This window comes from Canis lupus, chromosome 26 (assembly GCF_003254725.2).
Source record: "Canis lupus dingo isolate Sandy chromosome 26, ASM325472v2, whole genome shotgun sequence".
In the NCBI taxonomy this organism is placed as follows: Eukaryota; Metazoa; Chordata; class Mammalia; order Carnivora; family Canidae; genus Canis; species Canis lupus.
The window spans coordinates 29,268,519-29,491,391 of NC_064268.1; the positions used below are offsets into that span (position 1 = coordinate 29,268,519).

Consider the following 222,873-nt stretch of genomic DNA (forward strand, 5'->3'; position numbering starts at 1 on the left):
AAAAGAAATAATTCGAATACGCTGCCAGGGTGACCTATGGGAAAAAGTCGTGGTCTACAGCAAACAAAATGGAGATACTAAAATAGCCATGGAAAAAATGCAAAGAAAGAGATCAGAAGACTCAGAAAAGTAGCATGTTGAATGGGGCTCATGATTAGAAAAACCACAAGCTGCCTGTGAGCGCCCCAGATCCTTCCCAGGGCCTGGTGAAAGGAGTGCCCTGTGAGAAGCCAGAGAGGCCCCTGCTGCCCCCTGTGGGTGAGGAGGAAGATGCCGCGACAGAACTGGCTTCCTCGTGGGAACCGGGACCACAGGAGCCTAGTGTAGCAGGTGCTGGGCGCTGAATGAACTGCAAGGAGCAAGGGGAAATGCTTATTCTATTGATTGCCAGATAGAAAAATAGTCGAGGAGGCCTGGACTACAGGATCTGCAGGGATGGCTTAACAGTATCTAGCAACTTAGAGAAGCTTCAAAGATATTTATTTTTTAAAAGATTTTTATGTATTTATTCATGAGAGACCCCAAAAGAGAGGCAGAGACATAGGCAGAGGGAGGAGAAGCAGGCTCTATATAGGACTCGATCCTGGGAATCCAGGATCAGGCCAGGAGCCAAAGGCAGACGCCCAACCGCTGAGCCACCCAGGCGTCCCTCAAAAGATACTTAAAATGAGAAGTGAGGGATCCCTGGGTGGCGCAGCGGTTTGGCGCCTGCCTTTGGCCCAGGGCGCGATCCTGGAGACCGGGGATCAAATCCCACATCGGACTCCCAGTGCATGGGGCCTGCTTCTCCCTCTGCCTGTGTCTCTGCCTCTGTGTGTGTGTGTGTGTGTGTGTGTGTGTGTGACTATCATAAATAAATAAAAATTTTTAAAAATTAAAATAAAATGAGAAGTGAATAAATAAATAAATAAATAAATAAATAAATAAATAAATAAAAGGACAAGTGTTCCACTTCTGGTAAGCATGAAGTCACTAGGTTTTGGACCAGTCCTATGAATAACAATGACAAACTCTGGACAATATATATGTATATTTTTAATCTGAAGATATTGGATAGTGAACAGACAGGAACTAGAGGGGAGTGAACACATGGGGAAAAAACATGAGTTTCCCATTATCAGGAAGTCTCCAGTAGAGTGGCTAGAACTTGAAAAGAGCCCGGAAGGTATTACTGGTTCCAAGAGCTGTTCTGCTTGAGGCTGACTTCAGAACCATAGTGACTGTAAAGTGCGGGGGGAGACCTCAGAGAGAGCCACGGAGGGTGAGTCCCAAACTCTGCATAGAAATTCTGCCCAGATCTCTGGGTAACGTCTGAAGGATGCATGTAGAGAATAGATTCCAAGTAGCCCACCCAAGGCTAAAATAATGGAACAGAGATTTTAGCTGCCTTACACTACAGGGGTAACAAATTTTGCAGTTGCCATTCAGCCAAATTAACTGTCTGCCAAAACAAGTTCAGAGGAACATAACAGAAACTATGGTCTTTATGATAGATCACACAATGTCCAGGATACAATCCAAAATGATTAGACATACCAAGAAACAAGAAATAATGGGCCATGTAGAAGAGGAAAGGCAATCAGTGAAAACCAGCCTCGGAATTATTCTAGATTTTGGAATTGACAAATAGCTTTTTTTTTTTCCTACTGAGACACAAACTACTATTAACCACATATATTTAAAATGTATTAAAAAAATAAAATGTATAGTTTTATGAGTTTTGTCATATATATACAGCCATGAAACCATCACCTCCAAAAATTCACACTTCTCATTTTATAGACTTTCAAGATACACATAATGTGTATTCTTTTAGAGGGGAAGGGGACTAGTATCTTTCATTCAGAATAATGATTATGAGATTTGTCTATGTTGTGCTTATATCAATAGTTTTCTTGGGGCAGCTGGGTGGCTCAGTTAAGCCTCCCACTCTCAACCTCAGCTCAGGTCTTGATCTCAGGGTCATGAGTCCAAGCCCCACATTGGGCTCTACACTGGGCATGGAGCCTACTTAAAAATAAGAAAATAGGGGGATCCCTGGGTGGCGCAGCGGTTTAGTGCCTGCCTTTGGCCCAGGGCGCGATCCTGGAGACCCAAGATCGAATCCCACGTCGGGCTCCCGGTGCATGGAGCCTGCTTCTCCCTCTGCCTATGTCTCTGCCTCTCTCTCTCTCTCTCTCTCTCTCTCTCTCTCTCTCTGTGTGTGACTATCATAAATAAATAAAAATTTTAAAAAAAGATTTAAAAATAAGAAAATAGGGCAGCCCTGGTGGCGCAGCGGTTTAGCTCTGCCTGCAGCCCAGGGCCTGATCCTGGACCCTGGATCAAGTCCCACGTCGGGCTCCTTGCATGGGGCCCGCTTCTCCCTCTGCCTGTGTTTCTGCCTCTCTCTCTCTCTCTCTCTCTCTCTCTCTCTCTCTCTCTCTGTGTGTGTGTGTGTCTCTCACGAATAAATAAATAAAATCTTAAAAAAAAAAAAAAAAAAAAGACAGGGATCCCTGGGTGGCGCAGCGGTTTGGCGCCTGCCTTTGGCCCAGGGCGCGATCCTGGAGACCTGGGATGGAATCCCACGTCGGGCTCCCGGTTCATGGAGCCTGCTTCTCCCTCTGCCTGTGTCTCTGCCTCTCTCTCTCTTTCTCTGCGACTATCATAAATAAATAAATTGAAAAAAAAATAAAAATAAAATAAAATAAAAAGACAGAGAGCTCACCTGCACGCGTGCAAGTGGGGGGAGGTGCAGAGGGAGAGAATCTTCAAGCCGAGACTCCTCACTAGGCAGGGAGCTGGATGTAGGGCTCAGTCCCACAACCGGTGAGATCCTGATCTGAGCTGAAACTGAGAATCAGTTGCCCAACCAACTGAACCACCCAGGCCCCCTGTCTTTCAATCATTTCTGATGAAAAGTCAGCTAACATTTGTATCCTTTCCCTGTATATAATGTGCCGTGTTTCTCTGGTTATTTTTTAATATTCTTTATTTTCAGTGCTTTCAGTTTGACAAGGTTCTGTCTAGCCGTGGTTTTCTTTGTGTTTACCCTGTTGAGGGAATGCTGACCTCAGTGAATCTGTCAACGTATGTCTTTCATTACATTTTTTAAAAAGCTGAACCATTATTTCTTCAGATATTTTTCTCCTCCCTGTGGTGGGAAGAATAATGATCTCCTCAGAGATGTCTTCATCCTAATTCCCAGAACCTGGGAATATGTTTTTTTACATGGCAGAAAGGATTTTGTAAATGTGATTAGATTTAGAGCCTTGAGATAAGGAGATTATCCTGGAGTATTCCAGGGGGTCCAGTGTAATTACAAGGGCCCTTAAAAGTGGAAGGGGGGCAGGAGAAGTCAGAGTGGTGCAATTGTGAGAAGTGACCCACCATTGCTGTCTTGGAAGATGTGGGAATGAAATGTGAGCCAAAGCAGCCTCTAAAAGCTGGGAAAGGCAAGGGAATGGACTTTCTCTCAGAAGGGAATGGAGCCCTGCTAACCCTTTGCTTTTAGCCCTATGTGGCCCGTGTCAGGCTTCTCACCTACAGAAATATAAGATAATATATTTGTATTATTTTAAACCACCAAGTTTGTGACAACTTGTTACAACAGTGATAGGAAACTAATACACACCTTCATTATCCCTCTGCTTTTTCTGGGATTCCAGTAACACACCTGATAGATTGCATGAACTACTGCAGGGCCTCTCAGATCCCTGAGATTTTGTTCATTTATTAAATCAATCATTTTTCTCTCTATTGTCCAGGTTGGGTAATTCATATTGATCTATCTTGAGTTCACTGATTTTTCTGTCACCTCCCCTCTACCGGTAAGCCCATCTAGTAAATTTTTTATTTCTAATATTGTATTTTCCAATTCTGGAATTTCCACTTGGTTCTTGTTTAAAGTTTCTTTTTCTTTGCTGAGACTTCCCATCTTATGACTTATCGTGAATATATTTTCTTTGATATCCTTGAACATAGTTATAATAGTTGCTTCAAAATCTTTGCCACATCTCTGAAAAACCTGCTTCTATAATCATTCTTTAAAAAAAGAAAAAAGATTTGTTTATTTATTTATTCAGAGAGAGAGAGAGAGAGAGGCAGAGACACAGGCAGAGGGAGAAGCAGGCTCCATGCAGGGAGCCTGATGAGTGACCCGATCCCAGGTCTCCAGGATCACACCTTGGGCTGCAGGCGGCGCTAAACCACTGCGCCACTAGGGCTGCCCTATAATCATTCTTAATGCTTAAAGACTGAGCTGTTTCCTTCTAAGATTGGGAACAAGGCAAAGAAGCTTGATATCACCATTTTTATTCAATGTTGTGCTGGAGGTCTGGATAATTCTATAAGGGAAGAAAAAAGAAATAAAAGTTATAATATTGTAAAAGAAGTAAAACTAGACAGATGGTATTTCAGACAGCATACCCTTTTATATAGAAAATCTCTGTGTATCTACAAAACCAAATTAAAGAGTTCTATAAGTTAATATGTGAAGTCAGCAAGGTTGAATTATTTCCCCTTCAAAAAATATATGTTGAAGTCCTAATACCCAGTATGTCACAATGTGACTCTATTTGGAAGTAAGGTCATTGCAGGTGTAATTAGTTAAGATGAGGTCCTACCAGAGTAGGATGGACCCCTAATCCAACATGAATGGTGTCTTCAGAAGAATGCATCCATGTGAAAAGAGACACACAGGAAAAAATGCAATGTTAACACAAAAGCAAAGATTGGAGTCACATAACTATAAGCCCAGGACTGCCAAATATTCCCAACAAACCCCCAGAAGCTGTGAAGAGGTAAGGAAAGATTTCTTTCCAGGCTTCAGAGAGTATGGTCCTGTTTAAGACCCTTTTTGCAGACTTCTAGCTCCCAGAAGTGTGAGCTTCTGTTGTTTTACATGACCTAGTTGTGGTGCTTTGTTACAGCAGCTCTAGCAAACTAATACAGTCATGATATGAAGTTAATATATAAACATTAATTATATTTCCATTATAGTAGTAACAAATAATTGAAAAATTAAAAATAATTCCATTTACAATAGCATCTAGAAACATGAAATACTTAGAAATTAATCTAACAATTAACCTGTAAGACATCTACATTGCAAACTACAAATATTGCTGCATGAACGTAAAGAAGATATAAATCAATGGAGAGCAAGATACCAAGTTCATGGATTTGGAGGGTCAATATATTTAAGATATCCATTCTCCCGAACTTGATCTATAGTTTCAATCCAATTGTAAACACAATCCCAATAAGCTTTTCCTGAAGAAATGAATCTAATATTTTATAGGAATACAAAGGACCAGAAATATCCAAAGCAATCTTGAAAAGTAATAAAAAACTTGGAGAACCCATGGAGATGTTTCTCAAAATTTTCTGTGAAGCTACAGCAATCAACTGTGCTACTGACATAAGGATCAATAAGTAGGTCAGTGGAACAGAATAGAGAGCCTAGAAATAGGCCATTTACTCCTAAACAAGGTGCCAGTGAAATGTAACAGGGAAGGGACAACTATTTCAATAAACGGTGCTGTAACAATGAGGTATCTATGTGAAAAAATTTAATTTTAACTCCTGCCTCAGACCGTATATGAAAATTTATTTGAGAGCCATTGTAGATCTAAACACAAAATGTAAAATTACAACATTTTTAGAAGAAAACAGGAAAATATCTTCACAACAAAGGAGTACTAGTTAGTGATAAGAAGAAAAAATTTCTGATTCACACATATGGTGTAAGCCCAGTTAGATTTCTTCTTTTTTGTAAGGCAAGTGCCTGATTTAAGCTTTGATAGCTGAGGCATCTACCTCAGAGATGGATTATCTCCAATAAATATATTGCCAGCCACGTTACTAGATAAAGAACCAGGCCCCTTTCCTCCACTGAGTCTCCTTTGTTTTAGAGAGCTTGGTTGATTTTGATAATTGACCATTTGGGCCTCTTTTTTTTTTCTCTTGCCATGCTTTAAATTTCTGCTCTTAGGTTTTAAATTCACCAAGAAATATTGAGGCCCTTGAGGGGCATCTGGGTGGCTCAGTCGGTTAAGCATCCTGCCTTCGGCTGAGGTCATGATCTCAGGGTCCTGGGATCCAGCCACGAGCCCCACATCAGCTCCCTGCTCAGTAGGGAGTCTGTTTCTCCCTCTCCCTCTCCCTCTGCCCCTCCCCCTGCTCATGCTATCTCTCTCGTGCTCTCTCAAACAAGTAAATAAAATCTTAGAAAAAACAAAACAAAACAAAACACCGAGTCCCTGAAATCTTAGGTCTCTACCCTTAACCCCAATAAAAGTAAAACCCCAGGTGTGTGCCTCTCTCTCTCCCTACCTATGACCTTGCTGTGTGGCTCTGGGTGTGCTGTGTAAATTTCAGCTCCTGTAAATAATACATTCTTATTTTTTCAAAGTTTCCTGATGTTTATTGCTGAAAAGTATCTTGCACTCATAATAAGAACCATGGGCTGGTCCAACCGCAACATTGGTTATTGAGAGGCTAAGACTGGCACAAAACAACACAACAAGATGGATGAATCTTGAAAATACTATGCTGAATTCTTCCTGTAAAAGGTCTGAGGTGATCTCTGAAAAAGGTTTGCTATATGCACTTGACCCAGAAAACAAAACCCTACAGAATCATGCAAATCAAGAAGTTCGAATCTTTTGTGTTCCCTCAAAGAACACCTGTGAAACTGCCCAGGCCATCAAGGGTATGCATATCTGAAAAGTCACCCAGTATCTGGAGGATGTCACTTTGCAGATGCAATGTGTGCCATTCTGTCGCTGCAATGGTGGAATTGGTAGGTGTGCTCAGGCCAAACAATGGGGTTGGACACAGGGTCAGCGACCCAAAAACAGTTCTGAATCTTTACTGCACATGCTTAAAAAGGCAGAGAGCAATGCTGAACTTAAGGGTTTAGATGTAATTCTGTGGTCATTGAGCATATCCAGGTGAACAAAACCCCCTGAAGTGTGGTGAGAACTTACAGAGCACATGTTCAGGCTAACCCGTATGTGAGTTCTCCCTGCCACAGAGATGAGCCTTACTGAAAAAGAGCAAACTGTCCCTAAACCAGAAGAAGAGGTTGCACAGAAGAAAAAGATATCCCAGAAGAAAATGAAGAAATAAAACTAAAAAAAAAAAAAAAATTTTTTTTAAAAAAGAAATAAAACTAAATGGTCCAGGAGAAAATTCTGCATAAAATAAATGCAAATAAAAGTAAACAAATACATGTTATGCTGAACAAAAGAAGCTTATACAAGAGTAGATCATATTATTGGAGTTCATTTCAATGAACTCTCAGAGCAGCAACCTACGTTGACAAACAGAGCAGCGGTTTCCTCTTGAGGATGGGTTGGGGATGGTGATTATCCAGAAGGAGCATGAGGAAACTTCCCAGAGTGATGGAAATATTCTATGTCTTGATAGGGGTTTGGATAGCATAGGTGTATACATTTGTCAAAACTCACAAAATGGTACGTTCAAGATTTGTGTAATTTCCTGTATATAAATGTTACCTTAAATTTGCAAACAAATATTAAATTCTAGTTAATGATATGCGTGCTGAAGATTTTAGATGTAGGGTGTACTGATGTCTGTAGCCTATTTTGGAATGCATAAAAAAATCAGATGGAGATGGATGGATGCATACATAGGTAATAAAGCAAAACGCTCATCAAAGAATCTAGGTAGTGAGGATATGGATGTTCACGAACCTTTCAAATTTTCTGAACTTTTGAAATTTTTCATAATGAAATATTGGGCAAAATAATGTAAGTAAACTCAATAACAACAAAAACAAAACAACTCAATTTAAAAATGAACAGGGGGGCCTGGGTGGCTTAGCGATTGAGTATCTGCCTTTGACTCAGGTTCTGAACCCAGGGTCCAGGATCAAGTCCCGCATCAGGCTCTCCACGGGGAGCCTGCTTCTGTCTCTGCCTCTCTCTGTGTGTCTCTCTCATGAATAAATAAATAATTTAAAATAAAATAAAATTAAATAAATAAATAAATAAATAAATAAATAAATAAATAAATATAAATAAAAATTAACAAAGGGGATGCCTGGGTGGCTCAGTCTGTTGAGTGTCTGACTCAAGCTCAGGTCATGATCTCAGGGTCCCGGGATGGAGCCCTGCATTGGGCTCCCCACTCAGCAGGGAGTCTGTTTCTTCCTCTCTCTCTCTCTCTCTGCCCCTCCCACTCATGTTCTCTCTCTCTCTCTCAAATAAATAAAATCTTTTAAAAAATGAACAAAGGACTTAAATAGACATTTCTCCAAGGAGACATACAAATGGCAAGTGAGCACATGAAAAGATACTAAACATCATTAATCATTAGGGAAATGCAATACAGAACTGCAAGATACCACTCCATTATGACAACTATAAATTTAAAAAACGGAAGATAACAAATGTTGGCAAAGAAGTGGAGAAATTGGAACCCCTGTGCTTTGCTGGTGGGGATGTAAGATGGTGCTGCTGTTGTGGAAAAACAATTTGATGGTTTCTCAAAAAGCTGAACAGAATTACCATATGCTTCAGCAATTGTGCTTCTTTCTAGGTATATATACTCAAAAGAATTGAAGGTGGGGACTCAGGCAGGTACTTGTATGCCCACATTCACAGCAACAGTATTCACAATAATCAGAAGGTGGTAGCAACCAATCCCCACCTACAGATTTTAAAATGTGGTATATCCATTCAATGGAACTCGGCGGTAACCCTCAGTTGGCAGGCACTGGGAGTAGGAGGGAATGGAGAGTTATTGTTTAATGACTATAGAGTTTCTGTCTGGGCTGATGGAAAGTGCCAGAAATGACAGTGATGATGGTTATGCAACACTGTGACTATACTTAACAACACTGTGAATATACTCAGTGCCCCAGAATTGTGCACTTAAAAATGATTACAATGGTCAATTCTATGCTATGTACGTTTTACCACATTAAAAAAAATAAATAAAAATAATAGAAAAGCAGAAAGCTGAGATCATTGAGCCCAAGGGGCTGTCACAATCCCTTGCCCAATTTCCAGCCAGTTCTCAGACCTCATCTACTGAAGTCTCTTTCACATGGGGAAGGATCCAGCAACACCATGAAAAATGTATATAGGAGTGATGTCCTAATCGCTCTGTGAAAGGACCATGTTCATTTACTCAAATGGTTGCATCCTGGAGAAAGGGAAAACCCAGACCATTTTACAGTGGGCTCTACATCATCACTGATACCTGGAACGCAAAATACCATCACAGCCTCCACGTTAGAGTTGAGTGTAGAGGACTCAGGTAACAAATGGAGAACTGGCCTGATTCCATTTCACATGGGGTTCCTAACCTACCCACTGGTTACTTCTCCAATTTTTGAATGTATAATTGTAAGACATTTAGCGTTTGGCAAAACTTCCACAGTGGTTCTGACCTTGAGAATAAGAGTTATTTTGTAAGTGAAAACTCCTGAACTGACCCCCTTCAAAAGGATTAAAAAAAAAAAAAAAAAAAAAAAAACACCAAAAAACCAATGCCGCTTCCTGGAAGAACAGCAGAGGTTTATGTCATGGCTAAAGACTTAAAGGATGCAAGTAGGGTGCTGATCTCTAGTGAAACTCAATTTAATTCATTAGTCTGACACCCTGCAAAAACCAAAAGGATCACACAGCACCCCTTCATGATAAAACACTCAAAACAAATTAACTTTCTCAGGGGGTCTGAGTGGCTCAGTCAGTTAAGTGGATAACTTGATTTCAGTTCAAGTCATGATCTCAGAGTTCTGGGATGGATCCCTGATTCCCACTACCTGTTGGGCTCCTTGCTCAGTGGGGAGTCTGCTTGAGACTCTTTCTCTCCCTCTCCCTCTGCCCCCCCCCTTGCACTCACATGCTTATGAGCACTCTCTCTCTCTTTCTAAAGTAAATAAATATATTTTTAAAGATTTTGTTCATTCATTTGAGAGAGAGAGAGCATGAGCAGGGAGGACAGGGAGACGGAGAGGGGGAAGCAGACTCCTAGATGAGCTGGGAGCCGGACATAGGCTCGATTCCAGGACCTGGAGATCACAACTGAGCTGAAGCAGACATTTAACCATCTGAGTCACCCAGGCTCCCCAGTAGATAAATAAATCTTTTTTTAAAAAGTGAACTTTCTCAATCTAGTAAAGGATGTCTATGAAAAACCCACAGCTAACATATTTAATGATGAAGACTGAATCCTTCTCTCTAAGATCAGGAGTTACATGAGAATGCCCACTCTCACCACTCCTGCTTGACATTGTATTGAAAGTTTTATTAGGGACAATTAGGCAAGAAAATGAAGTAGAAGGTAGGGGTACCTGGGTGGCTCAGTCGGCTAAGCATCTGACTAATGGTTTGGGCTCAAGTCATGATCTTGGGATTGTGGGACTGAGCCCACAACAGGCTGCATACTCAGCTCTAAATTGGCTTGGGATTCTCTCCCTCCCCCTCTACCTGCATGCCTGCTTTCTCTCTCTAAAATAAATAAATAAATAAATAAATAAATAAATAAATAAATAAATAAATAAATTCGATATTAAATTTTTTTGAAAAAATGCAGTAGAAGGCATGGATATTGTACAGAAAGAAGTAAAAAGCTGTGTTCACTGATGAAGCTGTGTTCTCTGATATGATCTTGTACACAGAAAATCCAACAGAGTCTCCTATTGGAATTAATAAATGAGTCCAGCAAGTTTCAGGATATAAGATCAATGTAAAAAAATCTATTGTATTTTGGGGCGCCTGGGTGGCTCAGTTGGTTAAGCATCTGACTCTTGATTTTGGCTCAGGTCATGATCTCAAGGTTGTGAGATCAAACCCCTTGCTGTGCCCTGCACTGGACATGGAGCCTGCTTGGGATTTTCTCTCTCTCTCCCTCTCTCTTAGCCCCTTCCCTCTCAAAAAAAAAATCTATTGTATTTTTATACACTTGCAGTGAACAATTGGAAAATGAAATTAAGACAACTATTCCATAATACCAAAAAGGATAAAATGCTTAGGAATGTTAACAAAGAAGTGAAAAATGGATACTCTGAAAGTTATAAAGCATTACTGAAATAAGTTAAAGAAGATCTAAATAGGGATGCCTGCGTGGCTCAAGCGGTTGAGCACCTGCTTTCGGCCCAGGGCATGATCCTGGAGTCCCGGGATCGAATCCTACATTGGGCTCCTGCATGGAGACTGCTTCTGTCTCTGCCTCTCTGTGTCTCTCATGAATGAATAAATAAATAAAATCTCAAAAAAAAAAACTTAAAAAGAGAAGATCTAAATAAATTGAGATTTCCAATGTTCATGGATTGGAAGGATTAATGTTGTTAAGATGATCTTAACATTGTTGATCTAATGTTAAAATTCCCAAATTGATCTACAGCTTCAGCACAATGCCTGTCAAAATTCTTCCCAACCTGTTTGTAGAAATTAATAAATCTGGTTCTAAAATTCACATGGAAATTCATGGGAACCAGAATAACCAAACCAATGTTGAAAAAGAACCACAGGGATCCCTGGGTGGCGCAGCGGTTTGGCGCCTGCCTTTGGCCCAGGGCGCGATCCTGGAGACCCGGGATCGAATCCCACATTGGGCTCCCGGTGCATGGAGCCTGCTTCTCCCTCTGCCTATGTCTCTGCCTCTCTCTCTCTCTCTCTCTCTCTCTCTCTCTCTCTCTGTGACTATCATAAATAAATAAAAATTTTAAAAAAAGAACCACATTAGAGAGCTCACACTTCCCAATCTCAAAACTAACTGCAAAGCTACAGTTACCAAGACAGTATGGTATTGCCATAGGATAGATATATAGGTTAATGGAGAATTCAGAATCCAGGAATAAGTCCTCACCCTTTGGTCAATTTGTTTTCAACCAGGGGGCAAAAACAATGCAACGGGCAAAAGAATAATCTTTTCAATACATGGTGCCAAGGCACCTAGGTATCCAACTGCAAAAGAACGAAGCTGACCTTTACCTCATGTCATATATAAAAATTCACTCAAGGGGTGCTTGCCTGGCTCAGTTGGCAGAGCTTACGACTCTTGATCTCAGGCCCCATGTTGGGGGTAGAGATTACTTTAAAAAATAAAATCTTAAAAAATCTTCACTCAAAATGGATCAATGTAACTATAAATTGTGTAGTTTATAAAACTGCAAAACGGGGATCCCTGTGTGGCGCAGCGGTTTGGTGCCTGCCTTTGGCCCGGGGCGCGATCCTGGAGACCTGGGACCGAATCCCACGTCGGGCTCCCGGTGCATGGAGCCTGCTTCTCCCTCTGCCTGTGTCTCTGCCTCTCTCTCTCTCTCTCTCTCTCTCTCATAAATAAATAAAAATTTAAAAAAATAAAATAAAACTGCAAAACATTAGGGTAAATCTTCATGCTCTTGGATTTGGCAATGGTTTCTTAGATACAATAGCAGAAGTATTTAAAAATCAAAGAAAAAATGGGATTTATTCAAATTTTAAAACTTTGTGCTTCGGGACACCTGGGTGGCTCAGCATTTGGGCGTCTGCCTTTGGCTCAGGGCGTGATCCCAGAGTTCTGGGGTCGCGTCCCGCATCAGGCTCCCTGCTTCTCCCTCTGCCTATGTCTCTGCCTTCTCTTTGTGTCTCTTATAAATAAATAAATAAATAAAATCTTTAAAAAAAAAAAACTTTGTCCTTCAAAGGACACCATCTAAAAAGTGGAAAACTACTCATAGAATGAGAGGTTTTGCAAATTATATATCTGATAAGGACTGTGTCTTAAATATATGAAGAACACAACACAATAATGAAAAGATAAAACAAGTTTCTAGGACTCCAGTGGTCCTATGCTAGTTGTTCCAAGCTAGAACATTCCTTCAAAGTACAGGACAAGTAATTATGATCCACACCTCCTATCACTAAGACACAATACACTGCAGAGAGGCTTCTTTGGGTTTCCAGGCCCCATGTTCCGCACTTGGGAATACTGCCCTGAGCAGTTTGTTGGGTGATACAGAGCGTGCCAACTTTAAGTGGAGCCCAGAGGGGTCTGCAGGAGGTGTAGACTTTGGCACAAGCAGCTCTGCGCCTGGCCCTGTGATCTGGCGAGCCCATGGCAAATGCTACGGCAGACAAAGAGGTTGAGTTGGGGCCTCTGGTAGGTTCCAATGGGAGAGCTGCACCAGAGCCCTTAGGGTTCTAGAGTGAGACCACGCCACACACCATTCACAAAACAGCTCTTGGCATGTTACTGGGCCCCAGCAGGAACTGGGCATCTGACCTTGGGCTATTAAGTGACCACATGACCAAAATGGCTCATCAGAGCTGGACACTGTCAGAGCCACCAAGACTTAAGGTACCGTTGTACAATGGAAGTGGCGTTGCCAGGACCAGCTCCGAGCAAATCTAGACGTGGTAAGCTGCCTAAGCAAGTGACTGCCACCCCCAGGTGGCCTCTCTCACTGCACCTTGGGTGACCCTGAATGACAGCAGTGAGGGGAAAGCCTTCTAAAGGGTAGAGCTTCTGCAGAGCGCTGTATCGCCCACGTTGTATGGAGGGAAAAGTGTCCAGGAAAGGAAGACACACACCCGTTTGCCACAGCAAACAGTTGAGCTGGTTGCCTCAGGGGGGCGCAGACATTGCAAGAACAGAATTTGAGACAAGGAAGTCAGAAGAAGGGACACCTGGAAAACCAGTGTGACATGTAATGGCTTTCCAACTGATGGACCCAGGGGTCCAGATGGGACACCCTGCTCCCCAGTACTCCCGGAGACCCAACTGGGGAATGTGTGTCCTCATTCTTGAAACTTTTGGTTCTGGGTCTCAGAAGGGGGTAATTTCACCAGGAACACGGTAAGAGTGGCACAAAACATGAGCTATGACATCTGCTAGGTCACTCTGGGCTCCTCATGCCACCAAGCAAAGGGGTACCCATACTGGCAAGGGTCCCACACCCAGATCCTAGGAACAGGGATGTTTGGTCTTCCTGTGCCCTGGATGTCCTGTGGTGTTCCCTGCCCAGTTGTCACTGCGAATGGGCCGATACAGCCACACAGCCTGAGGAGGGCAAGGTACCCGGGGAGGAGCAACTGCGCCGACCCATCCGATGAGGCACCCAGACCTTCAGAAGTGCTAGGCACTCCTAGGAGAGGAGGATCTAGAAAAGGTGGGGGAAGAGGGAACAGGTGGTGCCTGGTTACAGTAAGCAATAGAGGCCATAGCCCATCGCAGTAGCTCTCCTGTCCTGCGTGTGTCCAGAAACTGGGACCGACCAGAATCCTGGGGACCTGAACGCAATGAACTTGGTGTGGGGCTGAGCGTAGCAGGGCTGGGGTAAGCATCCGCTGCGTGAGCGGTGACCTGGAGCTGACCCGATTCTCTGGAGCATCGACTCGGTGGAGCCACCTTGGTGAGACAGGCTGTGCACCCTGACCTCGCTGAGGGTGGCCTCCCCCTTAGCATTTCCCCTTCCCCTCCACCTCCCTCAAGTGGTCCCCAAACCCTCCCTCCCGTTCCTGCCCCACCCCAACCTCTGTTCTGTTCCCCAGACCTGTTGCCATTTTCAGAGTGTCATATAAACGGCCTCCCACGGTATGGACACTTCTGAGACCCATTCCTCCACTCGGTACAACCTTCTGAGATGGCTCTGTGCTGCCGCACCTGTCACCGGCACCCTGGGCCCCTCCCTGGGTGGGGGACCACGGCGTGTCCGCCCGCTTACCAGCTGGTGGCCATCTGGGTTGTTTCCAAGCTTTGGCGACGGTGGAGAGAACTTCTCTAAACACGCAGGGGCAGCATTTAGTGTGAACTTTTGTGCCTTCATTCCTGCAGGGCAGCTCCAGGAGTGGCCCCGCGTGCTCGTGCAGCAGGTGCGTGCTCACCCTGTAAGCGGGCTTCTGAGCACCAGCACCCCCTTCCTTCAGGCAGGCTCTCCCTTCTCGCCATGGGCAGCTGAAGGAAGCGGGGCACCTCCGCAGCTGGATCACCTTACCCATAGGGGACACGTCCTATTTCCTGTCCCACTACAGCTGACCACGTTGCTAAGCTTCTTGCCACCCCACACCAAGGGTCCCCCTTCTTCTGTCTTCTCGTAAGATTTTTCTCACTTCCCTATAAGACCCCGCTGGCAGTCTCGGCAGGTCCTTGCGGCTCCCGCTCGCTGTCCAGTCCCAAACCCAAAGCCGCGTGCCTTAGGCCTGTAGGGACAGCATCCCATTCCGGTACCCTACGCCGTCCGGTTGCTCAGAGCTACGTAACAAGCCACCTCAAATCCAGCGCTATGAACACACACACAGTCACCGCTATCGTGACCTCTCACCATTGTCGGCTGGGCTTCCTGTGTGGTTGCGGCTGATGACACCTGGGACAGAAGCCACCCGAAGGCTTCCTCCCTCACTCTCCGTGCTGCCTGTTGGTGGCCCTGCAGCTGAGCCACGGCTGGAACGCACCTCTGCGCGTGCCCCTTCCCACAGCTGCAGGCATGGCTGGCTCAAGGAGCAGATGTCCCAAGATAAGGGAGATAGAGGAGCTGGGCCACCTCGCTGTCTGAGCCAGCCTCAAAACTCAGGGTCAATGGAGGCGCCTGGGGGGCTCTGTGGGTTGGGCATCTGACGTTTGATTTCGGCTTAGGTCATGATCTCAGGGTTGTGAGATCGAGCCCTGCTCAGTGGACTTCTGATCGGCTTCGTGATCAAGTCTTGCTTGAGATTCTCTCTCTCTCCCCTCCCTCCGCCCCTCCCGTCTGCCCCTCATGCTCTCTCTCAAGTAAATAAATTAATTAAAAAAAAAATCAACGTCACTTCTGCTCCATTCCAGAGGTTAGAAGCGAGGCCTGAGGCCAGCCCATGTCCAAGGTGAAGGGAATTCACTATCACCTCTTGAAGGGAGAAGGGTCAAGGACTCTCCTGACAGGTTTGGAAAGCACCAGTGTGGGCTCCTCACCACAGTGGGCTGGTGAAGAGACGGGCAGAGGTGGGCAGGTAAAGAGATGGCACGTTTACCGGGTGCACAAGCAGGTAGGTGACCCATTCATCAAGGCAGAGAATACCAGGCAAGGAATTGTTTGTTTGTTTGTTTGTTTATAGATTTTATTTATTCATTCATGAAAGACACAGAGAGAGAGAGAGGCAGAGACCCAGGCAGAGGGAGAAGCAGGCTCCATGCAGGGAGCCCGATGTAGGACTCGATCCCAGGACCCCAGGATCACGCCCTGGGCCAAAGGCAGATGCTCAACCGCTGAGCCACCCAGGCGTGCCAAGGAACAAGTTTTGAGAGGATCTTCAGTCCATCCGAGGCCTGGTGGCTGGGAGGTGTTGACAGGTGATCCAAGCACTTGGGAGATTCCTGCCTGGCGCAGAGGGAGATGTCAGACCAGAGGTATCAGCCCGGGGGTCATTGTCACAGAGATGGTGTCTGAGGCTTGGAGGCTGCAGGAGGTCACCCAGGGTGGGAATGGGGCGGGATGAAGAAACCGCCAGGCCTGGGGGTAGTGGGGGGCACAGTCTTCCTGACCCCATCCTGTCAGATCTCCCGCTTTGAGGGGCACTCAATCCTCGTGCGCCTCTCTGATCACATGGTGAGCATGTGGTTCTATGTTGGAAGAGGTTTCCAGAGTCCTCCAAAGGGACACATGGGAAGAGATGGGAGGTATGGGGCTGCGGCAGCCACCTCGCAGTCATGAGGCAGCTGCCACAACAGTTCTAGTAGTGGGGGCCCAGGACTTGTGCATCTGAATGCTGAACCACCCCATGGTTCCTTCACTAAGCATTCAGATGGACAAGTCCTGGGGCCCCCACTAGAACTGTTGTGACAGGGGTTGAGTTGGCAGGTTCTGTCCCTGAAGTCCAAAGTCTCCTCACTGATACCAGAGCGGAGTCAGCAAAGGAGTCTGAGCAAGGCTGTGAGGTGGGAGAAGGGAGGGAATGTGAGCTCGGCGCCCGACGGGGAACTGCCACTCGGAGCCCCGCGTGCCCAGCCCGGCTCCGACGTCTCCCACGTGGTGACCCGCTGAGTCCCAGCAGCAGCACCTCTGGAGTTAGGTTGCTATAATTATGCTATAGATTGGGAAACCGAGGCACAGGGGGCGGGGATGAACCTCTGGAAGCTCCTGCAGCCAGGAAGTGATGGCTGGGATATGAGCCACGCAGCCTGGTGCTCAGTCCCGTGAGCCAACCGTGTCTTTTCCAGGGGTCCAGGGAAGAGGGTCTTAAGCCGGGCGCCTGACAGGCTGCTCGGGGCTACTTACCTGAGGATGAACGGCCTTCACTGAATTTGGCAAGTGCAGGCGGTCAGCAATGCTGGGCAGCGTGACCTCCCAGGGGTGGGCCGCGGCGGCCTGAGGAGTGGGGGGCACCGAGCCCTCCAGTCACTCTCCAGAAGCTGGGCCACCGACAGGGTGGGGCTGGGGTGTTTCATGGTTTCTTGGAGGGGATTCTGGGACATACAGGAAGCACGAGGAGGGGTGGCTGCAGAGCACTGGGGTGGGGCCTTGGATGGGGTCTGGGAGGCGGAGGAGGCCGGGTGACCCAGTAGAGGGGGTAGAGACTTGGGGGCCTGGGCGGTGGGGATCCAGGTTTGGTGGTGAGCAGAGAGCTCCCGCTCCCCGTTGCCTCCAGGAGGCTGAGGGTCCCGCTGTGAAGTGGGTGGGAGGTTGGGGGCCAGAGAGGGTGCGATCGGGGGGCTGCCAGTGCAGTTGGGCCCCCCTGGGGGCAGGAGCCCGCCAGAGTCGGGGCCAGGAGGTTGGCAGTTGGGGTGGTTTTCTCCAGACTTGCCCGTCGCCCTCTTAGAGCCCCCAGGGGACGAGGGGCCACTGCGGGACGTAGCCCGGGGCTCGGCCAGGAGGGCAACGGGGGCGGCCAGGTCGGGGTGGCCCGGGCCCCGGGGCAGGGGGAGGCGGCCCTCCGCTCCGGGGACAGAACAGCAGCTCGGGGGCGGAGGGCTCCCCGCGGCCCCTCCCCGCGGCCCCCGCGCGCCGAGGCGGAGCAGGTCCCCCGCCGCCGCGGTGGGGATTAGCGCGGCCCGGGCCGGCGCGGCGGGATTAGCCCGCGTGGACGCGGCGCTCGGCCCGGGGATTACCGCGCGCTCCCCCCGACGTATATATCCCCGCGGCGGCGGCGGCGGCGGCGGGCATGGCGGCGGCGGGGGGCGCGGCGGGCCGCGGGGGCCCCGGGCGGCCCTGCCCCTTCTCCATCGACCACATCCTGTCCAGCCCGCCCGAGCGCAGCGCCGGGGCCGCCCGCGCGCCGCCGCCCGCCGGCCGCCAGAGCCCCGCGGAGCCCGGGGAGCCCGGGGCGCCCGAGGCCGCGCCCTGCGGCTGCTGCTGCTGCTGCGGACCCCGCGCGGCGCCCCGGGGACCCCCGGAGGCGGCCGCCGCGCTGGGTGAGTGGGCGCGGGGCGGCGCGGGGCGGGCGCGGGGCGGCTGCGGGCGGGCGGGCGGGCGGGGCCGGGCCTCACTGCGCCCTCCCCGCAGGCGCGCGGCTGCCGTGGCCGCTGAGGCTGGGCCCCGCGGCGCCCTCGCCCTTGGCCGCGGCGGCGGGAGGCTCGGGGGCGCTGCCGGGCGCGGGCGGGCCGGGCCCGCAGAGGCGCACGCGGCGCCACCGCACCATCTTCAGCGAGGAGCAGCTGCAGGCGCTGGAGGCGCTCTTCGTGCAGAACCAGTACCCCGACGTGGGCACCCGCGAGCGCCTGGCCGGCCGCATCCGCCTGCGCGAGGAGCGCGTGGAGGTGGGTGCCCGCGGACCGACGGACGCGCGGACGGACGGGCGGACGGGCCGCGACGGGCCCGCGCGGCCCCCTTCCCCTCCCCCCTCCTCGGATAGGCGGGGGCGGGGCGGGGGCGGGAAGGGGTCGCTGGACCTGGACGGCAGGTAGGGCTGGTTTTCCTTCGGTTTAAACTTTCTTACTTTCGCGGATACACGGCCTCCTGCGGCTCGTGGAGGAAGCCGGGAGGAGCAGCGAGCTGCGGGGCCGCGGACGGGGGGACCCGCAGCCCGCGCCGCCCCCCGCCCCCCGCCACGCCCCTCGGGAGGCGCCCGCGCGGGCCGGGGTTGGGGCGCGGGGCCCGGGCTGGGCCTGAGTCGCCCCTCCTGCCCCTCAGGTCTGGTTCAAGAACCGCCGGGCCAAGTGGCGACACCAGAAGCGGTCGGCCACCTCGAGGCTCCTCCCCGGGGCCAAGAAGCCCCCGAAGGAGAGCGGCTGACGGCCTGGAAGCCGCTCGTGGCCTTGGCCGCGTCCCCGGGGCCCGCCGGGGAGGACTCGGGTCCGCCCGAAACCGAGCTGAGAGCGGCCGCGGGGCTCCCGCAGCCTGGAGCTAGCGCTCGGGCAGGGGCGGCCGTGCGTGCCCCCCCCCCCCCGCCCCGGCCCTGCCCGGTGAAAGGAGGGAGCCCTGAGCATCCCCACGTGCTCTCCTCCCCGTGACTAGGGTCGGGAGGATTCCCTGGGGGCCGGTGGGCTGGGTCCGCTTCAACTCCCCCCCCCCCCCCCCCCAGGACAGGAACCACTCCTGGGCAGGGGGCCCGGAAGCCTCCTCTCCCTCCCCTCCCCCGCATGCACACGGCTCCCTCGACCCCGCCTCTGGAGGTTTCGAGCATTCTGGGGCGGTCGGCTTGCGGCTTGCGTGTCCTGCACCAGGCCTAGGTGTCCAGAGCTGTGGGATAAGAGCGTTGGGTGAGGTCATCTCCCTGCCCCGCTCCTTAATTCTGTGAGCCTCGCCTGCATCCTGGGAAATAAAAAAGCAACTGCAAACCGCACAAAAGCAGTCCAGAGTTTAAAGTCCGCCGTGGCTCCACTCCCACATCCAAGGAGTGGGGGCCACCTTGCCTTGGGGAGCGCAGCCCAGAGAGTCCTCAGTCCCTGTGCTCCCCAGCACAGCAGACCACCCCACAGATCATGGCCTAGCACCCCCGGGGGCCTGCACTGGCCTCCAGGTACTGCTCATGGGTGGAGATCCTTGGCTTCCTCCTTCTGGCGGGTTTCCAGGCCGTGTGTCTGCCTCCCTCTCCGCCTTCCTGTTGGGGCCAGAGGAAGTCTGACTGGGGAGGATGCACCACATGCCCCTGCCGCTGCCTTGGAAAGTGTCCGTTTTCCTCTCCATCGTCCTGACCCCAGGGTGGAGGAAGGTCGCTTTGGTTCCCCCCGAAGGCCCCTCTGGTGGGCTCAGGGCACCTGGCACCTGGCTTGGGGACCATGCTCTGCCTCCTTACGGGTCCTGGAGGAAATGGGCCGGGGGTATCTGAAAGCAGACGCAGTCCACTCATTAAAGGTCTAGAAGCCAGGGCTACCACTCCCAGGACTCTCCAAGGCTGGCCGGCTCAGAGAACACTGAGCACCCAAGCCGTCTAACTGCTGGGAGCCTCCGGGACAACAGCACTCACCTCCACCCCTCAGGCTACACACTTGTGGCTGTCACAGGCTTTCCCCCTGAATGCTGGCCTTATCCTCGCATACTGCACAGTGCGCCAGCAGCGCTTCCCTCAGGCTGGGATGCCCTCATCTGGCTGGGCCCTGGGACCCTGGGACCCTGACCCTCCCGGTTGGCTCTTCGTCATTGCACGGCCGTGATCAGAGCCCTGCCTGCGAAGGACCAGTGACTGTACTGTCCTCGTTTCTCTCCTTTCTCTCTAGCTGCTCCTTGGCAGGCTCACCCCCTACAAGCTGCCCATTAACGTGGGCATCCTGCAGGCTGGGCCCCAGGCATGGGCCCCTCCGCTCCATTCTCTCCTTGCTTCATCACTTCCACCTCAGGCTCCAACTCCTGTATCTCTGCCACATTTACATCTCCAGCCCAGACCTCTTCCCTGAGCTGGATATTTATGTCCCACTGTTCCCTTGACTACTCCACCTGGAAGCCTGCAGCGCCTCAAAACCACCTTGTCTGCGGCAAACTTTCCTTTTGCAAACCAGGTGCATGAGCCAGAGAGCTGGCAATCACCCGCACCCCTCCTCCCCCTCACCCACCACACCCAGGCCAGCAGCAAACCAATACTTTTTTTGAATTTTATATAAATTCAAGTTAGTGGGCAGCCCAAGTGGCTCAGCGGTTTAGCGCCGCCCTCAGCCCAGGGTGTGATCCTGGAGACATGGGATCGAGTCCCGAGTCGGGCTTCCTGCATGGAGCCTGCTTCTCCCTCTGCCTGTGTCTCTGCCTTTCTCTCTGTGTCTCTCATTAATAAATAAATAAAATCTTTTTAAAAATTCAGGTTAGTTAACCTATAGCAAATCAATTTTACTCCCCAAGACAATCCCAGAAACTGTCTTCTCCCCAGGTTCAATGGTAGCAACCTGATGGGAATGCCATCATCCATCACCTAGCCCATTGCAGCTTGTCCACCTGCAGCCGTTCTGGTTCCTCTGTAATTCCTTTTCCATCCGACCCAGGGTGCACATGTGAACCCGCCTCTCCCCGGCCTACAGCATTCCAAGGGCTTCCCGTTGTTCCTAAAGACAAAACTCACCGAGACCCACGAGGCCCCACACAGCCGGCCCCGGCCCCGGCCCCTGCGGTGTCCATCTCACACCTCACCGCTCCTTGCACTCCTTGTATCCAAAGGTTTTCTCCCTCTTGCTGCGAGAACTTTGCACCTGCTCTTGCCCTCCACATGATCAACGTCTGTTCATTCTCCAGCTCGGCAGCTCCCCAAGGAAACATCCCCTGCCTGCCCCGTAGAGGAAGATTCCCCAAGTACAAACTCTTTCTTTGCACTCTCTGTCCCCTGAGCTTTATGCCTGTTTGTGGGATGATCTGCGTAGTGTCTGTCTTCCCCATTCGACTGTCAGCTCCACAGGGCAGGACCCGTCACCATGGAGTTCCCACGGAATAAAGGAATGACTGCCTATAATACGAATTTGTTCTGGGGCAGAACTTACCTGTTTGGCATCATTCACAACCTCCTTTAGGGAAGACATGATCATTCCTGAAAAGTGGTTGGGCAATTTTCTGGTCCATTTCAAAGACAGTTAGCCTTCTTCTGGAAAGCCCACTGTGGTGTTCAGGGACCGAATTTATTTATTTATTTATTTATTTATTTATTTATTTATTTATTTATTTATTTATTTATTTATTTAAATTTTAAAAAATTTTTTTATCAAACCATTTTATTGAGGGGCTTTGGGGAAAGGTTAGAAAGGAGGAGGACAGGGAGACCTGACGTCCTTGGCCCAGCCACAATCTTTCCAGCCGTATAGTCGCCGAAAGGGACTGAATTTTTTTTTTTAAGATTTTGTTTATTCATGAGAAACACACACAGAGAGGCAGAGACACAGGCAGAGGGAGAAGCAGGCTCCGCACAGGGAACCCGATTCGAAACCGATCCCCGGACCCCAGGATCATGCCCTGAGCCAACGGCAGACACTCAACCGCTGAGCCACCCGGGCGTCCCCGGACTGAATAATGTTTAACCAGACATTTCTTTACCAGACCATCGGATTTTTTTTTCTTTTGTTAGATAACGATCCAGAAGAAATGGTCCTCGGGTTCTCATCTTGTATAAAGTTTAAATAAAAACTTTCAAACCCATCTATAGCCAAAATGTGTTTTTGTTAATAACGCAGGAGCATGCTCAATGATGATTTGGGAGAAACTGGAATTCAAGGCGTTTCAATTTCGCAGCGCTGAAAATGTTCGCTATTAGAGTGAAGGACACATCCCTTAGTCTCTCCCACCACAGCGCCCCCTGGTGCCCGTAGTTCAGAGTCGCAGGACCAGAGTGGGGCTGCTGGAAGACTTCAATTCCCACAAGGCTTTTTGGTGACGTCACTAAGGAGCGCGGGCTGGCCTCGAAACGCGCGGCTCTCCCATTGGTGGACTGTGGTGGGCGCCTGCGCACTTAGCACAGTCCCGCCCCCACCGTCTCCCGACCCTTTTCCGTACCTGCGCCGCCAGAGCGGTCCTGGGATAGCGATGGAGACGCCTGGAGCGTCAACCCCGGCGCTATTGCTTCCTCCCTCGTCCGGGCCCCGGAGGAAGCGGGCCCCAGGGGAGGCCCGGGCTGCGGCGAGCAAGCAACGGGTCCTGGACGAAGAAGAGTACATCGAGGTAAGACCTTGATGCGACGCTAGCGGATTCGAGGTCCCTTCCCTGCCTCGCGCTCCTGTCGGGTCCCTGCTCTCGGGTCGTGGCGGACTCGTACCCTTGCGGAGGTGGGGCAACCCGAGTCTGTGCTCTTGGGGTGTGGACAGCCGGAGAGCCAAGTAAATACAGTGCAGGGAGAGGTGTCCTTGATGGGGGGAGGCACCGGCAGTATTAGGGGAGAGAGGGGGCGGCTTTGTGTGCGCTGGGCGGGGGGGCGGTCGGGGAAACAAGGTGTTTTATTAAAGCATGAAGAGGCGTGTGGAAGGATGGTGGCAAAGAGGACTTTCTACAGAGTTGTAACAGCAGATGCGGAGGCTGGAGGTCTTGGAGACAGCCTCTGATTGCATCAGCATCGCTGAGTTAGTGGGCAGCCAAGGATCCTTGAAGTAGGTTTTAATATTACAGCAAATATGCAGGGAAAGGAGCTGGCAGGGAGATTGGAGGAAATCAGTTTGGCTTTGGATTGGTTAATTTTGGGAGGCCTCTGGGATAGGCAGCTGGCATTAGTGGATAGAAGGGTACATAGATGAGCAGCTTAGGATCAGGTCTGTCTGGAAGAACAGATTGGGGAATCTCAACCCCGTGCTGTTGGTGGGGGTGACAGGCTGAAATCATCCAGATAAAGGGATCCCATTGGAATTAAGAGGTATCAGGTGGAATGAAGGGGCAACACCCACCTTGATCCAGCTGGTGTGGAGGTGGAGCTAGCAAAGGAGCATGAGAGTGACCAGTGAGGGGAGAAAGGTTTTATGGAAATCAGATGAGCGTGGAGTAATGTCAGATGTTGCCGCAAGATCACAGGGGATGCTCATCCTCGTTAGAAAGTGCAGCTGAGCTCAGGGGATCACTAGGCTGGCTAGAGGTTGGGGGCATCAGCAAGGACCTTAGCATGTATGTTGCTAGACTGAGGGGCAGAGGAGAGGCAGATGCGACCTCTGGCTTTTGTTCTGACTTCTGATAGGGTCTCCAGACAGTCATCCAAAGGGACTTCTTTCCTGACGTGGAGAAGTTGCAGGCTCAGAAGGAGTACCTGGAGGCTGAGGAGAATGGAGACCTGGAACGGATGCGGCAGATCGCCATCAAGTTTGGCTCTGCCCTGGGCAAGATGTCCCGGGAGCCCCCACCACCCTGTAAGAGCCTCAGTGGTTGGCAGTAAGGGGAGCTCCTGCTGAACTGCTGCCTTAGGCTGGCTCTAATCCCTACTCCCTCCCTCCTTCCAGATGTGACTCCAGCCACATTTGAAACCCCTGATGTGCACACAGGCACCGGAGTGGTGGGCAACAAGCCTCGGGGCCGAGGCAGGGGCCTGGAGGATGGCGATGGTGAGTGAGCCCTGGGGTTTGCCTGCAAGTCTCATCCTGTGCATCCCTGAAGGCTCTCTGCCTAAATGGCAAGCCATGGGGTTAAAGAGCATTGGTCTGGGAGGCAGACGTGGGCAGCTTTCCGAGCCTCTGGCCCTCCTCTGTGGAATGGGGATCTTGCCACCTCTGTCCCCAGCCTGCTCACGGCGTGCCAGCGCCTACCCAGTGTGCTTTGTCCTCGAAGGACCCCTTTCCTGCTGCTGTCTTAGAATGCCTCAGGGTCTCTGCACTTGTTTCTTCTCAGTCAGTCACTTCCCCTGGGTAACTGCACGGCTTTCCCCTTTTTTCCCCTCAAGCCTCTGCTCAGATGTTACCGTTTATGGAACCCTTTCCTGACACCCCCCAGCATGCCTTCCTGCCTGGCTTTTGTTTCCTTGCTGTATGACATGGCACTTAAAAAGGCATTTTTTTCTGTTTGTTGCTTTTCTTCTCTTCAGGAGCTTCTCTGTCTTGCTTCTGTGCATGTATCCTGCACCTAGGACAGCACATGGCATGTTGTGGGAGTAGAACAAATAAGTTGTTTTCTCCAACACATATGTTGGGGGGTCATGACATGTTCCAACTTTTTATGAGGGAGTCTTTCTAGGAGAGAGCATTTTGAGCCCGGTTGGACACAAGTGTGCACTGCCACGTGACTTTCTCAGGATCAGTGGACGATTTTGTCAGTAGAAGACCAGGGCCCAGGCAGACAAGATGGTTCCTGTTCTCTGCTAGGTTCTAGTCTTCAGCGTGCTGTAGATGCTCTGTGTGCTTACATAGATGAGATATTTTCCCTTTCAAAATCCAGCTTTTTGTGGAGTTACCCTAGTCCATCGTGTCCTTGGAGCTTGATTTTCTACTGCACATGGCAGATGAGTCACAGGCGATTTACAGATTCTTATCTACTTATTTATTGGGATTCTACTTATTTATTTCTTTGAAAGAGTGAGTGAGCACGTGTGCGAATAACGGGGTGGGCAATGAGAATGAGAGAATTTCCAGCAGACTCCGTGGTGAGTGGGGAGCCCAACGTGGGGCTCGACCCCACAACCCTGAGATCATGACCTGAGCTCAAACCAAGAGTCAGAAAGACACTGAACCAACTGAGCCACCCAGGCACCCCTCAGATTCTTTATTTTTTTTTAAAGATACATCTTGTCAGCAGATCTAGGAACCATATCAATAAGCTAGGTGGTGGGTACCATCATTGTTCACATTCACAGGTGAGGAAGCTAAGGCTCAGGAAGGAGTAGCTTCTGCAGGTTTCAGACCTATTTGGTGATACAATGGGGTTTGAGTTCTCATCTTTCCAACCCTGGGTCTTGTCTTGGAACTTTTAGCCACTGTGCTTGGTACAGTGTAGCAAGTAGTAGGTGGTGAAGACTGTCAGTGGAATGGAAGACAAGACTCTCCTCTTGACGGTCCCTCTGAAGTGCGCACTACTGTACACAGTGCAATGGCACCACCTCACTGGGGGTTCCCCTTCCTATGGTGGTGGGTGGGGCGGCTGGGGTTGTGGCCCAGTGCCTGTGAGGCCCCATCTGGACCACTGGATCCTACGGGGTCCTGCCCTCAGGGCCTGTTAGCAGGTTAGGAGGCTTAGGTGACATCCACCCACATGTAGCACAGGTACCGGGAAGAGAGGAGCAGGCAGGGTAAGGATGGAGGGAGAGCTTGGAGCTTTAGAGGCAGGTCCTATAGGAATGGCGCAGTTTGGGCAGTGCAAGGCTTGCTGTGATCACCCGCCTTTTCTCTGACCCCTGGATATGCCTTGGCCTGTGTGAGTCAGACATATGTTTCACTTGACATCCAGCAGCTGAGGAGAGCCTCTGAGCGCTCCCTGGGCAATTAGGGGGGTGATCCCCAGGGGAGTGGTCTGGCAGTGTGGGTTCTCACCAGAAGACCCACAATGAGGCTAAGGGTTCCCACCCTACTTACGGGTCCTGGGATTGAGTGACTACAAAGCATTTATGCTGTTTGTGGTTCTGTGTCACCCCACCTATGCCCCTGAGCAGGAGAGGCTGGAGAGGAGGAGGAGAAGGAGCCTCTGCCCAGCCTGGATGTCTTCCTGAGCCGGTACACAAGTGAGGACAACGCCTCCTTCCAGGAGATCATGGAGGTGGCGAAGGAGAAGAGCCGGGCACGCCACACGTGGCTCTACCAGGCCGAGGAGGAGTTTGAGAAGGTGTCATTGGGTACAGGGGCACAGGCATCCTCTGTCGGCGTGGAGGGAGTCCTTGGGCCAGGGGCACAGTGCCTAGGGCCTCTCTGACCCTCACTTTCCCCCTGTGACACAGAGGCAGAAAGATAATCTTGCACTTCCGTCGGCAGAGCACCAAGCCATCGAGAGCAGCCAGGCTGGCGTGGAGACCTGGAAGTACAAGGCCAAAAACTCCCTCATGTACTACCCAGAGGGTGAGCAGGGAGGGTGGGCGGGCAGGCGGCAGCGGGTGGGACCGTGTGTTGGGTCGGGCCTTGAGGATGTATCTGTGCTCCCCGGTGTACGGGACTTGGAGGGGTCCTGGTCTGCCTCCAGGCAGAGGGTGATGTAAGCGCTTTGCCCAGCTTCATACTTCTGGTCACCAGGGAATGACTTGGCCTCTCTCTCCCGAGCCATGAGTGTGGGGCAGCAGTGGGGCCTACCCACCCTTCTGACACTGCTGCCATCTCTCCTGCATCCATCAGGCGTCCCAGATGAGGAACAGCTGTTTAAGAAGCCGAGGCAGGTGGTGCATAAGAATACTCGCTTCCTCAGGGATCCCTTCAGCCAGGCCCTGAGCAGATCCCAGCTGCAGCAGGCTGCCGCTCTCAACGCCCAGGTGAGTGGCCGGGGCTGGCTGTGGGCAGCCACCATCTCCCCGATCTTGGTTTCCTTTCTTAAATTGGTACTGTTCTTGGGTTAGGTGGAACCTAGCAGCATGTGAGTATGTGGGGCTCCTCTGCAGCAGGGACCTGAGCCTTTTCTCGATTTGTATGGGTTACCACTGGGGCACTGTCTTGGCCAGAGACGTTCTGTGGGTCAGTTCTGTGCCAGCTCCCTGGCGGACAAGAACATGAAAGAAGGGAGGCTGCTGGGAGCCAGCCTAGGCTGGCCAGACCCACACCCATGCACCAGGTAGGACAGGGATAGATAGATGGGGTGCGCAGGGTAGGGTGGGGTGAAGCTTGGTGGGGTACACAGCAGGGGTTTCTGAGTCTGGGAGTCATGGTGCAGTGGTGCCTCCAGTGGTCATAGGGTTGAAGTGAGGCAGGAGATGGGGAGACTGTCCTGGAGGCTTCTGCCGGTGCCTTGTGGGGAAGAGGTCAGAGCAGGGCCTAAGTCAGGAGCTGCTGAGGGCAGCTTGTGTGGGGATATAGCCTGACGCCCAGGGCCCCGGCACTGCCCTGCACAGAGGGAGGGGGAGCTTCCCTTGCTGCTCCCTGCTCTGAGAAAGTCTTCTTCTCTTTCTCCAAGGGGGATACCACCCACAGAGCTCTGGGTCTGCCCTGGGGAGGGGAGGTGTTTCCAGCATGTTCCTATGCATTTGTGCATCAGCTAGGTGGAGAGAGTGGGCTTGGGCCCCCCTAACACTAGTCTCTCTTGTTGTTCCAGCACAAACAGGGCAAGGTGGGCCCTGATGGCAAGGAGCTAATCCCCCAGGACTCCCCACGAGTAGGCGGATTTGGATTTGTTGCAACACCCTCTCCTGCCCCTGGTGAGAAGTGGACCTGCTGACGAGCCCGGCCCCTGATAAGACTGCCTCTGGGAGATGGGCTACTCAAGTGGCTCTAGCACTGTTGACACTTCTCCATTTTTGCCACGTGTCTCATGTGACTCGGGGACCCAGTGTCCCACCTGTGCAATGACAGGGCTGAACAAGGCTGTGGGTGGGCTGGACTCTCAGGTAATGCTGACCTGAGATGCATGGGGCCCAGCCTATGGAGCTGGGCAGTCTTCATGCTTGCCCTAAGCAGAACAGGCTGGTTTAGTTGGGAACCAGGGGTGTCGGGGCTCTGCTGGACAGATGGGCTGTGGTGAGCATGCTGAAGGGCATAGCGAGAGGCCAGGCACAGGGAGGCGAGGTGGACGGACACAGGGAGGAGGCTTCAGGCCCCAGCCCCGCATGGCCTCACACAGGAGGTTTATGAGTCTCGAGGACAGTCTTATGGTGTAGCCATGCATGTGGTGTCCTGCCCTCCCAAGCACTGGCCTCTGTATCCTGGGCTGCTGGTTCATGTGACCTAGGCCAGGATATCTGGAGGTGCTACAGGTTTGCCCAGGGTTCTGGGGAAGTTTTGGGCTCTGAAAGGCCCCAAGTGTCTCCTTTTGGGTGGGGTGCCATAGCAACCTCCAGGAGACCCCCACAGCCATGTGCTAGGCTGGGAGCCTAGCTGATCCAGCCCAGCTTCTCTGCGGAGCCACCTTTCCAGGCTAAGCCCTTTAGTTGTCAGAGCCTGGACCTGCCTTGGGCCTTAAGTGGCCTTGTCCTCTCAGAGGGCCGAGCTGCCAGAGTTCCAGAGTCCTAGGGAAGGAGAGTGGGCTACTGCCAGCCTTCATGTTTGTTAGCTGGGACACGCATGGTGGGAGCTGGCTGTCAGGGCGGGCCTGGTATTGCCCACCTACCCCACCCCCATCTGCATCCCCTGGCCTGAAGTGACTGTGAGCTGTCCATCTGCAGGTGTGAATGAGTCACCGCTGATGACCTGGGGAGAAGTTGAAAACACTCCCTTGAGAGTTGAAGGATCTGAAACCCCCTACGTGGACAGGACGCCAGGACCAGCCTTCAAGGTGAGTCATGATGAGGGGAGTTCGGAGGGGACCCAGAGCAGGCATATGGCCATCTGAGCATTTGTAGTTCAATGCACAGAGGATGGGCTAGCTGCCACTGGTCAAAGCAGAACCAACTGAAGCGCCAAGCCATGTTCCAGGCTACACACCTGTGCAAGCACTGCACTTCTGAATAAGACCAGAGCACTGCGCACAGGTGTGGGTGAAGGGAGGGACTCCGGTGTGGGGCTAGGGCACCAAAGCTATGGCCCTCTGAGCTTGTAGGCCTGTGGGGTGGGAAGGGCCCTAGAACCCCAGTTTTCCATGGGATGTGGTTTGTGTCCTCAGAAGGATTGCGTGCTTGCAGAGAGAGGCCTCCGGTTAGAGAGCATGAACCAGGAGGCACCAGTTTTGTAGAAGTTGTCAGAGGGGGTGTTTCATGAGGCCTGGACCAGGTAGGGTGGGGAAGCTGGGTGCCAGGTGGTTTGTGGAGATCGAGTGGCCTAGGCAGGCCCCAGAGAGGCTTTGGGAAGGCAAGGTGCTCCGGTATACACACAGTTTGTTGGGGAAACTGAGTGACTGGTGTAGTTTGGAACAGGAAGGAAGAGAAGTCGCTGGAAGCTGGGAGCATGCAGTCCTGTTCTCAGGGTGCTGGGCCAACACTCCCTACCTGGATTGCTAGGAAATTGCAGGAGGCAGAAGTCAGTGTTGTTGCAGAGAACAAAGGGTGTGGGGTTACATCATCTGCTTTGAAATCCCAAAGGGTTAGGCATGGAACCTGCCATTAATGTAGGTCTGCCGCGTGGGGAGCTAGGCTAGAGGTTGTCTTGAACTGGTTCCTCTAAACACTTGCAGTGTGTAGTTTGAAATGCAACAGAAAAAGAGATCTTGGGACGCCTGAGTGGCTCAGCGGTTGAGCGTCTGCCTTTGGCTCAGTGCGTGATCCCGGAGTCCCAGGATCGGGCTTCCTGCATAGGGCCTGCTTCTTTGCCTGTGTCTCTGCCTCTCTCTCTGTGTGTCTCTCATGAATAAATAATCTTTAAAAAAAAAAAAAAGAAAAGACAAGAAATATCTCATTCACTGTAGCAGAAGAAGTTCGGACTAACTAGCAGTAACTTAGCTTTCATAAAGAAACCACAGGCTAGTGCTACAGGCTTATGTAAGGAAAATCAGAGAGTGTGGGCCACACTATGCTGCCTCCCCGTAATAGCACTGCTCTCGTTCAGAGAAGGAACACACATCCAGACAGAATGTATGCAGAGGATTTTGGCACCTTGGTTCTTAAATTTGTCTGGGACCCGAGGATAACCAAGAAAAACCGGAGAGGAGCCTGTGCCAGCAGGTGTCAGGGCACGCTGGGGGTGTGGGGATATCACAGGTCTTCCCCTGGTCCTGGAGCCTACCAGGCAACAGGGAAGAGATCATGAACAAACCTCAGTCCAAATCCGAATTCAGGGTACCTGAGAGACGACCGTTCAAGCTGTGCTGAGCAAGAGCATTTGGACATAAAGTGCTTGGTACGCACGGCAGAATGAGTTCCCGAAGTGGAAGGGTTAAGTACAGAAAACGTAAATACAAAACAATAAGAAGACAATAATAGTCAATGTTGTTTTTTTTTTTTTAAACCTCCCATCTCTAAGTGCTAGTTTTTGTTTTTGTTTTTTTTAAGATTTTGTTTATTCATGAGAGACACAGAGAGAGAGAGAGGCAGAGACACAGGTAGAGGGAGAAGCAGGCTCCATGCAGGGAGCCCGATGTGGGACTCAGTCCCGGGACTCCAGGATCATGCCCTGGGCTGAAGGTAGTGCTAAGCCGCTGAACCACCCGGGCTGCCCAGTAGTCAATGTTTAATCTGAGATAAAGGTAGGAAGGAGTAAAGCAAAGAGAGACATCATGGAAGAGATATGGAAGCGAGGTGTAGGTGATACCATGTGAGGTGTAGGCTTAAGTACAGCAAAAAAAAAAAAAAAAGTCATGAATGACACTGAAAGCAAATAACTGAGAAGGAGTTTGTTTGGCAGAGCTTAATGTAACATTAACTTAGAGTAAAACCTTAAGAAAGCAAGCACTTTATTTGTTTATTTATTTATTTATTTATTTATTTATTTATTTATTTATTTATTTTTTATTCTTGAGAGACAGAGAGAGAGAGAGAGAGGCAGAGACACAGGCAGAGGGAGAAGCAGGCCCATGCAGGGACCCCGATGTGGGACTCAATCTGGTGTCTCCAGGATCACACCCCAGGCTGAAGGCAGCGCTAAACCACTAAGCCACCAGGGCTGCCCCTAAGCAAGCACTTTATTTATTTATTTTTTAAAGATTTTATTTATTTATTCATGATAGTCACAGAGAGAGAGAGAGAGAGAGAGGCAGAGACACAGGCAGAGGGAGAAGCGGGCTCCATGCAGGGAGCCCGATGTGGGATTCGATCCCGGGTCTCCAGGATCGCGCCCTGGGCCAAAGGCAGGCGCCAAACCGCTGCGCCACCCAGGGATCCCTAAGCAAGCACTTTTTTTTTTTTTTTTTTAATTTTAATTTTTATTTATTTATGATAGTCACACAGAGAGAGAGAGAGAGAGAGGCAGAGACACAGGCAGAGGGAGAAGCAGGCTCCATGCACCGGGAGCCCGATGTGGGATTCGATCCCGGGTCTCCAGGATCGCGCCCTAGGCTGAAGGCAGGCGCCAAACCGCTGCGCCACCTAGGGATCCCAAGCAAGCACTTTAATAGAAAAATAAGACAAGGATCTATTTCGGGAAGTTCTGGAAAGAAATAGAGAAGGTCAATGGAAGTTAAAGTCAACAGGCAGTTTATTCTGGTAATCAGAGGAAAGCAGATTCAAACCAGACCGCCTTTTTCCTAAAAGACTGTCGGGTTCGTAAGTTGGCAGTGCTGGCTTGTGGGGAACTGTGAGGACAGGTGGGAGGCCTGGGCCTTTGCGGGTGGGCAGCTCACCAAGCTGGTCAGGGGCCTTCCGGGGGCTTTTAGGGAGGCAATAATGGGTTGTGAGGATCGCAGGGGGCCACGGGAGAGAGGCAGGTGCCCCAGCAGCGAGGGACTGCCTGACCTGGCAGCAGGCCACCCACACACCCACTTGCCTCATAGATCTTGGAGCCTGGCCGCAGGGAACGGCTGGGGCTGAAGATGGCCAACGAGGCTGCCGCCAAGAACCGGGCCAAGAAGCAGGAGGCCTTGAGAAGAGTGACGGAGAACTTGGCCAGGTATGAAGTGCCTGACCCCACCCAATGCAGTGTGGACACACACTGTGCAGGGCAGGCCCAGGGGTCCTGTGCCGGTTCCTGTGGCGGCTCCTCGGGTCCAGGGCGCAGCCTTTATGAACCAGGATGCAGGCCCCTCTGTCCTTTCCTTCAGCCTCCTCTCGGCACATCTCTAGGGCCCCTTGTCCCACTTACGCACACCTGTCAGCCCTGTGGGAGCAGGTGTATTGTCCTCCTTGGAGAGACAGGGTCCATCCAACCCCACAACTAAAGGCAGCACCACTACTTGACCTTAAGTTTGGCTACAGTGCTGTATGGTCAGCCAGTAGTGACCACACATCACCCATGTATCTTCCTGTGGGGCCATGGAAAGCCCTGCTGCTGGCAATACCTGATCAGGCCTAATGGTGCCTCTTTCACCCACCCCTTCTACCCCAGCCTCACCCCCAAAGGCCTGAGCCCAGCCATGTCCCCAGCCCTGCAGCGCCTCGTGAGCAGGACGGCCAGCAAGTACACAGACCGGGCCCTGCGGGCCAGCTACACCCCATCTCCAGCACGTTCAACCCACCTCAAGACCCCAGCCGGTGGGCCTCAGACCCCCACGAGCACACCAGCTCCTGGCTCTGCGGCGCGCACCCCCCTCAGCCAGGACCCCGCCTCCATCACGGACAACCTGCTGCAGCTCCCTGCCCGGCGCAAAGCCTCAGACTTCTTCTAGGGCCAGGCCCGGGTCGGGCCTGTGGAAACTGTGGAGCCTGCAGGGCCGCAGCCCACTCAGCAGAGGACTCCGGCCTTCTGGGGACCCAGGCCCGGGCTAGAAATGGTGGCTGTCCCAGGAGCCACAGAAGAGATGTCGTGCCTCGGCCAGGCTGGCACAAGACTTGCCCCCACAGCCCCTGGGGTATGTCCCTGGGTCTTGTTGAAACTGTTTTCTATCAAACCCTTCCTTGCCTGTTTCTATTTAGCCGTCATTAAAGAGCACCTGGCACAGTCTGGCAGGACCATCTCTCCGGCCCGCTCTGCACAGCCCGTAGGCTACCTTCGTGCCCACGTCCCAGTCTCAGGACTACAGGCCTCCCTGGGCAGAAGCTTCTGGGAGGAAATCCAGGGTGTCTGACCCCTCGTGCCACTCTCTGCATTGCTCCCCCTCTGGGAACATGGAACAATGTGGCCCCCTGGGACTTTGAACCTACCTTCTGTGCTCAGCTCACAGCACACTGGGCCCTGCCCCCTGAGGGAAGAAGAAAACCCTCAGAAGTTATGCCCCTCGGGTCCCCGGGGCTCTGCACCCAGGTCCACAGCTTCCCCACCTGGGCCTGGCCCCTGTGGTGTGCTGGTGATGGGGTCACGTGGGTCCTACATGTCAGACCACACCTCGTGTGGCACCTTCAAAGTGGCCTCAATGTCATCTCCAAGCACCTGGTCTCCAGCTCAGGTGGGGCAGGGCTGCTCTGTCTTCCTGCCCTTCACTCTCTCTCCCAGTGCTCCAGGCACTACCTTCCATATGCTGCTGAGTCACCAGTGGGAGCTGTGGGTAACACTAACCTGGGCACAGTGTCAAAAGAGCAAGACCCATGAGTGCCATGTGCACCACAGGCCACACTTGCCCATGACCCCGAGGGCTTTGGTGCCCGACTCCAGGAGGCCTGGGCCAGCTGCTTCACGAGGAGGTGGTGGGCCTTGCTGGCTCCCAGATGGATCTCTTCAGGCCTTAGGTGGGGTCAGGTGGTGCCCTCCTAGGGGCTTGCACTGCCCACAGAGACAGCCTGGAATCTGCCGAGACCGGAGTCTGTCTTTGAGCACACCCAGCCCTGCCTTGGCCGTTGTCTTGGGTTGTCTTGCATGGTTCCTCACCGTCTCCGTGAGGGCGGTGTTCCCTAGAGGCTGGCGGGGGGCCAGCCGCCTGCCTGGGTACCCGCTAGCCTGTGCTCGACTGAGTTCCTGCCAGTTCTCAGGGGGCCAAGCCCCAGCCAGGCCCCTAACTCATGGGGGCTGGGACTAGGCTTGGCAGGTGGGACCAGGCCCAGGACTGCTCAGGGGTCAGGAGAGTGTGGCCTTTGCTGTTTTTCCCCATGGAGGAGGGGGGTGTGGGCCAGAGCAGCATGGAGGCAGCGGTGTGAGTGGGTGTGAGATGTGGGGGAGAGACTGTCCTGACAAGGCCACTTAAGGCCAAGCGCTGGCCCCCCGAGTACGGGCTGGGGTGTAGGGTGGGCAGGAAGGGGTGGGTGAGCGGTCTGGGTTGGGGCTGTTCTGGCAATCAAAAGGGCACTCAAGGGGCTCAGGCCACTGATCTGAAAAGCAGGAATGGAGGGAGCAGAGTACGCAGAAAGAGGGGGGCCCGAGGGAGCAGGATCGGGTTGGGGGCAGGGTGAGCTGTGCTCTGCCCGAAACGTAGAGACCCGTGCGGCTGGCCAGCCTTGGGACACTGGGCCCCGGGCAGGTCCGAGGGAGACGGTGGGGGGGCCTGGCTGTGGGCTGCGGCTGAGGTCTTCTGGCCCACAGGGCCTCACCGTGAGTGTGCCTGCCCCCGAGCACCGGGCCCTGCACCTCTACGCTGGAGACCCCCGCGCCGCAGGGAGGGGGGTTGGCTGAGTCCTAGAGAAAAAGACTCCTCACGGGGCACTCTTGATGCTTGTATACACTTTGTGGTTTATTTGGTGGTCAGTAATTAACGTCTTTGCTACTAAGTGGAAGAAAGCTAATAGAACGTAATCAAAATAGTGGTTTAATTGACGGATTTTACTTGTTCCTTGCACCTGTGCCTTCTGCAGCTCCTACCTGTCTATTTAGTTTATGTGGGCGCACACCATGCACCGCGCCCCCCGGGCCCACAGCACCGCTAGGTGCTCGCTTTCCCCACCTCGGCTCCGGTGACGTGATGATCTTTGGCCTTGGAGGTCTCGGCCAGCCTGTCCTCCATCCTGTCCTCGTTCTCGGGCACCACCAACAGCCGGTGCTGGGTTTTGGCTCCCAGCTTGTGGTCGGGCCGGTGCTCGGGCCGCGAGCCTGGCCGGGTGTCCAGTTTGCACTCCGTCCGATACTTGCCCTCACCCTCCCTCTTGAAGGAGGCAGAAGACATGGCTTTGGGCTTGGGGGGCTGTAGCCATGAGTGGCTGAGGATCTCGTCGATGTGCAGCCGCCGGTTGACGTCGGGCTGTAGCATGCGGTAGATGAGGTCCTTGCACTCGCCCGTCAGGTTCTTGGAGCGGGGGAAGTCCACGCGGTGCTCCTTCTGGATGCGCAGCATCTTCTTGATGTCGGAGTCGTCGTAGGGCATGGAGCCACAGACCATGATGTAGAGGATCACGCCCAGGCTCCAGATGTCATACACCTTGGGCTGGTAGGGGATGCCCTGCAGCACCTCGGGGGCCGCGTACGCCGCCGACCCGCAGAAGGTCTTGCTGAGGATGATGCGGCCGCTGCCGTCCCGCAGGCAGCGCTTGGAGAAGCCGAAGTCGGACAGCTTGATGTTGAAGTCCTTGTCAAGGAGGAGGTTCTCGCACTTGAGATCTCGGTGGACGACGTCCAGGTCGTGGCAGTACTTGACGGCCGAGGACAGCTGGCGGAACATCTTACGCGCCACATCCTCGTGCAGCGCCCCCCGACACTTGATGAACTCGAGCAGGTCGCCCTGGACCCCGAGCTCCATGACGATGTAGATGCGCCCATCAGAGGTCTCAAAGATCTCATAGGTCTTGATGATGGAGCGGTGGTTGACAGTTGCCAGGATGTCCATCTCCCGAGGAAGGAATCTCTCCACGAAGTCAGTGGGCGTCTTCTTTCGGTCAATGATCTTGACCGCCACGTTGAACTTGAGGCGCTCAGAGTAGGCAGATTTGACTTTTGCGTACGAGCCCTTGCCAAGATTGATGCCCACGATGTAACCCTTCTTCCTTAGGACCGCGGCATCATCCATGGTGCCAGGAGCGGCTGGCGCCGCTGCGCTCTACATCCCCTCCCCACGTGGGCCAGCGGGCATTGTCCTCATTTACCCTGTGGGGAGCCGTCTGGCTGGGCTGGGCCTGGACTCGGAGGGGTGGAACGCTCAGCATTGTCTCCGCGTGACTTCAGCATGTGAAGTCATAAAGCCAGCCTGCCGGGAGTAGGGACTGAGCTGGGGGAAACGGGCCCCTGGAACCTTGGAAGCCAGGCTGGCCTGGTGGGAGTGCCCACTCCCCGCCCACTGGAAGGAAGCCGGCACCCAGGACTGCGGTAACCCTCCCTGCTCCTCCTCCTCCTCCTCCTCCTCCTCCTCCTCCTCCTCCTCCTCCTCGCTGTGGCTTCCTGGTCTTGAGTCAGGCCCAAGGGAGGGCCCCCCAGGTCAGGCCAGAGTGCCAGCCCCATGCCTGTTTCTTTCTCCTGGCTGTGCGGGCTGACTCTGCATCAGTCCATGTCCCACTAGGGCCTATTTCCTACAGCTTCTTTGGGGTGTGAAGAAAACTCTCTCTAGGACTTGTGTCTTTGGAACTGGTGGTGCCTGGGAGGAATGGCCCTGGTCTGGCCAGGCTGGTGGCTCCACCCAGCCTTGTGAATGAGAGCAGTTTCTGTTCTGGGGTACAAGGCTGGGCAGAGGAGTGCCACTGTGGTAAGCGGGGCATGTGTGGGGTGGGAGGGCAGGCAGGGCCCTGTGCCCCCCACTGGCAGATGCGTGTTCCCAGGGCTGGGGCCTGCCTGGAGGATGGGCCAGGCCTCGGTCAGGTAGAGGAGGTGGTGAGGCATCCAGGCAGGGAAGAGCCTGGAAGAGGTGACGGCTTCTTCTGAGAATGGCTGTCTTACATCTGGAGGGAGGGTGGAGGAGAAGGGAAGGGTCTGGGGCCAGAAGAGCCATGACTCAAGTCACGTTTTAAGATGGTCCCTGGCAGGGTACATAGAGGATCGGTTTTGGGGTGAGTGGAGGCCAATGCCTTTGACTGGACAAGAGGAGGCTGGACCAAGGCAGGCCTATGGGTGATTGGGCGGCAGGAGACAGAGGGGCTGAGCGGTGGCCCATGAGGGGGCAGGACCTTGGGCGGAGCCTTGGTGCCAGGGCTTCTGGTAAGAGCAGGCACTGGGATGAGGAGGGGATCCTTGTGAGGAGCTGGGCAGGCTGATGGACTCCTGGCATTTGCGTCTCTCAAGCTGTCTTGCACCTGAAAGCAATGTGAAAACCCTTTTGTTTTTGCTTTGGGAAACGTGGCATCCTTTGTGTGTCTCCTTAGGTACTTTGGAAGGCTTGCTGCTCATTCGGTCTCCATGGCAGGCATCCCGTGCCCACATGTGGGCGTGCCATGTGCTCAGTGTTCAGCGGGTGGGGGGGGACCTCAGGAGGCCTGCCTCTATGTGGGTGGTCGGTAGGGGAAGTGACGGAGGAGACCGTGTACAGGTGGATGAGGGGGAGGACGTGCTGGGCAGATGTGCCTGCCGTTTTGGCCCCAGCATGGCTCTGTGGACACACCTGGGGGCACACGGGGAGTTCCCTGCAGCTGGAGGCTTGTCTGGAAGATCCCTGGGGCCGCGTGGCCGGAGTCCAGATGCCCTCCAGCAGCCACGGCCTCCCTGAGGCCCGCTCCTGGCTCTTTGGAGCTTCAGTTGCAGTAGCTCTGGCTTGATGCTTGCTCTCCCCTGGGACGTCTTTGGCAGAAATGACCAGAACTTCGCTCCTGTGCATCCCAAAAGGGGCTGGCCATGAGGATTTGCGGGCCAGGACCCGGAGCAGTCTCCCCTTTCTCCTGCACTCCCACACGTTCTCCCTGGGGCACCCCCTGCATGTCTGCCTTTTTGGCTGACTCTGCCAACCTACCCACTTTTCTGTTTTTTGTGGATTCTGTTTCCTTATACTCTGCCCTTGCCCAGGACAGTGTGGCCTCTTTGGTTCTCGGGGGACACGGTGGAGGAGGCACGAGCTGAGCTGGGGGCAGGGGAGCAGGTGGCTTCACCCAGCACAAGCACGCACAAGCACGCACGCAGGGTGTGTTCGGAAGGGGAAGTGTTCGACTGGCCCAGGGGCCTCCAGGAGCCCTCCCAGGCTGCAGCCCTGTGCGTGGGAGACCTGCAGACTCTGGCAAGGCCACTTCCCTCTGAGTTACGGTTTCCTCCATTTTTCCACTCACCCAATAGGTATTTGAAGGTTGGTTCCAGATGCTGGAACTAGACAGGACCTTTGCCTTTCTGAAGCCCAGAGGACAGGGAGCTTCAGTGTCACACCAGCAGTGCAAATGACCAGTGGTGGCTGTGCCATGATATGGGAACACAGGGCTGTGAGGGAAGAACTGGGATTGGATTTGGGGAGGTTGGGAGGGCTGAGGTGTGAAGAGTTAGCCACATGGAGGAGGACCAGAACCTGCTAGAGCATGTGATGGCTTGAAAAGGACACAGAGTGGCAGGAGTGTGCAGGGTGGGAGGGGACAGAACTACAGACTGTGCAGGCCATGGTGAAGGTCTTGATCTAAAGCCTTCAGGAAAAAAAAAATAAATAAATAAATAAAGCCTTCAGGAGGGTCACTGAAGGGGTCTGAGCCAGGGCTGACCCCAGCAGCTGGAATGGCCTGGAATGTGAGGGTACCCGGGGAGGCGTGGGCTTCTGTCGCCTAGGCTGCCACTCTGTGCTGTGTGATCTCAGGCAGTTGCCCTCCCTCTCTGAGCTGTCTCCCCACCTGTAAAGCACACAGTAGATGCTCTTTCCCTGGGGCCCCTCCTGCCCAGGCTTGCCTTCTGACTAGGCCATAGTGGGTTGCTCCCAGGCCCTCTTGCTGTATGTTGCCCGACGACCACAACAAGCCACAGATGACCAAAGTGAGGAGGTTCGTGAGCTTCTCAGGATGTCCCCACTCCAACCAGCCCCATGTACTCTGGAATTTTACTCTGTCACCAGATGATCTGCACAACGCTGGGTTCCTGGGACCTCTGGGAAAAATTGGGTGGCTCCTCCGACATCACCCAGGGCCTGTCCTGTGCCTGGACTTCAGCACTCACAGGCCTGCCCCAGCAGCAGAGCTTATAGCGGCGGGCTGCCAAGTTCTGAAGGCTTTGCGGAGGCCATGGCCCCTCGGCTGATCCTGGAGACATGGGTAAGGTCTGCAGGGACACATGTACAAGTGTGATTCTGGCACATAAACGGGTGGGCCTGGGGCTGAGGGAGGGGGCTGGGAGGCCAAGGCCCGCACCGGGATCCTTCCCCAGGGCAGTGGGATCTCTACTGCATGCCGAAGGGAGGCTCTGGCCACTGGGGGAACAAAAGGGGCAGGTAGAGGCCATAGCGGTAGCCAAGTCATGTGTTCGAGAATACACACAGGAACATGGAGATAGGAAGACGTAGAATGTGTAAAGGTGGCTGTGGGGAGGGCAGGAGCAAGGCAGAGAGGTGGAGTGCTGTGCAGAGGGGTGCAAAGAGAGTGGGGCTGGGGCCCTCACTAGACTTCACCTCTCCCAGGGCCTGGGGTTGGGGTTTTTCCAAGATACGTGGGCAGAAGGGGGATAAGTCTGAAGGCGCTTTCCTCTTGATGTGTCAAACCCACAAGGTGGCAGGGTGAGTGCAGGGCAGGAAGAAAAAGGGGCTGCAGTGGCTGAGGTCAGAGGGAGCAGCCTGAGAATAACACGGGTGGGCCGGCAGGGCACGGCAGCCAGCGATGCTGAGTGCAGGCCTGCTCCCTCTAAAGGACACCGACTGGCGGCTGCAGGGCACGGCAAGCATTGTGAACACACCGGTCTGCTTATCCACTCTGGCGTGGAGCATCAGCCCTGGGGACAGACTGGGACTAGAAGGGAATGGAATGTGGTCGGGGACACAGAGTGTGACTGTGGAACGTACAGGCCGGGCGGAGCCGGGCCATCCAGTGGGGCAGGGGGAATGACCACAGGCAGGATGACTCAGGGCATCCTGGGTGCTGGCTGGCCACGGGAGGAGGGGGGAACCCTGGTGGACAGAACAAAAGAAATGAGTTGCCTACTGGGGTGGGGAGCTCCAGAGGGGCTGAGAGGCATGTCCATCTGCCCCCTGCAGGCCCCCTCCCCACCCGCAGCCTTGTGAAGGCGGTGGCGCTGGGGTGTTGAGGGCCCAGATCCTCAGCCCCAACTGCAGACGAGCCCCTGCCTACCTACAGCGCCTCTCTTCTGCAGGCAGCCCCCTTGCCCTTCTTGGTTCTGTCCTCGCTGCCCCCTCTCTCTCCCCCTCCCACCATGGCACTCATGGCCTCCCTCTTGAAACAGCATCTTCCTTGCTCAGCTCTCTGCTCTGGTCCAGGGCCTGAGGTCACAGTCAGGGCTGGGCACACTGGGATGTATTTTCCCAAACTGGAGGTGAAATGCGATGCGATCGATCCGAGAGTGGGGTGGCGGCAGGGAGAGTGCAGGATCCTCTCCCTGGATGACCGCAGTCAGCTGGGGCAAAGACATGCACCTTGGGTCTGCACTAATATAGTGATTTTATTGCTTCTTTAGCCATGTGGGTTACCAAGTTCAAGGGGAGGGAGGAGAAACTGACGAAAATAGTGGCTCATCCAGGACAGTCTTCCTTCTTTGGCTTGTCCCTTGGCTTCTTTGGAGCTCGGGCTCAAAGCCATGAGCTCTGCTTCGTTCTCTGCCGGCCCCCTGGGCCAAGAGAGGCTCATGAGGTGTGTGTCTCCGAAGGCTTTGGGAGGGCCTCTTCCTCTGTCTCCTTGCTCAGTGGCTCTCCATTAAGGCCTGTGGTGTCCGACTGCCTCGACCCCTGCACTGGCAACATCTCCTCCTCCTCGGGTTTTGTCTCGGGCTCTGTCTCGGGCCGTGCCTCCTCTCGGGGCTCCACCTTAGTGGCAGACTTTCTGTCGGGGGTCTCAGGGGTCCACGAGGGCTCAGCACCCCGGGAGCACTCCCCCTCCTTGTTGATGGCTGCAGAGGACAGGCCCCGTGTCTTGGGCTGCACCCAGCAGTGGCTGAGGATCTCGTCGATGTGCAGCCGCCGGTTGACGTCGGGCTGTAGCATGCGGTAGATGAGGTCCTTGCACTCGCCCGTCAGGTGCTTGGAGAGGGGGAAGTTGACGCGGTGCTCCTTCTGGATGCGCAGCATCTTCTTGATATTGGAGTCGTCGTAGGGCATGGAGCCACAGACCATGATGTAGAGGATCACGCCCAGGCTCCAGATGTCATACACCTTGGGCTGGTAGGGGATGCCCTGCAGCACCTCGGGGGCCGCGTACGCCGCCGACCCGCAGAAGGTCTTGCTCAGAGTCAGTCGGCCGCTGTCATCTCGCAGGCAGCGCTTGGAGAAGCCGAAGTCGGACAGCTTGATGTTGAAGTCCTTGTCAAGGAGGAGGTTCTCGCACTTGAGATCTCGGTGGACGATGTCCAGGTCATGGCAGTACTTGATGGCCGAGGACAGCTGATGGAACTTCCTGCGAGCATCATCCTCGTGCAGGGCTCCCCGGGTTTTGATGAACTCGAGCAGGTCGCCCTGGACCCCGAGCTCCATGACGATGTAGACCTTGCCATCTGATGTCTCGAAGATCTCATAGGTCTTGACAATGGAGCGGTGGTTTAGCATGGCCAGAATCTCAATTTCCCGGGGAAGAAATTTCTCCAAGAAGTCCTTGGGGGCTTTCTTGCGGTCGATGATCTTGACCGCCACGTTGAACTTCAGGCGCTCAGAGTAAGCGGATTTGACTTTTGCATACGAGCCCTCTCCCAAATTTATCCCCATGATGTAGCCTCGTTGCTTGAGGACGGCAGCGTCATCCATGGTGCCGGGAGCGCCCAGTGCCTCTGAGGCTGCCCTCTACATCCCTGCGGGACATGGGCCAGCGGCGTCCTCATTTACACTGTGGACAGAAAGTCCTCTGGGCCGGCCGGGCCTGCTGTCCCTGCCTCCTAGAGGCCAAGACTCTGGAGTGGAACGTTCAGCATCGTCTCCCAGGTAACTTCAGTGGGTGAAGTCATAAAGGAGGAGTGCCCTGCGGGAATGAGGCTCTAGCTTGAGCCACTTGGACTTGGAATCCTGGAAGGCCAGCCAGGGCGCTGGCGTGGACCAAAGACCAGAGGAGAGTGGCCTTGCATTTGGCTGAGACGAGGTAGGAGGGGGATGAGGGGAACACATCGGTCTTCTGGTGCTTGCACACCGGGAGCCAGGCCTACTTGTGGGATTGATTATTGTAACATGGGGCATCCCAAGAAATTCAGAGTGGATGATCATATTTGCCTGAGTCCCAGCAGGAAGCAAAAGACATACTCAAGTTAGGGCAGTCTAAGGAAAGTTTAATCCAGTCCTCTTTCTTACAAAGGTGGGAGCTGAGTGTATGGTACCCCAAGGGTAGTAACAGACCCCTGGAAGAAGGGCAGGTCGGTCACTGGACCCTGGGAAGAGTGTAGAGGCAGTGATCCCACAAGGAGGGAGCTGGGGAAAAAAAGTATCCCTGACCTTTCCTCCCTCCCTTCAGTCCTAGAGGTCCTTGGTGGTGTCCACACAGGCAGCCTGCAGGCCGTGCAGGGGGGCCAAAGGTGGAGGTGGATCAGGAGGGGCAAAGACTCTTGGGCCAGCCGTGACTACAATTTTGGAAGCCAGGATTTTGCCTTCTCCCTGCATGGCGTGGCTGGACTTTTCACCTCCCTGTCCTACTCTCCCCATCTGAACCTTTGCTGGCCAGCTTCTCCAACAGTGGGTCTGCAGGGGGACAACTGGCAGGGTTATCTGCTCTGAGCTGTGAGTTCCCTCCCTGGGGGGTCTGTAATTCTGGCTTGGCTCCCTGGGCACATTGAAGGTTGGGTGTGGATCCCTCTGAGTGCAGCAGCTGCTCCTGGGAATGTTCCATGAGGACAATGCAAACAGCCAGGGCACTGTTGGACAGGGACCACTGTTTGTGCCTGAAGTGGGGCCCTTTGTCTAGCACCTGCTACAGGCCTGAGGGAGCAGGAGCAGGCAGGTCTGGCCAAGCCTTGGGTTTTACCTTGGCCATATCCACTCATTGGGAGCGGGTACCTCTCTCAGTGACCCTGAGTGTCACAGGCTGGAATCCTGGGACATTCTGGAGGATCATACCTTGAAGGGACTTGGGGGGACTGCTCCCGGGGAGGAAGTTGGTGGGGCTGGAAGTGGATGGGGCTAAGATGGGCCCCCCTTTCCTGTGCTCCTATCTTCACCTTGTACCAGGCCTTGTGTGTGTGGTTGGGGGTCCTTCCGTTGACCAGTTTGCTCCCCTCCTGCTGAGGACACTCCATGTGCTGTGTCCTCTGCCACAGTCACTTTGCTCCCCATAGGTGCGAGGCCAGCACTGGGAGCCTTTCCTCCCTGCACAGGTGGCCTGCTGTGGCAGCAGCTGCGCCCAGCATTCCTCCCCCTCCTCCCACGTTGTGTAGGCAGGGCTCTTCCTCCTGAGGCCAGTTCTGCTTCAGGCTGGGATCTGGGCTTGCCTGTCAGCTCTCCTTGTATGACACTCCTTTAGGCTATTTCCTCATCTGAAACGTTTTCAGTAGTGTGTGCTGGGGAAGCCACATCTGCCTGCTTTTTTACAGGGTGGATTCTCTATACCCCCCTCTTGCCGCCACCTCAAGCAGTTTTCCTCATCCCTTATCCGCTGCGGTTCTGCCTTTAGAGGCCCACTTTAGGGAGCACTGTTGGACCTGCAGGTCTGCAAGGTGTGCAGACCCCCGTGTCCACCTTCGCCCAGGTCCACCATGTCCCTCCCCTTCTCCACGCCCCGCCCTCCAGGGCTGCTCCTAGACCCCCCCGCTCCCCGCCGCCTCGGCCCGCTGCGCCCCGCCCCTGTCTGTGTCCCTCCTCTTGGCCCGTTGCCCTTCCCCCACCGCCCCTGCCCTGCGCGTCCTGCCCTCGGATCCCGGCCCTTCGGAGGCCCTACTGCCCGGGCCCCACCCCCGAGCCCCACCTCTCTGCTTAACCAATGGCACGCTTGACTCTTGGAGGTCCCGCCCGCCAGCCGGGCCCGCCTCCCAGTCCCCGCCCCGCGCCGTCCCAGCCGCAGGCCTCGCCCCTTTCGGGCACCGCCGCTCAGGCTCCGCCCCCCGCCCGGCCGGGGATCCGAGAGGGGGAGCGGCAGGCCCCGCCCCTCGCCTCGGCGCTCATTGGCTGGCGCCAGCGGCGCGGGCGGGGGGGCGGCGAGCTGGGGGGAGCGGCAGGCCCCGCCCCTCGCCTCGGCGCTCATTGGCCGGCGCCAGCGGCGCGGGCGGGGGGCGGCGCGGAGCGGAGCAGGACGGCCGCCATCTTGCGCGGAGCCGGAGTCGGAGCCCAGGACTGAGGCCGGGAGTGCGCGCGATTCCGCGGCGCGCTGTAGCCGCAGCGTCGCCGGAGCCTTTCCTGCCGCCCTTCCGCGCCCGGCCCCCAGCCCTCAGCCGGCCCGGTCCCCTGACCCTCAGCCCGGCCCTCCCCTGACCCTCTGCCCGGCCCGGTCCGGCCTCCCCGCGGGGTCACGCGGCCGCCCCGGGGACGATGAACGGAGGATAAATGGTGCCCAAGGCAGACAGCGGTGCCTTCTTGCTGCTCTTCCTGCTCGTGCTCACCGTCACCGAGCCGCTGCGGCCAGGTGCGCGGCGCGGTGGGCGCGGCGCGGTGGGCGCGGCGCGGTGGGGGCGGCGTGTGGGGGCGGGGGCGGGGCGGGGCTGGCGGTGTGCGCGGCCCGAGGTGTGCGCGGCCGGGGTCGCCGAGACCTCCCTGCCCGGGCGGGGCCGCGCCCCCGGAGGGCGCCGGCTAGGCCTGCCCCGGGGCCGCCGCGTCCCCCGCCCGGGCCCGTGCGGAGAGTTTACCCGGGCTCAGAGCGACTCGTACATCATGGAACTTTGTTCTCGAGGGATGTTACCTTTGGATCCGTGTCCGTGGAGCGCTGCGCGCTTTGGGAATCGAGCGATGTGCGGGGCCCGACCTAACTTCTGGGGCCTGGGAGTTCTTTGGCCAAGGAGCTGTGCCCCTGGGGCGCGCCCACCTTGCCCAGCGGCTGGGGTCAGGCTGGAGTACGGGGGTCGAGAGAGCAGCCCTCGGAGGCACCTGGTTTCCCACGTTTGGTGCCAGCGTCTCAGCCCTGGAAACTCCTTGGCTGGAAAGTGGTGGCTGTGTATTAAGCGTATTGTCACTCAGTGAGGTGTTGCAGTTGAGAACTACTCAGCCCAGAGACCGGCCCAAGGAGGTACCACTGGGAGTCCACCAAGCACCGCACGCGGGAGGCAAAGCTTCCTGGGGCAGAGACTGGTGCTGCGGCCCGGTCTCCGCCGCTGGCGCCTGGACACTGCCAGGCCCTTAGGAATGTTCCTTGAATGTGATAATTAAATGCTTTTGGAACCCCCCTCGCAGCTCGTGTTTTTATAAGTAAGCTTGGGGAGAATCAGAATCATGGCAGCCGGAAGGTCCAGGATAATTTTTATTTCTACCTGTTTGTTGTGTACCCTCTCCTCCATTGAACTGCAGCAACAGAAATCAAATCCCCATGTGCAGGGTGCATTCATTTGTCAGGCTCAGGAGGCCTGGTGCTGGGGGCTCACAATGACTGCTTTTAAGTGGTATTTTAAAATCAGCGAGGAAAAAACCCTAACCTTTTAGGTCAAAGAAAATGTTGAAATAAACACGTACAGATTTTGTGTCTTTATACCAGTGCATTTGAAAAGTATGATTCTTCGTGATTTTTTTAATAGAGGAAGGGGCCCGTAAAGGCGGACGTGTCCAAGGCCATTGTCTGTGAGCTGTATCAGATCTCTGTGTGTAAAGGCAGCCTGGGGGGCACAGTGGTGTGGCACTCCCGGCGGTGCTTCAGCCAGGGCTCTCACCACAGATAGGGACACACCTCTCTGCCTTTGTCATTCTTACAGAGTGCTGTCTCCCCTCTAGCGTTTACTGGGTGCCCGAGGCCCTGGGCTCATGCTCAACCTGGGAGTCACTTCGCTGATGCTTTTCTGGCCTCCCTGAATAGAGCTGGTTGCTTGCTGTTTCTGATGGTTCTCTGGGCAGGAGGGTGACTGGTTGTGGGGTGGCTTTAGTAGGAATGGAAGCCAGAAAAAGGCCTGCCTTTGGAGGGAGTACTGAATGGACTCTTGAGGTCCAGAGCCAATGGATTTCTGGCTTCTTGTGATTAAGTTATTTAGATTAAGTTTTTTAGAGAGGCATCTGTAGAGAGGTGACACATCATTTGGTTTTGGCTCTTGAGTCCCAGTTTTGCGTATCAGTCCCTCAGGTAGACTGAGGGACCAAGCCACACATCATGCTTGTCTTTCTTGGGGTGGCTCTGGTTCCAGGTCCAGCATCTCCTGCCTGGGTGATAGAGGTGACAAATGTCCCCAGCACCCCTTCCTTTGCTCTCTGTCCATGTATCATGCCAGCTGGCTAGCAGCAGTTCCGGAGTTTTCAAGTGCTCCCTATCTGCCTACCACTAGGGATTCTCAAATGCATTGAATAAATCCCTTCCTCTAGGAGTGCCCTTTAGGTATGGAGTAGAAACTAGATGTAAATCAGGCCATTGAGTGTGGGGGCTTAGATGCAAGCAGCAGAGGTGACTGGCTAGTCATTTGTACCTGTGAAGCAGGGGAGGGCTTCACAGGAGATCCCACATTTTGGTCTGGGTTGGGGCAGGGAGGTGTCTCTGGTTGAGGGAGCAAAGTTGCCCTTTGCATCCATCCCATGACTTTCCAGATCAGCACTTCGCAGTGGCTCCTGGGGGTATCTTGAGTTGCTTTGCAAATTCCCAGGGGCTCCAGCTGGTGCCCTGATTTTGGCTGAGCAGCAAGGGCCTGTCTCCCTCTGAGTCAGATGCTCTCCTTGGGTGCTTGTCTGTGCTCTTGTCCTTCCAGGCAGAGGTCTGTTGGCCGGCGCTTGGGAAGGAGAGCTTCCCTACTCTTAACCTGCATTCTTTCTATCACAGTCCCGGCTTAGACCTGTCCTTGGGTGTGAGGAGGGCACCAGGGAGAACTTGTTCCCCAGGAGGGAGGGAGTCCTTGGTTCTTCCCTGGTGCAGGCCAGGGTGGGAGGCCTTTCAGAGTGGGGGCAACAAGAGAGCACTCAGCTTGACCTTTTGGCAAAATTTCTTTTAAATGCATTTTTGATCTTGGTTGATTGAGGATGTGTTACATGCCAGATGCTATTCCAATGTGTACTAACGTGTGCTGCTGATGAACTCGCAGGTGGTCCCTCTGAGGTGGGTGACTGCCCTTAGCCCCATTTTATAAATAGAGAGATGACCACAGAGAGCTCATGAAACTGAGTGGCTGCGATGAGCTTTTAGTCCTCGATGTCTGGCCTGTGTTCCCATCATGTGCCCTTGGTTGAGCCTCTGTCTACCCCAGCTGTGTATGTCCTGCCCTGGCCTCCTTAACTCCAGCTGTGGAGCTATTTTCCATCTAAATACTCTGATCTGAGGGTTAGAACCAGCCCCAAGTCCCTTTTGCCGTCGGCCATAACGACCAGTGGTGGTGTGTGTTCTCTCTCTCTGCTGGGGCTTTGGTGAGAAGGGGAGGTTGGAGACCTCTGCTGAGGGGCTTTTGGGGGCCAGTGACCCTTTCTCCAGGTGTGCAGGTAACGCAGCAGCGATTGCTGATTCTAAACCTGTTTTTCTAGCTTCAATTATGGAAGAACATCATGCCGCTGTGTTAGCCACGGCTCTGTCCAGGGTGACCCCACCGTTCATAGCTGAGAGAACATTTGCTTTCTCTAAGTGAGCTCTCTCCCAGCACTTGTGTTCAGTGAGGCTGCCAGATGAGGTGGCAGGCCTGGAAGCTGTTGGAGAAGCTGGCTGGGAGAGGCAAATGACTTGCATCAGGTCGTATAGCTGGTGAGCAGCATAGTTGGGATTCAAACCCAGGTAAGTTGATTCTGATTTAAGGGTTCTTTCCCCTTTGTCGTTAGGGACCCAGAGCAGGCTGCTATCTGCCGAACTGAAAATCTTCAGTGAGCTGACCAGTGGCTGTAGCATGTTGCTTTTGGAGCAGCACTTGAGTTAGTGAATAGGGAGAGTGTGGATATTTTATAAGCAGACGTTGGTGAAGCTCGTAGAAGTAGCTGGGAAGTTGAACCTGCACTTGGGCTTGCCAGGCACGTTCTGAGTGAGCCCTTCCCTTTACAGCCCACCCGCCCGTAACACTGTAGAACTTGATTCACTGGCTGATTGTGCTTTCGGCTTAACGGTTTCATTCTTTTTAGTTGGAAAGTAGTGTTAACATACTTCCCAACCTTGCTGACTAATGAATTCTTTTTTTTTTTTAACACACAAAGAAAATTTGGAAATAATTTTAAGATTACAGAAAAGTTGCAAGAATAAAATTCATTCAAAGAGCACCTGTATATCCTCTACTCAGACTTACCTTGTTTTACCTTATCTGCCTGATAACCTTGTGTATGCACGTGCATGTGTGTGTAGGCACGCACATAATTTATCTTCTGAACTATGTGAGAGTAAGTGAGCCTTTTCTCCTGAACACTTTGGCCACTGCCGAGAGCAGGAGGAGGCTCCTGGTACCTGGCGCCCCTGGGAGATGAATGGTGATGCCCCCCCACAGCCCTGTAACAAGCCCTCACCACAGCCTGCTGTGTACGGGGCTACTGTCGCCAACTCCCACCTGCTGTGTGCCGGGCACCGTCAACATGGAAAAGTATTGAGGGCACAGGAAGCACTGTGGTTAAGCTCCGGTTGGCCCAGGTGGCAGCGAGTCAGGTTATTATTTCAGTTGGTGGTTCTTGTGTTAGGAATGGAGAATCTGCTGCTGTCGCACACTTTGCCAGACAGGTCTGCACCTTCTTGACGCTGTTAGGCTGTGCCTTTCCTGTTCCTCTGGCTTTTGCCTGTGACCTTCTTTGGTCCTGCTACCCAGGCTAGCTCACTGGCACTTTCCTTACCCCTTCTTCTCCCCTGAGTAGTTGGGCAGCACTGAGGCTTGTCCTCTTAGCTGACATGGCAGGTGATCTAGTCATTGGCCCTCCCTGCACGGGTGATCTCTTACCTCTGTTCCTCTGCCTCTCTTGGTACTTGGCATAGGGAAACTTTGGTAGTTTCTCAACTCTAAGTGGAATGTATCACTGACAGCATTTAAGACCTAGGAGACAGCGAGGGACTGATTAAATGGCTTTTCTGTGGCACACTGCCAGATTGTTTTCTCATCCCATGAGCTTTGTGTTTGGGGTGCTGAGATTTTGGTGAGTGATCCCTTCCTCTTCCAATCTGCAGAGCAGGTCAGTAATCTCGAGAGCCCAATTTTGGGCCACGCTTTGCTAGAATGATGGGTGGGCTCAAAGTATGGTTATTCTGTGATAGCTGTATTTTTGTTTCTGGTGTGATTTACCAATTACTTGGGGTGTTTAGTGAAAGTCAGTCACATCTTTTCCTGTTGCTTCAAGCTGGGCTGTGTGTTCCATCAGTGTGGACGTGGTTGCCTTGACAGGGCAATTCCAGGGGTGGGTGAATGGCCAGTGGGCCATGGTTGGAGCACTGTGAGCTGCAGACCCAGAGTGTCCTGGGGCTTCTGGGCGTTGATCGACCTGGAAGGGAGGAAAGCTCAGGTCTGGTGTTGCTTCACACAAGCCATTTGGTGAAGGAGTGGCTGTGGTTAGATCACAGTGAGTCCAGTGTGGTGGGTTAAGAGCATGGACCCTAGAGTTGCATGACTGAGCATCAGGGCCCACTGTGTTGCCCGCTCTGACTGCACTGAGCTTCAATTTCCTCATCTGTAACACAGACATGATAGAACATACTTTAGAGAGATGCTGTGAGAATTAAAATCAAGGAGTATAAAGCTCTAACACATGTCTGACAAAAAGGCCATTCATGTTAGCTCCGAATGGACTTTAGAGAGTGTAAGGGACACCCCCCCCCGAAAGTCTGGGTGCATGAGTGTGTATGCATAAGGGCATGTTTCTTGGAGAGAACGCCCACCTGGGAGGCAGCAGAGTGAAGCGGCTTTGAGCAACTGTCTGACACAAAGTGAGCGCTAAATGAGTCTAGCCATTCCCATGGTTTGAGAGGGGGTGTATGTGGCTTCCTAGAGCCCCCAAAACAGCCGCGGTGCTTTGGACAGGGCTATGATTGTTCATACTGACACGTTTTATTCTTTGTCACGTTCATGTTGTGTCCCCTAGGCCTAGTTTGGCACAGAGTGGGCTCTCAGAAATCAGTTATTGAACAAATGCACAAATGGCTATTTATATTTTGACATAAAGAGCAACAGCTCCCTTAGCCAGCGGGCTTCACAGCTGCCCCTGGTGGGGGTGGTGAGGATGAGGGCCTTGCGGCTGCCTGCAAGAACGCCTTTGGAGGACCGGTGTATTGAGGGGGGGCCTGCGGAGCCAGCTGGCCTGGAGCTCACATTGTGGGGGTGAGCTGGGCTGGGAGGTGAGAGCGGGTGAGGGCTTCTCACGAACGTGGATCCTTGTTGAAGTTCACCAGACACCCAGCCTGGGGTGGGGGTGGAGGTGGGGGTGGGTTGGGCAAGAAGCCTTAGGGATGAGTGGGCTGGGCTTCCTCTCTGATGGACTTGCGGGGCACTGAGACGTGAGAACCGGACTTCCCCTGCATGAGGGCATGGTTTGGCCTTCCTTGAGCCATTGCATAGCACAAGCCTTGCTTAAGAGCTGGTGGGCGCAAGAACTGCCATACTTGCCCTTTGGTTTTCTCCCTCTTCTCTGCTTCGTGTGGCATTTGCTTCAGCCAGCTTGGGCTGGTCATTGTCCTCAGTCCGTGCCCCTGCCCCCTTCCAGTTTCTCTCTGTAGGCTGGCTTCCAGATTGCTGACAGCTAGCCATCAGTTTGATAACTTTGTTGTCTGTCTACCCTCAGCTGTTGACTATTCTGTTTTTTTTTTTTTTTTAAGATTTTATTTATTTATTCATAGAGACACAGAAAGAGAGAGAGAGAGAGAGAGGCAGAGACACAGGCAGAGGGAGAAGTAGGCTCCATGCAGGGAGCCTGATGTGGGACTCCATCCTGGACCTCCGGGATCATGCCCTGGGCTGAAGGAGGCGCTAAACCATTGAACCACCGAGGCTGCCCAGCTATTCTGTTTTTGACAAGATTTTGTGAGAACTTTCCTCAGCCTTATTCTCCTTTGTCTGTGAGGTCTGGTTCTGGGCATCTTACCTAAACTTTTCATCAACCAGAAGCTGCATGTTAGTGAGATTTACAGTTAGAGACGGCATGGCCATTAGGCTGGGGGACCTGAGTGCTAAAATACAGAGGCAGTGCTTCAGCTGGCTGCTTCCAGACCCTCATGATGTGTTTGTCTCAGTTTTGTTTTTTTGTTTTTTTGGTTTTTTTGGGTCTCAGTTTAAAGCTAGATCTGCAACAATTTCAGGTTTGGCTCCTGGATTTCACATGTATTTATGCTTTAACTCAAATTTGTGTGCTTATGTATCTAAATGGCATAATTTCACCAAGGATAATTTAGAATTAAAGTGCCCATTTAAGGGGACATTGACATGAGCAAAATCATTCAGTAGAGAGTTCCCTTAAGGGCAAAAATGAAACCAAAGATCGAGTGGACAGCATTGTTTTATTGGTATGAGGAAGCTTAATTATAAAAAGATATAAGATTTCAAAATATCTTCCTTCAGAAGGAGGCAGAGGGATACTTCATTCTTTTGTTGTTGTTTTTTAAACTTTCTACTTTGGGAACATTCATACAGACAGATAAGTTGCAGGAGTAGTACTATGAACTCTTCCTATATATAGTTCACCTAGATTCACCAACTGTTAACTTTTGACTCACACATTTGTGCACATATTTTATGTATGCAGATATATCTTATATTTATGGGGGAAACTACTTGAAACTAAGTTGCAGGCATCGTGACCCTTCATTTCTAAGTCCCTCAGTGTATATTTCCTAAGAACAAGGCCACTCTCTTAGCACAGTAGCGTTGTCATATTCAGGAAATGTAAGGAGGTACTATTAGCCATGTCCCCGTTTTGCCGATTGTCCCATTACAACATATTTTTCAAAGCCAGTATTCAGCCTGGGGTCATGTATTACATTTAATTTTGATATCTGTTTAATCTTTTAAAATCTGGAACAACTTCTTGTCTGCCTTTGATATTACCAACTTGTAAAAGAGTACAGGCAATCATTTTATAGAATATTCCTCATTTTAGGTTTATCAGGTTGTTTCCTTATGATTAGATTTGGTTGATGCATTTTTGGCAGGTGTGATCCCCTAGATCATTGAGTCCTCCTCAGTGCATGCATCTGGGAAGCACAGCCCATCAGTTTGTCCTAGGAATGGCGATAATAACTTTCATCACCTGGTAGGATGGCATGGCTATATATCTCTGGGGGGAAAAGTGCCTTTCCCCCTTCGTGATTGGCAGATACTTGCCTTGCCTGTTGTTTTTCAGCATCTATTAGTGATTCTTGCTTGAATCAGTTACTACTGTGATGGTTGCTAAATGATTTTTCTCTTACTTTTTTCTTTAGTAGTAGTCTATTATACAAGAGAGGTTCTCTTCCTTTTCACTTCTTTTTTAAAAATTTATTTTATTTTTAATTTTTATTTATTTATGATAGTCACAGAGAGAGAGAGAGAGAGAGAGAGGGAGGCAGAGACACAGGCAGAGAGAGAAGCAGGCTCCGTGCACCGGGAGCCCGACGTGGGATTTGATCCCGGGTCTCCAGGATCGCGCCCTAGGCCAAAGGCAGGCGCCAAACTGCTGCGCCACCCACGGATCCCTTCCTTTTCACTTCTTACTGTCAATGTGGATTCATGGATTCTTCTTTCTATTCAGTGTGTGTAGTCTGTTATTGTCATGATTCATTTTGATACTTATATTGTAATTGCTGTAGGCAGGGGAAACCCCTTTAGGCTGGCATCTGTATCCTTCCGCCATGTCCTCATCCATTTTGCAGTCAAATGCTCTACCCCTGAGCTATACCTCCAGTCCTTATCCAGTTTGAACATTCCTTATTACTAGTCTCATCTTGTATCCTTCCTTCCCCAGGCATTTTTCCATGGAATACTGGTTCCTTTTAGGGGGGATGGTATTTAGAAGCTAGGGTATTGGTGGTAGGTGTATTTATTGCTACTGGGATGTTGCTCCTATCAGACTTTTCAGTCCAGCTGGGGTGTGTGTATGTGGATGTCTGTCTCTGTGCATGTGTGTGTATGGATGTGTCTGTGTGTGTTTCTTTTGTGTAAGTTCATACTGTTTCTTTTTGTCCCAACCCAGCATCACAGGATCTTGCCTGCTTTCCCTACTTCATATTTGTATCTCCCTTTTTCTGCAATAAGAACTCTGGCTTCCAACAACATCAGTAGATTTACTTATTTGCTTAGTCCTATCGTGCACAGAATAGTTTCAGAAACGCTATACCCATTACCAGTACCAACAGCAAACCAGCTGAGTACAATTTTGGATTTTTTTTTTCCTTTTTGCAGCCCTTTTTGTTTTTAGACTGATAGTATATGTACAGTGTCCTGAGTGTGAAAGCTACTTGGATTAGTTTTTTTCTCTCTTCTGTATGTTTGTTATACAGTTAGATTCAAAACTGGGTTGATTGGGGGCACCTGGCTGGCTTAGTTGGTAGAGTGTGCAATTCTTGGTCTCAGGGTCTTGAGGGCAAGCCCTTTAATGGGCGTGGAACTTAGTTGAAATTAAAACAAAACAGAACTATGTTGATTTGAAACCATCTTTATTAAATAAAGAATATTAAGAGAGGTAATTATTATAATCTCATTATTATAACAAGCTTCTGTTTCATCACACCAATTAGTAAGGAAACATCTCATTATTGAATAGGTTATAGTATTTTCCTGGGTAACTTAAAAATCATTTTTATGTCTAAATATTTATAGTTTTAACAAGTCAACTCATTAGTGTAAGTTGCTATTTGCGTATTTTTTCCAATTTTGTTTCTCTGATTTGAAGGGAATTATGTATGTTGAATAAATGACCACTCAGCATCAGTAAAGAGAAAGGCTAAGTAAAATTTATAACAAATGATTACATTCCTTAGATTTTAACATTAATAAATGCTATTAATTAGTTATTTAATTTTGTTAACCTTAAAATTTCTGATAGAGTGTATTAGAAATTACTTTATAATACTAAGTACAGTGTGGTGCCCTGGATTGCATCCTAGAACAGGAAAAGGACATTAGTGGAACAACCAGTGGAATTTCAGTATTTTGTAATTCAGTTCATAGAAAGGTACCAATGTTTGTTTCCTAATTATGCCAAACATGCCATGTTAGTGTGTAGTGTAAGATATTAACAACTGAGCAAACTGGATGATGGCATATAGGAACTTTTCTGTAAATCTAAAATTATCCCATTGTCGAAAGTTCATTTGAAAAGTTATTTTGTAATAATTAAATATTTAAATGAATTACTTTTCATTTCTAAGAGTCCTGAGACCTTGTTAGTTTTGTCAGTGACAATTTTGTCAGTGCAGTTTTGGCAAGTCACTCTTCCTGATTTCAGGTGCTTCTTTGGGAAAATAAGTAGAAGGTTTATTTATTTATTTATTTATTATTTATTTTATTTTATTTATGATAGTCACAGAGAGAGAGAGAGAGGCAGAGACACAGGCAGAGGGAGAAGCAGGCTCCATGCACCGGGAGCCTGATGTGGGATTCGATCCCGGGTCTCCAGGATTGCGCCCTGGGCCAAAGGCAGGCGCCAAACCGCTGCGCCACCCAGGGATCCCAAGTAGAAGGTTTAGATGGCCGAGGTCATTTGAGCTTGTTTGTTTAATAAGTTCCCCGTGGTGTGTATCATGTTCTGATAGTCTCAGGGGTGTGTAGGGGAGCTGTCTGAAGGTGGGGTTGAGCTTGGCCTAGCAGTTTGGGCATAGTTGTGCACATGCTTTATCCGACAGTCCCATTTGGGAGGGAGGTAGTAAGGCAGGTGGTAGGGTCCAATTTAGAGATTGGGATGCCGAGGCCCAGAGAGGATATTACCTTGCCTGGTGGCATCACTTGGCTTTTAAGTAGAAGAAGCGGAAACTGGAAACCAAAGCTTGCTATCTTGAGCCAGGTGCTCTGCCTCTTGTACCATAATTCCAAAATAAGATGAAAGAGCTGCATGGCTGTGGGAGACTGAGTGGAGACAGATGCATCATCTGGCGCCCACCTGCAAAGGAAGAGGCACCTTCTCAGTGCTCATGGCTTCTGGCCCCATCAACATCTTGTGTGGACACTAATGCTGTCACAGCTCTTTGGACCTGGCTGACCAATTGTGGGATTAGTGTTTTAGCAGCCTCCCCCTGGTGACCTCACCACCTTCTGTTTATAATCAAGAAAGCACGGATGCTTTAAGAAGCTTGGAAATCTTGTTAATAATCTCCTTGTGGATTTTGAATGACATGGCTATATTATCTCTTTTTTTTTTTTTTTTTAAGATTTTATTTATTTATTCATGAGAGACACAGAGAAAGAGAGGCAGAGACACAGGCAGAGGGAAAAGCAGGCTCCATTCAGGGAGCCCGACGTGGGACTCAATCCCGGGACTCCAGGATCACGCCCTGGGCCAAAGGCAGGCGCTAAACCACTGAGCCACCCAGGGATCCCAGCTCTATTATCTCTTAAGAAGCATAATAAAAAAAAAAAAAAAAAAAAGAAGCATTAATAAAAGTTAATGATCAGAACAAGGTATTTTAAAGATTTCGTATAACTAAATGTAAAAATGATAATACTTGTAAAAGCCAGAAAGTAAGCCAAAAAATGATTAAGGCACACAATAAAATAATGTTATAAAATTCTATCTAGTTGCTGTTGTGTGTTTCTTCTTTATAATTGCAGTGTGGAGTGTGATGCCCTTTTTATAGAAAGTGGGTACACATATCAACCTTATTTTACAGATGAAGAAACAGCTTGGAAGAATAAGTGATTTGCCCAAAGTCACACAGCTTGTAAGTGGTGGAGCCAGTATTTGAAACCCGGGCAAGCTAGAGCTCTCTCTCGCTCTGATATTGCACAGCTTCAGTAGGTACTTCATTACCCTTGGTTCTTTTTTTTTTTTTTTTTTAAAGATTTTGTTTATTTATTCATGAGAGACACAGATCAAGAGAGAGAGAGAGAGAGAGAGGCAGAGACACGGGCAGAGGGAGAAGCAGGCTCCATGCAGGGAGATCCCGGGTCCCCAGGATCATGCCCTGGGCTGAAGGCAGTGCTATACCGCTGAGCCACCCGGGGCTGCCCATTACCCTTGGTTCTTTGGGCCCCTCCTCCCTCTCATCTTTCTGCTCCTGACTTTTCAATGTGAACTTCCTTGCCTACCCACTTTTCTTGTCTTCTTCCCATAGCCTTGGCCACTGGTGTCATGGTGCTAACCTGCCATCTTACCTGCCCACGGCTGGTCCTCACGAATGTCCTTCAGGCAGCCTCACACTCGGCTTGTTGGGAGCTGAAGGCATCCCCTCCTGGCCCGGTCCTGTACTTTTGGCCTTGGTTCTTGGCTGCCATTAGTGTTGTTGTCATTATCATCATCACTGCCATCCTTCTGCTACCCTATCCCCCCATTTCTGAGCATCCTACACTCTTCTAAGCACTAGGTGTGCAATAACAGTGAACCCTAATGATAACCCTACCTTGTAGGTAGCATTTTTGATGTGTTAAATCTTACTCTCGATTTTGATTCTGAAATAAGTACATGAAATAAAACTTATGTTGTAACAACTCGTTATCTTTGAGTATTTTTAAAAGAGGCCCATTAATGAAAAGCTGTGTGCTTTTGTGAGCTCCTATGGGAATTCAAACAGGTGTCAGAGTTTCATCCCCACTGAGCTAGCCTGAGGGAGGAGCTGGGGCAAATCTTCTGATGACTGGGCCTTCATGTCAATCTCCTTTTAGAATGCCTCGGATTTATAGGCCTGTTTTCTTGCAGGAGTTTATTCAGTGTTAATATTTCCCTTGTGACTTTAAAATTGCTCCATGTCTTGTCTGTGCTTGTGAGGGTTAGGTTACAGCCCACTGTCACCTCATTTTGCACATTGGAAACCAGCCCCAGGAGGGATATGAGAAGACCTCATCTTCTTTTCTCTAAGTGGGGAGAGTAATAAAACTGACCTCAGAGGATTAACTGGATCCAGGGAAACAAGGTTTAGGTTGTTTGTCTTTTTAATTTTTAAGTTGTGGCAAAAAACCCACATAATATAAAATATACCATCTTAACATTTATTTATTTATTTATTTATTTATTTATTTATTTATTTATTTCATCTTAACTATTTTTAAGTGTATGGTAGTGTTAATGAAATGCACCCTGTTGGGCAACAGATCTTGAACTTTTTCATTTTGCAAAACTGGAACTCATTAGCCTGCTGAATAACAACTTCCCTTTTCCTCCTTCACCCCAGCTCCTGGCATTCCATTTTTTAAGAGTTTAACTACTTTAGAAACTTCATATAAGTAGAATCATGCAGTATTTGTCTTTTTGTAATTGGTTTATTTCACTTAACATAGTATCTTCAGGGTTCATCTATATTGTAGCATGAGAGAATTTCCTTTTTAAGGTTGAATAATATTCAATTTATGAATATACCACATTTTCTTTATCCATTCATCTATGAGTCATTTAGATTGCTTCTGCCGCTGGGATCCCTGGGTGGCGCAGCGGTTTGGCGCCTGCCTTTGGCCCGGGGCGCGATCCTGGAGGCCTGGGATCGAATCCCACGTCGGGCTCCCGGTGCATGGAGCCTGCTTCTCCCTCTGCCTGTGTCTCTGCCTCTCTGTCTCTCTCTGTGTAACTATCATGAATAAATAAATAAAATCTTTAAAAAAAAAAAAAAAAAAAAAAAAAAAAAAAAGATTGCTTCTGCCGGGATCCCTGGGTGGCGCAGCGGTTTAGCGCCTGCCTTTGGCCCAGGGCGCGATCCTGGAGACCCGGGATCGAATCCCACGTCGGGCTCCCGGTGCATGGAGCCTGCTTCTCCCTCTGCCTGTGTCTCTGCCTCTCTCTCTCTCACTGTGTGCCTATCATAAATAAAAAATAAAAAATTTAAAAAATAGATTGCTTCTGCCTCTACTGTGAATAATGCTATGATGAACATGAATGTGCATATATCTCTTTGAGATCCTGTTTTCAGTTCTTTTGGATACATATCCAGAATTGGGATTGCAGGATCATATGGTAATTCTAGTTTTAACTTATTGTGGAACCTCTAAACTGTTTTCCATGGTGACTGCACCATTATACAGTCTTATCAGTAGTGCACAAGGGTTCCAATTTCTCTGTATTCTTGTCAGTACTCCTCTCCTCTCCTCTCCTCTCCTCTCCTCTCCTCTCCTCTCCTCTCCTCTCCTCTCCTCTCCTCTCCTCTCCTCTCCCCTCCCCTCCCCTCCCCTCCTCTCCTTTCCCTCTCTTTCTTTTTCTTTCTTTCTTTCTTTCTTTTCTTTTCCTTTCTTTTTCTTTTTCTTTTTCTTTTTCTTTTTCTTTTTCTTTTTCTTTTTCTTTTTCTTTTTCTTTCCTCCTCTTTCAATAGTGACCATTCTAAAGGGTATGGAGTAATACCTTATTATGGTTTTGATTTGCATTTCCCTAATGATTAGTGATGTTGAACATCTCGTCTTATTCTTGTTGGCCATTTGCATGTTCTTTTTGGAGAAATACCTAATTCACGTCCTTTGCCCATTTTTTATTTTTTAAATCTTTGAGAGAGGAGCACACATTTGCTGTGGGGGGAGGGGCACAGGGAGAGCGAGAGAGAAGCTTAAGCAGACTGTGCTGAGTGCTGACACAGGATTTGATCTCACGACCCTGAGATCATGACCTGAGCAGAAACCAAACCAATAGTCGGACACTTAACCAACTGCAGCATTGAGGTGCCCCACTTTGCCCATTTTTAAATTGGATTATTTGTATCTTTGTTAAATTGTAGTTCTTTGTATATACTGGATACTAATCCCTTATTGGATACCTGATTTGTGCTTTTTTTTTTTCATTCTGTAGGTGGCCTTTTCTCTATTTAAGTTTGATGTAGTTCTTTTGTTTATTCTTGATTTTGTTACCTGTGCTTTGGTGTCATATCCAAGAAATCACTTCTAAATCTAACATTGTCTTGTATTTTCTTCTAAGGATTTTAATGTTTTAGGTCTTATATTTAGGTCCTGATCCATATTGATTTAATTTTTGTTTATAGTGTTGGTAAGAGTCCAACTTCATTCTTTTATGTGTGGTTATTTTCTTCATATTATTTGTTGAAAAAATTGCCTGGTCTTAGAACCTTCATCAAAAATCATTTGGCTATATATGTGAGGATTTATTTAAGGGCTCTCTATTCTGTTTCACTGGCCTATATATCTGTGTTTATGCCAGTAGCACACTGTTTTGATTACTGTAGTTTTGTAATATGTCTTGAAATAAGGAAGTGTGAGGCCTCCAGCTTTGTTTTCTTCCTCAAGATTGTTTTGGCTATTTGGAGTCATTTGAGATTCCATATTAATTTTAGATTTTTCTATTTGGGCAAAAAAAAAAAGTCCTTGGCATTTTGATACGGATTGCATTGAACGATGTCTTTCCATCGTTTGTGTCTTCTTTAATTTCAACAGTGTTTTGTAGTTTTTAGTGTACTGGTGTTTCATCTCTTTGGGTTAAGCTTATTCCTAAGTATTGTTTATTTTTTTAAAGGTTTTATTTAATATTTTGGGGCACCTGGGTGGCTCAGGTTGTGATCCTGGGGTCCTAGGATCGAGTTTCACATTGGGCTCCCCACGGGTAGCCTGCTTCTCCCTCTACCTATGTCTCTGCCTCTCTCTCTGTGTCTCTCATGAGTATATTTTGAGAGAGAGAGAGAGAGAGAGAGAGAGCATGCACATGCACGTCTACATAAGCAGGGGAAGGGGCAGATGGAGAGGGAGAAGCAGAGTCCCCACTGAGAATGGGAGCCTCATGTAGGGCTTGATCCCAGGACCCCAAGATCATGACATGGGCTGAAATCAGACACTTAACCAACTGAGCCACTTAGGCACCTTGCGTTTTGTTCATTTTGGTGCTCTTGTAAATAAAATCGTTTTCTTAATTTTCTTTTCAAATTGTTCATTGTTAGTATATAGAAAGACAACTGGTTTCTCTGTATTGATTTTTGTGTCCTTATGGCTCTGTTTAATTTATTCTAACTTTTTTTTGGTGGAATCTTTAGACGTGACACAAGATCATGTCATCTGCAAACAGGTGTAATTTTACTTTTTCCTTTCCAATTTGGATGTCTTTTACTTCTTTTTCTTGCCTGATTGCAGAGTGGTTGTGCTATTTTACATTCCCATTAATATTGTATGAGAGTTCCAGTTGCTCCACAATCACATCAACATTTTATGTTGTCAGCCTTCTAAAATGTAGCCTTTCTATTGTGTAGTGGTTTTAATTGTCTTTCTGTGAGTGATGGTGTTGACTACTTTTCATGTCCTTGCTAGCAGCCATTCATATATCTGCTTTTTGAGAAGTATCTGTTCAAATCATTTGCCCATTTTTTATGAGGTTGTTTGCTTTTTTATTATTTATATTTTTTACTGAATTATAGGAATTCTTTGTATATCCCAAATAAAAGTTTTTAGACAGATATGTTGCAAGTGTTTTCTCTTAGTCAATGACTTACCAGTTTGTTTGCTTAGCTGTACTTTTAAAAGTATCTGTTTTATTTTTTAATTTAGTACACTAAAATTTCTTTCTGGTATATCATTCTTTAAGGTTTGACAAACGTATATGGTCCTATAACCAGTCCCACACTGAAAATGCAGAGCATAGTTCCATCACCCCAAAATTGCTTCATGCTGCCACTTTGTAGTCAGCGCCTCTCCCTACCTCCCTACCAGGTTTCTACCTGGCAACCACTGATTTTTTTGATGAATTTCAGTTTACAACATTATTTTTTTTATATATAGATCATGCTTTTGGAGATGTATGTAAGCACTTTGCCTAACCCAGGTTCACAAAGGTTTTATTTTTTTCTGCCAGAAGTTTTAGTGTTAGGTTTTACATGTAAGTCTTTGGTCTGTTTTGAGTTAATTTCTATATCCAATGTGAGGTATGGATCCAGATCCAGCTTTTGATATGTGTATGTCCAGTTATTCCACTACCACTTGAGAGATTCTTTTTTTCCATTGAATTGTCTTTATACCTTTATCAAACATCAATTGGCCACATTTGTATGGGTCTACTTTTGGGCTCTGTATTTTAGTGCTTTGATCTATGTATCTTTACCACACTTTTGATCCTTTGATCAAAGTTTTATTTTATTTGATTTTAAAGATTTTATTTATTTATTCATGAGACACACACACACACACACACACACACACACACAGAGACAGAGACACAGGCAGAGGGAGATCTGCCAGGATCACGCCCTGGGCTGAAGGCGGTCCTAAACCACTAAGCCACCGGGGATACCCTGATCAAAGTTTTAAATTTTGAAGTTTATCAGTTTTTTCCTTTTTTTTTTTTTTAATTTTATTTATTTATGATAGTCACAGAGAGAGAGAGAGAGGCAGAGACATAGGCAGAGGGAGAAGCAGGCTCCATGCACCGGGAGCCCGATGTGGGATTCGATCCTGGGTCTCCAAGATCGTGCCCTGGGCCAAAGGCAGGCGCCAAACCGCTGCACCACCCAGGGATCCCAGTTTTTTCCTTTTTAAAGATTTTATTTATTTATTCGTGTGTGTGTGTGTGTGTGTGTATGAGAGAGAGAGAAGCAGAGACATAGGCAGAGGGAGAAGCAGCCTCCCCACAGGAGCCTGATGAGGGACTCGATCCCGGACCCTGGGATTACACCCTGAATCAAAGGCAGATGCTCAATTGCTGAACCATCCAGGCTCCCGTATCAGTTTTTTATTTTTTAAAGATTTTATTCATTTATTCATGAAAGACACAGAGAGAGAGAGGCAAACAGACAGACAGGGAGCAGCAGGCTCCATGCCGGGAGCCCGATGTGGGACTCGATCCCGGGACTCCAGGATCACACCCTGGACTGAAGGCAAGCGCTAAACCTCTGAGCCACCCAGGGATCCCCTCAGTTTTTTTTTCTTTTATGGTTACACTTTCTGTGTTTCTGTGACAACTCTTTGCTGTCCTGAGGTAGGTGGAAATCTTCTCCTTCCTTTTTAGACTTAGAGCTCTGTCAAGGCAAAGACCTTGTATTTATCATTCCAGTCTTCTTGCTTGCGTCTAGCATAGTGCCTGGCCCACAGGAGGCACAAGGCTGTGCTAATAAGTTTGTCTTAAGGATTTAAATAATATATTTGAGGCCTTTGATACACTGGCACAATGAACATACAAGAATCTGATCTTGCTCCAGCTGTTTCCCTTGCAAAGTACTGGTTATACTGTACTATGGTTGTCATCCAAGTGTGGTGTGAGTGGTGAATGAAACAGCAAATGGATGTTACATTAGATGGGAGATAGCTATTATTCCAGCTCTACCCCACCCTCTTGCCCTGGTCTTATTCCCACATTTAAACCCTACCAAACTCCAACCTCCATAAAATATAGACTGACTGCTGGTTGCTGTTCTTTTCTTCAAAGTGTCATTCATTTAATAGAGATGCTTGGTGAACCTGCCTCTCCTTCCTCTTTCATCTTGTCCAGTCACATCCTTTTCCTTTGGGCCTCTCCCTCCTCTTCTAAGATAACTTACTTCAAGCAGGACCTTCTCCAAACATGTACCTAAGGAGAAGCCAGAAAACAAGTCAAGGCAGATGAGCCAGTGTCCCAGCTGAGGAGTATCTGAGGATAGAAGATATAGTGAGTGATGGTCATTTCATCTCCTGGATGTAGAAAATGCTTGTGACCTATAAAAAATAAATACTGAAGTATGGGCCTTGTCACTTTGTTCTGGTGTCATGGTCTCTTGCATCAACCTTGTGATTCCTTGGCTGATAAGAGAAAGTGGCTTCCCCTGAGCATGGGCAGTGCTCCCCAGCCCTCAGTAGAGCTGGGTAGACACAGCAGAGCTGGGTCCCCTGCCTATCCTTACCAGGCAGGTAGGTGACAGGGCAGTAGGAGATGTCCTTGCTCAGACTCCGCATTCAGATGAGTCCCCCCTCCCATATGGGGGCTGACTGAGAGTGATTCTCAGTGATTCTCCTCCTGCCCCAGGGCTGTTTGGAAATGGGCTTGGTGGTCACAGTGACTGGGAGCAACTGGCATTTGAGAAGGCATATCTAAGAATTTTGGCTTTATTTCAAACCTATAGTATTTTGGTACATTCCTGGCCTTGCAGGTCCCTATCAAGTAGTCAGAGAGTCCTTGTCCCTGAGGGTTTGTATTGCTGACCTCCATAGAGGCCCTGTGTTTCATAAGTCCTGTGTTTTCTGTCTTAAAGAGAAAATGGGTCAGAGTTGGAACGTTTGGATTCAGCCCTCTGAGGAAGGATGGGTTAGCCATGCCCCAAATCAGAATGCAAGGCATCCTGTTGGGGGTGGCTATGATTCCCGATCTGAGTCCTGATTCCCACTTAGCCAAGCTGGCTTTGGGATATAGATCTGGGCAAAAGGTTCTTGTTCTGCTCCTGTTGACTTGTGATAGGACATGGAGCAGGTGCGTCAGTCCTTTTGTAAAGTGAGTGAGTTGACTGGACTAAATGTGTTTTCTTTTCTTTTTTTAAAAATTGTTTATTTATTCGTGAGAAACAGAGAGAGAGGCAGAGACACAGGCAGAGGGAGAAGCAGGCTCCATGCAGGGAGCCCGACGTGGGACTCGATCCTGGGGCTCCAGGATCACACCCTGGGCCAAAGGCGGCGCTAAACCGCTGAGCCACCCCGGCTGCCCATAGATAGGTTTTCTGGTAAATGTAGCAGTCTCTGGCCTTCCTAATTTATTTTTTTCTGGTAAAACTAATATACTGTAGTCTTCATGGAACCATACATATCCCTCTCCCCCCTTGGATACTAGGACCTCATGTATGCAAATCAAGGGCCAGCTGGTCTTTGAGCTCCTTGCAGTGTGACGTTCGGATGTTGTGTCCTTCCTGCTGTAACTCTGATGCCTGCCAGAGCCAAGGGGTGCTCAGGTCTCCCATTAACAGCATCCTTAACTGGGCTTCGCTGCTGAGCTCCACGGCAGACTTGTGTTGTGCAGAAGCCCCTGGTCCCAGCTCCCTGCTCGCATCCTCCCTTTCTCCAGGTGGGTCCCTCAGAGAGCATTTGCTGCTTCAGAGGGCCTCACAGAGTCGTTCCAAAGAGCAGAGTACATGAAACTGTTCAGCAACCATGAGTTGCCACATTGCGCCAGGAAGCAAGGAGGGAGGTTACATGCAATCTCATTGATGCCGTGAAGTGACAGCCACTGGCAGAGGGCTGACAGGGTTGCAGGGGGAACCATAGGGACTGCTGAGCCAGGGATCCCAAGAACCTGAATGGAGGGGTCGTTGGGGGAAGGCTGGTTAGAGATGCCCTTCACCTCATGAAATGACAAATGGCATTTAGAACACTGTAGAGCAGGCAATGAGTTTATAATATAATCATGGTTTTTTCTAGAATGATCTCCTGGGAACCGTTGTTCCTAATGCCTAGTAATGCTGTCTGCATCTCCTGGTTCTGCCCTCCCAGATCCATTCTCTGTCCTGGTTGTTCTGATGGTCTCCACTGCCTGCAGCATCCAGTCCTGGAGCCATTGGACATCCGTGAGACCAGCTTGGTCTAATCCCATGCTGAGCCCCAGCTAAGCAGAGAGCTTCTTACCTGTGTTGGTGGCACTTGTCCAGGCTGTACCCTTGGCCTGTAGGCTTTCCCTGTGGCATCTGGTGGTGCATGTGCTGCCCATTCTGAGGGCTCTTGCAAGCCCCTTATTCTTATCCTCTTACCTGAGGACACAGGTAATTCCACCTCAAAAGGCACTCTTAACAGGTATGCCCTGTGTTTTGTATTTTAGTGATCTGTGTTGTCGACAGTGGGTTTTTGTGCCCTTCTGAGGGTGTCCAGAGCAGACATGGCTGTCCCATGTTCCAGCCAGGAACACCAAGTTCCCGACATGGTGCTTGACAGGACCCAGCATCCCACAGGAACCATTCTTCCAGACCTGTCCTTCACTTGCATGGCAGGGCTCAGCCAGTCCTTATTTTCAGATACTCTCCCATCTGTTGCTGGTGTGTAGTGTGGTGCTGGAGAAACATCTCTCTCCCAGCCCTGCCCTGGGTAGTGGGTGGAATGAGACCCAGGGGACAGCATCGTCGGAAGAGAAGCTGTTGCTCTTTCCAGGGAAGAATGTCTGGGCCAGTCTGACAGGCTGCGCTGCCCCCTGGGAGCGAGCCTGCGGGGAGACTGGGGCCTCCTAGTGCCTGGGAGAGCGCTCCAGGAAGGCATGGAGGGCTGCATCTGAGGATGCCCCTCTCTCTGCTCTCTGCAGACCATCCGAGTGGGCTGGGGGCCATGGGAGGAGATGGGATAGAGTTCTCTCCTGCGTTTCCTGGCTGGAGATTTTTGATTTCCTGAGCTTTGTGGCTATGGACATGTGTGCTTCCGCTGTTCCCATCTTCCTCTATTTCTCTCTGGGCAGATGTTAGGAGAACTCAATTCCAAACAATTAGAGTCTGATACTAAATTTCACACGGTAATTTGAGACAGCTCAGCTTACATAATTTAAAATGAGGCCAAGGCTTGCTGACAAAGAAGAAATTGAATCCAGAGAAAGAATCTGTAAGGCAGAGGCTTCCAAATTTCTGCAGGGCTCGAATTCTCTAATTCCCAAACTTTGCATACTTTAAATAAAGCCGTAGTAGCTCTCCAGGTGTGGCTGAGGTCTGAGGGGGCTCTGCGAGGTCAAAATCATTTTCATAATAATAGCAAGGAGTCCTTTGCCTCTTTCATTCTCTCACCGGAGTGCGCTGGCATTGCCAGAGGCCACTTGACAAGTGATTGATGGCTAATGGGTTGTGTGCTTGGGATTCTTCTCCTGTCTCCCTGTTTTTCTCTTTTTTAAAGGATTTTTTTTTAAAGTTGTGATAAAATGCACATAACATAAAATTTACCACTTTAACCATTTTTAAGTGTATGTTTCACCGGCATTAAGTACTTTGACACTGCTGTGCCACTGTCAACACCATCCCTCTCCAGAATTCTTTTCATCTTCCGGGCCTAAACTCTGTCCCCATCAAACAGCTCTCCATTCTTCCTCCCCCTAGGCCCTAGTAACCTATATGCTCCTTTCTATGTCTGAATTTGACTCCTCTAGGGGACCTCATATACGTGGAATCATATACATTATTTGTCCTTTTGTGTCTGGCTTGTTTCACTGAGCATAAAGTCCTCAAGGTCCATCCTCATTAAAGCATGTTTCAGAATTTCATTCCTTTTTAGGACCTGATAATATTCCATTGAATAGATATACCACATGTTTATCCATTCATCTGTTGGTAAATGCTTGGGTTGTTTCTACCTCTTGGCTATTGTGAGTAGTGCTGCTGTGAGCATCGGTGTATAGGTGTCTTCCTGAGTCCCTGTCTTCATTCCTTTTGAACATATAGCTAGGAGTGGAATTTCTGGATCATATGTGTTTTTACCTTTGGAGTGTACATTTGGAACCTGCTACTTATAAAATTTCTGTTTTAATTTCTAATACAGTATATGTTGATAGATATAACCCACATAAACTAAAGTTCTCTGGGGTCTTCAGAAATTTTAAGTGCTTAAAGGGATTTGGCAATAAAAACATTTGAGAACTGCTTAGTGAGAAGTTCTCATTTTGGTTCTGTGGCCTTGCACATGGTTAGGGCATGGATTATTTTGAAAAGTGTCAGCAATCCATTGACTAGGAAGGCCTGCCTGTGTCTCCCATTTGATAGCCAGGAGACAGGCATCATAAGAAAAGGTTTGGGGCAGGACCTTGGCAAAGCCAGTGGTGGGAAGAGAGGGTGACTATTTTTGAGCAACTTTAGATGCGGCAGAAATTATGCTGGATGCTTTACAAAGGGACTTGAGAAGATATTGAGGAAGAAAGGGAAAAGGAATGTTGATTTGCAGCTCGAGTTATGGCAATGAGACTCATCAGAATTGCTGGCTGACTTACCAAGCAACTGTGTGTCGGTCCCCCACCACACAAGGCAAGCTCTGTCATGTCCCAAGTCTACCTGCTTTGTTTACCACTGTGGCCCAGGAAAGTTGCCTGGCACAAAGTGGAGCTTGGTAAATATTTTTTGAATGAGTGATTCACATGTATTAACCAGTGACTTACACATTGGATTGCTGTCAGAAGAGCCCCTATGCTACAGGTGAGTCAGAAAGGGAGAGAACCTTCCCCAGGGGGATGTCAGAGAACTATTGATACTTTGTTACAGACTTCAAGAATAGAGGAAGATCTTTGAGCAGTTCTGTTCATCTGACATTAATGAGTCCTCCCCGCACCCTACCTTGTGCTGGGTGTTGGGTTTGGAGTGGAGGATAAAGATTTATCCCTATACTTACACTTTAAGACAGCAGGGTTTGGCATAAACTCTGTAGCTGGCTGCTTTATATATTTTTTTATTTTTTTCTAAACATGTTTTTACATGTATCAATGGCTCATTCTATTTAATTGCTGAGTAAGTAGTCCACTGTGTGGCTGTACTGTGATTTGTTTATTCATTCACTTATTTTGGGCATTTGGATTTCCAGCTTTTGGCTGTTATAAATAAAATTACTCTTTTTATGGACATGTAACTTTCATTCCTCTTGGGTAAATACCTGGAAGTGGAATGACTGGGTCATATGGGTGTATATTCAGCTTTTACAAACTGTCAAATTGTTTTCCAAAGTAGTACAATTTGATATTCCCACTAGCAATGTAGCAGGGTTCCAGTTACTTCTCATACTTGCCAACACTTGATATCATCATTCTTTTTAATTTTAGCCATTCTAATAAGTATGTAATTGTATCTCATTATGGTTTTAATTTGCATTTCCTTAATGACTAATGTTGAGTGTCTTTTATGTGCTTATGTGCCATCTGTGTGTCTTCTTCGGTTAAATATCCTTTAAAATAGTTTGCCACTTTAAAATTGAGTGGGTTGTTTTCTTGGTATTGAAATTCGAAGGTTCTTTATATATTCTGGACACAGGCCCTTTATCACATATTTGATTTACAAATGTTTTCTCGTAGTATGTGAGCTGTCTTTTCATTCTCTTAACAGTGTCTTTGGAGAAGAAAAGTTCTCAATTTTGATGAAGTTTATCAACTTCTCTTTTATAGATTGTACTTTGGCTATATGTATCTAAGAAATCTTTGCCTAGCTTGAGGTCACAAAGATTTTTCTCCTATGTTTTCTTTTCTTTCTTTTTTTTTTTTTTTTTTAAGATTTTATTTATTTATTCATGAGAGACATACAGAGAGAGAGAGGCAGAGACACAGGCACAGGGAGAAGCGGGCTCCATGCAGGGAGCCTGATGGTAGGACTCAATCCCAGGACTCCTGGAACTCCAGGATCATACCCTAGGCCAAAGGCAGGCGCTAAGCCACCCAGGGATCCCACTCCTATGTTTTCTTATAAAAGTTTTATAGTTTTAGGTCTCTGATCTATTTTGGGTTAGTTTTTCGTATGAAGAATGGATCAGAATTCTTTCTTTCTTTCTTCTTCTTCTTCTTCAAGATTTTATTTATTCATGAGAGACGACACACAGAGAGAGGCAGAGACACAGGCAGAGAGAGAAGCAGGCTCCATGCAGGGAGCCCGACGCAGGACTTGATCTCGGGTCTCCAGGATCACGCCCTGAGCTGAAGGTGGCGCTAAACCACTGGGCCACCGGGGCTGCCCTCTTTCTTCTTTCTTTATTTCTTGATGGATATCTAGTCCCAGGACCATTTGTCAAAAGGACTGTTCTTTCTCCAGGGAATTGCCTTTGTACCTTGGTTGTAAATCATTTTCCCACATATGTGGGCCTATTTCTGGACTCTGCCCTGGTTGTGTTGATCTTGATTCCTGTCTTTGATACTTATGGCATATACTGTCTTAATTACTGTACCTTTATAGTAAGTCTTAAAGTCAAATAGTATATATCTTCCAACTTTGTTTTTCCTTTTCCAAAGTTGTTTTGAGTATTTTAAATCTTTCACATTTTCGGACGCCTGGGTGGCCCAGTGGTTGAGCGCCTGCCTTTGGCTCAGGGTGTGGTCCTAGGGTCCTGGGATTGAGTCCCACATCACGCTCCCCACAGGGAACCTGCTTCTCCCTCTATGTCTCGCCTCTCTGTGTCTCTCATGAGTAAATAAATAAAATCTTTAAAAAAAAAAAAAAAAAAAAAAAAAAAAAAAAAACTTTTTTGGGAACCCTGGGTGGCTCAGCGGTTTAGCACCGCCTTCAGCCCAAGGTGTGATACTAGAGTCCCAGGATTGAGTCCCACATTGGGCTCCCTGCGTGGAGCCTGCTTCTCCCTCTCCCTGTGTCTCTGCCTCTCTCTCTGTGCCTCTCATGAATAAATAAATAAGATCTTTAAAAAAAACAAAGCACATTTTCATTTGAATTTTAAAGTCACTTTGTCAATTTCTACAAAAGGCCTGGTGGCATAGTGACTTGGATTGCATTGATGGATGTGGGTAGAACTGTTATCTTTTTTTTTTTTTTCTAAGGTTTATTTATTTGTTAGAGAGATGTGCCTGGGTGGCTCAGTAGGTTAAGCGTCTGCCTCTGGCTCAGTCATGATCCCAGAGTCCTGGGATCGAGCCCAGAGTTGGGCTCCCTACTCATCAGGAAGCCTGCTTCTCTCTCTCCTCGATTGTGCTCTCTTGTTATCTGTGTTTCTCTCCCAAATAAGTAGATAAATCTTAAAAAAAAAAAAAATAGCGCGAGAGAGTTTGTGCAGGGGAGGAGCAGAGGGAGAGAGAGAGAGACAGAATCGTCAAGCAGATGCCCCTGCTGAGCAGGGAGCCTCCACCCCCTGCCCCCCTGCAGGGCTCGATCCCAGGACTCTGAGATCATGACCTGAGCTGAAACCAAGAGTTGGCTGTTCGACCTAATGCCCCTAATGCCACCTGAGTGCCCCTAGAATTGGTATCTTAACAACTTTGGTCTTTTTGATCTATGAGCCTCATGTATTTAGGTCTTTAAAAAATTTCTCTTATCAATATTCTGTAATTCTCAGTGTATTAAGACTTGTACATCTGTCATTAGATTTATCCGTAAGTATTTCCTTTTTTTTTTTATGCTGTTGTTAAGGTAATTTTAAGTATTTTAATTTCAGGAATGCTTTGTATAGAATTGATCTTAATTCTTCCTTAAATATGGGTAGAATTTTCCAGTGAAGCTATCTGGGTCTGGAGTTTTCTTTGTGTGGAGGTTTTAACTAAAAATTCAGTTTCTTATATAGTTATAAGGTTATTCAGGTTATTGATGTCTTTTTGAGTGAGTGTTGGTAGTTTGTGCCTTTCAAGGAATTTATTTTATTATTTTTTAAGATTTTATTTATTTATTCATGATAGACTCAGAGAGAGGCAGAGAACACAGGCAGAGGGAGGAGCAGGCTCCATGCAGGGAGTCTGACGTGGGACTCGATCCTGGAACTCCAGGATCACGCCCTGGGCCTAAGGCAGGCGCCAAACCGCTGCGCCACCCAGGGATCCCAGGTTTTCTAGTTTCTTAAGGAAGAAACTGAGATTCCTGATTTGAGACCTTTCTTTTTCTCTGATACATGAGTTCAATGCAGTACATTTGCCTCTGGGAACTGTTTTAGTTGCATTCCACAAATTTTCATCAATTTAAAATGCTTTCTATTTTCCTTTTTCATTTCTTCTTTGACCCGTAGGCTATTTGGAAGTGTGTCAGTTGTTTCCATATAGTCAGGGTATTTTCCAGATCTTTCTGTCACTGACTTTTAATTTAATTCCATTGTGGCCAAACAATATACTCTGTTTTGAATCATTATAAATTTATTGGCAACTTGTATTATGTCTCATAATGCTATTATGGTAAGTGTTAGATATGTTTATGGAAAGAATATATGTATTCTGCTGATGTTGGCTGGGAGTTCTAGAAATGTTGATTGGTGTTGTTCAGGTTGTCTGTATCCTTGCTGATTTCCTGTCTGCTTCTTCTATCACCTGTTGAGAGGGGATGGAAATTGGTTGTGAATTTGTCTATTAGTTATAGCAGTTTTTCCTTGATATTTATTTTATTTTATTTTATTTATTTATTTTATTTATTTTATTTTATTTTATTATTTTATTTCCTTGATATTTTAAAGGTCTGCTATAGACGCATAAACATTTAGCATTACGTTATCTTTTGTCATTGTTAAATGACCTTTATTCCTGGTAATATTTGCTCTGAAGTCTACTTTGTGTAATATTAATTTGGCTACTCCAGCTTTCTTTTGATCAATGTTAGCATGGTATGTCTTTTTCCATTCTTTTATTTTCACCTACATGTATCCTTATATAAAGTGGGTTTCTTTTAGACAATATGTAACTGATATTTTTTTTTAACCTATGTGACAAATTCTGCTTTTAACTGGGGTGTTTTAGATCATCTAATCTGTTTATTGATAAGGGAGAATTAATTAAAATCTGCCATTTTAGGGCAGCCCTGGTGGCTCAGCGGTTTAGCGCCACCTACAGCCCACGGCGTGATCCTGGAGACCTGGGATCGAGTCCCATGTCAGGCTCCCTGCACGGAGCCTGCATCTTCCTCTGCCTGTGTCTCTGCCTCTCTCTCTCTCTCCTCTCTGTGTATTCTCATGAATAAATAAATAAAATCTTAATAAATAAATAAATAATAAATAAATAAATAAATAAATAAATAAATCCTGCCATTTTGTCATTTGTGTTTTTTCTATTTGTGCTGCTTGTTTCAACTTTTTTCTTTTTTCTTTCTGTCTTCTTCTGGATTGACTGTTTTTATTCCGTTTTGTTGTCTTCATTGGGTTATTTGTTAAAACTCTCATGCTAGCTTTTTGGTATTCATCTTGAACATCCTACAGTTGCCCTTTGCATGACAGACTGCATTACTTTCAGCATAAGAGCCTTAAAATGGTGTGCCTCTGCTTCTTCCTTCCCAGCATTTGTGTTCTTTTTTTTTTTTTTAAGATTTTATTTAACATTTTTTATTTGTGCTGTTCTTGTTAAAGTTCTCCTTCCATGTTTTGAGCCCACAGTATAGGATCCATGTTTTTGCTTCAGATAATTCTGGGTTGAGTATTTTTGTTTTGTTTTGTTTTGTTTTCAGAACTTAAAAATGTTACTCCACAATATTCCAGCTTGTATTGTTTCTAATGAGAAATCTGCCATCACGTCATGTTTGTTTTCCTTTGGGGAATACCTCTTTTTTTTTTCTGGCTACTCTTAAGATTTTTCTCTTAATCTCTGGCTTTAAGCAATTTGATCATGACGTACCTTGAAATAGTTTTCTTTCTATTTCTTATGCTTGGAGTTCACTGAGTGACTTAAATCTGTGGATTTTTATCAAATTGAGAAATTTTTTTTGTCACTGTTTCTTCAAATATTTTGTCTGTCTCCCCGCCCCCGCCCTAAGTCTGTGTATCACACAGCTCACAGTTCATTTTTTTCTAGCCTTCTTTTGGTGTGTTTTAGTTTAGAGTTTCTATTATTGTCTTCTAGTCATTCATCTTTTCCTCTGTGAAACTGAATCTGGTCATCCTGTGCCTTGCAGTTTTCATCTCTAGGCAGTGGGTTTGCTTCTTTCATAAAATCTTCCATATCTACTGTACACGTTTGATTTTTCCTCTAGCTTCTTGAGCATTTGTGACACAATTTTAACTTTAATGTCTTTGTGTGCTTTATCATTTTTACCTTTTTTGAGTCTGTCTTGTTTGAATTTTTTTTCATTTTGGTCATGATTTCCTGTTTCTCTGCATGTCTGGTAATTTTTTTATTGAATGCTAGAGTTTGTGAATTTTGCCTTTTTTGGTTACTGCGTATTTTTGCCTTCCTATAAATATTCTCAAGTTTTGTTTTAGGTGTAACTTGGAAACAATTTGATCCCTTTGGCTCTTTCTTTTTAATTATTGTTAGACTGCATTTAGTCTGGAGTTTCTTTCTCTCCACTAATGAGGTAGGACTCTTCTGAGTACTTGACCCGGTGCCCCACAAGTTATGAGTTTTTCCAGTCTGGCTCCTGAGAACAGGCAGTTTGTGGTCTTGCTGAACTTCAATTATCATTTCCCTGTTGTCCTTTGGGTGGTTCTCTCCTTAGCCCCGGGTGGTTTCCACTTACACCACACACTGATCAGTACTTTCCTTCATTCCCTGCGGGGGTCCTCTCTGGATCTCTGGAGTCTTACTTTTGTGCAGCTCTCTCTTCTCCAGGACTCTTTGGAGCTGTCCTGTGAGTGTTACCTGCTTTGATTTCCCCCCAGTTTTTAGCTGCATCCGCTCACCTCTAAGTTTTCTACACCCCCTGGAATACATCTCCCTGCTTTGTAGCCTGGAAATGTTTTTTTTTTTTTTTTTTTTTTTTCTGGAAATGTTCTTGATACAGTAAGGCTCACCTCACACATGCCCTGACTCAGGGGTCTCTGTCCTTTGTTGCTTGATGTCAGTTTCTGGAGAATTGGTGTTTTCTTATATTTTATACTTTTTTTTACTTCCTTGTTTCAGGTAGGCAGTTAAATATACCCCTATGACTCTATCTTGGTTGGAAGCCTTTATAAAATATACATCATTGTGACTCTTTTGTCTGTGTTCTACATTTAACAAAGGCTTTCCTTCTGGTTAGGTTGATTGATTTACTGCAGTGTGTGGTGGCAGGTGGAGAAGAGCAAACACTGGGTTCATAATTCCTTTCCCTGGCCCTTCTTCCCTTCCCCACCTCAGAGTGGAAGACTCTCAGACATCTGCCTGACCTTGGTGGGGATATGGGTTGTCCCTCCTTGCAGAGCACTCTGAAGAGGCGCTCTCGTGAAGATGCACAATGGTACTTGATGCCCTGCATGACCATCCAGGGGTGGTGGTGAGGGGAGGGCTCAGGCCTAGCTTCCGTGTCCAACCTGGTTTGGTGGGTTCATCTTCCTTGGTTAATTAGAGTGATGATTGGCCCTGGTTACGTAGGCCAATGATGGGACAGGACTCAGGGATGGGAATAGTTTCTTTTTCTTCCTAGATTTCAGTGGAATGATTCTGGGACAAGGAAGACCACAGAGAGAGCAGCACCACAGTAAGAGAGCTCTGTTTGTTTCATCTTCCTGTGTTTTCAGGATGGTGTGCAGTATGTTTGCCCATGTAGCAGCTGTCACCTCACTTCACAAGTCTGGTTTGAAGGACCAGAGTAAATATTTTTGCCTGTGTAGGTAATTTAATCTCTCTTAGTCGTCAGTCTCAACTCTGCTGTTGTGGCTCAGAAGCAGCCACAGACAATACATATTTGTGGCTGTGTTCCAATAAAACTTTATTTAAAAAACAAATAGAATGAGATGCCTGAGTGGTCGAGCGTGTGCCTCCAGCTCAGGGTACTGGGATCAAGTTCCACATCAGGCTACCTACAGGAAGCCTGCTTCTCCCTCTGCCTATGTCTCTGCCTCTGTGTGTGTGTGTGTCTCATGAATAAATAAATAAAATCTTTAAAAACAAAAACCAAGTGGGAAGGGCAAGAGTTGGCCTGAGGGCTGTAGTTTGCCAACCCCTGCCTCAGTTCAAGTCCTCACTTTACTGAGTTGATATTTTTGTCTGTTTCCTTCTATTACAGTTGCTTCCAGAAACCATTGCCAGTTCTACCTTGCTTAAAACATAGATCTCATCATGTAACTTACTGACTGAATAACCTCTGGCTCCCTATAACATTCCCAGTAAAGGTCAGAATTATTTTACACTCAAAGCCTCCATAGTCTGACCCTTTTCCTATTTCTGATCTTACCTCCAGTGACTCCCTGTCAGCTCACACACAGTCTATTTGGCAAGTTTTCCTGCCCTGATATTTCTGTAAGCCTTACTTTTTCTGGAATATTTTTCTCTTCCTATTACATTATGTAAGTCTTTTGAAACCTGCCTTGGGAGCCCTGTTTACATCCCACCTTCTTTAAGGATTCCGGAGCCCCTCGGGTGCAGGCAGTTTCTCCTTCATGCTGTTTGAGCACTACTGTTGTTGTGCCCTCCTGATTTGCTCTTGGTCAGAAGTGTGTGTGTGTGTGTGTGTGTGTGTGTGTCTTGTTGACCCAGAATCCCTCCGGAGGTAAGAGGTGTGCCCTCTTGTGACCTTTGTAGTCTAGCACAGAGTCCCTCTCAGAGCAGAAATGTGTCAGGTGTGTGTCTGAGGTGTGGCACATAAAGATCCATGTCTGGGGGTGCATTGCCTCTGGGGACTCGTGTAACTGTGGGCATAGCTCTTGGCTTTCCCTTGGGGCCTGTGTGCAGGCCCCTGAGGAGGTGGGCTGAGCTCCTGGGCCAGGTGGCCGCGGAGGCAGGACCGGGCAACGGTAGGCCTGGCTGTCCCAGGTCTCCACTGCTGCTGCCGCTTCTCAATGGCCTCTTGCCCTTTGGTTCCACAGAGCTGCGGTGCAACCCTGGGCAGTTTGCCTGTCGCAGCGGCACCATCCAGTGCATCCCCCTGCCCTGGCAGTGTGACGGCTGGGTGACTTGTGAGGATGAGAGCGACGAAGCCGACTGTCCAGGTGAGTGTGTCAGGGAGGCGGCCACCCGATGCCCTGCCTCCCCATCACAGCTGCATTGATTGTGCTTCCAGGAGGTGGTGGTGGGGTGTCATCGGCTGTAGCCTGTGCTCTATCCACTCACTGGAAGCTTATGTTGAGCTGACCCCTTCCCTCCTCTCTTTCTCTTCCTATCTCTTTAAAAATAAATCCCAACACAGGCAGATCCCAGAACTTACCAGGTGGCAAGGTCAGGCAAGAGGGATGCCAGGGACACCACATTTTGGGAGGCATGCTGGCCCAAGAGCAGTGCCCGTGAAGCATGGTGCCCTCTTGCCTCCTCCTTGCCTGGCTTTGGGTGCCTTTTGAGGCCTGGCTACAATCCTGATGTGGGTTGTTCAGACTGGCTTTGGCTCTGCCAAACACATCCTGTTCACTCAGTCCCTTGTATTTTTTCAGTTGGAAGTTTTCTCCTGACAACACATGGGCTCCTCAAGATATGTGCCAATGCCACAGAAAGTCTAAATTGTTGGTTCTCTACTTGGTTTCTGCCCTAGCACCCTCAGGGAGTATAACACACCCCAAGAGTAATGGTGTTCACTACATCCCTGGTATCCCTGCATCCATGATGCATCCCATCATGCATATGTGTGGGACCCAGGTAGTACCAATAAAGCCCCTAAGAAGATGTGTCTTATTCTACCTTGAGAACCTCCGATCTAATATAACTCTTCAGCCTGACATTTAAATTTCTTAACATTCTGGTTTGGTTCTACTTTGCCAACCTGATTTACTGCTATTTTCCCTTTAGTGGTTCATCTGGGCTGTTTCCTGTGCCCACCCATGAAGAATTTTCTAGCCACATGCTTCATTCATGCCTTTCTCTTTTCCTGAGATCCTTTTGTTCTGTTTCCATGTGGACAGATCCTGCCTGTCCTTCAAGGCTTGGCTCAGATAATACCACAACAAGATGGCATCTCTGGGTCCTCTGGGTGGAGATTGGCTTCTTCCAGCACCTATTCCCTCTCTCTGACAGCATCTAGAGCCACCGGTAATTCTCACCATTACCTGTGCCCATGCTTGATCTCTTCTTCCAGACTGTGAGTTCTCCGAAGACAGACCTGTCCTCTTTCTAAGCATGGCCTGACCTAGAATGGAAGTCCTTTTTAACATTCAGAAAATGAAAGGAATGTTGTAATTCCTGTAGGTCAGGTACTGAAGAAAAACCAGCTAACTCAAACCGTAGGGATCAGGTCAGGTATCAAATACAAGGTGACATTTGAGCTTAGGATGGTTTTTTGAAGGGGGTTCCAAAATAAGGAACAAAGGTGGTCTGGTCAGACAGTTTGCCTGAAAAGACAGCCTTTAGAGGAAATCCCAGTTTTCCCTTGAGCCTATTCATTGGATTGTGCATGTCTCTGGTTGACATGCTTGTCTTTCCAAATGAATTTGAATGGTGGTAGCTGGACAGAAGGTTCTGGGAGCTACGTCTGGGAGCCCACCTGCTCCTTCCTTAGGTCACAGCCCAGAGAGCATAAACTATCCAGTGCTTGGGATGCCGATGCTCCATGTTCTGTCAGCTGTTGAGGACCAGTGGTTGTGACTGGGAGCTTTGCTGGGTCAGACTTAATGAGATGAGGCTTCATATCCAGCCTTCTAGAGAATATTCTGAACAAACCAAAAGACTCTTGGCTTGCTTTAAAGTGGAAGCACAACTTATTTGCTGCTCTCAAAGTGCCTTTTGGCTTAGCTTTTAAGATTGTATGTAACTCTCCTGTTGTATATATACTGAAAACAATGGTAGGCACTCTAGTTCATCTAGTTCATCTCTCCATCGTCCTGTGGACTTGATAAAAAGACAGGAACCTGGTAAAGGCATGGACTAGATTTGATTTCTCTTTTGGTTCACATGGTCTGGCACAGAAGGTCACAAGTCTGCCTAGCACAAGTGTTGATTTGAGATTACAGAAGTTGCTATATTTTCTCCCCAGACAGAGAAATAAAGTCTTTCCAACAGGAGCCCAGAGTTCTGAGTGGATAGTGTACTCCAGGCCCTAGCCACTGAGGGCATGATGATCATGGCCATGTGTGGAAGCTTATGGATCCCTGATAGGCCAGGGAGGATTTGAGGAGTGGGGTTGGAGGGCTGAGGTGCTGTCGGACCTCTTGGCTCATTCCTGGCTTCCCCTTGTGTTTGGTACTGTTTCTGTCCCGTGGTGTAGTGCCACACCAGGAGGCAGGTGGGTGATAAACTTTCATTTCTGATTGTTCTTAAAGTTGGGATTCTGAGAAATGTGTTATCAAAATATACAAAGAATAATGTAATATTGTTTCTCACTTCCCTGAATCAATCAATAGTTGCTGAAATGTCATATTTTCTTGTTTATTTTTTTAAATTAATTTTTAAAAGGCATCATGAATATATCAAATCCTTGTTAACATTCCCCCCTTCCAAAAAAAGAAGAAAAGCCTTTGTGTGTGGAGAGGGGAGTGTGGACAGGAGTTAGCTGATAACTACCTTTACCATTGCCTTCCTGCATATGGAGAGTTTAACTAACTTGTGGATAGCCCTGGCCATGCTTTGTCATGTTTTTGAATATGGGCTTCAGGATTTTTGGAGCGACCATACAAGATTATGGCATTGTCCTGCTGAAAGCCTGCTAAAATTACAGTAAAAGAGCATAAAAGATATAAAGCCATGGTAAAAGAGTATAAAAGATAGCAAATGGGAGAAGATGAAACAGCAGACCAGTAATTTCAGCATGTTTTTGGAAGATAGGAAATGGATGGCGTACTAGATAGGGCATTCAATACATTGCCTGCATTTCAGGGGCTGGAAGGCTGGAGCTGTCTCATTCAGAACCCCCTGGCAGCGGGCTTTGGCTTCATTTAGCCCAGGAGATCCTTGCCATGAAGTTTGGAAGGTAGAAGGGAGGTGGACTCCTTCCTCCTCTGGCAGTGGTGTGGGTGCCTGGGCTTAGATTGAGGTGAGTGAGTACAGGGGCCTCCACAGCCTCCTCTGACCAGCCATCGTGGGGCTGCAGAGCAACTGTGATTAGCAGTGGTTTTCTGCAGTTTCCTATACTGTGGACGGCTTTCTGACTCCAACTACAACTGCAGAAGTGAAATGGAAGGCTAGAGTTCGCTCACTTTTGTGCACACTCTAGCCTCTTCGATTGTTCTGAAAGTACTTAATGTCCTGTATTAAACTCCACTATTTTTGAAATACCTAGCATGACATCTGTTCTTCTGACCATTTTTGATGTAAATGGGGACTAACATAAGATGCATAAAATTTTTTAATGGAGAAAAATGTACAACTTTATTAAGACATAAATAAATAAAATTAAAAAAAATTAAAAAAGAGATATTAAAGAAGATTTGAATAAATAGAGACAGGATATTCTTTGCTAGGAAGACTGAATATGGTAAAGTGGCGTGTTCTTAAATTGATCTATGGAGTCATTGCATCTCCAGAGGGTTTTTGGGAAATGTGGCAAGTCAGTTTTGAAATGTTTGGAAGAATAAAGTCCTGATATGGTATGACACTTTGAAGGGGAGTAAGCTATGAGCAATTGCCTTACCCAGTTCAAGACTTACGGTTTTTTGTTTTTGTAGTCTTTTTTAAAGATTTTATTTATTTATCCATGAGAGACACAGAGAGAGAGGGAGAAGCAGGCTTCATGCAGGAGCCAGATATGGGACTCGATCCCAGGACTCCGGGATCACACCCTGAGCCGAAGGCAGATGCTCAACCACTGAGCCACCCAGGCATCCCAAGGCTTATGTTTTTGTTGTTCAGCGAAGCACAGATTGGCCTGTGCAACAGAAAAGCTGCCAGAAACAGACCCAAGAGGGACTCCTGGTTGAGTGTCTGCCAAAGGCTCCCCGCAGAGAGCCTGCTTCTCCCTCTGCCTGTGTCTCTGCCTCTCTCTCTGTGCATCTTATGAATAAATAAATAAAAATCTTAAAAAAAAAAAAAAAAAAGAAAGGAACAGACCCAAGAAACAGTACATGACACAGGTAGAAATACATACCACTAGGCAGAAGATAGGTTCTTCAGTCATAGTGCTGTGACAGTTGGGAAGGAGTGATACACAGAACACTCAGCTTCAGGTTAATTGCAGAAAAACTTGTAGAACACAATCCAGGAGAATACCTTTATGACCTTGGTAGGAAAGTGTTTATTTTTTTTTTTCAAGTCACCAAAAAAATCACTCTAAAATAAAAATAACTAGTTTACTAGATTAAAATTAAGATCTTCCCTTTATCAAAAGGTACTTATAAAGAATGTGAACAGCCAAGCCACAGAGTGGAAATATCTTTACAACACGTATAGCCTGTAAAGGGTTATAGTTCAGCATATATGAAGAACTCCTACACATGAACAAAAGAAACAAGGCATGTCACAAAAAAATTAATAAGAACAGTGGTTAAATATATAAAAAGATTCTCAACCTCATTAGTATTCCAAGGCAATGGTGAGATTCCACTTTACAGTTGTTTAGATTGGCAAAAATTAAGATATCTGATAAAACCAAGTGTTGAAGAGGATGTGAGTGACTTGGAAATCTTATCTGCTGCTGGTGAGGAGGATAATTGGTGCACCTGCTTTGGAAAACTGGCATTAACTTGTAAAGTTGAACATTCTCATTCTCATATTCTGTGATCCAAGATTTGTGTTTGGGGGAATCCTAGAGAAATTCTTGCAGCACTCATCATGCTAATAAACATCTTGGAAACAACCCAGATGTTTATGTTCACATGATGGCATATTATGGATCGACAACAGTGAGTGAATAGTAGGTTCTTGCAAAACATCAGTGGATCTTAAAGGCAGCATGTAGGTGACAAAGGCAAATAGCCAAAAAGTATATACAGCACAATAAAGACAAGCAAAAGTGACCCTTGTTTTACGTGTAGGTACATACATGTGTGTTAAACTAAAAAAAGACAAAATGATGATACCCAAAATTTGGTCTCCTAGTTCCTCCCTGGTGGGGATACAGAGGAATAAGACCAGGAGAAACAACCCTACAGCTGATGTTTGGGTTCTGAAGTAGGGTAGGGGTTGGGGTGGAGGACTCACAACTATATTTTATTATTAGGCTTTATTTCTTACATATGTTCTTTCAAATATGTCAGATATTATGTAGGCTTTTTGTTTTCCTTCAAGAAAAGCCAGTGGGAGGAGAGTAAACTTAGCATACCAGAGAAACTGTAAGTGTGAACCTGCTTTAGAGAGAGATGGTTAGGAAATGAGCTGGTTTGACAAGCAGTGCCACTGAAAGGCTTGGTGCTCTAAATACTAAGGCTGGTGGGCATGTTGCATGGGAATGGATTGTGGGTTGGTGGGATTCTCGTTCACCACCTGTCTGCCTTCCTCACTGCATGGGCTAAATGAGTCTTTCTCCCAGCAGCAGGCATGAACTTTATTTTGTAGACAACACTGCCCTGTATAGTAGCCATGAGTCACATGTGGCTATTGAGCACTTGAAATGTGGCCATTTTGAACAAGGATGGACTACAAGTATAAAGTACAGGCCAAATATCAGACTTAGTACAAAAAAAGACTTGAGAAGACCTTAAGCCTTTGCCCCACAGTGGTCCCAAGGCTCAGAACAAACTCTGCTAACTAGTGAAGCTCTTCAACACAGAACCAGTCCACAAAGATGGGGGAAGATGGCTGTTTATTCAGATGACTAATGGTCAACAACAAAATCACAAGGCATACAAAGGAACAGGAAAACATGGCCCATTTAAAGGAATAAGATAAAGTGGCAGAAACTATCTTTGAGGAAGCAGACATTGAACGTATTAGACAGATGTTTTAAAACTGTCTTAAATGTGCTCAGAGAGCTAAAGGAAAACAGAGACAACTAAAGGAAATCAGAGTAACAGTATATGAACAAAATGAGAACACCAACAAAGAGAAACAAATTATAAAGAAAAACAAATACTGTAATTGAATTGAAAAATCAATCAGAAGTGTTTGGATAGTAGCCTCCACTGGTCAGGAGAAAGACTAAGTGAACTTAGAGAACATTTGAAGTTATTGAGTCTTTGGAACAGATGAACAAAGAAAAGTCAATAGAGCCTTGGGGACTTAGAGGATCACAATAGCTATCAACAATAGCAGAATACATTTTTTTTCCTCCAGTGCACATAATGATGTTCTCCAGGAAAGACTGTGTGTTAGGCCATAAAAGAAGTCATTAAATTTAGAAGATTGAAATTATACAAAGTATGTTTTCCAATTACAATGGAATAAAACTAGAAATCAACAGTTAGAAGGAAAATGGGAAAATTCAAAAATACATGGAAATTCAATAACATACTCTTAAATAGTCAATGTCAAGAAGAAGTCACAAAGAAACTAGAAAATATCAAGACCAATGAAAATGGAAACACAACATAGCAGAACTAATAGGATGCAATGAAAACAGTGCTAGGGAAATGTATAGCTGTAAATGTTATGTTAAAAAAAAGAGGGATGTGTGGGTGGCTCAGTGGTTGAGCGCCTGCCCTAGGCCCAGGGCATGATCCTGGGGTCCCGGCATCAAGTTCCACATTGGGCTCCCTGCATAGAGCCTGCTTCTCTCTCTGCCTGTGTCTCTTCCTCTCTCTCTCTCATGAATAAATAGATAAAATCTTAAAAAAAAAAAAAAAAAGATCCCAAATCGTCAACTTGACTTTAAACATTAAGGAACTAGGCAAAGAAGAATGAACTAAACCCAAACCTAGCAGAAGCAAGAAAATAAAGGTTAGAACAGAGATAAATTATAGAAAAACAACGAAGGAAAATCTGTGGATAGACAAAATTGACAAACCTTTAGCTAGAATGACTAAAGAGAGAACACCCAAATAACTGAAAGAAGAAATGGAAGTTAGGACATTATTACCAATTTTACAGAAATAAAAAGGATTATGAGAGTACTCTGAAGAATTGTATGCCAACAAATTGGATGACCTAGATGAAATAGAAAATTCCCAGCAACAAGCTTCCAGAAGAAAATTACAGATCAATATCCCATGAACTTTGATGCAAAAATTCTTAGCAAAGTACAAGCAAACAAAATCTAACAGCACATTAAGATGATTATATACTATAACCAAATGGATTTACTCTTGGAATGCAAGGATGGTTCAACAAACTAACTCAATGTAATACACCAACCACAGTAACAGAATGTAGGGGAGGAAACCACATGTTCATTTCAATACAGAAAAAGTATTTGGCAAAATTAACCACTCTTTCATGATACAAATACTCAACAAGCTAGGAATAGAAGGGAACTACCTGGAAATAATAAAGACTATATATGACATACCTACAGCTGACATCCTACTCAGTAGTTAAGACTGAAAGCTTTTCCTCTAAGATCAAGAACAGGACAAGGATTCCACTTCTGTTCAACATGGTATTGGAAATTAGTTCTAGCCAAAGCAATTAGACAAGAAAATAAAGGCATCGGAATTGGGAAGGAAGAAGTAAAATTACCTCTGTTCACAGGTAGTATGATATATGTAGAAAATCCTAAAGATTACATACACTATTGGAACTAAAAAAAATTCAGCAAAGTTTAAGGACACAAAATCAACACACAAAAATCATTTATGTTTCTGTACACTAACAGTGAACAAACCAAGAAGGAAATGAAGGTTTACAATAGCATCAAAAAGTATAAAACACTTAGGAATAAATTTAAGGAAGTGAAAGACTCTAGTATACTGAAAACTATAAAACACTGCTGAAAGGATTTAAAGATACAGGTAAATGGAAAGACCTCCTATGTTTGCAGACTGGAAGATTTAGAAAGCCATCAGTACTACCCAAGCAATCTACAGATATAATACAATCCCTATCAAAATGCCAGAAACCATTTTTGCCAAAATAGGAAACTCCATTCTAAAATTCATTTGGCCAAAACATTCTTGGAAAAGAACAAAGTTGGAAATCTCATACTCTGATTATATTATATACATATATTTAAAGACTCTACCCATTTATTCATGAGAGACACACAGAGAGAGGCAGAGACACAAGCAGAGGGAGAAGCAGATTCCCTGCAAGGAGCCCAGTGTGGGACTAGATCCTGGATCCTGGGATCACGCCCTGAGCCAAAGGCATATGGTCAGCCACTGAGCCACCAAGGCGTCCCATCATACTCTGATTTTAAAACTTGCTACAAAGCTACAATAATCAAGACAGTGTGGATCTGGTGTAAAGAAAGATACATAAGCCAATGGAATAGAATAGAGAACCCAGAAGTAAACCTTCATATTTATGATCAATTTTCCACAGGGGTATTATTGTTCAATGGGTGACGGAAGAGCAGTATTCTCAAAAATTGGTGCTGGGAAAACTGGTCAGCCACATGCAAAAATTAATTACTTCACTTAGTGTGCAAAAATTAATTCGATTTGGTTCAAAAGACTGAAGAGCTAAAGAGCTAAAACTGTAAAACTCAGGAGAAAAGTTTTATGACATTGGGCTGGCAAAGATCTCTTACACGTGGCACCCATAACAAACAAAGAAAAAATATAAATTGAGCTACATCAAAATTTAAAACTGCATTAAAGGAAGACATTCAACAGATAAAAAGGCAGCCTAAGGATTGGGAGAAAATATTTGCAAATCATATATCTGATGAAGGACTAATATTCAGAATGAATATATATATGTATCAACTACAACTCAACAACAACAAAACATCTAATTAAAAAATTGGCATAGGACTTGGCATTTCTCCAGAGAAGACATACAAATGGCCAAGTACGTGAAAATGTACTCAACATCACTAATCATTAGGAAAGTGCAAATCAAAACCACCACAAGACACTACCTTAACACCAATTAGGATGGCTGCTATCAAAACAAGTGCTAGTGTGGATGCAGTGGGGATGTGGAGATGATGGTGGGGACATGGAGACATTGGATTGCTTTTGCACAATTGGTGAGAATGTGAAATAGTGCAGTCACTGTGAAAAACAATATTGTGGTTCCTCAGAAAATTAAAAATAGAACTACCATAGGATCCAGTAATTCCACTTCTGCATATATACTCAAAGAATTGAAAGAAGGGTCTTTGACCCAAGTCCTTAATTAAAAATGGTTAAAGTTTTATGTGTTTTGTTGCAATGAAAAATATATACATATACAGATGATCTATTTTCTGAACATGAACAGAACGCTGTGAAAAGGAATAATTGAGCAAGAAGGAGCTCTTATCCATTAAAAAAAAAAGTCCAGAAAATCCAATATCTGATTATTTTTTTATTTTTATTTTTTTAGATTTATTTGAGAGAGAGAGAGCAGGAGGAGGGGCAGAGGGAGAAAGAATCCCAAGCAGACTCCCTGCTGAGTGTAGAGCGTAAGGCGGGCTTGATCTCATGACCTTGAGATCACCACCCCAGCAGAAATCAAGACTCATGGCTAACTGACTGAGCCACCAGCCCCCTCTAATTTTTAAAAATAGTTAATTTATCAAAGATTCTGTTTATTTATTTGAGAGAGAGAACACAAGTAGGGGGTGAGGGGGCAGAGGGAGAGAGAGAAGCAGACTCCCACTGACAGGGAGCCCAATGTAGGGCTCAATCCTAGGATCCTGGATCGTGACCTGAGCCAAAGGCAGATATTTAACCAGCTGAGCCACCCAGGTGCCCCATGATTTTATTTTTAAGTAATTTCTGTACCTAATGTGGGGCTCAAATTCACAACCCCGAGATCAAGAGTCGCATGCTTGGGGCACTTGCATGGCTCAGTTAAGCGTCAACTCTTGATTTTGGCTCAGATCATGATCTGGGGGGTTGTGAAATTGAGCCCCGAGTTGACCTCCATCCTGGGTGTGGAGCCTGTTTAAGATTCTCTCCCTCTGCCTCTCCCCATCCCTGCTTGTGTGCACGTGTTCTCTTTCTAGAAAAAGAAAAGTTGCATGCTCTACCAACTGAACCACCCAGGTGGCCGAGTAAGAGGGTTTTTTTTTTTTTTAAGATTTTATTTATTTATTCATGAGAGACACAGAGAGAGAAAGAGAGAGGCAGAGACACAGGCAGAGGGAGAAGCAGGCTCCAAGCAGGGAGCCTGACGTGGGACTCGATCCCGGGTCTCCAGCATCACGCCCTGGGCTGAAGGCAGTGCTAAAGCGCTGAGCCACCTGGGCAGCCCCAGGTTGTTTTTGTTTTTGTTTTTTTATTTTTTATTTATTGGGGGGAGAGAGAGAGCATGCATGCACACAAGCATGGGGAGGAGTAGAGGGAGAGGAACAAGCCGACTCCATGCTGAGCAGGGAACCAGACACCGGGCTCAATCTCAAAGCCCTGAGATTATATCCTGAGCTAAAACCAAGATTTGGATGGTTAACCAACTGAGCTGCCCAGCGCCTCACCCCTCTGCTTCCCATAAGAGTTCTTTTAAAGAAAATAAAATACAGGAGTAGAGGGAATTAGTCATATAGCTTTGAGGTGAGGAGGGCACAATAATTTTTAAAAGGCTTAGACAAGGGCATGCCTGGATGACTCACGTCTTCCTTCGGCTCAGGGCATGATCCCTGGGGTCCAGGGATCGAGTCTCACATCGGGTTCCCCACAGGGAGGCTGCCTCTCCCTCTGTCTGTCTCTGCCTCTCTCTCTCTATCTCTCATGAATAAATAATAAAGTCTTTAAAAAAAAAAAAAGACTTAGACAAGATCTACCTTGTGTACTTACAGCATGTCAGGAATACAGTGAACACCACATATCCAAAGAGGGAGAGCACAGGTCCTGGTGAAAAGATCAAGAATCAGAATAACATGAGATGCTCAGCAGCAGCACACCATAGTGAAACAGTGGGGCAAGGCCATATGGATCTGAAGAGGAGCTGATTTTAATCATCTAAATCAAAATTTTAGTTGGAGGTTTATTCAAGTTACTTGTACACACCATCTGAATATTCAAATAGTTCTATAAGACTTTTTATTTAAAAAATAGCAACCCTGTGCCCCTTCCCATTCCCACTTCTCAGAAGCAAATACTTGAGATTACTTTAGCTATTGATTTTACTTAGTTTTTATTAGTGGGTCTCAAAATTCCATGGTTTTGGGCATGCTTTATTGATTTTCTTTGAACAAGGTGGCTGATACATCCCCCTTCATCTCCTCATTCCCAGAGTTCTTACTCCCTGTCAGTGCTGCTCTTGGCTGGGTATGGAGGATGATTCCATTTCCTTTTTGCTGGTGAAACATTTTGTTTTTACCCCAGAGTTGAACATTGTCACCATCATCTGTTTGATGACTTTATTGAAATATAATTCACATACCATAGAATTTGCTCATTAAATATGTTTTTTGGTGGCTTTTAGAATATTTTCAGAACTATCACCTCTACTATAGAACATTTTTATCACCCCAGAATAAAACCCCGTACCCATCAGCAGGCACTCTCCCACTTTCTCTCAAGCCTTAGCCCTTGGCAACCACTTAACCTACTTGTGTCTCTATGGATTGGACTCTTCTGCACATTTCATAGAAATGGAGTCATATAATGTGTGGTATTTTGTGTCTGGCTTTTAATTAGCATATTTTCAAGGTCCATCCATGTAGTTTTCTTTTTGTTTACCTTAAAAAAAAAAACTTGGGGATCCCTGGGTGGCTCAGCGGTTTAGCGCCAGCCTTTGGCCGGGGCGCGATCCTGGAGTCTCGGGATTGAGTCCCACATCAGACTCCCTGCATGGAGCCTGCTTCTCCCTCCTCCTGTGTCTCTGCCTGTCTCTCTCTCTCTCTCTCTCTCTCTCATAAATAAATTAAAAAATAAAATAAAATAAAATAAAATAAAAACTTGTGCATGTACTTTAAAGAAAATGTTTTAGGGATGCCTGGGTGGCTCAGGGTGTGATCCCGGGGTCCTGGGATTGAGTCCTACATCGGACTCCCTTGTGGGGAGCCTGCTTCTCCCTCTGCCTCTGTCTCTCTCTCTCTCTCTCTCTCTCTGTGTCTCTCATGAATAAATAAGTAAAATATTTTTTTAAAAAAGAAAGAATAATTTTATTTGTCTTCTGTTAGACTTCCGGTTTAACACTTTGAGTGAGATATAATTTATGTACCATAAAATTCATCACTTTCGAAAGCATACAAGTCTGTGATTTTTGTGAAATTCTTAGAGTTGTGCATCTATCATCACAGTGAACTTTAAGATCATTTCCACTGCCCCCAAAGATCCCCAAGTCCATTTGTGATTATTCCTTGTTTCCTCCCCCAGTACCAAGCAACCACTAATCTTATTTTCTGTGTCTTTTAGACCCAGAATATGTCTGGACATTTCCTATAAAGTGAATCCTACTGTTTACCTTCTTTTGTGTCTGACTTCTTCTGCTTGGCATCCTGTTTTTGAGGTTCATCTGTTTGCTGCCTGTGACAGTAGTTCCTTTCCACACCAAATTTTCCATTCTATGGATAATGCCATGCTTTGTTTATACTTTCACTTTGATGAGCATTTGAGTTGCTTCCACTTTGAGAGTAAAGCCACTATGAACATTAGTGTATGAATTTTCAGGGGACAATATGCTTTCATTGCTCTTGGACAAAAACGGATGGGATTTCTGGATCTGTTATAAATTTATGTTTCACTTTTTTTTTTTTTTAAAGATTTGTATTTATTCATGAGAGACACACACAGAGAGAGGCAGAGACACAGGCAGAGGGAGAAGCAAGCTCCATGCCGAGAGCCCAATGTGGGACTCCGTCCCGGGACTTCAGGATCATGCCCTGGGCTGAAGCCAGGCGCTCAACCGCTGAGCCACCCAGGTGTCCCGTATGTTTCACTTTTTAAGAAATTCCCAAATTGTTTCCCAAAGTGGCTATATATTTACATTTAAAAAAAAATATCCTTAGCAGGATGGATCTCTTTCCTGATTTCCCCTCAGTTGTAGATCTATCATGTTATTCTGACAGAGATTGATTTTGGAATCTCCTTTCCTGGAGCCCCCTGACTTCATCTGTCTGGCTGAGTTGCTGGCAGGGCCTGCTGCCCACCTTCTCAGCTGCCCTCTTGAGTTCTCCTGTCCCCATCAGCATGGGAGAATCAGATTTTTCCCTCATGTCTGTCTGCTTGTGTCCCCCCCCCCCCCCCCCCCACGCGCCATGTTAGATCCTCTGTTTTTTGGTTTCCTGATTTGGTTTATTCCCTCATTTAAGTAAAACACTGCTTTCTTTATTAACTTCTGCAGAAAAGGAACACGGAAGACAAAAGTTTTTGATTCCTTGCTTGCATGTTTGAAAATGCCTTTATTTGACCTCACACATGCTAGATTTAGCTGGATTTAGAATTACTAGGTAAAAATAAGTTTCCCTTATAATTTTGAAGATCTTACTCCATTTTTATTAACTCTCAATATTGCTGATGCCATAAATCTGATTCTTTAAACGAAACCTGTTTTTGTTCTTCTAGAAATTTTAAGTGTCTTTTGATATGTTGTACTGGCCACTCAGCAGATCTTTTCATTTTAGGAACTTCTGCCTCTTGGTTTAGGGAAAGAAAACACTAGATTTTTTTTTTCTTCTCTTCCATTTATCTTGTCTCTTTCTAGAACTGTTAGTAGAAACTGGAGCTCTTAGACTGATCTTCAATTTTTTCAGTCACCAGTTTTCCATCTCTTTGTCTTTTTATTTTACTTTAAAGAGGTCTCTACTTGCACCACATCTTTTAACAGGTTATCATGTTTGCCATCATGTTACATTTCTAGTAGAGCTTTTTCTTTGGGTGGGGGGCTAATGGTGTCTCTATGTTCCTTTTTAATAGTATCCCATTCTTGTTTTATGGATACAATATTGTCTGTCACTTTGAGTATGTTAATGGCACGTTTTTGTTGAACTGTTCTGTATACATTCTTTTTGTATTGTTTCCTCTTGTAGGTTGGTGTCTTTCGTTTGCAGGGTCTCCTTGGAGGGAAGTTGGCCTTGCCTGCCTTCTCTGTGTAGCAGAGGGACTGGAAGCTCTGTGCTTGTGGGCCTCCCTAGACAGTGAACCAGCTGGACTGTTTCTTGGAGAGTCTCCTCTCCTTTGGGACTTTTTTCTTGGGCTGGCCAGATTTTTCCATGGAGGAATGTTCCATTCTGCCCAGAGGCTGAGGTTCTGGGATCCCAGTGGGGGAAAAGGGGCTGGGATTTTGCCCTCCTCCAACAAAGTATAGAACCTGACTCTCAGTTGAACTGGTGCTCCCAACTAAGAGACCACCTGTTTGACCTTCTCATCAATAAGTCACCCGTCTTCTGCTGGGGCGAGATGGGACAGGGTTGCCTGAGCACACCAAATACAGGGATGAGATATGGGTGTGTCAGCTGCCTTCTCCTCTTTAATATGAGAAATTTCAAATCTGTAGGAAAGGTGCATGAGTAGTACAGTGAGTGCTCATACTGCCTTTATCTGCATTCACAAACCCTTAACCATTGCTTTCTCTTCATGTTTTTTTTTTCCTGAACCTTTTTTTTTTCCTGAACCTTTTGAGAGTGTAATATCATGACATTTTACTCCTGAATACTTCATCTGTCTTCTAAGAACAATCCCATAACTACAGTACACTTTTCATGTGTAAGAAACTTAACTACAGTCCTGTTATCTTACAGTTTATTTTGAAGTTTTTCCATTGCCCCCAAAAATATCTTTTACAGGTTTTTTTTGTCTTTAAATTTAGGATTTACTCAAAGATTATATACTGTATTTTCTTACCATCTTGCTTTATTCTGTAATCTAGAAGTGTCCCCAGCTTTTTAAAAAATATATTATTACTGATCTTACATGGCATTGACCTATTTAAAGTATCCAAGCCAATTGTTTTGTAGAATGTCCTTCAATATGGACTTGTCTGTTTGCTCATGATTAGATTCAGGTGAATCTAAGCGGATCATAAAGTGTCCCATTGGAGAGGCATGAGGTCAGTTTGTCCCATTATTGGTGATGTTAAGTTTGATCACTTGGTCAAGGAAATGTCTGCCAGATTTCAGTACAGTAAATGTCTCCCCTATCCTTAACAAAACTAATCTGTGAATAAGTAATGAGTAATCTGTGGAGTGGTGGTCTAGGTATTTTCCAGCAACCTTATACCCAGTTATTTTATATTGATGGTTCTTGTCTGAATCGGTTATAATAGTGGTGGTTTAAAAATGCTGATTTTGTAATTCTACCATATGCACCGCACTTAATAAATTATTTTATAAAGATCTTTCCTATTTTGTGGCACTGTAAAATGTTCCAGGTTCATATCATAGTTTTCCTGCCCCGGACCTGGAATTAACCATTTCTCTAAAGAGCCCCGTTACTTTCAGTGAGAAATGGTATTTAGAAGCCAAGTTTTTATTTATTTATTTATTTATTTATTTATTTATTTATTTATTTATTTATTTAAGATTTTATTTATTTATTCATGAGAAACAGAGAGAGAGAGAGGCAGACACACAGGCAGAAGGAGAAGCAGGCCCCATGCAGAGAGCCTGATGTGGGACTCGATCCTGGGTCTCCAGGATCACGCCCTAGGCCAAAGGCAGGCATCAAACTGCTGAGCCACCCAGGGATCCCCTAGAAGCCAAGTTCTTTTTTTTTTTTTTTTTTTTAATTTTTTTTTTAATTTTTATTTATTTATGATAGTCACAGAGAGAGAGAGAGGCAGAGACACAGGCAGAGGGAGAAGCAGGCTCCATGCACCGGGAGCCCGACGTGGGATTCGATCCCGGGTCTCCAGGATCGCGCCCTGGGCCAAAGGCAGGCGCCAAACCGCTGCGCCACCCAGGGATCCCTAGAAGCCAAGTTCTAAGTGTTAGCTGTGCTCATAGTTATTTGGGCATCACATCTTCTAGGCACTTCTTTCAGTGGATGGAAATAGGAATCCTTTTTAAAAATAATAACCTCATATTTATTGGTACCTCTGATTCTAACTTAAAGTTTTTCCTCTCTTCCTCCCATCTCATGTTTTTTTTTTTTTTTTTCCCCTGGTTCCCAATACCCTGTATATATGCATCCATTTGGCCAGTCCTAAAATACTAGTAGTTTTGGAATTACTACTCCTCTACCACTATCAAGAACACAACTATTGGGACACCTGGGCGGCTTAGCGGTTGAGTGTCTGCCTTTGGCTCAAGGTGTGATCCTGGGTCCGGGATCACCTTCTCTCTCTGCCTGTGTGTGTGTGTGTGTCTCTCTCTCTCTGTATCTCTCATTAGTAAATAAAATCTTTAAAAACAAAAACAAAAACACAGCTATTATGTAAATGCTAGGATTTTTTTGTAGTTCTTTATGGTATTAGGCTGTTTCCCACTGATGGGGTATAGTCAGTTCTCAAGTCAGAAGTGACTAGCATTCATTCCTTTTTTCTTTAAGGTGATTATGTTAACATTTCACCCTGTTTATATTCAGTTTTAGGACTTTGCCTCCTCATCTTGATTTATTTTAATGTTTTTGTATTGAGATATAATTCACATGCCATAAAATTCACCCCTTTAAAGTACAGTTTCACAGTTTTAGTATATTCAAAAGGTTCTCTGACTTATTTTTAAGATATGTAAAATGTAAACAGGATTCAGAAGTCATAATGTATAAAAACATATCTAAAGTTCTTAACAGGGTTGCCTGGCTGACTCTTATCTTGGGGTCATGAGTTCAAGTCCTACGTTGGGCATAGAGGCTGCTAAAAAAAGTTTCCATTTCCTTTTCCTTTTAACTTTTCCTTTTCCTTTTCCTTTCCTTTCCCCTCTTTTGCCTGGTTCCCATTCACATTCTGTAGGTAAGTAATTCAATTAGTTTCTGGCTTATCTTTCTTGAGTTCTCATTTTGTTTTACAAAAATAATCAAATATTCATATAGTTTATTTCCTCTTTTTTTTTAATATATTATTTATTTATTTATTCATGAGAGACACAGAGAGAGATAGAGGCAGAGACACAGGCAGAGGGAGAAGCAGACTCCATGCAGGGAGCCCGACGTGGGACTCGATCCCAGGACTCCGAGATCAGACCCTGGGCTGAAGGCGGTGCTAAACCGCTGAGCCACCTGGACTGCCCTCCTCTTTTTTTTTTTTTTTCTTTTTGACCTCTTTTTTTTTTTTTTTTAATTTTTATTTATTTATGATAGTCACACAGAGAGAGAGAGAGAGGCAGAGGGAGAAGCAGGCTCCATGCACCTGGAGCCCGACGTGGGATTTGATCCCGGGTCTCCAGGATCGCGCCTGGGCCAAAGGCAAGCGCTAAACTGCTGCGCCACCCAGGGATCCCTTTTGACCTCTTTCTTACATGAAAAAGTATCTTACTGTGTATACTGTCAATGCTTTGATTATTCATTCATTCATTCATTCATTTTTGCAGGAGTTGGGAAAGGGCAGAGGGAGAGAAAGAGAAAATCGTAAGCAGACTCGATGCCCAGCACAGGACCCTCCTTTGGGGCTCATCACAATCCTGAGCTCATGACCTGAACTGAAATCAAGAGTTGGACTCTTGATTTTTTTTCTTTTTTTCGGACTCTTAATTAAACTAAGCCACTGAGGCGACCTTGTTTTTCTCTTTTTTAATTTAACAGGGGTCTGGGAGGAGGGGAGACAGGTTTCTGTTTCATCTGTTTCTATTTCATCTTGTGATGTACATACAGAAGAATTAAGACCTTGGGTGAGGATTCTTACCAGGTTATGCTGCTTTTGGCATATTTCTGCTGGCAGTTGAGACCCAAGGCCATATCTTGAGTGTGTCATAGGACTATCTGATGGCTTTAACTTCTGTCACCGGCCTTAGTGGAAGGTAAGTCATTTCCTCCGTGAACTTGTGCCTGAGATATTTGAACCCTGGCAACAGGAGGGAAGCAGGTTTGAACTTGGAACTGACAGGGCTGTATTTTTGCAGTTACTCTCTGTGTTGAGTTATATGTTGTCCACATGGGTATATAGTAGAAAAGCAGAAGTGTTCATTTGGTATTTCAGAAGCGTAGGTCTCAAAACCTTGATAGAATGGAGACAAAGATGGCAGTCCTGGGGCTTGCCTAAACTAGTAAATCTTTAGCCTCGGTAAGTTTCTTAATAAGCTCCATGACCCTGGCTCTAGCTGGGAGGGAAAAAAAAAATCAATGTAAAGAATGTACAACATAATGGAAATACCATTCAAAATTTTATATTTTCAGGCTGTCTAATGTTAGAAATCCTCTTCTGGTAAGCAAATGTTACTGGACTTACCTACCCCTGATTTTTTACCACTATTCTTTTTTTTTTTTTTTTAAGATTTTATTTATTCATGAGAGACTCACAGAGAGAGGCAGAGACATAGGCAGGAAGCCTAATGTGGGACTCGATCCCAGGAACCCGGAATCATGCCCTGTGCCAAAGGCAGACCGTTAACCACTGAGTCATCCAGGTGTCCCTTGACCGTGATTCTAAACCTGTTTTGATGTAAAGAAGGAAAGTGATATGCATTCAGACCACTTGGAGCGCTAAAGAAGCTCTAGTCTGTCTTGCCCTTTATTTGGAGAGGTTATAAGCTCATCTGAACCCTAATGCTGTATTTGGACAAGTTATACAATCCTAGGAACACAAATTAGAATCACTCACATTTTGTCCTTTATTTGCAAATAACAAATGTTGGGAAGCAAGCATGCCCCTGCCTGACCTGACTCAATTTCCCTGTTGGACTCAAGGCTGTCCTATGCCCTCCACTCCCACCCCACCAAGCTCTCCCTGTGAGGCTTGTGCTGGGAAAGCAGAAAACCTGGCATGCTGGGTGTCCCTGGTGGAGCAAGAGGCAGCTACCCTAAGCAGTACACACCCTTCCCCCCGACCACCACCACCACTTACCACCACCACCACCCCCAGCGCACAAGGATTCCCAGCTTGGGAAGATGGCCAAGGAGAGGCTTCTGTTGGCCGTGCTGTATGGTGAGGAGGCTCAGTTTCAGTGGACCTGGAGGGCTCACATCTCCTATTTTCTACTTCTGCTGTAAAGCAAGTGTCATGATACTTTTGAGCCTGCCTTCCCATCCGTAAGACATTTTCCTTTACGTCAGTTTTTTTAGTACCAAGTCAACCATGTTGACTCCTCCTTGCTTCATGTCTCCTTCCATGCACTCCCTGTCTTTGGCGGCCAGAGCTGTTCTGAAGTCTTGGTGAGGACACCTGAAGAGAGCAGAGCTCAGACAGCAGCCTGTGGTGCAGACAGCACCCTTTCCAAGACTGCAGGATGGGCTGGGGGCTGGGATGCACACTTAGACTTTTCCTTTTTTTTCTCTTCAAGATTTTGTTTATTTATTCATGAGAGACACAGACATAAGCAGAAGGAGAAGCAGGCTTCCCACAGGGAGCCCCATGCGGGACTTGATCCCGGAACTTCAGGATCATGCCCTGAGCCAAGGCAGATGCTCAACCACTGAGCCACCTAGGTGTCCCAGACTCAGACTTTTCCATTCCCAATCACAGGATGTAAGTGTGCCCATCTCCAGTTGCTAGATGGAAGAGAAGGCAGGCTGAGGGCATGACCTCTCACTAAAGGAGGACAAGTTCATCTGCTGTTTGGCTCACTGCTGTATTCCCCGTACCTACAAGAGTGTCTGGCACACTGAGATTGAAGGGGAGAGGGATGGAGAGGGAAAGTTGCTTTGGGCTGTCTACATCCTGAAACTGGTTCTTGGGGCTGGCTGCACATTTATCAGCTCAGATCTGCCACCTGGCCCTAAGGGGAAGTACTGTCTGTGGGTTGCAGAAGGAAATTCTGTTTTGTCAGAGGTGCTCCTAAGGGGTCTGTAGGGGTACTGCTCCAATGAGCTCCGTCTCTTCTTCATTTGTACCCATTTCCTGCTTCTCCTGGCCCCCAGGACACTTGGAAGTCCTTGGTCTGTGCCAGTGAGTTCCCATGGTGGCACTGAACAAATGAGTGATGAGGACATGAGTGTGGGTGTTTGGCTGTGAAGAGAAATAATGGAAAAGGGAAAGGTTCAGAATTGCCATCTGAGCCACCAGAGAAGCCTGCACAGCGCTAAGTGGCTTCCCCATCACCATTCTGGTGACTTCCCTGAACTGTTTGGCCTGTTGCCCCATACCTCCTCCGTAGTCAGCCAGCATCCAGGCCCCAGCAGCACACTCTGTTACCTTTTCTTTCTCTCCCGCCCTGTGCCCCAGATTTAGCTTTCTCTGAACAGTTTGGCCTGTTCTGTACCAGGTGCTGCTGTGCTTAGCTCTGGGGCAGAGGCCAAGACACAAAGTGGAATCACAGGTCTTGCTTGTCAGAGCAGACAGAGGGAGACATGAAATTCAGGTGTAGGGAAACATGTGCTCACCACACCCAAACTTGTCCTCAAGCTTGTCTCAGACGTGTCCGCCTTTGGCCTTTGCCCAAGCCGTGCCCTCTGCTGGGAATCCCCTGTCCTTATTTCTAGTCTGCCATCCTTAAGCCCAGTATGGGTCTCCTCACCCCTCTGCCTGCCTCCCAGGGAGTGGGGTGGGAGTGACAGTGCTCAGGATATGTGGATGGGACACCCAGTCCTGGAGAACTGATGTCGCCCCTGAGGAGAGTGGCTGTAGCACACAGGTGGCAGCAGTGAGGTGGTTGTGTTGGTAGTAAGGTTGCACCAAAGGCCTTGAATGTGCTTCTCCTTTAAGGTCTTGCCTTGAGTTGAGCTTCTCTCAGGCACTGGGAGCACAGTTTATATCTTAGAGTAGTTTGTAATCTGATGGCCTCTGAGCCCCATCACATGTCTATGGAGGGGCAATGGAAATGCTATATGTATTGGGGAAGGACCCAGAGCTACTAGGGCTTGTGACTTGCCCAGGATCTTGGAAGGAAATGAGGAGGAGCACACAGATTTTTGTACAAGTTGCTCTGTGCAGTCCTTGGAGGGTAATGACAAAATGCAGACGACCTAAACTTCAATCCATAGGGGATTATGATAATTAAATACATTCACAGAATTCTGTGCAGCCATTAAAAATGATGTTCTTAAGAGCATGTAAGAATATGGAAAACTGGGATCCCTGGGTGGCGCAGCGGTTTGGTGCCTGCCTTTGGCCCGGGGCGCGATCCTGGAGACCCGGGATCGAATCCCACATCGGGCTCCCGGTGCTTGGAGCCTGCTTCTCCCTCTGCCTATGTCTCTGCCTCTCTCTCTCTCTCTCTGTGACTATCATAAATAATAAATAAAAGAAAAAAAAAGAATATGGAAAGCTGTTTATAGTCAAGCTTACAAAGCAAAACATAAAATAGAGTGATGTGATCCCAGTATTTTTAGGGATATGTATAGAAAAAAAGACAGGAAGGGTGGCAGACCCTAGCAGAGTAAAGGTTTATGTTTTGGCATTTCAGATTTTTGTGTTTCTCAGTTATTTCACATGGATGATTTGTTATTTTACAATGAGGAGAAATACAGATTATTTATGAAATAAAAACAGTGTCAGAGTCTGCAGCGTGAGCAGGATCAGATAGTTGGCGAAGCTTCAGTCAAGTGGAGCACCATGGAGTCAGAGAAGATGGGTCTGTGGGAGGCCACATGGCACGCCCATGTGCCCCATGTCCTTTGCCTCAGGCCTGCCAGAGGTGGCCATCTGGAACCAGAGGAGACCTCGTTCTGCATGCAGCCGTGCAGACCAAGTTTGCCACTGTCTGTCCTGACCTTGAGTCAGGTGTCCTCTCTGAGCACCAAGATGCTTCCATGCAGGCCGAGTAGGAAGGAAGGTGGTTCTGGTGGGACATTGCCTCTGGCTGTCTCCCATTCTGACTTGAATACCTTACCTCACGTCTCTGCATCACTCCTCACCTTCAAGAGGGAGGAGAGTGGTGCTCTCAGGGTTGGAGAACTCCACAGAGAGACTGTGGAAGCACCAGTCTATGAATCGCTTTTGGATTGTGATCCGTAAAACTAGAAGTCTTCCTCATTTTCAGCTTCCTGTTCATGCTTCCAACTGCCTTTGAGGCTGGCTGCACACCAGGGCCTGTGCCAGGCGCCGGGGAGCCAGGCAGGCATGTCAGAAGGCCCTGGCCTTGAGGCAGTGAGAAGAACCCACAGGCAGGCACACAGATAGCAACTCAGGCCCAGTGCAAGTAGCACAAAGGAGGGTATTCCACAGTCGGTCCCCCTTCACGCCCACGGGAGGCTCCCTAGCAGTTGGGGTGGAAGGGGCGGCCTGGCCTCTGGAGAGACACCTCCTCCCAGCGTCCCCACCATGAAACCAGGGCTCCTGAGGGATTCCGGTAGGAATGACTAGCTCTGTGCTGTTCTAGCAGCCTTTTAGAAAATACAATGGAGAGACCTCATTTTGTAATAATAATAACAAAATGAAGAATAATTTCAGTAAGAAGCACATGTCATTCATTGGTCTTGAGCAGCAAGGTGTCCTAGGCTTTAAAGAATTCTTGAATAACTGGAAAATGTGCTGCCTTCCCCTCGACCTGGTTTTCCTAGCCCTGAGTAGGCTGACTCTGCTGGGCTTTAATTTGGCACTGGCCACAGAGAGCCCCTGGTGGCGTGATGCCTTGCCGCTGCGTGCGCGGTGCTGACAGCCTGTTTCTCTTCTTGCTTTCAGAAGTGACTGGGGAATCGCGTCCTTACCATGGGAAGGAGGCTGTGGATCCGCGGCCGGGTCGGGCCCGAGGCAGCGACCCCAAGCACTTCCATGCAGTGAATGTGGCGCAGCCCGTGCGCTTTAGCAGTAAGTTGCAGACCTGCTCTGTCTGGGACCTAAACCTTGTGGCCCTGTGTGGCCCCATGTAGCCCCTGGCTATCCCAGGGCCACTCAGCTGGATGAGGAGTGTGCCTCCTAAAATGGCCCTTCTGGGCTGTCAGGGGCCACTGACCTCTTTTGATGACTGAGGTTGAAAGGCGACCCTTCCAGGGTCACCCCAGGGCCGAGTGGTGAAGCCATGATGTGAACCCAGGCTCTGGAACCAGGCTGCTCGCTGCCACAATCAGCTGCTTTTTGATGGAGAAATAGGCTCCAAGGGATTAGGTCCAGCTGATGGGAGGGAAGGCTCTGCCCCTGTCATTAAACTGTTTTTGAAGAGACTAGTTCTTGAATAAACTCCCTATGACATTAAGATTTTTAAAGGAGCATTACAAGATTAAAGAAGGTTGAAAGAAAAGCCACACCAACCCCCGCCCCAAAAACAGACAGGGATAATGACAGACATGGGTACAACACGCCGGGACAGGAGGAACTGATAGGTGATGTGTCAGCTGTGGGGCCAAGGAGCCGGTTGGCTATGTCAGTACTTGCCCCTCCCCAGACACTCAGCACTGGGGAACACCTCAGAGCTCAGACCCTGTGTGGCAGCTTGGTTGCCTGACAGGGACTAAACGAGCTGGGGAGCTGTGCCCTGGTGCTGTGCTAGCCCTTGATCCATAAAAGCTGTGAAATGCAAGGATTCTTGTGGCTGAAGGGATACTGGGCAAGCTTAGCAACTGAAGAAACCAAGGCTCTGAGAGGTCAGCACATCCAAGGTCATGCAGCCTATGGGGCGCCGCCAGGACTCAGCCCCATGGAGCCCCGACTCACACTCACACTCACCCTTTTCATTGCTTACCTATTTTTTTTTTTGAATAGTTCATACTTCTGCCAAGGTAGTAACTCCACAAATTTCATATGATTAAAAAAAGATGAGCCAATAAAAAGTAATGTTCCCTCCTTCCATTGCCCCCCCCCCCACCAGCTGCCATCCCCAGAGGGGTTTCCTCTGGACCCATCCCAAGGTGGTGGGTGAGGAGCCCTGGGTGGGAGCCTGCCCTATTGCTTGCCAGCTGAGGTGCTGGCCTCTGCATGTCTCCGTGTCTCCACCTGTAGCCTGGAAACAAGGCAGGACCCACCTGGAGGGGGTGGGTGAGTGGAACACATTGTGCGTGGGGGTTTAGGAGCCGTAGTAAGGGCTCCCCTGGTGATCCCCTGCCCTTCAAGCTCATGCCACAGCCTCAGCAGGCATGTGCTGTGTGCCCCGTGTATCTTCCAAGCAGGGGTAATCACAGTGCTTGCTCCTGGTCGACAGTGAAGAGCCTTCCTGCGTGCTGTGCTGCTCAGTCTGTGAGTGGGTTGTCCCCCGTGGGCAGGTGGCAGGAGACAGCCCTGTCCTCACTGCAGTGCTGCTGTGGCATGCCTCCTGGGCTCCGGGCCAGAGCTGCCATTTCCTTCTTGTAATCTCTGTGCCTTTGTTAATCAGTTACACACACAGTCTCTAATAAAAACATGAACATCTATCTTTCAGAAGTTTTACTAATTCCATAGGACGTAGATGCATTAAAAAGTTGCATTTTGGTAATGACTGCCTTTGTTAAAAATTATTATTCTTCAGCATGTGCTTAGGAGGTGGGTGGCCAGCATTTGAAAGTTAATAGATCCAGTGGAACAGGCCCTAGATCTTACCTAAGGCCAGCCGTACAGAACAGCAGGAGGCCGTCTGGCCCCAGGAGTGGGTCCACCTGGTGAGGAGACATCTGGGTTGGCCTGCCTCAGGGAGATGCAGGCTCCGACTGGCTACTCTGCTGTTGCCTGCTGTAGAACCACCTGGGCCTCGCCTTCTCGTCTTGGGAGGCAGGGGCTGGCCTTTTTATCCCAGAGGCACTTCTGGCTCTGATCCTCTGAATTTCTCTTTTAGGGGAATACTGGCCAGTGCCCATTTGAAGGGAAAAGGAGGGCCAAGGAGTGGGCTCAGGAGGGCTTGCTGGTGGAGTGGCCAGAGAGCCAGATTTGGGGGCAGTGTGGGCAGGGAGTCTTTCTGCTCGTTCCTGGCATGGGGAGTTCTGCTGTCTTGTCAACCAGACTTCATCTGAGAATGAAGTCCACTTCACGAAATACATTCTGCTGCCAGTCTTTAGTGTGCCAAGTAAATCAAAGGCCTTACAGAAATGATATGAGTCCCTGAATGTGCCCGTGCCTTGGGCTACATCTGTGTCTTAGAGAATCTTGTATTTCACAGCATGTGTGGTCTTATAGGCAGAGCTTGCCTCCTGAGCCTCAGTTTCCCCATTTTTCTGGGGCTATTTCTGGCCTCAGGTGCAGCATGTCTAATCATATTTTGGAGTGAGGATCCTAATTTAGGGGACAACTCCCCTCCCGCCCTTCATGTTTCCTAGGGAAGTGCCCAACAGGATGGCACCACTATGAAGGCACAGCCAGCTGCTACCGGGTCTACCTGAGTGGAGAGAACTACTGGGATGCCGCACAGACCTGCCAGCGTGTGAATGGTTCCCTTGCCACCTTCTCCACTGACCAGGAGCTGCGCTTCGTCCTGGCCCAGGAATGGGACCAGCCGGAGCGGAGCTTCGCTTGGCAGGACCAGCACAAGTGAGTCCTGTGGTGGGGACCCAGGGCTTGAGGTCAGGCTGCCACCCAGTGAGCAGGATACCCACCGAGGATGTGGCTTCTGGCCTCCCATGACACCCCTCAGGCTTCGCTGACCGGCCCTCAGAGGAAGGGCATCCCCATCCACTGGAAACAGAGATCTGGGCTTTAGATCAGGCATCAGAATGATGTCAGGGGCTCTTAGAGGGCCAGGGATGGGCTGCCGTGTTGTCACTTCAAGCAGTTACCTTCATTGGCTCCTGAGGGGCTGATTGAAGGGGCTTCCTAGGCCCGGCATGAGGGCCGTAAAAGTGGGTGGAGGGTTCCTTCTAAGAAAGAGGGCTCTGTCAGGCCCAGTGCTTTCCATGGGCGCACTCGTTCAGTCTTCTAGAAACCACAAGAGGCCGATAGGTGAGAAGACAGGCCCAGAGTAGGTGAACACGTGACCTTGGGCACGTATTAGCTAGGGTATGCTTAGGTTCCAATTCAGGCAGTCTGGCTCCAAAGCCTGACTCTTGACCCCAAGGCTCTGCAACATTGTGGAGAATATGTCAAAATTGCAGCCAGCTGCCAGCATCTCCAAGCCCAGAGCTTAGAGGGTTTTGTTGGAGGGCAGGTGTGTGCTGAGGACTGTAGTGGTCCTCTTCTGGAGGGGGCATATTGCTTCTTCCACACTGCTGGGGAGTGGAGGAGTGGATTTTAGGGTTGCCAGATGGCCAGTGTGCTCTCTCAGGGATGCTACACTGCTATAGGAGCACGATGACTGTAGCAGGTGGAGAGCAAGCCTTCATTTCAATACCCTAGCTGGATTTGGGCTCCACCGTTATGCCCTGTGATGTTGGCAAATCACAATCACCTTGCTGTTTTTCCTTCTACAGCTGCAAAGTGAGAAAAAAACTTCTAGATCACGGGGTGATTATGAATCCATGGAGAAGTGAGAGGGCTCAGCCCACTGGGTAGGAAAGTACCCCATCTTCCCAGGGTGGGCGTGTGCATGGCAGTAGGCTGAAGGGAGAAGAGTGGCAAGAGTGGCATTGAGCCAGAACTCCTGCAGTGGCACTGGGCCTGCTGACGGGCAGCTCCAGGATTGCGGCTGGAAGGCTGGGGTGAGAGGCACACACCCAGCAGGTGGTTGTGGCAGTCGGCCAGGTCCATGGCCCCCTTGGTGCTGTGACGTGTGTGCTCAGGAGCACACTGCAGGTCTGGGGCGAGCTGGCTCTAAGCGGAGACCAAGCAGGAGACCACGAACGTCATTTTACCCAACACTGCAGTGTAGACCCATGTGGGTTTGTGTTTTATTGAGATGTAATTCACACACCATAAAGTTTACCCCTTTAGAGCAGACCATTCTTTGGTTTTAGTATATTCACAGAGTTGTATTCATGGGGCTGTGTGTACCAGGAATACCAAGAATAAGATTGGTCTTATATAGAATGTGAAAACTTTATTGGATCAGCCAATGAGAATGGAATTGATAGGAGTTACCCAAGATTCAACTTTTTCTGATCTGTGAATTTATTGTTTACTAACTTTATATGTACTTTATTAAATTTTAGTATCAAAACTTAAATCATTAATGCTTTACAAGCTTGGTATTTGAAAGGTCACTATAACTCTAAGATACCCACACTCACACCCAGTCCACGGTTGTCTCCTTGCTGTGCTGAGGCCTGCTGCCTTTCCGCCCTCTTGCAGGCTGTGGGTTGGCTACCAGTATGTCATCGCCAGCCGGAACCGCTCCCTAGAAGGTCGCTGGGAGGTAGCGTTCAAGGGTAAGTCTTTTTGGTCTTTCAGAAGAGTTGTTGAGTGTGCAGTTGGGATGGGGGGGCATCATCCTGACTAGGGAGATATTGCTGGGGGCTCCCCACCCCTTCACCCTCTCCCCAAGTGGTGCTTGGTGCAGGGCTCATGGAGAGGAGCAGGCCCCAGATTGTGGAGGGCACCATGATGATGGGCAGACACCCCAAGGCCCTTCTTTCACGCTCTTTGTGGGGCTGGAGCCTTCTCTGGAAACTGTGTTTCTTTCTCACTTGGCAAATACCTAGACTGTCCATTTTCCCTTTAAGTGAAGGCCTTTAATTGGGGTATAAAAATAATGAATATACGGAGTGTGCAGCTGACATGGGCGAGAGGGAGGGATAAGCCTTCTAGGATAGAGACGTCAAGAAGTAGAATCCAAACTGGAAGGAAAGCTACCAGGCAGATGGAATTAAAATAGTGAGTGTGCATGTGTTGTGTGTGCGTGTATGTTTCTTTAAGGATTTTATGCTGACTTGTTTGTAAGCACCAACATAATGTAAAGGAAGCAAGCATGCTGGTGTTGGCAGCTGAGTCATGCCATTACCCCCTCCTCCCCTGTCCCTCCCCTCCTGCCCTATTACTCTGGCACTGGCAGGTTTCACCCAGGCCCTGGCTATGGCCTCTCCACTTGGCTGCCTGAGCTGTGATTCCCCTGCCCTGTCCCCTTGTCAGGCCTTGCTTTGGGACTGCTCTTTGGGCCTGTGGTTTGAGCTTGGGTCCTATTCATTTTTCCTAAACATGTCCCAGTCCCACTGTGGATGTCTTAAGTGTCTCTGAGAAGGACACGTCCCAGGACCCCAGACATGTTGCTCTGTCCAGCTACCTCACTGCGGAGAATGAAGGGGCATTGACCTCAGAGCCCACCTGTTTCCCAGCCTGAGTGGCCTTGTGGCAGGTGACTGGCTGTGTCTTTACATACTGTGGTGAAATTATAGACATGATTGGTATTCAGAAGCCCCAGGTAGCTGGCTTCCCTGGAGAGAGGCAGGGTCTCACAGGGTAGGGGTGCTAAGCCTGGCAGCTGGAAAGGGGCAGGGAGCAGAGATGGTGACTACAGAGGCCCCAACAGAGGCCACACCTACCAGCCTTTGCTCCTACTTGGGAAGTCACCCCATTCTTGTATCTTCCAAATATCCTACTGAAAGCATGCCTCATATTTGTATCCCCAAAGTTTGTGAGGGTAATATGTAGATTTTTCTCCAGAGTAGAAGACAAGTAAATAGCTTATGGGTTTCCAGGCCTGGGAGTCACTGTGTATCTTGCAGAGGATAAATCTAGTAGTTCCTCATTGTCTTAATCACAACCATTGATGGCTAATCCTAGGCCAAGGCCCATTGCCCCTGACCCCAGCAGAAGGCATTGGCCTACAGGATAGTATAGACACTCTTCCGATCCAGTTATCTTCCTGACACCGATAGTTAAAAAGAGAAGATGCAGGTCTGCGTTGCATGATAATGTGTTCTGAGCTGGGGGACATGGGACCCTCATCTGGCATGAGAATGGCAAAGGCTCCAGGTAGGCTTCAGTGGCCACACTTGTTTTCTCCTTGGCTCATCATGCAACGCAGACCTGCATCTTCTCTTTTTAACTATCGGTGTCAGGAAGATAACTGGATCGAAGAGTGTCTATACTATCCTGTAGTATAGACAGGAATCTCAAGCAGGCTCCACACCCAGCACAGAGCCGGTTGTGGGGCTTGATCCCATGACCCTGAGACATGACCTGAGTCAAAATCGAGAGTCAGACACTTAACGACAGAGCCACCCAGGTGCCCCTGTTTTGGGTTCAAAGAAATTAAAAGAAAAAACATAAGCCCAAATGTAGCACACGAATTCTGATGCATCCTGGATTGGGAGGGGGAGAGTTATAAATATTTTGGGACACAGTTAGGGAAGCTGAATCTGGATTTGCAGTGGAGGTTGACTCCAGGATTTTCAGAGGTGTGACTGTAGTGTTGTGCTGTGGACAAGCATGTAGAGTGAGCTGCTGCTGACGCAGGACAGAACTTCGCAGGGGTTCATTATATTCTTCCGCTGCCTTTGTATCTGGTTGAAAGTGTCTATACCGAAAGCACCTTCTGCTGAGAGACTGCAGCGCGAGAGAATGCTGTCAACACAGCCCCAGCAAATGAGACGGTAACAGAGCTCCCACTGCTACTCGCAGAGAAGAGAGAGGAACGTGCTCCCTTAGTCAAAACTGAGGATCTGGCTGGGCCTGAGAAGTGGGTCCAGAGGTGATGCATCCCAAAGGCAGTAGGAGGTGGATTTAAGTCTTTGGTCATTAATGGTGAATTCGCTCCAAAGAAAAGATTGTGCCTAAAATATGAGCGAATGGCAGTAAGAAGCCACTGCGGGAAGATATTTAGTATTTTACATCTTGCCCAACATTTTCCTCTGTGTTTTATAATATGTACAACACACGTGTTGTCATAACATCAGCACAGTGGCACCTGCAGAGTATCATCCGTATATCCATACTTCTTACCTGTGTATGTTGGCACCCCCACTCCCCAGGTGCACTTCAAGTTTGGAGCTCCACTTGTAAGAGGGGCCTCCTCTCATGGTCTCTCCCCCAAGAGGGATGCCTTGCCTCCGGTTTCTGTCTATACAGCATGTCAGCTCCACTCCAGGGTACCAAGACCCTGACGTTGAGGCAGCACCCAGGGCCTGGTGTACCCTGGAAGGCTGAGAACTGCTGCTGCCAGAGAGCACAAGGTGCCAATTTTATAACATTGGTGACCAAAGTTTGAAAGCAGATCCATGTTGTCTAAAGGGAATCATCTGTTTTCCCCCAAGCCATTGCCCAGGGCTCTAGCATCATTGCTGTTAACAGTATCATTTCAGTTTCTGGTTATTATATGTGATATGTATTTTAAAATATAAAAATGGAAGCATACTGTGTGTTTGATGTGCCCACAGTTGTATAACTTGCTTATTTTTAACAGCTGCTCAGGGGCATCTGGGTGGCATACTGGTTGAGTGTCTGCCTTTGGCTCAGGGCATGATCCCAGTGTCCTGGGATCGAGTTCCTCATCGGGCTCTCCAAAAGGAGTCTGATTCTTCCTCTGCCTATGTCTCTGCCTCTCTCTGTCTCTCTCATGAATAAATAAATAAAATCTTAAAAAAAAAAAAAAAAAAAAAGATGTGCTCAGTCCTGCACCTGGATACCCATCCTCCCCCTATCTCAGCATTCCCACCTCTAGGGGCTCATTCCCATCACAAGTGGGCTGAGGCCATGTGTGCCACAAAGGAATGCCCTTTATGATCTCTATCTTCTTGGCCCTGGTGCTCACACCCAGGGAGTGTGACTCACTTGTGTGCCCTGACCTATCCTGACCTAGAATCTTCCATCAGCAGTGAGGAAGCGGCACTTGGGGGAGGGCCAGGGCTCAAGCTGGCCTAGAAGGCACATTGTGGAGACCCTGCCCTCTGAGTGAGGTGACTGTCAAGCTGGAGTGGAGTCAGCCAAGGTCAGGCCGCAGTTCTGCTGAAGGAAGGCAGCCCTGAGAGTGAGGTAGCTGGTTCCAGCAGAGGAGCATTTGGGAGGATCCACACAGCTCGTTGTGGGCCCCAAGGCAGACCCGTTCTGTGGGGGCTGTAGTACCATACTCCTTCCTGGGTGAGGCAAGACAGAGGCAGACAGCCTGCTGTGGGGAGGCACTGATAGAAAGTGAGTGAAGGTCAGCCTGCTGTAGGATGGGCATGGGGGGTGTGGTTCTTCCAAGCTGAGGGAGCAGGGGAACAGAGACACAGGAGGAGATGGCAGAGGAAGTTCGGTGTTGTTGTATATGGCCATGTGCGCCACGCTAAGGACAGCTTGTGTGCAGACGGGGTCGGGGTGTCTGGAAACAGTTGCCGCCACTCCAGCAGGTTGAAGGCCTGCCCTGCTGCACAGGCAGCAGTGGAGAGGTACGCTAGAGGACAGTCTGCTGGTACGATGACATGATCTCCTGCCCTTTCAGACTTGCCTAGAATCTTATCACTTGTCACCAGGTCACAGCCATCAGATCTAATGTCACCCACCTAAATTACCAACACCTCCAGCCTGGTCTTCTTGCTGCCAACCCCACCCACCCCTGTCTCCTCACACAGTTGTCTGAGGTTCCTCTACTCCTCCCCCTTCTGCCCTTGTGGCTCCTTCTCTCAAGAAAGCCTGGTCCTCACAGTCCTGTGGCAGCCTTTCCCTCTGCCCTCCCTCCCGACACCCTGCAACCCTCCTCTCTAGCCACATGCCACCTTTGCTGCTGCTGTAAGCCCTCCCTGGGATGCTCCTTCCCAAGCTCAGGTTGCTCTGGTGCAGGAGAAGGTACCACAGGCGGCCTGGCCCTGGCTGGCACCTGGGAGGGCTCAGGGATTGGGTGGAGCAGAGCCTACTGTGTCGGGTCGTCTGGACTGCACGAACTGTGGGGTTTATGGTGAACACCGGTTTCCCCTGGTGAGTCTGGAGTCGAGATGCCCAGGGACTCCTCCAGGCAGGAACGCCACACCCATGTTGCTGCAGTTTGTTCCTGCCAGGTGAGAGAGTGCTCAGGAAGTCTGGCCTGGATGCCCCCAGACTTGCCTGAGCTGTCCCCTCTCTTGTTGCTGGTGTATCGTGCTGTGTTGCTGTAATAAATCTTAGCTGTGACTGCGGCTAGAAGCCAGGTCCCTTGAGTGCTTCTAGCAAAGCCGTGAGCTTGTGCGTGGCGTGGGACTCCCACCACAAGCCTTGTCACCCGTCCCGTCCATTCTCTGCTCCTGTGGCACTACTCCGAGGCCTGCCTTCATCTCCATGCTCCAGCTTCCTTTTTACCTGTAGTAGTTGTGACCTTCCAACATCACGAATACCTCACTCATTAGGTCTAGTCGTCCTCTGTTTCTGGCCTTTACACCCCTACCCTGTTGTAAGCTCTGCAAGGCAAGGATCTCTGCCTGCTGCTGTTGCCCGGTGTACCCCGAGTGCCCGTTTACAGGATGCGGCCTGTGGACATTTATTAAGTCAGTGGGGATGATGATCAGGAGGCCATGCTAGATACCTGGGGCTGCCCTCACAGAGTACCATGAACTTCTGGCTTAACACAAATTTACTTTCTCACAGTTCTGGAGACAATTCCAAAATCAAGGTGTTAGCAGGAGAGTTCTTTCTTGCTCCTTTGCCAGTGCAGAGTGGCTCCTGGCATTCCTTGACTTATGACAGCCACACTCCAGGCTCTGCTCCATCTGCCTCTGGTCATTTCCCATGTTTTTATCCTCTGTGTCTTCTCCCTTTGCAAGGACACACCCCAAGTACTGAATGATTTTACCTCGAGAGCCAAATAAGGTTCATATTCTGAGGTTCCAGGTGGCCATGAATTTTGGGGGGATGCTTCTCAACCCACAGCAGATGCTAATTGAAGATCACACTGAGTGTGTTGGGGATTAGCTGCATTTATCTCCTAGCAGAGAGAGGATGGAGCATTTTTATGAAACTGGAGTATAAAGTACCATAGAAAGGGCACATAAAATGAAGGCTTGAAAGAAACTAAGTTTGGCAAAGAGGTAGCAGTCTTCTTAGTCATTGGTTTCAAGAAACTACTGTAGCCCACATGACCTCAGGGTAAACAGGGCTTCTGACCAGCACAGAGCGAGAAGGCCCAGGTGGTCCTCTGGGCACATAATGGGTGGGAGGAGCTCCCTCCACTTGGCCTTCCCTGTGCCCCCCGTCTGTGTGTGACGTGGTGGGGCCTGAGCCACCCTCGCTCCCACCATCCACTCTCAGTTTGGCTCAGGCAGGTTCCAGGGCCTGTGAGCAGAATGGGGTGGGGACCAGGTCCCAGGACTCTACCCTGAGAGCATTTGTGGCCTTGGTCAGAACTCTGCAATCATGTGCTGACATTGTACTCTGGGCTGGCAACTAGACTCAAGGCTAGAGCCTTTCTTTCTTTCTTTCTTTTTTTTTTTTTTAAGGTTTATTTATTTTAGAGAAAGAGAAAGAGAGCATGAGTGGGAGGGGCAGCGGGAGAGGGAGAGAAAATCTCAAGCCCAGTCCATGCTGAGTGCAGAGCCTGATGCGGGGCTCATTCCCAGTACCCTGAGATCAGGACCTGATCTGAAACTAACTAACAGTGCCACCCAGGCGCCCCTGAAGACTTGGTTGTTTGGGGTTTTTTGTTTGTTTGTTTTTTGTTTTTATAAAGGATGGGATAAATCTGTTTCGTTTTCAGCACACGAGACAAGAAGCCAAATAGTGAAGAAAACTGTTTTAAGAAGGAAGGCTTCTGGGCAGCCCCAGCGCTAAACCCCAGCTCAGTGGTTTAGCGCCGCCTTCAGCCCAGGACCTGATCCTGGAGACCCGGGATTGGGTCCCACGTCGGGCTCCCTGTGTGGAGCCTGCTTCTCCCTCTGCCTGTGTCTCTGCCTCTCTCTCTCTCTCTCTCTGTCTCTCATGAATAAATAAATAAAATCTTTTAAAAGAAAAGAAGGAAGGCTTCTCCCAGGTAAAGGGGTATCTGAAGAAGAAGAGGACACGTGGGTTACAGGAGACCTCGCTGGAGAGCAGGGGGCTGGATGACACAGTGCTCATGGCAGTGCCCACTCTTAGCATTAGAGGCAGGCTCCCCAAATGGTGTGAAAAGACATCCCAAGGACCCTGGCCCCCACCCCTACCCTTCCTCTATGGTCCTCCTGTGAGTCTGACCTAGCAGGGGTGCACTGACATTGACTGTGCCTGTCAGCTGGAGACTGGGCTTCTATCCCACCACGCTTCCCCAGAGTCCCTCTTCCTGACCTTGTCAGGGGGCTGGGAGGCATTGTGCCCAGTGTCTACAGAATGAGGCCCCATCTCCAGACTCGCTGGCTCTTCCAGGCTGACCTCCATGCTTAGTATTGGGAGCAAATAGAGTTCAAAAGGCATGCATGACAATACCATGTTGCTGTTAAAGGGTAAACCACATCGCCATCTTAGTAAAATTAGAAGTGTCTCTGGTGACCCACGTCCAGGTTAGCCTCAAGGAATCTTGTGGCGGTCCAGTGTTGGAGGGTTCTCTGAGGTAGAGAGTGGGCTCTGGGGGCTGGCTGTGCTGTGCCCAGTTGTGACCTGAGTCCACCTCCTGGGACAGGAGAAGAGAGGCCCCCTGTCCCTGTACTCCACCACAACCCCCCACTCGGGCTGCCGGGCACCACATGATTTTTGATTGCCTGGTCCCCGGGTTGGAAGGCAGAGTTTCAGTGAGTGACAGTCTCCCTGGAGCTGGGAGGGGGTTCCAGGGAGCCAGTGCTTTCTAGCTCGCCTGGCCTGATGATCCCCCTGCTAGGTTGAGGGAGCTACGATTCTGTCAGAATTGTGTGCTCCTGGCACGTGCAATAGGTGCCTTTTGAGCCCTTCTCTATTTACTAGTTGAGACCCTGTTAAAGGAGAGGACTCCCCTCCCCATTTAATTGTTGTTTATCCATATGAACGCATACATTTTTTAAAAAGATTTTATTTATTCATGAGAGACACAGAGAGAGAGGCAGAGACACAGGCAGAGGGAGAAGCAGGCCCCATGCAAGGAGCCCGACGCGGGACTCGATCCTGAGTCCCCAGGATCAGGCCCTGGGCTGAAGGCAACGCTAAACCACTGAGCCAACCGGGCTGCCCAAACTCATACATTTTAATCGACTGTGCTGTGGCCCATTACTTTATCCTTCACGTTGCCCAGAGCTGTGCTCCCAGGAACTAGGGGAGGTCGTGAATGAATGCAGTGCAGCTAGTATTTGGCGGCCCACGGGCCCTTTGATTGATGGTCCAGTTTGGGGGGCCTTGGTGCCCACAAGGACTGCCTGGGATTGGTGTGCTGACATTGTTATTTTTCCCACAGGTTCCTCCGAGGTGTTCCTGCCCCCAGACCCCATCTTTGCCTCAGCCGTGTCGGAAAGTGACAGTGTCTTCTGCGCTCAGCTCCAGTGTTTCCACTTCCCCACCCTCCGACACCACGACCTGCACAGCTGGCATGCAGAGAACTGCTACGAGAAGTCTTCGTTTCTCTGTAAAAGAAGTAAGCCACCTTGGCTGTGACTCCTAATGCGCTGTAAGGAAGTGCTTCTCATGAATACGTGGCTGTCTGATTTCTGGACCTTGGTGTCAACCTTGAGTAGACTTGGACCTCACGGTGCACCAAGGCAGACCCCTGCATCATAGTGGGGTGGCAGGAGCTCCTTGCCTGGCTCACACCCCTCTGAAGGTATGCCACTGCTGTGGCAGGAGGGCAAGGATCCCGGCAGCAGTCAGCATCTGTGAACAATCCTTTCTCTTTGCCAGGATAGAGGTGCTAATTCCTGCCCTCTACATCTCGTTGTTGTTAGGAGCTGACATGAGAATGGTGATGGAGGATTTGCCACATCTCCTGGTGTCTTGGAGCCTCCAATCCCCCTGGTCACTTACCCACTCTCTCTTTCGGTCTTTCCAAGACTGCTTACTCTGCATCTGGACCACTCCCCGGCTCCATCCGTGATCTCTCCCTGTCCCTCAGCCCACTCACTCACTCACATTCCACATCCAGGTCTCTTCCAGTTTCAGGGACTCACAGTGTGTGGTGCTTACTGAGGGCAGGGACAAATCGCACCCAGAGGCAGCATGGGAGGTAGGCTGATGGTCTCAGCATCATTAATTTGGACCATCATTCCTTTTCTGATAATTTGTCATTCATCAAGCATTCATAGATGTTTGAGCCTGTTAGTAGACTCCATTCTGACCCTTGGCTGTTGTCAGTCCCATGCTGATACCACATCATCTTCACAGGAACTTTGCATCCTCCCAATGAGTGGTGGGCTTCCCTTGTTCTTGCCCCTTCTGTTGCCAATTCTCAACCTTTTATTCTTCACCTGAATTTTAGAATCCGTTTTCTGAGCTCCATTATTAGAACTCTTACCTGGTTGGATTCCGCTAGATTTTCTATTTAGGCTTTTTTTTTTTGTCTTCTTTCAAATCTTTGATTTTTTATTTCTTTACATTTTTTCCCCTGGTGTTCCTTTACTTGCTAAGGTCTCCAGTGTAGTGTTGACTAGAAGTGCTGGTAGTGAGCCATAGGTTTATCTTCCCAGCCTAAAAGAGAAAGCTTTTGGTGTTTCACCATTAAATATGGAACTTTAAAACTGAGAAAATACCTTTTTTTTTTTTTTTAAAGATTTTATTTATTTATTCATGATAGTCACACAGAGAGAGAAAGAGGCAGAGACACAGGCAGAGGGAGAAGCAGGCTCCATGCACCGGGAGCCTGACGTGGGATTCGATCCCGGGTCTCCAGGATGGCGCCCTGGGCCAAAGACAGGCACGAAACCACTGCGCCACCCAGGGATCCCGAGAAAATACCTTTTTGAGGTTAAGGAAGTACCCTTCCATTCTTAGTTTGCTGAGAATTTCTACATTACAAAAATGTAAACACTTTTTCTGCATTTATTGGGATCGTGTGGCTTTTCTTCTTCACTGATTTATATTATTATTTTGCTTATATGATTTTATTTACCATTTACTTTTTTACATTAGATCTCTGATATTAAACCATCCTCAGGGTTTTTTTTATATATATATATTGCTGGCTTTGCTTGGCCGACATTTAGGATTTTTGAAACTCCTCTAAGAAGTGATCTTGGGCTGAGTGAAGTAAGTCAGTCGGAGAAGGACAAACATCATATGTTCTCATTCATTTGGGGAATATAAATAATAGTGAGAGGGAATATAAGGGAAGGGAGAAGAAATGTGTGGGAAATAACAGAAAGGAAGACAGAACGTAAAGACTGCTAACTCTGGGAAACGAACTAGGGGTGGTAGAAGGGGAGGAAGGCAGGGGATGGGATTGAATGGGTGACGGGCACTGGGGGTTATTCTGTATGTTGGTAAATTGAACACCAGTAAAAAATAAATTAAAAAAAAGACTAAAGACTAGCTAGTTTCAGGAGTCAAAGTGATTGTAAATAAATTCATATTAGAGGGCTGAATGATTGGAAATCATGTTTTTCTCATCTTTTTTGAATTTTATTACATGTGAGGTTACAGATCCCATGAGTTTATGGCACTTAAAGCAGTAAAAGTTCTAAGCTGGATTTATAATGATATTCATAAATCACCTTATAATAGAAAAAGACTGTAGCGCATCTTCAAGTTGGCAGCTGTCTGCAATGAAACTAAGCAGTCCTCTTTCCTCCTCCATATTCATGGAAGTACTCTGCTATTTTGAATCTCACGTGAAATTCCCAACTCCTAAAGTAATAATGTCTTGACTGTAGGTAAGACCTTCCTTGTAGAGTTTTTTGGCAAAAACACCAGTCAAGAAAATAGAAGATATCTGTTTATAATCTCCTTTTACATCCCATAACCACATATTTTATAGGCTTCCAAAGTGAAGATTAAGTCAAGGTCATCCAGTTAGAGATTAATTTTTTAACACCTTTAACACCAAGTCTAGTTTTCCATTCATTACCTTATCTTTATCACCTTAAAAAATCACACTCAGGGGGCACCTGGACAGCTCAAGTCATGCTCTCGGGGTCCTGGGATGGGAGACGACATTGGGCTTCCTGCTCAAAGGGGAGTCTCCTTCTCCCTCTCCCTCTGCCGTCCCTGCCTCATTTTCTTTCTCTCAAATAAATAAATAATCTTCAAAAAAAAAAAACAAAAACACACTGAGCATGTATTATAAGTTTAAACTTTGTAAATCACAGGTTATATCTCAGTCAAGGTATTATGCCTTACAAGAAGCTTTCTTAATAAATGCATTTCTTTAGCATTTAATGCCAAGTTAAAAGAATTTAAAGAACTCAGGGGCAGCCCCGGTGGCCTAGAGGTTTGGTGCTGCCTTCGGCCCGGGGCGTGATCCTGGAGACCTGGGATCGAGTCCCACGTCAGGCTCCGTGCATGGAGCCTGCTTCTCCCTCTGCCTGTGTCTCTGCCTCTCTCTCTGCATCTCTCTGTGTCTCTCATAGATAAATAAATAAAATACTAAAAAAAAAAAAAAAAAAGAATTTAAAGAACTCAGATTAGGTTGCTTTTTAGTAATTCTCATTGTGATTTATTAAATTAAATTACAAATTGAAGTACAGCTGAAATAACTCTGTAACTGGTGCTGTTATGGTTAATAAAAAGCTTTCAATCCCTAAAACAAAAACAAAAAAAAGTGATCTTGGCCTGTTATGGTGCTTTTCTTTGCTCTCCTTGACTAGTTTTTGCATCACATTTATATTCGATACTTGAAATGAGTTGGGAAGCATTCTATTTTACCAGTCTCTAAGTCAGTTTGCACTAATTGCAAATGATCTTGTCCTTAAGTATTTGATAGATCATACCATTTAAGACCATCTGGGCTTGGGAGGCCAGGGCTTTGTAACTTGTTATTTAGATACACAGTTGGTACTTGCACAACATGGGTTAACATCCACTTTTTATTTTTTTAAGATTTATTTATTATTTATTTATTTATTTATTTATTTATTTATTTATTTATTTATGATAGACACACAGAGAGAATGAGAGAGAGAGAGAGAGAGAGAGAGGCAGAGACACAGGCAGAGGGAGAAGCAGGCTCCATGCTGGGAGCCCAATGCGGGACTCGATCCCGGGATTCCAGGATCACGCCCTGGGCCAAAGGCAGATGCCAAACCGCTGAGCCACCCAGGGATCCCCCACATCCACTTTTTATATGGATTTTTTCAGTAAATATAGTAAACTATTGTAAATGTATTTTCTTTCCCTTACGGTTTTCTTTTCTTTTGTTTTCTCTTCTTTTTTCTTTCTTTCTTTCTTTCTTTCTTTCTTTCTTTTTATTTATTTAATCGTGAGAGACACACAGAGAGAGGCGGAGACATAGGCAGAGGGAGAAGCAGGTTCCTCAAGGGGAACCTGATGTGAGACTCGATCCCGGGAGTCCCGGATCACGCCCTGAGCCAAAGGCAGACGCTCAACCGCTGAGCCACCCAGGCGTCCCTCACTGCTTATTTCTTCCAAACCATTTGGGAATAAATTGAGGATATTGTACCCTTGAGGCCTAAATACTTGGTGTGTTTCCTAAGAACCAGGACACACTCTTACATAACCACCGCACAATTATCAAAATCAGGGCATATAATATGGGTACAGTGCTATACAGTAAGCTACAGTTTATGACAGTTTTGTCAGTTGTTTCAATGATAACGCTTTATAACTATCTTTATCCTCGTCCAGGATTCAGTCCAGAATCATGCATTTCACTTAGCTGTAGTGTTTCTTTAATTTCCTTTTTGTCTTTCAGTTTGAGTAATTTCTGTTGACATATTTTACTAATTCTTTCCTTACCTTTGTCAGTCTGCTCATGAGCCCACTGATGGCATTTTTTACCTGTTTTTGACATTTTGTCTATTTTTCATTTCTAATGTTTCTATTTGATTCTTTCTTTTTTAAAAAATATTTTATTTTAGAAAGAGAGACAGAAACGAAGCACAAGCTGGGGGGAGAGGCAGAGGGAAAGAGAGAAGCAGACTCCCCACTGAGCAGGGAGCCCAAGGCGGGGGACAATCCCAGGACCCCTGAGATCATGACCCGAACTGCAGGCAGCCACGTAACTGACTGAGACCATGGCACCCCATTTGATTCCTAACTTTCCATCTCTCTGCTGAATGTTCTATCTTGTATATCTACCTTTTCCGTTAGAGCTTTTTTTTTTTAAAACAGCTTTTTTTTGAATTTTTTTTTTGAATTTTTTTATTTATTTGATAGTCACAGAGAGAGAGAGAGAGAGAAGCAGAGATATAGGCAGAGGGAGAAGCAGGCTCCATGCACCGGGAGCCCGACGTGGGATTCGATCCCGGGTCTCCAGGATTACTACCTGGGCAGAAGGCAGGCGCCAAACCGCTAAGCCACCCAAGGATCCCTGCTTGCCTTTTTTTTTAATTGACATTTTTATTGAGATCCTGTAGGTTCAGATGCATTTAAAGGAAATAAAAAGCTCCCTTATACATTTTGCCTGATTTCCCCAAATGGGAACATTTTGCAAAACTATAGTGTAATATCATAGCCAGATATTGAGTTGGACACAATCCACTGATTTTATTCTGCTATCTCCAGTTTTACTTGTATTTGTGTGTGTGTGTGTGTGTGTTTGTGTGTGTGTGTGTGTGTGAGGGGGGGGGGGTTTATAGAATTTTATTTCTTGTGTAGGATCCTGTAACACAGTCAAGACATGAGTAGTTCAAGATATGAGTAGTTCCAGCACCATAAGGATCCTCCCTATTATTCCTTTATAACCACACCCACTTGCAACCACTATCTGTAGTGGAAGAATTCTCCAGTGAAACCATGTAGGCTTGAGATTTCTCTTGGGGGGAGTTTTTAAATTATGAATTCAACTTATTTGATTGTTATCGGACTGTTTGGATTATCTATTTCATGTTGAGTGAATTTTTGGTAGGTTCTGGTTTTCAAAGAATTAATCCATTTCTTCTAAGTACTCAAATTTATGGGCATAGGGTTGTTCATAGCGTTCTCTTATTAATTTTCTTATCTTTGTAAGATTTATAGTGATGTCCCCTATTTCATTCCTGCTATTGGTGATTTGTGTTTATCCAATTTTGATTTTGTCAGTCTTGCTAGAGGTTTATTAATTTTGTTCATTTTCTTGAGAACCAGCTATTTGTATAATTGATTTTTCTCTATTTTCAATTTCACTGATTATTTCTCTTTATTATTTCCTTCTGTTTGCTTTCTTTTTCTAGTTCATCTTGTACTCTCTGGATTCAACCTTTTCCCAAGCCTTGGAGGACCTGGGCACTAATTATGCTCATGGCTTTAACGCCCTTTCAGTGGACAGAGCTAAGATGTGTGTGTGCGTGCATGTGTGCATGCATGTGTGCATGTGTGTGTGTATATATATATATCTTGGATATAGATTTTTGATACTAATTTAGTCTTAATGATTATAGACATATTCAAGTTTTCTGGTTCTTTTTCAGTCAGTTTGGTAAGTCATGTTTATCTAGGGCATTGCCTACGTGTCTGAATTTTTTACTTCATTCTCATACAATTCTCTTAGCATTCTTTTACGATTTTTGAAGCATTTGTATATCGTTATGACCTTTTAATTCCTAATATTATTTATACTTTCTTTCTTTTTTCTTGATTAGTCTTACTGAAGATTTGGCTCTTTGATTCATCTTTGTGAATAACCAGCTTTGGGTAGTAATTGATTCTCATTGTTTTATATCTGTTTTCTGTGCCATTAATTTCTACTATCAGTTTCCATCCTTTTACTTTCATTAGGTTTACGCTTTTCTTTTTCTTCTAGAGTTAGGCCCTTATCTCCTTAATTTTTAGTTTTTTCTAACATACGGCATTAAAGTTTAAATTTCCCTGTACTTACAAACAATGAAGTACACAGATCTTAAGAGCAGGTTTGTTGAATTTGTTTTTTTTTTTTTTTTAAGTTTGTTGAATTTGTTTTTTTTTTTTTTTTTAATTTTTATTTATTTACTTATGATAGTCACAGAGAGAGAGAGAGGCAGAGACACAGGCAGAGGGAGAAGCAGGCTCCATGCATCGGGAGCCTGATATGGGATTCGATCCCGGGTCTCCAGGATCGCGCCCTGGGCCAAAGGCAGGCGCCAAACCGCTGCGCCACCCAGGGATCCCAGTTTGTTGAATTTGTATACATGTGTAACCATTTCCCAAATCAAGAGGTGGAATATTTCCAGCCCCTCAGAAGATGCCTCCTGTCCCTACCTAGTCTGTGTATTTTCCCCTTCCGCGAAGTCATTTACAGTCTCTAATTTAGTTTAGTGGCTAATGTGTATTGTGGTTAGATAACATGATATTTATGTTCTATTGTTGTTAGGAGTTTTATTAGTATTCCTCATGTGCTTAAACTCTTGGCGGTAGGATTTTTTGTACATTTATTAGCTCAGGCCTATTGATAGCAAGTCTGTTTTGACTACATGGGTATAGTAATTGTTAAAAGATGTATTTTAATCTCTCACTCTGGATGTTGATTCATCCATTTTTCCCTGATAATTCCCTAATTTTAGCTTTATCTGTCTTGAGAGCATGTTATTGGGGGCACAAGTACTTATAATATCTGTCCGAATTGAACCTTTTTATCATGATGTAATGATCCCTTTTATCCATATTAGTTTTTGTTGGTTTTGCTTAAAGTTTTACTTCTTTTGCAGTGGTGGGTGCAAAATGGTGTTACAATAAGAGGCTTAATAGCCAGACTTTGTTGGTTTTTTTTTGTTTTTTTGTTTTTGTTTTTTTTTTTAAAGATTTTATCCATCCACTCATGAGACACAGAGAGAGAGAGAGGCAGAGACACAGGCAGAGGGAGAAGCCGGCTCCGTGCAGGGAGCCCGACATGGCACTCTATCCGGGGTCTCCAGGATCACACCCTGGACTGAAGGTGGCGCCAAACCGCTGAGCCACCCGGGCTGCCCAATAGCCAGACTTTGAATCCAAGTTTGGCCTTGAACAAGTTTCTTGAGCTCTATCCCTTGGGTTCCACATTAGGAAAAATGGGTAGTAGAGCCCCCACCTCACCATGTTGTTGTTGGGAGAGATTGTTAACATATGTGTGCAGTACAAAGAACAATCCTTGGCAAATAGAAAGTCCTCAATATAAATGAACTATTTTTATTGTTATTACATAATGTTTTTATGCTATCTTCTTTTTAATATACCTTTTTGTACTCTTTTAATTAAGTCTTCAAGTTGATTTTGGCACCTATTCTGTGCTGTTTACCTAGGATTTTTCTTCTTTTTTTTCTTTTCCTGACTTATATGAGATAAATCAACTTTTCTCTAGTCTTTCTTTCCTCTACTGGTTCAGAAACTTTGTTTATATATGCCTGTTAGTGGTTAGTTACCCTTACATTTTTGAAAGGCATAATTGATTTATATTTTTAAATCTAAAGATAGTCAATGTCTCTAACTTCCTACTGTGTTCCTACAAAGACCCTATATTGAGAGGTCAGCACTAAGATCCAAATTAGAAATTTTTGGAATTTGCTGCTCAGTAAGTAAGCTTTTTTCTCCATAATGGAGTCCATAATTTCCAGTGGGCCAGTGCCATTTTGTATTCACTGATTGAGTGAAGATCTAGACTGCAGAGAAGCCTAATTTCTACTCACTGTGCAAACCACCTTTTAAGAAGGCTTAAAAAGGGACATTGGGAGGATGGTTAAAACCAACTCTTATCTTTCTTACAATTCTGCAGAGCATATGCCCTGCGTCTGCAACTTGGGTATGCCTCCCCTTCCTTAGATGATGAATTCATGAGGGACTTCACAGGCTGCTGAGGACAAGTGCACTCTTGAATGAATATCAGTCAAAAAGACATTGTCACCTGGAACTGGAAAGTAGAGTTATTTTTGTTTTTTCCCCAATGGTAGCCATTTCAGTTCAAAAGCTCAATTCTTGGAAGGGCCACTTTTTGACACTGGAGAAGACACATGTCCCTGTGCACCTGAAAATAAAAAGTTTTAAAATAAAAGGCACCAAAAGCTCTATATTGCTTTAGCTCCAGTTGTTCCCCAGCTTCTGACTTATATTTGTCCATTATTTTAGTTTTACTTTGTGTTTACACTTCTTGAAATTAGAATCACTTGTTTTATGAAGTCAGCATTTAGGCACCTTTCCTCAGGTGTTCATCATTGTCTTTATTATTTCTTCCTATATCCCACTTCTTCTCTCTGGGTTCAGCTTTTTATTTCTCAAATACAGCCTTCAGGAGCTCTTTGAGATGAGGTTGTGTTGTTAGTACTACACCCTTTCACTCCCTGGATGAAAAGTCTGTATTTTTTTAACCCTGAATGTTAGTTTAGATGGGTATAGATTTGTTGATTAACAGTTACTTTTTCTCAAGACTTTGAAGGTGCTATTTTATTGTTTCTGCCTGTTCCTTGCTCTGAACTGTCATATACCTTTTCTTCGTTTGTTTGATGTATTACAAATTCAAAAACTTTTTATCATCCTGGTCCATCCACGAACAGGCTGTGAGCACCCCGTCCAGGTAGCCAGGTGCCCCAAGTATGATAAGGTTGGCCTCTGCCATAAGTTCCCCTTCTTGTCCTCCCATGACTGTGACCTAATAATGATCAAGTCAAGTATTCCAGTGAGATTTCTTCATGCCTTTGGTTGTGTACTCCATTCTGACTCCCTACAAAGCACTTGCTGTGGGGTCCTTGCTCCTTCTCTGCTCCCTGCCCACTTGGTTGAGTGTTCTTCCTGTGTGATCCTTCCTAGTGTGCAGTGACTCTGTTGGTCCAGGGCCTATGAATATAATATACTTTGTTTTCCCGTACCTCCTTTATGCCTCTCTTGTGGCCACACCGGACTGACCATCGCCTAAAAGAACATAGAACAGTAGGTAATAGTCATCTCTTGTTGCTTTTGAGAGTTTCTCTTTGTTGATACACTGGGGTTTTATCACATTGTGTCTAATTATTGATTTATTTTTATTGGTCCTTTTAGGACCCTTGGGATTTATGTGTTTTATTAATTATGGGAAGGTCTCAGCTATCATCTCTTTATTTTAACAGCTTTATTGAGATATAATTCACATACTTTTCCATTCACCCATGTAAACTGTATCATTCAATGCTTTTTAGTATATTCACAGGTAAGTGCCACTATTACTACTAATTCCATGTATATAAACATATACATTTTATTCAGATTAGCATCAGATTGATACTAGGTTCATTTCAGTGATATGTGGAAGTTACCTCTTAAAACTGTATTTCTTTTCTTTCTTTCTGTGGTATTATTATACACACTAGGTCTGTTAGTGCTGTAAACTACCAATACATTGTTGTTAAGTACCATCTCCAGTCATTTCCTTAGCCTAAAACAGCTTTTATTCCACATATCTCCTTTGGGCTTACTAGCAAAAAAAAATACATTTCTATATGTTAGAGGTCTGATACTATGTTATAAACACATTATTTTTTTTAAGTTTTTATTTATTCATGAGAGACAGAGAGAGAGAGCGAGAGAGGCAGAGACCTAGGCAGAGGGAGAAGCAAGCTCCATGCAGGAAGCCCTATGTGGGACTCAATCCTGGGATCTTGAGATCATGCCCTGAGCCAAAGGCAGATGCTCAACTGCTGAGCCACCCAGGCATCTCTAAACACAGTATTTTATACAGTTGCCTTTTTAATCATTAAGAGGAAAAAAATACTCATTTATATTGTTTTTCGTAATTACACAATTATCTATTCTAGTGCTTTTTTTTTTTTTTTGTATGGATTCAAATTTCTCTCTGAGGGTCACTTGCTTTTAACTTTAAGAACTTCCGGGCATCCCTGGGTGGCTCAGCGGTTTAGCACCTGCCTTTGGCCCAGGGCACGATCCTGGAGTCCTGGGATCGAATCCCACGTCGGGCTCCCAACATGGAGCCTGCTTCTCCCTCTGCCTATGTGTCTGCCTCCCTCTCTCTATCTCTGTGTCTATCATGAATAAATAAAATCTTAAAAAAAAAAAACTTTAAGAACTTCCTTTAGGGTGGGGTGCCTGGGTGGTTCAGTTGGTTATGCATCTGACCCTTGATGTCAACTTAGGTCATGATTTCAGGGTTGTGAGTTAGAGCCCCGTGTTGGGCCCTGCATCAAGCTCCACACTGGGCACGGAGTGTGCTTAGGATTCTCCCTTCCTCTCTCTGCCCCTCCTCCCTCCCTATGGGCACTTTCTCTCAAAAAAAAAAAAAAAAAAATTTCCTTTGGGATAAAAAGAATTTCCTTTGGTATTTCTTTGTTTTTTTTTTTTTTCTTAAAGATTTTATTTATTAATTAATAAATAAATAGATCCCAGGTCTCCAGGATCACGCCCTGGGCCAAAGGCAGGTGCTCCACCGCTGAGCCACCCAGGCATCCTTCCTTTGGTATTTCTTAAAAGGCAATAAGTAAGAGCAGTAAATTCTCTCAGGTCTTGTCTGTCTGGGGAAAGTCTTTATTTTGCCTTTAAGTCTTGAAAGCTAGGTTTACTGGATATAGGAATCTTGGTTGACAGGGGTTTTTTTGAGCACCTTGAGTATGTTATCAAGACATACAGAGGCCTTCTCACCTCTGTTCTTTCTGCTAAGAAGTCAGCTATAAGTCTTGTGGGGGTTCTTTTAATAGGTAACAAGTCATTTCTGGCTCACTGTTTTTAAGGCTTTCACTTTTTCTTTGACTTTAGCACTTTTACTATGATGTATGTGTCTGACATGTTTAGGCTCTTCACATTTATCCAACTTGTAATTTGTTGTGATTTCTACATTTAAAGGTTTTGTTTTTCTGTGAATTTAGGAAGTTTTCAGCCATTATTTCTTCAGATACTTTTTTCTGCTCCTTCTACTCTCTTCTCCTTTTGGTACGTCCATTTCATGTATAATGGTACACTTGATGGTATCCCATGTTTCTCTGAGGGCTGCTCATTTCTTCATTCCTTTTCTTTCTGTTCTAACAGAGAATAATTCTATGTGTTTCTTGCCCTGCAAATTCTTGACCACATGAGTTATGTAGATTTAACTCCAGTCTTAAGTGAGGCACAGACCCGTGGTTGTGGGATTTCTGATGAATTTTTTTAGACATCCCTACTCCATTTGAAAAGTGAAACAAACTTCTTCTCATTTCCCTTTGCCTTCAACTGAGCATGTGTCTTTTGGAGAGCTGCCCCTGCCTCATCCCTCCTCCCTTCTTCCAGGCTTCTGTTGTGTCTGGGGCTGGCTTAGGGCTTTGAGTTTTCAGCTCCCTCTTGTCTCTGGCCTTGGCCATTTCTCTTCCTCTAGCCCTAAGTCAGCTCTGCACAGTTTACCATGTGTGTCGAGACTAGTGGACTGTTTTTACAAATAGAACCAGCAGCTTCTTGGGAGAATCATTGGAGACACATTCTCAAATATGTCATAAAATGATTAATATGTATTGCAGCTCCATCTTAAAATTGAAGAAATCTTTAAGTACACTGCTTAGGCAGACACTTGAAAGCAAACATTTCTCCACGGGCTTTCCCCTGGAATCTAGTACTTTTCTCTCTGCTAGTTGTCTGGGCTCCTGGCTAGGTGTGCCCTGACCAAGTGTGCTTTGCCCTAACAGTGAGCTGTAGTGACCTCTCTCAGACAGTCACTCCCTGTGGACCAGGCTCATATACTCCAGCACTGGAAGGGCTTTCAGATTGATCTTGCTAACTCCTCTGTTGTCACGTCTGCCACCTAGACCCAGGTGGAGAAAGTCAGAGCTCCTTCTGCTGATATTGCATACATATATGCATATTTGTGCTTATTTCAGGTCAAACATGCGTTGACATCAAGGACAATGTGGTGGATGAAGGGTTCTACTTCACCCCCAAGGGAGACGATCCGTGCCTGAGCTGCACCTGCCATGGTGGGGAGCCCGAGATGTGTGTGGCTGCCCTCTGTGAGAGGCCCCAGGGCTGCCAGCAGTACCGCAAGGACCCCAAGGAATGCTGCAAGTTCATGTGCCTGGACCCAGGTGAGATTGATGGTGGGTCATGAGTCACCCACCCTGTTCTGACCTGGAGCCCAGATATCCCTTTGCTTTCTCAGTGGTGGGGACATATGAGGGCTCATGGTACATGGCATAGCAACAGTGGCAGTTTGTTCACAGAGCTGTCTTGTCAGCTTTGATGGCCCAGTAGTCTTGGGGGCATGTGTGTGTCATATGACCCAGCCTTCTCTAACTGCCACCTTATAGGTTGGCTTGTGTCAGCTCAGGGAGGTAACAAGTATCATACACCAGTGAACTTGAAGTTTAATGTGGGTGTCTGTTAGTGAATCCACTAAAACTGGTGGCTTCGAACCTGATCTTTCTCCTCTCAAGACTTATATCCCCATTTGAGCTCTTCTCTGAGTTTGGTGATGTGGAGAGTAATGACATTTTTTATTGCTTATAGTCGTTGATTTTTACTAATAAAATCTTTCAGAAAAAGATTAAATATTACCCGATTAAATATTACCCTCATTTCTGAGAAAAAAAAATTCCTTTCTACCAGGTGATGCTTTATGGTTAGACACTGCACAGACATGTGGTCTCTAGATAGCCCTCTTTTCCTTTACAAAAAAAAACAAAAACAAAAAAAAAACCAGGTAACAATCTGGTCTATAGGACCATTAGTCTACATCACATTCCCTACAGCATACTGAATTGTTCTTCACACCAGTATAGTTGGCATCTCTGTGAATTCATGATCACAGGAGAAATGTAAATCAAAAACATGAATTTGTTTTTATCTTGACAGTGTGAGAAAGACATGGACAGGGACTTGTGGAAGTCCCTAAGCTCATGCACCCTGTAGAAGAGCAGCTCAGACAGGGCATAGTGACCATCCCCATCCTCCAGGGCCCCTGTGGAGGAGAAACTGTTTTGCCTAGTGCTGGTGGGACAGGAGCTGGAACTGGTTGGTGTCTGAGGGCCACAACAGCTAGAGCTCTCGTCAAGTAGGGAGTAGTCAGTGCCCCTGCATGCCAGGAGGGCCTAGGGAGAGGTCAAAGCAGTATCAGGGTGTCTGAAGTTTGGCTGAATCAGGCACTCTGGCACATGTCCCACATGTACAATCGGCTGTGGAGAGTAGAGGAGCCTACCAGGGAGCGTGGAGCTTGGGCCTCCTTGTCTTACAGAGTAGATTGTATCTGCTTGTATAAGGTGCATTCATGTATTCTGGCAAGTACTGACTGGATGCTTACCAGGTCTCCTGTGTCCTGGCCACATCACTCTCAACCTCCAGCTCCTTACCTTCCACAGGAGTCAAACTCTGGCTTCCATAAGCACATCGCCTGGATTTCTCATTGCATTTCTTAGGAGTCTGCCAGTATTGCCTTACCTCTCCATTCAGGCTTTGTAAGAATGATCAGAACTATATAAGGCCTGTAGAGCCTGCCCAGCCCTGAGGACTTCTTCACAGAACAGGGCTCTCAGGGCATCTGCATGAGACCACATCTAGTACAGGCCGTTTTTCTGAGCAACTTATCCAGGGAGTCTCCTGGTCTCTTTTTCAGCCTTACTTTTGCAGGTCCTCACTGCTTCCCAGGCTGAGCATTTTCTCCTAGGAAGTGTCTTTATTCCAACAAGGAAAGAGACACTGCCACCCAAACTGGGGACATTGGGAAAGTATCCCCTTTAACAAGACAGAATGTCTGCTCTCACCATTCTATTCAAGGTTGTATAGAAGGAAAAGGGCAATGCCAGAAAATGAAAATGTATCCAGACCAGAAAGGGAAAATGAAATCATCTTTTTTTTTTTTTTTTTTGAAATCATCTTTTTTTAGTAGATGACATGATTATCTGCATAGAAAATCCCAGAGGATCTACAGGAAAGTTACTAACACTAATAGGTATGTTTAGCAAGGTCTCCACGTACAAGGTCAATATATTAAAGCTCTATTGTTTTTATATATATGCTACTTGTGAACAGTTGGAAATTGAAATTTCTAAGAAAAGTACCATTTACAATAGCACCAAAAACATGAAACTACTAAGTTATAAGCTTTACAAATATGTGCACAAGCTGTGTACTGCAAACCATAAAATACTTATGAAAGAAATAAAAAAATGTAAATAAAAGAAGAGGTATACCATGTTCATGGATTATAAGATTCAGTATCACTAGGCAGTTAATATCCTCAAATTATCTGTGAATATAATTCTGTCCCAACCCAAATTTCAGCAAACTACTTTTACAGACATTGACAAGCTGATTCTAAAATTTATGTAGAGGGGTGCCCTAGCTGGCTCAGTCCGTGGACACATGACTCTTGAGTTCAAGTTCAAGTCCACGTTGGGTATAGAGATTACTTAAAAATTAAAAAAAAAAAAAAAAACACAACTTTAAATAAAACTTAAGTAGAAAGGCAAAGGAATTAGAATAGCTAAAACAGTTTTTGAAAAGAACAAAGTTGGAGGATTGATGATACCAGATTTAAAACTTACTGTACAGTCATAGTAATCAAAACAGTATGGTATCATCAAAAGAAGAGACACCTAGATGAGTGGAACAGAATAGTCTAGAAATAGTCCCACACTTACATGGTCAACTAATATTTCACAACAGTACAAAGGCAATTAAATGAAGAAAGGATAGTCTTTTAACAAATAGTGTTGAAACAATTGGACATCCATATGCAAAAACACACACACACACACCTTTAACTATACATTCTACTCTGTATAAAAGTTAACCCAAAATGGTCTTAGACCTAACTATACAACCACACATTGTAATATTTCTAGAGGAAAATGTATGCTCTAAGAAAGTAAAGTCTGTTAAAGGAAAATAGAAAACATAGAAAAATCTTTGTGACCTAGGGATAGGCAACATTTATAGCTGACATCAAAACCATGATCCAAAAAAGAAAAATTGATAAATTGCACTTCATCAAAATTAAAAACTTCTGCCTTGGGCAGCCCGGGTGGCTCAGCGGTTTAGCACCGCCTTTGGACCAGGGCGTGATCCTGGGGTCCCGGGATTGAGTCCCGCGTCAGGTTCCCTGCGTGGAGCCTGCTTCTCCCTCTGCTTGTGTCTCTGCCTCTCTCTCTGTCTCTGTGTCTCTCATGAATAAATAAAATCCTTTAAAAAAGTAAAATAAAAAACTTCTGCCTTTTGAAAGTTGTTTAAGAGAATGAAAAGATGAGCCACCATCAAAGAAAAAATATTTGCAAAACACAAATCAGAGGTCTTGTGTTCAGAGTATATAAAGACTCTAAAAAGTCAACAATAAGAAAATAAACCACCCTATTAAGAAGTGGGGAAAAGATTTAAAATGAGACTTCACCAAAGAAGGTACATGATGGCAGCCAAGCAGCTGAAAAGATGCTCAACACTGGTCATTTAGGGGAACAGATTGAATGCACGTGGGGTACCATACCTAATTAAAGACTAAAATAACAATTGCCAACACTGAGCAGCGACCTGGGCACAGAGCAACTGCCCTTCTCAGAGTGCTCTCTCCTCCCATCCTGTGCTGCTGCCCTGGGGTCATAGGATCATGAAGCTCCAAGAGGTGAGATGGGGTACCCAACTGTGTAGCTGCCAGGAACAGAGCCTATGTTAGAGTCCAGGGCATTGCCCTCCAGTTCCTGCTGAGCTTCTGCTTCACCTGCTGTCTCTGATGGAAATTTCAAACTATTAAGCACATAACCAAACTCAGTGAAGTGGTGAGCTTGTCATCACTGGAGTTCTTCATGCACAGGCTGGACAGCCATGTAGAAAGGACTTGGGATGGCTCAGGCATTCAGACCGAGGGTCAGGCCAGGTGGACTTCAGGGCACTTTCAGTTCCAAGAGCATCAACCACAGCAGGACATGTCCTCTGGGGCCCAGGTGCTGGCTGGGCACCAGTAGCATGGAAGACAGAAGACAACCCCACTCATGGTGTTGTCCAGAGCCCCATAAAGAGACCAGTCTTGGCATGAGTCCCAGGGATCCAAAAGTTGCCTTCCGGCTCCTAGGACAGTGCTGTCTTCTTTGTGTCTGAGTGTAAATGGCTTTCTTCTAGGAGTTGCTTCCTCCCTCATAATCACCATGGAGGGATGGTCAGGGACCTTGACTGTGTCCTTGGTTTTTTTTTTTTTTTTTTTTTTTTTTCCCTTGGGTTTATTTTAGAAGTGATTAGTAAGAGTCATTGCAAAGGGGCTGCTGCTTTAGGTGCCCCCTTGGGATCTCTGAGCTGGCCACCAATTAACAGACATATCAGCAGCCTCCTGAGTTGACAGACTTCCTCCCACAAAGACAGAATGTTCCTCTGAGACTGGACTAGGATCAGAGGCACCAAAAAAGCAACTAATTGGTGAGAGGATGTCTTTTCCACATATTTTCATCCCAAGCGTTGTCAGCAATAAGTGCAGCTTTGAGGGAAGCTTCCTGGCCCTGTGGGAAGAGGGCAAGCGCGAACTCAGACCATCTGCATTGGTATGGAGCACACTGGGCCAGCAGAAGCAGAAGGGCCCTGGGAGCCTGGCCTCTCACATGGAACCCATGTTGGCCATGAAGTGTCTCCTTGGGGCTGGTGGTTGGGGACCCGCCCACATGGCTGTCACAGTGTTGAGATTTGACAGTGCTTGGCCCTTCTACCCACATGGAGTCCTGCTTCCAGTAGCTACAGGTCAGTCCCTCCATTGAAGCCTCCATGGCATTCCCACTGGTTTCATGGAGGCAGGTATTCCTGGGACCAGTTCATGGTTCTGTTATTCTGTGACTTGGTGCGAGTGGCCCATCTCATCTAGATGAGAGCCCCTGGAGATGTCTCCTACACTGTAGGCATTCCTCCAGTGCAGTTCTCTTCCCTCACACCTCATCCCATGATCATCATGTGTGCCCCACCCACAGCACCTCCACAGCAAGCACCAAACGAGCACTGGTGGGCACCAGAGCAAGGCAGGGTGTTTCCATGTTGGCAGTGTCAACATTTGGGGCTGAGCACTGTGGTGAGGGCCTTCTTATGCTCAACAGGATGTGGAGCAGTATCCCTAGCCTCTATGCACTAGATGCCAGTAATGCCTCTACCCCCTGAGTGGTTAATGATGACCAAAAATGTCTCCAGACATTGCCCAATGTTCCCTGGGAATTAGAGCCGCCCAGGTGAGCAACCCTGGTCTAGGGTCTGGAGCTTGGTCACATGTGCCTGATTTTGTACTGTGTTGGTTGGGGGCATAGAGGCCCGTAACAGAGCACCCTCTAGCTTTTTAGGCAGAAGGGACTCATCGCATGGAACTTAGGAGTGCTTGGCTGGAAGGTAAAATATTTATCCTGGCCCATGATTTGCTTCTCTCCTTTGGTAATATCCCAGTATTCTTGACCTTGAGCTGTTTGATTTCTGCCATCTCTTCTAAGACCATCAAGTGCAGGGAATCAGGAAGCAAGTTGTTTTGTGTACATATCTGCCTGGTGGTGAAGGGCCATGGCCTTTCCGTAGCACTAAGCCCCTGGGGGGGTCAGACTCTTCTTTTCTGTGAACAGCCATTTTCTTCTTTGAACAGATGGCAACAGCCTGTTTGACTCCATGGCCAGTGGGATGCGTCTGATCGTTAGCTGCATCTCCTCCTTCCTCATCCTGTCGCTGCTCCTTTTCATGGTCCACCGGCTTCGCCAGAGGCGACGGGAGCGCATTGAGTCACTGATTGGAGCCAACTGTGAGTGTGCCTGGCCCTGCCTGTGCAGCCACTGTCAGGGCCCCACCCTAGGCTGTGTCCCCTTTATGGTGGGAAGCACAGAAAGCAGGAAGGGGCAAGGAAGAAGGAGAGGATGTTGACAAGGGTGCCCTGGTGTGTCCCTGTCCCACCTACTCACCTGCTCCTGGGCTGAGTGCACACCTGGGGAACTGGAGGAACTGTCCTTAGGACCTGAAATCAGGCTCCGGACATGTGGACGGAAGGACGCATCTTCAGTGCCAGCTGCCCCCGGGCTCCCTGGCATTCCAGGCCTGGAAGCACGACCCTCGGCAGCCGCCATGTGTTCAGATGGGTGATCACCTCTTACCTTTTCCAGTAGCCTGGACTGTCAGTGGGCCACCGGCCAGGGGTAGGGGGTCAGAGCAGCAGACACTCGAAACTTAGGCAGCTGAGGGTGTGACTCGCCCTCCTCAGCTCGAGTTCTCTGCAGTCAGTGGCCTGTGCCCTTAGTAGAGCTTCTGGAATCGTCCCTTGTCCCAGTGAGCAAGCCAGGCTCCCCAGTCCGTGTGTGGACCAGTGGGATGGATGCAGACCCTGGGGGCTCGAGGTCTGAATCAAGGTGGCGGGAATGCTGAGGGACGCAATTGCACTGGCAGCACTGAACCGGCACGGTCCTTCCCCAGACCCTCTCTCCATGCCAGCTACAAAGACCCTCAAGCTGGAGGAGGGCTGTGGTGACGGCGGGGCAGCAGAAGGGGCAGGACGGAGTGACAGGTCACATGTGGGTGAGGGGCAGGGCCGCACTGAAGGGGGTCCAGGTGAGAGATTCAGGGCTTTCATGTGGGCAGCTGGGCACACAAGTGTGACAGGAAGCCTGATGCCCTGGGCCTGGGGGGTGGCAGGGCCAGCCCCAGGAGAGGGTGGCTGACTTGGGGGCTGAGCCGTGTATGTCTTTGAGCGACTCGGTTGTTTGTTTCTCCCTGCGGTTGCCCAGTGCACCACTTCAACCTTGGCCGGAGGATCCCTGGCTTTGATTATGGCCCAGACGGGTTCGGCACTGGCCTCACTCCACTACACCTTTCTGACGACGGGGAGGGCGGCACGTTCCACTTCCATGACCCTCCGCCTCCCTACACCGCATACAAGTACCCAGACATCGACCAGCCTGATGATCCTCCGCCGCCCTATGAGGCCTCCATCAACCCTGACAGCGTGTTCTACGACCCCGCAGGTGCTTCCCCCCACCCCCAGGGACAGGGAGTAGCACGTCACTCACTGTCCACCATGGGTAGCCAGAGACCTGGTGGCCCCCCTCCCCAATCCACAAGACCCTCAGCCTCCACTTTTTCCTGGCCTTCCGCTTTCCCTTTGGTTTTCCCTTTAAAGTGGAAGGAACCACCATCTGTGGTGGTGCAGATGAAGAGCAGGAGGGCAGATGAAGAGCAGGCGGGCTCTTGCCAGGGCTGCACGTGCCAATGACTGTTGGCGGTGGTCCGGTGAACACCTGCTAGCAAGGGGCCCTTGAGGCACACTCAGCTGGGCTCTGCAGAGAGCTGGGGAGCCAGGTGCTGGTGGTTGTGGGTACAGGGCTAGCCCAGAGGTGCAGGGGCCCGCCCTGAGCCCGCTGCTTGGCTGTAAAGACACGTATGTGTGGTAAGCTGAAGAGACACCATCATGACATTCCCTCATGTCCGGAAGCAGTTCTGTGAAGTGGGAAGAAGGCCCTGTGACACTGGCCTGATTAATCTTTTGTCCATCTGATACTGGAAAGTCATTCCTTGCAGGGCTGTGGAGCACAGAGGGAATGCCAGGTTCCCCACCCATTGCCTGGCTTGTCCTTTTCCCTGTGTGCAGCTCAGGTGTCTCATCCCATTTGCCTGTGTGTGAACACCCTCTTAACACACACAGCCCCCTGCGGTACGACAGTGGCAGTGCCCTACTCCCAGGTGGCCGACTCCTCGCGCACCCACATGCCACAGCAGAACCAGTGTCCTGGGGCCTGTTTGTTCACAAGTCCTGCTTCTCTGTGGTCTGTAGGCAAGACCTGGATTGGTCCGATTATCCCAATCTGCTGTCAAGTGGGTCAGGGTAGAACAGGCTTCCTGCCAGGGACCCTGCTGGGGGGCAGCAGGTCCCAGATGCCTGCATGGAGCAGGTTGTCAGAGCAGATGCTCCCCGGGGCAGGGTACCGGGACTCGGAGGCTGGGGAAGCCGCCAGGCGAAGGTGCGCACCGGGCCCCCATGGCCCGAGCCTTCCGAGGCCAGAGTGACGGAGCAGGCATGCTGAAGGCACTGGGCTGCCACAAAGCTTCCCTCAAAGTGAAGATTTCTGCACATCTCCGTGAGGTTTGCAGAGCTGTGTGCTCGGGGCCTGCCTCCTGCATTCCCATTCACATATTCCAGCCACAGCCTGTCCTTGGCCAGCCCGGAGCTCCCTCCTGTCACAGGAGCCCTGCTTTGACTCCCCTCAAGTCAGAAAGAATTTTCCCCCTCCCCTGACTTTGTTTGGCTGACCGTCAAAGCCTGTCCCCGCCGTCACACAGCATGGCTTGCTTGTGGCTGTACCATGGCACCTTGCACCTTGCCAGGTACAAAGGTGAGGGGTGAGCACACTGCCCCCCCACTCACACCTTGGTGGGAACATTCAGACAGCAGGAGCGTTCCCTGGTTCTGTCTAGCTCCACTCCTCCCCTGTGCCAGACCCACCATCCTGCTGACCCCCTTCTGTCTCCCTGCAGACGATGATGCCTTTGAGCCAGCAGACGCCAGGCCGCCAACCCCGGGGGATGGTGGCGGTGAAGGTGCGTCTCCCCGGCGCCTGGAGCACCCTCTGCCTGCCGCAGAGGCCTCTCTGGCAGATCTGGAAGACTCTGCCGACAGCAGCAGTGCCCTGCTTGTGCCCCCTGACCCTGGTCCAGGAGGCACCCCCACAGAGGCACTGCCAGGGGGCGGCCGCCACAGCCGCAGTTCCCTCAGTACCGTGGTGTAGAGGACGGCCCAGCCCACGGCCCCGACGGCCAGAGAGCACCTGTTTGCTGTCGAGAAACATTGATCCCCGTGGGAGACTCACAGGGCCCGAGTGAGCCTGGACCCAGCTGCACTGCCCGTGTGCACGTGCACAGACCCCACTGACCTCCCGAGGGAGCAGACACTGGGCACCGGGTCTCGAGGGCTCCAAGAACATGCACAGCTTTGGGTCCCTGACTTTTTCTTTTCAAGTGGCAGAAGAATGATGAAGTTAGTTCAGACCACACGTTTCAGAAGTAGGGAACAAAGAAGGCACCGGGGGTGTGGGCAGAGGCCAGACCACACCTGGCTTTGGGCAGGGGAGCCTGCCAAACCGCCTCTGAGCCTGGGGGCCACCAGGGGGCAGGAGGGGTGTTTCCAGGCATGGCTATGTTTGTGGACTGTCAGTATTGTCTGGGCACTTGGTCTGCCACAGGGTGAACAGCCTTGGGGGTTACTATAGCGACTGCTCCAAGGGTCCCCACCACCCCCTCCCCCCCAGCTGTGAACATCAAGGTGACCCTGCCCCAGGCTGGGGGCTGGCCTGGGCCTCTGGTGCCCGAGGCCCTGAGAGGGGGTCTTGGAAAGAGGTTGAACTCCTCACTCTGTCTTTCCAGCTGGGCTCTGTGAAGCCCAGTTCTGGGCCAGGAGGTCCTGGCCCCACCTTCTCATTTTTGTCCCCAGCATTGCTGTGCATGGCTCCCCCAGGAGGCAGCCCTGGAGTTGGGCCAAGGCCCTTCACGCATGAGTGTTCTGGCCCCAGATCCTCCATTGGGGGTTGGCCGGCTCCTATCTGCTACTCTCTGGAGCCCCCACTCCTATTGAATTTGCCCCTGGGCCTGGCCTGCCCCCCACCCCATCTTGTTTGTGCCATAAAGGGTTGTTTCTTTGGGGGAGGGGTGGCTGAAATTAATGCCCTGGGCTGTATCCATCTCCTGAAAGTCCACTTGCACACCACCACCACTGGAGCCAAGTGCCCAGTGGCCGCATGCCACCTTCCCGTGCTCCTCAGCAGCTTGGGGTGCTGGGTACCCTGCCCAGGGGCCTTTTGACCAAGGGACCCTGTTGCCTGCTCCTGGGCAGTGGTCATGTCTCCTGACACGGGGCTTTTAGCATTTCTGAGGTTTGGAGATTAAGCGGGTTCTGTGCGATTTTTAGCACATCCATATCTTTTCTACGTTGTATGTCTGGATCTTTTCTTTTTGTGTGTGCGTGTATGTCTGTGTGTGTGTGTGTGTGTGTGTGTGTGTGCATATGTGTCCAAGTTTTTGCAGGTGGCGGTACACCGGAACTCGGCATGGGGCCCCACTCTCCTCGGCCTGCTGTGACTTCGTGGGTGGCACTGAGGCATGGCCAGGTCTGCACCTCTGCCCCTTGGCTCCTGAGGATCCTGGAGCCCTGCTCCTGGTCCCCTTTGTAGCCTTTCCAGACCAGCGTGCAGTGACAGGAGGGTTGACTAGAAGTGAGTGCTGCTGTGGTGCTTTGTGGTGACAGACCTCGGTGGCACAGTGCAGTCCAGGCGCGTTCTCACACTCTCCCATTGGAAACCTGTTGGACTCTTCCAGTATGGAATGAGATTTTTGAGTTGCCCTACAGAACTGGCCAGAGGTATGAATTTTGAACTGCCTGTCCGGGCTCACAAGATCCAGAGTGCTGGAGGCAGGCCTCAGGCAAGCAGGCTATATGCCGAGGAAGCCTGAGCTCCCCTTGCCAAAGGGCTGATACTTCAAGAAAGGCGTCCTGGGTACATGTTTCCCACACTGGCTGCTGAAGACAAAGCAGGAAGGTTGTTGTGCCTCCAGCATGCTGGGCTCAAGGCAGCTGAGGTCTAGAGCAGCATTCACGGGTCTTACAGGAGCCAGGTGAGTGTCCTGAGCGTGTCTGCTTTGGAGTGACCACCCCGGCGGAGCCCATAGGGACTTGACCTCTATGGCTGAGAGTCCTTCACAACTCCCATGTGTCTGGCCCATGCCTCAGAACCATATATAGAGAGCAGGGGGGTTGGCACAAGATGCATGGGGACTGGGAAACCCTTTGGGGACGAAGGACTGCTGGGGCCAATCAGGCATGCAGGAGGCATTGAGCAGGGAGTGGCCTGAAAGGGTGGACCTGCTTCTGGACTGGCCAGGACTCTGTCCCGGCACCAGGGTACTCAGCCCACTGGTGTCCCTGGGCTGGGCAGAAGGCCTGCGTGCAGTGCTGCTCCAGACCCCTGCCCACTGTGTCTGCAAGAGTTGGTGCCCAGGAGTTGATCTCTGCTGGAGGGGAACAAGGGGGGCGCCAGTGTCTGTCTGGCTGTCCTCAGCCTCCTGTCCTGTTGCCACCCTTTGTAAGATCGGACTGCTCCATGGTCCAACAAAGAATCCAGAGGCCAACCCTAGCTACGACTCTTGTGCTCCTGTGAGAGACTGGGCCCCCAGAGGTACAGGTCAGGCTCTTGGGAGGAGCCTTCCCCCGCAGGACCCAACTTACCTGGTGGAGGAAGGAGTCAATACTGTACATTGTCTCAATGCCTGTTTTTTATGTTTTCCTTTCACTAAGGGTTTTTAGTTTGGGTTTATTTTTGGTTGGGTTGGCACTAATCCTTTTCTTAAGATGCTGTGAGAACCATTTCATTCAAATGCCAAATAAATTTGTGTTCTGGAAGAAGCGTGGTCAGTCTTTGGTATGACCCAAGTCGGGACAGAATGGCACAGTGGTGGGGATGGGCGGATGGAGGAGTTGGAGCATCTGTGCGGCCAGGCACAGGGCTCCAAGATGCTCTGTTCCCTCTGTCTGACCAATGGTCCTTCCAGTAATTTCCCAGTTTGTGGTGGAGGGACAAAAGGGTTCCTAGGGGACTCAGGGGACTCAACCTCAGGCAGGTCCTTGTACTCATCTCATCTTCCTAAACCAGCATCCTGGCAGTTGGCTCCAGGCTGGGCAGGGGGAGCCCCAGGGCTGGAGAGGTGAGGGACCAGGGTTAGAAAAGGAACAGGGATTCCTTAGGGATAGAACTTTTGAGAACAGGTCCCTCATTCCTGGACACACCTGCTGGGGCGGTGGGGGGGTCTTGAGTGCCATTAGCACTGTTGACAGCACAGCTCTTTCCCTTCACCCCACTGGCCAGTCGTGCTCACATCCACAGGCACACATGTGCCAGATAGAGAGCTCTTTCCAAACGGTGTCACTGTCCCAGTTAGACCAAGGGACAGAGAAATCAGCCCCACTTTCTGGAAGAGCGAATTGAGGGAACTGAGGCTCAAGCCACAGCCTGGGGTTAGGGCCTCAGGAGCTGCTGCAGAAGCCTGAAGTCCCTTCCTAGGGGGTGCAAGGCAGAGTGGGAGGGCTGCAGTTTCCCAGATGGTGGGATGATCCCCCAAAGGAAGGCCTTACCTCAGGTGTGCAGGGAGTGGAGTGGTTCCAGACCCACAGCAGGGGAAAGACATACTCCCTACCCCGGCCTCAAAAGTCAGGAGCATTGGGATTCAAGGTGCCCTCCCCTTTGATCTTCTGTTCTTGCTTGGTGGCCTTGGCTTTTCACTCCCGGCCCCCAGCCTCCCATTTTCTCATCTCTAAATGGGCATCATTGCACCACCCCCATTAGTTGAGAGAATCTGTTCTAAGTGTGGTACTGGCACAAAAACAGACACATAGATCAATGGAACAGAATAGAGAACCCAGAAATGGGCCCTCAACTCTTTGGTCAACTAATACTCGACAAAGCAGGAAAGACTATCCACTGGAAAAAGGACAGTCTCTTCAATAAATGGTGCTGGGAAAACTGGACATCCACATGCAGAAGAATGAAACTAGACCACTCTCTTACACCACACACAAAGATAAACTCAAAATGGATGAAAGATCTAAATGTGAGACAAGAATTCATCAAAATCCTAGAGGAGAACACAGGCAACACCCTTTTTGAACTTGACCACAGCAACTTCTTGCAAGATACATCCATGAAGGCAAGAGAAACAAAAGCAAAAATGAACTATCGGGACTTCATCAAGGTAAGAAGCTTTTGCACAGCAAAGGATACAGTCAACAAAACTAAAAGACAACCTACAGAATGGGAGAAGATATTTGCAAATGACGTATCAGATAAAGGTCTAGTTTCCAAGATCTATAAAGAACTTATTAAACTCAACAGCAAAGAAATAATCCAATCATGAAATGGGCAAAAGACATGAACAGAAATGTCACCAAAGAAGACATAGACATGGCCAACAAGCACATGAGAAAGTGGGGAGGTTGCCATCAGGGAAATACAAATCAAAACCACAATGAGATACCAGCTCGCACCAGTGAGAATGGGGAAAATTAACAAGACAGGAAACCACAAATGTTGGAGAGGATGTGGAGAAAGGGGAACCCTCCTGCACTGTTGGTGGGAATGGGAACTGGTGCAGCCACTCTGGAAAACAGTGTGGAGGTTCCTCAAAGAGTTAAAAATAGACCTGCCCTACGACCCAGCAATGGCACTGCTGGGGATTTACCCCAAAGATAAAGATGCAGTGAAGGACTGAGACACCCGCACCCCGATGTTTCTAGCATCGATGTCCACAATAGCCAAACTGTGGAAGGAGCCTCGGTGTCCATCGAAAGATGAATGGATAAAGAAGATGTGGTCTATGTATACAATGGAATATTCCTCAGCCATTAGAAACGACAAATACCCACCATTTGCTTCGACGTGGATGGAACTGGAGGGTATTATGCTGAGTGAAGTAAGTCAATCGGAGAAGGACAATCATATGGTTTCAGTCATTCGGGGAATATAAGAAATAGTGAAAGGGATCATAGGGGAAAGGAGGGGAAATGAGTGGGAAGTATCAGAGAGGGAGACAGAACAGGAGAGACTCCTAACTCTGGGAAACGACCAAGGGGTAGTGGAAGGGGAGGTGGGCGGGGTATGGGGTGTCTCGGTGACAGGCACTGAGGGAGGCACTTGATGAGATGAGTACTGGGTGTTCTACTATATGTTGGCAAATCAAACTCCAGTAAAAAATACACAGGACGTCTGGGTGGCTCAGTGGTAAAGCGCCTGCCTTCAGCCCAGGGCAGGATCCTGGGGTCCTGGGATCGAGTCCCACATCGGGCTCCCTCTGGGGAGCCTGCTTCTCCCTCCCCGTGTCTCTGCCTTTCTCTCTGTGTCTCTCCCTTTCTCTCTGTGTCTCTCGTGAATAAATAAATACAATCATTTTTAAAAGAATAAAAATAAAGTGTTTTGCTCCAGGGACGCCTGGGTGGCTCAGCGGTTGAGCATCTGCCTTTGGCTCTGGTCATGATCCTGGGGTTCCGGGGTCAAGTCCCCCATAGGGCTCCCAGAAGTGAGCCTGCTTCCCTGCCTGTGTCCCTGCTACTTTCTCTGTGTCTCTCATGAATAAATAAATCTTTCCAAAAAAAAAAGTGTTTTGCTCCAGTAAATGTCAGCAATTGTTGCTGGCACGCAGCCGCAGCCCTAGGATCAGAGCATGTGCCTGGTGATCTCAGAGCTCCGTCTTCCCTGCTGGTGGCCCTGCCTGGACGCCACTCCCTCGGACCCTCTCTGCAGCCTGCAGTGGCCTGCCAGAGAGCTCACAAGACTTAGCCACACCCCTAGCCCACCCCACTAATAAACAGCTGCCTAGCCTGCCCCACTGTCCTCTAGCACTTTCCAGTCCTCTGGAGTCAGTGGCTGCTGCACCATGCAGTCTCTAGGCTTTGCACTTGCCTTCCTCACCGTGCCAATGGTGGTGTGCGGGGACTCAGAGGGTGAGCATCTGGACCCTGCCCATCCCTTTTGGAATCTACCCTCCCTTGTGACTCCCCCCTTCTCCCTGTTAAGCCCTGCCTTTGGTGGGGGGCGGGGGTCTCTTTGGAGGAGGAGGTATTGGGCCTGAGACAGAAGAGAAGAGTCTGTGCTAGCCTCCTCTGGCCTAAGCCCTACACCCCCATTCTTGGACCCTGGCTGGGAAAGAGCTCAGAGTGGACCCAGGTGGCTGTCCCTCATCTTGGTCCCCTGTCCACTGTCTGCAGGCACCTGGTGCTACGACTCCCAGGACCCGAAGTGTGGTGAGGACAGTGTCGTGTGAGGCTGTGTGGGATCCCTCTTTGTCCTGTGACCACTAGACAGCCTGGTGCTAGTGTGACCCAAAAGCAGTGTGCATGCTGAGCTTCTGTGTTCTCTGCAGGTTCTATCTGGAGTCGTGGGCCACAGTGGCTCGCTGGGCACCAGACAGAATGTGTGTGTGTCCCCCTGCATGTGTGTCCAGGGCTGTTGCTTGTTGCTGGTGTGATCTGCAGTCCTGCCATGTGTGCCAAGCTGTTCATATCAGTGGGGACTCAGGCCACTGTCAGTGTGGTCAGTCCATGTGGGAGCAGGTGTCCCCAGTGGGGGTGTGTGACCACTGTGCCGGGAGACCCTTCCACCTCCATCCCCTGTGGGGCAGTCTACCTGCAGGTGACTGTGTGTCAGAGTGGCCCAGACCAGGCGGTGCCTGCCTGTGTGAGAGTGCTGCAGACATTGTAACCAGGCCAGGTCGGGGTGTGTGCAGCAGGTGTGTGGGGAAGCCGGGGGCCAGCTTCCTGAGGCTAGGCAGTTTCTGTTAACGTGTGGGAGGGAGCACTGCCTTCCCCCAAGTTGCCTCCCTGATCCCCCTCCACAGATCCCTGGCCTTGTTTCCTCAGGCCCCACCCACTGGAAGGAGATGGCCCCTGCCTGTGGGGGCCCAGCCCAATCCCCCATCAACATTGACCTTCACCTGGTCCAGCAGGACCCTGCCCTGGGACCCTTTATCTTCCAAGGCTACCACTCAGCACCTCCAGGCCCATGGACACTGGAGAATGACTGGCCATACAGGTCAGTACCCTGGGGCCAGGACCCCACCCCCACCCCAAACAGGAGCAGGAACCCACCTGGCAGTGAGAACTACCCGTTCCCCTCCCCCACCACACACACCCAGTGATCAAAATTTCCAGTCAGCACAGAAACATCCACACACATTGGTAAAGACACCTTATGCCCCCCATACACAGGTGTCAGGACCCCCCCGCCCCAGAATAACAATCAGCCATTGCCCCCAAGGACCGGGAGTCCGTACGTTCCCACAGGTCAGAATGCCTTAGAAGTCATCACAGCCCCCCAATATCACACATAGCTGTGGATGTGGTGGGTCAAAACTCCAGGCATAGGAAGGCCACCCTCTCCCCACCTCTTGCAGGGTGGGGTATTTCCTCTGTAGGCTGCGGACCAGCAGAGGGGCCTGGACACCCTGGGGAGTGTCCAGGGAGCAGACTAGCCTGGAGGGGACCAGTGCTGGTACCCTGTACCCTAATACACAAGGGTGGGTAGGTGGGGGGAAGAGAGAGTCATGTGCTCCCCTCCCCTCAGTACTGCTCCGCATGGACACTGACCCGCAGAGCCGCCTGGAGATTCGGGGCGCCGGGCTGCCGCTGCCTGCCTACCGTGCCCTGCAGCTTCACTTCCACTGGGGGGGCCCTGGGCGAGCAGGCTCAGAGCACAGTGTGGATGGGCAGCGCTACCCCATGGAGGTGGGCGTGGGCATGGGGGAGGTGGTGGGAGTGCCCCGTGCAAGGGGCAGCTGGTACCTCTCGTGATCTGTGCCCCTCCAGATGCACGTGGTCCACATGAACACGAGGTATCAGAGCATAGAAGAGGCGCGAAGTCACCCTGATGGGCTGGCAGTGCTGGCGGTGCTGTTGGCAGTGAGCAAGGGGCCATGTGACTCCCGGCAGTGGGGGAGGACCAGAGGAGCTCCGTGACTCCTCGTGCTTCCCAGAAAGGGGTTCTGCAAAGGGAGCAGAGAGGGCCTGTAGGCCTCCGGTGGGGCTGTTGGGAGGCTGTATAGGGTTTGTAGGATTTAAAGGGTTCCTTTAGAGGATGGGGCCTCTAGAGGTCCTGGGTCTGCAGGGTCAGTGGGGGGTGATCTCCCAGCTGCCCCTCCTGGGGGCCTACCCTCTTCCCTTACAGTCTCCCCTAGACCCCCTCAGAGTTCCCCTTTGGAGACTCGTCCACTCAGCGCCCGTCTCACTTGGAGTCCCCTCCCTAGGAGCGGGACACGGACAACGCCAACTTCTCCGCGCTTGTGTCGGGCCTGAAGAACGTGTCTGAGCGCGGTGAGGAGCCACGGGGTGGCCCCCGGGGCTGGGGTTGCTGGGGGCGGGGGACGGGGTGGCACAGGGAGGCCAGGCGCAGTCCCGCCTCCCCTCCCCTCCCCGCCCAGGGGTCCCGGCGAATCTGGCACCCACCTTCCCGCTGGCCTCGCTGCTGCCCGGCGCCTCCGGCCTCTCCCGCTACTACCGCTACTCGGGGTCGCTGACCACGCCCGGCTGCCAGCCCGCGGTGCTCTGGACGCTCTTCGCCGACGCGGTCCCCATCGGGCGCGCGCAGGTGGGGCCGCCACCCCTCCCCCTCCTCCCTCCCTCCCTCCCGCCGCCCCGGCGCTCCCGACTTCACCGTCTCTGCCCTGAGCCCTCAGGTGGCCCAGTTCCAGACTGTGCCCCGGGCCGGGCTCCCCGGCTCGCGCCCCGCACCGCTCACCGACAACTTCCGCCCGCAGCAGCCTCTCGGGGGGCGCAGGGTCTCGGCGTCTCCGGGCGCCTCCATCCGCGCCGCAGCCTCGGCCCCCGCCCCGCACCTGGCCCCTGTGCGCGGGGCTCTGCTGGGCCTAGGGCTCCGCCTGTGGCTCTGGAGGAGCCCCTAGGACCCAGCTCGACCCCTTCCCGCAATAAACGATGCACAGAGTGACGGGGCCTCCTGTATCTTGCGGGGGTGGGAGGCGGGATTCCTGCGCCGACCCCACTGAGGCCTCAGTGTGCCAGCCAACACGCAGACCCCCGAGATCCTCCCCTACCCCGTCACAGCCAGTCCCAGACCTCCAGCCGGAACCCCAGACCTCTGATCCCACTGGGAGAGACAAGGTGCCCCCTTTTCCAAGGAGAAAAACCGGCAGGTCCTAGAAACACCACCTGCTAAAGTCTAAGACTACACATTTTATTTTAAAAAACAAGCGGGCTGAGGGACCCCAGGCCACTATAGGGGTTAAGTGCTGACTTCAGTTGACATTTCCTTGAGGCCAGGAGGTGAGAAGCTACTGGTTCCAGGCTCTGCTGCAGGCTGTGCTAGGTGAGTGGGTCCTGGTGATAAGGACAACTAGTGAAACTGTGCCCAGGTGACACTGGGGGTTAGGCTGTGCAGCCCGAGTGTCGGGTGACACTTTCTGGAGAGCCTAAGGGAGGCTAAGAGAACGGTTGAGTGTCCTTGGTGTCACTGTCCACAGCAAAGCATAGAGGCCACTGTGTCCAGGCAACGTTGTCCAGGAGGAGACTGCGTCTGTCAGTAGAGTCAAGCTGCTGTCCAGTTGATGCCCTGTGGACTGCGGTTGTATATGGGGGTGTTACTGCCCTGAGTGAGGCAGTGTCCAGGTGACAGTGGCCCAAGCGTCCGCGGATCCCTAACGGCTGCTGAGGAATGTGTGGCTCACACGGCATTTCAGGGCTTGGAGGCCCTGCCTCCCACCCAAGACCCTTTAGAAAAACAAACCAAACCTAAACACCAGCACCCTTCCCCGAGGCAGGCCCTTGAGCTCTCCCCGACGCTCTCCACGGGGCTGGCTACACCCCTGACCATGACCCTTCTGCAGCTCTAAGGCCAAAAGGGGCTCCACCCCACCTCCTGCTCTACTCGGTGGCCGGCGATCCCCGGCTGCACGGAGCCATCCGCACCCCAGACGCGGTCCCCGGCGGTCCCCAGGCTCTGCGGTCCCGACGCCCACACCCCAGGGCCCGAGGCCGCTTCTCCCAGGACGAGGGGATGGATCTGTCCATACAGATGCAGTGCGGGAGGGTGCCTGCTGCCCCCCGGGGGGGCGCCCTCAATCCCCGCCGCCCTGCGGGGCCCCGGGCGGCGCCGGCGTCTTCTTGAAGCTCCTCCTGGCGGGGGCCCGGTTGGCGACGCCGTCCGCAGGGCCTTCCGGGGCGTCGTCGGCGGGCCTCGCGACCGCGGCCAGGGCGTTCACGGTGCCGAGCGCCCGCAGCAGCGCGGGCCCGCGGGGGGCGGCGCGAGGGGCGACGCGGGGCTCCCGGCGGGCGGGGCGGCGGGGGGCGGCAGCAGCTCGCGCAGGGCGTCCAGCTCCGCACGGAGCTCCGCGCGCAGCGCCTCGAGCCCCGCGCCCAGCTCGGCGCGCACGGCAGCCAGGCCCTCCTGCAGCCGCCGCTCGCTCACCTCCAGGACGCCCGCCGGGTAGGTGGCCCCGCCGCGCGGCTCCCCGCACACGGAGCACACGGAGCCGGCGCTGCGCGCGTCCGCCCGCGCCTCGGCCCCCGGCGCCCCGGCCTCCCCCGCCGCGGCCCCCGCGCGCTCCACCAGCCGCAGCAGCCGAGGCGCGTCGGCCCGGAGCCGGCCCCGCAGGCGAGCCAGGCGGCCCGGGGCGCGGCCTTCCTCGGGGCCCGGCCCGTTGGGCTGCGGCCCGTGGTCCAGCCGGCGGCGGGCGGCCCTTCGCAGCGCCTCGCTCGCGCCGTACGCACCGCGCGCCTGGAGCCACGGGCGCCCGGGATCCGCCGCCATCCGCGCCGCCGCCGCCGCCGCCGCCGGAGCCGGGAGCCCCAGCCCGCAGCCTAGCGACCGCTGGGGCCCCGGCGACGCTCCGTGGAGAGGGCCCCCGGGACGGCTGTGGGAACGACCGAGGCCTCGGGGCTCTATCTGGCCTGGGGCCCGGGGAACTCCGGTAGGGAGGGCGGGGGAGCCCCGGGGGGACCCAGCGGGGCAGGGCTCGGCCCGGCTTGTGTGCGCTGGGCCTGCCCCCGGGGACCGCTGTCGCTGCTGGGCCCCCGCGTGGGCCGCGGAGCTTGGACCGGCTTCAGGGCGGGGAGTGACGGGACACGGAAGGAAGGCTGCCGAAGCCCGGGCGCCCAGACCGAGTCAGGAGCCGGGCCCGCACCCTCCGCCCCAACGACCGTCCCCGTCCCGGCCGGGGAAACAGGTGTGCCGGTGGACCCGCGCGTCCCCGGCCCGCTTCCATCACTTGCGTACCGCAGTGCAGGCCGCTGTCACTTGCCCCCACCTGCAGGAGTCCGTCCTCCTCGGGGGCTGAGTGGTGAGCCACCATTGGGTGTCACAGCCCACCCCACACTGTGCCTGGCGGTGTCTTCTTCCTTTTTTTTTCTTCCTTTTATAATTTATTAATTACTGTTATAAAACAAAAAGAACATGAAATGTGCCAATTTAACCATTTTCAAGTATAGTTCAGTAGTATTGAGTATACGCAACATCTCCAGAACTTTTTCATCTTGCAAATCTGAAACTCTAGCTAGACCTGTTGAACAACTTCCTTCTCCCTCCTTCCACCAGCCTCTCATAACCACCATTCTACTTTCTATTGTTTTGTTTTTTAAGATTTATTTATTCATGAGAGACAGAGAGGCAGAGACACAGGCAGAGGAAGAAGCAGGCTTCTTGCAGGGAGCCGGATGCAGGACTCGATCCCAGGACCCCAAGATCATGCCAAAGGCAGATGCTCCACCACTGAGCCACCCAGCTCAGTCCCTCTACTTTCTATTGTTATAAATATTATTATTCCTTTTAATGTGTGTAGGCTCTGTAATGATGTACCCCCTTTTTAAATTTAAATTCAATTGGCCAATATGTAGTACATCATTAGTTTCAGATGTAGTGTTCAACAACCTCCACCCTGTGGGCCTTTGCTCAGGCCTTTTCCCCTGCTGGTAACGACTCCCATACCCTGGGAGGGGGGGAGCAACTCCCACTCATCCCACTTCTGCAGGACAGCCTTCCTGGGCCACCCCAACCCCCAGCAGATGACTCAGGCTCCTTGCCCACAGCATGTTTTTTTTTTTAATTTTTTTTAATTTTTATTTATTTATGATAGTCACACAGAGAGAGAGAGAGAGGCAGAGACACAGGCAGAGGGAGAAGCAGGCTCCATGCACCGGGAGCCTGACGTGGGATTCGATCCCGGGTCTCCAGGATCGTGCCCTGGGCCAAAGGCAGGCGCTCAACCACTGCGCCACCCAGGGTTCCCGCCCACAGCATGTTTAAGTGGCTCTCTGTTCTCTGTCCACCTGGGTCCACAGTAGGGACCCTGAGCACAGGGTGACTGGGTCACTCAGGTCTCAGAGGTACTAAACATGCTGGATGTTGGATGCAGGGAGTAGATGAGTGAATGAGTTTAGAGCTGAGGGTCCTGAGTGGGGCAGGACCTCTAACCACCCACTCTGATCAGCCCCTGCACCTCCTCAGCCTGGCATTCTAGATGCTCATGGTCAGGGATCCTGGGTGGCTCAGTTGGTTAAGCGTCTGTCCTCTGCTCAGGTCATGATCTCAGGAGCCCTGGGATGAGCCCTGAATTGGACTCTGCTCTGCAGGGAGCCTGCTTCTCCCTCTGCTTCTCCCTCTGCCTCTCCCTCTGCCTGCCGCTCTGCCTACTTGTGCTCTCGCTCTCTCTCTGTGTCAAATAAATAAAATCTTTTTTTGAAACAAAACAAAACACAACAGACCTTCATGGTCATCCCTGCTGGCTTTCCTGTTCCTCCCACATTTTCCACTTGTGCCAGTGCTCCTCACTGCTGTACTCCGTTCTTTTTCACCCAGGTGCCTTCACCCATTCAACCTGCCTATGCCCATCTCAGGGTCATGGGCAGTGCACTGTGGGCCCCTCTGGAGGGCAGTATCCCTCTGCCGGGCCTGTTGTTCTCACTGAGCCCTAGGGACTAGTTAGGACTCTGGGTTCCTCCCCAGCCAATTGTGGGGAGGGAGGGCTTGGAGGGAATCCAGGCTGGGCTGGGAGGGAGATGGCATGGCAGCCACTGGGACCCATATCCCCAGAGCCCACGGGGACCTAGCCACTGTGCAGCCCTGTGCCTCTGTGTGTGTGTGTGTGTGTGTGTGTGTGTGTGTGTGTGTTAGAGAGAGAGAGAGAGAGAGAGAGAGAGGGAGGGAGGAGGGAGGGAGAGGTGGACGGCTGCCAACCCTGTTTTTGGCAGCCCTGGCCCCAAGCCACCATGAAGACTTCTGAATCCCCTCCATTCATTCATTCATTTGTTCATTGCAGCCCATCTATCTGGAAGCTGAGAATTTGGCACTCTGTCAAACCCTGCAGACACCCCCCATTCCTGCTGAGTCACCTGACTGCCCCCTGGGACTTCCAGCATCTGGTTCTCTGGGTCTCTAGAGCCTCGTTAACCATACTCCTGCCCCCTCCTCTCAGTAATTAAAATACTGTGGACAAAATGTCCTGGATTCCTTCCCCAGGCCTGCTCAAGTCAAGCTACGTGACCCAGGGGCTCTAAAGGAGGCCCCCGAGGTCCCTGGGAGGAGACAGCAGGGAAGCAGGGAAAGGCTGGGGTGGGGTGAGGGGCAGTGGCACTGGACTCCAGATGTGTGATGTGCAGAGAGCTGGAAGGCAGGGGCCGGGCTGCCTGGGGCAGACAGGGACTGCGAGGTTTCCAGGCTGTCGAGGCTGATGGAGGGCCGTGGTACGGACAAAGCCTTTGTGGTGAGGAATTCACCATCGTGCAGGTGCTGGACGTGAGATCATGGCTGGTGGTAGAGAGTCCCAGAGTCATGGCTCTGGGGCAGACAGATGCACAGGACCGAGGGCAGAATGGGAGGGGAGGCCCCAGGGAGCCCGACCAGCCCTGAGGAGGGCGCAGAGGCTATGGATGAGGGGTGAACAGGCAGCTGTGGTCACCACAACCCTGAGCCCCTGAGGTCAAGTGCACCGACAGTCCAGAAGTAGGTTGCAGTGACCCTGACTGGAGCTTCCCAGGCAGGGAGGGTGGGGGGCCGCAGAAGCTGAGGACTGCTGGTGCGGGGACAGGCTGGGGAGCCCTTGCCGAGGCTGGCTGGTCACAGCAGGGGAAGCTCCAGAGGAATGGGGCAAGAAGCAGGAACAGAGCTACAGCGCCAGGGGGCCCAGCGCACAGGTCTGCTTTCCAGAATATCCTCAAGCCCAGCCTGGTCGGCTCTCTGCACAGAGGAGCTGACTGGGGCAGGGCAGGGCCCAGCTGCTTCCCCACACAGGCCACCTCTGTGTGCCCAGGGCGCCAGGGGCCAGGCCTGCTGGAGGTGGGCCGGGATGACCCCATTGGGCTCTGCACAGGCAGGCCTGGGCGATGATTGTGCCTGGCCACTGATTAACTCAGGAACGGTGCGGGCTCGGCAGGGCCTGGGAGGAGTGAGACCCTGGGGCTCTGCCCCTCCCTCTGCCTGAAGAAGGGGGCAGCCTCTGCGTCACTTAACTACCCCCCCTTTGCACTCTGTTGCCATTAAACCCTGGCAGCCACCCAGAGAGGAGGCTCTATTTTCCAAAGCAGTGAGAGCTAGGAGAGTTCAGTGGGCAGGGCCAGGCGGGCTTTGTATGTTGGAGGGGTCCCTGGTGGCCTTGGAGGGGGCAGGGGAGCCTCACAGTCATCATGGGAGGGTCTGGAAATGCAGATGCCCAGGTCACCCCTCCACCAACAGGCTGGTCTTTGTCTTCTTCCACAGCTGTATGTGCACCAAGTTCTGGCCTGGCCTGGTTCTCAGTGAAGGGGGAGCGAATGGAGATGCAGGTGGGGGTCCCTGAGGCTGGCTGGGCAGTCCCTCCTGCGCTGGCTCTGAGGGTCTATGGGGAGCAGGACCCCAGGGGGAGCGGGAAGTAGGGTCTGCCATGAGCCATCAGCCACCCTCAGGGGGCGGTTAGCCTCAGAGCTCGGCTTGGAGTGGGCACTGCAGGCAGAGTGTCTGGGGTGGGGGCTGCCCCTTCCCTTTCTGGTCACAGACCCTGGCCTTCAGCACAGACTCTAGAGCATGGGAGCCCACCCATTCTCTACTCCGGCCATGCCACTGGCTCCGGGAGAACCAGACTGATGAGACCCTTGGCCATGAGCAAGCAAGGCCAGCTGGACTGGGGCCTGGGCCCTGGCCCCAGGGCTCTTAGGAAGGGAAGGCTGCAGTACCTTTCGGGACTCCAACGTCCAGGCCAGGGAGTGGAGCTTTGGTAGACCAAGTGAGCAGGTCTGGCTGGGGCCACTGCTCAGGGCACCATTCTGGGCTCGTTCATTCTACCTCACATATTCTGGTGGCCCCTGTGCCTGCTTCAGTGTCCCCCTGTCAGAGCCCAGGGAGTCTTTACTGGCCAACAAATGGTGATGCTGGGAGGTGTGCAGGGGCCGTGGGAAGCCTGTGACCTAAAGGGCAGATCTGAGCTACAGGTGGCTTCTCATTTAAAGAAGGGGCCACTGACTGGGGCTCCCTGTGGGGACAGGGCTTGGAGACACTTTGCCCCTGAACACCTTCTAGGTACCAGGCCTGGAACTGTTCCCTGGCCTCCCAGTGGCTTTGGCTACCCAGCATGCCCCATGAACTGTCCTGGGGCAAGTGGCTCTGCAGGGGACAACTCATTACCCAGTAATGGCCTTGCCTGACCTCAGTAATGAGCTCATTACCTGATAATGACTTTGTTTGCCTCATCCTGGCGTCAGCAGCCCTAGAATATCTGGCCTGGGGTGGCTCTGACTAGTCCAGACGGTGGCCTTCAGCCTCCCAACCTGGCCCAGATGGGGCATCAGGCCTACCAACATCGGTATGACTGGCTTTGCTCTCCTCTTCATGCCCTCCTGGTGACCCCAGACCCTGCAGACACCTCTCAGTCCCATGCCATGCCCCTGGAGCTCCATACCCCTACCAGGCCTCGGGATTCACCCGTCTTCTCAGTGGGAGCCTGATCCACCTAAATTCTGATTAAGACCCACCTCTGCCCCACATCCTCCATGAGCTCCCATCTCACTCCTGCAAGAGCCTGGGCTCCTGTGTGCACCCTGGGTTTGGACCTGCCACCTCAGTGACCTGCTTCCTCTTGCTGGCCATGCCAGCATCCCACCCCTGAGCCTGTGCACATCCTGCTCCTTCAGCCTCAGATCAGTTTACGTGGCCTCCTAGAAAGGCCTGCCCTGACCCAGGGGCCCTTCCCCATGCTGCACCTGCATCTGCCCGCTTGGCACTCACCATGCTTTGCACTTTCTCCTGGAATGTGGGGTCTTTGGTCTCTGTCCTACTTTGGGCTTGACTTGCAATAGGGCAGGGACACCCCTGCATCCTCAAGGTCCAGAAAAGTGCCTGGCACACAAGAGGCATGACAGCAACCCACTCTCAGTGAATATAGGTGCCTGCATTGGGCTTGGCATTGAGTAAGCACTCAGTGTTGGCTTTGTTATTTCCAGGCCTGCAGTGTTGCCTTTCAGTGTCCCCTGCCTGGGATGGCCTGAGGAGGAGCAGGGCCTTCTCTCAACCCAATCCTAGGGTTTCCCCCCCACCGACTGGAGTCAGCCGGGGCCAGACTCCCTGCCTTCACCCTTGAGATGCCCCCAGTGGGAAAGGGTGGCAGGGAAGGGGATGGAGAGTATACAAGTCGGGGGGTTGGTGTGAGGGAGCAGGACTGGGCTGCATGGGGGAAGAAATTGGGGGTGATATTCCTGCAGGGAGCAGGTATCAGGACTGGGAGGATGGACTGGGGTAGTACAGGAGGGTGCATGTCATAGGAGGGGAGCCCTCACCACTCCCCACCCACCCCACTGAGCCCCCTCCAAGTCCTTTCTTGAGTCTAGCATGAGGGAAGGAGTGAAGGGAGTGAGTGAGACCACTTCCCAGGAATTGAACCAGGTCATGTTAGATATTTGTGTGTATATACCCTTGTAACTAACACCCACATCAAGAGCTTTCCCCTACAGCTTCCTGTCTCAAAATTAAGTTTGAAAGAGATCAGTTTTCTCTTTATTATATGTTTAATGTCACGTATGATAACACACAAAATACTACATAGCATGTGTGTATGCTAAAAGCATCACAACAGGACAATTACCTGTGAATCAACTACCTAACCCAGGAATGCTCCAGTACCAGTGACTCATCTCCTTCTCTCCAAAGGCACCTGCTGTCCTGAAATATGTGTTTCCCTGACTTTATATATATATATCTTTTCATGTATGCAGGTATCTCTACACAGTGTCATTTGGTTTCCCTGGTCTTTGAGTGTCATAAAAATGGTATTGCATTGTGTTCGCTTTCCGGGGTCTTGCCTTCTACACCTAATATTACTTCTGAGATGCATCAGGTTGCTGCACTGTAGCTGTCATTCATTCTTTTTCACCTCTGTGTAATACTCCAGTTGAGACACCTGGGTGGCTCAGTCAGTTAAGTGTCTGCCTTCAGCTCAGATAGTGATCCCAGGATCGAGCTCCGCTTCAGGCTCCCTCTCCCTCCACTTGTGCTCTCTCTCTCTTGCTCTCTCAAATAAATAAATAAAATCTTTAAATATAAAAAATTTAAAAAATATTCCAGCTTATTTGTGCATTCTCCTGTCAATGGATATTTGAATCATTCCTCTCTTTTGCTATTACTGTTTCTATGCACATTTTTGTACCTGTGCCCTGGGAACCATAGGCAAGAATTTCTCAAAGGAATATATTGGGGAGTGAACCTGGTGTAGGAAACATGTAAATATTTGAGAAAATGCCAAATTGTGGATGAATACCCTCTCTCACCAGCAGTATGTGAGGATCTCTGTTAATTCACAAGTATCGAACCCGTGGCCCTGACAGGATTCTTGTATTTTCCTGATCAAGTGGGGTTAACTGATAATTCACTGTGCTTCATGTTTCCCTCACTACTGGTGAAGTTGTGCATCTTTTCAGAGGCTTATGCACCATTCATGGTCTCGACTCTGTGAAATGCTTGTTCATGACTTTTGCCCATTTTCCTATTGAGTTGTTTGGTTTTCTTTTATCTTTTATCTTTTTTTTTTTTTTTTGGTTTTCTTTTTTCTTATTGAATTATAGGTGTCTCATTTAGTTCATTTATTTTATCAAGATGTTATTTGCATTTACTATAGTGCACATATTTTAGATGTACCGGTGTGATTTCATATTCACTCATTGTCCTAGTCTGTTCAGGCTGCCATAACAAAATGCCATACACTGGGTGGCTTATAAACAATAGAAACTTATTTCTTACAGATCTAAGGCTGGAAAATTTATGATCAGGGTGCCCAATGAGGACCCCCTTCTTAGTTCATAGCTTGTGCTTTCTGGCCATGTTCTCACTTGGTGGAGCGGGCTAGAGATCTCTCTGGAACCTCTTTTATAAGGCACTAGTCCCATTCATGAGGGTTCCTCCTTCATAATGTAAGCACCTCCCACAAACCACACCTCCACAAACCTCACCTCCTAATACCGTCACATTGGGCACTAGGACTTCAACATATGAATTTGAGGAAACACAAACATTTAGACCATAGAACTAACACCCAGATTAACATGTACACCACTTACAGCACCCAGAAGGCTCCTTCTCAGTCAGTACCCACAAAAAACAACTGCTATTTAAGTCAATGAACTTTAAGCATTTGGAATGATCTTTTATTTCTTTTTTTTAAGATTTTATTTATTTATTCATGAGAGACAGAGAGAGAGAGGCAGAGACACAGGCAGCGGGAGAAGTAGGCTCCATGCAGGGAGCCTGATGCGGGACTCGATCCCAGGTCTCCAGGATCACGCCCTGGGCTGAAGGCAGATGCTAAACCACTGAGCCACCCAGGCGTCCCTGATCTTTTATTTCTTAAGACTTATTTATCCATTTGAGAGATAACATGCAGTGGGAAGGGGCAGAGGGAGAGGGAGAGGAAGAGAAAGTTCCAAGCAGACTCTGTGCTGAACGCAGAGCATGATGGGGCTTGATCTCACAACCCTAAGGTTGTGAACCCTGAGCTGAAACCAAGAGTTGGTCACTCAACTGACTGAGCTAGCCAGGCACCCCACTGAATGCTCTTTTGTCTATTATGTGTATATGTGCAAATGTCTTCTTTCAATATTTTATAGCAAATGATTTTGGAACTTCTTTTATGGTGGTGTTTGATGAACAGAAGTTTTAAACTTTAATGTAATTGAGTTTATCAACCATTTCTTTTATTGTTAGTGCATTTTGTGTCTTGCTTAATAAAATTTTTCCTATCCAATAGCAAAAAGAGGGGCACCTGGGTGGTTCATTTGGTTGTGCGTCTGCCTTTGGCTCAGGTCATGATCCCAGGTCGAGCCCCACATTGGGCTTCCCACTCATTAAGGAGACTACTTCTCCCTTCCTGCACCTAACCCCATTCATGCTTGCTCTCTCTCATACTCTGTCCCTCTCTTTCTCTCTCAAATACATAAAACCTTTGGGATCCCTGGGTGGCGCAGCGGTTTGGCGCCTGCCTTTGGCCCAGGGCGCGATCCTGGAGACTCGGGATTGAATCCCGCGTTGGGCTCCCGGTGCATGGAGCCTGCTTCTCCCTCTGCCTATGTCTCTTCCTCTCTCTCTCTCTCTGTGACTATCATAAATAAATAAAAATTAAAAAAAATACATAAAGCAGGGATCCCTGTGTGGCGCAGCGATTTGGCGCCTGCCTTTGGCCCAGGGCGCGATCCTGGAGACCCGGGATCGATTCCCACGTCGGGCTCCCGGTGCATGGAGCCTGCTTCTCCCTCTGCCTGTGTCTCTGCCTCTCTCTCTCTCACTGTGTGCCTATCATAAATAAATAAAAATTAAAAAAAAATTAAAAAAAATACATAAAGCCTTTAAAAATATAGCAGAAAGAAAAAATATATATAGCAAAAAGATAGCATTCTATATTTTCATTTAAAAACTGAAAGTGTTGCTTTTAACATGTAGACTCATATCTGTATAGAATTGATTTTTGTGCTTGGTGTGAGGTTGGGATCCAGTCCTATATTTTCTATTTAGATAATGGATTATCCCAGTAGTGTTTATTTTATGTGTTACTTCTGTTATATGTGCTTGTGTCTATTTGCGAGCTCTCTGGTTTGTTCTGTTGGTCATTTTGTCTATCCCTGCATCACTATCAGTGTCTTCTTTTTTAAGATTTTATTTATTTATTCATGAGAGACAGAGAGAGAGAGAGAGAGAGATTGGCAGAGACACAAGCAGAGGGAGAAGCAGGCTCCATGCAGGGAGCCCGATGTGGGACTTGATCCCGGGACTCCAGAATCACACCCTGGGCCGAAGGCAAGCGTTTAACTGCTGAGCCACCCAGGGATCCCCACTATCAGTGTCTTAATTACAATTCTATAAAATATTTTGCTATCTGGTAGGACAAATCTTTTCAACCTATTTTTCTTCATGCATATCTTGGTTATTCTTGTCCCTTTGCTTTTTAATATACATTTTTGAGTCAGCTTACCAAGTTACACACATGTACATACACACACACACACACACACACTTGACATTTTTATTGGAATTTATTAGTTTTTTCTTGGAATTATATTAAATCTGTAGACCAATTTGGGAAGAATTGACTACTCTGGAATACTGAATCCTCCAATCACAAACATGGTATGTTATCTCTCTTATTTAGGTCTTTTAAAATATCTTTGTTTTTTTTTTTTAAAGTAAGCTCAATACCCAGCACCGAACCCATCATGGGCTGAACTCAGGACCTGAACTCAGGATTCTGAGATCAAGACCTGAGCTGAGATCAAGAGTCAGCCACCTAACCAACTGAGCCACCCAGGTGCCCCTAAATATCTTTAAATCAAATTTTATAATTTTTCCATACAGGTTTTGCATAATCTTGTTTCAGTGTTTTAGTTACCTTTAGTTTCTGTTGTTATTATAAATGGTGTATTTTTAAATAAAATTTTTACCTGCTTTATAATTAGTATATAAAAACTTTGCATATTTTCATATCATGATCTTTTTTTTTAAGATTTTACTTATTTATTCATGAGAGACACAGAGAGAGGCCAAGACACAGGCAGAGGGAGAAGCAGGCCCCGTGCAGGGAGCCCGACATGAGACTTGATCCCGGGTCTCCAGGATCACACCCTGGGCTGAAGGCAGTGCTAAACCGCTGAGCCACCCAGGCTGACCCAGAGTGCTCCCTTAACACAGGAGAGAGAAGACACATGATATTGAGTTGGGGATTGAGCAGTAGGCAGAAGTGTGATGGACCTTGTAGATGCGACAGCTCAGGACTTGAAGCAAAGCAAAGAATGTGTAATTGGAAGCTGGAGGAAAAGGCATCTTTATTATGTAGTAGTAGAACATGTAGCAAAACTGTCACCTTGCAAAGTGGAAAACAGTAGATATACCGGATAAATTTCATGGATCTGGCTAAGGCCATTTTCAGGAAGTGTTGGAGGTGCTGCCTGGGTTCTCCTAGCTGTGTACAATAAGAGGAGAGAGGAGACAGACAAAGTGATAAAGGAGCTACTTGGTTTTCAAGTAGCGCTAGGAGGAGATGTAAAGGGCTCTAGCCAGTTTTCCAGTCAACAAAGGGGTCTCAAGGTAAGAAAGAACCTCAGATCAAATCCAGGGTACTGTCAGGAAAATCTCATGGTAAAGATGAAGCCGAGGTGGACTGGAAAACCTTTTGTTAAGAATTCAGTTGGATGCTGCAAAAGGCCTTCCTAAGGATGTGCTTTGCATAACCTCCCTGTTAAACAATGGGACTTTTAAAAAAATATTTATTTATTTGTTTGTTTGTTTGTTTATTTATTATTCATGAGAGACACAGAGAGGCAGAGACATCCCGCAGGGAGCCTGATGTGGGACTCACTCCCAGGACCCCAGGATCATGACCTGAGCCACCCAGGTATCCCTAAACAATAGATCTTCTAAGATTTATGACGCATGTCCCACAGTAGCTTCACATGGCGTCCAGGTAGAAAAAGGGTTGAGATTTTTAGGTGTTTGTCTTTGGGCTAAAAAGTGAATTTATTAGTTTATACATAAGAGACCCACACAGTTTTTTTAAAAAAATGATATAATTCTGATATAAGTTTGGACCTATAGGGACATAGAAAGAACAAAATGAAAAGACACTTTTGAATCTGCAAACTTTTTTGGGCAAAAAGCAGGCTGAGAGAACTACTCAGCCGTGAACAGAGGCTATTTCCTATGGAAAAGGAAAGATTGGGCAGCCTGGGTGGCTCAGCGGTTTAGAGGCGCCTTCAGCCCAGGGTGTGATCCTGGAGACCTGGGATCCAGTCCCATGTTGGGCTCCCTGCATGGAGCCTGCTTCTCCCTCTGCCTGTGTCTCTGCCTCTCTCTCTCTCTCTCTCTCTCTCTCTCTCTATATATATATATATATATATATATATATATATATGATAAAAATCTTAAAAACAAAAAAAGGAAAGGGAAGATTGCCCCAGAGGGCAAAACCAGAGCCACAGGCAGTCAGTCCCAGGGAGCAGTACTAATCAAGAAGTGACAGCATGCGTTCAGATGGATGTTAGACTCCCTATGGTCATGTGGTTGCTATGGTGAGTGCCGTGTCTCACTCTTTATCAGAATGGTAGTGTTGACTGCATTTATCCCATGCCTGTCCCTCCATCAAATGCTGGGTGGTAGGGTGCAGTTAATGCATCTCTTTCATTTACAGGTCTTCAGATTAAGAGAAATCACACTCAAAGTCAAACCAAGAACTGCCCCCTGAGAAGCCTTACTGTACCGGTACCTGATTTAGATACGGGAGTTCAATTCTGGACCTTGAACCTGAGCCCCATGCCATAATTGGATAAGACTTGGGGGCAGCGCTTGCAAGGGGTGAGTGTATTTTACATATGGAAAGAATGAATGTAAATTCTTCTTGGCCAGAGAGTAAACTGTGGTGGTTTTAAAAAATGGCCACAAACTTTCTGACAAACCTTGTACTGAGAGGTGGATTCTATGCCCTTCCCTTTGAATCCGAGATAGTTCATGACTGCTTTGACCAGCAGAATATGGTGGGAGTGATGGTGTGTGGCTCCCATGACTAAGTCATAAAAGTCTATGTGGCTTCTTGGGACACTCGCTCTCTTGCAGGACAGTCCCCAGAATCTGATCACCATGCTGGGAGGAGCCCACACTACATGAAGAGATCGTGATTAGGTTCTCAAGTCGAGAGTCCAGGATGACCCCTGTCTTTGACTCTTCCTACCCGGGTGCGAGTCATGCCAGTTATAAAGCCTCCAGATAATTCCAACCCTCAACCACTGAGTCATCTCAAACTATGACAGTCTACCTGACTGAGACCTTAGTCATTGTGCAGCGGAGGTGAGCCCCCATGCCCCATCTTAATTCCTGGTTTCACTGAAATCCATGAACACAATAAAATGGTAGTTGTTTTATGTCACTGAATTTGGGGAGGTTTTCTAGCAGCAACAGAATGGCCTCCTGCAGGGAGATGTACCCTGCACATATGGAGATAGGAGGAATTGTTGGTAGCTGTCTTATTGATAACCACCCACAGAGCTCTTTGGGTCTCAGGCTAGCTTAAGACAGACACTGTTTACTGTGGGGGCTCAAGAGAGGCTCAGAGAATTCAGAGGCAGGAAGCAGAGCCACTGTGCCAGGGGGCCTGGAGCTGAGAATTGGGGCTGTACTGACATGCCGTCTCTGGGACTGCACAAGCCCTCCTCTGTGTGCCCTCCTGTGGGACCTGTAACGGCTCCTGCCCCCCTGACATCTAGGATCCCTCAGTCCAACTGGGCACACTGGCTGCTCCTGTCAGAATTCCCAGCCCACCCAGGCAGGATTGCTTGGGAACCAGGCCTAGCTACCTTTGGCCCCCAAAGCCAAGGCCAGACAAGAAGTGGGGGGTCCTCTGGCAGGGAGGGCACTCTGACATATGTCAGTCATCTGGGTAGGTGACCATATGTTTGATCAAGAAGAAATTTTTTAAGAAATAGGCATTGTTGGATAGTAATCACTCTTTGGCCTCTCCTGTATGCCTGAGATAAATAACCTATTTTCCAATCCCTCTCTTCCTCCCTCCCTCCCTCTCTCCCTCTCTCTTTTTCTTTGTTTTCAAAGATAACTCAGGTGCATGTGTGTACAGACCATGAGATAGAAGTCACAGGTAGAGGCACACACAGTCACACTTCTTCTCAGGGAGAAGGCAGGTGGAGGCTGGTCACTGAGCCCAGGGAGGAGCTTTCTCACCTGAGACTTACCCTAAAGTGTTCAGGCCCATAGGACTCGTGGAAAGGCAGGTGAACGCAGGAACTGCCTGGAGACCTGCCTGCCTCTCACCATCATGCCCTGGCCCTGATGCTTAAGGACTCTGGGGAGACAAGCAAAAACTATATTTCTGACATTCTCACTGAACTTCACTTGTCTTTGGCCAGCAAAGCAAGGGTCTTAGCCTCAGGTGTCCTGAGACTCCTCAGGGCGCCCCCCACCCTCCAACCCCAGGATGGCACAGGCATTTGGCTCCCTCCTTCTAGCTGCACAGCCCCTAGGGCCTGGCACACTGGCCTTGAGTCCCTGCCAAGTGAGCAGTAGCCAGTACTGGTCCCCTGGTGTCCCCACCCATGTCCTTATTTCTGTGTAAAGTCTCCCTACCTTGCCATGGTGGTTCCCAGAAAAAAAAAAAAAAACAGCAGGTGTCTCACCGTTTCATGTGTGTGGCAGACCCACAGGGTGGCCACATTTCTACCCAGGATAGGGAGGTTGGGGCAGTCATGCACCTCTGTAGACTCCTCCCCTCATAGCTCACCCCCACCGCCATCAGAAGAAGAGACCAGGGGTCAAGGGCAGTAGCCAGGTCTTCCTGAAGGCTCCCTCCTTCCAGTTCTGGGTGGTCCCAAGCAAAGGAGTTGATTTTCTAGGCAAAGAGAAATGGACCCAGTCCTATCATTGAAGATGGGAACAAAGAGTAGGTCAACAGCCAGGGTCCTTCAGGACCTGGCTGGTGTCTCTGAAGTCTTGTCCTTCTCACTCAGTGGTCACATAGTCTGCATTCTCCACACTCACCTGCCAAGGACACACCTATACACACACACACATAGACACACACACACACAAGCAGGGAGACACACATGAGAAATTAGAGACAAGAGCCATTCAGATAACACTCAGGTGCATGTGTGTACAGACCATGAGATAGAAGTCACAAGTAGAGGCACACACAGTCACCATGGCCCAGACCTGCAGATACGATGTCACTTGTACACAGATGCATGCTTACACAGCCACCACCACCCCCTAGAAAGACCAGACTATGAGATAGCAGCCAGCACACTGGCCTGCATTCTGTCCTATAAATAGGGACATATGTACAGCATCACATGGAAGCACATGCCCCCAGAGAGAGCACGGATGAGAACTGTGAGGCCACAGTGTGCATACAGTCATTCCTGTAGACCTATAAGAGCCTCAGTCATACACAAACTCACACAGAGCACAAATATATGAAGATATACAGACTAGACCCACCATCCAGCATCCACTGACACACAGCCACACATGCGCACACACACACAGGGGCACAGAAGGCATTCACTGGCATTAACTGGTACTCTCACCAATATGGAACTATGGATCAACAATTACACCAAAGGCACATACATTCATAGGTGCACACATATTGTCACACACAGAGCCACACTTCCATACTTACACACACACCTGCCATCCAGGCAGTTGCTTCTGCTTAACATTGGTCCTGCACCTGGCAAGATTATTAATCATCTATGGCTGTGTAAGAAATAACCCCAAACTTAGTGACTTAAAATAATAACAGGTGTTATTTCACAGTTTCTGTGAATCCGAAATTTGAGAGTAACTTTGGTGGGCGGTCCTAGCCTGGGGTCTCAGTCAAGATTTCAGCCATGGCTGCCCTCACCTGAAGGCTTGACGGGGGCTGGAGGACTCACTTCCAAGATGGTTCACTAATGGTTGGCAAGTGCATGCTGGCTGTTGGCAGGGAGCCTCAGTTCTTCACTGTGTGGACTTCTCAGTAGGGCTTCTTGAGGGTTTTCATGACACAGGGGCTGGCTTTCCTAGAGTGGGTAATACAAGACAGCAATGCTGAGCTGTAATGCCTTTTATGACCTAGCTTTAAAATTAACACATTGTCATCCTACTACATCCTGTTGGTTACACAAGTCAGCTCTGATCAGTGTGGGAGGGGGCTGTACAAGGGCATGAGCACCTGGAGGTAAGCATCATAGGGGGCTATCTTATAAGCCACCTCTGGTCTCTAATGATTCACACCCCTCCCACGTGCAAAATATACTCATGCTTTCCTGAGTGTGCTGAAGTGTCATGCAATTACAGCATCTGCTAAAACTCTATGATCTTGTCATCTACATCAGGTCCACGTGTACTTTCTCATGTTCAGCTCCTTGAAGGCTATTGTTCTTACTCCAAAGAACTGGGAACTCACAGCTGCCCCCTCCACTACTCACCAATATACGATGACATGGTGAAGCAAGCATAAGATAACTGGACGCTCTTGTTCAAAAGGGGAGCAGATATAGGAGGTACACAGAAATCACTGGTCCATAGTAATTACGAAATCCAGAAATGCATAGGTTAGAAATTATTTGACTAGGCCTCAAGGTCTAGGAATAACTCCTCATGCCATTTTGCTCAGCTCTTTGAGTTACTGTTCCTTTTCCATGAAAGGTTCTCGTGTTTATAACAGACTGTGTTTTCAGTCTGATTTTCATCTTATAGAAAAGTTTGATCATCACAAGGCCTCTTTTCCTTTTGTACTGACTCTGTCCCTGTTAGTCCAAGCTGGTAGTGTTTTTGGCAATTTAATTCTCTTAAAAATAGTGCAGGTCTCTTGTGAATCTTACTGGAGTTTACTGTATTAGACAAAATCCACACCCCCAAATCTCTGTAAAATAACCCCTTTTTCACTGTGGACTCACACCAAATTATCCAAAGGACAACACATTAAGCTTCTAAGAAGCTCTTTGGTTTGAACAGCTTTCTGAGGCACCACACTTAGATTTGTCTGAGTTCTTAACAAATAATTTTATAATTTCATTTTTAGTTTGAAAGCTTTATTAAGATTTAATTCACATTCCATATAACTCACCCACTTAAAATGGACAATTTGATAGGTTTTAGTATATTCAGAGTTGTGTAACCATCACCATAGTCATTTCTAATATTTTCATCACCTCTCAAACACCACCTCAAAATCATTAGTGGTCACTGTCTATTTTCCCCAAACTCCTTACCCTAGGTAACCACTAATCTATTTTCTGTCTCAGTAGACTTGTCTACCCTGTACACTTTATATAAATGAAGCCATACAATGTGTGGCCTTTTATGACTGGCTTCTTTCATTTACCATAATATTTGCAAAACCCATGCATATGTATATACTTTATTTCTTTTTAGCAATGACTAATATTCCATCATAGGGGTATTTCTCATTTTATTTACCCACTCATCATTTGGTAGACGTTTGGGTTGTTGTCACTTTTTGGCTACTATGAGTAGTATAGCTCTGAACATTCATCTACAAGTTTTTGTGTGGACGTATGTCTTCATTTATTTTAGGTATATGCCTAAGAGTAGAATTGATGAGTGAAATGGTAACTCTATTTTTAGCCTTTTGAAGTACTACCAGACTGTTCTCCAAAGCATTTGTATCATTTTTACATTCCCAACAGCAATATATGAGGGTACCAATTTCTCCACATCCTTGCCACTACCTGATACTACCTCTTTTTTATTATAAACGTTCTGGGGTGTGTAAAGTAGTATCTCATGGTAGTTTTGTGCATTTCCCTGATAGCTAATGATATGAGCATCTGCTCATACAACTTCATCTTCATACTATTTTTCTTGGGTGTGGCCTAGATTTAATCTTTGCTTATAAACCATTTCCTGATTTCAGCATCATTTGCCATCTGGAGAGGCTGGGTATTTCCACACCCAGCAATACTTATTTTTGCTTAATAGTGGGTTTCTCTCCTCTCCTATGTTCCTATGAGCAGCAAGAAGCCAGGAAGCACCTTCTACAGGTTTCCAGACACCTTCCACTCTATCTGGAAATCTCCTTAGCTAGATTACCCAGTTTATTAGGTACATTTTCTACTTTCCATGTTACTATAGGTGATGTGTTGCTAAACTTTCTGCCACGATGCAGCAAGGATTCCCATCTCTCCAATTTCCAAAAACATTTTCCTTCATGTCCTTTAAGGTCTCATGAGATACTACTTTACACCCCCCAGAACGTCTATAATCAAAAAGAGGTAGTATCAGGTAGTGGCAAGGATGTGGAGAAATTGGTACCCTCATACATTGCTGTTGTTAAAAAAAATACTGATTTATTTAAGTAATCTCTACCCCCAACATGGGGCTTGAACTCATGACCCCAAGATCAAGAGTTGCATGGTCTTCTGGTTGAGCCAGCCAGGCGTCCCAGAAACCTGAAGTATCCTTCAAGGCTTCTAGATCCTTCAAAGGCAATTATACTTTCATTACCACTCATCTCAAAGTCCTTTTAGCTTCTTCTCATTGCTAGTTCAAAACTTCTCCCACATTCCAGTTTTTGTTTCCACAGCATCCTATTTCTAAATACTGGATTTAGCTATCTGCATTAATTATATATACTACTTTTATCTGTACTTGTTATCTATTGCTGTATAACAAATTATCCCTTAGTAACTTAAAACAAACTTAAATCATTTTACCTCATGTTGGCTATTCTTCTGTTGCTCTGGCTTGAGATCTCACATACGTTTGCAGTTAAAATGTCACTGAGGGCTGGGGGGTTCCACAATCAAGATCAATCCTTTCGTGGCTGGCAAGTTGGTGCTCGCTGTAGGCAGGTGGCCAAAGTTTCTTGCCACGTGGAACTGTCCACAGATTATTCAGGTACACTTAAGATGTGGTGTTGGCTTCCCCCAGAGTAAGTGATCCAAGACAGCAAGGCTGAAGCTTCAGTCAATGTGTTTCATGAGTTAGCTTCAGAATTCATACACCAGTATATCCACAATATTATTTTTGTTACACAAATCAGCCCTACTCAATTTGGGAGTACTACACAAAGATGTGACTACCAGGAGACAAGACTTATATGGGCGATTCTGGAGGCCAGCAACCACAGCAGGGGAGGAGCCCACAGCTGTGATGTGCTGATGCTGGCTGGGTAGAGCTTGTGGCCAAAGCTGAACCTAGGATTCAAGCCAAGGAGAGTGAAATTGTTTGAGCACAGGGTCAAGGCTGGACCACCACGGAGAACTCCTTCCCCTGCTCATGAGGAGGGACCAGCATTAGGATCACTGGACCTGAGAGCAGGGCTGAGGATTTCCCTACCCCTTCCCCTGATCCTCCCTGGGACCTCAGGTTAAGGGCAGGGCAGCAGGAGCCTGTAAAACCCATCACCACTAGTATCCTTAGGGTGAGGTGCATGAGCCTTTCCTGCAAATATGGATATGGACCCGGACCCAACCGAATCCACTTGGAGATGTGGACGAGCTGACAGGATAATTCCACGTTCCTGGGCACCATCCTCTGGATACTCCAGCAACTAGATATACAGCCTGCGGTCCAGCGTGACACCGGAACTACACTTCCCAGAAGGCTGTGCTACAAGCTCGTCTGGGTCGGGAGATCGGAGCATCTCCGGGACCCCGATGCCTTCTGGAAAATAGAGTCGGCCGTCTTCGCAGCGCAAGGGCTCCCGGGAGTTGTAGTTCGCGCCCGGTCTGCGCAGGCGCACTTTCACACAGCGGTCTTCGGGCTGCTCGTTTGTAGGGTGGTTGGGCTCTTGTGGCAGGGCGGTGAGCCCCGGGATCTGTCTCCGAGGCCGCGCTCCGCGCCCGCGGGTTCCAGGCCGCTGAGCCCGAGGCCAGCCTGAGTGTGTGGGGAGCACGTGATGGGGCGTGAGCGCAGCCCCCGACCTTGGTGGGGGCGCAAGGGGCTCCGCGGGCGTGACCGTGACCGTGGCCGCGCAGCGGGGAGTGCGAGGGCCTCCCCCGGGGTCCCCCTGCAGGCTGCCCCTGAGCCCCAGCAGCAGGACCCGCGCCCCTGGGCCTGGCCTGGGGCCCGGGAGGCTGCAGAGCCGCGCACGGCCGGGGGAACGCTGCCGAGGGCGCCTGGAGACCCCTGCCCCGAAGGTGCAGATGGAGACCCCTGCCCCGAAGCCCCGGGAGACAGGTACAGCGTCATCTCTGACTGTGGATGGGTACTGGAAGAGACGAAGGTGAATTTTCCTGCTGTGACATTCCGTACGGAAAACCCAGAGATGAGAGCTGTATGAATGCTGATGAGTCTCCCCTGCCCAAAGTTAAGCAAAGGAGTAACGCAAAATGCTTACGTGTATACCAAGGTCAAACACTGGCAAAATGTGAACTATGGTTTAAGGGAGCGGAGGTGTGATAAAACTGTCAAGTTAAGCAAGGACAATATTACTGTAAAAGCTAGAAGCGCGTTTAGCTGGGGGTGGTGGTGGTGGTGGTGGTGTAGGAAGATGAAGGAGGGAGAGATAAGAGAAATAGGTAAGGGCAGGGGCTATTTCCCGCGACACCGTTAGTATTCACGTTGTGACCTGTGTCCAGAATTCCGTGTATGGTCTCTTATTACTGTCCGTTCCGGGTGAGGTTCCTGCACGCCCTGGATTTGTGTTTCACCATCAAACAATTTTAAAGATCACACACGCATTAGGACCGCTATTACCAAACAAACAAAAACAAAAACAAACAAACAAAAAAAAAAACAAAACAAAACATAACGCGTTAGTGTGGATGTGGAGAAGTTGGAACCTTTGCCCTTGGTGAGAATGTAAAATGCTGCAGCCACTGTGGAGAGCAGTATGGAAATTCTTTAACTTTTACTTAAGAAATGAAAACTAGAACCACCATGTAATCTCTGGGTATATATCCCAAAGAATTGAAAGCAGGATCTGAAAAGAGATTATTTGCAGACCACGTTTATAGCAGGAGCAGTCGCAATAGCCAGGAGGTGGAAGCAACCCAAGTATCTAACCACAAACGGATGGATAAACAAACGGGTCTATCCGTACAATGCAATATGGCATTCAGCCTTAAAAAAGGAAGTTTGGACACATGGTACAACATGGATGAAGCTCGAAGACATTATGCTAACTGAAATAAGCCCTGCCTCAAAATAAGAGACACTGTATGATTCCACTTCTATTAGGTCCCTAAAGTAGTCAAATTCATAGAAAGTGGAATGGTGGTTGTCGGGGCTGGGAGGAGGGGGTGTGGGAAACTGTTGTTTAAGGGATGCAGAGTTTCAATTTTGCAAGATGAGAAAGTTCAGAAGATGGGTTGCACAACAATGTGAATATACTTAGCAGTACTGAATATACTTAGCAATGGTTAAAATGGTGAATTTTTTTGGTTATGTGTATCTTTACCACAATTCTAAAAAAATTTAAAGAATTTTTTAGGGTGATCAATAGTGTGATCAAAAGTTGAAAATACTCGGGGAGTCCACAGAACACTGAGTCACCTGGCCCTTTACATGCCCTGATGGGCCTCCTTTCTTGAGTTGGGGTTCTGATGGGCTCCCCTGGTGCAGGAAGATCATCTCTGAAAAGCTTATTCCTAAAACCCCTGCCTTGGGGTTTCTCTTCCTTCTGCCCGGAGGCTTGAGTCAGGAGCTCAGGGTCAGAGTTCTTCCAGGTATTTGGAGCAATGGTCCCAAGCCTGGATAACAGGACACCACATATCCATCCATCCATTCCCTGAGCACTTGTGTGGGGGGCACTGTGCTGGGGGCCTGCCCTCAGGACTGTGGTCCTGAATGACCAGTGGAAGGAGTGGCTGGCTCTGGGCCTGGCCGTAGGGGACCCACAGGTAGAGGGAATAGCATGTGCATATCCAAAGACAGTGACAAAGTCTGGGTAACTACATGGGTCATGGGGAGGTGGTCTCATGAGTCATACTGAGACTATCTCTGCTTTTTTGTAAAGAATTATCCAGTACAAGCAATGCATAGGTGCAGGGGAAGTGTTGGGAAAGCCAAACAAGCACAATATGCAGTAACCCGCCAAGTCCTAGAGAGAGCTCCTCTTAACTTTTTAGCAAACATTCTTGTGGGCTCTCCCAGTCATAGTATGCTAATTATCTCGATGATTATGTAATATAATACTTTCAAATTGGTAAGTCCCCTGGAATATTCACATAGGAACAATACCAAGCAAAGATCTAAAATGACCTCAGACGTCAGATTGATAGCTAACAATTTGAAAGTATTATTTCTCCCTATTAATAAGACCTCGTCCCACTTTCCAGCAACCATCCTATTCCTCCTTTTTGCCTTTGAACTCCTCGGAAAGGTTGTTTATGTCTGCCGTGCCTAACTACTCTCCTCCGGGTCTATCCTGAAGCTGCTCCAAGCAGGCTTCTACAAGAGTACCACAACTCTCCTTGTCAAATGCACCAGATAATTCTTTTTTTTCTTTTTTAATAAAATAATTTTTATTGGTGTTCAATTTACCAACATACAGAATAACACCCAGTGCTCATCCCATCAAGTATCCCCCTCAGTGCCCGTCACCCATTCACCTCCACCCCCCGCCCTCCTCCCCTTCCACCACCCCTAGTTTGTTTCCCAGAGTTAGGAGTCTTTATGTTCTGTCTCCCTTTCTGATATTTCCCACACATTTCTTCTCCCTTCCCTTATATTCCCTTTCACTATTATTTATATTCCCCAGATGAATGAGAACATACACTGTTTGTCCTCCTCCGATTGTCTTACTTCACTCAGCATAATACCCTCCAGGTCCATCCACGTTGAAGCAAATGGTGGGTATTTGTCATTTCTAATGGATGAGGAATATTCCATTGTATACATAGACCACATCTTCTTTATCCATTCATCTTTTGATGGACACCGAGGCTCCTTCCACAGTTTGGCTATTGTGGACATTGCTGCTAGAAACATCGGGGTGCAGGTGTCCCGGCGTTTCATTGCATCTGAATCTTTGGGGTCAATCCCCAGCAGTGCAATTGCTGGGTCGTAGGGCAGGTCTATTTTTAACTCTTTGAGGAACCTCCACACAGTTTTCCAGAGTGGCTGCACCAGTTCCCATTCCCACCAACAGTGTATGAGGGTTCCCTTTTCTCCGCATCCTCTCCAACATTTGTTGTTTCCTGCCTTGTTAATTTTCCCCATTCTCACTGGTGTGAGGTGGTATCTCATTGTGGTTTTGATTTGTATTTCCCTGATGGCAAGTGATGTGGAGCATTTTCTCATGTGCATGTTGGCCATGTCTATTGCACCAGAGAATTCTATGTTGCTTGATCCGTCCATCAGCACTGTCTTGCCTTGGCTGTGGGACAGCACCCCTCCTGGTTTTCCTCCTGCCTCCCGCCTCTCCGGGAATGCCTTGGTCTCCACTGCTGGACCCTCATCTCCCCCTGAGATGAGAGACCTCTCTCCCCAAGACTGGAGGGCCTCAGGGCTGGATCATGAGAAGCCTCCCATCTTCTCTAACTACACTCACTTTGAAGAAACCTTATCGAGCCTTGTGGTTTTCACTGGCACCCATGTGCTGCTGATGCTCAAATTTATGTCTTCTGCTTAGATTCCTGCTCGCAGCTTCAGGCTCACTACCTGACTGCCCACTTGGCTTGTCCATTTGGATGTCTAATGCCCCCCGGAACTTATCAAGTCTAAAAGGACTGATTGCTGCTCTCTGCACAGACCTCCTCTTCCCCCTGCACTCTTTCCCATCTTAACAAACGATCGTTCCCTACTTCCAGCCTATCATTCCAAAAACCTTTACTTCTTGACTCTGCCTTTTTTTGTTGTTGTTGTTACATCCCATATTCGATTCATTCACAAACACTATCACAAACTCTTTCTTCACAACGTGTCCAGACTCTGCCCCTTCTCAGCTTCTCCCTTGGACACCTTCTCTCCCTGAATTGTTGGCGTAACCCCTCCCTGGTCTCCTTGCTTCTACTGGTTCTGCCCTTAGCAACCAGATGATCCTGTTCCAGAATGAGCCTCACCATGGCCTGGGAGGTCCTGTGCCTTCTGGTCTCCAGTTCTGAGTTCCAAGCTCATCTGTCACTCCCTCCCTCACTCTGTTCTGGCCACAGCGGCCTCTTTTCTGTATCTGGAACTCACTAGGCATGCTTTCACTTAACAGTCCCTCTGCCAGGAATGCTTTTCCTCCAGATACCCATGTACCTATGTGGTTTGTCTTGTCGCTTAAAAAAAAAGATTTATTTATTTTAGAAAGAAAGAGAAAGCATGAATGGGGGTAGGGGCAGAGGCAGAGGTCTGGGCCTGGCATACAGTAGGCCCACAGGCAGAGGCAACAGCAATCTCAAGCAGACTCCACACTGAGTGCAGAGCTTGCCTCGGTGCTTGAGCCCACGATCCTGAGATCATGACCTGAGCCAAAACCAAGAGTCAGATGCTTAACCCACTGAGCTACCCAGGCTCCCCATGGAGCTAGTTTCTTTTAATTTTTATTTATTTATTTATTTATTTATTTATTTATTTATTTATTTATTTATTTATGATAGCCACACGGAGAGAGAGAGAGAGAGAGAGAGGCAGAGACACAGGCAGAGGGAGAAGCAGGCTCCATTCACCGGGAGCCCAACGTGGGATTCGATCCCGGGTCTCCAGGATCGCGCCCTGGGCCAAAGGCAGGCGCCAAACCACTGCGCCACCCAGGGATCCCGCTAGTTTCTTTTTAATCAACTTTTTGTCATATAACTTAGATACAATAAAATGGGGTGGCATGGAATGTGGTGTATAAATCTGTTCATCTACCACCCAATTTAAGACAGGGAATATTTTTAACCTCCCAGGAAGTTCCTTTATGCCTCTTTCTATTCAATTCCTAGTGTTCCTCACCTCAAGCAACTACCGGGCTGATTTCTGTTGTCATAGAACTTGCTTTAGAACTTCATGGATTGTGTGTCAACTATTCTTCAATTAAAAAGAGAGAGAGAAAGGGGATCCCTGGGTGGCTCAGTGGTTAAGTGTCTGCCTTCGGCTCAAGGTGTGATTCCTGAGTCCCAGAATCGAGTCCGCATCAGGCTCCCTGCATGGAGCCTGCTTCTCCCTCTGCCCGTGTCTCTGCTTCTCTGTGTGTGTCTCTCATGAATAAATAAATAAAATCTTTTAAAAAGAGAGAGAGAGAAAGGAAAGAAAAAAGAAAAGCAAAGTTCATGAAATTCAGGCATATTATATGTACCATTTTTCATCTGGCTTTTTAAATGTTTTCATTGAACTAAATGTCTCTCAGATTCTTCCATAGTACATGTGTATTAGCTCATTAATTTTTATTTCTCTGTGTTACTCCTTATATGAACATACCACGATTTATATATTTGTTCACTTGTCAGTGGGCATTTGAGTAGCTTCTAGTTTTTAGCCTCTATGAGTAAAGCTGCTGAGGTTATTTGCATACAAGCCTTTCTGTGGACATATATTTTATTTCTCTTGGGCAAACACCTAGAAAACTGGAATAGCTACTGGCTCATAGGACAGGCATATGTTTAACTTTGTAAAAAACAAAACAAAACAAAACAAAACTCTGAAACTTCTAAAGTGGCCGATTCACTTTACATTCCTGCTAACAATGTGCAGGAGTTATGTTTGCTCCAGGTCTTTGTCAACACTTAGTATTGTCAGTCTTTTTAATCTTAGCCCTTCTAATGGTATGGTGCTGACTCACGATATCTTTCATCTGGATTTTCCTGAGAGCTAATGATGGCTGATAGCTTCCTCTCATTTTATGAAGGCCTAAGTCCCTTGCCCATTTTTGGTTGGATTGGTTGATCTCTTGTTTTTGATCTATAAGAACTCAGTCTATATTCTAGATATAAGACCTTTATCATATATGTGTATATTTGTGTATATGTATGTGTCATCATGTATATGTTATGTATTGTTATATTTGTATTTATATATGTGTTATGTCTGCATTACCATATGTATAGTGAATATTTTCTTGCCATCTGTGGTTCGCTGTCTAAAGGACCCCCAGGGCCACTCTCAGGCTTGATGTTTCACTAGAAGGGCTTTCAAAGGACTCAAAAGTCTCGTGGTTAGTGTCTATCACACCAAAAGAATGCACAGTAAAATCAGCACAAGGAAAATGTGCATGAGGCAAAGTCTAGAAGAAACTATGCACAACCTTCCACATGTCCTCTCCCAGTGGAGTGGCAAGGGATGTATCTAATTTCCCCAGGAGTGAAGTGTGACATGTGCGAAGTATCAGCAACCATGGAAACTTACCCAAGTTTGGGTATCCAGTGTTTATATTGGAGGTCAGCCATGTAGGCATATGGCGCTGCATGGCTGACCTCAGTTACTAAAGATCCAGACCCTTAGATGGGAAGTAGGTGTTCACTATGAATCACAGTGTTAGTGTAAGCTATCTGGACAATCTGGCAAATGATGGCTCAAGGCCTTAGGCTTGCAAAAACACTCTTCTTATCCAACAGAACATTCTAGGAGCTCAGTGCCCAGGAGCTATCCAGGGGCCAGTTCTGAAAACATGCCTTTCTGAGGAATGTATAGGGCATGAGCAGACATAGAGTTAACCCTTCCCTACATGCTTGCCTTTTTATTATCTTAATGATATCTTTTTAAAAAAGATTTTATCCATTTATTCATGAGAGACACAGAGAGAGAGAGAGAGGCAGAGACACAGGCAGAGGGAGAAGCAGGCTCCGTGCAGGGAGCCCGATGCAGGACTCGATCCTGGGACTCCAGGATCACACCCTGGGCCAAAGACAGGCGCTAAACCGTTGAGCCACCCAGGGAGCCCCAATGATGTCTTTTATGGAGCATTTTTTTAATTTTGGCGATGTCCAATTTATCAACTTTAATAGTTAGTAATTTTTTTGTCCTAGTTAAGAATTCTTTGCCTACCATTAGGTAACAATGATTTCCTCCTATATTTTCTTCTGGAGACAATATAGTTTTAGCTTTTCTGTTTTTATCTACAATATAATTCAAATTAATTTTTTGTATGTAGTGAAGTAGAGGTTAAGAGTAGTCTTTTCCCCTGACAGTCATATCCGTAAGTATCCAACCAGGAGATAGAAACTGCATAGTAATATGAACAGGAAAAGTGTAGTATAAAAAATTTTTACAAAAAAAAATTTTTTTACTATGGCCTGGGATTGGAGTATTAAGGTTAGTAAGAAATAGGAAGACTCTCACATGCTATGACCTTGCTTATTTATTAATTTTTAAAGTTGTATTGTGGATTTCTTAGGTTTTTCTATGGAGAAAATCATGCTGACTGCAAATACAGTTTTTCTTCTCTCTTACTATCTGTGGTTTTATTTCTTTTTTCATGTTTTATTTCACTGACAAGGATTTCAAGTACAATGTAAAATAAAAATGATGAGAACAGACATCCTTGCCTAGTTCCCAATATTAGGGTAAAAGCATTGAATGTGTCATTATTTATTATGATGTGAATTATAGGTACTATTTGTAGATGCCATTTATCAATGGAGTAAGTTCATTACTGGTTTGCTGAACATTTTAATCATGAACTAGTGTAAAATTTTATCTAATGAATTTTTGCATCTATTAAGATATTTTGATTTTTCCCTTCATTCTCTTAATATGATCTTAATGTGGGCAGCCTGGGTGGCTCAGCGGTTTAGCGCCACCTTCAGCCCAGGGCCTGATCCTGGAGACCTGGGATCGAGTCCCACATCGGGCTCCCTGCATGGAGCCTGCTTCTCCCTCTGCCTGTGTCTCTGCCTCTCTCTCTCTCCTCTCTGTGTATTCTCATGAATAAATAAAAATAAAATCTTTAAAAAATATATGATCTTAATGTGATTAATTACATAAAATTCCTAATGTTAAACCAACTTTTTTTTTCCTAGGTTAAACTCTGCTGGAAAATATACACACACATACACCCACACATGCACACTCATACATGCATATACTTTTTTTTTTTCATGCATATACTTTTGATTTGCTGATATGTGGTAAGGATTTTTGTATCTGTTTTTCTGATATTGGTCTTTAATTGTCTTATAATTATTTGTCAAGTTTGGATAACAAGGTTGTGTTGGCCTCTAAAAGGAGTTAGGAAGCATTCCCTTTTTATTTTTCAATTTTCTGAGAGTTTGTGTATTTTGCCTTTAAATGTTTGATATCAGTCATTCATCATTGAAAACCACCTGGGCTTGGAATTTTCTTTATGAGAGGAGCCAGTCCTGAGAGAGAAGTGCTCCACACTGTCAATGCCTCATAGAGGTCAGAAAAGGCAAGAAACACAAGGGAAAAACCACATTCTTTCTTCACAGTATAGAGCTATACCTATATAGGGTATGTACGGGTCGTGTCCCTTGTGCCCCTGTTGGGAGTTGGGGGAGAGGTAAGCAGTCCTCTCTAGACAGCTCTGAGCCCTACAGGAGGAGGCACTCATGCGTGTTCTCTCTCTCTTCTCTTCTCGGTCTCTCTCTCTCTCTCTCTCTCTCCAGCTCTTCCTAGAGAAGAGGACATGGCCAAGACACAAGTAATGCTGAGGACTTTGCTTTCTTTGCAGGTAGGAGTTGGGGAGGGTGTGTTTATTCTTTCAGGAATTGACTGCTCTGACTTTTGCATGTTTATTCATTGGGGTTGTAATGTTTATTTAAAACCCAGTTCTGTGAATTTTTTGAGTAATTAAATTTTTGGATAAGTAATATGTGTACATAATTGAGAATTCAAACATACCAAAGGGTGAACAGAGAAATGCAAGTCTCCTACTTTTGCCCCCAGCCCTTCAGTTTTCCTCTCCAGACAACCTCATTTGTATCCTTTTAGAGATAATTTATTTATACATATGCAGTCATTTGAATTTGTATCCTTCATCCATTTCCTTTTTACCCAAGTGGTAGATGCTACACACACAGGTTATCACTTTGATTTCTTCTAGTGTGGTAAGATATATATAACATAAAATTTACCATTTTAACCATTTTTTAGCATGCACTCCAATGTGAATTAATTATATTCACAGTATTGTACACTTGTTGCCAATTATCACCACCAACCAGTTATCATCAAGCCAAACAGAACCTATATGAACTAAGAAATAGACATGCCTGGGTGGCTCAGTCTATTGAGCATCTGACTCTTGGTTTTGGCTCAGGTCATGTTCTCAGGGTCATGGGATCAAGCCCTGCGTTGGGCTCTGTGCTTAGTATGGAGTCAGCTTGAGATTCTCTCTCCCTTTCCCCTGCCCCTCACTCACTCTAAACAAACAAATAAAATATTTATAAAAATGAATACACTAAGAAATATTTCCTCACTATTAATATATATGTTGTAGTTTATATCAGAATTTAACTCCTTTTTATGGTGGAATAATATTTCATTGTATGCATATACTCCATCTGTTTATCCAGTCATCTGTTAATGGACACTTGAACCGTTTCTACTTGTTAGCTATTGTGAATTATGGTGTTGTGAATGTTGGTGTACAGATATCTGTCTGAATCCCTGTTTCCCATTCTTTGAGGCATATACCTAAGAGTAGAATTGCTGGGGCATATGGTAATTCTATGTTTAACCTTTTTAGAAAGCACCAAACTTCCACAGCAACTGTACCATTATACATTCTTACCAACTGTGCATAAATGTTTCAGTTTCTCCGTGTGTCACCAACACTTGGTATTTTTTGTTGCTTTTATTATAACCATCCTGGCAGATGTGAAGTAAAATTTCATTGTGGTTTTGATATGCATTTCCCTAACAACAAATGATGTTGAGCATCTTTTTGTGTATTATTGGCCATATACATACTATACATACTATATATACATATATATATTCTTTGGAGAAATGTCTATTTAAGTCTTTTGCCCATTTTTATTTTTAAAGATTTTATTATTTGTTTTAGAGAGAGAGTGTGTATGAGTGGAGGAGGGGCATAGGGAGAAGGAGAGAGAGAATCGCAAGCAGACTCCACACTGAGGACCCTGAGATCATGACCTGAGCTGAAATCAAGAGTCAGATGCTTAACTGACTGAGCCACTCAGGGGCCCCTGTCGATTTTTAAGTTGGGATTTTTTTTGGTGGTTGTTGATTTGTACATGTTCTTTACATATTGTAGATATTAAGTACTTACTACATATAGGATTTGCAAATATTTTCTCCCATTCTGTGGATTGCCTTTTTGCTCTCCTGATAGTATTCTTTGATACACAAAACTTTCAAATTTTGGTGAAGTCCAATTTATTTATTTTTTAATCTTATTGCCTGTGCTTCCAATATAGTACTTAAGAAACCATTGCCAAATCCATAGTCATGAAGATTGGCCTTTATGTTTTCTTCTGAACTTTATCGTTTTAGCTCTTAAATTTATGTCTTTCGTTCACTTTATGTTAATATTTATATAGCGTAAGGTAAGGGTCTGTCTTCATTCTTTTGCACATGGATATCCAGTTTTTCCTGCACTACCTATTGAAAAGATTGGTCTTTCCCCATTGAACAGTACTGGCACCTTTGTGAAAAATCAATTGGCCATAAAGGTGAGAGTTTATTTCTGGGCCGTCAGTGCCATTCCATTAGTTTAAATGTCTGTCCTTATACTGGTACCACACTGTTTTGATCTCTCCCGTTGTGCAATACTTTTCAAAATCAGGAAATGTGAGTCCTCCAACTTTTTCTTTTTTTAAGAGATTTTATTTATTTATTCATGAGAGACACAGAGTGAGGCAGAGACATAGGGAGAGGGAGAGGCAGGCTCCCTGTGGGGGGAGCTTGATGTGGGACTCAATCCCAGAACTCTGGGATTACAACCTGACCCAAAGGCAGGTGCTCAACCACTGAGCCACCTGGGTGCTCTTGTTCTTTTTCAAGGTTGTTTTAGTTATTCTGGTCTTCTTGCGATTCTGTATGCATTTTAGGAGAGGTTTTTCCATTTTTTCAAAAACATCATTGGGATTTTGAGAGGGATTGCATTGAATCTTTTATTACTTTCGGTGATATACACATCTTAGTGATATTAAATCTTCCAATCCATGAGAACAAGATGTCTTTCAGTTTCTTTTGGTCTTCTTTAATTTCTTTCAGCAGTATTTTGCAGTTTTCAGTGTACCAGTCTTATACCCCTTTGGTTAAATTTATTCCTAAGTGATTCTTTGATGTTATTGTAAATGGAATGACTTTTCTTTTTTTAAAATATTTTATTTATTTATTCATGAGAGACACAGAGAGAAGGCAGAGACATAGGCAGATGGAGAAGCAGGCTCCATGCAGGAAGCCCAATTTGGAACTCGATCCCAGAACTCCAGGATCATGCCCTGAGCCAAAGGCAGATGCTCAACTGCTGAGCCACCCAGGCATCCCTGGAATCATTTTTCTTAATTTCTTTTGCATATTTTTCATTCATGGTATGTTAAGATACAACTATTTTTTCTTTTTTAGAAAGTTAACTTATTAAAAAAAAGGAAAGAAAGTTAATTTAGTTAGGGGCACTTGGGTGGCTCAATTGGCTAAGCGGCCAACTCTTGATTTTGGCTCAGGTTGTGATCTCAGGGTCCTGGGATTGACCTGGCTCCAGGCTCAGTGGCGAGACTGCTTGAGATTCTCTTCCTCTCCCTCTGCCCCTACCCCCACCCACACTCATATGCACACACACATGCTCTCTCTTTCTCAAATAAAAAAAATTTTTAAAAAGAAAGCTCAGTTATTTAAACTAAAACCTAAAATGAACAGTTCATCCATTTCTCCCACCCCTCCCCACCCACCTCTGGCAACTGCTGATTTGTTCTTTGTATCTATAAGCTTGGTTTTTTTTTTAATTTATTTTCCACATATAAAACAGATAATTTGGTATTTGTTTTTGCCTAACTTATTTCGCCTACCATAATTCCCTCCAGATCCATCCATGCTGTCATGAATGGCATTGTGTGGATTTTTTTATGGCTGAGGAATATTCTGTTGAATATATGCACTACATCTTTATCCATTCATCTATTGATGGACATTTAGATTGCTTATGTATATTGGCTGTTGTAGATAATGATGCAGTGGACACAGGGGTATAGATACCTTTTTGAGCTAATGCTTTTGTTTTATTTGGATAACTACCCAGAAGTGGAATCACTGTATCCTATGGTAGTTCTACTTTTAACTTTTTGAGAAACCTTCATACTGTTTTCCACAATGGCTGCACCTATTTACATTCCCATTAACAGTGCACAAGGGTTCCCTTTTCTCCACATCCTCCACCACACTTGTTATTTCTAGTTTTTTTTTTATAATAGCCATTCTAACATGTGTGAGATGATAGATCCTTGTGGTCTTGATTTGCATTTTCCTGATGATTAGTTATATAGAGCATCTTTTCATGTAACTGTTGTCCATCTATATGGTTTTTTTTTTTTTTCATCTATATGGTTTTGGAAAAATGTCTACTCAGATTTTCTACCCATATTTTAATCTGATTATTTGTTTTTTTTTTTTTTTTACTATTGAATTGAATGAGTTCTTTATATATTTTGGATATTAGTCCCTTATCAAATATATATTTGCAAATATTTTCTCTCATTCTGTAGGTTGCATTTTCATTTTGTTGATGCTTTCCTTTGCTATACAGAATTTCTTTACTTTGATGTAGCCCCACCTGTTTATTTTTGCTTTTGTGATTTTTGCTTTTGGTGTCAGATTCAAATGTTTTCTTCTAGGAGTATTAGGGTTTCAGGTGTTAATTCAAGTCTTTGATACTTTTTTAGTTAACTTTTGTGTTATGAAGTAAGATGGTGGTTCAATTTCATTCTTTTGTGTGTGGCTATCCAGTTTTCTCAGCACCATTTATTACAGACTGTCCTTTCTCCCATTGTATTTTCTTGGTACCTTTGTCATAAATTTATTGACCATATATGCATAGGTTTATTTATGCTTATATTCAGTTCCACTGATCTATTTGTCTGTTTTTATGCCAATACCATACTGTTTTAATTACTGTAGCTTTTTTGTTTGTTTTGTTTTTGTAATATAGTTTGAAATCAAGGAGCACAGTGCCTCTAACCTATTCTTTCTCAACATTGCTTTGGCTATTTGGGGTATTTTATGGTGTCATAGAAATTTTAGGATTGTTCTATTTCTGTGAAAATAGAATTTTCACGTTGAAATTTTGATAGGAATTGCATGGAATCTGTATATTGCTTTGGGTGGTATGGCCATTTTAGCAATATTAAATTAAATTATATTCTTACAGTCTATGAGCACAAAATATCTTTCCATTTATTTGTGTCTTCTTTAATTTCTTAGTGTCTCATAGTTTTCTTTTTTTTTAATTTTTTTTAATTTATGATAGTCACAGAGAGAGAGAGAGAAAGAGAGGCAGAGACACAGGCAGAGGGAGATGCAGGCTCCATGCACCGGGAGCCCGACGTGGGATTCGATCCCGGGTCTCCAGGATCACGCCCTGGGCCAAAGGCAGGCGCTAAACCGCTGCGCCACCCAGGGATCCCTGTCTTATAGTTTTCAATACACACATCTTTCACCTCCTTGGTTAAATTTATTCCTAGCTATTTTATTCTTTTTGATGTGATTGTACATGGGATTATTATCTTAATTTCTCTTACTGATAGTTTATTATTATTGTATAAAAACACAAGAGACTTTTTTTGTGCTGATCATGCTTAACTGAATTTATTATTTCTAACAGTTTTTTGAAGGCATCCTTAGGGTTTTCTATATATAGTATCATGCATTTGCAAATAGTAACAGTTTTATTCCTTCCTTTCCAATTTGGATACGTTTTATTTCTTTTTCTTGCCCAGTTTTTCTGGCTAGGACTTCTAGTACTGTGTTGAATAAAGTGATACGAATGGGCATCCTTGTCTTGTTCCAGATCTTAGAGGAAAGGCTCTTAGCTTTTCGACATTAAATGTGATGTTCCCTCTATACCCACTTTGTTGAGAGTTTTTATGATAAACAGATGTTGAATTTTATCACATGTTTTTTCCTGCATCTGAAATAGAACAAATTTTTCTGTGTTAATTTTATATCCTAAAACTATGGTGACTTTTTAAATGAAATCATTAGAGGTTTCTACATATCAGATCATGTCATCTGCAAAGCTTTTAGTTCTTCCTTTCCAATTTGGATACATTTCTTTTTCTTGCCTAATTGCTTTCTCTAGAATGTGCAGTAGTATGCCGAATAGAAATGGCAAGAGTGGCATTCTTGTCTTATTCCTCATCTTAGAGGATAAACCTTTCAGACTTTTACTATTTTTTTTTTTTACTATTAAGTATAATGTTAGCTGTTGATTTTTCACATATGACCTTTACCATGTTGAGGAAATTCCCTTCTATTCCTAGTTGTGTTTTCACCATGAAAGGGTGATAGATTTTCTTACATCCTTTCTCTGATTCAGTTAAGATCTCATGTTATTTTCTTCCTTCATTCCATTAATATGGTGTGATATGTTGTTTGTTTTTTGTATGTTGAGCCACCCTTACATCTTGGGATTAATACCACTTAGTAATGTTATAGTCCTTGTAATATACTCCTGAATATACAAGAACCAGTTTGGGGACTATCTGTTCAACCTGTTATTTGTTTTTAAATGAAAGTGGTTTTTGAACAGAAGCAAAGGTAATTTTATAATTTTAGCTTTGTAAAGTTCTTTTGGCCTGAGTTTTCTTACAGATGAATTTTTGTGTCTTTTTTTAGCAAAGTAAAAAATGTCATTTTGCATTTTGGTTAATTTTATCATATATTTACAAAGAATATATGCCATTTTAGTAATCGGTCTTCTTATGTTTCAGTAAAATTTTATAGTTTTTTTTCCTGAAAGACATTTTATCCAGGATTTTTATTTGTTCTCAGATGGAAGATCACTTTTGGATACTCAATCAGTCAATTACTAGAAACTGAATTCTAGCAAACTTTTTAATCTTTGCCAATTTAACAGGTAAAGGGAAAAAGTAACTCCTTTAATTTCCACTTCAGATTTTCTTTAGTATAGTTGAACATCTTTTTATATATTTTTCTTTTTAAAATTTATTTATTTATTTATTTATTTATTTATTTATTTATTTATTTTAGAGAGACAGCATGCAAGCAGGGAGGGGGAAAAGGGAGAGAGAGAATCCTTAAGCAGGCTCCCCACTGAGTATGAAGCCTAACACAGGGCTTGATTCTAGATCTGAGCTGAGTCAAAATCAAGAGTTGGACACTTAACCAACTGAGCCATCCAAGCGCCCATAACTTTTCATATATTTATTAGCCATTTGAATTTCTTCTGTGAATCACTCATATTTTATGTCCATTTTAATTTTTTTATTCTTATGAATTTATAAGAACTTTTTACATAGTAATATCAATCCTTTGAAAATAATAGATACTGCAAATTCTTTTTCCCAGTTGGGAAAATTCAACTTTTTTTTTAGGTTGTATAGTTTTGTTTTCAAGTATGCCTCTGGTTTTAGAATGGATCCTGACCTTGGTGTCAGCCTCCTCCAAGGTTACTCTTTTCAAAAGGCTGAAACTATTGTGACTATTGTAGCTTTAATTAATTATTTATTTTTTTATGATAGTCACAGAGAGAGAGAGAGAGAGGCAGAGACACAGGCAGAGGGAGAAGCAGGCTCCATGCACCGGGAGCCCGATGTGGGATTCGATCCCGTGTCTCCAGGATCGGGCCAAAGGCAGGCGCCAAACCGCTGCGCCACCCAGGGATCCCCTATTGTAGCTTTAAAAACTAATATATTGAGGGATCCCTGGGTGGCGCAGCGGTTTGGGCCTGCCTTTGGCCCGGGGCGCGATCCTGGAGACCCGGGATCGAATCTCACATCGGGCTCCCGGTGCATAGAGCCTACTTCTCCCTCTGCCTGTGTCTCTGCCTCTCTCTCTCTCTCTCTGTGACTATCATAAATAAATAAAAATTTAAAAAAAAATTAAAAAAAAATTTTAAAAATCTAATATATTGGGATCCCTGGGTGGCTCAGCAGTTTAGCGCCTGCCTTCGGCCCAGGGCATGATCCTGGAATCCCAGGATCGAATCCCATATCGGACTCCATGCATGGAGCCTGCTTCTCCCTCTGCCTGTGTCTCTGCTTCTCTCCCTCTCTCTTTGCCTCTCATTAATAAATAAATAAAAACATTAAAAAAAACTAATATATTTTGGCCTTAAGAATGGCTTGAAGGGGTGTCTGGGTAGCTCAGTTAGGTATCCAACTCTTGATTTTAGCTTAGATCATGAAGCTTGGGGGGTTCATGATCTAAGCTTAGGGTTGTGAGATCAAGCCCCACGTCAGGCTCCATGCTCAGCTTAAGATTCTCTCTTTCCTTCTCCATCTCCCCCTCCCCCACCCCGGCTTGCACTCTCTCTCTCTCTCTCAAAAAAAAAAAAAAAAAGGTATACGGTGAGTATCTTCTTTTTATTTTTTCCAGATGATTAACCAGTTGTCTAGTACCATTTTTGAATGATCTGTTTTCCTTGTTGCCTAAAACGGCCATGTATGCATCTAAATCAGCACCCATTTCCAGGCCATCTAGGCTGCCTGGTTTCATGAATATAATGTTGTTTTAATCATCATGGTTTTGGACCAATGCCCAATTGGGCAAGTTTCCCTCATTTGGCTTCTTTTATTAAAAACAAAACCAAACAATAGCCCCCCAAAATCAATTTTTTCACATTTAGTAGGTCTTATTCCTGGCAGTCATTATTAATATTCTCCTGATGAGCCTATAGTCAAATATTTAGAAAAATGTATGCTCAACAAAATATTTTTCATTATAGTACTCAATTACTGAAAGTTTCTGTTCTTTCATTACATTTTTTTCTTAATGAAAAATCAACACACAAATATACAATGTTGGTCTCCCTCTGTGATCTTGCCTGAAGAATTTATTCTTCAAATACATGGGTAAAGGAGAGACCCCTTTAAAAATGTCTTTTTTAAATTTTTATTTATTTATGATAGAGAGAGAGAGAGAGAGAGAGAGAGGCAGAGACATAGGCAGAGGGAGAAGCAGGCTCCATGCACCGGGAGCTCGACGTGGGATTCGATCCCAGGTCTCCAGGATCGCGCCCTGGGCCAAAGGCAGGCGCTAAACAGCTGCGCCACCCAGGTATCCCTAAAAATGTCTTTTTAAAGATGTTTTTAGATACTGAATTTCCAGAAGGAATTATCATGAACAAGACAATTTCTCATATGTGTCTTACATATTTAACCAGAAGCAAAAAATCAATTTACAACCAAACCAAACGTCACTGTCTCCATTTAAATCTTTAAATGGATTTTTTAACTCTCAAAGTCTGCTGCCCACATGGGTAGAGATTTTGTTTGAAGAACAGGTGGTTTTTTAAAAACAGTTATGTTGCATATTCATCCTTTCATGACTCATTAATGAAAATCATTTAAAACTATTAATAGGCACTTTTAGCTTTTTACTTTTGCATAATCAGGTTATAAAATTTTATTATAAATTAAAAATATCTTTAAAAAATTCTCAAGTTGATTAGCTGCAAAAATTCAAAGCCTTCAGTATTTAGTTGAGTTCATTTCTCATTACCGTGATAGCATTGCAGCTTGTAATTGTTGGACAAATTAAACCAGACAAAGGAGAATATGGTGTTTACTTAGGCATTCTCTGACTAGCTTGGGGGGACAGGCTCTCAGCTGGTGAACAGGGTGCTTTTGTCCCTTTGCCCCCTTGTGTTCTGGGATTGCATGGGTGTCTGCTTCAGTGACTGGAGCTCTGAGGTAGCTGCTACCTTGGTCGGATCTCTCAGGCTTTGTCCTCTCACGGCTTTGGTGAGGATGCCCTGCTATAATGTGACTCAACCCTCAAACCTGGTCTGGCCCCCTGGCCTCTGCTGCCCTGGCCCATGGGTGACATCAGTGGATCTTCTTTGGTGAGGAGGCTCCATTCATGGCAAGGTGGGCACCACCACTTGTAGAATCTCTGTCTCATGGAGAAGAGTCCCCACTGCCCATGGGGTCTCCAGCTGTGGTGATGAACCTACCCTTACCTGAGGAGTTCTGTCCATGGGGTCTCCAACTCTATGGGGGGAGGGCATATCCTCCAGTGATGACCCAGCTTTGCCCTTGACTTCCTCTTTCCCTCTCACTCTGTTCTGACAACTTGGGTATTCAGACCTGAAAAACCAACATTGGAAGTTGGAGGCAAAGAGTGGTCCTGAGATCCCAGGAGTGGATAAGCCTAGGGGGATCCCAAAGAGGGGAGGAGAGGGATCTGACAGGGTGTAGGATGAAGGACTGTGGACCCCAATCATTTAAGGAGGAGAAAGATGGGGAGGACACTAAACAGGAAGGGCTAGGACAGTGTGCTGCATGTGGGTGGAAGAATAAGAGTGAAGGGCAGCCCTGGTGGCGCAGCGGTTTAGCGCCGACTGCAGCCTGGGGTCTGATCCTGGAGACCTAGGATCGAGTCCCACGTCAGGCTCCCTGCATGGAGTCTGCTTCTCCCTCTGCCTGTGTCTCTGCCTCTCTCTCTGTGTCTCTATGAATAAATAAATAAAATCTTTTTTAAAAAAAGAATAAGAGTGAAGACGTACACAGTGGAGACAGTGCCACAAACAAGCTGTCCTTCAGCATCATTCTGCACATCCCAGCACCTAGTTCCCCTGTCTGCTCTGCCCCAGCCAGCCTTCCTTCCAGTTACTCTTTTGTCCTATTCCAAGTAATTTAAGAGACATACTTCCTCTTTATCTATCTCTTCATCTTAAAAACAACATCCCTCTCCCCCTCCTTCAAATATCATCTCTACCCTGGAATCTGTAGGAATCTTCTTGCTCTTTATGGTCTTACCACATATATCCCAAACACTAGACCATTCAAATGCACAATGTTTGAACTCTGTTAATCATGGCTTAAACAACAGAAATTCATTCTCTCACAGTTCTGGAGGCTGAAGGTCCAAGATCAAGGTGCCATCAGGGTTTATGGTGAAAGCTCTCCTCCTGGCTTGTAGAGGGCCACTTCTCTCTGTGTCCTTACATGGCTTTTCCTCTGTGTGCATGCACTCGTGTCTCCTCTTCTTCTTACAAGGACCCATCAGATTAAGGCCTCACCCTTATGACCTCATTTAACCTGAACTGTCTCTTTAAAGGCTCTATCTATAAATACAGTCACATTGTGGTTTGGAGGTTCAACAGATGGCTTGAGGGGAAGAGTATAATTTCGATCTCTAACCCTGAATAAATACATATTCCGTGGATTTAACTACAGCTTGCTTCTTTGCTCTTGACTTCACATTCCAGAGATTCGCTCAACTGTCTATAGCTGTCATCAGTCATCTAGAATTTTTTACTGCACAAACTAGAACTTCCAGGAGAATATTAGAGTAGCAGACTCAGTGTTGCTGTCCTGTTCCTGTTTGAACCAGATGTACTAATGTCTTGTGTTCAGCATGCTATAAGCCAATAATTTCTTGGTATATACTTTCCCCTGCCTGTTGGGATGCTGCACCCTGTGATGCACTGTGCATGGTATGTCCACTGCCAAACACTGCCTCTTGTAACGTCTCAGGACCCAGTGACATTCCAGGATGTGGCTGTAGAATTCACTCAGGAAGAGTGGGAGCACCTGGGCACTACTCAGAAGGCACTGTACCGAGAAGTCATGCTGGAGAACTACAGGAGCCTGGCCTCCCTGGGTAAGAGTGGCCCTGGGCCCATCCTGAGCACTGGCCTGGGGAGGAACACGAGGCAGCACCCTGGGAGGGTTGGGGGACACAAGTGCCTTCTGCTCAGGTTGTCTGCTTAACTGCTGCGAAGAGGGGAGATGTTAAGTAATTGAACTTGGTAAGTGATCATTTTTTTTATTAAATAAACACAGATAAAATAGATTATAATGAAAATATGTGAGATTTTAAAAGATGCAATAGAGACTGGAAAGGGGTTTTAGAGTCTGAGAGGCACAGTCCACTAACAATGCTTGAAGGCCTGTGCACACCTACCCTGCCAATATGAGTTGGTGAATGAGGATTCTGCTCTCTCTTCTCTGTCCAAACCATGAATCCCAAGACCCTGAGGCCTCTGAGCCACAGGACCATATTTTGATGTTCAGAGGACATAGGCTTAGGGTGTTTCCACTGCTTGTTCTCTGTGTGGCAGGGAGCAGGAGGCTAAGGCTGCCCCTACCCCCACTCTGGGGTCATCCATCATTCCCTGAAGACAGGGAAATAGCAGCAGGGTCCTGGGCATATGCTTGTCACTGGCTCAACACTTGTACCTCTTGTCTTCCCTGAGCAGGGTGCCAGGATTTCAAGCCTGATGTGATCTCCCAGCTGGAGCAAGGCAGATCACCATGGATGGTGTGGAGGGACATCCCTAGAGACCCCTCTCCAGGTGAAGAGATGGGAAGGGGGCCCAGGAGCTCATGCAGAAGGCTGTTCAGGAAGCCAGTAGTTTCTAGAAGTGCAGGAGAAATCCCAAGATAAATTAGGGCTACCTGGAGAATAATCCCTGCACGGAAGCCACATCCTGCCTCTCCCGTTCCTCTCCTGCACAAGTCCGGGCCCTGCAGGGAGTGTACTGCCTGCCTGGGACCCTTCCCAGTTGCACTGGCTTCCTTCTTCCCTTCTCTCAGATGTACCTCCTCCCCCATCCTGCCAGGGGTTCTGTCCTCTCTAGAGAAGCCCCTCAGTGGCCGGTGATGCCACTTTCACCTCCCTCCTCTTTCTTGCCATCTGTTCGATCACCATTCCTTTCCTCTTAATCTACCTTGAATATTAGGTAAATCTACTAGGAATGGCCTGGTAAACACATCCACCACCTGCTGGAATCCACACTGTGGTTTTCTGCTTCCTGCTGCATTCAGCCTCAGCAGGACTTCCCATGATCACTCTCCACATCAGTCAACTCCTCTGTTTCTTGTCTTCTCACACCCCCTCACTGTGTTGGATTCCGCCTGAGTCCTTTATCCCACTTGCTAACTCTGACCCCAACTTAATTCAATAGTGACCATGGGTTGCCTCTGATAGTAGGAGAATGGGACCATCCTTACAGACCTGGTGATTTGGCATTGCTGAGAAGTTAACTGTGGCAGCTTACAAAATGGGCAAGAACTGCTGGGGATTTACCCCAAAGATACAGATGCAATGAAATGCCGGGACACTTGCACCCCAATGTTTATAGCAGCAATGTCCACAATAGCCAAACTGTGGAAGGAGCCTCGGTGTCCATCGAAAGATGAATGGATAAAGAAGATGTGGTTTATGTATACAATGGAATGTTACTCAGCTATTAGAAACGACAAATACCCACCATTTGCTTCGACGTGGATGGAACTGGAGGGTATTATGCTGAGTGAAATAAGTCAGTCGGAGAAGGACAAACATTATATGATCTCATTCATTTGGGGAATATAAAAAATAGTGAAAGGGAATAAAGGGGAAAGGAGAAAAAATGAGTGGGAAATATCAGAAAGGGAGACAGAACATGAGAGACTCCTAACTCTGGGAAGCGAGTGCAAAGGGAGGTGGGTGGGGGTGACTGGGTGACGGGCACTGCAGGGGGCACTTGATGGGATGAGCACTGGGTATTATTCTATATCTTGGCAAATTGAACACCAATAAAAAATAAATTTATTAAAAAAATGGGCAAGAGAAGAGGTTGGAGGCTGAGATATTAGTGGTGACATTTCATAGTGACCTAGGCACATAGTGGGTTATATTATGATCTGTTTCTCTTCTGCTATCCTTATTCTAGTGATTCCCCTCATTACTGCCCTCTTGTCCATTCTTAGGTCCCTGTTTTCACCCTTCAGTGATTCTAGAAAGGCAGTCCTCACTTGTAACTTACCTCAGGTGTCACTTACCATCACCCCTATAACCACTTGCATGTCCCTGTTCACGTCTTCCTTGCTCCCGTCCACAGTGGCTCTTCGCTTACGTGACATTTGAAATCAGTCAAAGCACCATACCTCTGTTTGGGGAATCAGAGAATAAAAACAATAGTAACATATTATATGTAGCTTTGACTAGCTCACACTTTGTATTTCTCTAAAAGGTCAAATATCTTCCACTTTTATTTCTTTCAGACCAAGAGACCAGATCTAGAACTGCAAAGTCAAATTTGAAGCAACTAATTTCTGAAGAATTTTCCCAGGGCATGGTAATCAACAAAGGTAAAAGGAATGGAATCTGTTACTCCACCAGAGAAGTCCTAGAATCTCTTAGTTGTTTAGAGAGCCATCCAGGGCAGATGGCATTTACCCGTAAGAAAATCCTGACTCAGGAGAACATTCTTGAAGATGCTGGATTTGAGTGTGGACAGCAGTCAGACTTTGTTACTCAAAGCACAATTCCTTCAGGGAAAACAAAGTATAAAGATGACAGTTATGGCAGCAGCTTTTCACATAACCTAAATCTAAGTAATCATCAGAGAATCTACACATGTGAAAAGCTATACAAATGTGATCAATGTGGGAAAGACTTTAGCTGTGGTCTGGATCTCACTCAACACCAGAGTACACATACTGGAGTTAACTCATACCTTATTAGATACCAGAAATTTGGTGCTAGAGAAAAGCCCTTCAAATGCAGAAATTGTGACAAATCTTTTAGCAGGGGTACACACCTTATACAACATGAAAGATGTCACACAGGAGAGCGACCATATGAGTGTAATGTATGTGGGAAGTCCTTCAGCTGGGACTCGTCCCTTATTCTACATCAGAGAACTCATACTGGAGAAAAACGCTATGAGTGTAGTGAATGTGGGAAGGCCTTCAGCCAAAGTACATGCCTCACACAGCATCAGAGGATTCATACAGGAGAGAAACCTTATGAATGTAATCAGTGTGGGAAGACCTTTAGCCAAAGTTCACATCTAACTCTGCATCAGAAAACTCATACTGGGGAGAAACCCTATGAATGCAATCAGTGTGGCAAAGCCTTTATTCAGAGCATTCAACTTACTCTGCATCTAAGAACTCATTCTGGAGAGAAACCTTATGAATGTACTGAATGTGGTAAGACCTATAGTCATAGCTCATCCCTAATGCAGCACAAGAGGATTCATACTGGAGAAAAACCCTTTGAATGTAAAGAATGTGGGAAAGCCTTTACCCAGAGCATTCAGCTTACTTTACATCTGAGAACACATACTGGAGAGAAACCCTATAAATGTACTGAATGTGGCAAAGCCTATAGTCATAGGTCATCCCTTATTCAACATAAGAGGATCCATACTGGAGAAAAACCCTTTGAATGTAATGAATGTGGGAAAGCTTTCCGATGGAACACACACCTTACTCAACACCAGAGAATTCATACTGGAGAGAAACCTTACAAGTGCAAAAAATGTGACAAATCTTTCAGCAGAAGTACACACCTTAATCAACATCAGAGAATTCATACTGAAGGGAAACCCTACAAGTGTAACGAGTGTGGGAAGACTTTTGGTCAGAGTGTGTATCTGATTCAACATCAGAGGATGCATACTGGAGAAAAACCCTATCAATGTGAGGAATGTGGAAAGGCCTTCACTGTAAATGCATACCTTGTTCAACATCAAAGGATTCACAAGAGAAATAAACCTTTATTATGTGCCAGTCACAAAGAAATTCTGACTGGAGAGAAATTCAACAAATGTATTTAATGTGGGAAAATTTTCAGCATAAGCACAGGCATTCCTCAACATGAATAAATTAATAAAAGAGAGAACTCCTATAAATATAACTGTGGAAAATATTTCACTTCTACCATGCCACAAATGCTAGAATACTAATATGTTCATCATAAAGAAAACTAAGAAAGTGGAAAATGTGTGAAATGTTTTAATGTAATATGACCTCTTACTATAAGTTTAAAAAATATATTTTATTTATTTATTCATGAGAGACACAGAGAGAGAAGCAGAGACACAGGCAGAGGGAGAAGCGAGCTCCTTTCAGGGAGCCCAATGTGGGACTTGACCCCCAGGCCCAGGATCAGGACCCAAGCTGAAGGTAGACACTCAACCACTGAGCCACCCAGGCATCCCATCTCTTACTATAAGTTAAAGGAAAAATACTGAGGAGAACCTTATAAATAACATCTTTAAAACCACAAAGTTTCACATGAAAGTTAAATCTTCTTATATATCATGCTGAATTTCTAGAAAAGTTGTAGGAATAATGTGTTGAATCTATAAATGATGTTATATATAAGGAGGCCTCATTCTACATATACAGAGCTTTAAATACTGTAGATCATGGGCTAAATCCAACCTGCACCTTTGTTATAAATAAAATTTTATTGGCACAGTCACATCTATGTGTTTATGTAAACAATAGAAATGTATTATCTCACAGTTTCGGAGGCTTATGTCCAAGATCAGGTGTTGGCATGTTTGTTTTCTTCTGAGTCTCCTTTCCTTGGCTTGGAGATGGCTGTCTTCTTGCTGTGTCCTTATGTGCCCTTTCTTCTGTGCACTTATTATCCCTGGTGTCTCTTCCTCTTCTTCTAAGGACACCAGTCCTTTTGGATTAGGGCTCCATCTTTATGACCTCATTTGACTATACTCACCTCTTTAAAGGCCCTGTCTTTAAATAGTCACATTGAGGTTCAGGGATTTGTTTTAAGTTTTTCACGTTGCTGTAACAGATACAATGTATACTGGGTGGCTTATAAACAACAGAAATTTATTTCTAACAGCTCTGGAGGCTGAAAAGTTTAAGCTCTGGAGGCTGAAAAGTTGGAAGATTCAGTGTTTGGTGAGAGCCCACTTCCACGTTCATAGATGGCCATCTTTTTGTTGTGCCCTCATATGTTGAGAAAGGTGAGGAATCTCTCTGGGCTCTCTTTTATAAGGGTACTAACCCTATTCATGAGGGCTTTACCTTCATGACCTAATCACCTCCTAAAGCCCCCCACTTCCTAGAACCATTACTTTTGAGGTCAGGATTTCAACATGAATTTTTGTAGACCGTAGCAGTCTTCAACATATGTATTTGGAGGGAACACAACTCAGTCCATAAAAGCCTGTGAAACCTAAAATATTCTCTAGCCCTTTACAGAATAAATGTCCTGAACTTGAGGGTAGATAATCAACTATAATATGTCAACATTCTGCATTGTATACAAATTTCTCTTTTTAAAAAAGGTAAATTAGGGCAATGTAATAGTCATAAAATGTACCATAGAGAGAACCTACCTGTTTTGTAATTGTTGAATTATTTTTGCAAAAATTACAAAAAGGATCTTTTTCCTTGAAAATATAAGACAAAAGTGTTTCTCTGAAGTAAATTCTATGGCTTCTCTAATTAATAACTTTTGTAGCAAATACTGTTCAGATCACCTCCTATTTATCCCATTGTTGAGGGTGGGATCCTCCACCCTACATAATATAAGACAGCTAAACACATGGCACCCGACACTGGTCTTGATGACTGGCCAGAGGTTTATTAGTCACATATCCCAATGCAGGGAAGGACACCACACACCACAGCACACATGGGTTGCACTCAGGAGCAGAGAAAACCAGTAGGAGCAATGGGAGGCAGGCTTTGTAGCAGCAAGAGGGTGAGATATTCCCTGTTTTCACTGGAGAATGTGATTGGCTTCTGTGAATAATTCATGGGCTGGTAGGGTGAGGATGGGACGCTGGCCCAGGTGAGAGGGAAACTACCTGGATTAGAGCATTTCCTGTTGGGCGGTGGGCATATTGGCAAGAGCAAGGTAATCCAGTTAGGTGTCTGGGGCCCTGTGAGGCTCCAAGATGTCCAGGCAATGGTGAAATTCTAATTCTTACACACAGCATTAGAAATCAGGTTTGTCAGGGGAAGTTTTCAGTCTCCTACCACCAATCTAAGTTGCTTTACAACTTAGAGGGTTTAGTAGTAAACCCTCCTTACACCAACTTTTTCACATGACTTTTTCAACTTTATATTTCTTCCAAATGATCCCAACTTTCCTAGTCCTTTGCTTCCTGTTAAAATTTTAGAGTGAGGGATCCCTGGGTGGTGCAGCGGTTTAGCGCCTGCCTTTGGCCCAGGGCGTGATCCTGGAGACCCTGAATCGAGTCCCGCGTCGGGCTCCCGGTGCATGGAGCCTGCTTCTCCCTCTGCCTGTGTCTCTGCCTCTCTCTCTCTCTCTCTCTCTCTCTCGTGTGACTATCATAAATAAATAAAAATTAAAAAAATAAAATTTTAGAGTCAACTTGTCCATTTCTATCAATAAAAAGTGTATTATTTTTATTTAAATGCATTTTCTGCATCAAGCTGTTTTTCTCCTTTACTGTGTTAATTAGGCTAATTACATTGATTGATTTTGAAATATTAAACCAACTTTTCATTCCTTGAATAAGCTCCACTTGGTCATGATATATTATCCTTTCTAAAGTATTGCTGGATTGGATTTGCTATCTTAATACTTTCATTTCTATGTTCTTGCATCATTGTTCTGTAATTTTCTTTCCTTGTAATGTCCTTGTCAGTTTTGGGATTAGGATTATTTAAGCCTCTGAAAATGACCTAGGAAGTATTCCCTCCCATCTTATTTTATGAAATATTTTCTGAAAAACTGGTATTTTTTTTCCTTAAATGTTTCAGACTCATGGAATTCACCACTTGCGTCTGAAATTTTATTTCTAAGAACGTTTTAAATTACACTGAAGCAGGTAAGAAGATCCAGCTGCCTTGTATTACATTAAAGAGATTTGAAAAAAAGAATGTCAAATAATGCTCCTCTCCTCACTATTGTTTTGGAAAATACAGGATTGTTTTTTTACTGTATTTTTCACAATACGGTACTTCAGGACTTTTTAATGTAAATATTCTTGATTAACTAGTTTTCAAAATAATGATACAAACTTAGCATTCTTCTTGGAATGGAAAACTTGCTTGGAGGTTACTTCATTCTTTTTTTTTTTTTTTTTTTTTTATGATAGGCACACAGTGAGAGAGAGAGAGGCAGAGACACAGGCAGAGGGAGAAGCAGGCTCCATGCACCCAGAGCCCGATGTGGGATTCGATCCCCGGTCTCCAGGATCGTGCCCTGGGCCAAAGGCAGGCGCCAAACCGCTGCGCCACCCAGGGATCCCTGCGCCACCCAGGGATCCCTATTCTTTTTCTCTTTTTCAAAAGTGCATCTCGTAGTGCCAGCTGCTTTTCACGGAAGGAATGCTTGTTTTTTGACCAGACGTTATGGTTATATCGCATCATCATAAAGTTCTTCTGTTTTTTCTTCTCTTTATTTGTGGAACTGGAAAATGGGTTCATTTTGGTTTTCTTCCTCATGAATTATTTTCGGTCTGTCTTCCCAGCCACTGCTGTGGCTAGTCTTGTCTCCTTGTCAGATTTTGGCTTTTTATGAATGCGTTCAAGGTCCCGACGAGAAAGTAACTCACCCCTGGGCTCCTCATCACTATCTATTTCAATATATTTCCTCTTTTGGGCTTTCCCTGAGTTAGTGTTGAGTTTTTTCCTCATTTGGGCTATGCGGACTTTCTGGAAGACTTCCTGAGTTAGAACTCAGCTTGTGCTAATGGCTGCAGCTTTGGCTTTCCGCTCCCCCATGGGCATCCTGTTGAGCTTCTTGAATATTTCTTGCTGCTCTTCATCAGAAGAGTGATGCACATCAACCCACTCACCATCAGCATCTGCCTCCTCACTGAGACTGGTGCTTTCCCACCCATCCTCAACATTTTCAGAATTCTCTTCTTTTCCAACTTCTAGAACTTCTGCTCCTGGAATGTAATCTTTAGCATCTAATTCTCCATATTCTTGCACTCTTGCTTCTATGGAGGCCTCTGTAGGCTTACCCCGGAAATTCTTCTGCAACATCTTAGGATTCACTGTTTGGAAGAGCTGAATCAAAGTTCTAGCAGACATCATCACATTCTTATCTCTGTGTGTTTTATACTGAGCCAGATCTTGGAGAAGTTCTTCAGTCATGGCTAGAGGACATCAAGCTGTTATCTCTTTTATAGCATTGATTCCTACTGTCATGACCTCCCCAGAGTTCTTGCCAGTGATAAAATTGTTGGCCACAGTCATGAGCATTGACTGAATGATCTCTGGGAGTACTAAGTGATGAAACGCTTGGGCAGCAAACAGAAGGATCTTCGTTACTTCTCTTTGGTGGGGCTGCAGAAACCTTTGCACAAAGGGATAGAAGTTGAAGAGAAAAAGCTCCTGAATTCCCACCAATCTGGAGATGAGGTTCATGAGCATTATTTTCACCTCAAACTTCTCTGTACAGCTCTCTAGCTGTTTTAGAATTTTTCTGCAAAATCTTGGGGATCATGAATCAAATGAATAGCTGAAAAGTTAAACACCTCTGGTTTCTTTTTTTTTTTTTTTTTCTTGAGCACTTTCATAGCCTTTTCCAACTTTTTCTTGTGTTTGGAGCTTTTATTCCCCGTGGCATTTGCACTAGCAGGTCTCTTGCTGTTGGTCCTTCATCCTCGGATTCTGAGTCACTGTCCTGTTTCTCCTCTTCATCTTTCCCAAGGAAAAATGTCAAAGCAGCAACTAATATCTTGGTGACCTTAGGGAAACATGCAGTTGTGATCACATTGACAGTTTTGGCATCATTCCAGATGTTTCTTCTGTAGAGTTCAGTCATCACATCCAAAGATATCTTGGCTGCAGTTGCATTGCTCTCTTAACATGGTATACATGAAATTCTGCAACACAATATTCACTTTATTGTTCTTCTGTTTTGTATTTATATTCTTGATATCAGTGACAATATGTGTGTATAAAGTCTTTCACAGGGATCCCTGGGTGGCTCAATGGTTTAGCACCTGCCTTTGGCCCAGGGTGCGGTCCTGGAGTCCTGGGATCGAGTCCCGCTTCGGGTTCCTGGCATGGAGCCTGCTTCTCCCTCCTCCTGTGTCTCTGCCTCTCTCTCTCTCTCTCTCTCTCATAAATAAATCTTTAAAAAAAATAAAAAATAAAGTCTTTCACAGGGGCAGCCCAAGTGGCCCAGCGGTTTAGCACCACAGCGGTTTAGCACCACCTTCGGCCCGGGGTGTGATCCTGGAGACCCGAGATCCAGTCCCACATCACGCTGCCTGCATGGAGCCTAGTTCTCCCTCTGCCTGTGTCTCTGCCTCTCTCTTTCTCTCTGTGTCTGTCATGAATAAAGAAATAAAATCTTTTTAAAAAATAAAGTGTTTCGCAGAAGATTATCATGGCAATGCAGAAGTTCAAAGAAGAGTTCTAGCAAACCTGATGGATTGACGAGATTCTTATTTCTCAGCAAGATCAAAGCTTTGCAAAATGTTATTCAAAGATCTGGATCCAAGACTGTGATTGTAGGAGAGATCTTTCAGCTCTTGAGGAAAGTTACTTAAGTGTTCTGGATAGCAGTGACCAATCTATGCCATAAACCTCACTAGCTCTGCCAATTCTTTGCTAGGTTTATTTGGTTGTAATTTGAAAATCTCCACATTGGATTTGGAGTGATTATACTGCTGTAGAAACTCCTCGATGTAGGCTGGCAGATCCTGCTTTGATCAGATTCTGTAACTGTGGCAGGTTTCTGGGCAGTTTATTATTGTTTCTGTTAGACATGTTGGCTGCTGAGTGGCTCCTCAGAAAGCAGTCTTAAGAAGCACCACACCACCAGCAACCACCAACAGCCAAAATACAGGATTTTTATTCCATTTTACAAATGGAATATGTTAAAATGTGTTATAGATTGTGTACACGCCCAAAATTCATATGTTGAGGTCCTAATGCCTGGTATGTGAGAATGTGACCTTACTTAGAGATAAAGTCTTTGCAGAGGCATTCGAATTCAAATGAGGCCTTTAGGGGCTCCTGGGTGGCTCAGTTGGTTAAGCATCCAACTCTTGGTTTTAGTTCAGTCATGATCTTAGGATCATGGGCTCAAGCCCCATGTTGGGCTCCCTGTTCAATGGGGAGACATTGTAGATTCTCTTTCTCTCCCTCTTCTTCTCTCAAATACATAAATAAGAATAAAATAAATAAATAAATTAAAATATAATGAGGTCTTTAGAGTAGGCCCTAATCCAATATTACTAGCGTTTTTATAGGAAGGGGAAATTTGGAGGCAGACACACACACACACACAGGAAGAATGCCATGTGAAGATGAAGGCAGGAATTGGAGTGATGCTTCTATAAGCCAAGAAATAAGAAAGATTGAAGCAAACCACCAGAAGCTATGGGAGAATCATAGAACAGATTCTTCCTCATAATCCTCAGAAGGACCAGCCCTGTTGACACCTGGATCTCAGATTTCTAGTCTCCAGAACAACAAGGCAATACACTTCTGTTGTTTAAACCACTTAGTTTGGGCAGCCCTGGTGGCTCAGTGGTTTAGTGCCGCCTTCAGCCCAGGGCATGATCCTGAAGATCCAAGATTGAGTCCCATGTCGGGCTCCTTGCATGGAGCCTGCTTCTCCCTCTACCTGTGTCTGTGCCTCTCTCTCTTTCTATGTCTCTCATGAATAAATAAATGAAATGTTTAAAAAAATTTTTTTTGGTATTTTGCAGCTCTGGGAAACTAATACAACATTTATTTGGCTTATTTTGTTGAATAAATAAATTTTTCTAACATTCCTCAACTTTATTTTCAAATGCCGTAGAGATAGATATAATTCACATAAGCAAAAACCCTTTAGATTCCCAGTAATTTTAAGAGTGTAAAGGGCTCCTAAGACCAAAAAGTTGAAGAGGTATTGTGTTGGACCATGATCACATTGTCCCACAAATCTCAGATGATTTGTTCTGTGTTTTTTTATTTTTTTAATCCCCACTTCATTTTCTTACTCTATTTCAGTTAGGATAATTTCTACTGGCCCATTTTCATCAATGAATTTTTCAATTGGTTCTTTTTAAAGATCCATTCCTCGGATGAGCTTCCTCATCCACTTACTTGTTTGACCTGTCTTTTCTTGTAAATTATTTCACATAATTTTGATAGTTTTGTCAAACTCTTAGCTAATTCCTTCATATGAGTCTTCTGTGGGTTTCTTCACATAAACTTTTTTTTTCTCAACTATGGGTCATTCTCTTCTGGTTTTTTGCATGTCTAGTAATATTTTAATTTATAGTTGCCATTGTGGATGATCCTGTGAAAGGATTTTGGATTCTGTTATCTTCCTTTAAAGAGTGTTGAGTTTCATTCAGGCAGGCAGTTAAATTGTTCACAATGATCCTCTGAGATCTTGGTTTTAGGCTTTTTTTTTGTTTTGTTTTTAAGGAAGGTCTGTTTTAGTTTTGCCCTTAGTCCTAGAACACAGCCCTTAACATTGGGCTATATCTTTACCACTAAGACCTGCATCTTCTGGGATTCCAATGGAAAGCTCCAGGTATTTAATAAATCCATTGGTGAGAGTTAAATACCAAACTGTTGAGATCTCCACTCAGCTTTTTAGCCTTCCAAGTGATGCTTAGAGGAAAACATCCTTGAAGTCATATGCAGTGTAGTAGTCACTCAAGAATTTAAGGGGAATTTAAAAAATATTTTATTTATTTATTTATTTATTTATTTATTTATTTATTTATTTATTCATGAGAGACACAGAGAGAGAGAAAGAGGCAGAGACACAGGCAGAGGGAAAAGCAGGCTCCATGCAGGGAGCCCGATGTGGAATTCAGGACCAGGACCAGGACCATGCCCTGGGCCAAAGGCAGGTGCCCAACCACTGAGCCACCCAGGGATCCCCAGAATTCAAGGGGAATTTTTATGCAGATTTTTAGGCTTACCCTTATTTGACTATCTCCAAGTTCCTGGATTTTTGCTCTCAATTTAGAATCTTTCCAGAAGTCCTCAAACTCTGGCCTCTGTATCATCAGCCCATTATCTGCTTGAGATCCATTCCTCTATGCAAGTTTATAACTATTCTTGGCAAGAGGACTAGTGGGATACAAGCTACCTGTACAGGTACTTGGAAAAAGAATTTAGGTTATAACACCAAACATTAATGTAATAAGACATTATTAATGTTTAATGTGTTTTGGTCTTTAAAATATTCCTATTATTTTAAGTGCTTTTAATTTTTTTTTGAGGTATAATTGATGTACTTTATATTAGTTTCAGGCATATAACACAGTAAGTTGACATTTGTACACACTGTGGGCTTTTTACTTTTTTTTTAAATTTATTTATTCATAGAGACACACACAGAGAGAGAGGCAGAGACACAGGCAGAGGGAGAAGCCGACTCCACGCAGGGAGCCCAATGTGGGACCCGATCCAGGGTCTCCAGGATCACACCCCAGGCTGCAGGCGGCGCCAAACCGCTGCGCCACCAGGGCTGCCCAGCTTTTTACTTTTAAAATGGTATATGTACCCATATTTTGCTGTAACTTCATATGGCCCTGCTAATCAGCCCTCAGGATTTTACATGGATGACCCTAAGAAGTCAGAAAGTAACTTAGGACATCTCCTTAAATACGTGAGAGTCTTACACTACCTATTGTCAATTAAATGCTTTTCACAGCTCAAGAATTATAAAGCAGTAACTGTACCCTCCCATCCACATCCTTATTTTAGTCTGGACACATCATTGTAGCTACTGTCTTGTTACTTTTCAGGACTGGTAGGTAGAGATACGAGTGGACAGAGCACTCAATATAGAATCTCTGGAACTGCACTGATTTACATACAGTCACACAACCAGAACTATGAGACCCACAGTGACATAAATATGTACACTGGGGCATAGATTCACAAAAATGCACACACTGATAAGCACTGTGGGTACACACAGACACACTGGTGACACACCGAGGAACATATACAGCAAACGCTGACCCACATAAACACACACTCACCGAAACACAAGCGCCTTCGGCAGCAATAGGGGCAAGGGAGATTGGGGCGGGGCCAGAGTGTTTGGCCGCTGTGCCGGGAACTACATTTCCCAGAAGGCTGTGCCATAAGCTCGTTTGCTTGGCGCAAGGGCGGCTCTGGGACCCCAACGCCCTCTGGGAAATGGAGTCCGCGCCAGCGAAACGCAAAGGCTACCGGAAGTTGTAGTTCGCGTCCGATGCGCGCAGGCGCACTTTCCGGCGGCGGTCGCCGGGTTGCTCCTTTGTGGCAGTCGGTCGGCTTTTGTGGGAGGCCGGTCCGCTTGGTCGCGCATCTGTGCCACCGTCGGCCGGTCTGTCCGTCCACCGCGGGGCCTGTCTGCCGGCCGCGCTCTGCGCCAGCTGGCTCCGGACGGCTGAGCCCGAGCCCGGCGGTGCTCCCGGCCCGCAGTGTCCCGGGAGGAGTGTGCCGGGCTGCGCGGGGCGCGGGTGATGGGGCGTGAGCGCAGGCTGGGGTGTGGGGCGCTTGCGGAGCCTGCCTGACCCCGACCTTGGGGGCGGGGAGCGGCGCAGGGGGCTCCGCGGGCGTGACCGTGACCGTGCAGCCGGGAGTGCGGGGGCCTCGCCCCGGGGCCCCCCTGCAGGCTGCCCCTGAGCCCCAGCAGCAGGACCCGCGCCCCTGGGCCTGGCCTGGGGCCCGGGAGGCTGCAGAGCCGCGCACGGCCGGGGGAACGCTGCCGAGGGCGCCATGGAGACCCCTGCCCCGAAGCCCCGGGAGACAGGTACAGTTGGCTCGTCTAGTCACTGGGTCTGTGGACCTGGCTCGAGGAGGCGGACACTCAGGTCGGGCTAGTGTCCCAGAAGCACTTGGCAGAGTCGGGCCTCCTGCCTCTCACCGTGCACACCCGTTCGTTTCCAGTTCTCAAGCATGCTGAAGAGGAAGACAAACAAGGGCAGTGTTCTTCCTCCAGATTGTGCCGATATTGGGGCTCGCTCCCCACCCCACCCGCGGGGGCGGTTCCTGAGTCCTCTCCGAGCCTGCCCGGTGCTAGGGGTGGAGTGGGCTTCAGCTCAGCCCTGCACCGGGGGCTATGGGCAGAGCAGCCCCTTTGACTCATTTCTCCTCCCCAGCTCGGTCCTCTCAGGAGCCTGCCCTTACCCTCAAAAAGAATCCAGAGGATAAATTGGATCAGGGTCTCCTGGAAGCCAGGTCCGAGGTGAGTGGTTGTCTTTTCTTCCTTCTGAACATCTCGTTCTTAATGAAGAGGGTTCGCACTTTTCCCCTGCCTGGAATCTTCACCCAAAGGGTCCCCCTCCCCCACTCCCAGTCTGGGGGGCCGTTCTCCCTTCCTGGGGACGCTCTGGGCAGGGGAACAGCTCTGGCTGGAGAGAGTCCAGGTGTGCCCTTGAAGTGTCTCTTCTCCCCTGATTCAGCTCATTTGGTGAGTCATTTGCCCAGGACCTGTTTGCCCAGCACCATACCAGGAGCTCTGAGGACTGATTTTAGTGGATCCCGAGCAAGTAGATGACAGCTCATATGAGATCACTTCAGTCACCTCCACATGCAGACTTAGGGCATGGTCCTCACCTGGGGGAGTTTTCTGGGATGGAATCAGGCAGGGGAGTGCAAAACAGCTGAAAGAAGGCTGCATGGTAGCTCCAGGGTAAGAGTGTTGGGAGGGGGTTGCATCCCTGTGTGCCTTTTCCTCTGGGAGGGGCCCCTGGAATGAGGCTGTCAAGGAAAAACCTGGAGTTTTAGAGGATCTGGGAGCTCAGCAAGGAATTGGCATGGGGCCACTTGTGCAGCTAAAGTGGGCCCCAAATCCCCCCTTTCACAGACTTATTTATCTTACTCAACCACCTAAACCACTCTCATCCCTCACAGTATTTGAAAGAGTACAGTTGATAAGAGAGTACAGTAGTGAAAAAGTCTGGAGCGTTGAGGGTCCTTTGATTCTTTCAGGATTTTGTGATTGTGTTAGCCTCCCACTTGAAAGGAATCTGATTACAGAAAAATAGAAATAACTCTAAAACACATCCTGAGATGTGCCTAGCTACTGTCATGTGTTAGAATGCTCTGTCATTCTAGAACACGCTCAAGAGACTATTGATAGTCAAATGTAGTACGTGATCTTTGACAGGTCATAGATCCAAAAAAATTGAAAAAACCCTCAATCAAAGGCAGTTTGGGACAATTGAGGAAATTTGAAAATGGATTTATCTTAGATCACATAGCATCAACATTACATTTCTTGGGTGTGATGATACCACTGTGATTGGGTAGGAGAATATACTTAGAACGTACAAGGTGAAGCCCATAGGGTGAGATGTTGTGATGTCTGCAACTTACCCACAGATGGTTCAGCAAGAAGTGCATGTGTGCGCTTGTGAGTGATTACCTCAGGGTAGTACCCTTCTTGTGCATAGGTGTTATTCCTAAAATATCAACTTCTTAGAGCCTTGAGTAACTGGTCCTCCTCTTCTCAGTACTCTTCTTGCCTGGCAGCCCCACTCAGACTCACAGTCAAGTGTTTTGCTCTCCTGAGACATCCTGCACGATCTGGTCTGACTTCCCCACTAGTTTCATTACCACACATTGGCATTTGATCCCCTGGGGTTTGTTTCCTATCTTACAGAATGAAGATGCATGGGACATGGACTTCTCTCAGTGTAAATAGCCACCAGACAGCCTGTGCAAGGCTCAGGTCCTACCCTGCCCTTACCTGTCGACACCCCCACACGGAAGACATGTGGCCTCTGACAGCCCCCTTTCTCCAGCACCACATTCTGATATCTCTGGAGCTTTGTTTCTGCCCATGTTTTTCATTTCCCCTGCTAATGCCATGATCATTATGTGTTATTCCTGCATGCCTCAGCTATGGGCATGTTCTCAGCATGTGTCATCACCCCCACCTTGTCTTCCTGAAATCCAGTGGCTTTTTTGGATCACATTTACTGAGGTATAATTTATATACAGTAAAGTTCTCCAATTTTAAATAGAGGATTTGATGAGTTTGTGTAACCAGTTGTGTAACCAGCACCACAATCATAACCTAAAATGTTTCCATCACCCAAAAAGTTCCCTTCATGCCCCTTTGCAGCAGTCCTCTCCCCACCCCCACCCCTTGGCAACCACAATTTTGCCTTCTTAAGAATTTCATATGGAAATATATAGTATATATAGTCTTTAGTTTCTTTTTTTAAAAGATTTTATTTTTAAGTAATCTACACTTAATGCAGGGCTTAAACCTCACCTTGATTAAGAGTCGCTTGCTTTACTAACTGAACCAGCCAGGTGCCCCACATAGTCTTTGGTTTCTAATTTCAGTTAGCATAGTGCTTTTGAGTTCTTTATGTGAATCAGTAATTTGTTCTTTATTGTTGCTGAGTAATATACCATTTGTATTAGTTTACAAGGGCTGCCATAACAGTGCTACAGATGGCTTAAACAGCAAAAGTTTATTGTCTCAATTCAGGAAGTTCAAGATCAAGATGTCAGCAGGGTTGGTTTCTTCTGAGGCCTCTCTTCTTGCGTTGTGAAGATACCTTTTCTCAGTGTCTTCACATGGTCTTTCTCTGTACGTATTTGATTCAAAGTTTTCTTTTTTTATAAGGACATCACTCCTGTTGGATGATGGCTCATCAAAATGATCTAATTTTTCCTTCATTATCTCTTTAAGGATCCTATCTCCAAGCATGCTTTTCTGAGGTACTGGGGCAAAGGCTTCAACCTATGAATTTGGAGGGGTCACAACTCAGCCCCAAACACCATCATATGGGCATTTATAATTTGTTCATCCATCCATCAGCTGAGAGATATTAGGTTGTTTCCAGGTTTGGGCTATTACAAGTAAACTTGCTCTAAATGTTTGAATACAAGTATAGACATGTGTTTTATTTTATTTTTTATTTTTTAAGATTATTTATTTATGAGAGACACGCAGAGAGAGAGGGGGCAGAGACACAGGCAGAGGAAGAAGCAGGCTTCATGCAGGGAGCCCGATGTGAGACTTGATCCCGGGACTCTAGGATCATGCCCTCTGCCGAAGGCAGGTGCTAAACTGCTGAGCCACTCAGGGATCCCCTAGACTTGTGTTTTAATTTCTCTCGAATATATATCTAAGTGGAATTGTTGAGTCAGATAGTAAATGTTTATTTAATTATCGATCTTATCATTTCCAAGAGCCATCTTTGGTTTCATTGATTTTTCTCTATTGCTTTTCTGTCCTGTTCCATTTATTTAAGGTTCTTATTATTTCCTTCCTTTACTTATTTTGGTTTCTTAAAGTTGAAACAGATATTGATTTGGCACCTTTCTTCTTTTCTCATATAGCATCCAATGCTATACATTTCCCTCTAAACACTGCCTTAGCTACATCCCCGATTTTATGTTGTATTTTCATTTTTTCAGTTCAAAATAGATCCAGTTTCTGTTGTGATTTCTTCTTCAACCATGTGTTATTTAGGAATGTTTTTAATTTCCAAATATTTGGAGGATTTTTTCCAGATATCTTTCTTCCTTTTTTTTTAAAGATTTATTTATTTATTCATGACTCAGAGAGACAGAGGCAGAGACATAGGCAGAGGGAGAAGCAGGCTCCTCACAGGGAGCCTAATACGAGACTGGATCCCAGATCCCGGGATCATGCCCTGAGCCGAAGGCAGATGCTCAACCGCTGAGCCACCAACCCAGGTGTCCCTCCAGATATCTATTAGAGATTTCTAATTTAATTCTGTTGTAGTTGAAGAAGGAACTTTATATAATTTGAATTTTTTCAGATTTACTAAGATTTATTTTATTGCCCAGAATGTGGTTTATCTTGGTAAATGTTCTGTATGCACTTGAAAAGAATATGTCTTCTGCTTTTGTCAACTATAGTATTCTGTGAATGTCAATTAAGTCCAGTAGAATGATGTGTTAATCAATTGTTCTGTATCCTTACATATTTTCTGTTTTTGAGTTCTAGCAATTATTGAGAGAGATTACTGTTAAAATTACCAAGTATAATCGTGGATTTGTCTGTTTTTCTTTTCAGTCCTATCAAGTTTTTGCCTTATGTGTTTTGAAACTCTATTAGTAGATACATTTATAGTTAAGATTGTTGTGAGTTCTTAAGGAATTGCTGTTGTGATAATGACCATTATGTAATCATGTAATGATGATTATATAACATCTCTCTTGGTCTCTGATGATCTCCTTTGCTCCAAAATCTGCTTTGTCTAATATTAATATAGCCACTGCAGCTTTCTTTTGATTAGTATTTGCAGAGTATATCTTTTCCCATTCTTCCACTTTTAGTTTACCTTTGTCTTTATTTTTAAAATGGGTTTCTATAGCTAACGTATGGTTGGGTCTTAATTTTTAAATTCAACTTGACAATCTCTTATTTTCAGTCAGAGTGTTAAGACCATTCACATTTGGGCAGCCCCAGTGGCACAGCATCTGCCTTTGGTTCGGGTCCTTGAGATCAGGGTCTTGGGATCAAGCCCTGCATTGGGCTCCCTGCTCAGTGGGGAGCCTGCTTCTCCCTCTTCCTCTGCCCTTCCCCACCACTCACTCATGCTCTCTCACATTCTCTCTCTCTCTCTCAATAAATAAAATCTTAAAAAAATAAACAACCCAAAACCTTACAGGTAAATGCAAGATGTTTTTTGCATCCTCCCCCCCCTCCCTCCCCATCCTCGTCTCCCTCCTCTCCTGCCCCCCTCAGTGTGTGACAATTTCAGAGGACGGTGACTAACAGCAAACATCATTGGACACCTGCCATCTGCCAGGCCCTTGGATGAGGGCTTCCTACATACTAACTCATTAATCCTCACTGTGATGCAATGACACCAGTGCTATTGGCAACAAGAGAACAGAGCCCCCCTCCCCTGCACAACTCACATAGCTAGTAAGGGTGGGAGTAGGGGGCCCACCCAGGCTACTGAGCTTGGAGCCTGTGCCCTTACGCACCAGAGAATGGAGCTAGATGTACATATGAGTATTTGTAAACTGCACACGGGACTGTGTCACATCACACCAGGCCTGGTTGCCCTCGGCCTGCTCTTGTACTCACTGCCGTGCTCTTAAAAGCTCCCCACATTACTCCACCGCATTCGTTTTCAATGCTGCACAGTATCCTGGTGTATGTCATCCCTACTGATGGGCATTCAGGACGTTTCTGGTGTTTACTCAGCCTCTCTAGACTGGATAGGAATCTCATAGTGGACTTTTGAGGCACAGGGAACATACACTCTCAACTTTACTAGAGATAGTAGAATAGGTTTTGCTTTCCAGAATGGATGTCCCCCTTACACCTGTCCAGCGATGTAAGACCATCTCATTTCCTCATAGACCAGCCCACACTTGGTATTTCCAGGCTTTACATATTTTGCCTCTCTGCTGCATGTGAAATGGTATCTTTCTGCTTTATTTCTCATTTCTGGATGTCTAGTGTGACTGTCTCCTCATGTACTGCTGCTGCTTTTTTTTTTTTTTTTTTTTTAAAGATTTCATCCATTCATTCATGAGAGACACAGAGAGAGAGAGGGGGGGCAGAGACACAGGCAGAGGGAGAAGCAGGCTCCATGCAGGGAGTCCAATGTGGAATTCGATCCCAGGATTCTAGGACCACGCCCTGGGCCGAAGGCAGGCACCAAACCACTGAGCCATCCAGGGATCCCTCCTCCTGTGCTTCTTAATCATTTGCCAGTCTTCTGTGAATTGTCTGCTTCTACCCTATGCCCATTTTTTTTTTCTTTCTTCTTAGCAATTTATCAGTGCTACGTGTAGAAAATGTAAACATTCATGGAGCAAATGTAAATCTTCTCCTCCTGGCTTCTGAGTTTGCTGTCATGCCATCCAGGAACTTACAGAGTTGTCTCCCAGAAGCCTCCACATGTAGATCCTTGCACCTGGAGTTGCGTTTTGTGTATGGTATAAAGATGGGCTTTATCTTTCCTACTGTTTTATGTTGGCTGAGCTCCGACTGCCATAACAGAATACCACTGACTTGGCAGCTTGAACAACAGAAATTGATTTTCTAACAGTTCCAGAGGTGAGAAGTCTGAGATCAGGGTGTCAGCAGGGTCCAGTTTCTGCGTCTTTTTGTCTGGCTCTCACAGTGCCCTCAGGCCTCCTTTCCTCAGAATGCATGATGGAAAGAGAGAGCTCTTCTGTCCCCTTCTTGGGAGGCTTGTCAGATCTGGGCCCACTTTTATGACCCAACATAACCTCAGTTACCTCCTATAGACCTGTCTCCAAATACAATCACGTTGGAAAGGAGGGCTTCCACATAGGAATTTCAGGGGGACAGAGTTCACTCTGCAGCAGCTTTGAGAACAATCTAAAAGTATAAGCCGGGACCCCTGGGTGGCTCAGTTGTTAAGCATCTGCCTTTGGCTCAGGTCATGATCCCAGAGTCCTGGGATCAAGCCCCACATCCAGCTCCCTGCTCAGCGGGTATCCTGCTTCTCCCTCTGCCTCTGCCATTTCCGTCACTTGTACTCTCTGGTTCTCTGTCAAATAAATAAATAAAATCTTAGAAAAAAAGGAAAGAAAAGAAAGGTATAAGCCACTTTTAGAGCTGAAGGTCAAAGCTCTTGTGACCCCAAAGGATGTCCCCACTCTTCCCAACCTCCTGGTAGGCACAAGGCCTCTCAGGGTTTGAAATTCCACACCCCCGTGCCTGACCATGGATGCTGATGCAAATCCAAGATTTCCAGAGAAATCCGGTGACCTCTGGGAGCTTGGCCACATGCCAGTCACTCCCAGCAAATACAAAGTGGGAGCCAGGCCTCCTCCACTTGGCTTTTTCTTTGTTCTTATATCTAATGTAATGCCCTGTCTACCATTTACACCAGGGTTCCATGGCGCCCAGATCTTTGAAGAGACAACCACCCTTGCCACCTTAGGTCAGCACTCAGATGGGCTTTGAGAGGTTATTTGCTGGCAAGGGGGATCCACAGTGGGATTGGAGGGTAAAGAGCGAAGGGAACATTGGGGGTGGCAGCCTGGAGGCTCCAGAGTGGGTGAGCAGCCCAGATCAGCAGAAGAGCCTAGAGGGGTTCTAGAGGAGGAGTGTGTGCAAGTGTCAGTGACCAGCGTTGGGGAGGGTGGGAGCAGGGGTCCTGTGGGAAGGGATGGTGTGGGAAGCGAGCAGAAAGAACACAGAGTGGCTCCCTTGGTCGACTGCTGACAGAACTTGCTGATAAGTACAGAGTTTCCTTCCTTAGGGTGTAATAATGGCTTCCTGTCCAGAGTAGGATCCTTTCACGATGGTGTTTCTGGGTTCTTTGTACTCTTCTTTCAAGTTCTTAAATTTGACATTCTTAATGCTGGAAGCATAGCATCTTACCCAAAACTCAAGGAGACTCCAGCCCATGGAGGCACCTGGATCCAGGCTGGCCAGTTAGCTTGGCCATCCCAGTCCAGAAGGCCAGGGTCTGCATGGTGATGCCCAGCCCAGGCGTGGTGTGTATGACAGATGGCACCCATAGCACAACTTCCATACACGGGAGAAGGTCACCTGAGGCTAACCCTTCATTCCTGAGGTCCTCAGTCGACATGTGGCTCCCTTGGAACCATGAACACAGTCTGAATCACTCCCATCCTGGGCGAATGAGAATGTGCATGTCATTCCAGGAATCGGTGACTTTCAAGGATGTGGCTGTGGACTTTACCCAGGAGGAGTGGGGCCAGCTAGACTCCCCTCAGAGGGCCTTGTACCGTGACGTGATGCTGGAGAACTACCAGAACCTTCTTGCCCTGGGTAAGACAGCTCCCGGAAGCTTGGTGTGTAGTCTGGGCATTCTGCCGTAGTATAGCTATTACCAAGCCTCCCTTCGGTGCCAGTCCCTGCAGGACGTAGGAGATGTGGCCGCTGTGCTCCGGTTGGGGCTGGGCAGTGCATGGTAACTACTACCAGCATCCTTGCCTGGAGGTGGGGCTGGTCCTGAGGTGGGACCAGAAGAAAGGGAGGGGGTGGACAGGGGCCTGGGAGCCCAGCCTGCCCTGGAGCTTTCCAAGGGAGAAAGACCCCATGGGGTCCTCAGCGTGCGCCCTTTAGTTTGGGTTCTACATGTAAGACCCGCATCCCCGGGTATGGCACACACCTCTCAGTGCTGGCCCGGACAGCCCTGCCCCGAGAAGCCACAGCACACAGAACCACACACACCACTTCCCCCTGCAAGCAGGGCCCCCTGTCTGCAAGCCAGATGTGATCTCCCACCTGGAACGAGGCGAGGAGCCGTGGTGGATGCCCGGAGAAGTTCCTGGAGGGGCTTGTTCAGGTGAGTGGGGCACACAGTGGAAGGATATGCAGACTCCTGCCTCCCAGGACCACTCCCCGACCCCCACCCCCACGTGGTCCCGCTTCCCTTCCTTCCTTCAATGCCCACATTGAGCAGCGACTATGCATGGGGACCTGTGCTGGGAATATAGGGGTGAGCAAACCAGGCAAAGACATCTGCCTTCAACTGCCAGGAGACAGCAGTCATGTCCGCACCTCTGGGAACATGTCACTAGTGGCACCTGTTGGATGCAAGGGGGTGTGGAGTATGTGTGGAACTGGGGTCCAGGGCCTCCTTCACCGAGAAGAGAGCAGCGTCAGCCTGGGGGTGCGGAGAGATGGGGATCATAGTTTGCAGAGGTGGCTCCCAGGTAGATGGTCCTCCTGAGATGCAAAGCTGATAAGAGATGGATTTAGCTTTTAAAGATATGTACAGGGGCCTGGGCAGCTAAGTCGGTTAAGCCTCCGCCTTTGGCTCAGGTCATGATCCCAGGGTCCTAAGATCCAGCCCCATGTCAGGCTCTCTGCTCCTTGAGGAGTCTGCTTCTCCCACTCCTTCTGCTTGTGCTTTCTCTCTCTCTCTCTCTCTCTCTCTCTCTCTCTGTCTCAAATAAATAAATCTTTAAAAAATAAAAAGATGTGTATATGTCTCAGGGCCAGAGCATACATTTACAGTTGTAAGTTGTAAGCCTTCTAAAGCAAAAACCAGAGAGGCGGTATGGGGGCACTCTTCCCTTCTGGCACCACAGAGAATTTGCATGTAATTCTCATTTCTGGGCTTGTGCTTACCCTGTGTTCACACCTGGCCCCCACCCGGTTCCCACACAGCGGTCTTTCAGTCGATGTTTCAATAAGTGAATCATGTCCAACTGGCAGACCCCATGACCCTGCTCCGTCCCTCACCCCCTGGCTCTGTCTGGAGTTCCGTCTCCCCCACCTCCGCCTGGTGGGCTCGTAGCCTGTCTCACCAGGGATGCCTGCCCCTGGGCTCTGCCCCTCAGGCCTTCTAGCGCTCTGGCTGTTGGCCTGCCCTCTCCTTTCTGTGCTTGTCTGAACCTCCCCCACCCCCCTCCCCCTGTCAGACCTCAGTTTGGGTTCTGCACACCTCCACCTGCTTATGGAAGATTGCATTTCCTCTTCCTTATAGGAGGGGAGCCCGGGCCTGGGGTGGAGGACAAGTGGTGTCAACAGCAGGGTGTTTACAAGGAAGAGCCATGCCAGGAGCCGATCACCAAGCCACTGGTGAGGTCCAGCATCCACAGCCCCCCTCTGGGTGATGGGAGGGCCCGCGAGGGCCCATGGGCTGCTGTGCCCAGGGATGAAGCTGTGCTCCAGAGGCCAGCACCGGGCAGCTGTGGGGGTGTTTGCCCAGAGGGGCGCTGGCAGGGCCACAAGGCATCTGAGAAGGATTTACCCCCTGGGTGCACCCCCTTCACCCCCCAGAACATTCCTGCAGAAGGAGACCCTCCTGACGGGCCTACAGAGAGTTTCCGGCCTGGTGAGGTGGTCCTTAAGCCACGGAGAGGCCAGGGGAGAGGCCTGGCCAGGAACAGCGACCGCAGCGAACACCCTCCGACAAGCGGGCGGCGGTGCGTGGCCGCCGGGGAAGGCCTCTTCGCGTGTGCCGAGTGTGGGAAAGCCTTCGGGCAGAGCTCGGCTCTGACCCTGCACCGGCGGTGGCACGCCCGGGAGAAGGCCTACAAGTGCCACGAGTGCGGCAAGGCCTTCACCTGGAGCACCAATCTCCTGGAGCACCAGCGCATCCACACCGGGGAGAAGCCCTTCTTCTGCGGCGAATGCGGGAAGGCCTTCAGCTGCCACTCGTCCCTGAACGTGCACCACCGCATCCACACAGGCGAGCGGCCCTACAAGTGCAGCGCCTGCGAGAAGGCCTTCAGCTGCAGCTCGCTGCTCAACATGCACCTGCGCGTGCACACGGGCGAGAAGCCCTACCAGTGCGGCGCGTGCGGCAAGGCCTTCAACCAGAGGACGCACCTGACGCGCCACCAGCGCATCCACACTGGCGAGAAGCCCTACCAGTGTGGCGCGTGCGGCAAGGCCTTCACCTGCCACTCGTCCCTGACCGTGCACGAGAAGATCCACAACGGGGACAAGCCGTTCAAGTGCGGCGAGTGCGGGAAGGCCTTCAGCAGCCGCTCACGCCTCACCCTGCATCAGCGCATCCACACGGGCGAGAAGCCCTTCAAGTGCTCCGAGTGCGGCAAGGCCTTCAGCTGCCACTCCTACCTCGTCGTGCACCAGCGCATCCACAGCGGCGAGAAGCCCTTCAAGTGCAACGAGTGTGGGAAAGCCTTCAGCTCCCACTCCTACCTCATCGTGCACCAGCGCATCCACACGGGCGAGAAGCCCTTTGACTGCAGCCGCTGCTGGAAGGCCTTCAGCTGCCACTCGTCCCTCATCGTGCACCAGCGCATCCACACCGGGGAGAAGCCCTACAAATGTGGTGAATGCGGCAAAGCCTTTAGCCAGAATCACTGTCTCATCAAACATCAGAAGATCCACTCTGGGGAGAAGTCATTCAGATGTAACGAGTGCGGGGAAATGTTTGGCTGGAGCACTCACCTCACTGAACACCAGAGAAGACACAGCGAGGAGAAGCCCTTTGCCATCCAGTTCAATAAGCACTTACTAAGCACCTACTACATGCCTGGCGGCCTGCTGGGTGCAGGGGGCGCGGGCGTGAGTGGCGTGGACCCCATCGATCCCCTGGACGTGGCAAAGCTCCTGTGTGTGGTGCAGCCCTCCTCCGGCAGGACTTCCCCCCTGGGCAGCAAGCCTGGAAATTAGCGCTGCGTGCTCACCATCAGCCTCGTTCCTTCCATAGAAAGCCTGGCAGCTCAGATACATACAGCCCGCCCATGCCTCCGGATTAGAGACCGGCCCTGTGCCCACACCCCATGCGCAGGGATAGCTCTCTCAGAGGTCATCACTGTCCCGGGAAGCACTATGCATTAGGCGAGAAGAGTCAAGGCCTTTTGAGGTTGTCCTGTCATCCTGTTTTCTTTAACGGGTTTGCAGGTCACTGACATGGGGAATAGATCTTTCCTACAGATCAGAAAGAAGGTACGTCGATCGTTGTGTCCTTGGACAGCGGGCTCCTGGCATGGTTTCGATCAGGAATTTCCTTTGTATGCTGTTAAGTTTAGAATGATAATGATAATAAAAACAAACAAGAATCATGAACAGTTTACTTCTAAGTGAACACTAGTATATTCCAGGAGGGGAGAAGGATCTTGAATGGTGGGGGTTTAGGGAAAGGCAGATTTCCTGGACTCACCCCACTGAAGCAGCACTACCGCAAAGTCATCCAGTAGTGACAGCACCTCCGTCTCAGAAGTGTGGCCTGGCATCGGCGTAGCCGGGTCCTGACACGCCAGCATCGAGCCTGGCCACCTGCTCGGCATCCATCCAGGTGTGGTGTTGGGATAGACGTGTCTAGGAAGCGCGCCTTCATCCTGCAGGGCCTCCCTCTGCTCCAGTGAGCTCAGCACACTGGCTCAGCCCTGCGGGAGGAGCTCGTCCATGGGACCTGCCCCTGTGCTCCCTGCAGAGGTGGGTAGTGTTCACCTGGAATTAATGTTCCTTCCACTTGGTCCTAAGCAAGTCTAAGCTGCTTTCTCAGTGACGATACTTTACATTTATACAGAGAGCTATAGTTTATGAAATGATTTTTAGTATACTTTTTAAATTATGGCAGCAAAATCACCACATTTCGGGAAATGTGAAATTAAGGAAAAAGGCCCCCATAATTCCTAGTAAACTGCATTTCGCACTTTGATACATTACCTTCTGCTGGTTTCAAAGTGGATTTTTACATTACCGCAAACATAGTGTATATATCTTTTTAACCTCCCCCACCCCCCACCTAGCTGCATAGCAGAATTTTTTTCCCAAGTAACTGAACTGTCTGGAGTTATACTTCCCAATGGAAGCAGAGTATTCTATTGGATGTTCTTTTGTTGGATATTGAAGTTATTTCCATGTTTTTATTATAGATCACTTCACCATTATAAACCATTCTTCATAGAGCATATTTTGGCATTATACTTCTTTAGCATTTTCTTAGATTCCAAAAAGTGAAAATTTTGAGATAAAGGAAATGAACAGCTTCAGGAATCATTTTCGTATGGTTTTGGTGGCGTGCAAAGTAATACCATTTCATATGAAGCAATCAGTCAGCAATAGTGGTCAGCTGGGAACGTCCCCTGCACGGCACCTCCCCGAGACGGGGGACTCCCTGCTCGAAGCTGCCTGTCCAGACAGCCTTCGTTCAGGGCACAGTAACAACACAGCGATGCACCTGGGCATCTGCAACTCCACTGCATTCCTCCAGAGTGTGTGCAAGCCAGCCTCCCATTACACGGTCCCCAGGGCCACATCATGGCAGTCGTGGGGCCTTCTGTGCCAAATAGGAAAAGTCCTGTTTTACAGCTGCTTTTGTAAAAGGACAAATACAATCTGGGCTTAGGTCATTATTTTCATACTCAATTTTCGTCTTATTTCAAAAGAACTTAAAACATCTCTGTGGGGCTCTGGACACCGTGCCTGCTGTCAACCCTGTGGTGCTTCTATGTACTCAGCTGAGTGGCACCTTATTATCACTTTACTTTGCACCTTCAGTAACTAATGAGGATGAATATTGAACAACTTTTGATTCTTGGTCTTTTGTCCTGAAAATGATTTGAATATACCCTCTTCCCTCTTATCATTGGAGATTTGATATTTTTCTTTAATTTACATACAAACTTTTTTTCATGATTATACAAACAATATGTATATACTGAAGGAATCTGGAAAAAATTTAAAAAATCATAAGAATGCAAGGACCCTTCAGTATCAGTTCATAGGCCACTGCCAGAGGTGCACTTATGTCGAGGTCTTTTTTCTGTGCACATATATTATGCCTTTGATTTTAAGCAAAACTAGATTCATACTTTTCTGTCTTTTCCCATAAATGGGAAATGTTTTATGATGAGCGTTTTCCACATTACAAAATATTTTTCAAAAACATTATTGATGGCTGTGTTTTACCAGTGTCATGATTGATCTGTTCCTTTATTGTAATTCTCGAACAGAAACCCATTCTGCCCTTCGATCATTTCCTCAGAATAAATTCTGAGAAGTAGAATTCACAGGCAGAGTTCACAGACACTACATAGCTGTTTCTAGGTCAAACCCAGCACGACATTCTTCATTCTCCCACATGAGCTCCAAGAGCACCCCTTTCCCTGCACACTTGCATACACTTGGCATCATCTCCACTTTTTATATTTACCATTTTCATACATCAATAGTATTATTGGTTTGTGTTTTTTGACCTTTTTCTTCTCTTCATATGAATTGTCTATTCCATTCTTTGTTCTTTATACACACAGTGCCTTGGCACATAGATTTTTACCTTTGTTACCACATTTTTAATGAACAGAGATGTTCAAATTCTGTGTAACTTGGTCTTTTTGGTTTGTTTATTTATATTTTTTCTTGGCCCTTAGCCCCTTCTTTAAATCCTTTTTTGGGGGATCCCTGGGTGGCTCAGTGGTTTGGCGCCTGCCTTTGGCCCAGGGCATGATCCTGGAGTCCCGGGATTGAGTCCCACGTCGGGCTCCCAGCATGGAGCCTGCTTCTCCCTCTGCCTGCGTCTCTGCCTCTCTATGTCTATCATGAATAAATAAATAACTCTTTAAAAAAATAAAAAAAATAAATAAATCCTTTTTTGGTTACATATTTTGCATTGAACTCTTATATCCATCTGTTTGGGATGTAACTTCCAAGGTCCCTGCATCAGTCTAGAATGGCATTCCTCACTGTTCTTAGACCTCTTTTCTGTTTGTAGCTTCATAATTCACTTTATATGTAGTAGGACCAGACAGTACTTTCTGTGTTTTTTTTTTTTTTTTAAGATTTTGTTTATTTGTTCCTAGAGACACAGAGCGAGAGAGAGAGACAGAGACACAGGCAGAGGGAGAAGCAGGCTCCATACAGGAAGCCCGATGCGGGACTCAATCCTGGGTCTCCAGGATCACACCCCAGGCTGCAGGCGGCGCTAAACCACTGCGCCACCGGGGCTGCCCTCTGGGTTTTTTAAAAGGTTTTTTAAAAATCTAATTATTCCAGATAACCCAAGATTATTCTTCTCAGAGTTTAACCTCTTTTTGCACCTGCATATCTCATTGGGGTTTGACTAGAACTGACTAGTGTGTGAAGAATTCCTATAGTTCTATACAATATTCAATCTTCTCATCCAAGTACCAGTCATTCAAATCTGTCTCTAACCATCAGAAAAGCTGTATAGTTTTCTTCATAGATGTTCTTACATATATGTTCAGTACGTATGTTTATTAACTTTATTCTAATTTTGTGGGGTTTCTAAGTCAAGTCTTTCTGTTTTATATAGGACAACTGTTTATTGTATATATCTTTTTGTATATTTATTTTATATCTAGCAACTTCATTGAATTATTTTAGGTCTCTAACATTTTATTGGGCTTTCTAGGTAAACTCATATAACTTGGAAATAAAAAGCTTGCCACTCCTTTTCATACAGAAAGCCTTTTATTTTGTTTCTTTTAAAAACCTACATTGGCTAGCACTTCTAAAGCAGCACTCAGTGTTGGTGGCAGTGGTCATCAGTGGCAGACTCTATTTGAAGTGGGAGGCCATTATGTCACCCCAAAACACTTTGGCCTCTAAAGACTCTGTTACAGCTGGGGTGACCACATGGCCCAATTCTGAACAATAAGGCTCTAGTGGAAATCTGCCAGAGTTTTGGGGAAGTCTTTGTTTTGTATTCCTTCCCTGTCCCCTTCTTCCTACTTGGAACTTGGATGCAATGCCTAGAGGTATAATAGCCATCTTGCACCATGAGACAATTGAGAACAAAAGTCACATGTGGAGTGGAAAAATAGAAGGATCCTAGGCCTTAGATGAAATTCTTGAGCAACTGTTTCAGCCACCAACATTCAACCTTCTGAGTTCTTGTTGTGTAAGAAAATAAACAGTTTAAGTCCATTTGTCATTCCTCACAGTTGTTTCATTCCTCACTGGCACAGCATGTGGGTCTTTCTCTGGACTTGAAGGGAGACAGATCTACTATTTCACTCTTAGGTGAGATGCCGCTGTTGGCCATGACTGCTTGTTTACCAGGTTAATGAACTGTCTTTATAGACCTAGTTTGCTAAGACTTCAAAAAATCAGGGCTGGATGCTGATTTTTACCTTCTTGGCACACCTCAGAATGATCATATACCATAATATACATTGTTATGGAGATAAAATTGGATTTATTAAAAGATTTTTTAACATATCTTCTCTGCTAAAATAAACTCTTACTAAAATAAGCTTTATTCACCAAGAGTGTATTAACATTTACTACACGTGAATTGACTTCTCTAGGGCTTGAGGTGCAACAAGCAGAATTGTTCAACAGTGAGCCCAGGATTTCATTCAGGTTTTGCCTGACAGTGAACAACCTCTGATGGGAATTCTGCACTCAGCAGGGAGAGTTGCCCCAAATTCCGCTCCTCTCTCAGCTGCTAGGCACCACTGCTGGGATCGTTCTCCTGCTTGCTAAAAAAAAAAAAAAAAAAAAAAAGATGAAGGATGAAGTGGAGGTGGGGGCCTCCCGAGATCATGGCATGGTGCCTGGGATGGAACTGGAGGACCCCTGATTTACAGGGTGTCTGCAAGGAGATGCACCACATGCTACCAATTTCTAGATGATGAGTCAGGACTGACTTTTAATCTAATGAATTGTTAAAACAACAGATACTTATTTTGCAATTAGTACAATGAGCAATTTCTGCTTTGAATAATAAAATACAACACCCATACTCTTCCCATAGCACTTCTCCTGAATGACACTGTTCCCCCTGACCCAAGTTGTGATGCCATCAACACACATGGGAGGGAGAGCCCAGGATCACACACCTCGTCCTGGCTGAGACCACCCCTTCCAACCTGGGGCGCCCAGCAAGCCTGGCTCCTTGCCAGTTTGCCTCCAGCTCGTGGTGCCGGCCTGTGGGACTACTAGCTAAGAATGAGGGCAGCGGGACAAAGGACAGAGTTGGCCTTTGTGGCAACAGGGCGCACCAGAGGTCAAAGCGGCTGTGTTAGGGTGGGGCCAGTGTAAGGTTACGCGACACCCCAGGTTCCCAGGTTCATGTGGTTCAGGTTGCATTTTGAGAGTTGGGAAAAGGGTGGGGGTTAGGGCTGGGGTAGGAGTTGGGGTTAGAACTAGGGTGGGCTCTTTTTCATGCCATGAATACACTTTAGAGCAAGGAAAAAGACCTTGCTCATGGCCGTGAGTGCTGGAGCAGAAATTGCACATCCATGTCCATAAGTCCAACGGGCCTATAATTACTCATTTGAGGACCACAGATTTGCAGGCTGATCCGCACATCTCAGCAGAAGTTGAAGTTAATTCCAAAGCAGTATCATTTAGGCACAAGAGCCAACTGGTGCCCTTTTCATATTCTAATTGTGTAAATGATTTCAGTAAAATTTTGAATTTCCAATTAAATCAAGTTGGGGATGTCCGTTTCTAATTCATTTTCCTCTTCCTTCTAGAATCATTTTGGGGGTGGTTATGGAGAATAGTCTAAGGGCTCAGAGGCGATCTGAAGAAAGACCTTTCTTGGGGGATCCCTGGGTGGCTCAGTGGTTTGGCGTCTGCCTTCCGCCCAGGGCGTGATCCTGGAGTCGCAGGTTCAAGTCCCAGGTTCGAGTCCCAGGTTCGAGTCCCGGGATTGAGTCCCACATCGGGCTCCCTGCATGGAGCCTGCTTCTCCCTCTGCCTGTGTCTCTCCTTCTCTCCCTGTGTCTCTCGTGAATGAATAAATAAAATCTTTAAAAAAATAAAAAAAATTTGATCTGAATGTTTTACCCTGGAGCCTTTGTAAAGGGCCTAATGTCACCATAACCCAATGGAGATAATTGTAAAATGGACCCACATTTAGTAATTATGCTAAAGGGCATCTCCACTCTCAGGTTAGGCCTGGCCCCCTAAGGTCAATAAGATAGTACTCAGTTGGTGGAGGATGTGCCCTAATACCTAGGATATTGACTGGAAGAGGTTGCCCCCAGCCATGAGCACATCGTACGGGAACTATAGAAGCTACAGGATATCTCTGAGGTATGTCCTAAGACCACACTCACTCTCTACAAGAGGAGAAGTGATGCCAGCAGACTGGGTCCAAGGACCCAGAGGGGGACCCTCAGCCTGGAAGGTCCTTGGCTTCAAACACAAGCCAGCAGGAGGTGAGAGCAGAATTTATTGAAGATAAAGACAGAGCAGATACAGACAGAGCATCTGGGGGGACTAGGGAAGGAAAGGAGCATGAACCTTTTCTTTATTTAGGGTCTGGGGTCTTTGTATTGTGGATCATGGTCTGATGCCATGAGTCTCCTCAGGCATCCAGGAACTGGTTAGAACAAAGACAAGGGCCCACATATTATCCCTTGGATCTAAGGGGTCTTGGCGAGGAGATGTCTAGTACCCGTGGTCTGGAATGCACATGGGATGGCTTTGTCCGTCATTCTCACCTGGTCCTACTGATCTGTTCTAGAGAAATCATTAACTCCTTGTCCCTCACAAGGACATACACTGTTACACTATTTGCGTTCTGAGGCATCTGTAAAGTGGAGTTGCAGGTCCTAACAGGAATAGAAGTGGGAATATGGAGCAAAACGCAAGTTTTTATGGAGTCCTTCAGTTCCCCTGTCATAGGAGAAGTCCGATTTGATTCCATCCAATTTTCAACATTTAATAAACAATTTTGGATTTAGACCAGGAAAAAGAGATTGACTGGCTTTTGCACCTGCATTACACTGGCTCCGACTTAACTTTAAACACTGCTGAGATGCCCTGATTGGCCAACAAATCTAGTGACCCCCCCCCCCCAAAACTAGTAATTTGTTATAAGGGATCCACTAGACTCACAGAAACGGACGTGCCCTGCCCACCCTTTCCAGTGTTGGTGGCCATGACCTCAGCTCTTCCCTTGCTTCATCACTCAGTTGTGGCCTGGAACCTGACCTGCCCTATTGTCGCAGAGGTTGATGTGTGTGTCCCCACCCAGTGGGTACTTTAGGGGAGGGATTATTGAAGCAACCTGGCATAGTTCAAAGGGTACATGACTTTGCTGATGACTCCAAGGATTGGAAGCTCGAGCATGGCCTGAACAAGCACCGTGTGTGTGCGTGCACGCGTGCACGTGAGCTTGCTTCAGTCAACCTCTATTTATGAAAATGCACAACCGGCCAGATTTGGCACCTGGGCCACAGCCTGCCAACTCCTCCTCTCGCATGGCTTACGGTTGGAGGTAGAGATGGAAAAGTATGGCAGATAAAATGGAATGGGGACCCACAGATGCTGAAGAAGGAAGGTTCTCGACACAGATGCCTAGCATTATTTCTCAGAGGAAAACTTATAGTCTCTAAGGCCTCAGAGCTCCCGTTGCTGAGTCAGTGACCACTCTTAATGAGGCCCCGAGCAGCCTGAGCCATTGAAAATGCCCCAAGTCCGGGCCTTCTCATCCCATGGCACCAAACCGTCCAACCAAGCAAAGGCCTCAATTAAAATCTTTTTTTTAAAAAGGTGCATTCATGTTGTTATAAAAACCATCACCACAGGGGATCCCTGGGTGGCTCAGCAGTTTAGCGCCCGCCTTCGGCCCAGTGTGTGATCCTGGAGTCCCGGGATCGAGTCCCACGTCGGGCTCCCTGCATGGAGCCTGCTTCTCCCTCTCCCTCTTCCTGTGTCTCTGTGTCTGTCATGAATAAATAAATAAAATCTTAAAAAAAAAAAACATCACCACAATGGCTCCAGAACGTTTTCATTTTGTAAAATTGAACCTCTGCACCCATTAAACACTAACTCCCCATTCCCTGCTGCCCCCAGCCTCTGGCAACCTCTATTCTTTCTAGCTCTATGAATTTGCCCGGTTTGTGCCTGGCTTCTCTCATTCTGCATGATGTCTTCGAGGTTCATCCACACTGCAGCCTGAGTCAGAGTTTCCTTCCTTTTTATGATTGAGCACATCCACTTTTGAAGGGACACAGCGCTCCATTACCTGATGTCTGTGGGGTAACCACTCCTGGGCCCGCAGAACCTCGAGGGGAGACTCAGTTGACACTTCTACATAGAACAGGGAGGGGGCAATGGGATATCATCCCACATAAGGGTCAGGGCCCTGTGTCTCAGTGAAATACTCACACATCAACTGGTCCCCACTACACCCATGTAGATCGGGGTCTGGCCAATGTCTCAAGCTATCCAGCACCCACATGATGCAAATGCTACCATTCAGCCTCCTGGTTTTTCTCACCTAGCTATGTCTACTCTGGGGAATAATCTGGGCCTGGGACACTGCATGCCATTGGGGGGACCCCATCTAGCAACACCAGAGCTTGCTGGACTCTACCTGGCTTATTTGGGCTCTTCACGCTATTGCCACAATCAACCACTAGATGGCACCATCGTTCCATTTCCACCTCCTTTTCAGCCCCTTGCAGGGTTGAAACTGGTCCCAGTGGCTGTTCTAAATTCACTAGGGAGTCCACTTGACAGAAGGCAGCATGTGTACGAGGAATGCCCATTTTTTTAAAAGATATTATTTATTTATTCATGAGAGACAGAGAGGGAGAGGCTGCGACAGAGGGAGAAGCAGGCTCCATGCTGGGAGCCTTATGTGGGAGTTGATCCGAGGTCTCCAGGATCACGCCCTGGGCTGCAGGCGGCGCTAAACCGCTGAGCCACAAAGGCTACCCGGGAATGCCCCTTGTTAGTTAGGCCTCTTGAATGAATACCCCATGCTCAAACCTCACCTCTCCGAATGCATCTCAGACCATTAATAAAAAGCCATGAGAAGCGACCAAGGTGTCCTTCAGTGGCTGAATAGATTAAGCAAACTGTGGTACTTCCAGACAATGGAATATGATTGAGTACTCAATTTTTAAAAAGATTTTTAAAAATTTATTAATGAGAGACAGAGAGAGAGAGAGAGGCAGAGACACAGGCAGAGGGAGAAGCAGGCCCCATGCAGGGAGCCCGACGTGGGACTCGATCCCGGGTCTCCAGGATCAGGCCCTGGGCTGAAGGCGGCGCTAAACGGTTGAGCCCCCCAAGCTGCCCAATTCAGAACTAAATTTTTCTAAAAAGCTATTGAGAAACAAGGAAGCTTAAATGCATTTTACGAAGTGAAATAGGCCAACGTGAAAAGGCTACATACTATATAACTACAGGACATTCTGGAAAAGGCAAAACTATGGAGACAGTCAAAAGACCTCAGCGTTGCCAGGGGTGCGGGGGAGGGAGAATGAAAAGCTGGAGCAGAGAGGATTTTGAGGGCGGTGGAAAATACTCTGTATGATACCGTCATGGCAAATACGTGTCATTATACATTTGTCCACACCCGTAGAATGTGCAACATCAAGAGTGAGCCTTGGGGGCGCCAGAGTGGCACAATCGGTTAAACGTCCAGCTCAGCGTCTGACTCGGTTTCAGCTCAGGTCGTGATCCCAGGGCTCAGCGGGGTCGGCTCGAGATTCTCCCTCTCCCCTCCCTCCCCTCCTCTCGCGCTCCCTCTCTCTCTAAAATAAGTAAACAAATCTTAAAAAAAAAAAAAAAAAAAAAAAAAAAAGGAGAGTGAGCTCTAATGTAAACTGTGGTCTCTGGGTGATAAGACTTGTCAGCGTAGGTCTATCATGTGACAGATGCCCCGCTCAGTGGGGGATGGCGACAGGGGGGAAGGCCGGGGGCGGGGCCGGGGAAATATGGGAACTCTCTGTACCTTCTGCTCATTTCGCTGTGAACCTAAAACTGCTCTAAAAACGAAAGTCTGGGGATCCCTGGTGGCTCAGCGGTTTAGCGCCTTCCTTCGGCCCAGGGTGTGATCCTGGGGTCCTGGGATCGAGTCCCGCGTTGGGCTCCCTGCATGGAGCCTGCTTCTCCCTCTGCCTGTGTCTCTCATGAATAAATAAATAAAATCTTTTTTAAAAATATAAATACATAAAAAAGAAAGTCTATTTTTAAAAGAAAGCAAATCAAGATGGAAAGGAAAAACCTCTGAAAAAATTGACCAAGAAAATATGAGCTTTAATCTATGATGGCATAAAGAAAACTGAACGACTAAGTTTGTGCTTTGTCCTTCAGTGTTTTTTTATTTATTTTTTATTATTTTTTTAAAGACTTTATTTATTTATTCATGAGAGACACACAGAGAGAGAGAGAGAGGCAGAGACACAGGCAGAGGGAGAAGCAGGCTCCATGCAGGGAGCCGGACGCGGGACTTGATCCCAGGTCCCCAGGATCACTCCCTGGGCGGAAGGCAGGTGCCAAACAACTGAGCCACCCCGGCTGCCCAGTGTTTGTTTTTTTTTTTTTTTTTTTTAAGATTTATTTATTTATTTATTCATAGAGACACAGAGAGAGATCGGGTGGGGGGGGGCAGAGACATGGGACTCGATCCAGGGTCTCCAGGATCCCGCCCTGGGCTGAAGGCGACGCTAAACCGCTGGGCCATTGGGGCTGCCCTGTCCTTCAGTTAAACCATGTTCTACCACTTAGCCCTAACCTTGGTCTTGGAAGGCCAAAATGCTGAACATCTGATTTGACATAATTTCTGATGTCCTGGAATTCCTGACTGAATGAGGGTTCCGTGACTGTAAAAAAAAATTCTCATTAAATCTAATCAGCTGACTTCTGTCAATAATACTCTGAGGCAAATGAATTGGCTTTTTTTTTGGCTAATACCTGCGTGTTCACAAATAGATGAACATTAGAGTTTTAATTTGAAGTGGAATAGGGGCGTCGCCCTGGCTCAGTCGGTGGGGGGTGTGACTCTTAATCTCAGGGTTGTGGGATTGAGCTGCACGTTGGCTGTGGAGATTACCTTTAAAAAATTTTAAATCTCTGGGATGCCTGGGTGGCTCAGCGGTTGAGTGTCTGCCTCCGGCTCAGGGCCTGATCCCAGGGTCCGGAGATCGAGTCCCACATCAGCCTCCCCGCATGGAGCCTGCTTCTCCCTCTGCCTGTGTCTCTGCACCCCCCCTCTCTGTGTGTCTCTCATGAATAAATAAATAAAATCTTTTTTAAAAATTTGTTTAGTCTTTTAAAAAATGGAGACACCTGGGTGGTTCAGTGGTTGAGCATCTGCCTTTGGCTCAGGGTGTGATCCTGGGATCCTGGGATCAAGCCCCACATTGGGCTCCCTGCATGGAGCCTGCTTCTCCTTTTGCCTGTGTCTCTGCCTCTCTGCGTGTCTCTCATGAATTAAAAAAATAAAATAAAATCTTTAAAAATAAGTAAATAAATCTTGTAAAAAATGAAATGGAATGTCTCACATAGGGAGGGCGTGTATGCAGTGGGCACTTTGGGGACGATCATATCCCCACCAGTGGCCTCCTCTGTTTCCCACTGTGACCACCACCATGGTCCAGACCATCAGCAGCTTCTGAGTCCCAGTGTTTAACTCAAAGCCATTACCAATCCAGTGAGGCCCTTGACCTGCCTCTAACCAACTCCCCCCCCCCTTTTTTTTGTTGTTGGCTTGAAATATACATAACGTAAAACTTACCATTGTAACCATTTTTAAAGGTACAGATCAGTGTGTGTGTGTGTGTGTGTGTGTGTGTGTGTATTCACATTGTGGTGCAGGCATCAGCACTGTCCATCACCATAACTGTCTGCATCTTATAAGGCTGAAACTCTGGGAGTCCTGGGTGGCTCAGTCAGTTAAGCATCCAGCCCTTGGTTTGGGCTCAGGTCATGATGTCAGGGTCCTGAGATTGAGCACCCATCTGGCTCTGTGCTCAGTGTGGAGTCTGCTTGAGATTCTCTCTCTCTGTCCCCCTTCTCTCTCTCTCTCTCTCTCCCTCTCCTCTTTCACCCCCCCCAAAATACATAAATACCAAAAAAAAAAAAAACCCACCCTAAAACTCTGTCCTCATGAAACCACTCTCTCTATGCTCCCCTCCCCAGCCCCTGGCACCACCATATTCTTTCTCTCTCTATGAATTTGACTACGATTGGTGCCTCATATAAATGGAACCATACAGTAAGTGTCTTTTTGTGATTGGTTTACTTCATTTCTTATAACATCCTCAAGGTTCATCCATCTTGTAGCAGGTGTCAGAACTTCCATTTTTTTAAAAATTGATTGATTCATGAGAGACACACACAGAAAGAGGCAAAGACACAGGCAGAGGGAGGAGAAGCAGGCTCCCTGTAGGGATCCCTATTTGGGACTCGATCCCAGGCCCCCAGGATCACGCCCTGAGCTGAAGGCAGATGCTCAAGCACTGAGCCACCCAGGCATCCCCAGAATTTCCATTTGTAAAGCTGAATAGTATTTTGTTGTGTGGATGGAACGCATCTTGTTTATCCATTTATCCATCGATGGACAGTCAGGTTGTTTCCGCACATTAGTTATAGTGAAACTAACCAACTTTATTTATTTATTTAAGATTTTATTTATTTACTTGACGAGAGAGAGAAAGCACGCAAGCTGGGGGAGGAGAGGCAGGAAAAGCAGGCTCCCCTCTCAGCAGGGAGTCAGATGCAGGGCTGGATCCCAGGGCTCTGGGATCATGACCTGAGCCAAAGATAGACATTTAACCAACCAAGCCATCCAGGCGCCCCTGAAACTAATCAACTTCTTGTCTGAACCAGGAGGCCTCAGCCCTGCAGCTGGACTCAATCCTACATTGATGTCACCTGAAGATGGACTGTCCCCGATGACCCCAGGTGCCCCATCCAGGCCCCACTGGGCCTCATCGGATGTCTCCTCCACCTGGATGCTCTTCCTCCCCTCTTGCCCTCCTCCTCCTCTGCCTGGGCCCTGACCTTCGAGGACACCTGAACCTGCTTTTCGACTTCTCCTCTGCCCCCAGGCTTCGGCTGTCCTCATCCCACCCTGTACACCACTGCCCTCTTGGGAGGCGTTGCCAAGCATGTGGGCCAGCCTCACGAAAGTGTGCTAGCCGCTGGGTGTGTCACAAGCACCTGCTTGCTTCCCTGTTCCTATTGCAGCCTCTCTGACCAATCCTAAGAAAACCTTCAAGACAACTCCTTCCATCTATTATTGGCCACATCTCTAAACCATCTTCCCAGAAAGGTTCAAACTCTTCATTCGTTTCAGCTCAAAACAAATAGACAAACGGGAAAGAGTAACAGAAACAAAACCAACTGGTCAGACCACGGAACCCAAAGAATCTGGCACCAAAAATCCATGAAGTCCTCAAAAAGAATCAAAATCAAATCCTAAGCATGCTTCCAACGGACGAGAGCCAGAGAGCACAGGACCAGAGCGGGAATCCCCGTGAAGCCCAGGCTGCTAGGCAGGGGTGGCACCCGAGGGCTCCAGGAAGCGTCGTCACCTGGAACAGAGGGAACAGGGACCCTGAGATCGGGTCCAATCCGCACCCAGTCAGGGCCCCAGAACCGTGGGGGGAAATGTCTCAGACAGTGAGGGAGATGATTCCGTTCAGGCTACAGCAACAAGAAGAAAGTTTGCTGATGAGGAATGTCCACACGGAAAGGATGGGGCTTGGGTTTTTCTAGAGGCAGGTAGACAAGGGAGTCATGAGGCCGAGCGGAGGGGGTTTTGCAGGGATGAGGGCAAAGTGGTCTTTTAGCCACTTCCTGGAGTGGGATTTCTCAACCATCGATGGTTTTCTGGAGCACAGGCTCAGATAAATGTTGTCAGCCTGTCTCATGCTCTGTGTGTCTGGTTGTGTGCTTGTGTGTTCAGCAGGGTGTGAGCAAGACTTGTATCTGTGTTTCTAGCAGAGTGTGTGTGGGGGGGGCGGGGGGACTGCCTCAGCATTTAGTTGTCTTAGGGGCTCTCTGTCTGTCCCTGTGTTTCCATTTGCTGTAGGGCACGTGTGTTTCTTGGTGTGTCTGTCTCTATGTTTCCCTGTGTCAAGTGACGTGTGTGTTCTTAAGGTGTATGTCTCTTTGGCTCTATGAACCTGATGGAATGTGTGTGTGTTGCGATTTGTGTGTGTTACCGTGTTTCTGTTTGCCTGGTGGCATATGTGTTCATGTCTTAGCGTGTGTCCCTCTGGCCATCTCTGGTACAGCAGGTCTTATGGGATCGCACAGTCTCTCGGTGCGTCTGTGGGTCCGGTGTTGTGTGCGTTGTAAGGTGTGTCTCGCTCTCAATGCCCCTGTAAGCCGGTGGTGTGTGTTCTTGCATCGCAGGGTTGTGTGTCTTGTGGTCTCTTTTGTGGCCCAAGATGGGTGTGTGAGTGGCAGTGAGTGTCTGTCCCGGCTCTCCTGTGCATATCACGGAATGACTTTCTGCTTCTGTGCATCAGCTGGATTTGTGTGTGTGTGACTTCCAGGGTGAGTGTGCTCCTTGTCTTCCTGTGGCCGAGCTGTGTGCGTACGTTTGTTGCAGTGTGGGTGCTTCTGGTGTTTCTGGGGCTGGTTGCGGGGTTGCTGGGTGTGATTCTGTCTCGGCGTTTCCATGTGTGTTGAGTTGTGTGTTTGTGTTGGAGAGAGTGTCTCTTTCTGTCAGGTGGAGTGTGTGTGTGTGCGTGTGTGCACACGTGTGCGTGTGTGCGGGTGTGTACGTGTGTGTGTGCATGCATGTGCTGGCAGATGAAGGTCTCTGTGCGGCCTCGGGTCTTGTCGCATGAGCACGTCCACGTACAGTGTGTGCCTCAGTGCGCGTGTGTGTCCGGCGGGGCGTGTGTCGCTCCGGGGCTTGTGTTGTGCGTGGCGGGCGGCCGGCTGCGTGCTGGGGGACGCCTGTCCGTGGGCTCCCGCGGGCTGCGAGCGGGTGTCGAGCCGCGGGCCCCTGAAGCCCTGAAGCCCGGGCTGCCTCCGGCCTCCTCCAGGCCCACATTCCTCCCGCTCCTTTGTGCTCTGTGCTACAAAAAATATTTGCGTTTTCCACGACTCATAATTTTTCCTCCTCAATCGCTACCAGATGTGGGTCCTGTGGTCCCCATCGCCATGGCAACGGAGGTTCCAGCAGCCGCGGTTCCTTCTGTGGCGCCTTCCCTGGAAGCTGGCACTGCGGCGCCCGAGGAGGGGGAGGAAGCGGGTGTCAGGCGGGGGCTGCCGGGGGTCCTGGCGGCTCCCCGGATCCTGGGGGGTGGGGGGGCCTTGGCTCCGTTCCTAACCCGGCCTCCAGGCCACAGCATCGTGCCCTCCGAGGAGGCGGGCGACAGGGGCTGCTGGAAGCACGGCGGTGCCCCCGTGAGGCACCCACTCGAGGGGGTCCTGAGGGTCAAGGTCTTGGCACCTGGAGGGTTCGCAAGGCAGGGAGAGCTGGGGGGGGGCAGGACAGGCCGGGTCTACGCTGACTCCAGACCGCGAGGAGAGGGGGAGCTGGAGCTAAGGTTTGGGGGTCGGGGAGCGACATGTGGGCCTCGCTGGGGGCGGGGGAGGGGGTGCAGGGCAAACCCGTCGCTGCGTGCCTGGACCACTGCACTGCGCTCCCCGCCACCCCCGGTCTGCCCTGGCCTCGCCGGGCCGCGCTGGGCATCCGGCCCTCCTGGCCGCCGCTCAGCCTGTGTTCTCAGCCCCAGCAGCCGGCGTGGCCCGGTGCCCGGGAGCCTCGGAGGTGGCCGGCCGCAGGGCCAGGGCCGGGAGGGAGCCCGCCTGGCCACAGGGAAGCCTGCATTCCGCGTGCCGCCGACCAGGCCAAACGCCAGGACTATGCCCATGTAAAGCCACATCAGACGTCCCGCCGCGGCAGGAGGCCGTCTCCACTCAGGTGGCTGAGCCCCCGTATGGGTCACTGAAGTGGACGGCGACGTGATGCGCGGCCCGCGGGCGAGACTCGCGGGGTGAGACCCCTGGGCTGCGCCGCGGGGCTGGGGAGGTGACTGGACGGCGCTGGCCTAATCTCCTGATCCAACCTGCCGGGCCTCAAGATGGAAAGAGACCTGCCGGCCAGAGGCGGGGGGCTGGGAGGAGCCTGGGTGGACAGAGGCCAGGGGGTGCCCGAGAAAGCTGGCTTCCTAGGCCAGGGAGGTCACCGGGAGGCCCGCCGAGGGCCAGGGGCAGTGACGACGCCGGGGGCTGGGGGCGAACGGGCACAGATAGAAGCCTGGCGGCCGGGCCTGCCTGTGAGGCCCGCCAGGGCTCTGGGCCAGGCACGCTCCCGTCCCTCTCCCCCGCCTGCCGCTGCCTGGCGGGGAGGGAGGCCGGGGGAGAGTTTCCGGCGGAGGACAAGGAGCCCATTGAGGCAGACAGCGGGGCTCTGTGCAGGGCCAGACCATCTTGTTTGTGCCTGACGAGGCCGGCTGGAGCGGTGCCTGTGGCCCACTGGCCCCTGGCCTCAGCCTCTGACCCGCCGCCGCCACACCAAAGAGTGGGGAGCCCCCGAGTGTAACAGCAGGGCCCGGGGGAGCAGCACAGGTCAGAGGCCGC

General features: G+C 47.7%; 9 protein-coding genes, 2 long non-coding RNA genes and 1 pseudogene across 32 annotated transcripts; 7 read left to right on the forward strand and 5 right to left on the reverse strand.

Moving 5' to 3' along the window:
• Positions 1–18,080: 18,080 nt before the first annotated feature.
• Positions 18,081–22,459, forward strand: GSC2 (goosecoid homeobox 2; the record flags this gene model as incomplete). Its single annotated transcript, XM_035706438.2, has 3 exons — positions 18,081–18,324; positions 18,416–18,669; positions 19,043–22,459. Coding segments are annotated over 3 exons (600 nt in total), but the record flags the coding sequence as incomplete, so codon positions are not given.
• A 327-nt stretch (positions 22,460–22,786) lies between these two features.
• On the forward strand, positions 22,787–33,312 carry ESS2 (ess-2 splicing factor homolog). The gene is made up of 10 exons (XM_025474884.3): positions 22,787–22,978; positions 23,976–24,144; positions 24,235–24,336; positions 26,370–26,539; positions 26,652–26,769; positions 27,040–27,173; positions 27,947–28,049; positions 29,013–29,122; positions 32,207–32,322; positions 32,758–33,312. Exons 1-10 carry the CDS (start codon positions 22,844–22,846, stop codon positions 33,035–33,037), a joined length of 1,437 nt encoding a protein of 478 aa, XP_025330669.1. The 5' UTR covers positions 22,787–22,843; the 3' UTR covers positions 33,038–33,312.
• Positions 33,313–34,948: 1,636 nt separating this feature from the next.
• Positions 34,949–36,368, reverse strand: TSSK2 (testis specific serine kinase 2). The gene has a single exon (XM_025474886.3). It carries the CDS (start codon positions 36,233–36,235, stop codon positions 35,159–35,161), a length of 1,077 nt encoding a protein of 358 aa, XP_025330671.1. The 5' UTR covers positions 36,236–36,368; the 3' UTR covers positions 34,949–35,158.
• Positions 36,369–36,398: 30 nt separating this feature from the next.
• DGCR2 (DiGeorge syndrome critical region gene 2) lies at positions 36,399–134,417 on the forward strand. Of its 13 annotated transcripts, none has more exons than XM_025474872.3 (12): positions 36,399–36,531; positions 39,170–39,365; positions 74,184–74,237; positions 75,565–75,687; positions 98,171–98,296; positions 100,699–100,918; positions 102,611–102,687; positions 110,532–110,708; positions 122,929–123,132; positions 128,631–128,783; positions 129,757–129,993; positions 131,501–134,417. In XM_025474872.3, the coding sequence occupies exons 2-12, from the start codon at positions 39,362–39,364 to the stop codon at positions 131,749–131,751; spliced, it is 1,626 nt and encodes a 541-aa protein (XP_025330657.1). In that variant the 5' UTR covers positions 36,399–36,531; positions 39,170–39,361; the 3' UTR covers positions 131,752–134,417. The 13 variants fall into 13 exon arrangements, with proteins under 13 accessions (XP_025330657.1, XP_048957846.1, XP_025330665.1 ...); XM_049101889.1 differs by lacking the exon at positions 74,184–74,237 and adding an exon at positions 76,588–76,714; XM_049101890.1 differs by lacking the exons at positions 36,399–36,531; positions 39,170–39,365; positions 74,184–74,237 and adding exons at positions 42,205–42,338; positions 42,705–42,967; positions 76,588–76,714.
• Positions 40,700–42,139, reverse strand: TSSK1B (testis specific serine kinase 1B). The gene has a single exon (XM_025474885.3). The coding sequence runs from the start codon at positions 42,008–42,010 to the stop codon at positions 40,901–40,903; it is 1,110 nt and encodes a 369-aa protein (XP_025330670.1). The 5' UTR covers positions 42,011–42,139; the 3' UTR covers positions 40,700–40,900.
• A 156-nt stretch (positions 134,418–134,573) lies between the features above and the next one.
• Positions 134,574–140,499, forward strand: LOC112676994 (carbonic anhydrase 15-like). Its single transcript, XM_049101892.1, has 7 exons — positions 134,574–137,504; positions 137,769–137,804; positions 138,420–139,283; positions 139,365–139,457; positions 139,802–139,868; positions 139,976–140,142; positions 140,231–140,499. Exons 3-7 carry the CDS (start codon positions 139,134–139,136, stop codon positions 140,453–140,455), a joined length of 702 nt encoding a protein of 233 aa, XP_048957849.1. The 5' UTR covers positions 134,574–137,504; positions 137,769–137,804; positions 138,420–139,133; the 3' UTR covers positions 140,456–140,499.
• A 225-nt stretch (positions 140,500–140,724) lies between these two features.
• On the reverse strand, positions 140,725–142,317 carry LOC118352432 (protein FAM246A-like). Its single transcript, XM_049101775.1, is given in 2 exon segments — positions 140,725–141,846; positions 141,849–142,317. Coding segments are annotated over 2 exon segments (690 nt in total). The 3' UTR covers positions 140,725–141,625.
• Positions 142,318–154,926, forward strand: LOC112676996 (uncharacterized). 2 transcript variants are annotated; one of them, XR_003146797.3, is made up of 4 exons: positions 142,318–142,477; positions 146,257–146,321; positions 154,190–154,353; positions 154,612–154,926. It is a non-coding gene; the product is annotated as an uncharacterized LOC112676996 (long non-coding RNA). The 2 variants fall into 2 exon arrangements; XR_003146799.3 differs by lacking the exon at positions 146,257–146,321 and having other exon boundaries at positions 142,325–142,477.
• On the reverse strand, positions 152,585–161,106 carry LOC112676995 (uncharacterized). Of its 2 annotated transcripts, XR_003146795.3 has the most exons (5): positions 160,230–161,106; positions 157,415–157,571; positions 156,183–156,394; positions 155,742–155,851; positions 152,585–152,965 (listed from the first exon to the last, which is right to left on the reverse strand). It is a non-coding gene; the product is annotated as an uncharacterized LOC112676995 (long non-coding RNA). The 2 variants fall into 2 exon arrangements; XR_003146796.3 differs by lacking the exon at positions 155,742–155,851 and having other exon boundaries at positions 152,589–152,965; positions 160,230–161,100.
• Positions 161,107–161,273: 167 nt separating this feature from the next.
• LOC118349922 (zinc finger protein ZFP2-like) lies at positions 161,274–187,614 on the forward strand. Of its 2 annotated transcripts, none has more exons than XM_025474890.3 (5): positions 161,274–161,743; positions 169,992–170,056; positions 181,011–181,137; positions 181,736–181,831; positions 183,525–187,614. In XM_025474890.3, the coding sequence occupies exons 1-5, from the start codon at positions 161,722–161,724 to the stop codon at positions 185,084–185,086; spliced, it is 1,872 nt and encodes a 623-aa protein (XP_025330675.1). In that variant the 5' UTR covers positions 161,274–161,721; the 3' UTR covers positions 185,087–187,614. The 2 variants fall into 2 exon arrangements, with proteins under 2 accessions (XP_025330675.1, XP_035562516.1); XM_035706623.2 differs by having other exon boundaries at positions 161,274–161,697.
• Positions 187,615–188,534: 920 nt separating this feature from the next.
• LOC112676349 (protein SDA1 homolog) lies at positions 188,535–190,988 on the reverse strand (annotated as a pseudogene).
• Positions 190,989–194,443: 3,455 nt separating this feature from the next.
• Positions 194,444–210,498, forward strand: ZNF74 (zinc finger protein 74). Of its 7 annotated transcripts, none has more exons than XM_049101893.1 (7): positions 194,926–194,979; positions 195,329–195,414; positions 196,834–197,157; positions 202,824–202,950; positions 203,372–203,470; positions 204,617–204,711; positions 204,913–210,498. In XM_049101893.1, exons 3-7 carry the CDS (start codon positions 197,014–197,016, stop codon positions 206,275–206,277), a joined length of 1,830 nt encoding a protein of 609 aa, XP_048957850.1. In that variant the 5' UTR covers positions 194,926–194,979; positions 195,329–195,414; positions 196,834–197,013; the 3' UTR covers positions 206,278–210,498. The 7 variants fall into 7 exon arrangements, with proteins under 7 accessions (XP_025330678.1, XP_025330676.1, XP_025330679.1 ...); XM_049101894.1 differs by having other exon boundaries at positions 203,375–203,470; XM_025474893.3 differs by lacking the exon at positions 196,834–197,157 and having other exon boundaries at positions 194,444–194,979.
• Positions 210,499–222,873: the final 12,375 nt, after the last annotated feature.

Excerpts from the sequence above, each read along its gene's own strand:
- ESS2 (XM_025474884.3), top strand. The coding sequence starts at position 22,844 with ATGGAGACGCCTGGAGCGTCAACCCCGGCGCTATTGCTTCCTCCCTCG. Across the intron at positions 24,145-24,234 it reads CCGGGAGCCCCCACCACCCT|ATGTGACTCCAGCCACATTT; the intron begins GTAAGAGCCTCA and ends CCCTCCTTCCAG. Across the intron at positions 26,770-27,039 it reads CCTCATGTACTACCCAGAGG|GCGTCCCAGATGAGGAACAG; the intron begins GTGAGCAGGGAG and ends TGCATCCATCAG.
- TSSK2 (XM_025474886.3), bottom strand. The coding sequence starts at position 36,235 with ATGGATGATGCCGCGGTCCTAAGGAAGAAGGGTTACATCGTGGGCATC.
- TSSK1B (XM_025474885.3), bottom strand. The coding sequence starts at position 42,010 with ATGGATGACGCTGCCGTCCTCAAGCAACGAGGCTACATCATGGGGATA.
- DGCR2 (XM_025474867.3), top strand. The coding sequence starts at position 44,723 with ATGGTGCCCAAGGCAGACAGCGGTGCCTTCTTGCTGCTCTTCCTGCTC. Across the intron at positions 98,297-100,698 it reads GCAGCCCGTGCGCTTTAGCA|GTTTCCTAGGGAAGTGCCCA; the intron begins GTAAGTTGCAGA and ends CCCGCCCTTCAT. Across the intron at positions 128,784-129,756 it reads GTCACTGATTGGAGCCAACT|TGCACCACTTCAACCTTGGC; the intron begins GTGAGTGTGCCT and ends GCGGTTGCCCAG.
- LOC112676994 (XM_049101892.1), top strand. The coding sequence starts at position 139,134 with ATGGACACTGACCCGCAGAGCCGCCTGGAGATTCGGGGCGCCGGGCTG. Across the intron at positions 139,869-139,975 it reads GAAGAACGTGTCTGAGCGCG|GGGTCCCGGCGAATCTGGCA; the intron begins GTGAGGAGCCAC and ends CTCCCCGCCCAG. Across the intron at positions 140,143-140,230 it reads TCCCCATCGGGCGCGCGCAG|GTGGCCCAGTTCCAGACTGT; the intron begins GTGGGGCCGCCA and ends CTGAGCCCTCAG.
- LOC118349922 (XM_035706623.2), top strand. The coding sequence starts at position 161,664 with ATGGAGACCCCTGCCCCGAAGCCCCGGGAGACAG. Across the intron at positions 161,698-169,991 it reads CCCGAAGCCCCGGGAGACAG|CTCTTCCTAGAGAAGAGGAC; the intron begins GTACAGCGTCAT and ends CTCTCTCTCCAG. Across the intron at positions 170,057-181,010 it reads GGACTTTGCTTTCTTTGCAG|GACCCAGTGACATTCCAGGA; the intron begins GTAGGAGTTGGG and ends GTAACGTCTCAG.
- ZNF74 (XM_049101893.1), top strand. The coding sequence starts at position 197,014 with ATGTTTTTCATTTCCCCTGCTAATGCCATGATCATTATGTGTTATTCC. Across the intron at positions 197,158-202,823 it reads TTTGGATCACATTTACTGAG|GAATCGGTGACTTTCAAGGA; the intron begins GTATAATTTATA and ends ATGTCATTCCAG. Across the intron at positions 203,471-204,616 it reads TCCTGGAGGGGCTTGTTCAG|GAGGGGAGCCCGGGCCTGGG; the intron begins GTGAGTGGGGCA and ends TCTTCCTTATAG.